This window comes from Anser cygnoides, chromosome 9 (assembly GCF_040182565.1).
Source record: "Anser cygnoides isolate HZ-2024a breed goose chromosome 9, Taihu_goose_T2T_genome, whole genome shotgun sequence".
NCBI lineage: Eukaryota > Metazoa > Chordata > Aves > Anseriformes > Anatidae > Anser > Anser cygnoides.
In genome coordinates this window covers 26840340-27091195 of record NC_089881.1, presented here as the reverse complement: position 1 = coordinate 27091195, position 250856 = coordinate 26840340, and the positions used below count along the sequence as shown (strand labels likewise).

General features: G+C 39.9%; 6 protein-coding genes and 1 long non-coding RNA gene across 16 annotated transcripts; 3 read left to right on the top strand and 4 right to left on the bottom strand.

The window, feature by feature from the left end:
* Positions 1 to 1301: 1301 nt before the first annotated feature.
* Positions 1302 to 7818, bottom strand: TM4SF1 (transmembrane 4 L six family member 1). Of its 3 annotated transcripts, none has more exons than XM_048059321.2 (5): positions 7398 to 7818; positions 5473 to 5562; positions 5235 to 5383; positions 3889 to 4069; positions 1302 to 2572 (listed from the first exon to the last, which is right to left on the bottom strand). In XM_048059321.2, the coding sequence occupies exons 1-5, from the start codon at positions 7572 to 7574 to the stop codon at positions 2525 to 2527; spliced, it is 645 nt and encodes a 214-aa protein (XP_047915278.1). In that variant the 5' UTR covers positions 7575 to 7818; the 3' UTR covers positions 1302 to 2524. The 3 variants fall into 3 exon arrangements, with proteins under 3 accessions (XP_047915278.1, XP_013054715.1, XP_066858541.1); XM_013199261.3 differs by having other exon boundaries at positions 1302 to 2894; positions 7398 to 7805; XM_067002440.1 differs by lacking the exon at positions 1302 to 2572 and adding an exon at positions 2906 to 3089 and having other exon boundaries at positions 7398 to 7815.
* Positions 7819 to 39086: 31268 nt separating this feature from the next.
* On the top strand, positions 39087 to 44312 carry TM4SF4 (transmembrane 4 L six family member 4). The gene is made up of 5 exons (XM_013199262.3): positions 39087 to 39460; positions 39718 to 39807; positions 42146 to 42279; positions 43292 to 43481; positions 43773 to 44312. The coding sequence occupies exons 1-5, from the start codon at positions 39287 to 39289 to the stop codon at positions 43788 to 43790; spliced, it is 606 nt and encodes a 201-aa protein (XP_013054716.1). The 5' UTR covers positions 39087 to 39286; the 3' UTR covers positions 43791 to 44312.
* Positions 44313 to 50173: 5861 nt separating this feature from the next.
* WWTR1 (WW domain containing transcription regulator 1) lies at positions 50174 to 120464 on the bottom strand. The gene is made up of 6 exons (XM_048059429.2): positions 119935 to 120464; positions 81161 to 81297; positions 62493 to 62692; positions 54313 to 54446; positions 54121 to 54233; positions 50174 to 53896 (listed from the first exon to the last, which is right to left on the bottom strand). Exons 1-6 carry the CDS (start codon positions 120324 to 120326, stop codon positions 53712 to 53714), a joined length of 1161 nt encoding a protein of 386 aa, XP_047915386.1. The 5' UTR covers positions 120327 to 120464; the 3' UTR covers positions 50174 to 53711.
* A 9776-nt stretch (positions 120465 to 130240) lies between these two features.
* On the bottom strand, positions 130241 to 134537 carry COMMD2 (COMM domain containing 2). Its single transcript, XM_048059360.2, has 5 exons — positions 134405 to 134537; positions 134190 to 134267; positions 133745 to 133827; positions 132378 to 132551; positions 130241 to 131993 (listed from the first exon to the last, which is right to left on the bottom strand). The coding sequence occupies exons 1-5, from the start codon at positions 134469 to 134471 to the stop codon at positions 131796 to 131798; spliced, it is 600 nt and encodes a 199-aa protein (XP_047915317.1). The 5' UTR covers positions 134472 to 134537; the 3' UTR covers positions 130241 to 131795.
* A 167-nt stretch (positions 134538 to 134704) lies between these two features.
* RNF13 (ring finger protein 13) lies at positions 134705 to 174036 on the top strand. 5 transcript variants are annotated; one of them, XR_010833544.1, is made up of 11 exons: positions 135271 to 135407; positions 140197 to 140320; positions 141845 to 141925; positions 147041 to 147166; positions 152172 to 152259; positions 154219 to 154309; positions 158774 to 158879; positions 162439 to 162532; positions 166339 to 166419; positions 167185 to 169052; positions 169414 to 174036. XR_010833544.1 is itself a non-coding variant. In XM_048059358.2 (10 exons), exons 2-10 carry the CDS (start codon positions 140207 to 140209, stop codon positions 167547 to 167549), a joined length of 1146 nt encoding a protein of 381 aa, XP_047915315.1. In that variant the 5' UTR covers positions 134705 to 134842; positions 140197 to 140206; the 3' UTR covers positions 167550 to 174036. The 5 variants fall into 5 exon arrangements, 4 of the variants coding, with proteins under 4 accessions (XP_047915315.1, XP_047915314.1, XP_047915313.1 ...); XM_048059358.2 differs by lacking the exon at positions 135271 to 135407 and adding an exon at positions 134705 to 134842 and having other exon boundaries at positions 167185 to 174036; XM_048059357.2 differs by lacking the exon at positions 135271 to 135407 and adding an exon at positions 134882 to 135017 and having other exon boundaries at positions 167185 to 174036.
* PFN2 (profilin 2) lies at positions 172818 to 178486 on the bottom strand. Of its 3 annotated transcripts, none has more exons than XM_067002442.1 (3): positions 178159 to 178486; positions 176554 to 176746; positions 172818 to 174563 (listed from the first exon to the last, which is right to left on the bottom strand). In XM_067002442.1, exons 1-3 carry the CDS (start codon positions 178288 to 178290, stop codon positions 174466 to 174468), a joined length of 423 nt encoding a protein of 140 aa, XP_066858543.1. In that variant the 5' UTR covers positions 178291 to 178486; the 3' UTR covers positions 172818 to 174465. The 3 variants fall into 3 exon arrangements, with proteins under 3 accessions (XP_066858543.1, XP_066858542.1, XP_013054732.1); XM_067002441.1 differs by having other exon boundaries at positions 172818 to 174874; positions 178159 to 178484; XM_013199278.3 differs by lacking the exon at positions 178159 to 178486 and adding an exon at positions 176905 to 177160 and having other exon boundaries at positions 172818 to 174874.
* A 156-nt stretch (positions 178487 to 178642) lies between these two features.
* LOC106047696 (uncharacterized) lies at positions 178643 to 250584 on the top strand. Of its 2 annotated transcripts, XR_001213902.3 has the most exons (6): positions 178643 to 179133; positions 179830 to 180659; positions 230505 to 230715; positions 241340 to 241504; positions 241777 to 248337; positions 248912 to 250584. It is a non-coding gene; the product is annotated as an uncharacterized lncRNA (long non-coding RNA). The 2 variants fall into 2 exon arrangements; XR_001213901.3 differs by lacking the exon at positions 230505 to 230715 and having other exon boundaries at positions 248912 to 250583.
* The last annotated feature ends 272 nt before the right edge of the window (positions 250585 to 250856 follow it).

Here is a 250856-nt window from a genome sequence, read left to right as displayed (position 1 = left end):
ACTCCTTGATCACTGTGGGCATATTTTCAGGTCTCCCTATATCTGAAACCAGTGATAAACCTCACCTGGCAGACGCACATGCATGGCATCAACACTTCTCCTTACAGATCAGAGAAAATGGTTGAATTAACAGCAGGCACATCACATCCCAGGATTGATTTATATTACAAATCTCATAGATCATTGAATAGGCCAAAATCTTTTTTTCTAAGAGCAAAGGCCAAAATTACTACTGAGCAGGTTAGTTTATAAATAAATTTGCTACTGCTTCCTACAGAAATATGTTCTAATGAGAAGAAACATATAAAATGATACCTGAGACAGTATTCATTTTGTGGTATACCAACAAATGGCATGACTTACCCTGTATTTAAACTGAGCTGTGCAAATAATAAAAACGACAAGCCGTGGTATATTTTGTTGCTGGCAAACTATACCACTAGAACAGGACACCACAATTTTATACCAAGTATTAAGCAAGCCTGGTAATTAGTTTCTCAAATATCTTACTAAGTGTTGCAAGAACTGGATTCCTCTTGCTGTCAATATCCATGAGTTGATGCTGAGCCCATTACCGAAAACCCTTGTTTACTTTGGACGAATGACTTCTCTGCTAACTGAAATGAACCTAACGTAAAACAACTGCTTCTCCCCAGTGTAACTGATAAAACTCCCCAGACTCTGTCTTATCCATTAGGTCTTGAAGGAATCCAACTGGCTTTTTTTTTTTTTAAAAAAAAAAGTAACAGCATAAAGGGTGAGTAGTAACGCTGTGCTTTCATGTTACATGGATCTGAGCTATAGTTTTAATTCTAAACTCTAGCCTAATAATTCTGCCCATTGGAATTCCTAACCTTGTTTCAGCTCTCTAATTAGTTACACAAATCAGAAAGACAAATAACAATTGTGAAAGTGTAAAGGCAAACATCTTTGAAATTTTGTGGGAATTATACCTTGTTCCATCAAGACCTTTTTTTCCTCTTCTTTCTCCCCCTCACTCCACACCCCATGCAGATCCTCTTTCACAGTGCTTTTTCACATACAAAGACATCATAGCTCACAGCAACAAGGAATTGTTTGTGTGTGCATGAGTGCATGTGTTCTCCTCATTCCCATAGTAGGGCAAGACAGGGATAAGTACAACAAGCAGAAGCTGTACTAAAGAGTGCCCTCAACTAATTCTATGTACTTTATGTATGAAAAAAGGTACCGCAAGAAGTACTTATCCTGAGTTTCTAAATACAAATTCTGACCATCTGGGAGTTCTTTTGCTGCTGTGGAACCATGTATGCAACTTCAGATTTTCACAGCTGATTTCTTTTTTTTTTTCAGACATATTTGTACAGGGCAGACTTGGATGGGAGGACTTCATTCTAGCCTGAGAAACTCCTCGAGTTTGGGGTTGCTTTAAATGCTGCCCTCTTAGTTAAAAGTATTACTGAGTATGCACTGACACCTGTGGGAAATTCTTTTTCCTGCAAACAGAAATTAACTCAAATGTTTTCAAAGAAGACATTAACTGCTAGATTCCAAATTTGAGCACTAATGATAACTAGCCTCATTTTGTTGAGACAAATGGCATGTTGCATTTTTTCCTTTGAAAAATGCCATTGCCAGAAGCACAATGACCCTGCCAGCAATGCTGTTGGCAGCATATCATTCAGGTTTACTTTGCCTTATGGTAAAACATTCACTGCAGTATGCTGCAAGCTAAACTTCAGAAGGTCTTCCACAGAATCTTTGAAAATACTGCCTCCAGGCTGCTTACGGGTGGTCTGTTATTTCAGATTAATCTGTCACTGCTGCCCTGAATTTGCACTACACTATCGGAATGCTGCCTTGCCTGGGGCCTGCTGACCAAGGCTGAGAAACAGGAATTCAGACCCACATTTTCTTCTGTCTCAAGACTCCAAGGAGGTGAGCACTCCTTGGGAGAAAAAAGCATGAGGGCCAGAGAGCAGTGGTCCAACTGTGCAGGAACTTCCCTCCAGTGCTTCGAATGGCCATCAGGAAAGTGCTGCTAGCCCAGACCTAGGACTACTTCTCCACATAAGGTGAAGAGTTTCAATTGTTACAGGCATCTCACTAAATTTCCACACCCTTGTTGATGCACAATTGCCTGGCTCAGCTAAATAATCTAAAACAGAGTGAAGCAGTTCTCACTCTGACAGGGTCTGATGAATGGAAGAAGTACGTTATAACCTGGCAGTTTTATATCTATATTCTTATGCCACCACTGTCTTTTCCTTTAAGACCAGGAAAGCAGTTTCATCATGGGCAGGGAAAGAAGCATTGACACCTCCTGGGTATTTTTAATACAAATCTTTATTTGTGAAATACAGGAGAAGCTTGGAAAAACCTCCATTTTATTATATCTCAATTCTTTGACAGTTCTTGCTTTAAAAAAATAAGAAGTACATGTTCCGGTCCTTGGTCACTCACATTTACTGTTGCTTTATTTTTGTTCCAGCTGAGTATTCATTCATTTCCAGGCCAGACTAGATTCAGTTTGTTTTTTCCAACATCAGAATAACAGTGCAACTTTATTGGGAAAGTAGCATGAAGTACAGAGCTGTTGTGTCAGAAAAAAAAAAAAGGAAAAAAAAAAAGCATATTTATTGACCCAAGGTCAGGCAGTTGCCTGTACTACTATGAAATGAACCAAAGCTGTTCAGGATATATTTTGTATTTAGATGCAGGTAGGTCAGTGGAAAAACTGCATATGACTCCGACAACAAAGGCTGACCCCAAGTCACTTAAATTGATGGTGACAGCATAGTTTGAAAACAAGCAATGTGCATTTTAATATGCAAATGATATAAAAAACAGAACAGAATACATGATGCATATGCACTGACATCAACCCATTTTCAGGTTTTCTAGCAAGCAAACGTCTGTGGGGAAACAAAAAGAAAGAAACACATATTAAGGGGAAGAATGTTAATGCTAATATTACATCTAAGTGTAGAAGGAAAAATTAACCTGACCACATTTAGACAGCCATAGCACAACTCTTCTGTACGTCAGTTACAGCATAGAAGACAGGAGGTAGGAGACAGCAACAGCTTTCAAAGTTCCACAGTATTCAACTATATCAATTCAAAATGCGAAACATTCTTAGCCATAATGTGTGTGAAATAAATCATACCAATTTCATACTTTAAGGCATTGCAATTCCAACAATAACTCTGTGGTAGTAATTTTAAAAACTGGCTCAAAGAGTATAACAAGACTAAAGAAATTTGCAGGAAATTCCCCTTCCTCACTCATAAAAAGCAAAACAAAAACAAACCCTCAAAAATTCCTTCAGATCTCTCTGCCAGTTTTGTTACCTATGTGCAATTTAATTCTTTCTCTTATCCTGCTTTTACTAAGCAAGGTTTTTGCTGCAGATTTTTTTTTTTTTTACACATATGGCACCCATATATTTAGTAGTCCACCAGCTACTGTAAGCAAAATATGAGGCTAAAATTATGCATTTTGACCAAGCAGCCTACCACAATACCGCACCACAACATGCAACAATACTTTATGCTATGGCAAAGACTACCACCAGCAGGAGATACGTATTTCGATTGTAACACCTACATTGTGCTGATGACTGCATGTGCCACAGTGGGAGAAAAGGCCTCCCAGTTCATGTGCGGGCTAAATTCACTGCAGACAGCTGAGCAAACAGCTAAAAGCATGTGATCAAATACTATATGAAAAAGCAGAATGCAATAGGGCCATATAAATAATAATTTTTTTAAAAAGTTTTATACTTAGCTGTTACTTAAGAATGTCTGAAAAATAGCTGCTAAGCTTCTACGGTAGCATCAGTAACAATAGTGTTTCATATAAGCTTTCCGGGAAGCATGGTAATAACTAGCTGAAAAAATGGCTTACCTCCTCATGACTGCAGCACAGCCTACATACTCCTCCAAGAATGCCATTGATTATCTGTATGAAGCACAGGATGAACTCTATTCCTCCCACGACAAGAAGAATGGAAAAGAGAGTGACATTCCACTGAACGATGTTTTGAGGTTCTTGACATTTAGACCACTTGTTATACTCAAACAGGTACCTGTACACATCAAATGCAGGTATAATAAAATTGTGTCAGAGTGGGATACTTACCACACACTAGAACCAAATTATATCTGGCTTGTAATTGCATCAAGGATTATCACTCTAAGTAGGAATAGAAAATGTAGTGGTTTACTCCACTCAAATCCTGCTCTGTTTGAGAACATCTTCAGCTATAAGACTTCACAAAATTTGTGTGGTTCAATTTCTTCAAAAAAATCTAAGTTAGAAAGGCAGAACCTTCTATTATTGATCAAAGCAAGAGACAAGCTCAAGACAGTTGAAAGAGCAAAATTATTTCTCAAAACAAACACAGAACTTTCCAGGATTTGGCCTTTACTCTGATGACAGCAGTTACCGATTTGAAGCAAATAGGCCACTTCCTTTCTTGTGCTGCTGTCTGCGGGCCCTCACATGCCCACTCTGGACAAGTCACACACAGAATAAATTCAGAGGGGTACTGCAGTAGATTCCAGCAGCTACTCCTCTTCCGTGTCATCAGAACATAAGCACTGATAAGCCTTCAGCAAAAGTTAACTCAGTTCTTCTACATTAAGTCATAGCTGGTGGTTGGGCAGGGGAGGAAGAATGTCCCTTCCTGGGAGAGAAGCAACTGAAATGTAAAATTCAAAATCTCTGCTGCAAAGGATCTTGATGTGGTTCAAAGTACCCTCAAGTCCTAAAACTGTATACTTTATGTTTGAGATGTTCAGGGACATGAACAGTATGTGATATATAGAATATTTACCTATATGTATTTAGAGAGAGAGACAGAACAGATAACTATCTCCTCCATAGGTTACTACAGATAATATAGTAATTTATTAGCAGCATTACTGAACTACTTCCAAGCATCCTTACCAGCATGTATCAAGAACACACTTTTTGTAATTGTTTCAGAATCTGATATTTCATGTTGCAACTGATTAGCATATTCAGATCACTTTTTGTAGAGCTGGGGATTTAAATTCCTTTGGTTTTAAACTGCAGAAGTGGGGGTAATTCTGATACCATCTGTTTAATTCTTAGTGAGTGAGGAGCATAAACTTATGAATGGATCTGAGTATGTGGCTACTGAATATTGCTGGAAGGTTATGGAATAAAGCCCATTGTACAGGCAGAAAGAAGTAACGTACTCATGAACACACATGAAGGCAACTTACCCTCCAGAAGATTCAGTAAAAGGATAGATCCAGTTTCTTTCTACATGAGTATAACAATATGGTCCATGAGACAAGCCCAGTGCTGAAATGATTATACAGTATCCAGAACCAAGGATCCCAACAAAGGCTGCCAGAACTGAGGAGAGCATCTGCACAGCAAACACAGATACGAGTTTTCAGCACAGCCATGAAATTCTCCTGAGGACTATCAGGGACTGGGACATGAAGTATCACTTACCGCACAGCTTTTCCCACAGTTCTCATGGCCAAAGCACCCACAGCAGTCATCATTGTGAAGCCCAATGAATACTGCAGCTGGAATGAGTACCTGGGTATGGGGAAAACAAACCACACCGTTCTTTGTTCTGTTTTGTTATGCAGACAAGGCAGATAAAACACACTCCTCACATTGCATTCATTTACAAAACTTACCGGTGTTGGGGGCGCCTGTATAGATTATTCAGTTTTACTTCCCACACAGTAGGCTTTTCACTACTGATAGCAGTACCAGCAGCAACAGCATAAGTATATTTCTATTTCTACGTTGTGTATACAGAGCACCAAAGTGCCTAAAAAGCCTATTGATAAAGGCCATGCTGTGGTATTACTGCAATTTGAGATGCTTCAACTTTAAAAGTTTTTTTTTTTTTTTTTTGTTCCTACCCCTCCCCGCCTCCCCCCAAAGGCTGTATCCTGCAAATAAAATGCTTTGGGAAAACAAAACAAAACACACACACACAAAACAACAAAAAACAAAAGGCACCACCACCAAAAAAAAAATGCATTCACTTTCTGTCAAAGGAGGACTGCAAGGCAAGTCTCTGAAAATTGTTTTCTTATTTTAAAAAAAAACACCACCATATTCATTACTGAAGAGTAGCTATCACTGTCTGTGTGACAAACCAAGTCTGACTCTAGTAGAAAGTCTGTGAATATTCTACCCAATTCATGCAAACATCTCATTACAGACGTCTAGCTTCTTCTAGGTTTTCACATCCACAGAGTTTCCAGTGACAGAAATGCAAAGCAATGGAGGGGACACTATCTGTAAGAAAATTGTCCATACTCCAGAGCTTTTGGCATAAAATCAAGAAGGAGGAACAAACAGAGAGCTGATTAAATAGAGTATACTCCCCACCAGCACTAATAGGACTTAATACTAGTTTGCACTTATACAAAGACGCCACACCCAGGATTAGCTTGGAAAAAAACATAAATGAGCAAAGTGTTACCACTGAACAGCACAGATTTACTATACAGTTGAGCAGAGTCACATACTAGTCAGCCCTTACTCAAACCTTTTTTGAGCCCCAGTGCTACAGGTCCAGAAGAGGTTGTACAAGAATGTGTTTCAGGAGCAGTTCCATTTGTTTCATTTGGATTAGCCTGCCTGTAAAGCTGGCTTTGCAAATCTCAGTCTAGGTTATAATGGGGCTGTAACACTGCTGTAAGAACCTCTCACAAGACAGAGGGCCTTATGCAATGCTTTTCACCCTGTAATTTGCTGACAGCTTGAGATTTGCAGTTCTAAGAGGAAGGCTAAAAGTGAATGAAAAAGGAAGCCTAGAGTCAGGGAACATAAATATGCTAAACTGTGGTCCACAAAATTGAAAATTTAAAAAATAATTGCTTCAGATTAACAATCTTTTATAGTGAATACACTCAATTCTTCATCTTTGGCTATTACTCTAATTCAAAACTTTGGTAACTGTTATTTGATTCCTCTGAAAAAAGAGCTAAACAGATCTATAACAGCTACCTTTCCACATCTCAGATAGCATACATTAAGGAATTTCAAATAAATACTAGTTATCTACAGACATTAAAAAGGAGAATAATTCACTAATAGAATAAAAATGTAAGATTTAGCCTTTTACATAAATCATGTCCTGCTGAAAGGCCTGGTTCCATTTTTGCATTTGGGTTCTGCAACCTATGCCCTAATTCTCAGCTCTGAAGTGACATAACGTTGCAGATATGATAACCAAAGTAACTAATAATACCCATGGTGCAAAATATATATATATATATATATTTTGATACAATTCCAGAGACTCCTGCTGACAAGATATTCAATGAATAAGTTAACGTAACTGGTAAAGAAACAGTAACACCAAGTAGCTTTAAAATAAACTTCAAAGAAAGCAGTAGCTTATTACTTACCAAAAGGCCTCCACCTAGAATGCCATGAAGGCACTCTACATATTTGCTGAGATGATGCTCTGAAGCAAATCTTGTTTCACCATTGGGAAAATAAAGTAAAATATTGGCCACAATGCTGAGCAAGGCAAGGATGAGCAACTTAAAACCAATACACCTAGTACACCTTCCAAAACACATGTCCTCAGCTTTTCAAGTCCTTCTTTCTTTAGTCCAGCCTATCTCATATTTGTCCACACCTAAAAGAAGATCAGTCTTTAGTCTCACCTACTTAAATACTCAGGGTTTTCTAGCTACCTGGATGACGTTTACAATGTCTTCATACCTATCATTCCCAATTGCCAAGTGAGGAAACAAGGATGGTAGAATGTCACCACCCATTTTAAATGAAATAATTGTTGACAAACCAAATGCAATCAAGGAAATACTGTATGCTAGGTAACTTCACTTTAATATATGATGCATGGAATGATCACCATTGAACATGATTAGACACGAACAACAGGCTCCACCACAACATAAGTTCTTTTAGAAATTGAAAGAAAAATGTTTTGTTTTCTTTGTGAGAAGCAGCTTTGGCTTTTAGGTTTATAGACTATTTCAGAACAACCTGAAGCCATGGAAAGATTTGGCTGACTTCAACAATACTGAGTCAGAGTCTTGGGTACAAATAGAATAAAGTCTACATCAATGACAAGTATGTAAAGCAGCCTCTTTCCTTGATATTCTGTTAATGGAATAAGAGTGGACCTCATCAGTTCTGCTTGCCTGTTGAAAAACAAACAAAATGGGCAGGCAGGTGTGTACCTGTTCTTGCCATTATAAGACAAGCTGAATTTAGATTAACAATGATTTCCTAAAGCCAAATCAAGGAACATTGCTGAAAAAAAATGCATCAAAAAGCAGATCATAAAATGCAGTTCTTGCAATGAAAATTCAAGTACAGAAACACACACACACAAAAAGAAAAGCCCCTAACAGAGGGCAATATATTACATCAAGTGTTCCAAACTGTGGTACGTGTACTGGTAACATTAATTTGCATAGTAAATCAAGATACAAAGTGATCTGGAAAAAATAAGATATATCTAACTCTCTTTGCCCTCTTGCAAATGTTGCCAAAATAGCCAAAAGTTTCCTTGTTCACATATATACAGCTCAACACAGAGGTGTGTGTTGCCAGGCCTTGTACTATCACATGATAGAAGATATTTCAGCAAGAACCTCAGCAAGTCTACTGATAACATCAAGCTGTGTGGTACTGTTGACACGCTGGACGGAAGGGATGCCGACCAGAGGGACCTGGACAGGCTTGAGAGATATGCCCCTGCAAATCTCATGAAGCTCAACAAAGCCAAGCACAAGGTCCTGCACCTGAGTTGGGACCATCCCAAACGTGAATACAGGCTGGGAAATGAGTGGATTGAGAGCAGCAACTCTGAGGAGAAGCACTTGGGAAAGTTAGTGGACAAAAAAAATGAACATGAGCCAGCAATGTGTGCTTGCAACCCAGAAAGCCAACTGTATGTTTGGCTGCATCAGAAGTGCAGCCAGCAGGTTGCAGAAGTGCAGCCAGAGGGCTGGAGCACCTCTCCTATGAAGGTAGACTGAGAGAGCTGTTGTTTAAGGAAAGGTTGGATAGTGGTAGGGGGATAGTTGGGCCAGATGATCTTGGAGGTCTTTTCCAACCTTAATGATTCTATGATTCTATGATATCTAAGAGGTCCAGACTAGATTCAGGAGACGTCGCTGCTGAGATCACCATAATACAATATAAATCACATTTCAAAAAACAGTCTAGACAAACTGAATTTGGGAATGTACAGGATATTAAAAGGCTTTCAGCTACTCAGGGAGGAGAATACTCATTTGTGTTATCTTTCTTTTATTTTTTGATACATATATATATATATTTAATACCTAAATCACACTGTAAATAAAGTCCAATTTAAATCCATACTATTCTGGCAAGTATTGTGATCAAAACTGAAGCTTAAAGAGAAAGAAAGGAAGGGAAAAAAAAAAAGGAGAGAGAAGTCTTGCACAGATGTGGTTCCGTGATGTAACCTCTCCGGGTATTGTAGCTGTTGACCTTGGAGACTTCCTTCATTATGAGAAATATCCTCTTATTGTAGAAACATAGGCTTACCATTATTGTGCACTTCAGCTTTGATGACTAAAATGAGCACAAACATCATCCTGCATGTTTCCTCTGCAGAAGGAGATGATTTCTCAACTGAAAACTCCCTTCATTGTGTTATGCTAAAAAAAACCCACACACCCCCAAATAAAACACGACAACCTTCCCTACCCAGCACACTTGATTTGACATAAAATTTCACATAATTGAGAATTCGTATATTTAAAATTGATTTTATCGATTGATTTTTTTTTCCAGACAATGTAAATAAGATTAATTTTATTTAATCCCCCTGAAAAGCCCCAATGAAATGAAGAGTTCTGGAGTTTAAATACTATTCTGTAAAACCATTTAAAGGCTAGTCAAAAACAAAGAACCCTACTCTTTCTTTGCAGGAACAATCAAGTCAAGTATTTGATTAGATGGACAGCTAAGTGTTCCCTGTGTTAATTTTGTTAGTGGATGTGGCACACAGAAATATTCCCTTATTCTATATACTATCAAGCATGTGAGTCATTGCAGTTACTAAAAAATAATTATTAAAAAAATAGTAGTAGTTCAAGTATCTGTCCTGTGTAATTGTATAGGTTATAAAATCTTGAGGTTGTTCACTTCTCATGCCTGTTTGCTCCATAAATCCTATTGCTACTGCTTGCAAAGTGAGCAACAGTGGATTTTTAGCATTTATCATGGGCGTGTCCAGATAAAACTGACTTGTGCATGAGCAGGAGCCAAACACAAGCTTCTCATCAACCTGAGGAACAGCAGGGCCTTATCTGCAGCTCATGACTTGCTCCAGCACCATGAGCAGAGTTTACACTAGTTTAAACAAACTCAGAATTGGATTTTGAGTCTTTTGTTCAAGAACCATCGTGTTTGCACTTACAGAGGTAAGATAGTTGCTCACACACTCACAGATGCTTCCCAACAGTCCATGGGAAGCTCCACTATTTCTCTCTCACAAGAATATTTCTGTAGCTCGAATGTCCGCCCTGGACGAAGAACACATATGAAAAGGAAATTGATCCCCCAATATTATTAAAGACAATAAAAGTTTAGTTCTAGGCTAAAACTTAGCTTTAGACTATAGGTCTCATCCTCAGCTATGTCTGAGAAGAACCAGGACAGTCAAAGAGGGCAGTAAAGCACCCTCTGGCTTCCAAATCCTGGTCTGTTTGACAGCAATGCAATCCTGATAGCACATCCTAAGGTCCAGTAGGTAGGACTATTGTGAAAGATGTCCATAACCTCTCCTGGGAGAATGGGACTGGTTTGTAAAAAGTTACAGCACTTAGATTGTATCCCTGAATCATCACTTCTGCAGGATAAAGCCTGTCAGCAAACCAGTGTTACACAGGGCAGGATACAGAGAAGTAGCTAAAAGTAGCATCACAGGTGCCTTGTCCAGTTTCTGTGATATCTAAAAAGAAGCCTAATCCCACCTGGGATCAAAGGATCCAGCAGCTGCTATATAAAACCAAAACAAAAAAAATTAACCTCAATAGCTTTTCTATTGCAAGAAGAGGACAGAAGCATGCATCTTTCACAAAATAAAGATGTTAGAAAGCGACTAGTTTTCTTAATGCCAAAAAGTGGGATATCTCATAACTATTAGAATAGTTCTTTTTACATTCCAGCTTTGAAAACCTGACCATTCTCCATCTTTCTGTAGCTGTTCCTCAACCAGGATGACAGGAGTAAAAGAAATTACTTTCTCCAGCTCCGTTATGTATTGGAAATCCTTGCTATATATTCAGACAAGTCCTAAGTTTAGCTAATGCAAAGAGAAGCAGTGTATTGATGATTGTCAAAGCTACCACAACAAAAAATACTTGCAGAGAAAGTTAAAAAACATTTAAAAAAATGCCACAGAATTAGAATTTCAAGAAAAAGAAAAAGAAAACCATGAAGTACCACATTTGTCCTACGAAAGAAAATTACGTCAACTGCAATTACATCTCACACCTTTGCCTTAAACCAGATTCCCAGGGTGATCCATCATAACCAACAGAAGAAACAGAGTTGTGACAGTAAAGAAAAGTACTTCACAAAAAAGATCTCTGGACTTCACTAATATATATTTATACCCACCGTAATACTGGAAACACTCATATACCCTACTAGAAGGGAAATCAAGTATGTGTGTATGTGTGTGTGGATTGGGAAGAGGAAATCTAACAGATAAATAAACATCATGTCAGAGCGAGTATGCCATCAAGAACAGGGCACACAGTCTGGGCTCAGTTTCCCTGACTGGACACGAGGTGTGCTACCACATGCTACCATGTTGGAACTTGTTGCATGTGTATGCTGTAAGGCTTCTGTGCTCTCAGGATGTCTCATAAACTTCTTTCCCTAGCTCTCTGGCATGTGGTCAGGATACAGTCTGGCTGCTATTCCCTTCATGGAACGGAGATTTTTATGGCCCAGTTACTCAGTGTTAATTCTGCTAATCTTCCCTAAACTGAATGTTGCTCTTTTATTTATTTATTTATTTATCTATTTATTTATTTATTTAAATAATGTTAGCACCATCCCTCCCAAAGAGGTTCTTGTTCCTTATAACTAGACAAAGGTTAAAAAACAGGTAATAGTTGCTTCTGCCATCCGTGTTTTCTGAGCCAATATAAGCAATCTCCTAGATTAAATTAAAGATTCCAGTACAATGGGAAAAGAAGATTACACTCTTTACGGAAAAATATGATTTGCTTCTTCACAACAGTTTCTTCAGACACTGCAAATTGTCTGTCTTACATACCTTACATACCTACATAGCCATCTAGCCACCCCTACACTGGATTTTCTAAACGACACAATAGAGGTCAAGAGACACATCTGAAACAGACATATGACAAATCACTTCCAATTACCTTGAAAACCGTTCAAATTAAAACAAAATAAAATAAAATAAAATAAAATAAAATAAAATAAATAATAATAAAAAATTTTTAAAAAAATCTTGAAGCAAATAAAAATCTCTTACATTTAAAAATCACTCAGATGTGAATCAACTGGCTTTGCAAATATCATTGCCATTTGGACACCCTATTCTACAACTTCTACCAGAGAGCTTCTCATTATAATTTTTCTTGCTCAACTTCTGGTCCCACCCACCATCAGGGAGTGCAGTACCTCTTGTGTAGGTATGGGCAGGGTGCAGAAATTGTATGACACCAGTGGATGAGACATGGCCTGGGATACAATAACATGGACTGCACAGATGCATTTGGAAAGACTGGGCAACACAACGCATGTGTACCAATGCAGGTTAAGAATTCGCGCTTGTATTTCCTTGGAAGCTATTCTATTCATTCCTCCCTTACTGTTTTGTAGCTTATTGCTCACAGGGACAAATACTAGCTCAGACAACTGCTAGGAATGTATAATGAATATGCAGTCACCTGTTAGCTAAGCTCCAAGTGAAGCCTCTTGGCCAGCTGTTCAGACAGAGCTCACAGTGACCCTAGGAACACCCACAGCTTCCCTTTAATTAAATGGAGAAACACCCATCTACACTACCATCTATTTCTCAATGTCCAAATGATTCATTGCTCATGCTTTCCAGCCATTATCTGCAAAAGCACTATTCTGTAGCTGCAATTGTCCCCAGGCATGCCACCTCAGAGGTGCATGTCAATCAGCACACTCCACCTAGAGAGTCACAATAGGAAACTGCTCCCCTTAAGTCCTTTGTGCCTGTGGTCTCCTGGCCACAGCCTGAAGAAAGTTGCCAGATTACCTTTATTAATTACACAACATCAACTTGGATGAACTAATGAGCTACTTCTGAGAAGGATGCAACCACCTGCTGCCATGAAACAAGTCACTGAACATAAAAGCAATCCTCACACAGCTGTAATATATGCACATTCTTGCTTGCTGTCTCTGCCATCAGTTTGAGACAGAAAGCTGCTCTGAACTGTAGAAGTCAGCTTGAAACAAATGCTTACATTTAATGCAACAACACCTAGAACTACCACATTGACACAGAGATTTGTTAGTAATAATGCTGACCTAAGAAACAGTCAGCAGTGATGCAACAGAAGTAGCTTTGACACTTAATGAACAAGCTCAGAGAATTGAAACTTCACAGAGTGCAGCTACCACTAAATGAGTCTATAGAAGTTCCTCTGTCTAGAGAAGAGCTCACAATCCTTACTTAACAATAACTATTATTAACCCAAGACTTGTGATGTTATTGCAACCTCACTTTGCAATCAAATAAACCACTTCAAAAAAATGTTTTCTGTTGGCGTATAAAAACCATAATGTATCCATCATTCATTACTACTTGCAACCATGTTATTATGATAAAATTAGGATATAAGACAAACAAGTTATATTCCTATTTCTGTCACAGCCTGGGGGTGAAACCTTGGCTATGCAACATGACCAACAGAAGTTTGTTTCCCTTGCACTGTGGTATTTATACAGGCTTGCTGTCTTTCTTCCTATTCTATCCCTAAATTTGTTCTGTTTTTCAAAAGGTACACAACCATGAAGCATTATCATCACTGTATTGTAATTATACACTGTTCCGTACTGCGTGTATATAATAGCTGTACAGATTAGAATCATAGAATGGCCTGGGTTGAAAAGGACCTTAAGGATCATCTAGTTTCAACCCCCCTGCTCTGGGCAGGGTTGCCAACCACTAGAGCAGGCTGCCCAGAGCCGCATCCAGCCTGGCCTTGAATGCCTCCAGGGATAGGGCATCCACAACCTCTCTGGGCAACCTGTTCCAGTGCCTCACCACCCTCTGAGTGAAAAACTTCCTCCTAATATCTAACCTAAATCTCCCCTGCCTTAGTTTAAAACCATTCCACCTTGTCCTATCACTATCAACACATGTAAACAGGTGTTCCCCCTCCTGTTTATATGCTCCCTTCAAGTAGTGGAAGGCTGCAATGAGGTCTCCCTGGAGCCTTCTATTCTCCAAGAAAAACTGGGTTCAGATTAGTATACATATCTCTGCATAGCACAACACGAAGAACAGACTATTTTCAGGCTTGAAGTATGCCGATTTTGTGATGCCATCCCCAACCATGTTTAACAATGCACATAAAACAGACATCCAACGAAGGACATCCATAAAAAGACTTTCCACTAACTCCCAAGGTTTTAATCAATTACACTCCACCCAGGTGAAGTCATAGGGCTTACTACTGTCCTAACTGAGAGCTACTCAGTGTCATACAAAAGGCTGAAGGAAAATTAAAATATGTCTTTAGAACCATTACAATTATAAAGTCATCACGCAGTTTTTCACATACAGACTTTGGAAGTGGGTTGCTGATTAATCCAGCATATATTTAATGGACAATGAATATAAGAAGGCAACAGGAATGAGATTCTATGCCAAAATTTCAGATTATTATTTCAGATTATGGTCTAAGGAAGCAAAATACACCTTTACCTGTTCTTTGAAGGCCTGTTGGTAAGTACTACAGTACAACACCCCTAGCTCCCTACTACCTACACTTACACTGAGGACTTCTGGTTGTACAGTGGTCACAGTCACTTTTGCTATTGTACCTGTGCTATGATAGGAAACTCTTGGCCTAACCACTTACTTTTCAAGCATTATTTTAAGAACAGACATCTCTTCAACAAGTTCAAGCAAAGCCCAAATACATCTAAGGCTTGCTGAAGATTCATCACAAACTCCAGCATATTTAATAGTATTATAAAAAAAAAAAAGAAAAAAAAAGAAAAAGAAAAAAAAAGCAAAGATGTACAATGAGACAGAATGTATATAATGCAGCAAATCTAATGAAAAATATTCTCACACTTCATGGGAAGACCCCTGATTTGCATGTAAGCTGTTTTTGTGAAAATTATTTTAAATTCATCATTAGAGGCCTGGCTATTTTTCCTTGTGGAAGTTTAATGCAGAAACCTGGATGTTAGCAAGGTCAAGGACTTATCAACATCTAGAAACGGAGGCTGAAGCAACAGAATTTTGCTTGCATGTCCTACATTATACATACATTATCCTATCCTTGAGTTGCTATGCTCTAATGAAACACATCTCTAGAGTCTATAGGCAAGGCATGTGCTCATTCATGTATAACAGGAGATGTAGGAGAAAAAGGGTTTTCCTGCAGCCCCTCAGAGCATTGCAAAGGTAAGGAAACAGGAACAGGATAACTGTTGTTGAATAAAACAGATGTATAAAAAGCAGACTAAGCTTAATCCAACTCTTCACCATATCTGCTTTGGCTACGTATTTTTAAAAACTATTCGCAGGCCTGTGTTACCTCCCATCTTTCATCAACCAAAAATTATCAGTAGGCATACTAAACTAAAAATAAAGATGTTCTACATCTGAGAAGAGCACAAAAACAGTGACAAAAGTGGTTACAGACTCCATCCAACAATCTAACTGATGAAGGAATACACTTCTGACAGCTCCAGCTCATCATCCTCGCATTTACACTTTCTGTGCATCACTAGCAGATTACACAGCAGTAACTAAACAGAATAAAAATACCTACAGATCACTAGAAATTACTTTCCTCCTCAAGTTTCCCTTTGGAAAAGCATAAATCTTAAAGCTATGAATGTAAAATTTATTTTCACAAGTAGTCTGCACCCTCTATGTAGTGTTTGACAATTAGGAGATTTGGAGGCTCATTTTTAACTCCAGAAAATAAGTAAATACACCAGAAAACAGAGGTCAGTTGGCTAAGTGAAAATACACAAGGATCAAAGTAGGAGGACTCAGTGTGACTGCAGGTTTCTACTGGCTGCCTGGAAAGGCAAACAACTCTCTGTAGCTAAAGAAGTAAAACTATCCATCTATCAGATTACCGAAAACACAAGTGTTACCTTGGGGCTGCCTGAATCCTCCCACCATGTTAAAGGAGCACAGAGGTTTCTCACTGTCTGCAGCAGTCACTAGGGCAGGAAGGATAGTGTGGTATGGATGTTTCCTTGGTGCAAGGTATTCTTAGTGACTACTAGAGAGGGAGAATTTAATTCTTCATCTCTGAAAAAAACATAATATACCATATATAATTAAAGTGGTGAGATGGTTAGATACAATCCATCTGGTTGAAAGAACAAGTAGTTTACGGTAATTGTGCATGACAGCCACCAAAACTGATCTGATCAGCTAATTGGTGATAATAACAACTGAGATGGTTCATCCCTGACTGTGCTGAGAACTGGGCAGGATTGAAGGAAGCCTGTGAAATGTTCACAGGAGGATGCAAAGCTCAGCATACACACAGGTAGATACCAACGGTTATAAGGGAGCTATGAATACAGACAGGCCCATGACTAATTGTGGCCACTTGTGCCCCTTAAAGAGTACATTTTTAGCTGTGTGCCTCGTTTAAAAGCAGGAGGGGAAAAAATCCCAGTAAATAAAATCGCACTTGCAATATTTTTGGAATTAGATGCTTTCTGCAAAGCTACACAGGGAGCACACACCAATGTAAAATACAGATATAGCAAACACACAAAGTAACTGATGTTAAAGCATCTAAACTTCATTTAATATGTTGTCATTTTTGTCCTTATAACAGTAACATGCATGTGCAACTGAAAATGGAAGAGGAAAAAAAGAAAAGCACGTGGTAGCCCCACCAAGGGATTTCTGTGAGATATATATTGCATTTTAACACCTACAGGATGTTCGGCCATCCTATCTGCTCAGCACAGCGCATATCCAAGAAAGCACCATCCCATCAGTGTATCTGCATGCTGCTCTTCAAAGTCTGCTGCTTGCAGCTAAACCTGCCATTACTGAAATGTGTATTCACGAGTTTATTTCTCCCAGTTGCCACCAGAGCTCAGACATACAGACAGAAAAATAACTTACCAGCAAGTATGGTCGCTGCATGCACATAACCAGATCTATGCCAAACAACACTGTGCACACTAGTGTCTATGTTGCTCAGCTTTACTGCAGTAGTCAGGGCATTTCTTAAATATTTATTTTGGTCTGATGAGGAAGCTATAACTCTAGCAATCCAATAAGCACAGAGGAATTCTTTCCAGCTGTTACTTTTAGTCTTCCTATCTTTTTTTTTTTTTTGGCCTGCCATAGGCTATCAGCATAAACACCTTCGTAGAAACTGGCTTTCAAACTGCCAAATGAAATTTGAACTGCATCAGTTTTTCTTCATCATTCAATATATTATAACGTTCAAGTATGTAGCACCTCTGATCTCTTTGGCTAAAACAAGATAAATTTTTTACAGAGACTTAAATGCTGACACTTTTTAGTCCTTCTCAAAGTTACACAACATGAATGTTACACTCAACATGACACTATAATGAAATATAATGCAACTGGATAGTAGGTTTTCATACAAACATTCTTGTGGATTGCTCTCCTTTATGCTCTCTCTTACATAATGATGTCAGTTGTATTATCAACTGATTTATTGAGTGGTGAAAGAGATTTTTTTAAATTGAAAATTATTTAGTATTATTTATACCGTTTAACTCTACAAATAGTTTTAAAAAGTTGTTGACCTGCTTAAAACAGTATTGTCTCCCAAATACGGATGACTGTGAAGTTTGTATATTACTTATGCATTTTCATTAAAACTGTACAGAAATTCTTTGTGAAATAAGTATAACTGTATTGTCCACAAGCCACGATGGCTTTTACAAGTAGCAGCAGAAATTAACTAGCTAATAGACAAATATAGAGAAATGCAGATAGTCATTTTCCTCTTGACACAAAGTCATTTTCTCTACAAAAAAGGCCGAATTCCTTCACAGATTGACCGATCAATTCAGTTATAAAAATTACATTGATGCAAACAAAAGCATCTGGATAGTACACTGCTAAATAACATAGACAATAAAATGCTATGAAATGTTATCATTAGTAACTCAGTCTTGATATTTCAGGATCGTGAGTGAATGAATGAATGTTGCCAAGGCAATCTGATAATTTAGATTATTTTTTCCTCTCAAGTACAAAGTTTGAGAACTTGCTGTCTATGCCAAACCTATATTGCTATTGATCTTGGACAATGAGTGGTTGGATGCAATTTCTTCTGCATTTCAGATTTAAAATTAAATCTCACATTTAATTATAATTGATGAAAAAAGAACCATACAACCTACTATGCCTAAAGTTTTCAGACCACCCTTTTAGCTGTGCAGAAGGGTAGAAAACAAGGAAAGAAAAGGAGGGAAAATATATATAAATATCAACATAATGCCCACTCTGAACAACAAGCAACAGAGCAAATTCTATTCCCATATGGGTGGTTAACGGGTGCAAAGACTATAAAAAGTAATCCAGGAAAAATAAGATATTTCCATTTTTCTCCCTCAAAATAAAATGAAGAACTAGAATTTGCAAACACATCTTGCAAAGAATTTAGAAAGAACCCCTTTAACATTTTAAATTATGTTTATGAAGAGCAAAGAGTTATCACCACTGGTTACGTATAAGAAAGTTCTACATATAAGGGTTACTAGGTGCACAGTGCTCATGGTTATATAATCTTGCATTGCTGAAGAAATCATTTTTAGATATCTTCAAAGCTGTGGGAAACATTTCTATCTTTACTTGCCTCAAAGTAAAAAGACTCAACTTTGGACATTGCACCTCAAACATAATTTCACCAGCACTTCATTTGCATAGTTCTGCACCTGCATAGACACCAGGCTGACCTCCTGAGGCTAATGAAGGGGTATGACAAGCTTGCTTACTGGACTCAGCCAACACATGATGTCAGTTAGTCCTCTCTCCCAGAACCTCACATCTGCTATGAAGAGTGAGAAAACAGGCAGAAGGGGCTGCAACACCACCCCTATTCTCTTGTTGCACAACGAAGGCTTTGTGTGAAACAAAAATGAGATCACTTAGTCAGATAGAACTTAAAATGAACAGTAAAAAAGAGAAGAGAAGCGAAGAGAAGCGAAGCAAAGAAAAGCAAAGAAAAGCAAAGCAAAGAAAAGCAAAGAAAAGCAAAGCAAAGCTAAGCAAAGCTAAGCAAAGAAAAGCAAAGAAAAGCAAAGAAAAGCAAAGCAAAGAAAAAACTCGCTATCCTATCCTGAAATAATAGTACAGTTTGATCATCATACTGATCATCTTGCCAAATATTCTTCATACATATCAGAACTTGTTATACTGGGAAATATCTTCTCACTCATAGAGTAAATCCATAGCCATCTGTAAAAACTCCTGTGACAAATTCCGTGTAGTTACTATGCATGAAAGAGCAGGCATTGTCTTGAGGATCCACCACAGTGAAGTATGCTGTGTTACTTCAAAGGCAAGACATTTTCAGAACTAGATTTTTTTACTCCTCTGAAAAGCAAAAAATAATCAAGATTAGCAAACATCAAAATTCTGGTTCAGTTAAAAATAAACCATTGTACACCTGCAAGACATAACTCACGCCCTCTTGTGAACCATCCTACTGAAACCAGAGGAGATATTCATACAGGAAAATGACAAAAATATCATCCTAATCCTAATCCATATTTGTTTTTATGAAATCTAGGGGCCGAATTAGCCAAGACTCCTTACACTAGCACAAAACTAGAGAAAATTTAAGAAGAGTAACTAACTCCAAAGTGGTAATATAAAGCATAACCTGAAATAAACATGATGCAACAAGCTTCAGATAGATACTTTGAAATGACAGATGTTATCATATGAAAGATAAAATAATAGATGGATCCAAAGTCCACTTATAGCCACGTAATGCCTATATCAATAAGGCATTTCAACTTTATAACTAATATTTGGTTAAGTTCAAGCACAATCCTGCCAATAAATTAAAGTAAACACACCTATCTAGAGTACATAAAACCAGACTAACACAGGCTGGTACTTACACACATGGGAATTCCTGCATGTGTATGAGTAATCACTGTGCTCGGAGGACTTTCTTAATTTTCCTTCAGTAAAACCAGCATTGCACAACACATTAAAATGACTTTTAACTACAAAATCTTGCTAAGTTTGGACCTAACTGTGTTTAATGAGACTGCAAACCCCATCAGCCTACAATAATTCATTTTTGCCCTTCAAACACACTAATGAAGCAGAATCATTAAATATAAGGAATAGTGTTGGAGGCTGACTGGAAGGGAGGCAGATCCACACAGAGCATCTCAGGAGGGCTTTACTGCAGTGTTCATCTGTTCCCAGATTCACCCTTCACATGTAAACAGATGAGTATTATTTCCTGCCACACTGAACTCTCGGTTGGAGGCAGAAATTCAAGGCCTTAAAGTTTGTTGTGGAGAGCTATAGAGCTCTTAAGAGTGCTGTAGTCTCTGACAGAAGGTATATCCCCTCCTCTCCCCTTTGTCTAGGGGAAGATACTTCTAATATAGCATTTATCTGCCTCTGTGTGATATAAACCAGTACTCTAAAAAATCTACTGTTGAAAGCAGCACAAACACCTACAGGTATACAAAGATTTAATAATTTTGGGGTTGTGCTGTAGCCTCCATAGAGTTTTTTGGTCACACTGATTGAGATATGAAGTTGGAGGCATTTTTCTCTATCTCTTTTTTTTTTTTTTTCTTTTTCATGATTGTCCAAGCAAAATTTTTAGTTTTATTCTTAGGCAAGAAGGAAATATGATGTAGTTCATTATTTTTGAAATTGAATATATTAAAGCATTTCATTTAAAGCTAGATTAAAACATAAGTGCACCTCTTCCATTTCTACATTTCTGAGCTTAAACAATTATAATTATTTATAACAAAACTTTACCACAGTTTATCAATTGCTATTTGCTCTTTTTCTACTGCTTTTCATCTTTTATATAATACAATGATATATATGGACTAATGATATAACGACAAATAATATTTTTTGAGCCAAGTTATTTAACAGACAGATACTTCAAACTAAATAATTCTGAAAGAAGTCACATGATCATCAGATGTAAAGAGACAGTTGAAGATTTCTAGTAACAGAGTTCTTCCTTGTGCTACAGAGTGTACTTCCATGCAAGCAAAGGAAGAGAAAATATCTTTGTAGTTTAATTACTTGAGAACTTACTCCTTAGCTTAGGTTTTGGACAGACTATTTTTCTGGTAGGTACAAGAACTTGGTCAGGGTCAGCAAAGATTGAGAATGCATCACTGAAGCTGATTTTCATGGTTCCAGTCTGCATGTGTAGTAGTAGTCAGTTGTATTATTATAACTCAGTTGTATTATTATAACCCATGCCTGACAACAACAACAAACATACAGTTGCATTAGATTTACCACACATTTTAAAACCTCCAGTGTTACTGCATTATAAAGCACTGTGTACCCAGGCATTATTCACATGACTTATTTAAGTTAAGGTATTAATTTAATCATATTGTTCATAGCATTGCACTGTAGTTAGCAACTAGGAATTTTGAAATGGTATAAATCTCTTGACAAAAATCAGTTAAATCATACTGGAGATTTTCTTTGAAGTACACTGTAACTTGCAAAACAATATTTTCAACATAAAATTGAGAAGTATTTCATACTAAAAAACTCTCTGCAATAAAATTCCATTTTACTCTGTATTATATTTACTAGTAGAAAACTATTCGCTGTGCAGTTAAAGTCATGACTTCTGACAGGGCATCAGTAAAGATTTTCTTTGAACTGCAAAGAGCTGAAAACTTTTTCAGATTAATTTCTCTGTTCCTGAATTGTACTTTTAAAGTTGGCCAGATTTGAAAAACCAAACACATGCCTATCAGAATTCTTACTAGATATAAAATCCATATCTTTAACATTACAATTCTCCATAATGTTTAGGGTCATCGAAGCTGTAATTCCTTCTCTATCTGGAGGTGTTTCCCAAACATTCACACACTTCATGAAGAAAAAACTCTTTTCTCCTCTGACCTAAGCATCAGGAAAAAGTTCATTATTATAAGTCTATATTAAAAACAACAGAGAAGCAAGGTATTTCTTCATCATACACAACAACCCCTCCAAACCCCTCCAAACAATAAGGTAACACCTTCCCCCACTTCTCCAACTCCATCTTCCAGAAGATAAAACCATTATAAATTAAGACACTATTCTGCAACAGTAACCCAAATGCACAGTCATCAGGCCAATGTAGAAAACTGCCAATACTATTATTATCACTACATGAAGTGACATTTTCAGCTTTCACACAAACTAGATTTCAACTGCAGATTAATTAGATACAAATTTTACATCATGCACTTGAAGGGTACTTAATTCTTTGCACATTTATGACCACATTGTGGCCTTTGTTTTTCCCTAGTATTTCCAAGGGCCAAGTAAGCTCAGAACCTGCCCGCAGCAGAAATGTGCCTGTCAAAAAGGTTTCTGAGAAGCATATAAAAACTTTAAAAGCACTCCTTTGTCTTCAGTGGGATCTGTAGCTGTCTAAGAATAAAAGCCTAAGCCACAAGACTACTTGCCCGTAAGGGGACATCAGAAGAAGAAAGATGCCCTGTAAATCCTGTCAAATATGTATGCTTCCAAACTTCTGCTTTGTTGGACAACCATTAGCAGAGTCCCGAACACCAGGATACAGCTGCCTGGAGCAACTGCTCCTCCTCTGCAGTCTACCATGTCTTGAATCCTTTTGCTCCTTGAGGCTGCATGCAAGACAACAGGAAGGCTCTCTCAGAAAGATCGTTCCACTACCTACTGATAAGGATCTTCACATGGAGTAAGAGATGTGGTTTAAAATGTCCTCAGGCTGAGGAATGCCTGTAACTTTTGTCATGCTGGGGAGGCATTCTAGTAATCTACTTTTCAAAAGTAAATTAGTATTGAACATCCCACATTCTTTTGCAGCTGGGCTCCAAAAGGAGTGATCTTTGCTCCTTTTTTAAAATGAAGCTCTGAACACTGCTTTGCTACAACCTCCTAAATTCTCTTTCTTCTCTTTGATGGTATCAGTGCATGATTCACTCCTCATCCTGGCCAACAGCATACTCCCTGTGGAAAGCACTCCTTCTCCCCCAACCTCTATCACCCACTCCTTCTCCCCCAACCTCTATCACCCAACCAGTGTCCAAAGCAGGTGTTGCAAAACCTATCAGTAAGATAGTGTTAGTTTTGAAGCCCCTTTGCAGTAAACCATGTCAAGACAGATCAAGCACTTTCCATGGCTCTTCCAGCACCCGTCATCTGGCTCAGCAGAACATGCGTACAAATATATCTAGTGTATCAGATGCCACACACATACCTGACGAGCATTAAAGCAAACACCTCCTTCGAACATTGAACTGACCCAAATTACCTTGCTAAACCTACAAAAAATCTTGTAAAGTTTTAATGTCTGCTTCCAAAGCTGCTACGCATCTGGATGTTTTGGTTTCAATATTACTCTGTACACAGATTTTCCCACTTTCAAAACAGGAAATTCACTAGTCCAACAGGTAGCTGATTAGTCTGAGGAGTCTATCCTAAGTTCCTTTGTGTTGGATGCAACTCCCATTGATGTCATTAAAAAGTTTTCTTGAGTAAAGGCTACAGGAATGGGTGTGCACTTAGCCACGTATTTCAAATTAGTCTCTGTTAGTCTCTGTGAGCCATGCTGTAGACATCTGCTCCTTTCTAAAAACATTTCTCAATAGGCAATGGGCGTGATACTGAATGACTAATAAGTTTTTGCTGCAAGCCCTGGATTAAAAGGAATGCTTACTCTTGGCAGGGAGAAGCATTATGAAACTACAGTATACCATGTCTAATAAGTGGGTGTGCAGATTATGCTGACCTATCTGTTGAGATAATGCAAGTGGTAACTTCTTCTATGGTAAGAATAAAAACCTCCTTCTCTCTTCCCCCCCAGTTTTACAACCCAACTACCATTTTATTAGATAGCCCCAGTATAAAATGGAACTACACAAGTTTTAGGAAGTGTGAACTATATTAGAAAGTATAACTCGAAAAACCTTAACCATCTGACCAGCAAGAAATTAAAACTGTAACTGTAACTTTTTTTCTATGCATACTACTTATAAGGTACATCTATACACATTTTCTTATCTATACTTTTTGAGTAAAAGCACTCCAACTGAGAAATACTTTAGAAGCGACCCTTTTGTCTAATAAATTCTAGAACATTATGCAGAACTAAACAAACAACTTTTTTTCCCCCAGTTAGCGTTACTATATTGTAACAATTGCTGTACATGTGACAGAGGCATGCTGTCAGGGATAATTAATGGGACAATCAAGAAAATAGAGATCACAAAAAAAGGCCTTGTCTTAAATTTTCCATGTTTTTTTTTTACTTTTTAATGATTAACAACAGTTCTGAAAACATCTGCCTGCACGTCATTACAGATACCACCAAAATGTAACGCCACCAAAGAAGAATCATTTCCAGGGTCTATCAGCAGCATTAAAAAGATCCGTTGTTTCCAAGCTGAACAGGGGTGACAACCACTGAGTACAGACCATCAAGGCCTCCATCAGAGGAGGGCCACGAAGATGATGAAGGGGCTGGAGCACCCCTCCTATGAAGAAAGGCTGAGAGAGCTGGGGCTGTTCATCCTAAAAATAAGACTCTGGGGTGACCTTATGGCAACTTTTAGAATTAAATGACCTTTAAAGTCCCTTCCAACCCAAACCAGTGTATGGTTCTATGATTTTAAAGGAACTGAGTTCCACCAAAGTCAGCAACATCCTCCTGACTATGCTTCTTGTTAACTAGACCAGGTTCACACCTTTTGTGCAGAACAAGCTGCGGCCAATATTGTCTTGTTTTATCTTAAACTCAGAGACTGTAGTCACACAAAGTAAATACAATCAAAAAAGCCTTTGTATATTGTATTAATGAATGCATCCATCTATAAAATTTTAATATTACTGATTACTGACAAATTACTGATTACTGACTAATGTTATGTCATGGAGAGGCCCAATAATACAACAGCTAGCTTCACAGTGTCAAGGTGTAATCTAACAGTTGACTTAAGTGATCAAAGAATCACAGAACAGCTTGGGTTGGAATGGACTTTAAAGATCATCTAGTTCTAACCCGCCTGCCATAGACAGGGATGCCACCCACTAGATCAGGTTGCCCAGGGCCTCATCTAACCTGGTCTTGGACACCTCCAGGGATAGGGCATCCACAACCTCTCTGGGCAACCTGTTCCAGTGCCTCGCCACCCTCTGAGTGAAGAATTTCCTCCTAACCTCTAATCTAAATCTCCTCTCTTTTAGTTTAAAAACATTTCCCCTTGTCCTGTCACTACCTGATTGAGCAAAGAGTTGCTCTCCATCTTTTTTATAAGCCCCCTTTAAGTACTGAAAAGTTGCCATAAGGTCACCCCAGAGTCTTATTTTTAGGATGAACAGCCCCAGCTCTCTCAGCCTTTCTTCATAGGAGGGGTGCTCCAGCCCCTTGATCATCTTCGTGGCCCTCCTCTGATGGAGGCCTTGATGGTCTGTACTCAGTGGTTGTCACCCCTGTTCAGCTTGGAAACAACGGATCTTTTTAATGCTGCTGATAGACTCTGGAAATGATTCGTCTTTGGTGGTGTTACATTTTGGTGGTATCTGTAATGACGTGCAGGCAGATATTTTCAGAACTGTTGTTAGTCACTAAAAAGTAAAGACTCCATTGCTCTCCCCTTTACAGTGAATATGTTTTCATGCTTAAAGTATTAAAAACATAGCAAAGGCAGAAAGGGAAATAAAGTTTAATTAACTGGAAGGAGAATAATTGTCTACAAGTCACTGTGAGTTTTTTGTTTGTTTGTTTTGTTTTTGTTCTTGTTTTTTCCTGTTTCCACAATGCAAAGTTGCCTTCAGAAACATTTCTCTCATCAAGTTCTTTTGCTCACACAAAGATTATGGAGGATTGCCCTCCCTTACCTTGTACAGAATCTAGGTCCTTCTACATCGAGACACCAAGGGCAGGGACTACACAGAAGCAAGCTGTTTCTTTAATTGCAAAAACAGATGAGTGAGCAGATCAGTTCATCAGGAATCAAATCCTAGTAGGTTTACATCAAGACCATCATCCCACAGCTTTGTCCCTGTTCAGAAAAGTGCAGAAAAGGGGGTGAGCAGCTCTACAAACTTTGTTCCTCCCAACTGTTTGGACTTGCCTGTTCTGGAGCCATTTTAGCAGATTAAAAGTGGCAAGACCTGCTGCAGCCTCTGTCTGACAGGCTAAGTGGTCAGGTCCGCAGCAAACCAGTATGAGCAGGAACTCCAAGCCCACTGTTCCCAATTCTCCTTCTTTAACCAAAGAGCAGCCAGCAGAGGATTTGAGGAGGAAGCCAGTGACAGGTGAAGTCCAACCTGGACAGGTCTGCATCACCACCAGTGGAGACAGGACAAGCATGGGCAATGGTGACAGCCAGGGGAACAGCTTGTGGAACAAACCAATGCCTGGGGATGGGAAAGCAGCAGCAAAGGGAGTGCAGGATGCAGCAGATCTCAGGCACTGGTGATAGAAGGAAATGCAGGCAAAAGATGGTGTGAGAGACAGGAAAAAAGCAAAGTATGAGATCTAAGGACTGCTACAGTCTCTTCACCTCTGTCTGGCTTCAAAAGGGTCAGGATATTTTTCACAATGAGATACAGATAATTAACTAGAATTATTTCTAATTTATTTCTTTTATTTTTTTTCCTGATCTATCACTTTTTTTTTTTTTTTTTCCCTAATCATTACCAGCAAGACCAGAATTGGGCTCTCTGAATCTTAATGTTTTCAACATTAGGATTCATCACAGACTTTACACAAAGGTGAATGCAACAGAAGCACCATGCCTTTAAGGACCACACAGCACAGTCTATCCTAGATACCTGGTATTGCAGCAGGAGGTGCATCATCTCTCAGAACAATGTGGGAGTATTCCGAAGGTAACCGGGCACAGCCTGGTACCATATCGTTAAATATTAACACAAGCGATAACTGATTTACTTAAAGTGAGTCAACTCTTTCCTGAAATAATTTTAACCATTTGGGGAAGAAAAAAAAAAAAAAAAGGAGAGAAAAGAAAGGCATATGTGAAAAAAATCAGAATTTATATTTTATGGTTTGAAACAAAATGTTTTGTATCCAAATCTAAGCTTTCAATTCTTCCAGTTATTTGAAGCAATCAAGTCATTTGCATTCAAACTGGGTTACTTCCATGCCTTTGGAAAACAAAACAAAACAACGCAAGAAAAACCTTCAGCCCACACATGATATACCTCTGAAATAAACAGTGTCTCTCTGGGCCTTCTAATTACATAGTAGCTAACATCAAATTTGAAGCAGAAACAGGAGCAAGAATTTATTTATAGAATAGATTAACGGTTACCTAGCTTTAGTCACACTGGTAAACACAATAAAATTTCAGAGCACATTTCTAAGAAAGAAAACAATAAAGCAATGCATTATGTTTCCTACAGCTGAGATCCTGTATGTGCTTTTAGTATGGATGAACTGGCACAATCAATAGGCTCTCACTCTCAATTACCTATTTATTTTTGCTGGCATTTGGTTTTCAGCAACCAGTAACATTACATTCCCTACACAATGAGGTTAAGTGCCTATATTTATCTGCTCATAATATGGAACTTTATTGTAGTTCTCTGCTTATTACTACGCAGAAAGGCCTATCTTCCACCCACTTCAGAGTTACATTTACTGAAACAAAGTTATCCAGGAAGCAGAAAGAGTTGCCACGGATATAAAACCAATTTAACAGAGGCTGTTGCAAAACCTCTACTACTTCATTTATTTATGGAAAAATAAAAAAAAATTATGTATATATATATCTCCTCTCATTAAATGCAATCTGTATAATTCCTATTATGCAATAAAAATTCATCGAATCTTCACTTCTTGTATAAACCTTACTTCAGCAAGAAATTCATCAGCACGCAGTCTTGTACCTTTTTTATGCCTTGTAATAGAATTTAAAATTAGAGCGGTGAAAAGGAATTCACGATTTGTGCCAACTTTGAGCACACCAGTGTTACAGTCCATCTATAAAACTGAGTATAACCTTTTCTTGAAAAGGAAATCAAGATTTTCATTTCAGAAATCCAGATTTTGAAATTCTTTCAGAAAAATGTATCTTAAATATTTTCAATAACTATGTTCATAAAATGAAATGGCTCATGTCAAATCTCAAAAATATAGGAAACAAAGTATAGAATATAATAGGAGACAAGCCTGTGAAATAGTGAACACATTCTAACTCTGCTCGTTACAGGATACTTGAATGTTATACTTGAAAACTATGTGCTTTCAGTGAGGAAATAGCTAACCCTTTTTCAAGCTGGGACAAACTTTGCATTTAAAAAAAGAGTTTCGGGGGACGAGTCATAACTAAAAAAAGGAGCAGCTTGAATATCCTTTTGCTTTGTTTCAGCAACAGAGCCCTTGCAAACAGATTCTGCATAATGACAACAACTAGAACTATGTTAGAAGGACAGATGGAGCATACAGAGAGGCAAGAATTTCAGTGCCAAGGATCATTTGAAATTAATGTGGATGCTGTTACCAACAGTATAATTCTACTCTTAGCCTCATGAATTTGTTAACAAATCAATAATTACCAGTCAAACCGCATGTAGTACAAAACAGTTTACATACCTTATACCATCTGGATGTCTATCTACAGAGCAACCAACTTGTTGCTGTACCTAATGCTAAATTCACTACTGCAAGGTGGTTTGGCAGAGATAGAGGAATATGAAGAAAGCGCCCCTCACATGAATGCTCTGAAAGCAGGAATAGAGTGCAAAATCATTTAAGCTTGCAAAAGCTGCAACAGCAAAGGAAGAACTTGAGAGGCAAGGAGGTTGGGAGAAGCTGTAGGGGACATTCTGTCCTCCCTCCACACTCTAGCCAAGACATGTGACCTAAAAAATGTGTTCGTAGTCTGATAGCAGCAGTAGCATGTAATGTCCTTGCCTCCATGGGATTTTCTTTGGATAGCATGGGGCTATCTGCAATGAGCATACAACTACCCTAATGCCCATGATTTTATACTACCTTTTTCAACTGGTTCATAAAAAGAACAGTTCAACTTTCAAAGAACTGGTGAGAAATTATACTTAGTGTTGCATGATTTATCTCATTTCTTATTTTACTTAGTTGTTAATTAAGAGATCAATAAACAGAGATGATTATGCTCATGTTTTGCTCTCCACTACAGAAGCGACCAAGAAATAAATTCACTGCAGGTAAGGATGCAAACATGTAGTCACAGATCGTCCATAATGATGAGCACTACAGGAACCTGTGAAGCCTAATGTTGACATCGATAAGCACAGGGACTACAAGGTCAAGCTGCTAGCAATTTGAGATATGGTGGGCAATATCATGCGCTGTGTTAATCACATGAAGAAAGATTTCAGTAAGACAGTTCAATTCTGTCTTTCTTCTCCAACAAGTCTTCCCACAGAAGTCAGTGGGAACTGACATACATGCAGGGTATGTAATTAGATCTTCAATGCATAACTAAAAATTAAATGTACTTATCTGAAAAATAAGGAAAAAATCTCACAAATGCTTCCTTTAGCATTTCTTGATTCTAGCCATCAAAGGAGCTCGGCATGGAAGAAAATACTCTTCAGTCATGCAAATCTCCCTTTTGAACAGAATTCAAATAGAGGGAAGTTAAACAAATTGACGAGGAAATGAAATGTAAATATGGACTCTGACCCCTTTCTTAACAAACATGTCTCCAGTGAAATCAGCACAGGAGATGGATTAGCCAGCTGGAAACATGGCTGTAGTTAAGTGTATGATAAATACAGAGTATTAAATGTCCCAGTCTCACAGCAAATGAATTAAATTTTATGTGCTATATAATAACATTCTTATCATCAACCAAAAGCTGTACAGAATTGCCTTGAAGTACACAAAACATATAGCTTGGAAGATATGATCTCTTAACCAACTCTTAAATTTTGATAAATTCAAAATCACAGCAGTCTTCTAAATTGGATCCAAAATGGAAATGGGAATGGTGTTTATCCACTTCCACGGAGGAAAAGACAGTGTTCCCCTCTTTTTCCACTCTGTCTCCCTACACAGTCATCAGTTTATGATCAGTAAAAAGTGCCCTCATTTCAGACAGGTGATCTAGAAGTAAAACTGAACCTATCCATGTCATCCAGGTATCAATAGCATTACATAAGATAAACATATTTTTCACTGTATGAACTCTTTCTGGGGTTCATTATTTCGCTCTGTGACATATGAACCATTTCCTCTTAAGGGATTTTTGAGCAAGGATGTCCTTAAGGAAGATGCATCCTTACAGAATAATGGGTGGGAGAAGCAAGAGACAAGGGGCCACAAGTGTATAATTTTAGTGGAACATGTGAACAATCGAGCTGGACAATGCAAATGGAGGATACAAAGCCAAGAAGCTGAAACATAACTGGAGAGAGGCACTTGGTTCAAATACTGTGCAGTTCACATCTTACTGCCACAGTAGCCCAAATGGTGTTTGAAGAGCCAGCATTCAGGAAATGCCATTTATCAGCAACACAGACAATCAGTAGAAATTGAGCTAGTTCTCCTTTGCTCTCTTCTCCTCCACTAAGTCCAGAAATAAAGATGAGAAAGAGAGATGGGTATTCTATGACAGGCTAAAAGCAATGCCACTCCATATAAATTTGCAGTATTACTCTTGCTTTATATCTGGGACCAATTAGGCCACACATTGTTCTGAGGTAGAGTTAATGAATTCACTGGAGGATTTTCCTCACAATTGCTTTGGTATCTAGCATGGGATAGGAACGCCCAGACTTTTTCTTTGACATTTATCTTCTGATAAGACCATGCTTGCATTATAATAAAGACAGTAGAAATCTCTAACTTATGAGCACTGTCAGGGTCAGCGATATTTAAAGAACGGTGGCATTGCCACCATTCTTTAAAGTAGCTGCATGAGAGAGACCTATCAAAATCCAAGCACTTTGAAAGTGCCCTTGAAAGGAGAGTAGAAGAAACAAAAAAAAAATGAATAAACAAGCAAAATAGTTCAGCCACTGCATGACCAGATAATAAAGATTTGAGTGTTTCCAGACACAAAGGAACAAATTCCACATTCAGAAACAGAAGCTGTGAAAACTAAAGATGTTTGTTACTGTAGAAGATACAAATATATGAGAATTTAGGTACATAGGGAGAAAGCAAGACAGACATAAAAAAAAAAAATGGTTGGAAAAAAACAATACAAGGGTTAAAAACCACTCTTTGATGAACTTCGTTGGAACTACTGAACTATTTGAAGGTGTAGCCAAGATTTTACTCAATCAACAGTATTTTCAACTTCTCATGTTTTCAAGGCTTTACAGAACTTGTACAAATGTTGCTTATAACTGAAATTTTCTTGTGAAACAACAGATTCAATGACTGCTAGAAAAAGAAACTAAAGCAGACCAAAGCATATAGGACACTGCTTTTAAGGGGGGTTAATACATATGGAGGCACGGTGTATATTGCTTCATTCTTCAGAAACATACAGTGTCACAGTGAACACTACAAGGCTCTGAAGACATGTAATAAGTGAGTGACAAATTATCACTCTGAGAAAGAAGCTACACAAAATCAAGAGGAGTGATAGCACCCAAAGAAGCTTCTCATGCAAGACAGGAAAAACATTCACTAGAAGACCAAATTACTTGGAAAAAGAGATTAATACATTTTGCAAAATTAAATGAACTGGACCATTTTTTCCCAGGCTTTTCTTGCCTGCTTACCTAATTATGTAATGTCAGGAGGAAGAAGAAAACCTAAATTATACTCAGCAAGAGAATGAAAGTGCCGGACAGGAATTTGTAATTGTAGACAGTCACAAAACTGTAAATGGTTCTGAATTTCACACTCTCTCTCACACACACACACACACACACACACACACACACACACACACACACACACACACACACACACCAATCAACCAACAAAAAACTATAAGGTTCATGCCCCCCCCCGAAATAATTAACTTATATAACCCTAAATGAAATGGATCCTTTTCTTATTTTGGTAAACACCCCTGGTGTTTACTACTATCACTACTAATTATTAAATGTATTTCAGTGGTGTTTGGACAGCTTATGGCAGGATTAAAGTTCCTTTATTTTTTTGCTTCAGGCATTGTGGTTTACAACAAACAAACAAACAAATAATCAAAAACAAAAACAAACAAACAATACCCACCCCCACTCCCCAATTTTGATTAATTAATCATAAAACACCAAAACACCTGTTCTGCAAAGGAACAAAAACATATACCACAAAACTCAACAAGTATAACAGTAGTAAAAAGAAGTTTTACATAAACATAGTTACATAATTTTTACCTACTTAAAAGTAACATCATAAGTCAGAGAAACATCAAAGATTGTTTAGTGGCCACATGCCTACTTGCTACTGGTTGACAGTTACTTTTGGTCTCATGGTTAGATTATGTCTTTAGGAGAATGAACGTACGAGTTTATTAAAACCTTAACAGAAGAAGTTACATGTAGAGGAGAAACCTTGAAGACATTTGTGGGAAAGGTGGTGAAGGGGCAGTGGAAGCAACATGATCTTCGGTAAAATGGAAAGCAACATAACATGACTGAAAAGAACAGCAAAACAGCAAAGAAGTATAAAGCTGAGTTACAGAAAAGCTGTAAAAATCCAACTAGTTTCTGTAAAATTTCACTTCTAATGTGAATGTCAGTAACATAAATAGTTCTGACATTGATGGAAATCAAAACTTCTTTTCTAATATCTTTATTTAATGGGAAAGGACTAGGCTAACAGATATCAGAATGATAGCAGGGAATAAAAACTTTACATAGAATAGGACATTAAAATTCAATTTTCTTCACCTGACTTATCTCCATTCTCAAGCAGAGGAATCTCTTACCCTAAGCTGGCAATTATCTACTTATAGTTTATACTCAGTCTAGGTCCTTATCATCAAGCTGAAATCATAACTAAATTCAGAATACTGGTGGCAGAACTGCCCACACAGTACATGAATCGAGGCTTATGCCCTCCAGCCCACTCCTCTTGTTTCTCATTAGCATACTTTGCTTTTCACAATATTCACAATGATATAAATTTGCAACTTAAAATACCACCTGTGCCAAGCTACATCTGTCACAAGTTCTTATCTGAACAGAAACGTCAGGAAGAGAACAAAGGTCAAACAAGATACTAGGGAAACTGTATGTTATCAGCCTGTCCTGATAGGAGAGCTGAGGTGGAAGTTCAGCAGCTGGGCTGGGACAGGAAAACACTGTGAAAGGGAAGCCCACAGTACCTAGTTCCCTTTTGTCTACTTTCACATCCCTCACCACACAGCTAGATGCCAGGACTGACAGAAATCTGTGAATAAAAAAGTGAATGTATTTCTCCTCTGTCAAAGCTGTGTACAGAGTTGTGATGATGGTTTTTACTTTGTGCAAACATGGCCATGGTAATGAAGCTCTGCACTTGTAGCATCTCCCCAGTGTGTGTTCCACATCCACACATTTCATATAGAAGGGGTGGCTGCTTTGTATCACCAGCAAAGAGGAATGGAGTCTGTCCTCTCTGCATGTCTACGCTGACATCAGAGCTGAGAGGCTTCCCTGTGTTCTCTGAAGGAGATTGCGCTAGTGCGATCAATCCCTCACTGCAATGAAGATAGAGGTAATGTGAAGGGAGACATTTCTCAGCTCATTTTCCTTTGTTTTCTTTCCAAAGAAAAGGGACTTGGTCCACAGTCAACCAGTCCTCAATGGAATTGCAAAACACAAAAGAAAACAGAACATCATGTAAAGTGTTTCTGTCAAATGATTGTTTAGAATGATTTCATGCAGGAACTTCCTTCAAGATTTCTTGCTTGTGATCAGTGTTTTACCGTATAGCTATATAAATACACACACACACAAATTTACATGCAGCAGCAGAGGCTTGAACAATCTTGTTTTCAGTTATGTTACTGCAAATCTAATCCTATTTGTAAATTCATGGCTTAACTGAAAGCAGAATCAGAACTTCTAGTAGAAGTTTATGAGGTTCCATGTAGTTCCATGTAGCCAAAACTACATTTAAGGTATGGAAGCAGTAACACAGATCACAAGAGCAAGAACTCATTACCACGGGTCATAACCTTCTAATGAGATTAGTCACTGATGCAAGAACTGATCAAGACACACCTATCTACAATTAGTAGATTAGTAAGATTAGTAAGAAATGCATGGTAACAACAGCACCAAAAAATAAAAAAAAAAAAAAAAAAAGGAACTTCTTGTGATGATTGTACTGGTGATATCCCAGGTGGCTAGCCTAGGTACCAAGACAAAGATGTTTAACTAGTGTATGCTGCATACAGGATAATTTACACTACTGTTCAGGTTACCATCTAAGCTACATTTGTTCCTTTTTCAGGATCACTGATTCAAATTCTTGAGATTTCTCATTTATATCTACCACGTACTGTGCATTTTTATACATAGACAGTAGGCATGTAGCTGTATTTATATTTATCCTTCACATTTATCAAATTCTCTGTTCTAGTCATTTCTCAGTCTCCACGTACTTTGCAGATCATTGTCTGTCTGACAAATTTTAAGAAGCCAGGCAAAGAATAGATAAGCTATCAGCACTGCTTACATCTTCCTGAAATAACCAAAACTTTATGAGTAACTTTTCATTCTTATTATTTTTCCATAGGAAAATATGTAATTTCATTTTTCTCTGCATGGCATGGACTGTGTATGACTTGGAAGATAAGGAAAGGAGGAAACACCCTCTCACAGGATGTCAGAAAGGAGTGCCTTCCATCGTGACTCCACAATTGTTAGGAAAATGTTGCATGACACAAAATTCAGAGACTGGCTCCACCCCAGTTGCCAGGCCTCAGAATCTCCACAATGGAGTACTGAAGGACAAAGAGCTGTGGCTAAAGCTTGACAATGGGTTCACTGGTCCTAATCCCAGGTAGACGGACAGAGTTAAAAAGAACATGGGCTACAATGGAAGGGAAGGACCTCCTCGAGGAACTGAGTGTGCAAGTCACTCCATTTTTCAATGGAAAAAGAATTGTGCCAATGTGAGTGTTTTCCAGCTCTGGCTGAATGCCATTTCCCCTTGAGTCATCCCTGCTGACATAGAAATATAGCTTAAGCCCTCACACAAATTTTGGCAGTGCTTTAAAAAGGCCTGGCCTGAACAGTTGAACAGAGGAATCTGCCTAGCCTTCTATGGTATTGACCATGTTGGTGAGTAGAGTAAAAGGGAAAGAGTAGGACTGTTGCCCAGGTCAGTAGCCTCAGCTTGGAAGCCTGGTAAGGACTTGGTAGAAGACACCTGAGGTGTGTTAGGGTGACAGGGTGCTGGATGCAATACAGTTTAAAACTTCTCCCCTTACTACAAGCCAGAATTCACAACTGGAAAAAAAAGCCACATTCTAGTCTGACAGGAAAAAAAACATAGTAAGATTTATGTTCCAGCTACAGCAAATATTTTCCTTATGTCTGCTACTGACTACATTGTACTATACCGTAATTGGGAGCCAAACTACAGATACTCTCTACTCACTGGGAACATCATGAAAGACTGTTTAACACAGTGCATGAAATGTGGAGAGTTTTCAAGTTCCAAATATCTTTGCCACAGAGACAATGGCAGGCCATAAAAAACAGTAAGCCATAAAAACTGCCTACATTGGCCTAATTCTGGCATCTGACTGACCAGCACATGTAGACTGCTGTCTGTCATTCAGGACTTCATTTGTTCCTCTCTCTGCTTTTCAGTTGCGTAAGAGTTGTCTTTCTTGGAATGAAATGTTCAATTAACAAGCATGAGCTTTTCAGAATGGACTCTTGGAAAATTTCTTGAATAATAAAATATAAAATGGACTCTGTGATAACTTTGCTATTAGTTGTTTGCATATAAGTTTGTATGTAAGTCATATTGCCATATCTACTATACAGGATACAGTTCCCTGTATACTGCAGTATAAAGATCCAAGCTGGTGATAACCAGGCTAGTTTGTCATTTTTTTAAAAATTATTTTTCAGCGCTAACATCAATAGTGTGTGGTGTGTCTCTTTCTCATTCTACTGCAATTCAAGGACGTTTCTGGATTTATGGATGAGTGTCTTTACCAGCCTATAATGTCTCATCTTTGTGTCAGCTGGTTTATCCACTATTTCAGATACAAAACCATTTAATACTGTGTAAGAAAACTTTGGACTGTTAATACCTAATTGTAACAGAAATAACTCATCAGCTAGAAGGAAAGGGAAAGGAAAGGAAAGGAAAGGAAAGGAAAGGAAAGGAAAGGAAAGGAAAGGAAAGGAAAGGAAAGGAAAGGAAAGGAAAGGAAAGGAAAGGAAAGGAAAGGAAAGGAAAGGAAAGGAAAGGAAAGGAAAGGAAAGGAAAGGAAAGGAAAGGAAAGGAAAAAAGGAAAGGAAAGGAAAGGAAAGGAAAGGAAAGGAAAGGAAAGGAAAGGAAAGGAAAGGAAAGGAAAGGAAAGGAAAGGAAAGGAAAGGAAAGGAAAGGAAAGGAAAGGAAAGGAAAGGAAAGGAAAGGAAAGGAAAGGAAAGGAAAGGAAAGGAAAGGAAAGGAAAGGAAAGGAAAGGAAAGGAAAGGAAAGGAAAGGAAAGGAAAGGAAAGGACAAAAAAACCCACCACTAGATTTTATTCTAATACGTATGTACTTAACTTAAATTTGACTCCTCTAAGACCTTTGATTCAGGTTTGTGCTAAAGGCAGAATATCAGTTGAGAAGTACCATTGAACTGAGAGCAACACCTAATTTTATACACCCGCTAGCAACACTGTTACGCAAAAATTTTCACAGAACCTCAGGTGCTGTAGTTGAATGTACGTAGCTAAATGATAAAATCTCCACCTCGCCTTCCCTTACGTGATTCATAAAAGGCCTTGTACAGTCTTTATCTGTCTTAGAACATATGACTACCACAGCTGCCTTTCAATAGCACCCAGGATAATCTCCATATTTTTTTTTTCTTTTCAGGATTGAGGTTACTTTAGTTAAAGCAATAATAGAAATATAAGGAATTATTGATTAACCATTCAAAGCCTTTGATATTTGTGTGGTTGATTCTCTGTATCTAGAGGAGAACATTTTGGAAAAAGTAAGTTTTCACTGTAGAAACTGCTCTGCTCAAGGTGAATAACAAATGTGTTTTATATCGTATTTATATCAAATCATAGTGTGATATTTTTCTTAGTCTAAGATCAGGCTCCCTGAAGTAAACATAAGCATCAAAAGTTTAATATTGTCTGACATGAAAATGGGTTTCATATTTTCATCTTTTTATCAAAAAAAACAAGACCTTGATCCTTTCTGCCTGAAGTTATACAGCATTAAGCTGTTGAGAACAATAGAAATATACCAGGTACCCATCTCGATTAGTAATAACTGATTTTCCTTAATTTTGGTGCTTATTTTGCAGCAGAACCCCAAACTTGCTATCTGTCAGGGGCAGTACCTGTCTGTATTCAGTCATACTGGCACCTGTAAGAAAAATGTCAGTTAGCTCTCTCAGAAGTTAACCACCCTTCTAATTGCACTTTGCAACTCCTAGAATTATGTACAGAGATAAATATTTCCAGTATCACTACTGTCACTTGAAAAGACATTTCCCTAAGAACAACAGATCTGACCCTCCACTCCGATAAAACTGCTTTGTATCTTTCTGTTTCAGTAGAAAGGTAAAGTTAACTGGCCCAGGTTCTGGTTCCAAATACATTTCTTTGGCATCAGTAAAGGCTCAAGATGTCCTTGTCCCTGGTTTTTTTTTTTCTTTTTTTTTTTTTTTCCTCCAGCTGCACCATTTCTGTAAAAACTGTGGGCTGCTTAAACCAGCTTATTCAGCATTGCCACTTAACCTGAAGCTTCAGCTTTGCATATCTCCAGACAGTTTTGGACAGTTCAAAATGATGTACTTCATCATAGTATAAGTTCTGCAAAACAATATACCAAGTCTAAGTATCCAGTGTCCATTAGAGAGCTGCAGACCTCGCTTTAACAGTGGTACTTGAGTAAAATGCTGCATGCCAAGTCAGTAGAGGCTCAGCTTGAACTCAGAAGTTTGTCTGCCGCACACAGTACAACTTTAAATGTAAATTTTGTCTGAGCACAGATGAAATGTTAGACTTTGATAGTACAAAAAATGACAAAACATAAGAAGCAGGTCCACTGAAACTTTTTCTGACCTTTCTTTTTTTATTAAGAGATAACAGCTGCAAAGCACTGCTTTCATATTAATTCATTATATATTGAAAATACGCAAGCAGTCTGTTTCAAAACATTAAATGACTAGCTCAAACTTCCCAAAGAAAAGAAAAGTCACTAGAACTTTTCTATTGTACACAGCTGTTACTAACATAAGCTGATTCACTATGTGTTTCCATGTCAGTCTCCACGAAGTAGTTCATAGAATGAAGGACACTGTATTGTAAAAATGATGATCCTGAACTAAAAATAATTTCTACCCACAACCTGAGCCCAGATAACCAAGTGTCTCATTCACATTAGTAAAATATTAACAAAGGTCATCGGTTGTCATAGTAAAATGAGCAGTTGCACTGAACGTAATTTCATTTATGGAGGTTCAGAAAATTGACATAATGGCTGAGAGAACATATAAATAACCAGAATACAGCATTTCAGATCAAAGGCAGCAACGTCTCTGAAGGGAGCATTCTATAGGTTAAGTTCATCTAGAGGCACAGCAGAAACTGGATTTTGCAAAATAAACTGAGAAACTTCTTTTTAGAAAACATTTCTGAGAACGTCTGAGAGATTTTTTTTCTCTGCCTTTAGCTGTGTTTGCAATTTCTTTAAAAAAAACATGTGCACTGGAGGCTGTGCTAAGTGCCTAGGAATCACTCTTATCCCTTTGGCTGTGCTATGTACACTTGCTAACATTTTGCTGTTTTTCCCTGGAGGAAAAGTGGTCGAAAACAATCAAAATATTACAGATGAGGTTTGGTACTTCGGAGGGATCTTGGGATCTGGTGTATTGGTGAGTATATAAATTCAGATATTACAGTCTTTTTTGTACCACCTAAACCATGACTTTGCATTGTTGAATTTTCTCAAATGCAGGCTCCAACACTGCAAATTCTTCTTTGATAAGCAAATAAGTTAAAAGTCACCCAACAGTTTAGCAATAAGTTACTTAGTTTAGTGTTAAGTGAATAAAGACATAGAACTATTGTATTTAAAAGCAATTGCAATTAGAATTCATCCCAACTCAAACTGTATTTCTGCCTTTGGTAGATGATCTTTCCTGCTTTGGTGTTTTTGGGCCTTAAGAATAATGATTGCTGTGGATGCTGTGGTAATGAGAGCTGTGGAAAGAGGTTTGCGGTAAGTGAGAAGAAATGTGGCAAAAAAGTAAAAGATGTATTGTTATCAATAAGAATATATATATCTTCTGCTCACAATCATTGAGAGACTAGATAGATGTTCTCCAAACTGTAAGATGCAAAGCCTTGTCATTTGGCTGAGTGCTTAAAGGTATAAATAGCAGGTTGTCAAAATTGTGTTGTACCGTTAATGTTGTGTCATAGGTACCAAATCTGTACTGCCTTGATATATTTAGCAATTACAACATACTAACAGTTGTGATTGCAATTAAAATGAATTTCTGAAAGATCTGCACTTGGTTTTGCACAGCATAACAGTTCTCTCTTTAGCCATTTTTTTGCTGGCAGTTTTAAAAATTACTTTGACAGTTGTGCATTATATTCCCAGCTGAGTGTAGGGCCATGCAGGAGGCTGTGAATATCTTAGGTTCATAGGAAGTTTCAGGTTGGAACAAGCCTTGGGAATTCACCTAACTCAACATCCTGCTTAAAGCAGTCAGCCCTAAACCAGGCTCCACTTTGAACTTACAGCTTCCTTTCACACCGCAAGTGAAAAGTTTCAAATGCCTTTAGCCACTAGTAAACAACTCAAGCATGTTATTTAAAACATGAGATTAGATATAAAATAGGCATATTTCTCCTAGAAAGTCTGTCCTTCTGAGATAAATTGTTTGGCACAAGTAGATCATTACATTCTTTTATAAAGGAACAGATTTTCACTTAAAAAAAAAAAAAAATGGAACAAGAGTCATGGCTGTGAGATTAACAAAGAGCCTTCCCTAAATTCCCTATGGTGCTGTCTTCCTGCAATCCCAAGAGCAGGTGAAACTTTTTAGGAAAAAAAATGGAGGCACATATTTATCACACTGCATTACCAACTTTCTGTCAGCAGTGAACAAAGCTTAGCTTTCAAGACCACATATAACTCAGCATCTACCACACCACTAATGTTTTGCTGCCAGACTTCCACTCACCACCCTGCAATTCAGAAATTCAGATGAACTTGGAGAACATCTATAGAGACAGAGGTGACCCCCCTGAGCTGTGTGTGCTCTCCGCCTGTGGTCATGCTGGCACATGTAAGATAAAGCATATGTAAGGATATTGCTGTCCATACAGCAACCTCCATTCTGCAGTGCTGTACCTTGCTGATGGATCCTACTAGTGCTGTAGCTGACTGAGAGACTGGGAATATTAGTACAGTCACAACACTGTATTAAGAGTCCTGGTGGCCTTACCACAGCATGACTGAGAACTGAACTTGCTCTTGTATTTTAGCAGAAGTATCATTACTATGATGTCTACTACATTAATATAATTTTTGTTAGCCTCATCAGATATGCCAGCATAAAAATGCATGCCTGTCCATGTTCATGAACCGTTTGGACAACTCCCTCATTAATATCCTTTAACTGCCAGTTAGCCCTAAAGTGGTCAGGCAGTTGGACTTGATGATCTTTGAAGGTCCTTTTCAGCTGAACGGTTCTGTTCTGTTCTATCTCAACACTCACAAAAGATCCTTGTGATGACATCTGTATAAGCACTCAGAGACTGGAAAGTGCGTTTCTTTTTTTTTCCCCCACCTATATCACTTTGATCCAATAAAAGATATCCCATGTAACTACAAACTTATGGCTACCTCTATCTACAAACAATTAAGGTTTGAATTTTAAGTGCTTAAAATTCAAGTAGGGCATTTTGGATATATTTGGACAATTTGCTTACTTATTAGTGTATGTGAGAATGTAGTAATGGAAAGCCAGAAAAATAAGGAGAGCCTTCTATTAATTCCAATTGCAGTACTAGAGCTAATGGCGATAAGTACCTGTGAGAAGATAAATACACTAATATGAAACCTGAAGGGAAGACTCAAGAAGGAAAAATACAATTACTTGGTCCAAATATGACCAAGATACCAAAGTTAACTTGTAAAGGGTACCGTAGATTTTTTTTTTAATGTTTTAAGTGGTCCAATACTTCAGTCTTGCTTATAATCTTCTGTGAAAGACGGCTACTTCAGTGAAACACTGTACCTTGAACAAAGAAAAATCTTCGATACATACTGTATAAACGGGAAGAGTGCCATCTACTGTGTAGATACCAACTCCATGATTCTTCAGGCAAATAGTGCCCTCACCTAACTCTTTCAAAACTTCTAAATACCAGTGCCAGTATACATTATATATTTATCATGCAATTGCAAACTAAAACATTTCAGCTGTTCTGCAGCTGACTGTTTTGACCATTAAGAGCTGAGCTTAGAGAATGTACCTTTACATTAATAGGACACATTTAATTGTTTGAATGAGAATAAAAATAACACCGTTTTTCTCTGTCAGATGTTTTCCTCTATAATATTTGCTGCAGTTGGAGTTCTGGGAGCTGGATACTGCTTTGTTGTGTCAGCAGTAGCCCTAAACAGAGGCCCTAAATGTAATGATGGAAACCAGTGGCTCTATCCCTTCCAGGACGGGTAAGACAAGAAAACAGGGAATAAATAAATAAATACATAAATAAATAAATAAGATTTAACTTTGCGATATTTTGTGATATTGTTAGACTTCCAAATCTATTGTATAACATTAGGAATTTTACTATTAATTTAAAACAGATGCTCTTTGAAGACCCAGCAATGTACAGCAATACTAATTAAGGGACAAGAACAGATGTGTAAAGAATAATAAGACCAATCAAAACTACTGAGCTTCAAAGGAGCCAGTAAAGAGTACAGCCCTCTAGTTTGTTCTTCTAACATTATTAGAGGATAAATTCAGTCCACTTGATTAACAGTGACATCTTTTATTGTAATACAATGTTTTTCAAGTAATTAATGTTTATGCCATTTTTTTATCTTGGTTATGGAATTTCAAAGTTGTCTCTTCCTCCCACTACAAGTAAAACATGTTTGCTATCATTTATCACTTCCACAGATATGGCATGAATGACAAAATATAATGCTGTAACCAAATAAAAGCCCAGGGTTTCTGCTAAAGGGGGAATTACAGAAGATGCCATATTCCTAGGGAAACCCTACGATTCTTCCATGTTTTGTAGGTCCATTTAATGTACCACTAGATGTCAGCACTGCTTCGTGCAATAGCAGAACTAAACCGACAGTAGGAAAGCCACTTGACCTCAGACAAGATATTAGTAGGGATGAACATCATTTTGGCAAATACTTGGCTATGGTTTGGTAATGTCTTCCTCCCAAAATACCAGGAACGATTAGATTGTATCTAACATATTATTATCTTTGATTGTACCTTCTCTTTTCAAATCAATTACTTCAAAGGATCTAGAAATTACAACAAAATAATGTTCTAAACAAAATGTACTTGTGCTGTAATGTGAATACTTTTTTACAATACTGAAGGTAACAGAACTTCAGTCACATATTACAAGAGTCACAGCTTGTCAGCCATAACAGGTCACCTCTTTGGGAGCTAACATCATCTCCATAACTGTCTTGTTTCCCTTCTGAACAGGAATTATCTAGGTAACCACACAATATGGGCTACGTGTAAGTCACCTGAAACTATAGTTCCTTGGCACCTGACCCTCTTCGCCTTGCTGCTAGTGATGAGTGGGATCCAAGCAGTGCTCTGCGGCATTCAGGTTGTGAACGGACTCTTTGGAACAATCTGTGGGGACTGCAAATGTTGCGGATGTTGTGGGGTGAGAAACTGATATTTTTCTTTCATTATCTTGTGTCCTGATAACAGCTATATATGCACTTGACTGGCTGACAGTTTGAAAAACTAAACGAGCCTTCATTCAGCACCATGATCATGTTGTCCAAAGTACAGTTAAAACCTTACAGTGCTGTCAGGTGGCGAAAATATGATCTCAGTCCTTATTTGTGGGGTTTATCTGGCAGCTTCCTGTAGCCACTGGAAAATAATAAAATCCTTTGGAAGTCACAAGAACATTACCCACTAAATAACCTCCATATTTTTGATCTTCCAGGGAGATGGAACTGTCTAAATAACATGAATAGTGCAGAGAACCTTCTCCTCTTGGGACGCTCCCATCTGACACTGCTCTGGAGAGCAGCCCTCAAGATGTGTTGCCTCTGGCTAAGAAGATTAGAATGAAGGCCACTTCGCTCCACTGAAGTTACGAAGCCCTGACTTCCCTTCTAGCTAGCCTCCCTGAAACCCCTCTTCATGGAATAAAATAAGTGAAATTCAACTCTCACAATCATATTTATTTTTGTTAAACAGCTTCCAGTTAATATTTTGCCTGAAAATACTCTCTTTTTATTTTTCTCTCCTGAATCAGATTTCTAACTTTGGATCACAAAACAGTGCTGGTACAAGTTCAGTTGTTACACAATTTCATCTAATTTCTTTTGAGATTTATCAAATGGCAATGTCACAAACAACTGTAACTTCTCATGATTATATGTTTATGTACATGGAAAAGCAAGGACTTCTCTCTTCCAGACTGCTATAATTAAAACGCTTTGTATAAAGAGACTGTTACAAAAAAGATTCATTACTCTCACGGTGAGGTCCCTTTTCTTGACTGTGTCTCACTGATGGGTGTATTTAGCAGCACAACTGTGCCTGTAAGCATATGGTCAAAGCAATAGGCTGAAGAATAGACCGCTGTGGATCTCTAGTTGGCAGCATTATGAACCAGCTTGGACACCACTGTACCCAGCTTCAGGAATTCATTGAGAAAGGCCAACGCACAGCCATTTCTTAGCATGACAGGGTTCTGACTTTCCAGCATTTTATTTCTCTGATCCATGATCAATTTTCCTGCTGTCACCCTTGAAGGAGGAAATATAACAACGCAGCATGACTGTAGAAGATGAAACTGAGAACTGAGAGTATAAGGAAATTTAGTAGAGAGACTTTCCCAGAGTACTTCCACAGACTGGAATTCTTTGTATTCCAGGGACATCCTGAGAAAAAGGTTCCATCTCTGTATTTAACTCTTCTTGACAAATTTCTTCTCCACAAAGCTGTCCAGTTGTTTCTTGAATCACAATATCCCTTCCATAGCTGAACTTCATGTTGTGGGAAGAACCTCCTTTGTTCTGACTCTGCTGTCCACTTATTTCATTTACTGCCTCCTAGTTCTTGTCTGCAAGAAAGAGTATACATCTTCCCCAAGACACCTAATTTCACAGGTTCTCTCATATCTCCTCTTAGTTTACCCTGAGCAAAGTTGGTTTATTTATCCAATTATACAGAAGTTGTTTCACTTTTTTTATTTTTATTTTTTAATATATTTTTTTTAATCTTTCCCCATTATACTCTGAGATAGAAGGGACAGAGCAGCAGCATTTCTGGTAGTCATAATGCCCTAGCAAATTTATTCCATTCTTTTTAGAAAGAACTATTCTTTTAAAACTTAGAAGAGAAAAACATTTCCCTGAGAAATCAAGAAGAAAATATGGGGACTGAAGAAGACATATTTTTTCCCTAAAATTTCCTCCTGCAATAATAATTCTGTGCCCTGTGCTCAGGGAAAAAAAAAAAAAAAAGTTTTTCATGCATTCTGTATCTATGCTAGAGCTGTACAAAGAACTTCAAGGATTTAAAAGCAGTAAAAGGTGGTGAACATTATGCACAAATGTTAAATAGCTAGATATATACAAAGAGTTACATTAATAAAGGCAAGGGGGCCTTAATGATACGTTGTGCAGGATGATAAAAAAAAACAACACAAACTCTTTAGAAACAGCTGTCTCTCCCACCTGTTCTACTGCATTGCTAGGGAATTTGAGAGTACACTTTATATCACCACCCACTGATGCAACCATCTTACATTTACTCTTTCATCTGTGGTTAGCAGCTGTTCTGTACCTCATCTTGCATTTGTCTTGTTTTATTTATATGAAGCCTTTGGGAATATGGAATGTTTTAGCATGTGCAAAGGTCAACTGTTATACTGAGTAGAAATCCTGGTTGCTTAAAGGAAAAACACTATTGTTTGTGAAATCTCAGTGATGCATCTGTTATTTGAAACTTTATTATTCACTCAAGAACCTGGCTGCTCAGTGACTTGAGTGTTGATAACTCTGATTACAACATCTTGAGCATGTGCATGTGATTTTAAGCCCGAACATTTCAGCTTTCACCTGATGATACTGCTGCCCCTGCAGGGCTAAATTGTGTACGATTGGAGCTCTCTTTATTTATTGTCTGCAACAAATGGCTTGTAACAAGATGATCATTAACCACAGGACAGTGTTGCCTGTCAGGGAATGATGCTCTAGCTGGCAACTCTTTGCAAAAGATTTGTTTCTAAAACTGGGAAATAGCATACACAAAGTTTGTGCTTCCTTTAAAATGTTCACATCAGCTGGGTGCAAAGGATGGTTTCCAGCATCATTCTATCCTTGAACATTCATCACCTGCCCTTAGTTCATCTTTAGCTTCCCCTTAGTGGCTTCTATGTTACTCACCGTAACTATCAACAAGGCAAACTGTTGGTGCAGCCTGTGCTTCCCAAGAGTGGGGAACACTGATTTGTTCATGTCATAGATACAGGTGGGTTCTTTACTCCAGAGACATCACAGTGATGGACATGAGTGAACCCCCCCCCCCCCCCCCCCCCCCCATTTGTGCTGCCTCCCTCATGCTGTGGTTCTATCTTTCTCCCTTCTCCATGGGCAGTTATGAGGCTTGGCAATGCAAGTTCCAAAGCTGAAGCTGAAATGAAGCAGCCACTGGGGATGGGAGTGTTGGTTCAAGCCTGCAGCTGACACCATCCCTACAGGACCCTGTGTGTCGCAGCCTGCTGGATAGAGCCACGCACCAACAACTTTGGGCAAGGGAAAGGGTGGCATTTACCAGTACTTGAAGAAGTGCACAGGTGCACAAGAGGGTTTTACACGGGCTCATGGCACCTCTCAAAGAACTGAAAGGAGTGCTGTTAGTTTGCTCCAGAAGTCTTGCACTTTTGCAAAAATTGAGAAGATAATATAGAAACTCTACAAGACACAGTTTACAATAATGTTAGTTTTTAGAAGGAAACAAAACAAACACCCTAACCACAAGGTCTTGATTTTTCTGGACTACTGCATTTGAAAATAATAATCACATAAAGAGTTAAAAGACAGCTGGGGGAAGGGGCACACATTACTGATGACAGAGGATATTGTGAGCTTTGAGGACAAGGCAGAAAAAAAGCCTAGGAAAGATTTTAACTTAAGCACTGCACTGAAAATAACATTGTCAGAATGCCCTCCTGACAAAACTCTATGGAGACCAGTGTTAGAAGTAAAGCTCCAAGAAGCCACATGCACACTATTTATTCACCCAGTAGAAAACTGGCAGCGAAGTCTTCTGTAGATGTGCAGCTGTTGGTGTAGCCTGAACAGGCTTTCTGAACTCAGGCAGGAAAAAAAGAGAACAGAGGGCCCACCAGTGGCACTGCTGCATTAAATTGTTGTCTGGGAAGGTCAGACTATTGACACTCTTCCTGCAAAATGGCTGGGTTTTTGAATTTATCACAATCACAGGAAGTTCCTCCCTAACGAACAGTTTTATTATAGCTCTTATATGACAAGACCCACGGAGCGGCAATCTGCACAGAACACTGCTGACCAAACCGGAAGGAAGGCAGAGATAACCTACCAGCTGTGAGTCAGCATCATTATGAAAAAACTGAATGACCTTTATAAAAAAAACACACACTCAGCAATTCTGCCAAAGAAACCTGATTAATATGCCCAAGTAAATACCCTGTGAATTAAGAAATGTTTCTCAAAACAGGTTCACAATCTAATGCAGTATTATTGCCTAGGGACATGGTATATATCCACACTTATGTTCTATAAAATTACATACACAGAAGACTCTGGTTCTGTAGTTGATCACCTAAAACATCTCTTTAAGTCTTCTTGAGCTGCATCAGGAAACCGGAAGATACATATAAATCCTCTGTAAATTAACATAAACTTCTTAGTCTTTCAGTGTTAAGAAAAGGGGCCCTGCTTTGCTGCAACTGATAGGGAAAAAATGCAGAAAGAGAGCAAATAGTATAATTTTGGATAAACACTCATTTTCAGTTTGGAGACTAGATTCATATAATATCATGTACATGAAGGCCAGGCAGCCCAAAGTAAGCTGATAAAAAATTACATTTATATTTATGCCTACTAGATGTAGGAGATCCTCAGAAGTCTAAGTGTGATGCATTCTCCATAAAATGGGTGATTTCAGTCACTATTTCTGAGAGCTTTGGTGCCCGTACATAGCATACCAGTTGGCATGGTCCTGCCTTGGGAGAGTGCTTTCTCTCCACCGACCAGTTCATTTGCAAATGCACAACAGTGAAGTAAGCATATAAACAAAGTATTCCCATTTTATATGTGGAAAGACTCAGAGGAATGACACGAACTGCTGAAGGATAAAAACACTAAGCAACAGACCTGCTTTCAAGAGTGTATTAGATTACTACCTGTATGTGGACATAAATCACAGCATGTGTTTGAGCACAGTAATTTATAAAATATACAGTGGCACACAGCTGATGCCTTGGGAACCCCAAAATGGCCATACTGGGTCAGCCATCTATGATTTCAAAGACTTTAAACCCAGAGGCTGCATGTAGAATTGACAGGCTTAATAGCCATAGGAGGGTGGCCTAGAATTGGGCTCTGTGGGAACCCCTTTATGTGTGCGTACATTGGCACATGATGTAGAGTGGATCTATAGAAAAAAATCAGTACCTGAGGCTCATTGTCCATGCTACACACATTTTGGTGGCTTTGTTTCAGATTAACTCCAGCTTGGGCTGTTGGCCTGATTTAGTTGTAAGGGCACAGTCGATGCACTCCTGAATTAAATATTCTAGATAAGTTAAATTTGAAGTGAATCCCATTAATGCTTTTCAAGACAGCACATGATGCAAACAAAGTAGATAGTTGAGAGATTCACTTCAAAAAGCACTCTCCTGATCCAGAGAAGGTATTTGCATTCTACAATTTAATTACATGCTATGGGACAAAATCCCCCTTTTTTGTTGTCTAAAATCTACTACCAAACAATCAAATTAGGTGACTTGCGTTCTTCATTGTCACCTTCCCACAGCACTCATGTTAAGGACCTTCATAGCCTTGTCTAATATTGAAACTGTGTCATTATCTCTGATCAGATTGATGGCATTTTTTATAGATTTATAGAGGAACATAATTGTATTTCCTTTTCCTTCACATAATAAAGTATACAGCTCTATTATTTGCAGTTTTTAATTCTTCTGATAACAAAACTACTCTCTTGCAGAACTAGACACAGTCACTTCCAAATTTCTTTACTAATCCATAATGGATACTTCAAAGCACAGCATTATTTATGCCTTGTTAGGCCTAATTTTTCCCTTAGACATTACTGCAAATTTATTAATACATTTCAAATGAAATAGAATGAGATACAATGTCATGTCATTCTCTATGATGGAATACTTCCAAATTTCTTTGTGATAAGATTTAGCCCTCAATATACTGCATAATTTTATATCATCTGTAAACTTTTCACCTCACTCTTCACCTGTTTTTCAGATCGCTGCAAGTATGTTCCATAGCATAAATCCCTGTACAAACTGTGGAAGAGACTGATACTACCACTTTTTGAGACAATATATCTTTTATTGTTGTTATTTACAGTGTTTCAAATCAGTCATCAATTCATAGGTGAATATTTCTATTTATGGTGTCAGAGTTCTGTTTATGCAGCAGCCTTTTAAATTTTTATTGAAAATTTGAGTACACTTGATTGATTGGATCTCGTTTTCCGCATTTCAACTCTCATTAAAAACATTAGGCATCAACAGACTCAAGTTTAGGACATCTTCAGAATTATTCTTAATGTAGAATGACAGTAAAGAAAAGATATTCAAATACAAGCCCATGATATTTAGGTTTCATGGCTTGTTCCTAGGAAAGAAGACTGTAATTTTCTTTATGTAGAATTTGAGAAACTTCTTGTTCCTCGTCAGACTGAGACCAATGCACTATTTAAGTCCTCCAACAGAAATTAATGGCAATGGACTCTGTGCTAACTCTTCTGCTTAGCGAAAATTTTATTAAACAGATTGTAACCAAACCTTTGTGTTAGTGAATTACAAGGGACCACAAAAAGAAACAAGTAGTGGTGGCACTGGGGCATGTTGGAAGTATTACAAGTAAAACTGTAATTGTAACCGACGTCCAAAACAACTACTGTTAAACTGAAACTGAAACTGTAAAATAACATTTCTTTTGCTAAGCGCCAATCATTTAATTTAATGTATGTCTTTTCCACAGAACAGATGCCTTTACCTTTATTAAAAGCACATACAGTTCTCCAGGAAGCATACAGTAAAATCCTCCAAGGAAAAAAAAAAATAATTTAATAAACAAATATGTATCCAGAATTTTAAAATTCATTTTATTTTTCAGGTACAACATCAAAGAAATAAAATAATAATAATAAAAAACAGATTCAAACCCTCATTACAACAGTTTGATCTGATTGCTTTTGATACATACAATCGGTTGCGAGGTACTGTAAATTAATAACAAATATAACACGTCATATAACAAAATGGAAAAAGTAAATAAAAAGTTAAAGTATTAGCATGTACATGGATGCACTATATTAGGAAAGAAGTTTATTTGAACGTTCATGTTTTTCTGTATTCAAAACAGACATTTTAACCCTCTCCTTCCCCCATATAGCATTTGTCTTCAAAAAGCCAAACCCGTTCCCTCCTCAAATTACGTTCTCATGGTATTAATAAAAAACAAACTGTAATTAACGACACTCCATTACTCTGTATCATCAACACTTCTGTATGCCCCCCTCAGTGATGGTCAACAGTGCAGCTACACAGCTGGCACATCTACTGCATTTATTCTACATGTAGATGGCATACATTTAGTGAAGTAACTGTTCAAAACTTGAAATAGTACAGTAAAATATAGTCAACAAAAACTTAAGTTTCAGAAGAATTAAATGTGCTTTGAATAAAAGTTCTACCATAAGCCTGTTTAATGCCAGAAACTGTTTTTAAAAAAGAACTTAAAATAGATTTTGCTGTTGCTGTGCTTCATCTTATACATCTTCTCCATTACAAGAAAGAAAAGCTTACAGTATAAATTATCACTTTTAATTTACCATGATTTGGCTCATGACTGAGTAAAGATCCGACCTAAGATTCTGGTAGTTGCTTTACACTGACAATAATGTTTCACATAGTAGCACCTTCTTGTTGTTTTATTACAGAATATGGAAAACATGGTTTCAGATTTTTTACTTCTTTAACTTTTTGAACCTAGACACCTAACCACTTGAAACACTAATGAAAGAGGAATGGAATTTCCAGCTTTGTAACTCTGATAAACGTATGTGACTTTAACAGAAAACTGTATCAGTTTTCATTGTAAGAGCTGTCACCTCCATTTGATGAGAATCAGTGTAGCCAAACAGAAGCCAGTACAGGCTAGCTAATTCACACCAGATGAAATCTTGACCTGCTTGGAATATGATGTATTATGACAAAACTTAAATTTACAGTAGTACTGACTTACTAGCAAATTAACAAACTGCATTTTCTAAATGTAATCTAATGATGTGCCCTACCAACTGAATCATACTGGAGCACTGATCTGCAGCTATTGTAAATTGTTCTAACACTGATGTCTTTCAGTCTGTTAGGCCAATAATGCAGTGCTGAAGAGCTGGCCTTACAAGTTGGCACCACAATCAGATGCCAAAACATCTCCAATTCTTTCACCACAATCTTTCAGACAGTGAGTTATGCCAAAGAACAAAGCAATTTTTCACTGCGGCTGACAACCTGAAGAAATCCTTAAAAGAGAATAATCATAACTACAGCAACATTGGTCAGCCCTGCCCGGTCCCTTGTTTGTGGAAAAGAAATTTCTGTTACCTCAACAGCACTAGCAGAAGTTAAAAAAGAAACAAAACCAACCAACAAACAAATGAACAAACAAAGAAGACCCACTGAAAGAATGAAAGAAACACAGTGACCATTCAGAAATTAAATTCTGTGCACACACATCTCTGCTATCACGTTGCATTTTATATTTAAAAATATATATATATACAAAAAGAGCTACTTTTCATTATGTAATATAACTCCATGACTGTAGGATGTTGCGTTCCCTCTCCTTTTTCTAAATTTTGGTGTGAGCATTTTAGGTTTCAACTTTCGGTATAATGTACACCCATCAGTTGGTCATTTGCAAGGTAGTTTACTGTACCGAGTTCTACCATGTCTTCTACTGAATGCTGGTGACTTGTTTTCTGTGTATCCCATTTTGCAGTGACCCTTCCCAATATGGATCAAATTTTGTTACATAATCATTCTACTTCCAAGCCTTCTCATGCTCCCATAACTTCATCTCTGACCTTTTCACCTACATTCATCCCACCAGATGGAAAAAAGTCTTTAGCGATCAATACACTAGCTCATTGGTAATATCTTACAAAGTGTTGTTAGATCTGAAAAACACACATTTACACTGAGTGCTACATCTCTTCCTCTCTCTACACAGCCTAGATTAAGCTCAGAGAAAAGTTTTCACGCCTTTCATAAAAAGACATTTTTCAATATAAAAAGCTTAAATTCATAGATTATAAATAGTATATCCTCAAAATATTTAAGAATTTTAGGACTTCATTTGCATTTCAGGGGAACTGGATGCTTAATGTCCTTGATGCCTTCTCAGTCCCAAACCTCTGAGAAAGAAGTATTTGTAGGATATACAATAGGTAGAAGTGCAAAGAGAACATTATGCCTTGTGTCCTGTACACCAATTACAGTAACTGAAAGACTTAAGAACTATGCAACTTTACAAGACAAGTAACAATACTGCTTAGCTTTGCCCTAATAAAGTTACCATCTTTCTTCATGTATACAACTACATGTACAGTTCGACATTGTCAGTTAAACACATTACTGAAAACAGTATGAGCAAACACTTTTTCCCACTACATATGATATTACCAAGTTGTGCCACATTTTTCTGTCTTGATTTCAACAGCAGGTTTTTGCATTATTTGCCAGATTTTTATACATAAAAATTGTTTGTTCATGTGTTAAATTACAAAATTGTAGTGTTTAATATAATCAACATCAAAATCTAAGATCCATTAAAATTGCTTGTTTGTAACACATTATTTTAAAAAGTCTGCAGTTAGTACCAGTCTGGTTTATTTTACAACACTATAGCAGTGTGAAACTGTTGCTGAACAATCCTGGTACTTTAAAAATGTAAGCATATTTACTATCTGAAAACTATACAGTAATATACTGAAAAAAAAATAAACTGCAATAGTACTGTTTGTGCCTTTACAAATATATAATGAGAATTGCTATGGCTGATACGGATCAGATTTAATCTATAGTCCACACAGCACAGTTTTGCTAATAATAAAAAAATATTTTTAAAGCTTAGGGAAGTTGATAAAAAAGCCTCTGATAGTATTGTCATAAATATAGTAATAAAACTGCTTACATGGTCTGTTGCTGTGCTGGTTTTCTGAACCAAGTGACCTAGTAGTTAGCTTTTGTGATTCATTAAGGGCTTGTGATGTTAATCAATACCTAGAAGATCAGTCACAGACATGCACAAATGACACCAAATTTCTGTCCTTAAAGTGAAACATTTCTGCCTGATCTGAAAAGTAAAAGAATTATACAAATGTGTAAACTTGTGTGTGCTCTTCTGAAGAGGAAGAAATATATATTTATATATGTGTATCTATATATGTATTTTACATTTAAGTTAGTGTCAATCAAATCCAGGCAGAGATTAAACTAACAAAAGTCATTAAGGCAGTAATCTCTGAGGATTTTGAGATATTCTACCTCTATCTAAAGAGGAAAAAGAAACTCTGAATTACATTATAGGCTGAATCAGCATTGAATAATGGATGACTACAGCCATGTAAGGAAGGGCTCATTTTTGTTGAGTACTGACTCCACATCGTTCAGAATAGGGATCAAGTCTTCTGACTCTAATGTCCCAAGATCAACATTTGTTCCTGGAAGACAGTCGAGGAAATCAGGGAAACGTGTTTGTTGTGTATTTATGTTCATCGTTGTCTGTGCTATAGTTTCTCCTGGGAAAAGTAAAGAAGAATTTTTATACCAAACTCTTCTTAGAAGTAATTTAAAACAACACACTTGATACAAAAATTAGCGTCCCTGTTTCCCATAAGCATTTAAAATAATGTCTATCCTCTACAAACGTTACCTTAAAAAATTATACAATTATAAAACATTACTAGCTATAACAAGACATTATTAATATCATTATACTTCAAGGTAAATCAGGTTATTCTACCTGTATCCATCTCATCTACGTTGCTGAGGAAATCTTCAGGTGTTGTTGGTATACTGTAGCACCCTAATCCCAAACCACTGTCTGTACTCTGTTCCCTGGAATGGTATGGCCCACTATAAATAGAAACAGAAATTGCTTTAGAGAGACAACTTTAAAAGTGTAGATTGTGTAATAAAGAGGACGTGAACTTGCCTGTTCAAGAAGGGATCAGATCCATTATTTGTAATAGGTCTCATGTCTTGTGTCATGGCTGCTGTGCTCACAGCTGTCTGAACTGGGGTCATGTTTTCTGAGTCCATGGGAAGTTGCCTGCACAGTGCAGCTTCCTGAAAAGGCAAATAAATAAAAGAGAAGGCTTATTCCAACAGCTCAGAATCACTGCAGTCTCACAAAAGAGAACATGCAATATATATACATCTTTTTATTCAGGGAAGTAATTCTAAACAATATAACTGATGACACCTGGCCACAGAGATAATAGCTACAAAGTCAAATTACCCATGTTGTAATTTAGGACAACTTGTATGTTGCCCCAGCATAAACACTGATAGGTATGCACATTACCACCGATTATTAATTGCCTGTCCACACTTCAAGGGCCAGCTAAATCCAATTGAGGGTTTTCACGTGTCTACTAGAGCTGTGCAACATTCAAATGACAATTTCAGTTTGCTTTTCAGTGAGGTTAACTACTCTAGGAGCTGGAGTAGGAATAATAAAACAATTTAAAACATCAAATTTAATCTCTCATGTGTCTCTTCTAACATCTTACCTTAAGTGAAACTGCTCTCAGTATAAACTGCTGGGCAAGAGTTAGAATTATGAAATCACAGAATATCCCAAGTTGGAAGGGACCTACAAGGGTAGCTGAGTCCAATTCTTGGCTCCACACAGGACTAAGTAAAAATTAAACCCCATTTCTGAGGGCGTTGTCAAATGCTTCCTGAACTCCAGCAGGCTCCGTGCTGTGACCTGGTCCCTGGGGAACCTGTTCTCGTGCCCAACTACCCTCTCAGTGAAGAACCTTTTCCTGATATCCAGCCTGACCCTCCCCTGTCCCAGCTCCGTGCCATTCCCTCGGGCCCTGTCAGTGTCCCCAGAGAGCAGAGCTCAGCGCCTGCCCCTCTGCTCCCCTTGTGAGGGAGCTGCAGGCCGCCACAAGGCCTGCTCCCCTCAGTCTCCTCTTCTCTGGACTGAACAAATCAAGGGACCTCAGCCACTCCTCATACATCTTGCCCTCCAGACCCTTCGCTATCTTTGTTGCCCTTCTGATGACAAACTAGATGACATAATTTGCTAGATACCAAAGCAGAATAATCCAAGTTGCAACCATAAAGTACTTATCAGATTAGAAGAAAACCACTGCAACCAAGAGTTTAATCCAATAATGAACCCTCTGCCTAATAATATCTGCCTAATGATCTGTCTCTTGTATACTGTCTTAAAGATGACAAATGAGCAATTAGAGCCAAAGGAAACTTTTTTCAACACTTCCTGAAAGATAAATCCTCCTTGTTGTATCTCCATGAAACAACCATGACATCTAGTGGTACAGAGTTCTAATACAAATGTTGTTTGGCTCCACAGAGATGTTCCGAACATCCCAAGACCTTAAAAATACTGAAGCTGTATCAGTAAACCTATTTCACTCAACCTAATTATTATTACATATTTTTATGAAATAAGGAAAATAAATATTTTATTTAAAGTGTAGTAGAAAACCTTTCTATGCTGAATCAGTCACTCAATCATTCTCCCAAATACAGAAAAATAAACAATTTTTTGAGGCTAGAATGTGAAGTTTTACTATGTTTGCAATTATTTGTTCACTAAGGAGGACCAGTCTGGTCTCTGCATGAATAATGCAACCATTATTCATTGGGAACTAAAATCTATTGGTGCCCATTATCATAATGCTTCATTTATTATCAAACTGCCAGTAACTCACTGATAAATAGTAATCTCCATTAGATTATGTAATTATTTAATAAATGCTAAGAATACACAGACTGAATAGTTTTAATAGTTTACGCATGATAGCTTATGTATGTCAGTTTCCCAAATGACAATTCTACATTGTCAATTAATAGTGATGTTTCTACTTGTAATTAAACCAGCTGGAGTCTGTGAAAATATACAAATCTCAGAAAGTGGGCAGACCTGCTTTTTTAACTGTCTACATGAAGATGGTGAAAATACTTTTTTAAATATAAAAAGTAAATAGCAACTGCAACAACACAAGCAAAACTAACAATTAGCAAGACAGAGAGAAAGAAATAGAGAAAGACAGAAAGAAAGAAATACAGAAAGATACAGGAAGAAAGATGAAAGGAAGACAGTGAAAATGATGCAGGACATACTTTGCTAAGATTTTTTTTTTGTTAAAAGTCCAATCTAGAGATGAAGTTAATGTCTTTAATACTTAGGCATTGCATTTTCAAATCTTACTGGACAGAGTTCCACACTAATAAAGGTAAGAACGGAACAAAAAGAAGAAATAAAAGCCTTTCCCCAGTTTTGACAATATGTAAAATACGTGTTTGTTACCACTTGGCTGTCATTTCTAAAAATCAAATGCTATTACTAAAAATAAAGTAATAGAGAACATCTTGGTCAAGATCCAAGTATTTGTCTCTTTCAGAATATATTGACTAAGTCCTTATTTGATGGAAATGATTATTCTTTTCTACCCAGCATGTTAGTGCACTGAAAAAACTGCTCTAATACCACCTTTTTTTACTGTAAGGGTTATCAAACATTAGAATGGGTTGCCTAGAGAAGTTGTAGAGTCTCTATCCTTAGAGATATTCAGATCCTGACTGGACACAGCCCAGAGCAACCTGCAGTAGTTGATGTTACTTTGAGCAGGGGAATTGCACTAGATGATCTCCAGAGATCCCTTCAAACCTCAACGATCCTCTGATTCTATAAAAGAAAGAGTGACCATGTGCATACATATATTTATCTCTTTAAGATTTTGCTCTTCCGCTTTGGACACTCTTAGTATTTTCTTGCCAGCTATCATGGCATTTATTCAGTTATCAGGTTGAAATTCAATTGTAGTCCTCAATACAATTGCACAGAATCGAACATAAGCCCAAAAACCTCTTGCCTGTAGGAGGTTGTTGAAAATCTTTTCTGTAGCCAGCAACTTCTCAATGGATCATACAGTACAAATCAGTGTCTCAACCCGGTGGGAACTGTGTGTGTGTTGGGGTTGGGCTGGGGAGGGGGGGGGGAGCTTGTTAAGGTCCCTGCTCACAAAAAAACAAAAAACTGAACCAACAATATACTGATCAGCAAAATATTAAAGCTGCAACAACCCAACAAACAAACAAGAACCTCTCTCCCAGTATTCTGACCTCATAAAGGCATGTCAAAATGCTTTGACAGTGGTTATTCGCAAAATCTTTAAAAACTTCAAAGCACTGCAGTGTATTGAATTATTTACTGCCTCCAAACACAGTTCTGATGTAAACCCCTTCTAGGCTGTGTGCCAGATGAGTCTAGAAATTCATTGTGACGTTTCCTGGAACCCTCCTCGGCAGAATTGAACTGAGCTCTACACTCACGGCACGGTGTCTGAAGTGAGTTTACGTTGCCAATCACTGTAATTCCTTTTCTGCCAGCCCTCACACTTATGGCAGAAAGTAAAATACCCAGGTATCACCTGTGCCATCAATGATTCAGACTATGGGCCAACCAGTGAGGTGGAAAGAGTGCAGCAGGGAAATTTTCTGTCCAGGCTGTAGCATCCAAGTGACCTTCTACTCTTCAGCCACAAAACAGTGATCAATTTTCATCTGTGTCCCCACACACCAATCCTTCTACAGCTGCTTTTGAGCCCCTGTACCTTTCCAAACACGCATTTATGGAATAGGACCAGGGGATTAGAAAGCAACCTATGAGAAGCGTTGCCTTTTTGTGACTATCCTTGCCCTTCCAGACAAGCTGAAAGATGGCATTTGTACACGCAGAGAAGAGCGCTTGGATATCTTTCCTGTATGACACTTTCAGAGATTTTTTACTGAAATCAACTCTAGTTACTTCCACTTCCAAGAAGGCTCTTGGGCAGCAAGCAGACTTCTTCCATTTCTTTTGGAAAGCTGAGAAAAACAAATCAGTAAGAAAGAAAACTCTTTCCGGAATGACAAAACTGAGCAAAGAAACTTTTAAATGGAAGTTGAGTCATACTGGCTTTCTGAAACACGACGCCCTTCCTGCATGCACTGAGTTTGCTGTTCTAGTGACATTACCAACTAATGCAGAGAAGGACAAAGCGGTAAACAAATCCCCTAAGCAGAGTGCCTCCAGAACCACATGCTCCTTCAGGCTGGGTGTGCTGCTCCACCCGAGCAGCTGCAGCCAGGAGTGGCTACAGGGAGCCAGCAGCTGCTGCCAGGCTGAAATCGGATTTGTTAAAGGCCGGAAAAATTCCTCCCCTCTTGCTCAAGCTCTCTGCACCTCCTTGGAGTCGCCCAGCAGCAGTGTGCACTTATAGTCAGCATTCTTCCCTTAGATAGGTCACACTAAAAAAGCAAAAACAGTAGCGAAGGGTCCAGCTCCAGAGTGATTTGCTACATTCTTCTCAGATGCCAGGGTTCACTGCTATTCAGGCTAATGGCAGGAAGTGTACAAAGTTCTGTTGCAAAGGATAGATTTTACATCTTACCTTCCTTGAGCAGCAAATATGTTGCCTCCAAGAATCTAAACCAGTTCTGAAAATTTTAGTAATGCAAAGTGATACTGTCCTGCTTTATATAATGTGTATCTTAAACAAAGAGCATCGGTGCAGGGTGCTACACCGCATAATAAGTTGAAGACTTCATTAAGCACAGCACAGCTGCATAATGTTGTGCATGTATTAGTTTCAAAGTAAAACAGTCAGCAGGGCAGGGAAACCAGCCCTTGTGTTAATGGTTCAACAGTTCTGAAGCTTAATTTGCTCTTGCCCTGGAGCAAAAACAGGGCCAAAGAAAGTAGAAATAGCTGGCTGCATTATTAGCATGATGACAATATGACTAAACTCAGAGCAGATTAGGCCCACTCTCTTCCCACGGCCAGTACTATTATGTTCTGAGCTCTTGATAGTAAAGAATGTATGCGCAAGACTTGGGATTACTGATCAGGTCAGAGAACACCACCTTGAATGTAGTTACTCTGCACACACAGGTGATATAATATAATGCAGTTCCAAGAAATTAAGGTAAATGGAAATTGAACATGGGCACAAGACATTGGTGTCGGCACAGTTTTTAGACTCAGGTCTGAACCATAAAAGTCAAATTCAGCCCTGAGACAAGTAGATAAAAAATTTCAGAGCCATTAATGGACTTGTATCTGCCTTTCACATGCCTCTTCAGCAAGAGCACTGAGCACACGCTTAACTTTGAGCACGTACAAATATTCACCAAAGATGCTGGGAATAATCACATGCAAAAATAGGTGTTTCCTCAGGATTTATAAAAGGAACATAATTTTATTTATTTTCTTTTTTTTCTTATTTTCAAATGCAGTTAGATAGTGCTGTATGGATTCAAAAGCTATAAATGAATTTTTGTTAATTTTGTTAAAGAGAATTTCTTTAAGTTCTTATACATACATTTAGAGGAAGAAGGTAAAAGTAAAAATATAAATGTTGCAAATATATTTTTGTAAACTGTTTTTACAAATATTCTCACTAAAATTTTTGCAATTCTGACTTTTTTTTTCTTTCCCTTTTTTTTTTTTTCAGAGAGGAAACCAAAACACTGGTCACTAATTCAAGGTTTTCATGACTGCTGCTTCTAAAATAAAACAAATTATTTGTGAGTATATTTCCCTTTTGATAAATCTGCTCTGATCATCCAGATCTCTATTTCACACCCACAAAGTGGGTATGTCCCCCTTTCTTTGCTACCCTACAGTGCCTTCTAGAGGTCATTTAGATGTTCCAGTTTGTTTTCAACACTGATATATTTTTTCTCACTCATTCTCCTCCAACTTGTCAGAAAAAGAGTGAGCATCACTCTTCACTTACTTGTGGCTACCCATCCTTTACACAGACTCTGCTACTCTCCCTTAAAGGTCATCTAAGTGTGAGGATTTTTCTTACGTTTCTTTTTGCATTTTACAGAAGTCACTAGCATTTCCAAAAATTACAGCAACTTAAGGTACTCTAACACATCAGAAAAGTTCAACCTATTGGCATCTTTAACCTGGTCACAAACATGCTTTTACCTGCTGCCAAGACCGGTCACACTGTATTTGTAAATACAGTATAAACAACTGTTACCCTGAAATGACCCAAAGGCAAAAGAGCTGCAGACATGAAATAGTAATTCCACAGAATTATTAATTTCATAGACGCTGTCACTAAGGACGGGTGACCAGGAAGGAATACAGAGACTTTGTCCAAGCATGTAAATAGGACATCAGGAAAGCTAAAACCCAGTTAGAATTGAATCTGTCCAGGGATGTAAAAGACAACAAAGAAGGGCTTTACATATGTGACAAAAGGAAGACCAAAGGAAATACGGGCCCACTGCTGAATTAAACTGGCCACCCAGTTACAGAGGACCTGAGTAAAGTGAGCTACTGAACGCCTTCTTCGGCTCAGTCATTACCAGAATGACTGGCCTTCAGGAATCCCAGGTCCCGGAGACCAGGCGAAAAGACTGAAGCAAGGCAGATGTACCCTTGGTGGAAGAGGACCAGGTCAGGGAATATTTATGCACGCTGGACATACTAAGTCCATGGGCCCTGAGAGGATGTAGCCATGAGTGTTGAGGGAGCTGGCAGATGTCATTGTGAGGCCACTCTTGATAAGCTTTGATCAAACATGGTGACTGGGAGAAGTGGCTAAAGACTGGAGGAAAGCAAATGTCTCTCCTAACATCAACAAGAGCAAGAAGGACCCAGGAAACTACAGACTGGTCAGCCTTGCCTTGATCGTTGAGAAGATGACGGAGCAGCTAATCCTGGATAACATTTCCAGGCACAAGAAAATCATCAGGAGTTGTCAGCATGGATTCCCCAAGAGGGTTATGCTTGACCAACTTGATAAACAACTATGATTATGTGACTGGCATGGGAGAGAAGGCGAGAACAGTGAATATTGTATACCTAGGCTTCAGGAAGGCTTTTGACACTGTCCCCTATATTTTCCTCACAGAGAGGCTGTTAATGTGTGGGCTGGATGAGGTCAGGTTTGAAAACTACCTGAATGGCTGAGCCCAGAGAGTGGTGACCAGTGGCATGATGTCTAGTCAGAGGCCAATTTGTGATTCTGTAATTTTGTGAAAGTCACCATTTTCAAAGCTACTTGGACCTGTAATTGTAGCATTTACAAGGTCACTGGCCATAATGGTGATATCCTTGATAAAATTTACTTAGTTCACATTGTTCCTAATGGAAACAGGTTATTTATTTTCTCTAAGGAAGCTGATTAATATACTGTGCAAAGCACAATATCATCAGTAGTGTGCTCCCTAGCAGAAAAAAAAAACACACTGTTTATTTCCTTAAGGCAGTGTGAAGGAAACTACCTATCTATTTTATACAATATGAGTCATTATACAGAGCTAAAACTTATGAAATAGAAAAATAAACAAAACATCTACTGAAACACATCTCTGAAAAGTCTGCAAAATTGAGGTACTCATGTAATATATGAATGTGCTTTTATTTCAATTAAAGGTAATGGTTGCAAATTATAAAACTGGGATCAGATTCAAGAACAATCCCCTATGTTCTGCCTTATCTTCAATGAAGCATGAACATGGTATTTTACGGAAATCAAAGCAGACTGAGAAATAATCAGTGATAGTTGCTCTAGATTTATAAACAGCCGTTAAACAGAATTTGGTCTTTACATTGCTATCACAGTGAGTAAGAAACAGTTCAGGTCTGTGACTTGAGTCTCTTTCCTTATACTTCATTTTCCGAGAACTGCTATATGACTATATTCTTCACAGAGAGGGTGGTTGCACACTGGAACAGGCTCCCCAGGGAAGTGGTCACTGCACCGAGCCTGTCTGAATTTAAGAAGAGATTGGACTGTGCACTTAGTCACATGGTCTGAACTTTTGGGTAGACCTGTGCGGTATCAAGAGTTGGACTTGATGATCCTTAAGGGTCCCTTCCAACTCAGGATATTCTATGATTCTATGATTCTATGACATTTTGTGCTCTGCTCAATGCTCGTTGAGAGAAAAAATGAAATGTTCTCTGTTCATAAAGACTCTATTTATATTAGTTTTCTGGTTATCCTTACCTAAAGCAACGTTTAACCTCGACATAAATTAACAATGCTACTAATTGTACCCAGTAAAAATTTGGATGCATCGAACCAAAAGCTCTTGAACAGAATAGAAGTGTATCCTTGGTGTTACCTGTCGCAGTAACTCCTCCTGACGCATTCTAATTCGCTCCCTCTCCATTTGGATTCTCTGGAGCCTCAACTTCTGCTGCTGCTGCTGCTGTGTGGTCAGTGCATTGGGCATGTTCAACAGCCCTGGCTGTGGGGTCTGGGGAGGACGACTTTGCTGTGAGATGGCTGTGCTGGGTGTTATTTGGTGCTGGTGATTCATAACTGTAGAAAAGAAAAGAAATCAGGTCTGATTAAGAACGATTATACTTTAAGGTAACAGAATGCCTAGGACACATGTTGCTCATCTACAGTGAGTATAGCATTATTAGAATTATTTATTTCTAATGACTGAGAGAACTACTCTACCTGGCAAGATCTGATACTAGTAATTGCTTAATAAATAATCTGAAATATTTTATATGTGTATAGAACATAAATACTTATGATACAACAAGTATTTAAAGTCATCTTTTGAGTAATCTGATCCAGTGGAAGTTGTCCCTGCTCATGGAAGGGAGGTTAGAACTGGGCAATCGTTAAGGTCCCTTTTAACTCAAACTATTCTATGATTCTATGATCCTGGTATGTTCAAATATTTACCTAATGATAGGTAGTAAATGATATGCAAACTTTTTAATTGAAAACTTCTCTATAAATGTGTGCCTATAACATGCAGTGAGCTAGCTACATGTTTTTGGTAATCATGCCACAAAGCCAAAATAATCAACTGGCACTTTCAACAGGAGTTATCACTTGTCCATGGAAACAGAAACACCCCATCTCTCTAGAGATGTTTCCCTATTTGTGGTGGAAAAAAACAGGAGGAAAATGAGACAAAGCAGGGTAGCTGCACAGCCTCTTTTGTATCTCCATTTTATTGATAGTACGTGACAATGGATAGTATTGGTAGAAAGAAAAGCAAGTTACTCTAAGAGTTACGTTTGATTGCACCTCCATTTTATTTTTGAGTAAAATACATCAGTTCTCAGCAATGCAATACCTTCTGTGAACCATAGAATGAACAGTTCTTCTTTTCCTCCTCCACATTTCCAGTAAAAAATACATACAGTGCCCAAAGCCAGTCTGGATAACAAGTGGTAGCCACATACTGCATTAAAATTGACATTTTTGCAAGGATTCTTTCACTAGTGAGGCAATAGTATAATTAACAAAGCTCTTCTCTTTTAACAAGAACATCCCAGATACTAAAATACTTCCTAAAAAAGGTACAATGTCTTTCCTTCCAAAGGACTATGATTTGTATCTTCCTTTTTGTCTTTCACTCATTGCTCTTACCATATGAAAACAGAAATCTCAACTCAGTTCTCTGCTTCTCAGACCTGGATATTTATGTTGTGCACATCACTGACCTTGAAGGATACGGTACAGCAAGCCCTCTTGAAAGTGTGCATTGAAAGAAACGGGTTGATGATTTTAAAGCCTGGATCAAATATATGATACCCATACAATGCAAAATGTTGATCCTAAGTCACCCTGCTAGTCCCAAGTTAAAAATTAAAAAAAAAAAAAAGAAACAAAAAAAAAGAGAGAAGTTGACTTCTTGCTAATCAGCTTTTTGCCAAATCGGGTGTTGTTTGTTTTTCTGCAATTGGAATAAAGCAGGTACACAGGCACTGGGCCAGCATAAACTTTGCCTTGCTTCATTTGACAAATTTATTGACGTGCTCACATAGATCTGAACTGAGTTTTAACTTCTGGGTGATCCAGCATCACATAGGTCCAGCACTATGGAACCACTTGGGAGTGCAGCTGCATGATATTTTAGCTTCAGAAGCAAATTCAGCTCAAGAAATAATCCAAGCTAAAAGCAGCTCTGCCGCAATATAACCTTCTTACTGATTCAATGTATGTGTGGCCCACAAACAGCTGCATCCACACAAATGACATCACGCTTCCACATGAAACCTGCTATCTGCTATCTGCAACTGCTATCACCTCTTGCACATTCAGCTGCTTCCTCCTCCCCTTGTTATCCTTTTTCTGGGCTGGCAAAAGCATTTTTGTGGCCACACAGCAAAATAGAATTTGCTTGGAGACAAAAAGAATGTATTTTCTGGCTAAATCAGTTCCTAGCAAAAGTCACTGGGTAGTCACGAAAATGCTTATGCTCAACCAACGTAAGAGTGCAGGTGGCAAAAATAAGATGGTCACAGGGAAGAGGGACAACTGACAGAGCCAGCACTGATTAGTAACTTTTCTGTGGCAAAACCCCCCAAAGGCTAGCACACTGCAGCACTGAGAGGAAAAGGTAGGAATGAAAGCTGGATGCAGGAATCAAACCACTTTTGTAATGGGAAAACAATACATGGAAGCACACTTTGAGACATAATGGGTTTAGTCTTATTCTCATTAAAATAAATAAGAAATATTGTGAGTAGAATTATATAAATTATGTCAGTGTAAATCTGGTGTTAAATTTCCAGTACCATAAGCACTTAGGGATTTAACTCTTCTTGCATGCATAAGCATGTGTTTAAATTTTTGGCATGTCAATGGTTGAGTGACAGGACAACCATGCTCAGAATCCAGGCTGGCTGATGGAGAATCACAATGTAGTAAGTTCTCCATAAGAAAACTGTTTCCATCTAAGTAGTACATACAAATGATAGAATCATGCAAAATTAAGTAAAGATTAATAGCCTGTATGGTGTGTCAGAGCTAGAGCCTGAGTTGTCATGGCTACTTGTCTTGGCTATCTGATGTCTTTGCTGCAACCCTAACTCTTAGAGTAACTTATTTTTCTTTCAACCAATACTATCCATTGTCATATACTATCAAGGAATTACAGGAAGTTTAGTACAATGAATAAAGCATTCCCACACTTGACATTAGGAGTGTAGAAATTAAATTACACTGAATTGTCTACAAGTTAAGTATGCCATTAAGTGTGTGATCATATTTCTAAGAAACAACAAAAATCCATTCTACTTCCAAGAAAAGGGACTTACATCATCTGTGTTTGATAAAGCTACAGCTATGGGAGTTTTTTAGAAGTTTCAGTACAGGAGATATATAGAAGGCAAAGGACTAGGTAGGAGCGATCCTCAGCCAACTCCACCACCTGCATTATTTGGCAATGCTCCTGTTTCTGTCAGTGCCTTTCTTCTCAAAGGTTTGTAGGTCTAAGAACTCTGGACATAGGTCCAGAGAGAAACAGCTCTGTTCAAAACTGCCACTAATTGGAATGACTTCTAAAAAGCCATTGAGTTGAGTAATAGGGACAAATTCACCAGATGTCATTTGAACCTGCTGACACTGCATTTTTCTGCAGCATATGCTGCTTCAAGAAAAAAGGGGATTCAGGTAACTCTTCGTTCACTTTCAATACCAGACACCTACCTTAGCAGCAGACGAAACCTTATGAATAGACTCAGAAACAGCAAGTATAGAGAAGTCATGTGTCTGTGCTTTCAAATGAGTACAGATAGTTTTGTCGAGGTATCTCCTAAACTACATGTATGACAAAGTCTATCTTAAAATGTAGCATTAAATTGATACAGTGATAAAATCACTTTTCTTTTTGTTTTTTCAAAACCAGTTAATAAATGCACGGATGTTAAGGCCCAGGTTTTGATCTTATTAGCCACATAACAGCACTGTGCCACTTGAATTATTCTTGAGTGCATCACGATCATGTTCCATAGGCAAATTTAGGACCCAGGTGGTCTACTTTTGCAAAGACAGATCTAGTTTGTGTGTGTGTGCATGGACACATAATGCAAATTAATCTAACCTAGTTCAAAACAAATATTAACTGGAAATAAAAATAGTGTAAAACTGAAACTGTTATGCAACTCATTATAGAAAAAAAAATGGAACTAAAATCTGGGACATTCCGCAACACTCTCCACAGCAACTGCTTCATTCAGCTGTTCTAAAAATATATCTGAAGGGTCAAAATGTTACTTGTACAGTAATAAAACAGCTGAGTCTGGGAATGAACTGATGTGTAATTAAATAACAGCAGGTTTGCAAGTGTTCTGCTTCAGTTCAACTGAAAGGCAATATACATTGTTATGAACAAGCCTTTAATGTGTTAGGTTTTAGAGCTTTTCTATACCAGCAGTTCAAATGCTATGGCATGTGGAATGTGTCTTCTGTAAAACAGCCTGTACAAATGGTCTTCCACACTTCTGGAAAGCACTGCTCATTACCTTCTTGGGGGCTACTGAAGCCTGGGTTATCTGAGATGCAACATACCATCTTCAAGTTGAAGCAATTCCACAGGATAAACCATGAGGGCAAAGCCATGCTGTGCATGGAAGTTGAAGAGCTTGCTCCCATCCTTCTCTGTCAACAGCCTTTGGTCATAAACTCCATATAGTTTGTGGACTGGCAAATGCCCAGCAGGCAGCAGAAAATCCTTTATATGTGTCATGTGTCCCAACTCACTCAGTTCCTTGCCATACTCCTCACGGTGCAGGAAACCAGTTGATTCACTGTCCTCACACTGGTAGAAATTCTCGAGCTTGAGTTTGTGTGTGAATATGCACACAGGCTTACTTGCATGTGACTGAGGTGTGTGTGACACTAACCAATGATCTCTCCAGAATGTTTGTTCTCCAGAAAGAATGTTTTGCAGAATGTAGTCTTAAGGGTACAGGGTACAAGAAAAAAGTTCAAAAAGCTGTTTCCTGCAGAACAGTCTTGTTGCTGCAATTGTGCTAGACAATACTCTGCAAACATAGATTTTATATATATACATTGATAAAGACTTCACTTTGTACACAGAGCTGAACACAAAAGACAACAATGAGTAAACAGAGAAAAGATGTTATGTTGCTGGGAAAACTGTACAAAAATGACTGGGACAGTATTACTGGGTATAATCTCCAGAAGTAATACAAATGTACTAAATATACTACAGAGATGATAACTTACGGGTAATCTTACATACTGGAAGAGTCCCTGATTCAAGACAGGCAACATTCATTGAAAGCAGGACTGTGGCTCTCACAAAAGACTGCTGACAGAAAACAGCAAAACGTCTTCAAGCACACAGAAAAATTTAACTGAACCATCCAGGAAACTGAACAGAACAGTAGCAGGCAGTAGTGCAGAACAAGTATATTGGCTCCAGCTAAAGGAACTGTGAATTAAGAAAGAGGAAGGCAGTCTGACAACATTGTCCTGTAGGCACTGTGTTAAAAATTCCTATATTGTACACAGCAATCAAAAGACTGAGAAACAGAAACACTTTAAATTTTTTGGTGCCAGAAATACCCTGGGGCATCTCGTTGCGCAAATATAGTGGTTGTTGGAATCAGTCATTTTCAATGGTTTGCTATTGCACAAGCAAGTACAGTACCTCTGATATTAAGCAACCCAAAGACACTCTATGGGCCCCCAATTTACCCAAGACAAAAGTTCTTTTGTTCACAGTGTTAAGAATTACATGCAGCACTGATAACATCCAGATAGGTCAGGAGTGAAATACAGTGAATTTTCAAAGTGCCAACTGTAAGGTTTATTCATGGTGCAGATTTATTTTATTACTTCTGCAGATCTGTACTAGCCATATCTAACAGGCATGGATTACTCCTGTGCTATACCTAGTTTGGGTCTAGAAAGAGCTTTATTACCTGTAGGTGGTGCAAAGCCCACACTAGTAAATCCTTCCAGGGAAAGCATGGAAAGCATGCAGACATATCTAAACTATCTTTGCAATGTGCTTCCAGAATCAGAAGTTCTGGAGAGTATAGCACAGAGATGCCAGTGTGTCCTTCAATGTGATTTCTCCAGAGGCACATAGATGTCATCTGATCCCCAAGTAAAGCCTCCTGGAACCCACAGACTGCAGCGCAGAGCCACCCACTTCATTCTGTGGAAGTGGATTAGCACCAGCTTTGAGAGGACCATAAGAAACCCAGGCTAGATCTTCATACAATTTCAGATTTGTGGTTCTCTACATGATGCTCCTAAGTTAAAGATAGCTATACTACATGAATGCAGACAGGCTTGTGCTGAAAACTGCAGCTTCCTACATCAGCAGCCATTATCTGTAAGAAATTCTGACGTGAGAAAATCAGAAGACCTAAAGAAACATCCAGGTCAAAGAACATAAATGAAGTTTACCAGTAAGTGATCTTTCCAGGTTCCCTGCAAACTCAGTGGTAGCTGGAATACTCAAGATAAATGATGCACAGAAAGGAAATGCCATCATGTTACAGACAAATCCAGAGGCAACAGAGAGAGGCACTGGCAGTACTAATGCAAGACTTCCAGCTCTCTTAGTCTTCCTAAATGAACTAACAGCCCAGAAATCCTGCAGTTTGGCAGAGCAGTTAAAGCTACTGAATGATCCATCAGAAAACCTAATGCAGTAGTGCTGTTCAAGCTGCAAACAATACCATTTGCCACTGGAGTTTTCACAGATGAAGAAAGGGTAAAAGGACTTCTTGGTGGACTGAACAATTCCATTACACAAATAGTTGGATACAAAACTTTGAGATGGTTGGCAGAAATGTGCATATGCTGCACATTGCATCTGAGTACATGGGACAAATCCAACCATTTGGAGTTTACTGGGCAGGGGTTGTTCAATGTGTTCTGAATGTGCACTAAAGCCATCAACGGCTTTGAAAATCACAGTCACCCTCCTATGGTGGGTTGGCCACCCCCAGACAGCAACTAAACACCCACCCTGTCACACACTCAATCCCCAGCGCCACACAGCAGGGTGGGGGAGAGGATTGGAAGAATGAAAGCATGAAAAAATTGTGCATTGAGATAAAGACAGTTTAGTAAGTGAAGCAAAGCTGTGCACGCAAGCAAAGCATAATAAAGAATTTATTCAGTATTTCTCATTGGCAGGCAGTTTAGCCACTTTCTAAAAAGGAGGGCCTCAGCGCTTGCACAGGTTACTTGGGAAGACAAATGCCACAACCATTAATGTCCCCCCCTTCCTCCTCCTTTCCTTAGCATTTTATTGCTGAGCACAAGGCCACAGAGTATGGAATGTCCCTTTGATCAGTTCAGGCCAGCAGAGTCCCCTCCCAGCTTCTGGTGCATCCCAGCCTGCTGGTGGTGGGGCAGCTGTGTGTGGTGGTGGGAAATAGAGTGGGGGTAAGAAGAAAGCCTCCATCCACACTGTGCAAGCTCTGCTCGGCAACAGCCAAAACACTGCTCTGTTATCAGCACTCACTGTTCTGGTCAGGAATCCAAAACACAGCACCATACCTGCTGCTATGAAATTAATTCCGTCCCAGCCAAACACAGTACAAAAGTACAGCAAATGCACAGCACTTGCATAAGACACTAAATGTTTCTGTCAAGTGCTGGACTTTCAGTTCAGGTGCGGTATAGCTGGCCTGGTGTAGTCTGCAGTACCTTCCAGTCAGGATGCTGGAACTCATAATTCAAAACAAAAATAAAAAATCTTTAAGCTCTACCCAAACCATGTCTGGATAAAAAAGGAAGCCACATCTAGAGACAACTGGACATACTGCAGCTCCACTGAGCTAGCTTCTTCACCGGAGATGAGGTTGCAGATATTGTCTAATACCTCAAACTTTCTGACTGCACACAGTGACCATGGCAAGACAAATCTGGGCATAAACCAAAATAAACTAGCAAGTGATTTGCGTTTTGCTACATATGAAAAATTACCACCCCAAACTAATCTTCTTCGTTACAGAAAACATCTTTATACATTGTAAAGCTAAACAATCTGATTGTACTAGTCCTGTGCATGCTTCTCAACATTTTATGACAAAAAATATGACTGCCTCCTTTCACTGTGGAAAAAAAAAACTATGGAAGCTCTGAAATGATACATTTAATATGGTTGAACCTTCTGCAGAATAAATTAAAACCAAGATTCAGTTTTGCTGGAAACCCTTTCTGTGACCTGTTTTGTGTTGAGCACCATCACGTATTTTTACCTGATCTATGCTTGCAAAAAATGACACTGAGGTTTACAAATCCATGCAAATTAAAACACTGCCCTAGACAGGGCAATTCCAAAAGTCTCAACAGACTATTTGATTCTTGCTATTATTACCCCATAGTTTGTACAGTAATTGATAATTAAGCATGCTTTCATATGTAATTACTTACATCCTTCTAGACATTTTCTTTACAGAATCAATACCAATAAAATCTGTGGTCACATTTATCTACCATACAATTGTGGCAACGCTTATGATCACTTACAAATACTTCCCTCTCTTTTTCCTCTACAGCTTCCCTTCCCTCCCCTCTTCCCTGCCTCATATTTCCTGTTCATAACACTATTATGTAACACCAGGTAGATCTTATCCCGCAAAGCTATCTACTTGGGCAAAAACCACCATCTAGACAGAACTCCAGTCTCTTCAAAAGATGTGTGGAAAAGTATGATCACATATTACAAGACCAAGAGTTCCCACTGCTTTCAAATTCTTACTGTATGAGTTATTCAAACAACAAGAAAGAAAAATATTTTTGGAGAAGACAATAAGTTGCTTTTCTGAAAGGTAAGCGACAATGATACCCATAGGCATAACAAAAAATTATAGTACCTGAAAATATCTCCAGGCACGTTTGGTATGTCTTATATTGGCTAGATTTAAAATTAATAGTGAATCTGTAAATATAGGAGTTGGAATAAAAAGAATCTCAACAATGGAAAAACCACCCCTGGGTGGTATATATGCAAGCTTATTTTGAGAAAAGTCTTTTACTTCACTGCTTTTCCTGGAACTAGCCCAAACTGTTACTGATTCTCTTTTACCATTCTCAACTGAATTCCTGTACTGAAAAGTCCAGTAACACTTTTTTGTACGAAGCTGATAACTCTTTGTCAATGAAGGTTTGAATGAGCCCAGCCGAGTCAAAGGAAGGTCCTGTGCCAACTGCTGTGAGCAATGTAACAGTACAACAACATTCTACAAATCTCTGTTCCATATGATATAATCATATGCCACATTTTTGTGCTACTTACTTGGCTTTATTACTGACTGCTATGTCATATTTGAATTCTGAATTTATATTAGAACGTTATGAGGAACATAACACAGTTTGAGTTAAAAAAGAAAAACTTGCAGTTTAAGCTCGAACTAGGTTGCCCAATATGAATACCAATTTCAGTTCAATGACACATCTAATAAATAAGCAATGCCTTAACAGCTCTTTTCAGCCTGTGTTTTGGGGAGCCTTAGAACTTCTGGACTGATTCTGAGAGGTCCAAGGATAACTAACGTCTTCTGAAAGCTTAAATTCCCTAGGCAGGGTTTGCTATTCCCACTGGAAGATTTCTAAGGTTCTGCAAACAAACAAAAAATTTAAGAAGATCAATTCTACCACCATATGGCAAAGGAGATTGGATATAATATAGCAGATGAAAAGTAGTCACCCTTCTAGCAGACTGATTTAAGGTGCCTTTGAATTCAGTTCTCTTGGGAGAAACAAATTTGTTTTGTAATATGAAATAAGTCTCTTCATTAAACAGCTGTTACACAACTTTCTAGCTCAAATGAAAGTGAATAAAAATGTAGCGCTAAGTTCCAAACCTGGAGTATTTGGCCACAGTCTCACTGCAGTCCATGGATTTATGAAGACTTATTTCACATCTCAATTAGTCCTATGCAATTTTCTTTTTCCAGTTAGATGGAAAATGAAAAAATTCTTTTATTGGTTTTATTTGTTTTTAAATTAATAATGATACTCTAGCGAATCAGGTTTTCTGACATTGTGTGAGACCTTTCTGTTATATACTAAGTTCTGGGTACATACTAGGCAAGGATTATTTTGTGGGCAAGACAATTTGCAAGTCACAGAAGCCAAAACATGCAAGCATAAATTGTTTCTGACACATGCGTTGAACTGATTGTAACAACTTTTATTATTTTAGTGTCAAAAGTGTCTCGATGCAATTCTGGATCTTTTTCTCTACTCTGTTTATGGGCAGTCCAGAGACTAATTCATATGAGCTGGCCAGTGCCAGGTGTCATTCACACAACACAGTTTGATTAAAACCACATGTCTATAGAAGTGAAAAAAATAAAAGAAAAAAGAAAGAACCCAGCCATATTACAATTTTGACTTAGTCACGATATTGTGAGGAAAAAAAGACTAGGCTCCCCTCCTCTTCTCTCTCTCTTTCTGCCAACAAAGAACTGCTTGTTTCACTTATTTCCCAGAAACAGCATTAGCCTTCCAACAAGGTCAGCAAAAAATGCTGCTTTTCAGTTCTAGTGCATTTTGTTCCAAAAATCTGTAAAGTATTAAACCAAAAAGTTGTACTAAGTAGTTGTACTTTCTCTATGGACCCAGTACATAAAGAGTCTTTTATTCAGATTTCTGGGCAGAAAATAGCTATGCAGAAATTTCTCACAGTTTGAACCATTATGTTCATTTCTATGATATGTACATGTAACTATTTTTTCCTGTCTTCAGTGCATCAAGATTTAAAAAATAAAAAAAATGCAGGTGCAGCATCAAAGCTATGATTTAGCAGGAAATTATTTCGAAGTTTACAGATTTACTCTGTAGGAACTTAGGTACTTCCTTTTAAATAACCTAAGAAATAACAACAAATAACAGTGGGGAATGCTTGACTGGGGAAGACAGCATTAATGTTAATGACCAATTACTGATAACCTTTATTATTTAAAATACGTATTAAATTATTTTTTTTGCTTGCAATTGTTTCATGAAATCTTTAGCTTTTACATTCCATCTAGTTTTCAACTGTGAAGATGACACTCCAGTCTCGCACTAGCACATGTTTAGATTATTATTAACCCTGAAGGGAAATGCTTACAACAACAGGAACTTCTTGATGTTGAAATTAAAAATTGCTAGATTTTGAAAAAAATACCAACATCTCTTAAACACATCAACTTTTAACATTTCAGATTTACTAGACAGTTGGCTGCTGGTGTAAAGGTCTGTATTTGTGTAATATGCAGGAAAGGTTTATCTCACAGGGGCAAATGGGTTCTGGGACAGGAATTAGCAGGGCTCATTTGGAGAGCTTTAAACCAGATTCGAATACGGACAGGGTTGTAGCTGGGCCTGCACCAGTGGGGCAGTGCTGTAGCACTGAGGAAGACCGTGAGGTCTTAGAGACCATGACGTCTTATGACCATGAGGTCCCTAGGGTGAAATCATCGTGCTCAGCTCACTCCCTGAAGTGTCTGTACACCAATGCACGCAGTATTGGGAATAGGCAGGAGAAGTTAGAAATCCGTGTTCGGTCAGGAGATCGTGATCTGGTGGCAATTACAAAGGTGACAATTACATGGTGGGACAGCTCACATCACTGGAATGTTGTCATAGATGGGTATGTCCTGCTCAGGAAAGACAGGCCAGCAAGGTGAGGTGGTGGAGTTGCTCTTTATGTGAGTGAGTACTTGTATTGAGTACTGTCCAGGGCCAGAGGAGGAGTGAGTTGAGAGTCTGTGGGTGAGAATTAAGGGACAGGCTGGCATGGGTGATACTGTTACGGGTGTCTATTACAGGCCACCAGATCAGGATGAGGAAGTTGACGAGGCCTTCTACGGGCAGCTGATAGCAGCCTCAAGATTACAGATCCTGGTTATCCTTGGGGATTTCAACTACGCTGACATTTGCTGGAAGGCCTACTCAGCCATCCATCCACAGTCCAGGAGGTTCCTCCAGTGCATTGAGGATAAATTCCTGATGCAAATGGTGGATGTGCCAATTAGGAGAGGAGCACTGCTGGATCTTGTCCTCACTAACAAGGAGGGTCTAGCTGAAGCGGTGAAGGCTGAGGGCAGCCTTGGCTGCAGTGACCATGAGACAGTGGAGTTTGGGATCTCATGTGGTAGGAACAGAATACCAACCAGAATCACAACCCTGGAATTCAGTAGGGTGAACTTTGGCCTTTTCAAGCAATTGCTAGGGGAAATCTCATGGGACAAGGTACTCAATGTATTCATCAACAACTAGATGAGGGAATAGAGTGCACTGTCAGCAAGTTTGCTGATGATACTAAACTGGGAGGAGTGGCTGACACGCCAGAAGGCTGTGCTGCCATCCAGTAAGACCTAGACATGCTGGAGAGTTGGGCGGGGAAAAACTGAATGAAATATAACAAGGGCAAGTGTAGAGTCCTGCACCTGGGCAAGAACAACTCCAGGCACCAGTGTAAGTTGGGGACTGGCCTGTTGGAGAGCTGCATAGGGGAAAGGGACTTGGGGGTCCTGGTGGACAGCTGCATGACCATGAGGCAGCACGGTGCCCTTGTTGCCAAGAAGGCCAATGGCATCCTGGGGTGTATCAGATGGGCTGTGGTTAGTAGGTTGAGAGAGGTTCTCCTCCCCTTCTACTCTGCCCTGGCAAGACCACATCTGGAATATTGCGTCCAGTTCTCGGCCCCTCAGTTCAAGAAGGACAGGGAACTGCCTGAGAGAGTCCAGCACAGAGCCACAAGGATGATTAAGGGAGTGGAGCATCTCGCTTATGAGGAAAGGCTGAAGGAGCTGGGTCTCTAGCTTGGAGGAGACTGAGGGGTGGCCTTATTAATGTTTATTAATATGTAAAGGTGAGTGTCATGACGGAGCCAGGCTCTTCTTGGTAACATCTAATGATAGGACAAGAGGCAGTGGGTGCAAGCTGGGACATAGGAGGTTCCACTTAAATATGAGAAGAAACTTTTTCACGGTGAGGATGACAAAACACTGGAACAGACTGCCCAGGGGGGTTGTGGAGTCTCCTTCTCTGGAGACATTCAAAACCCACCTGGACACGTTCCTGTGTGACCTGATCATTGGTGTTCCTGCTCCAGCAGGGGTATTGGACTGGGCGATCTTTCAAGGTCCCTTCCAATCCCTAACATTCTGTGATTCTGTGTCATACACACATCTGGATTGAATTTACCTGATACTGAAATTAATTTCTGTTAATCTCTATAGCTGCTAGCCTCTGTCTTTAAAACACATGCAAATTCTTAATTTGAAATCAATAAATTGTTGGTTTTAATTATAAATAACAACAAAGAAAATTCTTTCCCAGAGCTGCGTTGTAAAACTGACATTCCCACAGAATGTACTAGTCCCCTACAACAATTCCAGCTCTCCTGTAAGAATTATTTTATTAACCAGAAGCAGGTGCCAAAATTATTCACATTGACCATAACTGGGTTGTGTCAGCTTCTTTCAGGATGTCCAGTAATTAAAAATGACCTGAAACAGGAAGCCTTTCCACCATGTAGGTGGTGTGTGGGTATGGGCTACAGAGGGGGAAAATGTGTTCCTGTCAATGTTACACATTTGTAGCCACATTTCCAGCCGATGCAAACCACGTCTTGCAAAATCTAGACCATTTAATGTATGATAGTTGTCACTAAAATACATACTGTTTTTAAACACCTTAGGGGTTTCCTATCTCCAGATCACTTTGACACAGTAACCAAAACTGTATTTTATCACCTTCAAACAATAGTAGCTACACCTCTTTTATCCTGGCAGGATATGGAAACCTTGCTTCATGTGTTTATTGCTCTTAAACAGGTATACTGCATTGTTTTATTGGTTGGATTTCCTGGCTGACTGAAAAAAAAAAAGAAAGCAGACGCAAAGTGCCATAGAACCTGTTTGTCCAGACCCAGTTAAATTACCTAGAGCAATACAGCTGAAAGCTAAACTTTTTAGATTTGTGGATGAATTTCTAGAACAGAAACAGTTGTCCGTGTGTAAGAGGTTCTCCACATTAAACTCTACTGTGTAATACATAATGGCTTTCACATTACAGAACCAATGTATTTAATAGTTAAAAGTATCCTGTTCATATCACTTGGATCATACCTACTGGTGGATTTTGATCACAGAATCACAGAATGGCTGAGGCTGAAAGGGACTTCTGGAGGTCACCTGGTCCAACCCCCCTGCTCAAGCAGGTACACCTAGAGCAGGTTGCCCAGGACCATGTAGAGTTGATTGACAGAGTAAGCTTCTAAGGTAAGAAGCTTTCCCTTCTTCAGTAGGAAAAAAAAATCAAACAATTCTCCATATGGAGTTTAACACAGTAAGTTAGTATGGTTCATCTCTTAGAATCAATGCATACATTGACCATAAACAGATTAACATTGGGCTTTCCATTGTCTTATGCCTGAAAAGCCTGACCTATTAAATGGAGATAATATTACCAGCTTCTACCACAGATGTGCCATGATGTTTTATTTTTCTTACTCTGTATTTACACATTATATAATCAGGTGAAAGTGCAGGTATCAAGAGCAGACAAAAGTATATATAGTAACCTTCTCCCTCTGCCAGAAATCACTGTCTATTATTATGTACATATTACACATTCTAAAACTCTACCATCTAATGTTGATTAGTCAGCACTCATTTTATTTATGGTGCCAGGCTCCCATCTAATGAAAGCATAAGAACTGCACCAGGAACCTCATATCTGTCACAAAGGTTTTCAAGACCTGACTGCATAAAGTCTTGAGGAGCTTGGTATGACCTCAAAGCTGACTGCTTTGAGCACAAGGTTCAGTTACAGACCTCTCAAGGCCCCTTCCCACCTGAATTATTCTGTGATGGCTAAGGTTTTTAAGTAACAAGGTTTTTAAAGTAACTCACACCTATAAATTCAAGCCAGTTGATACAGAAAACATTACAGAAAACTATTTTTTTGTTGTTGTTTTGTTTGTTTGTTTTCAGAATAACTTGCAAACTGTAAAATTTAAAAGTATTTAAATGAAGACCAGGCTGTTCTCACCAACCAGGCAAAACTACAATGACAAAAGAAATCCCTTTAAAACAGTCTGAAGGCATCAGGTTTAAAATAAAAATGTTTCTGAGTGTTGCGTAATGTAGAATAGAGAAAAACTACAAAACAATCAGAATTTAACTAAAAATAATTGCAAAAGACAAACTTTTATAAGGATCTATTTTTTTCCCTTAAATTTTGCTACACAAAAAAAAACCAACTGTCATCTCTTTTCAGTGACTTTCCAGTGACTGCCATTAAGGCAGACTAGCTTCCTTAGCTCAGACTTAGGCATTTACAGAGAACAGTTTAGTCACTTAAGTGAGGCAGTAGTTTGATCATTAAACTGAGTGCACTACAGCTGCTCTCTGCCTCCTTTCATTTACAGGAAGCCCATGGAGCTTAGTCTCCTAATTCAGGGATCTACATCTGGTGCCAAAAACGAGGGTGCACAAATACTCCTCCTTCCACACAGGGTCTCATTCTACAACACTAATGGAGTTGACTGGTAGTAGGTACGTAATATTTTATCAATCAGTTGAAAAAGGCCATGTTTCAGACTGGGCAGACAACAGATTAATGTGCAGATTCAGAACCAAAGTAAATGGTATTTGTGAAGCACTCATGAAGAAATGAAAAATGCAGTGCTTCTGGTTGTCTTTCGTCAGAAGCTGATCATTTTCCATCTGGCATTCCAACAACAAAATAGTTAAAAGACTGCTGTTAATTTTGCCCTTTCCTTAGAAAAACAACAAAGGTAAAATATTTAAAAAGGTTAGACCGAACAAATCTGAGTATTTACTAACCTGCAACAACATGCTTTCAGAATCTGAGATAAATTTCCCTTTCCATTCAAGAAACTTCACTGAACTTTGTGGTCTTTTGTAAGCAAACACAGAAACCCACCTACCATGTATTATTAGTTTTATGTTAATTTAACGCGATGCATCAAAGAAAGAAATGCCTTCAGATGCCTTTGTTATACAACATTTAAAAAGCAATGCTTTAAATGTTGGTGAGAAAACAAACACTGCTAATGTTATAAGAAAGCCAGTATGTGTAGCTCAAAACAGAAAACATAAATCTGCAGTAAGAAGGTAGAAAAGTACAGCAGATTTTTTAAGGTATGTCTACCAATTTCAGTGAATTTTCACTACAGGTTTCTCTCTGTCTCAAGCATAACCATACTATGATGTGGTATCACTTAGTCACACTGTGCTTTTGTCAGAATGTTTATAAGTGCCTTTGTACACTTCCCAGCAAATATTGCTGAAAGGAGTTTATAAACCAAAGCAACAAGCTGTACAGAACACAAAATATTTTCCATCTCTTTATAAGAAGCATAGCAAGGAAAACACGTGTTAGTAATTGGAAGTGCAGACCATTATGCAGACCTGGAATACTTAGATCCTTTTCTTGTAGGTGGCACATCTTCAAAAGAAAACTTTTTAAATTCCTACAGTACCAAAAAATGTGAAGGCAAAAGACAGATGCATAGACTGCAATTACTAAAAAGTTACAAATTATGTCCAGAAGAGTTTAACTTGTTATCCAGTTTCCATTTTTCCTCTGATGTCTGTAGGATGTTGGCACAAACACTTCTGGCTAGAGGTCTCACCACCAGACCAAAGAATTGCTGCTCAGTTCAGAGTCTGAGCAGACCCAAGAAAACAATTTTAGAAGTTATACTTTTGTATCACAGAAGAGTAGAAAGGTATCCCCGTTCCTTTTGGCCAGGATAATTTCAAAACAGAGATGTTCTACTTTAACACCAGAAACTGCACTCATATGCATTTTAAACGGTCACACGAATAATTGAGAAGCTACTGCATCCTGTACAGATATGTAAGTACTTATAAGTACATACAGAAATTACAAGATTGTGATGATGTATATATGTGTTTATATATATATCCACAATTTCTAAATAAAATCTTTTGCTGTTCTATTTTTTTAAAAAATAGCGTTATACTTGGTGTGTTCAAGCAGGTGGTGGACTGGAAAATCATGCACGGTGATGCTGAATTTAATAACAGGGTGCAGAAAGTGTTACTCTACTGTGTAACCAGTTTTTTGCTTCCAAAGAAGTGCCACAGCATGCCTTTAGAAAGCCATCTGAACACGGTAAAGCTCACCAAAACATGTTGATAAAATATTTTCTTGACTAAATAAATATGGACATTATGGAAATTTCTATATATTTGTAGTGGGAAAATGTTTAATAAATGCGGTTGCAGACCAGAACCACTATGCTAAGCACTGTATGAACACCTAACAACAACAGTACCTTGTCTATAATGTGAAGGATACTGAATAAAATATTGTCTGTAGTTGATGTGACAGATTTTCAAGTCTGTGGAATTGACCCTGTTGGGCATCTGAAGTCCCTTCAAGAACAGACTCTTTATTAGGTATTGGCTTTTATTTCTAACCATTTGTATCCTGAGAAATACCCTCCTCTAAGCTTCAATATGCAAGTATTTCAGTACACAATTTGTCTTTGATTAACCTCACTTCACTTCCATTGATGCATTGGGGGAAAAAGCTTGTTGAACACCGTGCTGATTTATGGGACTTCCTCTATTTCTTCATTATAGTGAACAGATGTCAATGTAAGCTGAGGAGATGGTATGAACAAACAAAAAAACCCCTGTCTTACTCTTACCTCTTGGCCATTTCAAAATCAGGATGGCCAGATCAACATAAAGCAGTTGTGGTTTGAAATAACGTGCAGACCAACTGTTAGTTTTGCCATGTAGTATGACAGCCTACAGTACACCCTAGCCTTTCATTCTTTACTTAGGTTTCTTATGAGGTCCACTCAGTATATTATCTGCTACTATGTACTGACTCACATAGCATAACCAGCAATGCCTTTGTACTGAATATAGACAATCAGGACAGTTGTTGAGAGAAAGTATGAACTAAAATGATCTACTTCAGGGGACAACCTAGATATTTAGTATAAATTCAAGACATAAATAAAATGCATTTTGTATTACTGCTATTGGTGACTATCATCAGCCAAATGTTTTCTCAAGTTTTCTTGGTATACGTGAAGAGACAACCCCAATGAACTGCAAATGAGTAATCATGAAATCATGAGATCCACTTACCAAAATTAACTTGAACAAGAATCAGGTTTGTGTTTTTATGACTGCCTATTTGACCCAGTTTTGTGATCTTGAGCCTGTAAGCTGACCTATCTGTTCCTCATTTTCTTGAGAGCTAGAGAAGTTAAAACTACTGGGCTTTGAACTGCAGAAGCAAAAAATTACAGAAAAAATGTCATTCTTAATTATACATGAAAAAGATTTTCTTCCATTTACATTTTTTCTTTAATATTTTCAGAATTTTCATGGTTTTACTTTCACTAAGGTTTATAACAGGCAACTTCAGATGAACATAAGTTGATGCTTAAAGTTAATCTTGAAGTGCTAAACAGGAACACCAACAAAACCACACAACTTACAAAAGGTTTTCAGTTAATTCTTACTGCAAAATAAACTTCTAGTATTCTGCAAGTAGATTCCATTACAGAACCTAACTACGCAAAACAAACAAACAACAAAAACAGCTAAAACCTCTAACCTGAAAAAACACAGGAAAGACTACAGACAGATTACTTAATGCAGAACTTCATGCAGTAAGCTTTGAAAATGATATAGTGGGCTTATAGAGGCTTTATACCACCTCTGAATGAAAAAGCATCGGAAGAGTTTATTTTACTATGTTCTATACTACATCAAAAATTTGTCACAGAAGCTCTAAAATAAAATGCATGAAATGTCAGAACTTCAAACACTTCAAGCAGTGCAAATTCACTTGCTGCCAACTCTGCAGAAGGAAAAAATAAGAAAGTGGAGAACATACTGTTTGGCTTGATAGCAGAATCAGAGCTACCCATTTTGGACCAAAAATTAATTTGGCAAACAAATTAGTAAAAGGTGGCCCTCCTTTCTTGTTTGAATTTCCACCACAGAAACGACATCCAGTACTCACCGAGATTTGGCTGAGACATTGCCATAGACCTTTGCGGTATTGGTGTGGAAGTAGCTGCGGGATGGTGGCTCATGTGATTCAGTGGTTGGTTCATTGTTTTTCGAGGATCTTGCCAAGTCGTAATTTTTTCTATGTGACTGAGAAAGTAAAGATAAAGCATAAGCTTAACAGTAAATGCCCAAGTATATTGTATACATGGTAACGCATAATGCCATGAAAGTCCTATTTGTGTTTCTTATCCCATATCTTTCTACCCTTATCTCACCCCAACCCATTTGAAATTATCTATCATCTTGTCATTTCTTTAGCCCTTGAACATTTTTTTCTTTTGACCTTCTACCCCCTGCCATTCTAATACTTCATGTGCTACTCCTGAATCAGTTACTTTTACTTGTACAAATGGTGATATCCATTGTGATTTTGAAAATCTGTAATAGACATTTATCTTCCAGACTATTTAATTATTAAAAAATTTTATTCCTGATCTAGCCATTTTTTCTATATACTCATATACATGGCCATTATTCATGAACCAATAGATGGTCATTTTGCTGAGTTTTGAAAACGTGTTTTGCTAGATCCTATTGCTTTATTCCTTACCAACCCATAAAAACTAGCCTGTCTATATGTCTCCAAGAATATCAGAATATATTCTCATTGCCAAAAGGGGCAGATTATGTCCTGTTGACTAATGTGTAACTGCTAATTTCTCTGTAAAGGCACTAACAATTTTTATTGAAAGATAGTTAATGTGGGTCAACAATGCACCCACCACTCTAGTTACATAAAGCCTCATATACCCATATTACACTGAAAAATACAGTGAGATAACTAAAACCTATCATTTCTATAAAATATTTTTGCTACAGAATAAAGTATTGTGAAGGGACTGTGTTTTCATTGAAATGTATCAGTTCAGACAGTAACTTAACAGGACAAGGATTTTAAGTATCAGCATGTATTCGATTTGAAACAAGAGAAAGACAAATAAGAAAAAAAAAAAAGGAATCACCTTAAAGCAATCACCAGTCTGGTATATACCTAGTGATGCTCTGTTTGCATGTGGTTCCATCTTGGCACATCCAGCTTTTGCCCAACTGACTAACCAGGCAACAGATCACAAATTACTGGCTGTACTCAAATAGGTTTTCCTCTTTTTTTTTCTTTTTTTTTTTTTCTAGAAAAGTTTAAAAGAGGAAAGTCTTTAAGTAGAACATGTAAAGAAGGATAAAACTTTTAAATGTTCTGTGTATGGAAAACCATTCCAATCCACCTTTCATAAAAGCAATGTCTAACTTAATCTTTACTGAACTCTAACTCAACACTTCTCATTGCTATTTTCACCTATGGTAGCACTGCCATTAACACTGTGACCAGCTCACAGCTTCAGACTCAGCTGGCCACCAGTATTTCACAAGCAAGTTTCCATCTACTGCCATGTTAACATATCCAAACTCTTTACAGTCAATCTGTGGTATTACCAAAATAATGTGAATTACAAGCAGGAAAAACAAAAAAATACAACCTCCCCCCAACCCAAGACATTTTTTAAAGAACAGAAGAAAGAACCACTGTTTTTATTTAGTCTGCAGCCATTTCTTTTTCTTAATATTTTACATTTAATGTACAGTTACAAAACCGCAACCAAAGATCACACTTTCACTTCTATGCTTGTCTAAATCCCAGCCCCTAAGCAGTTGAGTCTCTTCTTTTCTTCATAGTTTCTGGAATATTTACTACTTGTTATCATTGTTATTATCATTGAAACCACTTCTTTCTAGTCATACATTATTTTTCATGTACAAGAATTCTTGTATCCAGCTCAATTAAATGATCTTTCATCCAAAATTAAGCAATGTCATTCTGAATTAAAGATGCTGGTATAGCAATAGACTGGGCAATGTTTTCTGTAGTACTAATTGTGTATAAATGAGATGAGAGTAATTTTTTTTTTAATTCCATTGTTTTGTTTCTCTGGCATTTTAATTCAAAAAAGAAGCTACACTTAATCAAAGCTATGAATTTTGGAATACCAAAACAAATACCATAAACAAATATAATAGAAAAGATTATTCCCCAAATAGTGAAACATTTCTTTTAAGCATGAGCTTTAGTGATTAAATAAATACTTCCTTTACATAGTTTGTATCAAAACAGATCTCTCATTCTCAAACATTTTTTACATGTAAACCCTATTTAAATTAATGAAAAATGTTCAAATTAAATCAGACAATCAGACTTTTTTTTTTTTTTGTGTTCCTGTAAGGTTCGTCTGTAGAAACTGAAAGTATAAATTCCTGTTAGGAAAATCTGAAGCACAAGTTAAAGTATTTATGAAGTTAGTCATATTAAGCAATTGGTAACTTGTTTGAACATATTACTCACTCTAACTACAAATCTGAAACCTTTAACTACAACTGCCAATCATGTACAATGAGCAGTAACTGAAGTGCTCTTAAAAACGCAATAGAATACCAAAATGGTCAGCTTTGAAATTCTCTTTTATCACCAAAGTTCCTTTCAGCTTTAACATCCTCCTATTTCATGGACATTAAAAGACAATAAAATATGATCACTCATTTTCTGATTCAGGGGGGAGAGCTATGAACGCATGCAGAGTCATGCATGTGAATTTGTACTTACAATTTGAGGATCCTTTCATTTTAAGCATTTAGGAAAAGAGAACAAGACTACCCAGTAGCCCAAATATGACCCATGCTGACTTCAAAACATCCTTATCATGTTCCTGGACTACCTCCTGCTGAATAAATGGACAGTCACTTGCTCAGTGAAGAACTGCACGCTGGAAGTTACACTTGTCTAGCCTTGAAGAGGCTCCAAGAGGCACCATATTCAGGGATGCATCCAAGAGAAAGGGCCTTTATCTCCTGGGCAGAATGCGACTGAGAAACCTGTTCAATGAACTCAGATGACCACAAAATTCATGCAACTGGAGTTTATGAACCAATAGAACATACACTGGTTGTTCCAATGTTTCTTTCTTGTTACCTTCTTTTTTGCACTTTATATTTAGTTACATGCAAGAATTGAAAGATGTTACTTATAACACAAAATACTTTATATATAAACAACTCAATGCTGCTATTACTGTATAGAAAATGCAGCACAGAGAAAAGCAAAAAGTAATCTGCTGTTCTTTGTAAAATAGGTCAGCAAGTAGCAAAATCAGACATTGATCAAGAGATGGAAATCTTCACTTAGGCCTTGATCTTGAAAAACTGAAGTCACCAGAAATTTTGCCACAGATGATGATGGAAGGTGGGTAATAATCTTAATTTTGCACAGCCTCACAGCACAGCAGATATTTAGGAAAGAACATGATATCAGGAGTGCTTGGTTGCAGTTGGTAGTCAGTTATCGTAACTACAATTGTTTTTGTCTTGCATTTTTAATACAGGCTTGCTGGGTTCACTTTATTGAAATAATTAAGAAAATGTATTTATTGAGTATCTTTAGAAAGTAAAAACAAGAAGATACAGAGTTTTGTTGACAGAAGTCATTACAAATATTCTTCAGCAATACAGTTTATACAGTGCTTACAGTAAATATTATCATAAGCTCAGCAAAACATTGTCCATGTAATGACTTGAAAAAAAATAAATTATGAACAGTACTATGCTAATATTATCCTCAGTATACTCGAAATGCCACACAATCAGGCTATAGTAGAAACACTTTGTTTCTGATCACCAAATTAGGATAAAATGAGCTGTAGTTCTGTAAAGGAATTTTTTTCTAGGTTCTACCATGAGCCAATTCTCCATCCTTTCCTTGTTTTTTTTTTTTTTTTTTTTTTAATATTCCCACTAAAAATGTCCAGCCTATAAAGGTTTATAAGCTCTGCTATTTGCTTTCTCTTAAGTGTGTGTCTTTTCTTAGTTATAGGTATAGTAAGGCAGACAGACAGAATTAAGCCAACACAAAAACCTGAAGAAACACACCATTTAGCACCTATAAACAAGAAAGTATTTTCTAATCTACTATTTTCCTAGATTGTATATTTTCACTTTAAACAGAAGTTATCATAACATGCAGATTTTATTTTTCATTTGAAGTAAAAGATATAAATTCAAAAAGGTCTTAACAAATTCACACAGCCTGTTCTCACACGGAAGTACTTAGAAGAAAAGAGAAAAATGTGCAAATCACCATGCAAAGCAACTCGTCATGAAACTGTAGTTCAAAACTAATACTGCTTTTGTTCAACACCTCTTTTCTCCTTTTTATAAAGAAAATGATCTGTACAGTAATCACACATACAAGAAGCAGGGCAGCAACAGCCATTTGGCAATACTTCTTAACATAAAAAAGAAGTTAAAAAATGGTCAAAAACATAAGGATCATAGATCTATCTGCACAGATTTAACTGCATTAAAAACTAACAACATCACAGGAATTTTTCTGTGTAAACACAATAAGCTCTCAACAGCCATAGCTGGGATCCCCAAGTGGCTAACAACTTAAGAAAACAGAACCAGGAAACCAACAATGCCCTAACATAAGCACTGAGACTCTAAACTAAAAGGCTTGCTTACGGGCCAGAGAAGCCTTCTGCCCTGCCACAATTCCCATTGTTTATGTAAATATTCTCCCTTTATTTCTACACAGGTATTGGAAAAGGTTACATTAAACCTTTGCAGAAACGGGTGCTGGCTCACTCCACTTGAAATTATTGGATTTATACTGTGAGAACAGAATTTGGCCTAGTATGTTTTCATTTATACAGGAGAATAAAAATTTTTTTTTTAACATTCTTACAGCCTCCTGGGTATCAGAACTGATAAAATTCAATTCAGAACCATCTATTTTTCCTTAAAGGCCAGCAGGTAAAACACTGAACATCACAGACAGATTTCAAACACCAGCATGCAGAATGTTGCCCTAAAATTCAGGACCTTCACTGTTGAAATCCATCAACAGGCAGCCACCAGCCTAAGACCAGCAGATGACCCATGGCTCCCGCTCACAAGCTTGCTATAAACATTCGGTAACTTTGCTATATGGAGCAGCCAGGCCGGATTCAGTCACACTGAGCAGCTGTAAACATAGCATCTAGCTCTGTACTGTCCACAGGACTGGTTTGCTTTTTTAAAACTATGACACTTTTTTGGCTAATCGTTTCTTCTTTTCTGTTTTGCCAATTCTATTTTTGGTGGAACCTCATCCAAACAGCTGTTAGGGCTGCACAAAGAAGGGAGAGGGAATGCAGATCCTTAGTGGCAGAAGAGCAGGATTTCTGACTGTGAAACCACACCCTTTTACCTCTCTTTAGTTCAGTCCTGCCTGGAAAAATAATTTCACACATACAAGTGCAAGGTGCTGCAGCTGGGCTAGGGTAATCCCAAACATCAGTAGAGAGTGGGGGATGAATGGACTGAGAACAGCCCCTGTGGAGAAGGACTTCTGGATACTGGTGGATGAACAATTGGAAATGAGCTGGCAGTGTGTGCTTGCAGCCCAGAAAACGAACTGTATCCTGTGCAGCATCAAAAATGTGCAGCCAGCAGGTCGAGGGAGGTGATTCTGCCCCTTGCTGGAGCAGGTCCAGAAGAAGCCACAAGGATGATTAGAGGGCCGGAGCACCTCTCCTGTGGAGACAAGCTGAGGGAACTGGGGTTGTTCAGCCTGGAGAAGAGAAGGATCTGGGGAGACCTGATAGCAGCCTTCCAGTATTTAGAGGGGACTTACAAGAAAGATGAAAAGAGACTTGTTACAAGGGCATGTAATGATAGGACAAGGTGTAATTTACCTGAGAGTGGGTAGATTTAGATGAGATATAAGGAAGAAATTCTTCACTGTGAGGGTGGTGAGACCCTGGCACAGGTTGCCCTGAGAAGCTGGGGCTGCCCCCTCCCTGACAGTGCCCAAGGCCAGGCTGGATGGGATTTGCGTAGCCTGCCCTGGTGGGAGGTGTCCCTGCCCGCGGCAGGGGCTGGGACTTGGTGGGCTGTAAGGTCACCTCCATCCCAAACCAGTCGAAGGTTCTATGATTCATTCTATGATTCTATGTGAGATTTCATTCTAATGAAAACCATTTAAGCGATTCTATACACAACAAACAAACAAACAAACAAACAACACTACGGAGACAACAACTAAACGTCCTTATCTGGGATTGTATCAATCCATCTGTTTCTTATTTTATTATTTCTAGAAATACTAATCCCAGAAGTATTTTCTTCTTGGCATACATCACATAGCCTATAACAATGAGACAGAAAACAAAGCTTCAGACAAAGGTAAATAATATATGCCAGAAATCTTGCCTTCATTGCTAAACTACACTACATGGATGACAAGCTTGGAAGACAATAAAATTTTTGCTTCTTCCAAAATCTGATCTTTACACTGGTACTGATGAAAGATTAAGCATTTAACCTCCAGCATCACTGAGAATTAGGCACCAGTGAATTAAAACTCTGACCTAAGTGTCCCCTAAGGCTTGACTGTATGATAGCTTTACCAGTTTTAACAATGGAATTATATTGTTATAAATCACTTTAAGCATTTAATTCTGGTGCAACAGCACCTATACTGAAAGATACTCTATTAAATCTGTCTAAATTAATAAATACTATGAAAACATCTTTCTGTCATTCAGTCCTAACAGATATATTCTGTTGAAGAATCTGCCTTCACTTCCTTAAAACAACAATTACAGAAAAAATACTTCTTCCTTATACTTTTAATTTTTGCACATTTTTCTGTGGATTATAATAAATTTTTCATTGATTAATGGTTTTCATAAAATAGCTCCGAAGTTATGTAAATGATATTTTTCAATTTCTCTTGTAATTTTTATGAAAATACAAGATGGAACAATAACACATTTTTTGTTTTAAAATGTATATGAATAAAAAATGCTGATTGCATTTACATACATTTTTTGTAAAAGGTATTCTGTATCAAGTGCTCAGCTAAAGATGAACCTGAAACTCAAGGTTGGAACAATTTTGAAAAAGACCAATTTTATGAGTGCCGCAATCTAATGCAATCTTTTATTGCATGCCATTTTCTGTTCATCATCAATACATACTATCCAAACAGTCTAGGAATTTGAAAAAGAACTGGTGAAACGGTTTCTTGTTATAAATTGTGGAGATATATGTCTCCATTATCTGTGTATGAATCTAAAGAGGAAGAGCCCCAAACTCTAAGGGTATCTTGGCTAACCGATAAAATTGAAGCTTTAGCATGAGATACAGAGAACTGCTAAGCAGAAATGTAATGAACTTTAAACGCTTGTTTTTATCAGATTTTGATTTGAGGAGCATTCAAGTACATGACAAGGCAGCCCCAAAACACATACTGAAATTCTCACTTTCTATTTTTTTTTCAGAAGCAATCTTTGCTTTTCCTATCCTTATAAATCCTAGCATCAGAGCAGACCATTTCTCAATAGGGTCTTTACTCATAATTAAGCAGAGTGGGAAAGAAGAGACATTCATTTTAACTTCTTTCTGAATCACATGCAAGACTGATGGGGGTCTTTATTAGCAAAGTTTTGAAAATATAATTTTCAAGAATGCTTATCTGAGGGCTAACACTTCCTACTGAAATCAGAGAAAGTTAAGTATTTACAACTTGAAAGAGATACACCAACTATCTGTCAAGTACGACAGAGACATGCTATCACAAACACTGTCCCAAGTTGCCAAAACCATTTGCAACCACAAAGTCCTATGATGCACAAGCTCAGCAAGCTGTAAATTGCATCCTAATGGTGTCCCTCACTAGAAAAAAAAACAAACCACAAAGCAATACTTCAGATTTAAGTAAATCCATATTTTACTAGGATTTTTTGATTCTGTTCCTCCTGTTGTACCTAAAGCTTTTTTGGTAAATGCTTCCTGTTTGGGTGTCTGCTTCCCACTCTGAAATGTCAATGTTCTTTGGAACTTGAGCTACTGCTGTGTATTGCATTTTTTAACTACTAGGCTCTAATACCATATCTAGTATCTAATTCTACTAGGTATTATTATGATCATTATTCTACTAGATATTATCATTATTAACTGCTAGGTTCTAATACTGTATCTAATATCTAGTTCTACTACATGACCGTATATTTTTCTAGTATCAGCAAATTCAGACCTAATCATCTAAAAAGGAGAATTGAAGAGAAAGAACTGATTTGAAACGTATTATTCCATAAGCGTGCTCTCACCTGAAATAACACAAACTTAGAGTTTGGCTAACACTATAGTCCTTGTATAGGGTGCTTTATCAGGGCTTTGTCAACGGGACTATGAGAGGGGATTTTGTGACTGAGTTACATCAAAGTAAAGCTGCTTCAGGGCAAGTGGGAAGTTGATTACTCATCAACATGAACAAGCCATATGTTCTGACTCATTAACTGCTCCAAGCAGGATGATAGCTCGTACTGTGTTGGGGAACATCCAGACATACACTTCCGGCTACACCATCGTTATTGAGCATTGGGAAATCTGGTTACCTCACTGTATGCAGAGCCAAATCATTGCCCAACTTCTTCGCTCTGTTGTTGTCCTTTGTAAGCAAAAATGAGGCAAAAAGGAAGTTTGCTCTCAAATAAGATTCCATCGGAAACGCTTTGTCACTGCATGATGTAGCAGACATGGTTGAACAGTTTTTGAATGGACAAACGGACAGTTCTTGAAATTTTGAAGGAATGACCTCGGGGCCACAACATCCCAGTCTGTTCTGTGTTTGCTCACTGTACTGAAATGCAATTTCTGGCTATAAAACTACAGCCAGACCCAACCCACACAATATTTCAGCAACAAGTAGGATGACAGATCTAGCAGCAAAAGTGAAACTGTTTATCAGCTTTTGGTGCCTTAGAAGCTTGCTTTAAAGCATGCCTACAGAGAAAAAAAACCTATTCACACAAACCAGACGTGTTCCTGGTAACTACAGGAAAAGCTTCCCATTTCTGCCCCACAACTGACCTCAGCCAGGCTCCAAAATTGAGTGACTTCTCTCACTGGGCAGTTGCTACTGTCTCTGGCCCCCTTTATGTGATCCTGGTGGATGCAACGACCAGTGCCAGGAGGCAACTGGTCCAGAACCCTGACAGACCAAGACCCACAACGGCAGCCCACATTCACTGTGATCACAGGTTCAGCATGACCCCAGTGCAGCAGGAATACAACTAACAAAGAAAAAATGATGTTCATTTTTGTTAATGCCTTAATCTGGTGTAGGAGCTTAACCCACAAGGGTGCCAAGCATTCAACCCTTCATATGACATGAGAGATCGAGCAGCATTTCAGGTTATCGTCTGTCTGCAGTATGCTTGGCGAGGCCAAACATAACATCACAAACAGTTCTGCACCTTGCTCGTTCCCATCCTCTGCTATCTCCTCAGCTCAGCTAGTACAATAGGTTTAGGTCATGTTGTTTAAAAATAAATACAAAGGAGGTAAATGTAGGCTCAAGCAGTTGGATTTCCTTGCCTTTGAACATGCAAAATCCTCTCACCTATTTTTCAGCAACCATCTTTTATAATCTATTATCATGTGGTGAGGCAGAGATGAAATGAACCCGTATTATTACCATCACTCTCGTTTCCTCTACAACAGCAGCTGAGGTACGTTAAAATTACTTCCCATAACTTTAGTACTGTCAAGGTACTTGACCCAGCTACCGTCACAGCAATTTCTCATTTTATTCCCCTTCCCATGTCCTTTGCTCATCTAACTTGTGCTTGAACTCTCTCTCTTCAAACAACTTGTGCCAAAAAGATAAGGCACTAGCTTTCTTCTCTCCAACTCTGTCCATTAAGAGAAACATCCTATATGGTTTTGCCTTGTGAGCTCCCTCAAAACTCTTAAGCCACAATTTCAATTAGATTTTCTCCTTTGCTTTAGTTTTAAACTTATTTCACACACTAGTCCCTTTCACTATGGTTTTGACTTTATGACTGAAAAAAAATCAGCTCTAGATGGCATTTAGTACAGTTTATTTTAGAGATCCTATGCAAATTCCACTCATTATGCTAAAAGGGAAGCAGCCAAACAGACTGGGGAATTTGGTCAGCTGTCTTGCAGATTGTGAGATGGGAAAAATCCTTACTAAGAAAAATAAATAAATAAATAAATAAACATTTCAGTTTCTTGATAAATTACTTCAGAAAGATTTAAAAAAAGTATACATTTTGTATTCTCAATGTTCATAGGAAGATCCTTCTTCTTGGACTATAAACTCTGGTTAGCTTTTCACAAACAGTTATATTTGAGAGAGTTGGAGAACAGCTGATTCAGGTTGTCCACAGACAACGAATTCTGAAGAGTGTGGGCTGGATTTCACTCCGTGCCAAACAGACACTAGACTCACTGTGTTAAAAGATACCACCATAAACATTAATATGTTTCTATATCCAAAAGTTTTGACATAAAAGCTTTTCAGAATAAATCTGCTTTATACTCCCTGAACTATACTAAATGTAAAATATTTTAAAAAAATGCTTCGTCCAGGCTTCTTCTTTCTCTCAAACATACACACCCTTTCATGCAGGTTGATGGAGATTAAAAATCCTTTTTTTGTACAGTGGGAACTAAAATTGATGAACAGAGGATGAAAGAGTAGAGCCTTTATTTAGGCTATCTTGTGAATACACACGGGGCTTTGAGCAACCAGGTCTAGTGGAAGGTTGGATCTAGATGATTTTTAAGGTCCCTTCTAACCTGAGCCATTTTATGATTCCATGAAGCATGATTTAATGATTCAATTTTTAGCAAACAATGGGTAAAAGTTGTGATTCCCACAAACAATATTTAGCATATCCTTATCTTTTATCACCTGTAACAACCATGTCAAAAATGAATATTCTCTGCAGAATAAGTATTTCTCCACTAGTCTGACATTTTTTCAATATCATATAAAAATGTTGATAGAACTTGCTCTGTTCCAGGTACTTGGAGAAGAATACTATTTCCTTTTTCATTCATACTTACAAGTGGAATAAGTGGAATATACATTTATTTTTAGATTGGCTCCATCCCCTGTAGGAAGATATGTGAAAAATAATGAGTTATTGTAAAAACACAATGTTGGCTAATAGCACACAAGAACCTAGACAGGATGAGTCAGACTCTGTTGGCAACAGAGTATGTATGTACAACGTATGTATGTACAACAGGCTCAGTACAGGCACAGAGAATTTGTCTGACATAGACACTGGCCTACCTCAAGTGCCGCATTGCAGGCATGCGGCACAGTGCTGGCTAGCAACAAATGTGTAAGATTCTCCTTTCATGCGACAATACTTTGAAGTAGGAAGTTAAGACAGTCACAGTGTGTTTGCTTCTTAACACAAGTGATTTGACTAACGCTGATGTTTCTTGATGTTCCAAGCCTTTGGGTCAGACCATAGGACACGTGGACTACTGCAAATAAGATAAAAAAACAGACTTAAGGTCTGTTCTCATTTTCTGTGGTTCTAGATCACAAAAAATACATGAGGCATCTTAAGGTCACAATTCAACCCTAGCAGATCGGATTAAAAAAAAAGCCCAAGCACGTAGCCTCTGTTTGTCTAACAGAATAACAGTGGCTTCAAGGCCACCATAATATGGAAGGGGACAGCCCACCAGGTACTCAGCTCCAGGAACCCTCTCACCATTTCTTTGTGTCAGGCCTAATGACCATGCTGGGGCAAGGTGAAGTGACCAAACCCTTCTGCCAACTTGTTGAACCTCTAGAAACAAACCCTACAAATTATTTCTCAGCTGGATGAACAAATTGATCTGGTGGACCCTGCAACCCCAAGAATGTTAGTCAAAACAAAATGCAGAAAAAAGTTTGGAAATATGCAGCAGGGAATGTAAGGTCAGGGCTGGACTATTCCTTTCAGCAGCACCCTGCAGTCAGAATAGATTGAACTGTGAAATAGCTGGGTTACTTTCAGTCTATTTCATACTCAGCTCTGGTCTAGCAATTTCTGATAGAGGGCAGAATGGGAAAGATGAATGAAAGTCAACAGTGACATTTTCATTTTATACCGAAAACAGATATCAAAAACCACATGCTATACTAGGTTTTTACTACAAAAATCTTTTACAACTCCTCTCCCTCAAATATAGGAGACCCTGCTTATGCCTATGGCACTCAGAGTGCTCACTGGCACTTCAGAGTAAACTCATTTTGTTAGCCCATGCTTATAGCCACTGCAAAGCATTCAGGGTGGCCCTTCTTGATATCCTCAACATACCAGAAAGGCTGTTAAATATTGTTTTCTAAATTCAGCATTTTAATTATTGGCTGGCAGTATTCACTGTTAATCAGGAAAGCAAAAATAAAGTTTGTCTTATTCAAAACCAAAATGTTACTAATATTTTACAAAAGACCATACACACAGTATATACATATGAGGACAGAATACCTATTAGGCTGAAGAGCTTAAAGCTGCATATTAGTGATTCTGGTTATACTGCTCATTTCAACAGTTGGAAAGAAAAAGATTTTATCTTTCGTAACACTAGAAGCACACAAACACACATAACAACCTCATAGCTCAACCTGCAGATTTAGCTAATAACATTCATGGCACTTGCTTTTTCAGACACTGATAATGTTTCATGAAAATTTTGTGAAGATTTAACAAGGAGACACAATGTAATTATTAAACTGACTGAACCATAGACTTTGTTTCCCTATTGCATGTTCATCGTAATTTCTAATCTTGAAGCCGGAACATTACATAAGTATTTGAATATTTATTATCCTATGTTAAGTACTAATTAAAATAACTTTTTAATGACATGAGTTGCTCTTTTACTGAATTAGTTTCAACATTATTTGCTACCGTGAAGAGAACTTTAAGAATGCCCTGCTAAGCTTCCCTGTAACTGACTGATCCTATTGTGAGTATATGCTGGGGACTTAGAAGACTTTAAACTAGTTATACAAATGGAAACAAAACCCCTTTGAGTTCTGTTGACAACTTAACCTTTAGAATTTGGATGAAATCCCAGTTCTTGAGAGAAAGAAAAAAGAGTACTAAATGAAACTATTATAGAGAACATTGTTATGGGATTTTTTAACGTATACAATATATAATGGTGCTAATGCATTTTCTAGCTTGACAAATGTCTGTATCATTCATATTAAAAGATACATATTAACGATTCTATTAAAAAACATTTATTTTATTTTGGGAAATATGTATTAATCTGAAAACAAATGCTCCTGTGAAAGGGACACATGACATTTTCAGATTCATGAAGTTACAGAGATTTTTAAATAGGTTGCAGAATGAGAAATAATTAACTGTCTTCCACTTGAGCTAGAGGTCTGTAACCATCTTTTGTTGTGACTGCAACTCTTTATTTACCAATAGAAAAACCCTGTCAAAAGTTAACGTATTTATGAGCAATCAGGGTGTATCTAAACAAAATACAAAATGGTGCTACCTTGTAACAAGAAAAGGAGAAGCAGCCCAATCTAATAAATGTTCTTTTACCATCAAGGTGGCATTTCTAGGCAAACCTTTAATATTTTAACATATTCTGCACTCTAGTAAGAACAACCAAACCAAAACGAACCACTAACAACAAAAAGAATGCCCCCTTTATCTATGCAGAATCCTCTTACAGGAAAATAATCAAAATCTCCCTCATGCAAGAGCAGATTGTTAGGACAGACAAACATCCTAAAACAAAACCGGATGTAAGAATAATTCTCCTATATGGTTGTATCGCACTGCATCAGCCAGAGGCAGAGAAATGCATGACATTGCAGAATTCAGCCCAAGAGCTCCCTGCAGTCTAAACTTTTATTTCACATTGTGCTTTCTGAGTCTGTCAGAAAATTCACCATTAACAATTCCAGAGCATTGTACATTTTGTGTGTATATTAAAATTTGGATTTTTTTCCTAGTACCAGTGTATATTTGATTAAAAAAATTATGGGGTTGAACTCATTATCTTATCTATAATCCCAATAAAACTCTGATATTTGTGCTATTTAACTAACCATCATGGACTGCCTTCTCTTTGTAATTTTAAGAATAACTGCAAAGCACTTCAAGATCAATACAACTGATCTGCAAATCAGTTGCACAAATGCAACACATTCAAGCACACTTTTAAAGAAGACTTTTAGCTAGAGAAACAAAGTAATTTCTACTCCAAACTTCACAGCAGGCACATCCGTGGTCTAGTCTTTGTTTTTGATACTGTACCATTGGGATCAGCGTTTCATAAAAGGACAACAAATTGAGGTTACCACAGCCTGTAGAATTTCTTTTCACAAATGCTGAGCGGTTGTTCTAACTTTTTCCTATGACAAGCTTTCCGAGTTCTGCTTGGTCAGAGTTTCCAAATGATAACAAAAATTGGCTTGAGGGATACATTTCCCAAACAGATGATTTGCCTTCACTGGAAAAAAAAACTCTGTCTCAAAATACACACATTTGTGCAAAGCAGTTCCTGGTACTGCAGCTCTCACTCAGACATCATTCTCACAAACTCAGCTTTCAGGTCAGTACATTTATTAACCTCCAGAAAAAGTCACAATAGCTTCTGCTCTTTGAACTTTATATGCAGCAGTCTTTATATGTTAACACAGACGCCAATGGTTACAGCACAACAGATGCAGAGCCAAGCTAGGACCTAAAATATATTTTCTCTGCTATCATGGCAGCAGTTTTTTTTCCCTTAAAGCCCCAAATCCCTAATTCTTCAGACCAAGATACACACCTTGTCAATAAGACTCTAACTAGTTTGCCAAAATTATTTTGGAAAGGGCATTTTCTCCTAAGACTTAGTTAGAAGAAGTGAAGAATGAAGAATGTTTCTCAACAAGCTTCATTTGTATATGTTCTTTCTAATCACAGATATCAATATTCAGTAGAAGAAAATTACTTTGCATTTATATTTAGCTACCACAATAGTGGTAAAGAGGAAGCTAGAATTATATTAAATTTCAAACCTCCCTCAATCTCTCAGTATTTCAGAAGTTTTTTGTTTTTTTTTTAAATGAAAACTTAAGTGCTAAGGATAACTTCAATAGTAAGCACTGAAGTTTATCAACTTACCACTGATGAGATGCATCACACTTTTGCAGATTTATTTAATGAAAGAAGCAGACATGGATAAAAAGGACAGCTCACAGTTGCATTACAAGATCACCAGCTGTTTTTGGAAGCAAATCTTTTGATTTCAGTGGGAGTGACGCTTTGGTGGAGTATGGAATTGCTTAGAGGGATAAGAAAGAAAGTGTGCTGTATGCTGTGAATCTAAACATCAAACTCTTTTTTGGCTCCTGCTCTCCTTTCAGTGTGGTACGGTGTAGAATAAGAAGCATATTTTCAAGCCTACATGTCAGAAGTTGAAGTAGCACTTCTAAAATTCTTTTATAATGTGTAAAATGTACATACGAATGCAGACATTGAGTTACGTGAAAGACTTGTACTGCCCAAGCATCTTTGCAAGGTTTGAGAATCCTGGCCTCCCACACCAGCATCTGTACTCAGACCAGCCTGCTAGTCACTAGCTAACTACATGCAGATGACAGTCTTGCTGAAAATCACAGCCGGAGGGGTGGAGGATGCGTACATATTTAAAACAAACACACACACACACGCTACCTCCACCCCCCAAAAATAACCATACAACCCCCAAACTTTTAGATCGCATTCATATTGTTAAAAAAAAAAAAAAGACTCTGGACAACATGGGCAGAGAAAGAGGATATGAGGATATCAGGACGTCTTTGACATTTCCTCCTCAAGTGGTGAAGAAAGGGAAGGCCATCAATCAAAATCAACTTTTGTGTGATAAGGAAAATGGAGCATAACTCTTTTCTCTTCCCTCTAAGATTAAAAAAAACCCAAAACATTAGGACTCCTGATATTCAAGAAACACACCCATTTTCAGAATGTGAAGAAATTTTCCATTAAAATAATGACTCAAGTCTGGCTCTCATCAATATCTTCTCTACTATTCCATACTTACCCATTTAGAAGGTGCCCTCGGAACACCAGTGAACTTCAAAGGGTTCATCTCTTACCTGAAATGAAAAATCCCACTGCTTCTTCCAGTGAATTGATTCACAAGAAACAAATTAAAATTGGTCAAGTTTCTTGTAGCATCTTTGGATTCACATCTTTTTATTACCTCCTTGCTTTTAATTTTGAAGGATGGCTTGGAATACAAAAAAAAAATTAATAAAGAAATACTTCTTTTCACATTCAGTTCTGATTATCCATTGTGTTCTGCTCACACAACTTCTAACTCATGGGTTGTGTGCTGTAAGGTACCTCATTCTGCTACACAAAAATGGATCAGGTTCTAAATAGCTTTTTCAGGAATTTTTTACAAAACTTTGATTCCCAAAATTTCAGTTTCTGCTCTTCAGAACATGTAGTACAAAAAGGTGAGGAGCTGTCCTATTTCAATTACTTTTTTATTTTTCTTTGTGATTCATGGTGGAGGAGGTCATTAGCTAGCAGATGAATTTTTCTTGGACCCTATTTCTACCTTCCATATGATGAGCTGATGAGTTCCCATGGAAGAAAAGGCCGTACAAATAATGATACTAATCGCTGGAATTCAGAAAGTTGTCCTTTTATAATCCAAAACTACTGTGTATCCAGGAAATCCTGGCAGACAGTCACTGTTTGCAAATGGTTGGGAAATATGACTGTTTGCCATCAAAAACAGATGAAAAGCAGGATCTGGTTAAAAGACCAAATCTCTGCCCAAGCAAAACCTTTCCAAAATAAAGATACAATGTCTGCTAGCTGATAGTTGACCTCAGCTGAAGAAGGGTGACGGTTCTGCACTGGTGCTCACTGGTATATAAGTTGAGCATTTTAAAGTGACACCAGGGTCTGAAATAATATTTAGTTGGAAAGGAATTGTCAATTCTGACACTGTAGTAATATTCCCATCAAATAGATTCTACTTGAAAGTAAAGCTATCTTTTAAAATTTTAAGTACACATGTGGACAAGCAAGATTTCCCTTAAGCTGAGAATAATGTACAAAAATATCACTTAACAGCATAGGTGCATCCCACTTATTTATAGCGGAGTGCACTGTTCAGTCAAGAATTACAAACCTACACTTTTTTTGAGGATTACTGGTACAACTCTGAGAAGCTGCATATATTTTCAAGGATTATACTGTGTTGTATGTAAAAAGAATAATGTTGTGATACTGAAGCAGCGTATAGTTACTAAATTCTTACCAGTTTAGACTCGGGTCCTAAGCCTCTTTATTTAGTAATTCAAGAGAGAGTGACTGATCAGGTTATGTTTAACTTACATATTAAACCTGGCTAACAAATGTAATTTCTGGGGAAAACAAATGAGAAAAAAGTTTCCTATACTCAGGAAAAATGTGACTATCTTTTGAACATTGGAAGGCCGTACTGCAGCTACAAGAAGTGCTGACAGTAATTAAAAAATAAAATAAAAAATAAGAAGTGTTATAGAATTCTGTAAATTTCCTAAAGCTACAAAACAAACGAACAAAAAAAAATCTGGTCTCTCAAATATGATTTTTAAAATATAGTAGGAATGAAGTATTTTGGATTAACTTCTTACCTGGAAAACAGTCTCCCTGCATTTCAATTGGACTTCTTATTAAATAAAGGTGCAATTATGTCACACTACAAAAATTTTTGATAGACTGTATTTTAATTTAATTCAAAGTCTTAAAATCCTCCATGGTCTTTAAAAAAAGACAAAGAATTTGTAATATCCGAATTAATAAAATATTAGACGAACTCTTGACCAAAATTAAACTCTGAAGAGGCAAAAGAAACTTTGTGAGAATGCAAGTAAAGATATGCCCTGCAAGGAGCTCTGTCATCTTAGTAAAGGTTTGTGATGTTTTATTTGCATACGGAATTCAGAGGTGAGGAATAAAGCAGTATGTATAATTATTTTAAAAAAATAAACTATTTTAAAACTATTTAAAACTATTTTAAAATTTATCTGGTAAAATCTAATGATTTGTTGGTACTTTCATAATTTACAATAACAAAAGTGTTCAGAATGTTACCTGTCTGAGAGGTAAGAACAATCATTCTGCATTGAATGATGACGCCGATCACACAGAACTGGAGGGGCAACATGCAGACACTGCCAACCAGACCACAAAACAGAGGGAAAAAGGCCAGCTTACCTTGTGCACCTCACTTAAAATCTGCTCCAGTCTCACCCATCTACTGGGCTCAAGTGACTATATATAATTTTTTACTTTGCAATATCACAGTTATCTTCCACTACAAAGGAAAATATTGTGCTATTACTGTCATCAAAGTTGGTGGCAGTACTTATACTAACTCCTGTTAGATAGACTGCATCATATAATACAACATTATGTACTAAGTTGTTGATATAAGGCATATAAATAAAAATGAATAGGTACAGGAAAGAAACCAGAATCACAGGTTTTTTTGTCATGGCAGCTGATTATTTTGTGTTGCCACAAACTCCTTATCCTGAGCAAAAGGGAAGCTGTGGATCCTCTCCTGGTCTTCCATACTCTAAAGTCATAAAGGTCATTAAATAACATGAGACAAGTAATAACTTAGTATTTCCATATGATTATTGTTTCCCCCAAGCTTTTCTGTATGCTCTCGGGAAACAGTGCAACAATACTCTCAAGAATAAACAAGTAGACAAACAGACAAAACCCCACAATATCACACACCAAACTTTTTCCTACAGAAATCTTAAAAAATGGAAAACTGCATATTATTCTACCAAAAACGAACATATGGTGGGAAAAAACAGAACAGTCTTTTGTCCATGTTCAACGTGAAATGAACATTGCATGTGACAACTTCTGCTGAGATCCCCTAGACTTAATGAACAATCTACATGCCACCCAATTACTTGACTTCGAACGTCTCTGCTAAAAAAAAGGACTATTTCGTGCCTGTAATTTGCAACACTGTTTAATCACCCACAAAAAAAATATTATTTTAAATTAGAAGATTTTTAAGCTTATAGTTGTCTGACTGTGCCCTCAGATCAGAAAGCCAGATGATGAATTCCTTTCTTATTTTACTTGAGACACTTGGAACCTCAAAGCTGAAGGAAAACTACAGATTCAATCATTGTTTCACAGGCAATCTCTCATAAAAAGAACTGCAAAAATTGAGAAAGTTTACAAGGCTATCCTTAGGACTGGCACAACTCATGAAAGGGCACCACAGAAACCAAATTGTAGTTTGCAGTCAGTAAGGTATGAAAACACACAAAGAGAAATGAAATTAAGTACCTTGCTATACGTTACCTGTGAACTCTTCATCTTGTGCAGTGAATGAGTCAACAAGCCAGGGAAACAATATGCAAGAGCTTAACTAAAGACAGCTTTAGCTATGGAGCTAAAGGATTTTACAGGGGGTCAAAATAAATGTTGCATAGGGAAATAAGAACTGGACCTAATGAAGCATCAGGAAGTTTCATGGAAAAAAAATGCGATTAATGGGTCTGGTTACTATAAACATGAATGACTGAGGTTCTTCTTGCTAGTGTTCAAGAAGCATTTGGACAATGCTCTCAAACATATGGTTTAGTTTTTAGGTAGTCCTGTGTGGAGACAGGAGTTGGACTCGACAATCACCATGGGTCCCTTCCAACTCAGGGTATTCTATGATTCTATAAGAAAAAGGAGGGGAAAAGAGATGGGTTGAGATGTCATAACTGTTCAGGCACTAAAATTGCTTGCAAGCTAAACACACATTTCAAGTCCCCCTGTTCTTTTTTCATGTAGAATGTATGTCTGGCTTCTATTTCTAAAGAAACAAGTTGCTAGACATCTAGTTTGTAAAAAACGCTTAAAATGCCAGCAAGACTCTTCACAGTGTAGTCAGCTGAAGACCAGTAAGTCATTCAGTGCACCTTGCAGCAAAGAAAATTAAACTTTGATGAGTTCAGTATGGCCATGACTGTACAAGTTAACTCATTTACTGGTGTATTTCATAGCAGACAGTTAGCTTGCTAAATCTACAGAGCATGAAGCACTGCCTACAAGGATGACAACTACTCTATGGTTCACTGAGATACATCTGCCTCAAGAACTAATTCTGTAGGGGGCATCCAACAACAAAACCCCAGCAAGAAAATGGCATCTTTGGCAAAAACGAACAGTTCTGAGTTCAGTCCAACCATTCAGTTGCAACTCTGTGCTCAGAGAACTAGTGATAGTTATTCCTAGAACAAGTGATTTTTGCAGATGTTCCTACAGTACATAGTTGTCTTAACAAAATGGTATTATTCAACATCAAAAAGAACCTGGACTCCACGTGCATAGGCAGGTTAGAAGGCATGTCATTTATCAACTATGGATTTAAATTTGTAGTAATTTTTATGGCCTAATTGGACCTGGTTGGCGAGGTTTGACCACTGTCCTGGTTCCAGTTAGGACAGAGTTAATTTTCCCTCATAGTAGCTGGTAGGGTGCTATGTTTTGGATTAGGATGAGAAGAGTGCTGATAACATGCTGATGTTTTAATTGTTGCAGAGCAGTGTTTACACCAGGCCAAGGACTTTTCGGCTTCTCGCTCTGTCCTGCCAGCGAGCAGGCTGGGGGTGCAGCAGGAGCTGGGAGGGGACAGACCCAGGACAGCTGACCCAAACTGGCCAAAGGGGTATTCCATACCATCTGACGTCATGCTAAACAATATATAGGGGTGGCTGGCCGGGGTGGGGGGGCCGGCTGCTCGGGGATAGGCTGGGCATCGGTCAGCGGGTGGTGAGCAATTGCATTGTGCATCACTTGTTTCTTACACATTATTATTATTAATACTATTATCATTATCTCTATTATTATTATTGTTATTATTATATTCCTGTCTTAATAAACTGTCTTTATCTCAACTCACCGGCTTCACTTTCCCGTTTCTCTCCCCCATCCCAGAGAGGGAGGGGGGAGGGTGAGTGAACGGCTGTGTGGTGTTTAGCTGCCAGCCGGGTTAAACCACAACAACCACACAGAAAAGAAAGGCCAGTCCAAATTGTGTGAACTGAAGAACAAGGATGTATACCTAGCTCATGTTTAATGTGATTGCCATCTTGCTTTACATTAAGATTATTTAAACAGATGAGCATTACGCAAAAGTAAAAGAAAGTAAAAGTGGGATACTAGGATGCTTAATAATGCTAACAGATTAAGTACTAAGACGCAGTCTAGTCATTACACCAAATAAATGTGTCATTTCAACAAAAAAAATGCTATTTCAATCTCACAGAGGTGTGAACCCCCCAAAACGCATCTGTTAAAGGTGACTCAAAATTAGTAAGAAAATGGATCATATCCATCGATTTCAGTGGCAGTTTGATAAAAATCCTGCAACCCAGTTACAACAATAAATAATCTTCCATTCACTTTCCAGTTGAAATAATCTTTCACTCACTTTCCAGTTAAATACCTCTGGGACTCAGCCAAATTCAGCTAGCTCCAGATCCCAATTAGTATGAAAATTTCCCAGTTTACCAACAAAAAGACTATGGAAACAGAGTGTTACATTCAATCATCATGCAATGATGGACTGGAATGGAACACTGATCAGCTCTCAGTCCTGTTTTAACCACTGGAAACCAATATGCTAAAATATATTAGAGAATTTTTCACATTGGACTAACAATACGTTACAAAATATATTAAAAGATGGTTTTGTCATCAACTTCTTATGCTTATTAAAAATGTTAACTATAAATGTGAGTTGACAATGAGGATTTATGTGTGCTTTGTTTTTAATCCCAAACACATAATTAAAGACAAAAATATCTTTATATTGGATAACTGGAACAGTATTTCTATCGCCATCTTTGTGAAGATTCTTCTGGAATTACAGTGTCAAAGGAATATTAGGATAGAATAAGTCATTTGTAAACTGCTTATCTCTCAGCAGTGAACAACGACTTAAAAAGCTGTAATTTATGTAAAACTTCACTTATTGATTAAAATTTTAATGACTGTCATAGCTTTGTCTCAAAGAAAATATTTCCTTTCTGACAGTATCTGAAACACTATCTACAAAAGCAAGCTGCAACACTGACATGCATAACATGCAAACAAGAAATCAGGTCAAATGCCATTTCTGTATCAGACAGAACTTTTGCAGCGATATGCTCTTTCCCTGTGACCCTAAGAACAATTTCAGTTAAGACATTTTTTCCTGCTGTTCCTATTACAGTCACTAAAAGAAAACAAACAAACAAAAAACTAGCCAAATGTATTTATTAGGAGAAAATTTGTGTTCTGCAGTCAAAAGCTTAAAAGCAATTTAGGAGCTTGGGATTAAGATGCTTGAGGCAGTTGAGCTGGCACTGGTCATGCAGGTTGTCGGCAGTTACAAACTACCAAATGTATTTGAATTATTTTGTGCAATGAATCTGCAAAGACTGTAATCCAAGTGGTATCACTCTTTATTTGGACACAAATCTAAAGTTTCTTGAAGCATTACCACAAAGGTAGGTTTCAGAGACTTCAGCTCACTGGATCAGATTAATTTCTGATGGTTTTGCACTTTGCAAGCACTCTTTAATTACAGTCAAGATGATCTTCCCACTGAGTATTTATCTGCAGAAGTAAAGACTGAATTTCATGCTTTCAATATATCAATTTCACTATAGTTTTTAGGGAGTTCACCTCATATCTGTCAGAAGGTAAAACTGTGAGATTAACAGAAGTCTTTTAACTTGACTTTTCTTAGGACGTATTCCTGTTACATTTCTAAGCTTCCATTCTCTGTCACGGGTATTAAACTAGAAGGCCTGATCGTTAAATTTCATCAACACGTTTTAAGGGGAGAACTTCCACCAACACACACTGCAGCAGGGAAGACTACTGACCCCAGGATAAAGAACAATAACGGAGCTACTAGAGTGGAGGACCTGGCTATGCACGGCAAGGTGAGTACAAGACAGGTACCGGTGATACCCAAAAGTATCAATACCTCATCACTTACTAATCGTATACACTTATCATCATCCTACTGCAGTGGCTACTGTAGAACGTGATTTTTTATATTCCACTTTCCTTTCAGCATGCGGTCATTCTGCTTTTTACAGGTGCAAAATGTCAGTGGGTATTTCCACCAGGCAGGAAACCAGGATAGCAGATTGGCAGGCTTCTTTAATGCAAATCTGAGAAGAATCTGCCTTTAGGACTGACCTTTTCTACAGCAAAAAGAGCTATGCAGTATGTCATTAGTAACATGATTATTAATATGCAGGCTTTTTTCAGTCTACTGAAATTAGTTGGAACATCTTACTCATTAATCATGTAATTCCATTTCAAAAAAATCTCAAACTCATACATGGCCAGAAAGATTCTTCAACGCAAATTTCTACATTTGGTGTTTTCTCTTGCTTTGAAAAATACTTAGTTATAGCCAGAATCTGTACCTGTCATGGTGCAGCTGTAGTACTGAACATCATTGATAGGTACCATAGCTCACAAAGAAGCTAAGACCGGATGTTTTCAAACCACATCCTGCTGTATTGAAGCTGCTTTAATTTGAGGTTTTCATATGTGCAGACCTTCTTTGTTTGTTTTAAACAAGCTCATCTTAAATTGTTTTTCACGTGAGGTTCAGACAGCAGGAGGAAAACAGTAAAACTGTAATATCCCATCAGTACCTGACAAATAGCATTCAGTTCTTTTTTTCTTTTTGCTTTACAAACTACATTGTGAGTAATAGCATGCATTTCTTTTTCAGTCTGTGTTCTTTACAGCTTCCTGTTTTTTCTAGGAAAATGAATCAGACATTTGTTTCTTCAAGATAAAAAAGACGACTGGAAATACAGTTCTTAATAGAGGCCATTCTGACAGAAAAAGGAAATGTTCATGAGACAATATCCTCAGCAAAAGACATCTGTTTAGAAAAGCATACCAGACAGTATCCCATAACTACTATGATAAATGCAAACATATGTCTATACCTACAGGAAAAGTAGCACAGAATGGTAACTGGCAGTGCTCCCGTGTCTTAATTACATCTTCTTTGTTTTATATGCAAGGTTATGCTTCTTTCTCCAATAATTTTTTTCTCTGTTACAAGAAAGATCTGTGATAACTGCTAAAAAATAGCATATCAAAACCTCAAAATTTAATGGATGTTTTGGGAAGTTTTTGATTCTAAATATATGGCACCAAACACCATAAGCAATTACAGTGCCCAAGTTTTGGCAGTTGTTTGACAAGAAAATCAACACAGTTGGCTCCATATGATAATATAGTGTGTCTCTTAAATACAAGGTTCTTTCTTTTGTTTGTTTGTTTTTTAAAAAAGCAGACAATCAGACGTGAATAGGATTACTGCTTTTACCTTAGCGCTGCCCAGATCACACAAGAGCTGCTTTCTGGATGTGTATAGCTCATGAAACCACTTCTGGTGCCATAAGCTGTTCATACATTTTCATGCTGCAACACTAAATAGTGACTTGTCACAGCATTAAACTGCATCCAAATGGTTGCCAGTGGGAATGCCATAACAAGTCTGTTTCTATGAAATAATTCACATGAAACGGTAAATCTAGCTGTTGATATATGTAAACAGTATTTAAGGAACCAAAGTAGATTTTCCCTCTGTCTTCAGAGAGTGTTCTACCACAGAAAGAAAATATACCTAATAATACGAATCATCAAGTCACTGCAGATGACTGGTTAAAAAAACATTCCTCTAGTTCCTCTATAGATTTGGGTGACTATTAGCATGTACTAAGAGTTAGCCTCTTCTTTACAATTTATGAACTTGAAAAGAACTGTGAAGTTATTTGAGAAGCTGTTGTACACTGAATTATGGTATACAAGTAGAACATAAATTTGTAGTCTTCTATATCATAATGTAATATTCTCATTATGTACAAAAGGAAGGAGACTGTAAAAAGTCAGGATATTATCTTCCTATCTGAAGTTTCTGCAATTGTTTTAACAGGAAGAGCAGGCTTAAAAAATTAAGCAGTTTTTACGAAATATAAGATTATATGTGTTATACGAAGGAGTTATCTCTAATAAAAGGGGACTGGACTAGATTCCAACTACATCCTATGTTTCTACAAAATGACCACAGTAAATAAGAATTTACATTAAATAGTTCCATAACATTTTATTTTTTTTGCAAAATTTTGTCAATGAATGAGATTTCCCATTCCCTAGAACACAAGGTGGCTTTTTTGTCGTTATTTTTGTTTGTTTGTTTGTTTGTTTTGGTTTTCTTGTTTGGTTGGTTTTTATATATTGTCATAAGCAAACAAGGTTGACAAAACACTCCTGTAATTTGTTTATATGAAAAAAGAAGTTTTCAAACTTCTGGTCTACACTTAATTTTTTGGGAAGCTATAAAGGCCCCAACTGCTTATTTGAAATTGGATGACACTTTCCATCTCATTACAGTCAAGTCAGTTTTAATCTCTTTTTGTCTTAGCACTGCCTTCAGTGTCTAATGCATGCAGAAGAAAACAAGGAGAATGTGCGGCTGTACGTCATAATGCCTGGTGATACTGTGCTGATTTTAAAGATGGAAAATTTACATACCTTTTTCATTTTCATTATTTCTGCTTTAAAAGCAGTTGTCTTTCCAGTCGGAGAAATCTCAGTGAAGAAGCCCTTACAGTTCGGTAATTTTACCACACTTAAAAATTTGAATGGGAAGGACGTGTATATGCTCACAGTTTGGATGATTAATCTTGGGGCAAGCAATTTGAGTTACTCAGACTAACTAGCTACTGAAGTATTCTGCTTTTCATTAGCTTTCATTAAGGTAATACAGCAACCTATGATGAGAATTTAACGTTTTCTTCACCCAAAAGCAGTGTGATGGTTGGCCCCATAACCTGCAGGTGCACCTCCGAGGTGAACCATGCTCCAAGCCAGTGGCCAGCCTTAAACCCCTCTACACACCTGTATCACTGGCTCGAGATTCTGCTAACAGGGGTCCAGACTTTATTTATGTACTTCTCAGCGCTATAATGGTATTTGCTCTTGAACCTAGAGAGTAAAACATCTACACATATTTTTATTATTTTTCATTCCATTTTTATTCTTTCTTTACTCTGTCCTATGCTCTTAAGAAGTCCAATATAATCGTATCTGTTTAAAAGAAAAATCTGTAGAATTAATTAGAATAAGTATTTCAATAGTGTACCTCTCAGTAGACTATTTACTTAATTATTAAATTCAGAAAAATTACCAAGCATTTTTGAAGTCCTTTTCAATGGTCTAACACAACTACATTAATTAATTATAACTAGTTCCACGAAATCAGGTGCTCTGCCTATCCTAAAAGAGCAATGCTGTTCTCACGAAGTGCAATACTCCAAAGAAGAAAATATACATTTGTTCTGTGCATACTTGCTATGTATATGTGTTCCACCTCTGAAAGAAATCCACTGAAAATATGACGAATATAACCCACAAAATTTTGAGGTGAGAACTACTACAGCATCCTAAGAATTGATTTTTTTCTCACAATAAAATCGAACCTAGGGAGGAAATATCCTACATTGTAATCATTGTTAAACAGAAGTTATCTAACAGCATGATACAGGTGGGTGAGACAAGTGGAGGTGAACAAAAAATTCCATTGGTGAACAAAAACAGATTATTCATAATGACAACAGAGTTATTTAAATTAACTTTGAAAGTCAAGCACATCTGGTTAAAGTCCTAGCCAAGACGTCTCCATGCTGGGCTGGCTACTAAACACATCAGTACAAAGATCCTCTTACTTTACCTGCTTGTAGGAAAAAATAATCATTATTCTGGGTCCGTAAAATGGAAATTCCAAAAATAAATTCACGAAAATAAACCTCTGCTCTGTCTCATATTAGCAAGTGTTAAGCACTTACAATATGAACTATCACCTACAGAAGTCGTGGAGAATTTAACACCTCAGACCATGAACTACCCTCCACAACTATGAAAACTGTCTAGTGATTAGAGAAGCCTTATTTGGATTAGATGAGGAATATTGGCAATATCAGATAATAAACTGAAATAAAAGCTTGAACCAATATGTGGAATATTAAAAATAGGATAAAAAATGCTTTGTTGATCCTTTACAGCTAGTGGAGAAATACATTTTCACACGGTCTCTAAAATCATCACGTCATTTACACACAGACTCCAAAGGCAAAGCGAAGCATAAAGCGCACTGTGAGCGCATCTCCCACACTAGAGCACATTGGCATTCTGTTAGGGAACTGACAGGCTGGAATACAAATTCTCAAAGGGCATTCCTGACTTCCACGTCACACTCTCTGCTTGTGGAGGGGGAATCAAAGTCCAGTCACGGTCACTGGCAACCAGCTAGGAAGCCAGCTGCTCGGAGCGCAGAAGGGAATGCTGAGAGCTGGAGCCCACAGGGGTCACTCCACTAGTGCTCTCCATACACAATTCTGATTTGTGTGCTTTGAGCTACGGTCATCTAGTCCTTCTTGAGTAAGGATACAAGAGAAGAATAAGTCCATCAATTCAAAATGTAATGTTATGGGACTGTTTTCTCCTTGGGAAGAGTTGAGGGGGACCTCTTTCTGTTAGAAGGCATATTCTCACTGACTCATGCTCCAAGCACAAACAGCAGCACACCGGCAGGGTCCTGACACACTGCACCGCCACCTGCAGCGTGACGCACTCCCTGTCCTGCGGTCCCTGCACAAGAGACGCAGGGCTGTGCTGGGCAGCGCGGTGGGGGCTGCTGTGAGCCCCAGCCACGGCCCTGCAGGGCAGCCTGTCCCTGCACATTGCACTCTTAGCTCCATCCCACCTGGGCCACCAAGCACGTTTTGCATCATTCACTTCGTGCCTTTGTAAAGCAGCGGGGTCTGGGTCCTCTCCTTCTGGACTCAATCTTGACAATGCATCGTTAAATTCCTACCCACAAGAGTAATCCAAGCCTCAATTACAGATCTGTAGGATCAAAATTCTCATTTCCAAGAATGGAAACCATTACAACAATCACTCAGACAATTTCATTTCACAGAGCATCTTTTGCAAAACGAGATGGTTTTGTACCAGTAAGTTACCTAATTTGATATTTTGCAACACTTTTTTTTTTTTTAGATTGCAGGCATGATTAAAGACACTTAAAATATCTATCAGAACAGCTAAGCTCCTGCCTTTTCATTGCATCAACTTGTTTTTCTTCCACTGACTTATAAAATAAAGTCATAAAACAAGTCCAACAGCACTTTTCATACAAGAAAGCCTGCTGAAATTGTCTTTAAAAAAAAAAAAAAAATCAAACCCAAAACCCTAAGCCCTGAAGTGAACTATTTGAACTATTAATTCTAAACTAAAACATTTGTCCAGTTATGTGTGGCTGAGTGTAACACTTAACAAATGATCTGTTGCTTGATGTCTCAGACTTCTCAGAGAACTTTATTTTCCCGTCCAGATGTAAATTAAAAGCAAGGGGAAAGGAACAATAACAAGCATTCCCAAGGCTGGAAAAAAGTACAGAATTTTGGCTGGGTGACCTTCAGCTGAGGCTCCACTGCAGCTGATCACATCCACAATCCTTGTACCAACGACTGTCTACAGAGGCCTTTGCAAGGCTGTCATAACAACTTTGAAACAGACCTCTTAAAGTTCTTAATCTGTTTGGGGGCAGGAGGGAACCTAGAGCAAATCATAAATGAAAAAAATGTAACCAGAACATAATCAAAGCAAAAGTAAAATCAGTACCTCCAGAAATTTTCATAAACAGATTTATTTATTTTTAATTGGAAATGTGCATGTTTTTTCCCCCTCTCTTTTAATGTGCTGACTGATTGAAGATTTTTCTGTTTTCATATTTCATACAAGACCTTCAAAAAGGTCTTTTTTTTTTTTTTTTAACCCTGGGAAACTCAGAGATCTCAGAAAATGATCTTTCCTAGATTTCAGAAGATACTTTTGCAACATACAGACCTTCACTGACTACCCTCAGTGCTGAATCTTCAACAAAACCTTAATTTCTCCTAAACATAATTTTTTTAATGTTCCACTTCCAGCGAGTTGTAAATAATCTCACTAGAAATCTCTTTTATTCAGCTTTACATTGTCCACTCTTTTGCAGTGGCATAATGTTATTGATTCTCCACCACTATGAAGTCTTTCAGTGGCAGGTTAAATCTAAATGCCTATTATGAAACATGAATGAAGAAGCAGAACCCTTGGTCATCCCCCCCCCCCCCCCCCCAAAAAAAGGTGTTTTGTCTAAAATTACAATCTAACACTTGGGTGACATCAGGGCTGAGATACAGTGATGGCAGCATCTGTGAAAAATCATCCCATAACTGGGGAAATCTTCACTAAGAACTAGCTGTCAGAAATGCCAGCTGTACCTGATGCAATATGAAGGGATGTAAAAGTCTTCGGCATCCTGATACCACTCCTGGCTGCATGGCTGCCTGCTCACCCGCAGGAGCTGCAGGTCGCACCTACACGCATTTATTCAACGCATGAAAATCTGGTCCATGGTTTTCACAGTAACTTCACATCACACCAAATCCTCATTTTTGATGTATGCCTGTGCAATTGTCACATATATTTGAAAAAAAAAAAACCACCTCACCTCTCAAGACAAAAACCATTACATTCCTGTTTGAATACATACAGTAGAATGAGTAAAATGTCAAAAGTGATTATGAAAATGTAGTGCCAAAAACAAACACGAAATAAAAAAAAAAACCTTTGCGAAAAACTCCCACGCTAAATCCTGCTCTTGTAAGCTCAGAAATGTTGACCTTTTACTACATTCCCCACAAAGCTGTACAGTGATGACCACACAGTGCAGGCTGCAGTCATTTACTGATGCAAAGTCTGCTTTTGTGTGAGTCCCCAAATATCCAACCTAGGTGAACCACGGCTCTGGCCAGAGGCTGAAGAGAAATGCATCCACACAATGTACCTACTGGAGTGGCTGTAAAATCACACAGAACAAATGCTGACATTAGAGAGGCTACTTTTGTCCAAACTGTCCAACTAAGAAGACAATCCAAAGCCTTTCTAAGTGGTAATTACGTTTACTCCTGAAACCCTTGAAAATACCGTATTTTGAGAAAATTCTGAAAACATTCACATTTGCACCTTGACATGTGCAAAAGTCTGCTTAGGCAAAACAGTTACACAAATTGGATTTTCTTTCTTTGCTTCCTTCTTTTTTTCCTTTTCTCTTTCTTTCTCTCTTTTCAGAAAAGGAGGGTCCAAAACCACCAAACCAAAACCAAATTGTTTTTCAGGCAAAGCGACCTTTGAAAATACGGTCTGTAGATCTAACACACCGTAGTCAGTGAAGCTGCCTTCTTCTTAGGTCTGTAAATTCCGTTCTATGGAAGCTCTGGGGTGTAGACTGTAGTTTGCACAAACTATTCATTTGACAGAAGACTGTTGCTTCATTCTGTGACACACCATTGCTCACCAACCAATTGCTGAAAAGTAGGAATGTAGAACATTTAATAAAAACGCCAGCAATTGAGAGACCAGGAAAGTTGAACACAGATGGGGAAAAAAAGGATTACTTGTGGTGTAGGGCAAAAACTCAGACATCCTTCTACGCATAAACCTGAAGGGCAGACAGCATATTGAGCCCAAAAAGGACTAGGGACAGATTGGTACCTGATGAAAAGAAAGGCGCATTCTGGCCAAGAAAGCAGTGAGGTGCCCGCAAACAGAACATTGGGGCTGGGCAGACAAAGAACTCACCACCGCAGGCATGCTACACCCGGGCTGCAGCCCTGCTCCTCCTACACGAGGCAGCAGCTGCCGAAGCACAAGCCATTGGCCGCCAGAAAGCACAGGACAGCCAGCTCCGTCCTCTTCACCTCCCCTTTCCATCGCAGTGCTCTGTGGCAGCACTATAGGCATTACTTCAGTTTTAATGTGGCACGTTCTGCTCAGCTCTCTAAGCAGGCATTGCTCTGTCCCCTCCCTGCAGCTTCAGTCACACCCACCTTGGAAATGGCCAAAGGTAGGGAAGAGGGGACACTGGTGCCGTGCAGCACCCTTGAGTCCCATGTAACCTGAGTTCACACAGCAGTCACAGGCATTAACTCTGGGTCTGGGCTTTGACTTAACCAAATGCAACAAAATCCCCCCAGAACAAACGAAAACCTGACCCCCTATCACTCCCCCTCTCTCTGAAACGAGGAGGGAAATGCCACAAGACTGTATGCTGAAATTCAGCCTACATGACGTTTCCTTTGGATCTAATTGCTTCCACACAATTTGCATCTGCTAGTCACGCTAGGTCCCAGAGCACAAAATATTCTCTGTTACAAAGGAGCTCTTGTCCTCCTCCCACCTCCATAATCAAAGCGAAGGACATGTGGCTAAAACCAAGCAGAGCAAGTGAAATAAACAGGTTTCTACCTTCGTCCAGAGCACCCAAGCAGGAGACAAGCCCAGGCCATACTGCCGACTCCACCAGGATGTGAGGGAGCGAGCAGTGTGGGCTGGCAGGGACGGGCTGCATACAGCAGGCAGGCCGAGAAGCAGCTGGCTCTGCATGCTGACCTCTATTTGCAGACTGTGGAGTGGAGACGGTTAGGGCAGGGCAGGTTGTCTTCTAGATGCCGCCTACAGCAGCTCACAAACGTCATGAAAACAAAACAACTGGCTGTTCCTACATGGAGCAGTCCAAACCATTCATAAAGCCAATTCCCCTGTAGATGTTTCCAGAAAACATCTACAGGGGAAAAATGTTCTCATGATGGCATTAACACCTGATTCTACACCAAGATTCATTCCAGACACCACAATTCTACCACATATTTCTAAAGTGCACTAATTGACATTCTTTTCTGATGATTTATGCATAAAGCAATTGTATTTTAATCTTGTATTATTAAATGGATGTGTGATTGTTAGCATCTGTTAATGAACAAATGATGCTGGGCTTTGGGTTTAAAACTAAGACTAACGGATGGATTTAAGATAAATTTCACTAAACCATTGCACTTCTCTGCATGCACAATAATTGTTCACTGATTAGCTTAAAAGTGTACATCAGTCCAATACAATCAATTTTACATTAACACAACAGTGTTTATAGAAGGGTTTTCATAGATTTCCTGAATTACTTAGGAGTATGTATACTTGAATTTAATACAACTTTTGTGTCTGGACAACCTTTCACAACAAGTTTCTTATATATTTCTTCAAAGGAACCCTTCTTGGCAACACTTCTAAAGTCAACACAGTCTTGCATTAAGCTTTCTTTGCTGACACTTCACAGCTGACTAAGTGAAAATGTAGATCATATCCTAATGCAGAAAACCCAGGAACCCTGCAAAAGGAACACATCCTCAAATCAATTTTATTCTAGATCCGCCTCCACCCTCAGACTTTATTAAGCACAACATTTTAAGCACTGCAATTTTTATTAAGCAGGGCAGCTGATGTGATTTTAGATTTTGAGAAAACAGCCTATTGATCACAAAAAGACACTATCTGGGATTAGAAAATGAATAATTATCAACTGTCATTGAAAACTGAACTGCAGCCATTCCTACTATTTGGATGGTATTCCTACCATCCCCAAATTCAGAGGGAAAAGGTGACTTATAGATCCTTAGTGGTTTTTTTTAAGTTTATTTATTTTTTTAAGAGGGGCTATAATGTCAACAGAGAAATTAGGTCATTTTTTTCATTTCAGCAGTATTTTATACATTTATATCAAAAGAAGTTATTTATTTACCCACATCAAAATTTCTTCCAGTGATTCAGTTTGATTTTAAACAATCTATTCCAACCTTTTATAACTATCAACGGAGAGAGACACTTTAATTTCCACAAAGTTAAGTCAACATACGAATAACTTTTTTTTAACCTCACTGTAAATTGAAAGCATAAGCCTGGCAGATTTTCCTGTTAGTATTCAAAACAGACACTTTCAAACAGACCATTACAATGAGTGTCAGTAAACATGATCCATTGCTTCAGCTGAAGCAGATCTGCAAGAATCAATCTGCAATGCGATAACTTATAACTGCTCTTTTGACTATCTTCAGTCAAGATCTAAAATAGACACCTATCAGTCAGCAGGATGTGACCCAGCTCTGAGAAGGACCATCCAAAGATCCTAGAAATAATTTTTCACATTTCACTGGGTTTCTGCTACAAGGCCATTGTTGTTAATAACTAAAGCTGCATGCTTGACACATTCATGTACCTTTGCATATAATGACTACAAATGCAGTCACAGCCAAAAAAGTGTTTGATCCAAAATGAAAAATTTGAATTCATAAGCCAAAATGTGGTCCATTATTATGTTTTGTTTTGTTTTTTAGTATGCACATTAAATTGCAAAACTCTTAATCTACTAAGCCACTGGTGTTTCCCCACTTAGTTTGAACGCATGAAGTTTTAAAAGTAATCCGAAAATACTATTTGTTGCCTCCTGCCAGCAAATGAATGCTTAAACTTGTTCTTGACTTCTGAATTTAAAAATACCATTTGGCTAAATAATGATCATAGTCCAATAATCATTAAAATGTTAGCTAAAGGAAAATACAAAGATCAGATATTCTAACATGCATGGCTCAGATATGATGTCCTGCAACCAGCTTTTCAATTAAAAGTTTCACCACAGGATCACACCTAGTATGACAGATAAGAGCCTGAAACTTGCTGTTAAATGGCAGGACCTCCAGTTCACCGCATTCAGTAGAAGGTCAGTGAAAATAGGAAGCACTCATCACTTCATAAGCGCCGTTGTGCTGAGAATGATGGTACAGTCTGAATTTTGAGTTGCATCAATTTTACAACAGACATGATTTTATTTCCTTCCTAAGGCAGAGATATGCAACTCCGAATATAGTCAAAACTTTTTCATACACCAAATGTGACTTTTGGCTTGATCACCAGAAAAAAAGTGAATGGCTATGCCCCACTTCCAAAAAATAGGCTAGCAAGTGTACTCACTTAAGGGAAACTGGACTTTAAAGATTATGCAAAATGCAAATTTTAACTAATGAACCAGTTCAGCCATTTTACTTTAAGAGAAGCATCTAAGAAGAAAAAACTACACCTGTCTCACTTCCAACAGCTTGCACTTTACCTTACCTTTACCTTTGCACTTAACCAAGCTTGCACTTTGTGCATAAAGTAACAAAACCAAGTTGATTTAATTTATTGTCCATGCATTTCTTACACCATTTTGATTGACCTTTATTTCCCAGTATTTTTGCTTCCATATACTCCTTTGATAAAAACACAAATATATTAAATTATTACAAACTTTTTTTATGTGGAATCTATTGCAGGTCTAATATAGCACCAAATATGGAAATGAATCGATTAAAACTTCCAAGTCAAAAAAAGAAACTAAAGAAAAAAAAAAGAAAAAGGAAGAAAAAATGTCATGTCAGTAATGTTCCATGATGTACTTAGGAGCTAGTTATACAGAACTTTTCTTAGAAAGTGTATATACTCTGTTTAAATACATTTATATGTATATATTCATATACACGCCAAATACAGTAATTAAATCTTATATAAAAAGTCAAGATGTACATGAAATATGATTGCACTCCGTACAAACATATTAAATTGAGAAACTTAAAGCTGTGATGCTGAAATGCAAGTTCTGACTGGAATCATAGGTATGCAATTCTAATGAAGCAGAACAGCCTGAAAAGTAACAGCTTGGATATGGTCTGGTGTCTGTGGCTTTTACTAGTCTGTCCCAGTAACGACGTTCAGTATCAGCAGTCCTTTAATAAAACTTACTGAATATTCTTATGATTACCGATTCTGCTTTTCTACTGCGTCTTTTAAAAATTAGATGCCCAATTTTTGGAGCATATTCAAATTTAGTTATATGCCTACCTTATAAGAAATTTAGACCATATTTAGCAGTGAAATAAGACAGTTATTTCTTAACAATGTATAAGGTGAATTTCTGAAATCCTTCTGTCTTCCGTCGGGCACAAATCCTATGAAGGATGATGAACTAACTAGCAAATTTCTGTTTTGAAAGACAGCTTTCAAATTCTATTGGTTTTCTTGCTTGCATATAGTACCAGAGATTATTAAATCAAATATGCTAATTAAATTTTAATTCTGAAAATATTTTTAATATTTTTGTATTTCATGTATTTCAAATGTTCATTTGCAGGAATTAAATGACCTAATTGCATATGTTTGAAGAGTTCTGGTGTTCATCCTCCCTCCTACCTGACAGCACTAGAACTCCTCTAGACAAAGCCTCAAGCTTTGCCAAGGGCGAGGTCTGGCCCAATCTCAGAACTGAGAGGCCGAAATTGCTCCATATATCATGCTGGCCCTGTTTAAGCAGGGAGCCAATTCTCAGCTTCACAAAAGTTAAGGAAGTTCTCTGGATTTATAACAACATTATTAAAACAGCATTTGAACCACGGACTCCAGTCAAAGGAGCAATCAGATAGCACTTTAATGCTGTCAATCACAGCTTGTAAATTTGGTTTTGATGTGTACATCCCAAAACTTAGTACTCCCTAAGAATCTTTAAAACGAGGCAGAAAGGTGAGCTATAGTTGAATTTCCATTAAAAAAATTCGTATTTTATCACAGCTTTCCTGTCTGTCAAGAACTTTTAAAAGTAAGTAAATATATGCATCAATACCATACAGACGTCACTAGTAGCAATGCATCTCAAAACTGTCTTGTGCAGTTAACTTATTTTTAACAAAGGAATACTGGCGAGGAGAGCAGTTTGGGCAGTAAGTGTAAGGAGACCACCAAGACCCCACCTGAGCAACCACTAGATACAGGGGAAAAACACTGCCCAAAGCATGCATGAAACGCTCTGAAAGCTCTGTTCTTTTGCAAACACCTCTCTCCAACACACACCAAGAACAGCAAGGATGCGTGGCTTCTTGGTTGGCACTGTTTTTCCACCAGGACCAGAGGAAGCTATACTGATGTGAGCCCCACCTTCCAGGGTCTGCCTCATGCCCATTAGTGGTTGGTCATAAATGTGGACCAATACTGTGTCATATGAATAGATTAAGGTGTCAAATTTTTCATTACTTTCCAACTCAGCAGGGTAACGGTCTCGTGCACTGATCTTCCCATCTCCCGCCTGTACTGTATGACCAGGCTCCCATGGTGAAGTCCCTCTGCTGCGCAGCACCGAGCGCAAATCAATGTGAAAACGATCGCGACCCTGCAGAACTAACACGAACTGCTCTCATGGAAGGGTTGCATTTGGAAACCAGCTGGGCACTTCAACTGTTTTATTTGTTTTGACATTTTCAGGGAAAAAAAAAAAAGTATTTCCATAGCATTTATATTATTTTTTGTCTGAATGTTCTGCTGAACCTGTTCAGTAATATAAAACTGACCATGCATCAAATCAAGCTTTTCCACCAACAGAAACCAGCAGGAAAAACTTTGAACACGTCAAGCAAATCAAACACTGAAAGTGATTAGCCTTCTTCCCCCTTGAACAGGATTTTATTGGCAAATATGTCCTGGTATGGCAAATGTTCACTGTAACATTTGAAAAAAAACAACACTGTATTAAAGATAACAGCCGCAACAAGTTTCACAAATCTGTTCAGTGCAAACACCATACTCTCTATATTCTGTTTACCTTCTGGAATGAAATCACACCCTGATCAAGAAGCACTGTACACACACTGAGAAAATATTAAAACTTAAGTCTTCGCATTTGAAATATGAGGTTGCAGCACCTAAAAACAAATTGGTAGAAAGTAATACTTGAAAAATTCTTTTCACTGAATATGTGTACACAGCTCAGCATGTGGATCGATATGCAACTGATATTCCCACTTACCAACCTAAGAGCTACACAAGGCAGTTTGCCTGTCTTTCCAGAAATCCTTTTTATCAGAAATAAATCATACTTAAATTTTTTTTCCATGCATGCACACGGAGAAGAATGCTTTAGATAACATTGCTGTAAGCGAGTGTGTGTTTATTAGTCTGTTTTCCATCCCCCCACTTCTGTGGCTTGGTATTTAATTACAGGGTGGAGTGGTCCCCAGGCTACTTATGTTTCTTCCAGCCACGGCCAGAAAACTTCTGCAGGAACGGACATGCATGAGTGTGATCACGACAAGTCCCAGCTGGTTCCCGGTCAACAGCGCTAACCAAGGCTCACTGCTGACTGAGAGGACTGCTGCTGCCTTCTTCTAGTAGCTCTTGGAAACATGTTACACGTTCAAATAAGAGAAACTGCTTGCTAAACTTCAGCAGACCTTACAGGCTTTAACAGGACCTAGTCTGGCTATATGCTCTTCATTTCCTTCTCAATTTTCTTTTGCTAATGACTATTGAACAAATCTTTATCAGTATGCTGGAAATAAATAGCTTTTTTTTTTTTTTCAACAGACACCACCTCAATATAGGTATGCTTGGTCTGACCAGATAGGACTTTCAAACTCATTGTCTGATGTGAACCATACATAATATTGCACAGTTTTAAATGATGCTTTCCACTAACAATCTTAAATTTCTACAGAAAATGCTATTTTCAGCTGAAAAACATTACATAGCTTGCAAAACACTGCAACTGAAACATGACCATTTCATAGCTAAGCATTACCACAAAATGCACCGAGTTCTAAAGAAATACATTATTCCAATTAATTTTTAAAGAAATGAGAAAAGTTCTGTTGGATCAATAAAACTGGGGAAACTATATAGACTAACTTAGATAACAAATGACACACACAATTAAACATTATTTTATATTAAAAAGGATATTGTTAATCAGAGTATTACTGTTGACAGGATTTGGGAAAAATAGGAAAGATGCTTTGAGTTTTTATCCATATCTATTTTAACACGGGACTTGCATTTTTTGGCCTAAGCAACAAGAATTCAGCAGTTTGGAAAACGCCATCTCTGTGCCAGAAATGTGTAGCGGGTGAAGGTGAAACCACGTGAGCGCATTTTGATATTAGGCAAAGGCTGAACGGCAGATGAAGATTATGTTATCTGATCTTCAGTCAGAGTTTGAAAGCACTTGCTGGTCGAGCCCCAGCGAGAATTTATGTAACATATTAGTTTGCGAGCAATCTGTCGCGGTGCTCCTATCAGCAAGCCTCCTCTTCTCTGTCGTGCTCTATTGGGAAAAGCGCGCCCAAAGTACGGAGCAGCAACGTCTCATTTACACGATACACCAGATTAACGAAAGACTCATAAACCCGGACCCTGGGGAGCGTCCTCCCGGTACCACAAACCACACACACCAGCGTACAGAACGGCAGAACGAGAAGGGACGCGCGTTCGCGCTCTGCTGTAACTCGGGGTGCGAGAGGCGAAGACCGAGCCCCCGCACGCAGCGACCCGAGGGCTGCGCTCTTCGCGGCTTCCGCAGCCGCCGGGCACAGAGGCGGCCCGCGGCCCCGCCGGCTGCGGACTCTCCCGTTTCTGTGAAAAACGAGCGCCCTGCCCTCGCGGGGCCGCCACGCGCTGCCCACGTGCCGGCTGTCGCGCCCGGCCCGAGGGAGCTCCGCGGCCCCGGCCCCGGCCGCTCGGCTGCCGCCGGGTCAGCGCAGCGCCTCCTCGTCCGCACCGGCGCCGGGGCAGGGCGACAGGCCCGCCCGCACCGCCGCCTTGCCCCCGTCGCGGCCGCAAACTGTCTTCGGGCCTACGGAGCTGCTTCCCACCGAGCTCCCGATGTCGCCAGCGGGACCCTCCGGCCGGGGCCGGCCGGCCGCCGTGCCCCGCAGCGCGGGGCCCTCCCGCGCCCCCGCCCGCCGCGCCCCGCCCGCCCGGAGCCCCCCGCACCGGGACCCGGCCCGGCCTCGGCGCCCCCCGCCCGCCCGCTCTGCCCCGGGGCGGCGGCGGCGGCTCGGCCGCGGGCACTCACTTGAGAAAGTACCGCTGTCCCGTGTGCGTGAGAGCCATCTCCCAGCCGGGCGGCAGCGGCAGCTCGTCCGTCACGTCGTAGGAGCGCTGGCGGAGGTGCCCGTGCTGCGGCGCGGCGGCCGAGCCCACGAGAGAGGCGGGCGAGGAGTGGGAGCGGACGTGCTGCGCGGCGGCGGGCCTTGGCGGCGGGCCGCCCGAGTCCGTGCTCGACTGCCGCGAGTGCGAGCCCGAGTCGGGCTCCTTGAAGAAGGACTCGGGCAGGATCTTCTTCCTCCAGGAGCTGGGCTTGGGGTTCATGACCGCGTTGAAAAGCGCCTCGAGCTCCGTGTCCAGGTCCTGCGTGACGTGGATCACCTGCTGCCCCGGCGGCGGGGCCGCGGGAGCGGGGTTCATTTTCCGCCCGTCCGCCCCGACGGCGAGCGCGGACGCCTCGGCGCACAGGCGGTCGCCGGGGCCGGCCCCGCCGCAGGCCGCCGCCGAGGACGTGCCCTTCGGAGCCGGCCGAGCTGCTCCCCAGCAGCTGCGCCGCTCTGCCGGCGCGGGCGGGCTGCGAGGCGGGCGGCGCGGACAATGCCGCTGCGTCCCGGACGGCAGCGACGGCGGAGTCCCCGGCGGCCGACGGAGGGGCGGGCGGGTCAGCCCCCGGGCGGCGCACCGCCCTCCCCCGCGCCGGGCCGGGCCGGGCCACGCCGGGCTGCGGCGGGGCGAGGGCCGCGCCGGCCCCCTCCGCCCGCCCCCCGGCGGCCCGGCCCTCGCCCTGCCCCGCCCCGCCTGCGGTTATGCAACGGCCTCGGAAACTTCGGGTCCGCGGAGTGGCCGCGGGCGGCTTCCCGGCGTGGCGGAGCAGGCCCGAGGGGCGTTCCACACAGCCGCGCGGCCCGGGCTCTGTCAGCGCCGCCGCCGCCTCTCCCGTCCCGCGCGAAGTTCGCGGAGGCCCTCAGGAAGGCGGCGCCAGGCGGGGCCGCGGCTGGGCCGCAACCCCGGTGCCCGCGGCTCCGGTGCCCGCCGGCCTGGCCCCGACCCACGGCCGCCGCGGAGGGCCCGCGGGAGCGGCTGCTCCAGGCCCCGGCCCAGGCCCGCTGCACCCTCCTGTCGTGCCGCAGGGCGAAAAGCGTCGCCTTCGTGCTCAGGGATCCGTCGGGCATGTTGTCTCCTCACGCCACCGAGAGAACTTTCTGTCAACCTCGTTAGCTTTGTTTTTAACGCATCGTTCAGGAAACTCACGGGTAGTACTATGTGAGCAAAACGATGCTTAACTAAGCTTGCTCATAATAGCAAGCATAATAAGCAAATCGTAGCACAATTTAGTGATGATCTGCCAATGGGGGCACGTAATGGGAGGGGAAAAAGGGAGCAAACGTTCATGGTGACATGTACTACAACTACTTTGTAAATAAGAAAAGGTTTAACCCTTTGCTGACAGACATGAATCTAGCAGAGTTGTCTCATGAATCTTTCCAATTCTCTATCCGTTGGTGATATTGCAAACGCAGATGTGATTCTATTTGGATTTATTCTGACTACCTTCTCATTGTCCAGTAAGTCTAATCTAGAAGCCAAAGCTGCGATCAGTAATTCAGTAGCTGCATCTGTAAGGAATAATGTCACAAACTTTCCAACTTCAGTGCTGATTTTTACAATAGGAAGCATACAGTGTCTTTATGACTGCACATACAGAGATACCGCACATTGGCTGTACTTACACAGAACTTTTTTCAGTAATGCATTTCTTTATTCGTTTTGTTTCAGTAGTTTGGACAGAGACCAGGCTATGCTGGTTGATAAGAACTAAGAACACATCCTCCTCAGTAATCAGAATCTATATTAGAAAAGTTTCAGGTAGGGCCTTTTCTCTTTTTTCCTTCCCTTTCCCTTTCCCTTTCCCTTTCCCTTTCCCTTTCCCTTTCCCTTTCCCTTTCCCTTTCCCTTTCCCTTTCCCTTTCCCTTTCCCTTTCCCTTTCCCTTTCCCTTTCCCTTTCCCTTTCCCTTTCCCTTTCCCTTTCCCTTTCCCTTTCCCTTTCCCTTTCCCTTTCCCTTTCCCTTTCCCTTTCCCTTTCCCTTTCCCTTTCCCTTCCCTTCCCTTCCCTTCCCTTTCCTTTCCTTTCCTTTCCTTTCTTTTTTCTTTTTTTTCTTTTTTCTTTTCTTTCTCTCTCTCTTTCTTTCTCTCTCTCTCTTTCTCTCTTTTATTTTTTTTCCTGAACTGATCTTGTACTTGTTTCTTTACTTAAGAAGAAGTATCAACTGTTCTGAAATTCATTTGGCTTCTCCAGCTTAGAACCTGTACCCAGCTCTTGAATGTTCTTTGTCCTTTGATCAGTGTTACATTGAATATTGGAAATGCAGATTTTGAGATTCAGAGTGTAAGCCTGTCCATAAACTCTGGATTAGGATCAGCTCTAAGGAACATATCTTGCTTGTGTGTTTCATCATTTCCTTGCTTCAACAAATATTCTGTCATTTATTTTTTCTTACACTTCCTGTTCGTGTTTCCATTGACTGGGCAGATCTCCTCCTTGTATTTTGTGCCACATCTGCTATATTTCTGGTCAGGAAATCCAGTACTCCTGAGACTTGTTTATGCTTCCCTTCCCTGAGAATTTTCCATGCTATCTTTTGTACCATTCTTCTAGTGTTTCCTTACTGGGCCACTTGCTAGCATTTTACTTGCTCGGACAGCTGTGCTAATTACAACACCTGCTCCAGGGTTATGCAGATATTCCATATGATATTTTTTTCTGCAATTTCCTTGTTTAAAACCCTTGGATATTAGATGATTGTTTATGTGCATATGCGGTCTATTGTACAGATAATGATCTGAACATGAGTGCTTTTTCATACAGCCTTTACAAGGGCTTTTATGCTTCCTCCAGGCCTCTGTATCCTTGAGTAAAGACACACCCATCTGCCTATTACATTCCTTTCCAAATGACATGTCTGTTCAAGGCAAGGCTCTGACAATCTCGTTCATGGTGAGATCTCATCTGCATTAACTAGACCACTTCCATGAGACAGGATTGCATCTCAACAGTAAATACATACCCATCTGTTTTAAATGTAAGAGGTATTTATTACAGCTAGAAAATTCTTCTTCAGACAGATACTAGTATTTCAGTTGCACTTTTTACTGAACAGTATGATTAGCTGCTATTGTACCACTTGGTATAGGCTAAAGCATCTTCATTCACTAGTCTGAAAGTGATTAAAATTATAAGAACAAATTCTCATGGTGTTGTTTTTATTACTTTTTAAAAGAATAACTTCCTTCTTTTGGCACAAAGATAGGATATGACCACCAGCACTTAAAGGAAATGATTCAATATGCTCAGGTCCATGGAAGACAATGGCACTTCAGTGGGTATGGAATTAAGTGATAAAGGAACCAAACCAAAAATACGATGTAGAAAGCCCCCTTGTCATTACTTCTTTCTTCTAACTACAGAATCATACATCATAAATACATAAGAGCATACCATTATTTTATCTCAATTTCATGTGCTATCCAAATGTTTTTGAATTGTACAGTCATTTTCTTGTTTAACTGAAGGATTTATAAACGAACAGTACTGCAAAAGTACCCTATTTGTAGCATATCTTCTAGCAGCAAATTCAATCTATACTTCAGTGGAAAGCCAAGCAAACAGATCAGAAGAAATAAGTACACTTTCAAATGTACCCTTAGATAATGAGCATCTAATGACTTAAAGAAAATGACCGTGTTGACATTTTTAATCTGAATCCATCGCTGCTTTGTACCAAAGCCCAACATACATTAATTTTATTTTTTCTGAGAAAGACAGCATAAGTGAAGATCCATGTATGATGTCTATTAGAAAACTTTCTGGATTTTCTTGAAAAATATCATGGTTCCTGGGTAACTAAGTAACAATTGCACACTGCAGACCAGGAAAAGTGTGTACACTTCCTGCCTTCTGTTTGGGTATGTGCTGTACAAAGAGACTTCAAGTGGTGATTAACTAAATCTACTTGCTTTCATATACTTTATCAAAGAACAGCCATACATAAAAAAGAAAACTTATATTAATCCAAAGTAAATAATGGAGAACAAAAAATAAAGTGAAACTAAATAAGTTACACAAAGTTTCACTATACAAAGGTATACATGCGCTTAATAGGCATATATTTAAACTTTTAAAACATCATGTAGTTTGTCATGCAAATCAGTATTTTTTATTTGCATTCATGGCAATTGTTTATGGTTTATTAGACATTTTTGTATATTATGCTATTGCTGTTCTGCACGATGCTACTGTAGTTCTACATTAATCTAATTTTCAAGGGACTTCTTGCTGCAAAGGTATACTTAAGTAAATGCATTGTGTTCTTTAACAAAGGCATCGGTGCTTAAGATTCTATTTTTATCTGAGCGTTCAAAACTATTTGTTTCTCAGCTAGCTAACAGCTCTTAGACTTTGGTTAGTACCTCTGTAGTATGCGATGCATAGCCTAACTCTGATGTAGTTTATTTAATACACAAACCTGGTATATATTACCAAGTTTCACCAGAACAGCTATGTCAGCGTATTTCCCCAGCCAACAAGCCAACATCACCAAGCCAGCAAAACCTATAGCATAGACAGTCTGCTAGGAAAAAAAAAAAAAAAAAAAAAAAAAGAGCTGTCAGCTCAGTTCATGTTGTTTTGTAAGTTGTTAATGTAATTTTACTGGCAAGAACGCTATGTGAATATCTACAGTAGATGACTGCTCAGATATTCATTTCAGAAACAGCTATGCTAACCAAAAATTACACCAATATTTGTGTCTCAGAGGTTATTCTCCTTACAGCAAAGCTGGTGGAACGAGACATACAAACACTGCTCATCTACATCAGTGTGAGTCAGTCAGTCAAACACTTGAACAGTTTGGAACAGTGATCTGGAAAAACCTGTAGTGTCTAGTTTGCAAACAGCTGAAGCCATGTCAGATGTCACCACACTAGAGCTGCTTGTTTCAACTTCCATACTGAGGTTATCATGCCTCCTCCCAAGAAGATAATGGAAGAAAATACACAGGCATACCACAATTGGTTTGTTTCAGGTAGCTTAAACTATTGATGAAAAGAGCTTTGCTAATACAGCTGACTTCGTACTTAAATGAATTAGGAGACAAATTCACATTTGTGTAAATGGTGGTAATTTTTTAAGGATAGTAAAACAGCTAGCTTTTAGAAATTTAAGTTATTCAAGACAGATAGGGAAGATGGTTTTTGTCCGAGTTCTATGGGATAAATAAATCCTAAAATATTCATGTAAAATAAACTGACACCTGATCTGCTCTAGGTGTTTCAGAGTAAATGTCCAGAATTGCAAAAAGAAAGAAATTGTTTAACACAGTATGATCTTATTGGTCAGCATTCTGGAACTGTTATGCCAGTCTGACTCCCTATGTGAACATTGATGACGATACCAGAGTAATCAGCTAGCTAATGAGACTAAAATGCACAGGAGTAGTTATAGAGGAAGAAATACTTCAGCCTGCAAACTTTCACAAGAGAGTAGCATAGAGCAGTGTTGAGAATCAAAACAGCAGGAAAAGTATTATTTCCTAGCATAACTAATTTAACTTGCAGAAAGATTCAGGTGTTTTTTTTTTTGTAATAAAAACTGCATGTACATGGAGAGGGTTGTCTGATGTAGATTTTGTCAGGAAACAAAGCTAATTGTTTAATCACAATCAGATTTGATATTTTAGGAGAGTCTTCCAGTTTGACTTTCCTGTGTCCAGTAAAGAATGCATGTGATTTGCTCTAGCTCTCCTGGGCAATTTGAAACAGCCTAAATATTCTGACACCCTACTACTGCTGTTATTGTAAAATAAATCAGTTGTCACCTAGTAAGTACATATATACCTAATAAGCACGTGTATATACATATATATGTAAAAAGGAGCATCATGTACTTTTTAATGCATCTTGAACACGTTATTGGTTGTACATGTTGCTCAGCACTGTATATTTTACCTTTCCTTTGCTAAAGGTAAGGCCTACATAACTGATTGCCTCCCCTGTCCCACATATTTTCACATCGCAGGATCCTCTGTTTTCCCTAGCAAGTGAAGGCAATGTTCATGATCACTATTCCCAGTTTTCATCATCTGTTTTCTTTTTGCCTGGGAAGTCATCCTTGATACTAACTTGTAAACTTCAGAGGGAGAGAGAACAGGGATGAGAGGCAAATTGTTGTTCTTGAAGTATTAACAGTGACCTGTAGAAAAGCAATCATTTATAATGTGTTCCTGCTACTGAGCACACAGGTGACAGCAAAAACAGCAAGCAAAATACTTCTATTCCCTGTCCCTTTTTATTTAGCTGCACTGGGAAAAGCCCTGGAGTGGGTGCTCACAGGCAGACCAGTAAGAGTCTCTATTCTTTAAGTTGACAGAAAGACACATCTCCATCTATTAGCTGAGACGCCATGAAGCAAAGATGTAGTCTGACAGATAAAATCCCCAGCAAAAACTGAGAAATGCTTAGCAAACTTATGAATTCTTAGTTCCAGAAATTAGATACAGATTTAGATATAGGTAAGTATAAACAATGGTGACTTTAAAGGCTACCCATCTCAAATTATTAACCAGTTACAGACATTCAGAACAAAAATGTTTACAACAGGTTTTGTGTAAGCAGCAGCTGAGGGCTTTCTCTAAAATTTCCTTGAAACCCATAGCCATGGCTTCTGCTACAACCAGACCTAATGGTACAGAAGTTTTTTCTGTTATCTTATGGTAGACCTATGAACACAGGATGGTTGAAAGGTCAAGTAGAGCAGTTCCTCAACTTCTGCAGTTCTGGTATTTTAAGTATATTAGCAATACGAGGAATACTACTTTGTGTGTTCACACACAAACAAACACACTTTGGAGTAAGATACAGATTCCATGAAGTGAAATTCTGTTTTATCCTGTTTACTTAAGTTTTCCTTTTGCCAAAAACCAAACAAAAAACAAAACTAAAATAAATACAAACAAAACAAAGGAAAATTTTTGACAGAGCAATCAATAGGCAAAGAGTAAGATCAGTGGAAGGTTCTTACATATTTAATGATAAAAAAAGGTATTTACTGTGTTTTGTAGCATATTTGGTCACTACAGTTAATATCTTAGCTTGAATATTATTATTTACATATTGGGAGAACCAGGATGCAAACATTTAAAATGGTGGTCCTCCTACAAACTTCCATTAATTTGATAAATAGTTTGGAGGATTGCCTGTCCTTATGTATCTAGCATAAGTTGTGCAGGTCATAGCACTGATGATCTGGGTAATTCCTAAAATGCATTCTAAAATTCTATTAACAAACACAGTAAAAACTGAACTTTTATGTATGTAAAAGCAGTCTGCTCATTACTCAAGCTTCAGTACCACTACTGGTAATGTTTAAAAACTACCATATTACAAATAAATCAAACCACAGAACCCTACACCAAAAATACTGTCTTCTGTTGATACAATCTGACAGGTGAAATTTCAGATTTCAAGACACAAGTGCAGTCCTCAAATTGACACAATTTACATTTATCTTGAAAACAGAACAAGCAACAGTATTAACAAAAATTGTGCTGTAATATGCCAGACCCTTACCACAAAACCAAACACAGAGTGACAGGAGACTTCCTTCCCTTTATTTAGATAAGTAAAAAACAACACAGTTTTAGTCATGGAGTTTTGCCAGGTCATTCCTAATCTTGGACTTCCTTTCCTACACACTATCCATTGTTATTATTACAAAGTCACAGTATAGGAAATGGGCATTCTTATACAAACTGGAACAAAATCACCATTCATACCTTTTAGTCTGTACATGGACACATTTCATCAACAGTAATATACTTGAAACAGGTCTAGGACATTTCAATATTAAATTCAAAAGATCATTTTAAGACAAAATCTTAAGAGTTCAAAGGGTTTTCTGTTAAATGAGAATCCTAGGCCTGATCCAAAAATCAGGTACTGATTCACGTGTGTTAATGTAAACCAACTCCATACCTGTTTAAACAAAAACAGTTTCCCTCATACAACTCAAGATACAACTACTGAATTGGAAAGACAGAGGAAAGGTGGAGTATTCAGTCTAGTACTTTAAAAGCTTGCACGGTGTGACAGAGACAATAAGTACAAGAAAATAAAACTTGTAGGAGAGTCTAAATGTGCTTCAGAGATTGGGGAATTGATTAAAACTTGGATCAGAAACTCAGTATATTTTATAAAATGGACAGTGATCATACACAGTTCATTCAAAAGGATTAAAAAAAAGAGGAAGAAAAGCATTGCTGCTTGAGTTTAATCAATGCTTAAAAGAATATAAATATTTTACAATGCCATGAACAATGTCATCCTGAGTTTTAAGAATTGGGTTATATTATGTTCTTGGCTAAATGTTTTAGCAAATTCTTTATTAGCAGGTTCAAGAAAAAAGAACAACAAACAAACATACAAACATTAAAACAAACAAACAAAAAAACAACTAACCAGTATGTTTTACAGGCATTTTAAATACTGAAAGTTTTATTGTTTTCAGTTTAAAATTGATCATGAATTTGGAAAACACAAGGTGAAGTACACTCCAAGCTGAGTCTTGAGACTATGAACAAATCTTAATGGGAAACAGGCCTTGAAAACAATTTTGTAGTGAAACTTCTCCTTAGTTGATTAAACAAGCAAACAAACAACTTTCTGCCCTCTGCTGTTTAGACCAGTAAAAAAATAAACTGAGGTACGTATGAGAAGCATATAGCAAAGGGCTGAGCCTAACTCTGCTTTTCAGAAAGTTACTTATCTTACTCTTAAAATACTTGGACTTCTAGTTGTTCATGCATGTGGAAGTCAGCACCAGCATGCAGTTTATCTGAATTTAATGGCTATCAGAAGAGTGCCAGGACACATTCACAAGTTGCTTACTACATAAAACCAAAAGTTACTTGATGTACACAATTCTTTGAGACAAAGTTATTTTTTTAATTAAAAAATGAAACAAACAAAAAACATTAAAAAGTTCTCTAATAAGGATAACAGGTAACATCTTACAAACTTAATAGGTTTCTGAAGATGAAATAGTAATACATTCAACTTCCTCACAGAATATTCAGAATTTAACTACTGCTTGTAAATTGTTTCAAGGTTAAAATGCAACATCTACAAAACAAATCTGATTAGTCACTTTGAAAAAAAGGAAATTCTCAAAGAGGTAAACTGCAAGTTGTTGATTTTACAGCAGAAAAAAAAAAGTTTTCAGATTTGCAAAAAAAGTAATAAACAAATGCCTTCACATTTAACTTTGCTTTTATATACCAGATAACTTTAAAAAAAAAAAAAGCCTCTAAAATGTGTTAAAAGTAACACCATTACATCATTTTTTTAATAGCTTGTGAATAATGCTTTGTACTCTCCAAATTTTGCTCGGAGATTTCTATAAAGCAATTGCAAATTCATGAGGGGAAACAAGTATATAAAATGGAGTTTTACATGTACGTCACCTTTAATTTTGGATAGAGCTTAGATTAAAACTGAAAATTTCAGACCCACAACTGAATCGTCTTACCACTATCTTTGAGACATGGAAGTAGATGTATTTTCATTCTTCAGCTTTATCTGCTCTACAAGACAACAGCTATACAAATACTGCAATTCCAGTGTTGGTAATTCAAATCACTATCATTACATCAACAGCAGCAAGTGTCATTTGCTGTGCATTTGCACTAATCATCACGTCTTACATACAATTGTGCTGCGTTTGCACGTCAGTACTTCTACCATTGGAGTTTCAAGGCCCTTTGTAGCTGCTATGTGCGCCAACACAGGCAAAGGGAGAACTTGCAGGGCTGTGGAAAGACCACTTCCAACGTCACATGAAGACAAGTCTACCTTTCTAATAATTAAGCTAAAATGAGTAGCTGTTGAGAAGCTGTTTTCCGAGCCTCAGTACTCCTCCCCAGAACAAACTGAAAGGTACAATTCAAAAGCAACATGCTTTGCATAAGGGATCTTTCTTCACAGTTCTTGAATCCATTTGTGGATCACTGCCAGAGTGTGAGTTTCTCCAGTGTTCACCTTGCTCTGAAGCTTTATCTTGACCATCCTCAGGTTCATAGGACAATAGTGAGATAAGACCTAAAAAGCTTCTAAGACTTGTATCCAAAACTTTTATCTTTGTTGCCATGAGTTCCAGACTATGGCTATAGTGAGAAGAGATGGGTAAAGGGAAAACACTAGCCTACATATAGTCCATTCTTGTATTCCACCTGAAAATATAGGCCAATTACATCAAAACAAACAAAATATAATGATTCGGAAATCTCAAGGAAGGAACTTATTTATTTACCACATACTCTATGTGAAGAAAAAAATCAACATATACAGATAGCACATGAAACACATTGCTGATTGATGTATCGGAAAGGAGATTGTTCATGCTGTAGACATGCTATGTAAAGCCACTAAGAATAAGCAATGTTGCATTCTAGAAAACTGACTTTGTTAAGTGGTAGTAACTGTTATTGATTAAAGCACTTTTGCCATGCAGGTTTCATCTGAAGCAGTGTTTCTCAAAGACACAGTATTTCTAAATAAAGAGAAAATAATGCATTTGGAAATGCATTATGAATGTGGGAACCCAATTATCACAGAAATTTACGGTGTTGCTATGGAAGCCAATAAATACATAGTTACTGCCAGATCTGTATGTTAAGGTTCTCTTGTCTATTTATGCTCTCAAATATAACTTAAGGGATTTCTGATATTTAGTGACAGTAAAACATTACTTAGTAATACTATTTAACCTTAGTCACAAAAGCTACAAAATACTGCATTTGAATACAAATGAAAAGTAGTTTTTAACATAACCTTTGACATCTTTCTAAGAAATAGAAAAGCTTCATTTACTACCTAGTCTTCCTTTATAAGCACACTATCCAAGTAGAGGAAAAAACTGTTGTATCACAACAGGAAGATGTGATTTAACAGAAGTTAAACCTCTTCTTAATTGGCTTACTAGCCAACAATTTTACTTTTGCAACTTTTCAGATCACCTTTACGTATAGAAACAATCAGTATGCTAACTTATGCTTGGGCCATTGGGTTTTCTACAGTAACTGCTACCTGTAGAAAGCATAAGCTTGCCTAGTAGAGCTTATACCTAGCTTTGTTCAAATGGAAGTATTAGCTTGATTATACTTTTTTTTTTTATATAAGGTTGCCTACCTAACCTTACATGAGTTTTCCTGAAGTGCAGGTCTCACCAAAAAGCCAGGAACTAAGTTTTCATGACATACACCACTGCTTCATGAAGATGTTTCCAAGACAATTAATAGGTGTTGGGCAGAAGAGAATGGTAGAAGTGGTTTAACAGCCAGCCTCTGAGTTGATTGAACCCTTTGGAGGACAAGGGCAGCAGTCCCACAGATTTGTTCTACACATACATGGGTCTAGATGGAAGAAGCATTCCTATAAAGTGTCAATCCCACCAGTATAGGTATTTTTATTTCAAAGCAGTAGCAAAAAACAAGAAAAAACATGCTTACTAAATGTAAAAATAAATGCCCAGTCCCATGTGATATTGAGACAGCTCTACTTAATATATAAAAGCTTTTAAAGTAGAGCTATACTAATTTAGAGATAAAGAAATTATTTGTATAACATGCTGAATTTCTACATATGTAAGTAAAGCAAAAGCAATTACCTATCTTATATCAGGCAGGTGCGTAAACTTAGCACCAGAGGACGTTCAGCCTATAATTACTGGCTCAAGATCCTGGCCCAGGAAAGCATTTCATCTGATCCAGATGTTTATTTTTCTTGAAATGTTTTTGTGAACACTGACTGCCTAGTAAGACTACAGTCATGAATTAATACTATTTCATGTTTCGTGCTATTCTCCTACAATGGTTTGTCTTCATTTCCCCCAAAGCTTGTTCCAATTGCTGAATTAGGTGGACAAGGGTAGAAGGGTCAGTTTGTAACACTTGTGCAGTTTGATCTTCATTCTGATTAAGATGTAGCTTCATAGTCACAGCAGGCTTAATTTGTTGTCTCAAACTTCTGCTTGCAAGCTGCATATAGCATAGATGAAATGGGAGTAGGGATACAAATAACAACGAAAAAGAAGACAGTTATCAACTTTTGTATCAACAATTCACAGCAGGTTTACAGGACCTGCTTGCAGGCCTGTGTAAAAATCTTATATTTTCATCCACATTAAAGATATACACTTATTTAATTATTCCGTTTTATCTTTAAGCAATACCGATCCACTTTAAGACCAAATATATTTAGTATATGCTAACGTTCTTAAAGCACCTGTTTTAAATATATGAAAATACTGCTGCCTCTACTACTTTGAAACGATATAAATTCATATCTTCATAGTTGCTTGTGTTGTTAAAAAAAAATACAAAGTAAAATATACTGATTACCAATAAAATAATAAAAGTTACCTGCACATCTAGTCTCCATTCAAGACTACGATAACTGGGAAGCTTTGGTGCCAGCTCACTAAGAATGCTTCTGATCTCTTTTCTATTATCAAGGTAAAGCTGGAGCAATAATTTGTTCAATTCTTCTGAGAATCCCAGAACACGAATGGAATCTTGGAAATCTATCTCAGAAATCTGGAAATTAACAATTCAGGCCTTACTACAGAACTATGTAATAATCGTTATTTCTTTTTCAATAAATAAAACTGTAAGTAAACGCTATAAACATGGTAGAGTGCAGTTACTTTCCTGCAGGAGTGTGTGAGGCCAAGTCTTTAGCTAGGAAAATACGAATTATCCATGTAATTCACACGTTGATAAATTTGAAAACAGAATGCAATAGAAGGGTCTGAACTTTGTCATAATGAAGTACACTTCTACATAATCAAATTATCAACAGTATGTTAATGTAATGTTGATACTCAAGTTATAAATACTCTGAAATGATTTGCATATCTATACGTGTAAAAAAGCACCAGGCACGACTTCAAGGCTTTGCATTGTATTAATTCAGGATATCCCTCAGAAACTGATTCCCTGTGGTCAATGTCTGTGCTGAACTGGAGGAGCTCAGTTCATCACTGTGGAAGCAGCTATTTATTCAATAGAGAAAGTCATATGTTACAATGCATTCATCCAGTAAAAGTATTCTGTGATCAACTATATTCTACCATAATACCACTGCAATTTATCTGTCAGTCAAGTCACCTTAGGCAAAATTCTGCAGTATTTCATTCTCCTCCATACCTACTCTTCAGAGCAATGTCTGCTTGAGTTTAATTTGGAATTGTCTCTGCATCCCTGTTCCATGTTCAAATAGTGTACTGTATCAATAATAAGAAGGCTTTCCAATGGAGTTTTTACCCAGCTGTAATTCTTTTAATATCTGCTTACATCCACCTGAACTCCTGATGCCAGGAGCTCTCAAGCCTAATTTATCAGACAATAAAAGGAATACTTACTAGGGGGTTAGCATAGCACACAGAAAAAACATCTCCACTAAAGTTGTGTTATTTAGACAAACCTTAATTGTGAAGTGTAAACTTCTCTAATACAGATTAAATTACTGAATGTTCTTGCTATAAACAATCAAAATGCTGAGTTCTAGTGTCAAAGACACTGAATGCAAATCTCAAAGTCATCCATGAAGATGCAGCGTTTTAGTAAGAGAACAGCAAGAAACACCACTTCCATTAAAAAAATAAATAAAAATCTGTATCAGAATTTTGTACTGGGTTTTCCCCGTTCATCGGTATTTTGAAACAAGAATTGTTTAGTAGACACCATGTGAGTGTATTCCTGAATCTACCACACAAAGGTATCCTTACCATAAGCTTAGAGCTTTCAGTAAGAAGATACATTAGTCCTTCTACTCCGTGCTGTATGGTGTCAACACCAGTGTTAAGTTTTCCTGTAAAGAAAGCATAAATACCTTTTAATTCCTTACTGAGCCACCACAGTGACAACACACAAAACTGCAAATTTATCAGATAGCAGCAGCTTGCAGATTTCACCTCAGGAAAGAAGGGTGCTGCAGTGGCCCATGGTAAGGGCACCAGGCATTCGCTCCCGGCGCTTCAGTGCCCGAGCACAAATGCCGCCCACGTTTCGTCAGTTCTTTACTCTCCTGACAGCGCCAGGCCCGCCTAAGCCCGCGCACTCGCGACCTTTACACCCGGGGCCGGAGGAGCTCCGGCAGAGCCCCCCCGAGCCCCGCCGCAGCCCCCGGCTCCCCAGACCAGGGCCCGGCCCCCGCCGCCCCCCGGCTCTTACTGGCGGCCGTCTCGCAGGCCCTGGGCGCCGCGCCCCGCCGCAGCAGCTCCACTGCCAGGCGCCCCAGCTCGCCGACGGCTGAAACGAAAGAACACGGCTGCGATGCGGGCCCGAGGCAACCGGGCCCGGCCCGACCCCCGACCCCCAACCTCCGCCCCCGGGCCGGCGCCCCCCTGGTCGCGGCGCCGTGCGGAGAGACGGGGGCGCCGCCGGACCTGCGCCGCCCACCCGGGGCAGGCAGCCCAGGTGCCCTTTCTGCTCCTCCGACAGCACCAGCAACATCGCCGCGCTCGGCCGCCCAGGAAGGGGAGGGACCGCCCGGGGCCGGGGCCGGAAGGAGCCGCGCCCGCAGCCGCCGGGGAGGCCGTCGCGGGCCCCGGGGAGGCGTGGGGCTGGCGGGACGCGCTCCTCCGGTCCGAGACCGCGACCTGGGGACCAGCGGCCGGGGAGCTGCCGGAGGACGTCGCGGGCCGGGCGCTGCAGAGCCTCCCGCGGCAGCGGCCCGCGCCCCCGGGGGGTTGCTGCGGCACCGGGGCGGTTTTTGGTTCGCGAAAGCCTGCGACGAGCCGCGCTGTTACGCGCCCACGGCTCCCGTCCGGCGCCGTGCTGCCCGGTACCGGCGCGGAGCGCCCAGGCCTCCCTCCCTGCCCCAGGTGCCAACCACGGCGGGCGGAGAGCGCTGGCGGGCGGGGGCGGGCGGGCCGTCGGAGGGGGTCCCCGAGCCGCCGCCTAACTGCGAAGGAGCGGGGCGGAACCACGCGGAAAAGCGCAGGAACCGATCGCTCCCCGCTACCCTGCCAGCCGCACGGACGCGGTTCCACCGCTTTGGTACGTCAGGAAGCAACGTCAGGCCGAACAGGGCGCGTGCAGCTGTCAGACGCCTCCAGCAGCTGGAGCGGGAAACGGCCTGCCGCGCCGCAGCGACCCGCCTGCTGGCGCGGGGCTTCCTCTGCGAAACGGCCGCTCTGCAGCGCCGCGCCCCCCGCCCTCAGCGCACAGCCGGGCCCGGCCCTCGCGCCGCGCCGCAGGAAGCCCGCCCCGAGGCGTCCCGCGGCGGTGTCTGAGTGACGGCCCGGGCGGCCAATGGGCTGCCGCGAGCCGACGCCCCTCGCTGCGCGGCGGGGAGGCGGGGCTTCCGCCGCGGCTGCTGGGCGGAGGTGAGCGCGCCATGGAGGCGGCCTAGGCGCGGCCGTGGGCTCTGCGCACCTGGGCCCGCAGGTGAGGGGGGCGGGGGGCGGCCGCCGGGCCCATCTCGGGCCCCTCCCGGCGCCCCGGCCGCCCGGCCGCTTGCGGAGCCGTCGGTCGGTTGCGCAGCGCTTATTGCCTCCGCCCCGGCTGCCCGCCGCGCCTCCTCGCTGCGGTTTCGAGCGGCGAGGCGGGGCCGCGCGCTCCGGCGGCGTCACGGCGGCACCGCCGCCCGCCCCGGCGCCTCTCCCTCCCGCGGGCACCCGCGGCGGGAGGCCGGGCGAGCGGGGGGAGGCCGCTGCGGCCCCGCGCGCTCGGGGCCCGGCTGCCGCCGAGGTGACGGTCGCGCTCGGAGGGCCGCGGGGGCGGCGCGGGGCGCGGCTGGCCGGGAGCCCGGCGGGTAGCGGGAGGGCGAAAGCGACCGGAGGGGAGCGGGAACGGTCTGCGCCTCGCCGGCCCTGCCCGGCGGAGTTCCGTTCTGCGCGGCGGCTCGGTTCTGTGGGCGGGTCTCAGAAACGCAGTGGGTGGAGGTCAGCGGCGATGGCACCGGAATACAAAAAGTTGAAGGCATCGAGGTGTTCGCGGTGCCCGCGAAAGCTGTTGTTAGTACTTGGGTAACTTTGTGCTGTGCTCCTGGAACTCTGGGGGGTGAACTTCATGGGCTGTGTTTTGGCATGGCAGCCCAGTCTGCCCAAGCGCTGAGTTTGTTGTGGGACGGAGTTCTTATCGTGTTCGTTTGATGCTTGTAATAGCTTTAGGCTTCCTAGTCCCGTTTGATACTGAAATATAACTTCAGTCTGTTAAATACAGATGTGAAAAATAAAATTTTTTCGTGAAAGAGGAGCAGCTGTTTTCTTGAGAGCTGAAGCATGAGCATAAGCACGTGGACAAAGAATTTCCTTTTGTTGTATTTTGCTGTGAAGTAAATTTTGAGTTGACTGAAAAATACACTTTGGAATAGTTGATGTTTATATGCATTTGATGAAGCTTGGTTTGAGGATAGTTGCTAAAAGCTCTGAGTATTCCTGTCTGCTCTGTGTCCCAAAACAAGCAATTTCTTGATGTTTTCTGTCATATGTTTACTACCAAGGCTTGTTTATGTTGGTGGATATGAAACCAGTATTTTGACAGGATGCAGGGACTGTATCTAGAAGAACCTTTTTCCCTCGGGTTATAAATTCTGATATGGGAAGGGGTGTACTGGTGTTTAAAAACTGGTGTTCTTAACGCAGTGAGATCTTGAGATGAGAAGCAATGTTATGCTCTCTACTTGGGTAAAAAGCTTAATCAGAAATTTGTTTTGTATTGTACAGACAACGGTAGTGCTGCTGCCTTATCTTCACGGGAAATGCCTTGTCTGAGGTATTCTAGGTTCATGTAGTTATTTAAGGTTGTCTTGCTGCCCTCAACACATTCCCCTCTTCAGTTCTGACCTGATGATCCTGTTCTGTCCCGTGACGGCGGTGTACAAGTGCTCTGCCGTAGTTTTGTGAGTTCTGGGATGCAACGTGGGAGAGAAAAAAAAAATCAGTCTCAGACACCAAGAGTAGCCCAGAGAACCCTGTCAATAGTCTGGAAAAACGGATGTGAAGTGCTCAGGATTAATGCAGAAGTTTAACTGCATTTGTTTTGTTTACAACATAGCCTTTAATTATATACACCTGTATTTCTATGTGCTATAAGCTGCCTCGTTCAATTAAGAGTCTAGTCTATAAATGAACCATGGAATTTCAGGAATTGTAAGGCTTTATTGATTGCATTTGAGGTAACAGTTCTTGGATACGTTTGTGTGTAACTGGTGGAGGAGGTTGCATGCGCATGTTTTTTTGCATGAACAACGTTGGTATTTTCTAACAGCACTTAATATTATTTTAATGCTTTTTGTACATTTTAAGGTATGTACTGAATATACTCTATTGATTATAATACTGTAATAGTTTGAAGTGTTAATTCTGTCATATTAAAAAAAATTGCATTTTTTGGATGGGTGCCCTTCAGTTTCAGTGACATTCTGGTTGTTAGGGATAACACGTAAGAGAAACTGGTAAATCTTAATTTAGAAATAAAATTTCACGAATTTTGTAACTTATGACAACTTCCTGTGACTGTAACTTCTGTTCTTCTAACTGGTTGAAAGTTTCCCAAACTATCACATGTTTAAATGACCAAGTGAGAATCACAAGAGTTGTTTTCAGAAATCCCCACTCCTTCCCTTCCAATAGTAATAATGAATTTTAATTCATTATTAAATCAAATTTATTATTGAAGTCAACAAAGCCATGATTTTCAGAATGAACTATCTTCAGTATGATGAAATTCACTTGAAACCGTTTATATAAAAAGCCTCACTTGGGAGGTTTTCAGCAATCACGTAAACAATTTGGGCAACCCAGTTTAATTATTTGTGAAATACTTTGAATTCTGCTAATAAAACTAGTTAGAGGAGATCCAGATATTCTGATAGTGCCAATATTAGGCACGTGCAATTTACTTTTATAACTTGTCTCTGAATTTCTGTTGTAACTGGTATAGCTGTATTGTATCCAGCGTACTTGCTGTCATTTTGTGTAAGGTTTTTACCACTCCGTTCGTGTTGTCATTCCAAGTAATTTCTTACTGTGATGCTAGAAGAAGTGCTAGAGAGACTTAGACGTCAGCGGACCAATGTAGCACTCAATTGTTGTTTGTTTTGCAATCTGAAGGAGGTCTGCTGGATCACATGGCTTTTGTTCTGTCTGTTGGAATCTTGAATGTTTATTTTATTTTTTTTTTTTTACTTCATTACGTTTAAGTGTGAGCCTTTGCAAGGGGAATAATGTGTTCCGTACTTCTGTGTTCTAAACAGAAGAATCTCTTTTGGAGATTGCCTGCATGTGATCATGTTATAGTTAATTCTAAGAGGAATTGAAAATTCCTTGGTAGACAGCTGATCAGGGTCTGTTGTAAGACTGGTTGATCACTGAAGCAACACTACATAAAGAAATTGTCGGGTGTAACTTGCCAGTGGAGACCGTGGGTCCCAATCTTTGGTGTCAAGTTGTGAGTTTGCAGGGAAGGGCATTTAGAAGTGTGAGCTCAGGGCAAGTTCCTCCCTGCTACTTCTGATTATCAGTGACTACCGCGTTCTCATGGGGCTATTTCTGATGTCAGATTTTTGGGGAATTAATGATGATCAGGCCGTACACACCTGTCTTTCTGTATCCCAGGTTAATGAGTGGAAGTCTGTTGTGGGAAGGTAATTCCCCATTATTTGTCCCTATGCTGAAGAGGTTTTTTGTTGTTGTAAAGACCATCCTCTTCAAAGACTGAAAAAGTATTTAAGTGCTAAAATGTTGCTTCCATCTGTTAGTAGCTTTGTTTGGAATAGATTTTCAGTGTGAGAGAGTTCTGTCATTCTTTTTGAAGATCCTATCCAGCAGACGATGTGTCAGTTGTTCAGTTGGATCATAATGCGGAATCCCATTGAGATATTACTCTAAGTTTGTGTGCTTGTAGTTGTCCGTCTGAAGAAGTCGGACTCGTGCAGTTAGATTGTAAGAGGATGAGACACAGAAATGAACAGTAGCTGTCTCTTAAGTTCTGTAGCTGGAAGTGTTGCTGCTACATGGTCTAGGTTATAGCATAGTTAAAATATGTTCTTTTATAATCCAAATTTAGCAAACATCTCTCAAGTCAGTTGCTCATAAAGCTTTAAAAATGCTTATGCAGGTGAGGTTTTATTTTTGCGAGTCATTGATGCAGAACATGTTATGCTGGCACTTTGGTGAAATTGTGCATCGATGATGAGTTCAGTTCTAACAAAATAAAGTTGATACTTGCAAATGTTGCAGATTTGTTCCATGTTACTCACGTTTCTGTTTTTGAGAGGTTAATGGGATAATTTCAGTTACTTCAGTAAGGGTGCATGTTTTATTGCTCATACAAGGAAGGCTTTCAGGCCCTTAACTTGTATTTTTAATATTTTTTTGGAAAAAATCTATTTGTATGGAAAAAGAAAAATATCAAAATGTTGCTTTGCTTCTTATTGCTTTTCCTTGCTTTTTTCTTTTGATTAACGATAAATCAGATGTTTTAAAGAAAGGTTTCTGTTAGCAAACACACCCCTCAGTTTCCAAAGAGGCAAGTTGTTGCTTTTTGCTTCTGTTTTTTTTTTTTTATCAACAAAGCAGAAATAACTTTCTTATAATGTCACTAGCTTGTGAAAAGCATGCAAGAATGCTTTAGATAATGTTTGTCTTCCTTTTTTTAAAATGTTTCAAAAACACACACTTTACAGGAGGCTGAATCAAACTGAACTCTGCTGCTGTCCAGATCATAAATCACATTTAAGCTTTCATGCATTTTGCTGAAGTTAATAGAATTAGTTGCTGTTTGTTACCTGATGGTATTACACTGGTTTTGCAAGTGTTTATTTAGAATAAATGTTTTTAGTAGAATCACTTCAGGCACATGAGAAACTTTGCTGACTTGGGTTTATGTTAGAAGAAGTAAAGATTAAAATGAAGAATGTCTAAGGATGATTAACAACTTGTGAATGTTCATTCCTGTATACTGCTTCCATTGCCATAAGCTGCCTAACGCTTTTTGAAGTGTTACTATAACTTTTGTGTTCTATTCATGTATACCCATAGAGGTTACGTGCTCTTAGCAAAAGGGATTTCTCTCTCTAAAACAATCATCTAAATTAAAGCTTGTCTCTCAAAAGTAAACGTAGAATAACTTTTTGCATAGTTTAGAAGAGGTTGAAGTTGTAGTCGAAACCAGTAAAATGACAGAGGAAAATATTTTCTATATGTCTTAACTCTTTTTGTTGTTGTTGCAGGTATTAAAATATGCTGTTGTCAATAGGAATGCTGATGTTGTCTGCCACTCAGATATACACTATTTTGACTGTTCAGTTATTTGCTTTCCTGAATCTTTTACCAGTGGAGGCAGATATTTTAGCAGTAAGTATAAGAAAGTTTTTCTACACAGATGAAATCTCTATAGAACTGGATCTTCTTTTAAACTATTCTATTAAGGAATTAGTACCGTAAAATTGATAGCAGATTGTTTAGAATAGAGTTGCTGTAATGCTTTAGTTTAATACAAAAATAGACTACATTTTCAAATGATTTAACAGATGTTGTGTGCTCTGATAACATGAGAGTGAAAGCACTTAAATGACTTTAAGGGAATTCCACTCTGAACAGGTATTCTCTGGCATGTTATAAATCTCTTAAATGAATTCCATGCATATTTGATTTAGATGGCATCCACACCAAAACTTAAATTGCTGTTATGTAGGGTAACCATATACAAATAAAGTAAAAAAAAAAAATATTCTTCCCATGGTTAGTATTATTTATGGCTGTGCTGGAGGTGTTGACAGTAAAGTTTTTGTGTATGCAGCACCTAGAGACATGTATTTTAAAGTAACTGTTAATTTCTGTGACAATTAAGAATAATATTTTTCACGTTAGTAGAGTTTTAAACAATCTTTGTGATGTAAGGCTGATAACGTAAGGCAGTATAGTGACCATGGTGGTAAAAGTGGTAAAAAATCGGTAATGTTCATTGCCAATGTAAAATATCTTGTATAACTTCCTCCAAAAAAGTACATGTATTTGTAGGATTGTGCTCAAGCCACTGAAGTAATTATATAATGAACAGGTAAATATTGCTGAGTCAATAAAGAATTAATAAAACTTAACAACTGATATACATTCAACTCATTATATAATTAACTTCTGCAGGAAATTAACTTTTTTTAAAACTTCTAATGAATGCATATTTTAGCATACATACAGTTTCAAATTTTTATTGTATGGATTCTCCATTGAGTAGCCAACTCATGTTGCTACAAAAGGTGTCACGAGGAAGCGGGAGAAAGCTTCCCCAGATTTAAGGTCTTTACAGCATTCCTCTATTTGGAAATGAAAGCACACTGTTAGTATAAAACAAAACTGTAGATCTAGTTTTCTGTTACTAACCTAAATAGATAGCAGGGAATTGAGAGGGGATAACAACATATGGAGTCTATTATTTGCCTACAATAAGCTACTTGATAAAAGCTGTTTGTCCTTCTCTGTACACAGATGTCAGTTCAAAGTGAAAAAAAAAACACAAAAAAACAAACAACAAAAAAAAACAAGAAACCAGACATTCAGTTTTTTACTTTAAGTTATTTTATTCTGTTCTGCAAATACGGTGTTATTTCTACTGTAGACAGTAGAAAGAGATTTATCATACAGGGTTTTTATTTACTAAATAACTTCTTGTTTTGACAACTACGTAAGAATGGTGTTGTCATGTGAGTGGAAGACCAGTGGAAGAAGTAATTCTGTGACTTCATTGACATGGTTTCACAAGGTCCTATGTCTGATAAATGTTTTCAATTAAAAAAAAATGATACTGTTTATTTGTATTTATACTTGTATATTTCCCTCTTGTTGCAAACCTGAATTTTCTTCAAAATTTATTTCTCTTAGTATAACTTTGAAAATGGAACCCAGACCTTTGATGATCTACCTGCCAGGTTTGGCTACAGACTACCAACAGAAGGCCTGAAGGTATTTTATAAAACTAAAACACACAATCCCACAGGCTGTTCTTTGTGCCTACTGTACTTAATAGGTTTCAAATGTAGTAAGATGTGTTGATGAATGAAGTTCGAAGAAGGGAAATCAAGGTGAAATGGGAAAGGACTATTTATGAATAATATTGAACAAATGTAGCATTATAGACAACAATGAAAAAGCATGTTCTACTTTTTCTGGATGGCTAAGGTAGTAGCCATTCATATCTTCTGGTGGCAGTAGTAAATGACTGGTGTAAAGACAAATTCACTTTTATCTGAGTTATATAAAACAGAGGAGATAGCAAATAATTTATTTAAAAAAAAGTGTATGGTGATGCTGTAAGCTGGTGTCATAGTTCAGCTGGTAAAAAGCTGGTTCAGCTAGAAAAGTGTTTACTAGCTAGATGAATATCAGTTCAGTTACAGTCTGCACGTCTTCTGAGGTAAGTTTGTTGCTGAGATTTTATAGCTCAAGTATTTTGTCAAATACTGGTGTACTATGTTGAATTCAAGAAAAAAAACATACACTGCATTTTTCTCCATGCCTTATGTAAATGAAAATGATGTGGTTGTGCAAGGGTGGATCACTTTTTAACTTGGTGGCGTTCTTCTAGTACCAAAGAGGAATAAACTGGTGTAAGAATTCCTCAGCAAACGAAACTTCAAAAAGACTTCGCTTTCATGCCCAGTGGGTTTTATTCTGGGGGGAAGTGAAGGTAGCACTAGTATAGTTCTTAACTGGCTAAATTGAGAAACAGAGGGTGATGAAGTGATTTGCCCAAGAAGTGAGCTAATTTAATACATCAAAAATAGATAAAAAGTAGCTTTTTATCTATTAGGTAGGTGCAGTCACTTGTGTAGAAATAAAAATGCGTTCAAGTGCTAAATAAATACAGAAACTTTTGTCTGCATCAAGATTTTAATTATTTTTAAAAGTGTCATGATAATGATTGAAATAGGATGAAAATTTTATACTTGTTCAGCGCTTATGATTAGGATTTATTTGTTAATGTACAACCTGTAAAACACAGGATGTCAGATTCTGTAATTACTGATGCTAAAGCTTAAAAGTAGGTGCTTTCTTTGGGTTCTGTTCTTAAAGTAGTCAGTCACTTACGCCTGTGTTCCACTGGTATGTGAGGAATTCAGGTAGCTGTTGCTTGACATTAGTAGCTTATTTCCCTTTCACTGTGTCCTTAGAAGAACATCTCCCTATTTAAAGATGTTTGAGAATATATGCTATATTTTATCTTCTAGATTAAGAAAAGTCTAGTCATGTCTAGCCTTTGGCTTCTATGTATGTGTTTACTTAACTGCAATGTGATGTTTTGTGATTTGTATGTAACTTCTCTGTAGAATACAGTTGGTTCCAGACATACCTGACACTCGTGTTAAAATTGTGTAAATGCTTTGCATGAAACTATATAGAATCACAGAATCGTCTAGGTTGGAAGAGACCTCCAAGATCACCTAGTCCAACCTCTGACCTAACACTAACAAGTCCTTCACTAAACCATATCACTAAGCTCAACATCTAAATGTCTTTTAAAGACCTCCAGGGATGGTGACTCAACCACTTCCCTTGGGCAGCCCATTCCAATGCCTAACAACCCGTTCAGTAAAGAAGTTTTTCCTAATATCCAACCTAAACCTCAGTAGTGTTTGTTACATGATTTAGGAGTAGCTTGGGAACCTAATTTTAGCTATCAGCAAAACAGTGCAGAAATTTCAATGGATATTGCTTTTAATTGTTACAGACTGGTGACAGGAACAACATCACATAAAACTGGCAAAGAACGGATTGCTGGTGCAGCTTCTCTGTCAAAAGGGATATATTAGTGTTATAAAAATCTATTCCTCAAAAGAAAAGTACTCTTCTCTTTTTTGGGTAAACTTTATGAATAATGTATATCTATGTGCAAAATAAAAGTTGTGGGTATATATATAAAATCTATCCTGGAAAACTGAGAGTTTAAAGCTCTCAAGGATATATCTAACCTTAGATGAGGGTAATATTGTGGAAGAGTTTGATGAATTAGGTTTCTAACAGTAATTTCTCGAGTCCATAGTAGTGCAGTGTCTCATGATTTTTATTTGCATAAAACAAATTACGTGCTTTTATTGTTATTTTCTGGCATTTCACTTCTGTTTATCTGAAGGTTATTTGTTCTAGTTTTAAAACATTTAAATATGAATCTATTAGGAATATGAACTGCAAAGGTTTCACATGGGTGATGCGTTTAGGCGTTTTGTGGAAAGGTCTCTTAGTGCTAGCCTTAGGCTTTTCAACAAACAGCAGAAGAAGAGACTTGAAACTCAAGGGTTACCATGCAGAGTAACCATTTCTGTAAACCTTGCAGGCACATGAGTAAGCAAAGTTCTTTAAAGTCTTAATATCTTACTTCATAAAGCATCAAAATTGAGTTTTACAATAGCATTGTGAGTTTAATCCTGATCGTCAATGAAATTCCATCCACTGATGCATTAATTGCTGCCTTTGAGCTGTAAGCCGGTAATGCTCCAGAAGGTATTTGTCTTGTGAATACAGTCTGAGTTCTGTAGAGGTGTTAATGTCAGAGCTTTTAAATCACTCAGATTTTTCAGACTCAGCTATTTAACCTCTGCTAGTCATAAGATCTAATACAGATCTTTGCCATTAGAATAGCATATTTTAAGAGCTGTAGTACACTCCAGAATACTTTGTCTATAGATCTTACTGTAGGTCTTAATTTTTTCAGTGAAAATATTACATCAACTAGGACAGTAATACAAGACAGTAACACAAGTGCTTTAGCTCTGGCTCATGCGTTACCTTTTCTAGATTCCACGGGGGGGGGGGGGGGGGGGGGGGGGATGAAAACCTTTTCTGGTGAAATGAATTAATTGTAAGTTTTTGTTGCTTTATTTTTTTTAAGTAAGGTATTACGGAATGAGAGCATAAAAAACAACAGTAGATCATGTGGATTATGTATTTGTTCTTTCAATCTTACTGTGTCCAGGTTAAAAAATAGTGTGTAGCACTTGTTGGTTTCAACTCTAGTATTCTATGGAAGGACAAGTTAACAAATAAAAATCTGGAAGGATTTTTGTTACTTCTGTAATTTTGCCATTTGTTTTGAGGTAAGAGTAACAGAATGTGCTTTCTTTGGTACATTAAGGTTGTACCTGTTGGATTTGAATGTCTTGTACGAGTACTGAAAGATTAAGGATTCTCATCAACTTCTGTTTTGCAATTTCTCTTAATTAACACCAAGGTCACCACCACTTTTCCTTAATGTGGCTGATGGTCGTGGCTCCTTTCTAACTGATCCAGGTGACACTGAATGGGATAAGATAAAGAACATCTTAAACTGACCTAATGATGTAATGTTTGTGTTGTGTGATGATGTATTATTAATAAAAATAAATAAAGTTGTCAAACCATTTTACCTGGTATGCGTTAGTCTTGACGGTGTGTGGCTTTCTGAAAGAAAAACCTTTTAATACTTAAGAATGTTGATGTTTTAAATAATTCCAAGCAGACAGACAGACTTTGGACTTCAAATGTTCTCCCCCCTACCTTTTAATAAAAAGTTCAACCTTATATATCTATATAAACAAAGCAACAAAAGAGAATTTTAAAGTTCAGAGTCTGAGTCTGACAAATAAAAGCTAATAATTCAAATAAACTTTTGCAAGACTTTCTAAACTGAGTATAATTTTGAAACTGCGTGACTGAGATAAAGTGCAAAATCAGTGCAACACTTACTAAATCTATAGTAAAGAAAAACTTACTGATTCTTCTGAGTGATAGGTATTTGTATTCTCTATGAACTTAGAGCAGCCATTTTTAAAACTAATAGCTTAAGCAACTTAATAGTAGCTAGCAAAACTGGTGAACAGAACAACTTGAACAGGTAACTGATTGTTCTGTTGCCTGTTGCCGGTAACCTGCCAAGTTATTTTTCAAGGAAATATAGTCTGTTTAGACAAGTGGTTACATTAGTGCTCTTGCCTAATTCTGTTCCTAACGCTAAAATATTGGACTTCGGGTCTTACCAGTCATTTATAAGTTTGTCTTTGCTGCATCAACTGAATGCATAAAATTGGAAAATGATGCACACATGAGCAGAGCAGCTACTGTGTTAGGCTCCTATTTTTGGAAGGCTCTTCTTCTGATGATTTAGAGATTTGACCAAAAAAGTAAGAGTATTCTAGAAAAAGAAGCAGCAAAGTTCTGGTCTCTCTAGAGCTAAAATAAATAGTGTTGTTTGGCATGCATTTTTTTTGTCATTTATCTTGCATAAATTTTTATGTCAGCAGTGTTTTGAGTGTTTACAGTTGTAGGGTAGAAAGTTCTAATGAGTAGTTAATGTTGAAATCACATCATGGAGAGTGACTAGTATCAGTACTTCCAGTGTTTAGATGAGTACGTTTATTCTGAGAGAAGCTGTAGAATTTTTGTTAGCAAATATTAAAGCAGTAGGTTAGGAGACATTTTGCTCCAAATGTTTTCAGTATTGAAATGTTAACTATCACTTACAACAATCCAAACATTGCTTTTATATTGGTATTTGCAGAATTTCCTACTTCTGTGAATCTTTCAACTGTAGCAAATTTCATGATCTGTAGGCCTTGCATACCATAGTAAACCAGCTATTTTGTTTACTAATTCAGTGTTAATGGTTGATTTCACACATGAAATTTTCTTGTTTTGCCTTTTAATTGACAGCTGTTGAGTTTATGTTGGTGCTTCTCAGGCTGTTATATTTCAGTTTGCTTGATTGCTTTGGGTGTGTCTTATGACAGCAGTTCCACAGAAGTAATATAAGAGTAGTTCCTTTTTATACTGGATTGTAGTGCATAGTCTGAGTTAACAACTTCAGATGATATAACTGGGAAAAAATATATTTTCTTCTTAGCTTTCTAATTCTTTGCAGATACAAAAATTCTCATAAAAATAAGTAGGGATGTTGCAGAAATTTTGTTATGATAGGACTGATTTGATAGTAAGAATTTATTTAGCTGTTGTATGAAAGTGTATGTTTTTCTTTCCTTATGCTTGTCCGTCAGCTGTTTTGTTAAGCTAAAGAAATGAAGCTGACGATATCCTCTTACTGTTTTTCAGGGATTCCTAATAAATTCAAAACCAGAGAATGCTTGTGAGCCTATAGCCCCCCCTCCGCTGAAAGACAACTCAACCAGTGTTTTTATTGTGTTAATTCGAAGGCTTGAGTGCAACTTTGATACCAAGGTAAGGTGTTTTTTTTCTCTTGTTCCTTGTTTCAAGGTCTTTAAGAGTTTACTTTTGCTTAGAAATCCCTCTCTCACAGCAGGGTAGATACTGATGTGAAGGGAGGGGAGAATTTTATAGTGTCACAGTTGGTTGATGGGGAGAGGAGACAGTGCGCCGCCTGGCAGAAACAGGCAGACATAAACAAGTGGCAGGATGAGAATGATATTATTCAGTACAACACCTAGATGTTATATTGTAAAGTATTGTATAAACTTTGATCTGTAGCTGAAGTGGAGTGTTTGCTGTTATTTTAAAAATACAAAATTAGAATAATTTGCATTTGGCTATAATACATGGTTTTCTTATAAATGAACCTGATGTATGGGGCGACAAAGTATGCCGTAAGAAAAATGGAGCTTTTCAATTTGTTGTTGACTTTCATGAAATAAAAGGAGATTCAACAATACTTCCTGTTATGTAATATGTTTAATTATGTAGTATTATGCTTAATATGTAAGTTCTACCCAGATGGTGGGTTCCAGCCGTAGAGGTTGCCTCGTTGTTCATGTAATCTAGCTTTACATCAAGCTCTGGGAGGTCACGTATTCTGTACTGTGAATCTTGTCACCACCTGTGTATATGGTTTAGCGGGAAAAGGGATGGCAAATGCCTGCTTGCCTTCTGCACATCTTCTTTGCCTGTCTAATAGATGCCTCTAAATCTATGGGACAATGTTAATTCTGAAGGTGTTGTTAATGTAACAGGTCAGGAATTTTGTAGTGGAGTATGTAATTGCTTGTTCATTAAAAACAACTTGATGTCTTGAAGTCAGCATTTTGACTGAGCCTTCAGCTTTTTCACCCTGTTGTTGCTAAACACACATCTTTATTGCTGGTCACGGTATTTTGAGAGATTCTGAGTAGCTTTGGAAAGCCTCTCGACTAGAGGCAAGCGTCAAGCAGGAGGGAAGACGTGAGGAATTATTTTTCCATATAGCTAATTACATGCTAAATTTGAACTCTGCTTTTTTTAATTTACGCATCTTGATTTCAGAGAATCATAGAACAACCCAGTTTGGAAGGGATCTTGAAAGATCCTCTGGTACGACTCTTTAATGGAAAAGAGGGTCTAGATGAGATCATTTAGCACCTTGTCCTTAAAAACTACAAATACAAGTGCATAGCTGTTTCTTGATTTTATTGTGTATGATGCATCTTTACTAGTCCAGAAACAATCTTTTTTTACTTCAGTTTCTTTCTTCACATCTATTTCTTACAGGAAAAATTGTGTAGCAATAGGAAGAGTATAGGCTGTGGAAGTAAGTTGAAGCAGTTTTATAGCCATTTGGAATGTGTCTTCTCGCTTGTTATAACTGACCTAGCTCCTGTTTATGTTGGTGACCTGTGTGCGAAGGGACTTGTCAATAGGGGGTGGTGCTTTGCTTTGAACTGCATAATTACAAAACTGCTTTCTCAAGCCTGCATTTAGGGTCTGGTCATCAGTGACTGAGAAACACATTGTTGACCTCTTGTAGGGATCTTAGCATATTTTCTATCTAAATATAAAACATGCAGCAAAATAAGTATCATGTAAAATTATGCTACATGTTTTATTAGAATGGTCTGGGGTTATATGTAATTTAAGTAAACAGTACCTCAATATATTAAAAACTCAGCCTCTTTAGGCATAAAGGCCAGTAAATACATTATTAAACATTACATCATAATGTTGGTCAGACTCCCAGGCATGCATTTATGTTTACATCTAAAACTGTGGGGGTTTTTTAAATATTTAGATTCCTCAAGATGCTTGCATTTTCCGGTAACGTTATTTTGCTGTTTGGAATTTAATTGTTAGGCGCGTTTTGGGAGAGAATCTGAACTGATGGCACTCTGAAGTATATAATTATTGAATAGATTTGATTTCCATTTTCTTGCAGTGGAATGTTACTATGCAGTAAGAGATCATTTCCAGAAGCTATACCATCCTGTTTAGACGTATCTTAAAAATGAGTTAATGCTTCAGTTTTACTACACAATGTTTTTTAGTTTGGGGCCCAGGGTGGCTAGAATACAGTTGCAACTCGTCAATATAATTGCACAGGCAATAGTTCCTTTTTCTTCAAAGCAGGCTGGTGTCTTTAAGTCCATGCTCCACGGTAGCTCATGCAGAAGGTGCCCGGCTGTGGTTGTGGTTTCCAAGCAATGTGCCTTGGACAGTAAGCCTGTTACATGATTGTAATTTGAACTCAGTTTTGAGTGCTGTATATAAGAAATCTTTAACTGTTAAAGAAAAAACAAACGGTTTGAAAACACTGAAGTGTAGTGTACTTGTTTCTTATGGTAGTGCATAGATAGATTGCCTAGGGTGCCTAGATAATAACAAGAATAAAGGAGAAATAAAATATTTGTTTCTGTTTAAAATGAGGACAAAATAAGCACGATTATGAAACATTGAAACAATTTTAATGAACTAAAAGTACAAAATGTAAGACTTAACCAATTTGGACAATGCAAATTAAGTTCATTTTATAGTCACGTGGAAATATTTACAATCACTCTCTGCTTGTTAGTGACAGTTTAAGACCAGAGGCAGACTTTTAATTTCATGCCTTTTGTACTTTATGAAGAACTACACTAGTGGTTTGTGCATTATTATATCTAACTGAAGCTATATGACTTCATTAAAGAAGTACATTTTAAAAAACGTCTTGCTTGTTTGTTCTTGGCAGTTTCTGAAATTTGTTAACTTGAAATGGGTCTTTTAAGTTATTAAGATAATTCAAGTACTAACATTAAAAAGCACTTTTGGTTCTTATGATCTAATTATCTGGTATTTTGGAACTGTGGAATAGAATTTGTGTGAGTTGGTAATCCAGTCAGTAGTTTATAAGTGTATGTAAAGTAATCATCAAAATATACATTCAAAATGTATTAGATAAACAGTAATCTGATAATGTTATTTTCAAGTCTTAACTGATAGGATTGTATCAAAAATTACATTAAAAATAAGTATTAACAGTGAAAGAAACAATTGTCTGTTTATTTTAACTTGTATTTCACAATAACTTGAGAGACAGAAGACTTAATGTTATGATACCCTTTTACTTTGTTTTCACACATTCAACTTAATAGTTCTGGACCTCTCCTACCACTACCTTCCAAACTTTTATCTTAATTGAGAAATGATTATAGATATGTTTCTGTGAAATACAAGAATGACAGAGGTTTCTTACCGCAATTCCTTATTTAGAGCAATCTTCTGAATCAATGAAATCTTGATTGTTTCTCTTTTCTGTTCTGATTTTTTCCCCCTCTTATGTTTTTCAGTCTTGTGCTTGGTCTTGTAATTAATACTGTCATCAGGCCAAAAATGATAGAATAAGGTCCCATCCTTTAGTAGTGGCTATTCCAAATAATGTAAGGATCGCTGTATGAATAGGTATAAAAAGAAATAGGTTTTCACATAAGTAAGAAAACAGTTAATCTTACACCCCTTCCTGTTTACATCTTAATTACTGTTACAAGGTTTGATAGTTTTGTGCATACTGTTACTTGTTAATCTTCTTTCCCCTGTTGGAGTTGTTATTGGCTGTTTGTTTTTCATACTACAGATGGAAGTTGTAATAACACAGTTCTGTAGATATGAAGATTGAGGTAGCCAAGGATAAGCTGTAATAACCAAGAAGTTTTAAAGTTCAGATTACTTAATGAATTTCTGTATTCCTTTCTTCAGTTTCAGTATTTTGTGAGTTGTGATGTATGTTATCAGTGATGATTCTACTGACGATTCTGTCACAGTCTTGGACATATAGATATTCAGTGTCTGTTTTAATGCTTTCCATCTCTTCAAATTCTTACTCCTTTTTTTTTTCTCCTGTTTTTGCTGTTGTGCGGCATACATCAAGGCTTCATACTTCAAGCTTGACTTAGAGAAGATCTTTTTTTCTCTTTAGAATAGTCAGTGGATGTTTTCTACGTCTACAATCTTGTGTTCCTCACTATGATTTGTGCCTTGAGAAGGGAAATTCAGTATATACATTTTTTCTACCTTAGGGGATAAAGGTCTTGAAAAAGAGCACCAGAATTTTCCCTGGGGTTTTTTAGATCTGATAACAATTGTCTGATCTTTTTTTCAGTTGTACTTAATAATTGTCCGTTTGCCCATTACATAAATATGTATTTGAATTTGTTTCCTTAAATAATTATCTGCAACTAATAAATAAAGTACTTACAAATAATAGTTATAACTGTCCAATGCTATCTCAGTTCAGAGCAAGTTTTTTCCAGCTATAACCAAGCTTATGCAGTTTTAAACAGGAGTTGAATATGGGATGAAAGCCCATCAAGGTTCTTTAGTACTTTATGCATTTTGTTTTGAGCTTTTATACTGTCATGTATTCATTAGAAACCGTGTCTAAATGAGTAATTCAGCTGTAACTTAGTTATGTTTACATTAGTGGTAATCACTGCAGTGAATACCATTTACATGGACCCTTGGCTTTGCTTGTATTGCCAAAAAGCTGGTATGTTTCAGAAATGTAGTTGGTCAACAGTATATTTAGGATTTTATACCTATCCTTATTTTGTACTTTTCCATGAGAAACCTTACTTGACAGCCCGTGTATTAGAAGCTATTTCTTTAATGGCACAGAAAAGATGTGATTTCATGAAGAGTAAAATGATCATTTCTAGTTTACCAAAGTAATTTATAGTACTTATTTTTTAATATGATTTAATATATTTTTTAAACTACGCATGGAAGTGTTTTATCCTTATTTAAATGTAAAATCTGTCTTCAGACTCTTAATGACTTTTTCTGGAAGAACAGCATATAATTATATGAGTGTAATAATTATCTGATTTTGTTTTGAAATGTGGTTGTTGTTTTCTAAGTGAAAATGTAACTGTGCTAATGTTCATAACGTCCTGAAAGTCTACTTGTCTTACAAAGGACAGAGCAGTTACTGAAGCAGCATTTTGAAGCAGTATTCTTTCTAATAAATACTCTGTATGGCTTATAGGTTTTAAATGCACAGAGAGCTGGATACAAGGCAGCTATAGTTCACAATGTTGATTCTGATGACCTCATAAGCATGGGATCCAACGACAGTAAGTACAGGTATCACTTCTTCTCTCCTGTTTGAAAATCATTTCTCCCACTAGAGCAAACAATATTAAAATCTGTATAAAGTATTATGGTGGACTATGACTAAAACAACAACAGTAACGACAACAAAAGCCAACAAAAAACACTTAACCTAAAGAAAACAAACAAGCAAACAAACAGCAAACAAAAAAAAAAACGCTCCAAACCCCAAATCCTCCTGCATTTAATGCTTTAAAATGGGAGTTGTTAGTATAAGAACATATACGTATACTTGTGTATTATACGTAGTGTTGAGTTTGTATGTTCTCTGATTGTGTCTTTGGTTTACCTTTAATTTGAATTTATGAGATAGATTTGTATGATTGATGTGGAAGATAGCAAATGTACTGTTAATTGTCTTAACTATTAATTAGAAATACAGGGGAAAAATACTCTTTTGGAAGTAAATGAAACTTTAAAATATGACTACTTAATGGTTCGTGGTTCCGTTTTGCTATTGAACTGCAGTGTGCATTTTTCTGTTCCTTTGAACAAATGGATTCTTTTATTTCTTATGAATACTCCTTTGGAAATGAAATCTGCTTCTGTGGAGATACTCAAAACTTGCCTGGATGCCATACTATGCAATGTGCTCTAGTTAATCCTGCTTGGCAGAAGGGTTGGACTAGGTGATCTTCCAAGGTCTCTTCTAACCTTGGCCATTCTGTAATGCATATCGCATGTATGTATTTTTTCAGTTTTTCATTTGTAGAAAGAATTTAGAGATCAATGTGCCATTTTCTGATTTATTCTGATGCTAGCCGTTCTGACTTTATCCTTTCTTCGAGCGGTTATATTCAAAGCATCTTGCAATCTAGTCAAAATATCGATTTTGCTTTATGGTATTTGTTTTTTGTCTATAATGCTCTTATGACTTTCTCTGTGGAGTTTCTTTATTATGTCTAGTGTCTTGAGGTTTCTGAATATGGAGCAAGAACATGAATGAGAACAAAAAAAAATCAAAGTAGAAACACCATAGAGTGAACCAGAACATTAACTTTCATCAAACTAAGTGGAAGATGAGTAGCCCAGTAAGCTATGTGGAAGTGGTTTTAATGAGTTCTCAACCCACATAAAACTTATTTTCAGGGTTCACTATGAAATCAAATGTAGAACAAGTTCACAATAAATACAAATTTGGGTAGTGTGAAGTGAAGTTTTGCGTTGGGGAACCAGAATACTGCGATACAAACTTAGGATGCTTTTGACCCTGAAATGTGAAGCGTAAGTGAGAGGTGCAAAGTAAACACAAATTGAAGCTAAGGAAAAAAATTCTAGAACGTGGGATTTATCTTTCAATAATTTTTAATTTCAGTTGCATCTTTTGAGTTTATTTTTGCCCTCATTAGTAACTGGGAAGGGGAGAGAAGATAGTTCCCTACAGTTTCTTGAGACTGAAGTAAAGATAGGGGATTTGTTCGTTCTCTGCTTTCTGATTTTTGACCTTTCCAGGGAGTTCATTCATTTTTAGGGTGAAAAGAAGGGAAGAAAGACTCGTTAAAATTTACTGTACCAGATCATAAAATATAAGTTCACAGAAATTCTGGAAATCAGTGAAGCTATGTGACTTTATCAAGTCTCTAAGTAGGAATTGATGTCCTGGTTAAACTTACTCTAATGATACCTCTTTTTGTCAGAGTATGTATTTTATGCTCCCTTTGTAATAATGTGCTCCCTTAGTAAGGTAATATTCTGTTACGAATTCTGATTTCTATACCTGCAATAAAACCCGTAGATAATCGGTAGGAAAAATAGTACCACTTTACTATATGACATAAAGTAGTAGCATGCATGTGCATCAGTCTGTAACTAAATTAAAATATATCTTTATGTTGTGATAGTGTCATGTTGTGCAAGTCTTACATTTTGAGTGCCCATACAGTGCCTGTGTAATACTGTTTCTCATCCTTTTTTTAATACAGTTGAAATTTTAAAGAAGATTGACATTCCTTCTGTCTTCATTGGAGAGGCATCAGCTAATTCTCTTAAGGAAGAATTTACTTATGAAAAGGGGTAAGTTACCTCACATGCAGTCATGTTATTCTTTGGATTAATAGCTTATTTTAAATAAATATCAAAAGGAGGCAATGAGTTGTGATAACAGAGGCTGTGGGTATTCCAGGTGAAACCTTGCGCCTGTAGAAGCAAATGCCTTGATTTGCTGCTGATTTCACTGAATCTGTAATTTCACCGTCTGTTCTGTTAATGCGTACCTTAAGCACCCACTTGTTTATAAACACTTTAGTAGAGAGGTTAAACTGTGACTGTGAAATAAAAGTAGTTCTTGGAACTGTCTACTGAAAAGTCGTGTGTGACTGCAGTGGTACTTGATTTCATACCCCAAAGATGAAATCAGTCCAATTTTTGTTTTTAATTTTTTTTGAAGAGTACGTACTGAGTGCTGCTTATTGACCCCTTTCATCCTGAGTGTTACTTTGATGAGCTTTTTGATATATTTGACCCTATTATTGCATTATCAAAGAATACTATGTTTTGGATATTTTCTTTGAAGAAATGCCATGTAAAGCTAAATACCACGTTTCAAGTTCTCTCACAGTCCTACATTCCCAGTTTGCTGCTTGCTGCATTTGAGCCTTGTAAACTAGTAGAAAATTTCAATTTTAACCAACTCAGGATGCACAAGTACATTAGAAGCTACTTGGATTTGAGTGGGTCTGGGAAAAATGGAGAATCACAGTGAAATTGCTCAGCCAGTCTGTACTGTTCAGGGATTGAAGGAAATGAACAGCCAAGTTAGATGAACCTTGCAGAGACCCCAGCCTCTTTTGAGGGAACCCTGAATCCTGTTAAAAAGTAACATGAACAGAACTTTTGTTTGTGGATTACATGGACTAAAGAAACCTTCAGGTTTCATCTAGCTGCACTGAAAAAGCTACAGGCCCGCCACAGGGTTGCTGAACAGTACATGGTATCCAATTTCCTTTTTACATTAGAACTAAGTATAGCTAGAGATTTTGTATTGGAGGTTGTTTTATCCCTTGGTTTTATCTGAAGGCATTGTTCATGAGAGAAACAGCATTGGTATTTATTTAGTATTGTGGGAGAACAAGGGATGATTAAAGGAAATACTATTTGTTTTTGTTATTTATATAATTTTGCAATTGTAATAAATTTATGCTGTTATGCATTTTTTTGTGGCTGCCTACGTTGTAAGAAAGATGTATTGACGTTGTTTACCGGTCACTAGTATTTCACAAATGTTAGAAGAATGTTTAAAAGATCAGATTTAATTAAGTTTTAGCTTCTAGAGTATCAGCTACTAGCCCTTCAGGATCAATTTGTGAATATGCTCATGTTGAAGTATGAGAAATGCCAATTTAATATTAAAAACAGTAGTTTTACCATGAGGGTGTTTGAGTGCAGGAACAGGTTGCCAAAGAGAAGTGGTAGAGTCTCCATCCTTGGAGATGCTCAAAACCCAACTGGACACAGTCCTAGGCAACCCGCTATACCTGACCCTGCTTTAACAGTGGGCTGGACCAGATGATCTCTGGAGGTCCCTTAAAATCTCAACTATTTTTGATTCTGTGAAATTTCTTTAGGTCTTAAAAAGGTAGTTTTTCTAAGGTGAAATAAATATCCTGTAATTTCCAGACTAGTACCACAGTTTTACTCCCTGTTCCTTCTTCATTCTCTCTTTGCTGCTTACAGAATCACAGTCTCGTTGAGGTTGGGGGGGACCTTTGGAGGTCATCTAGTCCAACCCCCTTGCTCGGGCAGGGCCACTTAGAGCAGGCTGTCCAGGGCCATGTCCAGGATGGCTTGTGGATATCTCCAAGTAGAGAGGTCCTCATGAGGCTACATAGAGATGGTCCCTATCCAGCCTCTGCAGGTCTCTCTGGATGGCAGCACAACCGTCTATCTGGCAAATCTGTCAATACTTCCAGTTTCTGCAAACTTGCTGAGAGTATGCTTTGCCCTGTCATTCAGATGATAAATGAAGATGTTATGCTCAACTGGAGCATGCAGCTAGTTAGTGGCCTCCAACTAGACTTCATGCAGTGTCATAAGAATGACTTGAACAAATCTTGGTGTTAATTTGTTGCTAGAGTATGCTCATAGTCCTTCAGAGGTTAACGGTGGTAATTCTACAGCAGCTCTGTGAACCTGAACAGATGGTGACATTTAAAAATGTTGTAATATCTGATAAGAGAACCATACATTATAAAGGTTATCATTGATGATTATGAGCCATATAATTTTCATGTTCTGTTTCTGTTTTGTTTCTCTTTTTATGTTGTAACAGAATCTGTTTATCTCTGAGTAATGCAGTCTGGTGAAGGAGTACACAGTTGCTTTTCTATCTTGTATGAAGTGAAACAGTTATTTTGTATTGTGTAGCCATTGAAAATGCATGAAAGCAAACTTTAATACAAAATTTTGATCTTTGAATAGGTGAAATTGTAGATAGATGTATGTGAATCAAGCCACAGTTTGAACTATTTCTGCATACACAATTTTCTGAGTGAAGTGCAGAAGCCTTCAGCATCTACCTATATTTGAAGAGTAACTCAGGATTTTGCAGCTGGGGCAAAATATGTTAAAACCTTGAATTATGAAGTTATCTGTCAAATCTGAAAGATTCAACACCTTTTCATCTAGGCACTGTACCATGTTCATTTTTTGCATTCTTAGAAGAAAATTATCTGAGAGCAATGGGCAGAAAACTTTCTTTACATGAATGAAATTGTTTTCCTGCAAGAGGGTTACCATATATTTATCAAATGTTTCTCCTTTTATTTTCATGTAACATTAAATATATTAGTTTAGCCAACGCTCTAAAAATTACAGAAGTTTTTGTGAGTATACATATTTCAGACCTAAGGGCTCAATCAATTGTAAGAATACAATACGTTAGTTTCCTAAGCAAGTTAGTTTGAGCAAGTTAAATGCTGATCTTTGAATTAAATAAATATCTTGAAGGCATGTTGGAGACAATGCAGTCCTGAAACTATTGATAAGTCAAGACAGAATTGTATGTCTTAATCTATTCTTTCTGTAGCATTCTAATGTATCCATATAAGCACTGAAATAGAGAATTTCATTGGTGGATAGCTTGAATTTGAATGGCTGTCAGTTCAAACATTTTCAGTGTTTAACTTTTCTCTGACTTAAAGTGCAGTTCTGCTCTGGAAGAGACACAAAAAAAGGGATTGTCGATTTCCCTGGTGCTCTCCACTGCATTCCTTGCTCAGAAATGTAGAAAGCGAATAGAAGTTGGTCATCTTTCTGCGTACATAGGTATTCATAGTGTAAGGTTACTGAAGCTTTTTTTCATCATCCTTAATTAGTAGTTTTCTATGCTAGGTGAATTTGCAGGTTGCATTTGAGACTAGTCCATAGGGCCGCATGACTGTTTGCGCTGCTCTTTCCTGCTTTTGGGTTTAAAACTTTAACATCTTGTTCTCACAATGTTTTTCTTAAAAATAATATACCTTGAATAGAATGGAAAAGGTATATTTTATATTAGTCTAATGATCTTGCTTTTTCAGGTCTCTGATGTCCTTCCAGTAAATTAATCATAACAACTAGGCTGTGTTATAAGTAGATACCTTGCTGGTGAAACTGCTTTGATAAGAAACTATTTTGACTCCATATGAGTAGTAGTAATAGAATTGCTAACATTTGTATCCATTGTACATTCTCAGGTGTTTCTGACTGCTTGTGCCAACAGAATAGTAATGGGAGTTTACTTCCTTATGTATCAATAAATACTAGTATTCAGATATCTGGTTGCCAGCATCCACATCGAATTCTCTGAGAAGACTTTTGGTTGCTGTACTGCTGTACTGTAATTTATTGACTCTCCAGAGGAAAAGGGGTTGTACTTTACAATGTCTCATGAGTTGAGACTGAACCTGCAGTGTAATCCAAAATGTAAAGAATTTCTTTTGAACATTTACTATTGCTATGAGGGTGGTGAGGCAACTGGAACAGGTTGCCCAGAGAAGTTGTGGGTGCTGCATCCCTGGCAGTCTTTAAGGCCAGGTTGGATAGGGCTTGGGCAACCTGGTCTAGTGGAAGATGTCCCTGCCTGTGGCAGGGGGGTTGGAATTAGATGATCTTTAAGGTCCCTTCCAACCCAAACCATTCTGTCATTCAATGATGATTCTATGAAATAAGAACGATCACAGTATCTGTCGATAATTGGGTTATATTTTCTTATTGTGCTGTCCACACAACTATAAGGTTATTTTGCTGGTTGCTTTAGTTTTATCTATGATTGAAGTCAGTAAGTAGTTTTAACTCAAAAAATGTTCTAAGAAAAATTATTTTATCATTTTGGGTTTATAGTATGTAAATATCAGCTGAATTCTTTGTTGTACGCAGGTGGACATTCCTTTAGTGTGTTTTGTGATAAACTTTTATTTTTGCCTTTCATTGCATTTATTCTTTAATTCACTGTTCATTAAATTCTAACCTGTTTTAGAAACTGTTCCCTCTTTCTTTCTACAGTGGCCATGTTGTGTTGATCCCAGAGTTCAGTCTTCCTTTGGAATACTACTTAATCCCTTTTCTAATAATAGTAGGGATCTGCCTTATTCTCATTGTCATATTTATGGTAAGTTCCTTCTTTTAATAACATCTTTTCTCACAAACAAATCATCACAGAATGGTCACCTACTGAAGTTTAAAGGGTTACAATAAAGGAACAACAAAAGCTTTGTGTACTGTATATACCAATACTACGCTTACCTGTAATCCTTTATTTTTCTCAGTACAATAAATAGAGATGCAGACTTGTGGCAAAGGGATGTCAGGAGCCTTTAGGATGTTCTACCCAGCATAGAACTACTTCCAGAGAACTGTCCTTCCTGGTACTCTACCACTGCACGAGTTCTTCCCTTTTCACTCTATAAAGAACAACCTGTGATCTTTGTACACTGAGAATGTGTCCCTCTCCACCAACCTTGCATTTCTTAATGTTGATCCCACTGTTCTACAATGCAAGTCTCACACTGTTTTTTACCACAGGTATAGTAGTCAGACAGCAAGCTCACAACCTATTACAGTACACTGCACATATCTTACAGCATATACATTACATATAGAGTTGGGGACGTCTCCTATAAAAGGTAAAAGAACACAGCTGTGTATTATTTCAGAATATTTTGCACCCCACTTTTTGGAATTTCTGCTGATCTCTGACTTAATTATGAATTTACCTTTTGATAAAAATGAAGTAATGTGTCAACTGCTGCATAAAACTTCTTGAAATGTTTCTTTCTGTGCTAGTGTTGTTTCTGCTGTCAGTTATGTATTTAATTAAAAATTCTGGGCCCATTAGGCACAATCAGAATTACAGCAGCTTTGTGGAACCAGCATAGAGAAGTGATCTACTAGAGAAAATGTAAAATCTACCAATACTTTGTCTGACCTTCTGGTGATAACCTTGATCATTCCTCATTGTCCCAGTTAGTTAGGAGAAAGTATAGCCCTATCTTTGTATTCTGAAGGTCAACAGATTGATGGTTGGAGAGATGGTAGTTACAAAGGAAGGGCAGTCACTAGGGATAATGTTCTGTGAACATCTGTTGTTTTGATACCATTAGAATTCTGACTTTAGCTGCGATAGCTGTCTGCTTACAGTGCACCTGAGTTATAAATTCAAACAAGATATTGGTTATCAAAGGAATGGAATGAAGAAGAGTATCAAAGTCACCGTATTGCATCCTATCAAACTACTTTGAAGCACTGATCCATCATTTTCCAAAATAATACTAATTACAAAATGAAGAGAGTCAGTAAGAATACTTATGGGGCTTCTTGTTTCAAGAGAGATTTAGATTACATTTAAAGAAAAAAGTGAAGGAGGGGCGACATGATAACTGTAGTCATGAGGAGTGGCGGCTTGACTTTTATCATGTGCACCATTGTGGAAATTCAGGAATAAGAGATGTGTTTTACTCTCAAGGTATTTCTTCATATTTTATTTCAGTTGTTGTTTTTTTTTTAACTGGTTCAGCTGCTTTTGTTTTTAGGTGATGATAAATCAGTTGCAAAAAATTACCTCATGCACTTCAGAGCTGTCATCTTCAAGTCAGGAAACGGACTATATTTTATACTGCTTTGCACCAATCACATTACCAAGGAACAAAAGCTATGTAACAAACACAAGGCTGATCCATCTGAAAGGTCACCTCTCTAGAATTGCAAATGTTTTTCCCTTACTGTGAAAACAGCAGTTGTCTACATCAGAAATGGCAGTAAAAGTGTTACAGGAGTGAGATAAACAAATTTCTAAAGTGTTTGTCTTTAGGGCAGATAAGGAGTAAGTGAGGCATAAATACAGATTATTTTAAATTTGCCTTTTAAGAGCTTTTTTTCATCTGCATGCTACTACTCTGAATTAAAACAATTTTTCATTTAATGTGATTTTGAAAGTTGTACTTTACTGATAGTTCTCCTCTGTATATGTATTTAGAATTTCTGTATGTGCAATCTAAAAGAAAGAAACCAGTGCTAGGTAGGATTGGCTATGAGAGAAGGAAATAAACATTTGGTGAGGAAAGTCAGAGGCTCTTAAACCTGTTTCTAATTTTCTCGCTTGTCCACTGTGAGGAAATTTAGAAAAAAAAAGGGGGGGGGGGGAGGGAGGGAAATGTCTGTAAAGTATGATTAAAAATCTATTTTTCTAAATACAAAATTTGTGAAATATTTTCCAGTTAAAAGCGAAGACTCTAAGAGACCTGAATTTATCCTCTGCTAGTATCAATAGGTAGTCAGTGCTGAAAATGAACGGTCCTTTCCATGTCTTAGAATCATATTGTAAAGGAAAAACAGACAGGAAGGAGGAGAATATTATCCTGTATGTCTGCAAGTCAGGGCTGCCTGTACTTTGTATTTGGGACAGATATTTGGAAGTTTTTGAAAACAGATTATATAAGTTTGAAATACCAAAATCCATCTACACAGCTTATAATAAACTGTGAGAAAAAAGGGGAAGAGGTATTTGAATGCATTTTCCAGAGTGTAGTATATTATTTACAAATGTGTACTGACCCTACATGCAATGTGAAATAATATCCTGTATGCTGAAAGGTCGAACACTATGCAAGTATATTGAAATGTTGAAATACTTTTCAAAGTAGACTTAATAAATGAAAGCACCCATTAGGTGTTCCCATGTGAAAAACGCTGTGGTTGAAACCTGTTATGGAATCTCAAAAATAATCTTACTCAATTCATTTACTTAATGCAGACAGTGAACTTGATCTCAGGGAGATTTCAGATAGGATCTTGTCCGTGTTCATTTGTGGTTTCTGCCCCGTTTCTTTTCAGGAAGTTTTGTTTTTAACTAAGAAATCAATGCAGGACTATCTGGTTGTTAGTAAGTGAATTATACCAGAAAGACTGCAGTCCATATGTGTAATTCATCATTTAGCTGAGCTAAAAAGAACCTGAGTGAACAGATTAGTTCCAAATACGCTTAAAAATGAAGGACAGGTATGATGCAGAAGGATAAATAAGTTATTTGTTCTCCCCCTCTCCCTCCCAAGAATACATTTATACTTAACTGTCTTTTAATCTTTTGTGAAAGTGCAGGGATTCCTAAAGTGAGAGAGATTAATGCTGTTTATAATGTTAATACTCACTTAGTGTTTACCTAATCCACAGTGTAGCCAAGTGTGTAGTACCTCTCTAATTTTCAGAAGACTTATCAGCGTGTATGCATAGGTTAAGGCCACTTTTTTGCTGTATTTGAAAAAAAAAAAAAATCATATTGTGTTAGGACTAGAAACCAAATGGAAATAGACTTAAGGACTGTAAAGAAAACGGAAAACAGAATCTTTAGTATGGTTGAAGACAGCAAGTGACATAGCTTGAAGTAAACCCCTTCCCTGCTTCCCAGACTACTTGCAATACTATGAAAACAGTTCCTGTAATAATTCTTTTGGAAGAAAAATTATTTTCTATAATTATTCTTTTCGAATAATCTTCAAAAAGAGCTGTAATAATATAAAACTGACGTAAGTAAAACCTGGAAAATGAAAGAGGTAGTTCAGCTTGAGCCACAGTTCCCTTTTAACTAACTTACAATGAAGGCTCATAAACCAAAACTTTTATAGTTCTTTTATTGTTTTAAGTTACTGTTCATATTGTTTAATGTCTGTTTCCAGATCACAAAATTTGTGCAAGACAGACACAGAGCAAGAAGGAATCGGCTTAGGAAGGATCAGCTTAAGAAACTTCCTGTACATAAATTTAAGAAAGGCAAGTGTATTGTTCTTTGTCTAATTAGAACCCACTGTTATAATACCAAATATCTCTAAATGGAGGGGTTTTGGAAATAATTTTGAGTGTGCTTGAAATAATAGTAGAGTTTGAAGTGAAAGTATACACAAAAAAGTGTTTTGACCCTGCTCTCACTGAAACAAAGCAGAGTTCTAACATTTTGTCACTGAAGCAGAGTGGACATCATATGCATAGTGTGGGTAAAAAACGAAAACGTTGCTTAAAATGTCAAAAAATCATTACAGAAATTCCCCAAAACTTCTTTGCTGCTCTGTCATTAGCAGTGATGACAACAGTCAGTCACTGTAGTGCATCATACCTATAATTTGTCTGGTATTGGATAAATACTAATGGCATGTATGTTGCCTGATGTGGTAGAGACTATAAAAGCAAAGATATCTTGTGGGTATAATTTACCTGCTTTTCTAGAGGAGTGTTCCCGTCATTGAATCACAATGCTTCTATGAGGGCAAGAGTGATTGAAATCGAATGACAAAATATTTGTTGCTGTGATTCTTTTTAATAATTCATTGTATGCAATATCTAATGACGAGATAAGAAATAAAGCTGTAGCAAGTTAATTTATTGACTGAAATTAAAAAAACTGCACTGAGACCTTCTCTATTGCAGTCTGCTTCTTAAAAGTCGAAACAATCTGTCTTCTCCATTTTGATTTTTAAATGTTACCATCGTATCATCCAATTGTTCATTCATAAAAACCGTTACAGGAACTAATGCTGGAAAGACTGTTTAATTGAAATGATTGATTAGTACATGACAAGTCCTCAGGGATTTGCTGAGGTATGAATGCTGTGTTAGGGGATATGCTTGGATTCAAGGATAGAACCACTTACCAGTCTTTGCCCTTGATAAAGCCAACCTACATTATTAATAATATTGCTCTCTGTGCAAAACAGATGTTCAGTTTGAGTGGATACAGTTTTTGTGCAATGTTAGTCAACCTTACTTCAAGGAAACAAACAAAACACTAATTGACACATTGCCCTTTGCAGGGTTGACCAAATTGCTATGGATACAAAATTAACTTGAAAAAAATAATTATCTTGAGCCAATAAAGTTAATATTACTTTTGCTTTTTTTTAGTGATTCCACATGAAATCTAATTGAAATAAAAATACAAAGTGGGAGAATGCGGGGGGGACAACCAATGCATGGCTTTGAGAAAGCCAGTTAATCCATTTTTCAGTTAATCATATGCATGCGTGCATCTGTAATTACTATCTCGAGATTACATGACTAAGTGAGTGCACGAAGACACCTTATTTGTTGTTTTCCATATTCTTCTACCTCTTTCCCCTTGATGAATCTTACACAAAATGAATTGTTTGGAGCTCAGTCAGTCATCCTAAAGCAAACCTGTCTTTGAATATCCAGCTATTCATTGCATTTAGTGGCTTATGCAAAGCAGAACAAAAAGTATGTTTTATTTCAGAGCTTCTGCACTAGGCCTATGACAATACTAGCAATACTTTTTTTTTTTTCTTAACTAATTTCAGTAGGCTTTAGATACGGCACTTTACATTTCTATATTGTGTAGAGAGTCCAGTAACAAAAGTGGCATTGACTCATTGACTGTCTTTGCACAGTAGTAGCTTTTTTTCCTTTTTTAACCTGGTAAGTATGTGTCATTTGTGAAATAGCTTTTGTGCAGTTCTAATCAACAAAGCTCTCACCTTTGTGTAATCCCACAGAATGCAATGCATGCTGTGTCCAAAATCTGTTGTTTACACTGAAGGTGTTTTGCGGCAATTGTTGTGGTTCTTCCTGACCAAAAGGACTACGTTTTGGCCATATAAAAGTTAATGGGAGTTGATACCCTTTGTGAGGTTTTTATAATAAAAACGAACCTAGCAAAAAAAAGAAATCCATGTAATATTCCTATAATTTCATCATTAAGAAACCTGAATACTCTGAAGAATAATAGTTTAGAAATAATATCGGTTAGAAATGTTGTGAGTTGGTATGTATTGTAGAATACAACTTATTTTCAGAAATATATTATTTCCAAACTACTTTAACTTTATACTAAAACGAAATTTAGGCCAAGAATGAAAAGATTTTAGATCTTACCAGCAATGAAATGGCAGTGTAACCATTCACACCTGCAGAATAGAAGGTATTGTAAGTTTGGTATTGTAAGAAGATAGACTGCTGGAAAAGAAAGAGATATGTAATCACATTATTAAGAAATTAAAAACTCATGAAGTTAGTTTTCCTACATTCAGTGTCAAAGGTTAGGATCCTAAATGTGTGATAAAGTATCCAGAATTTTGGAGTTGCTATGTCTATGAGACTTAGTGGAGCTGTTTGGTTAAGCGCTTAAATATGAAATGAACTTAATTACAGGCAGTCAGCTGCCCAAAGTCGTATACATGTATATGTATATGGGGGGTGGGGGAAGCCCCATGTGTGACAAATAACAGGCTGTAGGAGTACATATAATTTTAAGCAAAGACATTTTTAAGTATGATGGATATTGAATTTTTATGTATATACATTTATATGGAGGTTGATGCATACGATTGAGAAATAATGGATAGTAGTTGTATTTAAAAATATTTAAATCTTTTAAAAATCTGCTCCAGAGTATGCATGGTTCTGCAGTTTACTAGTTATTCCTAAGCTGATTTTTTTTTCTCCTGGAAATGGGATTATAACTGATCTAATTACTGTTCATTACTGACCCATCTGCCTAACTGCATAGTACAGTGTAGGTTTAATAGACAAAACAAGTCCTAAGGTCTGCTAGAGTCTTGGCAGTTTTTTCTGGTGTTTTTTCTCTTTCATTTTAAATTGTTCGTAAGTGTACAACTATATGGAATGTATCTGGATGGATAATTCTGTTTCTGAAAATACTGTAGTTTTGTCAAGTAAAAGAGAATTTTGCTTACTGAAGACGTTCCACTTGCAGAGTTTATTTAAGCAAGATATTTTATCTTATGTTGTACTTTACATCTTATTATGTAAAATCTTATGTTCTTTGAGAGGCAAGTAGTCATGGAGGTGAAAATAACTTGGAAACTAATTAACTAATTTGGAAAGTAGTAGAGGCTCCAAGATGCACAGAGAAACCATATGAGTCTCAGAGCACTGGGGAGGGCTGGCAGTTCTGGTCTTTGCTACTGTGTGGGCTTGTCTTCCTGCGCCAAGCCAGGATGAGAGCAAGAATCAGCGTGTTAGTTAATTTCTCTAGTAACTTGTTGGGGAAATGTAGCAGCTGGACTGCACCTGATGGAATCCGGTGGATGCAGATGAAGCAGTTGCGCAGAGGACCTGTTCAGATCTACTGTGCAATTGAAAGATGGGACCCAGATGTTGGGATGGGGTAGGCCTTGAGTACAAGTCCATGGCAAGAACTAGGAAAATGTTGCAGTTAGCCAAGACGGTGTCAGATAGTTTCACGGCCTCTGTATTTGAGAAGTTCAGCATAGTCCTTACTGAGAAAACTTTTTTTTTTTTAACTGGTCTAAAAGTGGATGCTTTACAACTGTGTCTTTTTTAATAAGAATGAGAGAATATTACAAAAATAGCACTTCGCACAGTTGAATATTTTTTTTATTAACCTGAGTGGAAAGTGAATATAGTCTGTATAAGGAAAGAAATACAGTAAAGTCAACAATATAGCTTCAAAGAACCTGCCCATTGCAAGGTCAGGAAAGACCAGTAGTTTCTTCAGCCCATGAAACTAACAGAGAACCTATATGCATATGTTTGTCTGTTGCAAATCTTTTAAAGTTAAACATATTCTCAATTATGTGCTGTAGGAGATGAATATGATGTATGTGCCATTTGTCTGGACGAATATGAGGATGGAGACAAGCTCAGAATCCTTCCATGTTCTCATGGTAAGCAGCTGTATTTTAATATGGTATTTGCATTAAAATAGCTATCTAAAACACCACGCCTAGAAATCGCAGTTGAATGTTTATTGACAAATCTATAAAATTTTTCATTTGCTAATATCCCTGAGCACATACACAAATTAGGAAAAGAGCAAACTTTTTTTTCTTTTTAAAAGGAAAAAAGGCTAGCATTACCACTCTGCATTTTTCTTTGGATATGCATGTGGAAAAAAAAAATCTGGGCTTGACACTGTCCCCTAAATGTCTGTTTTTAATAGGGAAGTACATTTCAGAGTTCCCTTTTACATAAAACTAAGCTTTTACTTTCTCCAAGACAATTAAACCATAAAACTTAATTTAGTTGATTACTAGTGACATAGACAATGTGGATGAATGGTTATAGTCTGTCCTGTAGCCTGAAGCTATACAAATCATTGCCTTGACTGCACTTGGAAGCCAATGTTGATGATTTTATCAAATGTGGCCCATTGCAGGGCTGCTCTCAGATTGATTCAATAGAGGAAATGGGTATTTACTGCATTATTTGTCATAATGTTAATGGTCCATAATTAGGTCCTAGATCCTAATCTATTAGGTGTTTTGTACATAAGGATATACAGTCTACATGCCAACAAACTTTTAAGTAAAATTCTCAGTATGAGTTAAATTCTAAAATGTTTCTGTTTTACTCAATATAAATACAATTTAGCAGGTTTAATTGTCCTTTTTCCTTAGATAATAATGTACTTGTATTTTGTTTTCTAACAGCATATCACTGCAAGTGTGTGGACCCATGGCTGACAAAAACAAAAAAAACATGTCCTGTTTGTAAGCAGAAAGTGGTCCCTTCTCAGGGAGACTCTGACTCTGAAACAGACAGTAGTCAAGAAGAAAATGAAGTATCTGAAAATACCCCCTTGCTTAGACCATTAGCCTCAGTTAGTACTCAGTCCTTTGGGGCTTTGTCAGAATCTCACTCCCATCAGAACATGACAGAGTCCTCAGAATATGAGGAAGATGACAATGACAATATTGATAGCAGTGATGCAGAAAATGGAATAAATGAAGAAAGTATAGTAGTTCAACTACAGCCCAATGATGAAAGGGATTATAGAGTGACAAATATCGTTTGAGACTACTATTAATTAATAGTGTATGAACAAAAGAGTTCTTAAGGTCATACTTTACAAACATTTATGTAGGTAATATATTTTAATTTGTAATCCATCTGGTTTCTTCAATAGCGGTTCATATTGTAGTACTATTGTTTAATCATTACAAATAGATTTATTTTTGATTCAGGTATTCAGTCACGTGTTCTTAAAACAAACAGTTTAACTGGACTTGACAATACTAATGAATAATGTTAATAGTTTATATAACTAGAAATATTACACAGAGTACTTTAAATGTCAGTGTCTGTTGAAATGGGATTTAGCTGGAAATAATTTTCATCCTTTTTGTAGCTGCAGCTGGGTCATACCGATAGCAATATTTATTATGTGTATGGTATGTGTTAACCCTGAAGCCCAACAAAAAATGTATTTGCATGTTTGTATAGAGTTTGCCTAAAAGCTGTCACCGCTACTGAAAAAAAAAAAAAGGTAGAACAGATCAATATTCTATATGTTGATGTATCAAAACGAAGCAGAAGAAATTCCACTTTTATCTCAAAGCACTGATTCCAAATAATCCTTTGGAGTTTGCCACTCTAGTTGAGTTTAAGCAGTCCTCTTGAGCAGTTCCTAGGATAAGGAAACTTAGAATATATATATGTTTAGTTTTAAGTGGTTCACAAGGTAAGATTCATCCGTAATATGTTAATTTAGCTTTGTTTGCTATGATATAGTCTGGTTTTCAGTGATGATGTGGGAGTTGGGGAGAGGGTGACTAAAACAGGGAAGGTTTTGTTCCACATAGAATTTTAGGTATGTATTCTATTGATCCTCAACTCATATACCTCTTACTAAAGAGCATTTTATGCTACATTAATCTGCTAAACTATGTATATAGAAAAATTGTTCCTTTCAAATACCTGATTTGAAAACAAGTGCTTATAACTATTAAACAGAACTCAGTACTTACCAGTGTATCATGAAAAAAGTAAATTATATATAATACCTCTGTAACTATGTAGAAAGTAACAGCACATGTATAATCAAAATGCAGAGACTTTTTTTATATGGCCTTGAATAAGGAAAGCTTGAAAGAATGTTAATAAATGTTTTCCACTTTACGTATCAAAAGGATTTTATTTAACTTACACCTTACATTCATTGTGTACTTATACATGTATTACCATGTAAGGTTAAAGTATTTTTAAAGATCCAGAACATGGAATTGTGAACATCCCTTAGTATCATATACCTATATCGTACTATGTATCGCAGTACAAATTTTATACTGATCAACACTATGCAGTGGGACTAAGCTACACCGAAAACAATTTTTGTTCATTTAGTTTGATGAGAAGCTTGAAACAGTCCAGGTCTGTACATGTAAAATGTGTGGGGGAAATAAGACCAGAGTACTATTAATTTTTCCTGCCTGCTGTGCCAACACCTTTACAGCTGAAGACTAAGTGTTTGTGTTCTGAAAGTCAGAAAGTGCCAAATCCTGGGCTGAGGAGATTACAGGTGAGGTGTTTCCATTTGTTATTTCTGACCTAACGTGCAGTGCAGCTACATACCCTCCTTCCTTACACCTGCTAGTGGAAATCAATTCTCTTGGACTGGTGAACAGCAAAGGGGGTTTCATTTTCAGAATGCGGCACGGTAAAAGGATATTGAAGAATAATGATTAATATACAAACCACTGCCAACAGCAATCCATGGGGTAAACACAATGTATGAGATTTTGCTGTGTAAAATTCCACCTCAAATAGCTATGTCTAGTTAAGACCAAATATGAAAACCTAAGCTGTAAGATTTTTCTTAAAATAGGTTCCTGCTGTTAATATGTAATGAGTGCATGTGTTTATTCATAATTGCATTTTAGGTGACCCAGAACCATGAACAGAAGTCAACTTTTTAACATATGCTACATCTAACACGGAGTGTAGTATTTGCTGCAATGACAAAAAGTGAAAGGAGACTTCAGTTTCTCACGTGCCACGCGCCATCCTATACAGAGAAAACGCAGGCAAAAAGTGATAATCTGTTTCCATCCCAAACCTACTGTATGTTTCAAAAAATTGTCCAATTTCCTAATGCTATTAATGTAAATTTCATTTCAGCAGGCCTTGGTAGTAAACACTGAGATGGCATTTCTCCCCCACGCCCCTCCCCCTGCCTTGCACCACAGGTAGTTTACTCATCTGTTGCCATTGCCAGTGAGGATGTGAATGAAAAGAACAGCACTTCATTAAAGGAATCTCTGCATTTCTGAGTATAACTTGTATATTTCATTAACACTTGCTGGATAAATCTTCTGTCCCAAAAGGCAATGTCTTCACAAACCTACAGGAAAAGATAAATATGGATTTTTCTTTGGACTATGACCTTCTAGTTTATCATGTGAAGGCGCATTGTTTCCTCACCTTGCCACAAGCAGCTGACTACCAGTTGCTTTTTAAATTTTTTTTCCCCCTCTATTATAAGCCCATCAATCCAACTTCAGTCTCTAGCTATGTTCCAAATAGCACACTGGTACTTGAAAGAGGTTCATGCTTGGTTACCTAGCTGAAAAGTTTCTAGTAAATAGCTATAACTAGTGTCTGAATTTAAAGTATTCCATGAGTCCTTTGAGGTGTATGTCTACATAAAATAGCATAGCATCATTGACTGTTATCACAAAATGTAATTATTTGTATGACCAGTATAAATAGCTTCTTATAAGTTTGAACCAAACCTTTCACTACATAAGGAGAATAAACTACTCTGAAAAGACGCCAAAAGACAGGAATTAAAACTTACCCTTGAAAGGAAAGATAAGTGCTCATTTGCTGAGAGGTGGGAAGAGTACAGGAAAAAGTGACAAGTCTGACAAGCATTTTTCTTAACAGGTCACCAAGGAATGGAGAAAAGATTTAATGAGCAAAACAAACCAGTACATAATACTGTAAGAACTCCAGGGCAATGTTTGAATGAACAGTAATAATGGGACAGCTACGTGTAAAATAATAGAACAGAGTATTAAAACAAAATGCAATTCATTCTGTAAACAGTTAAATTCAGTAGAGGCAAGAAACATCTAACAGAATTCTAAGTAGCATTCATTATAAAAATGAATTTAGTGAGAAATCAATATAATGACCATCTAAAAGGCTAAGTCCTAGTGGCTGGTATAATTGAAACCTGTCTGTGAATGATTAGGATGGAGAAAGTGAACACACTGGCATTTAACTTCAGAAGTGTGATTTCAGAGAAAGTAAGGGACTAATTAGAATGGCCTGGAAGTCAGCATTACAATCTTGTAAAGTCCTGGTAGTCTGCACATAAATTCAGCTCTCCCTCATCTGCCAGCGTGTGCCATACAGGGGCATACGAAACTGGGGATAGAGCAGGGAGAAGTGAACCTTAAAATAGCGAAGCAATTCAGTCAGTAGTGAATTATCTTCCTTCCTGAGTTTGGGAAGAGAGAGAACAACTTTAGAACTACCCTTAAAAACACCCACCCACCCCAACTTTAAAGCAATTCTGCCTCTTCTCTGCATTAATTTTCCCGAGTGAATTGTTAGTAGTGGTACGACCTAATAAACTGTTACCTCAGAACTGGCTGGAGCAGTAGTACTATATTACAGAACATTAACTGGCAGGTTAGACCCTGAACAGTGTAACGCTGCTAATCACCAAGAGAAGGGCAATAAGTACATTGCTGTGCATGTGACTTTGCTGTGTCAATAGAATTAAACTGATAAAGTATTTTATTGTATCTCTGTTAGTACCTTTCTGCAAGGAGGAAAAAAAAAAACCACAACCTTGAATGCGGAATGATCCTATGTCAGAAATTAAGCTCTTAGCACTGGGGAATTTAAGTGGTTTTTAAGTTGTATATAATCTGGAAATTAGTAGAGGGATTAAATGTAATAGAGTCAAATTCAATGAGCATTCAGGCTACTCAAGAAATATACTTTAGGTAGATCCTGTTAAATAATATGTGCAGACACCATTTTGCTGTGGAAATTGAACAGCATTTGGGAAGGTAGTTTGAGCAACACTTATTTCTCACAAGAAGTAGTAGCTATAGCTAGGGGACAATGTAGATGCCTCCTCTGGACACGTGCTCAGAAGGGGGATTGATCATAAAGAAACCATGTTAGGTTGAATAAGGAATGGGAGGCGAAGTACTCAGTATGTGCTGCTAATGTTATTCCTTCCTCTGAGGTGCCATTACAGTGAATTCCTGACATGATAGCCTCATTATTGAAAAACTTCAAACAACCAAAAATAAAAATCCTGCAATCAGCATGTAAGTGCAATGTTAAGTTTGGTTTAGGCAAAATTTAGATACAGAGCAAAACACACATTCTGATATAACAATTTTACTGGAAAAGTGAGAGGTTTGCATCCTCTGTATTAGAAACTACCAAAAGTAAACTTGTTCTGGGCTGTGGGCTTGTTCTAGTCTGTTTCAATTATAGCACTATAATAGAAGTTAAAGGTGGAAGGTACAGCTCAGACCCTAAGCCGCTCAAGCAGCCAGAGGCGATATATATTGCATATGTGAAGGCTTCAGTTAGAGGGGGAGCTAGGAGCAAGAGTGGGTGCAACAGTTACACTGAAGATTAAGATGAAGGGGAAGATAGGGGAGAACAATGGCATTTTGGTGGTAACATCCAAGCAGCAAGCAACTGGCAGTCAGGACTGAGAAGAAAAACATCACCTTAGCTGAAGATTAACCTCTAAGGTCTGGGCTTTTCTTTCTCCCCCCCCCCCCCCCTTCAAACACCCATTGTTTACCGTCAGATCTTAAAAGGCACACTGCTTTCATGTGACTCAAGGTTTCAGAGTGCTTTGGTAGCAGACACACCGGAAGCCTCAGAGATGCTGTTTAGCTGGCAGACCTTAAACCTCTTCCCTACCAGAGGGGAGCAAGCTCTTATCCTACTGAATAGATTGTGTGGCAGAGGTCTCCTCTTGCTTCTGTTTTCCATTTTTTAGTGTTTTCTACATTTTCATAGTATGGGAAATGCTGTAAAGCAGGTGGGAATGCACTCCGCCTTTACGCTGGTAAACGCAGAGGTAGCCAAAAGAAATCATCTCTTAATTTAGGTATATCTACCTCAAAGGCCTTTTATAAAGGCTTAGAATTTTGTCCTTTAACTAGAGTGGTATTACCATACTATTACTATTTCACAAAACTTACAACTGCACTTAGGTCAACTATTAGAGTAGTCAGCCATGCAACAAGGAAGGGCTTCAGAGGAGAGCTGTGGGGGAAAAAAGAAATTACAAACAGTCTTATTTTGTTTGGTTGGAATAAATTTATTTCATCTGTCTGTAAACAAGGTGTTTTTAATAGTTATGGCATTTTTTGAAATGCATATTAAATCAGATGAGTTAGACTGTATCCCAGATGTAACAAAGTGCAGGGAAAGAAATGGACAAATCAGCAACAAGAATTTGTTTAAATCTGTACATTATCCACAAGGCCCAACAATAGAAGCAAATACTAGAATGTCCCTAAAGTAGTGCCATTCAAAAGAAACCCTTGTAGTCAGTTAAAATCCATCTCACAATAGCAACAGTTCATTTTTTTTAAACAATAGTATGGCACAGAATACATATTAAAAAATTCATCACAAGACAGCCAAGTCAGTTATTCCAACCAATACCATCTCCCATTTATTCTTTTGTATACAGAGTTCTGCAGTTCTCTTTAAATGGACATACAAGTTAGTACCGTGCCTGAACTGAGAGTTTGGTTACAGACATTTCAAATGACTGGTGCACAAGGCAGTTCACTCCATGATTTCTGCAGCAAGGGTGTGACAGGCCAAATGAAGATTTTAAATTTGAAATGGCATCATTTTGACAGGTTAGCTTTCAAACTACCAACCTTCATCTGAATAATGGCTTCAGAGCAGCGGAACTCTTTAACCAGTAAGTAATCTGGCAGAAAGACTGGAGTCAGTCAGCGCTCCCAGAATAGCTGAAGGTGGCAGTTTTCCACAATGACATTGCAGTTTAATTTAAAAAAAAAAAAAAAAAAAAACCCAAGCTGCAAATTAAAATTGGTCCTATGAAAAACTGAAACCAGACACACTCCAGATGGTTATGTTGGGATATCTAATGTCCATAATGGCAGCCTTTTACAATTCAACTACAGAACAGGAGCTGGCAAAAAAAAAAAAAAGTGCCTGAGCTATTGCAAAGATGGAATGTCCCTGGGGATTCATTCGGGATGGTGGTTGTAAGGTCATGGGAGGAAGTGCATCTGTACCCTTTGATAGTTTTGCCATTGCACTTATTAAGCAGTACAAGCTTCAGACATCATGAAGAAAAAGTGGGAGACTTAAACCTACAGTGAAGTGCAACAACAAAACTGATTTAACATTAATAGCTTTTGAGTGGCAAATTGGTTAAACAAACCAGGCACTATAAAAATAGGTGTAAGCAAACGTATGTGGATTAAAAAAACAAACAAAAACACAAGAGGGGAGAGGGACAGAAATAAAGATATGCATGCACTTTTTCCTCCCAACCATGCTCTATGAAAGGAAGACTAGTGAGCTGTGTAATTGCTCAAAGTGCTGAAGAGGCATCGATCAAATTAGATTGTACAATCGGCACCTTGTTTAGTATTTAAGTTGTTTTAGTTGTCAATACACACTAATTGCTAAGACAAAGCAAAGCCTACACTTGGCATATTCCCCTCCCAATAGTTTTTCAAGGTATCATGCATATCATCTTTGTGGTGCAGTAATGGTGCCAGATATGGGACTTGGTTACACACAGTGGTTAACATACAAATGAACAAAGGGTAACTGGAATTATGACATTAGAAAATGGGTAAATAAAAAACACAAACTACCATCTACAGTCTGGTAGCACTGAACACAACTGGGTGGTGATGAAGACAGTTGCTAGCTGGATGGGGAGAGGCTGCTTAGACGTCAGACCTCCTCAGGTATAAAGCCAGTTCATATGCTTTCTTGTTGAGTGTCCCTCCATGGACACCTTCCTTTCCCATGACTATAACCAATGCTGGAGTACACAAGGAAACAAAACAGAAATGAACAGAATTAAAGAAAAAAAAATAACACCTTTCCCCACCAACAAAGGGATACAAAGGAGACACAGGTTCATACCCCATCACCCTGCATTGCTAATAAAGTTTCCAGAATGTAAGGTTTAAAGCTCACCGCCAGGAAAGTTTAATAGCAATCTTCCCCTAGTACTTAACAGTCTGCCTAGCAACTAGAACCCAGAGTCTCTCAAGTATTTTGCCATTGAGTATGCCTTCTTATTCAATCCGCCTCCATGGACCCCTTCTTTGCCCATTACAAAGACCAAGACTGAAAGAGAAAAGAAAAAAGTTTTAAAAAGAGTGTGTTAGACAAGGAAATAATGCAAGTTTTAGGCAGTGCAATAAACACACTCAAATTCAAGATTTAGTACTTTGGTATTAAGCTAGTTTTACAGGAATCTTGTAAAAAATACAGATGTAGACAGGGCTGGGAGAAGGCATGGGTTACCCTTCAGGTAAGTCATGAGTTCATCGCTTAATAAAAAAAAAAGCCACCAACTACCTCAAAAAAGCACCATAGTGCCTATCCACCATCTGCCATCACCCAGCCAGGAAACCCTGGCTACATGTTAAAAAACAAGGGGGAGAAAAAGTGGTGTCAGGGACAAAAGTAGTTGTACACATAGAAGAACTGTGATGCTGAAGAGCACAAGAGGTAATAAATAGTCATGTCTGCAGCGGACACTGCCAGTCTAAGAACCAGAATAACTGTCGTATTGCTAGCAAAAAATCCATAGGGTCAGACCTGAACTTAGACTTGTCATGCAATAATACCACTATAAAGCATGCTTCACATTTTGCAAAAGACAGAGATTTCAATGCTGACTCCAATTAATCTCAGAACTCTGGTGATGAAGTGTCCCAGCTGTCTTGCAAACAAGAACATGGTAAGGCTCTTCAGCAGTACACACCATCTGCAAGTTGCCAGCAGATGTCACTAGCAGGTACACAGACACACTAAGCACTATACTCTCACAAGCACAATTGTTTCCCAAGTTAGGTACAGTGTAATTGGAAATACTGCAGTCAGCCTACCTACAGGTGATTGTACATCTCCATAGCAATTTGCTCAGAAAAGGCTTAAGACAGACCATTCTCATTAGCATTCCATAATTTGTGGCAAGGAGTCAGAACTCTGCTTGTTTTTTTTAAGTGCTGCAAACACTCGTCACCTGGCTTTAGCTTACAGACAAATTTTGCTTTTTAAAAAAAAATTTATATGCAGAAGTCCAGTGATCACCAATTTATTCTACAGCAAGATAAAAAACGCTAAGCTAGGTATTCTGAACACAATGCATACTGCTTGTAGCCAGTATTTTGAGGCACTTTTTTTTTTTTTTAAACATTTGAGCATAATGCCTTCTCAGTAGCATATTTTGCTGGAATTTAAGTGAGGAGCACAAGGAGTAGACAAACTAGCATAAAGCAAGTTTCTCCCTGATACCAAATTGGACAGGCATTTTTTCCCCAAAGACAGACTTCAGAGAGCTCAATAGTAAGTGCAAGAGGAGTTAGTGTAGAACTTGTTAAAAGGCAAGTGGAAGTAGCTCATACAAGAAATTCACTTCTGTGCAGAATAAACTTTCGGTTGAGACATTTTCAACGTAAAAGCTTATTTCACTATAAATCGTTAATGTATCCCTATGGTATTCTACTGTAAACTTTAGTTGCAATATAGTTGGCCAATTTACTCCAGCAATAACCAGGTCCTTTTTGCCTGAGGTCTCATCAACCATTTCACAGCCTAGCGCCCAACTGTGATCACACATGGGGGAACCAGGACAAGTGTTTAATCTTAGGCAAAAATCTAGTTAATCAGCCTGACCACCGCCACCCACCCCGATTAGTTAACCATTAAATACAATATTTTGGACTTAGTAACCGGAGCCTATGCCCAGGTTCATACTGTTAACTGAATGATCTATGAGTGAATAAAATCCTGCTTACCTCGGCCAGCTCTGCCTACAGCAACGTTGTATGTTGGCTCACCACCTTGACTCTTTGTCCTGATGTCCATTGTGCAGTCACCATCAACATACAGGCTATCTCTGATCACAGAGCACTTCTTTGCACCAAGGGTCAGACCGTTGGTGAAGAAACCCTCTCGGTCTTTTCCTACAATCATATCTATTTCTACTGGCTGTCAAAGAAAAAAGTCCAGAGTTAGCACTACTTTATCTTACTGCCCAATCTCTATTTCAAAAGCGTCCTGTCTCTGGTTGAGAGGATTAGATAGAAAGCTTCCCCTTGTTCCCACCAGGAAGTACTCCAGAACAGACTTTGTTATTAGGTGCATACATTGTGCTGATTTGCTGCCACTGGAAGCGGTGGAACTGCTGTCCCGAAACACTTCATAACCCAAGTATTGCTGGGTACCAAGGTGTCGTTAACGGAAGCACTGGACGACTGAACTTATTAAGTACCAAACGCGTTTCGGTGCCCTCAGGAGTCGGGTTCGACACCGAGCACAGCGCAGGAGAGCCTGCCGGCCATCCGCCCCTCGCGGCCGGGTCGGGTGCCGGCCTCTGGCGCCTGCCCTCGCCGAGCGGCTGCCGCGGCCTCCGCCAGGCCGGGCACGGCCCCGCGCCGCCGGCGCCGCAGCGGAGAAAGGCGGGCGGCCGGCGGGGGCAGCCGCGAGGGGGGCACGGAACGGCCCGGCAGGGGGGCGCCGCGGGGGCCGGGCCCTGGCCGCGACACGAGGCGGCGGCCGCCGCAAAGTGCAGAGTCACGGCAGGCCCGGCACCGCCGCCCCGCGCCGCGCTCGGCCCCAGCCGCGGCCCCGCTCGGCACCGGCCCCACCGCGCCGGGCCCGGCCCCAGCCCCGACACCGCCGCGCCAGGCCCGGCCCCAGCCCCAGCCCCCGGCCCGGCCCCAGCCCCGGCACGCCGCGCCGGGCCCGGCGCGGGGCGGGGCGCGGCGCGGGCCGGCGGCTCGGCTCGGGGCGGCCCGGGGCGGCCGGGCCAGGGCAGCGCGGAGCGGGAGGGGAGGGGGCCGCGGTGCCGCAGGGCCCGCCCCGCGCGGCGCCTCTGCACGGGCAGCGGGAGCCGGGCCCGGGCCCGGGCCGCAGCGGGGGGAGGACGGGCAGGGCTGGGGGAGGGGAGGGAGGGAGGAATCAATGGCAGTGCGCCATCTTGGCGATGGAAAACATGGAGCCAGCGGCGAGGTGGGCATTCACGAACGCCGCCTACGCCGCGCACGTAAGCCTCGCCGCAGCGCCAGGCCCAGGCGCAGGCAGCCCTACGCAAGCCGCGCCGCGCGCGGCCTCTCCCGCCGCGCCGCCGCCTCCCGCGGCCCCCGCGCGCTGGCACCGGCCCCCGCCCCCGCGCGGAGGCCCGGCCTTTCCCCCCGCGGCCGCGGGCGGCCGGAGACAAAAAGGCGGCGCAGCGCCGCGGCCCGCCCGGCCCGCCTCAGCGGCTCTGCGGCGCGGGCCTGCCGCCCCCCTCCCCCCCCCGCCCGGGGCAGCCGCCGATCCCCCCCGTCCCCCCGCAAGGTGCCCCCGTCCCCGGCACCGCCCGCGGGCGCCCCATCGCCCGGCGCCGCTGCGGCCCTCACCGTGATGCTCTGGAAGATGCCGCCGGCCGTGGCTGCCCAGACGTACTTGGCGTCGCAGTACCCCACAATGGCGGCCTCCTGGCAGCAGCCATCGCACATCAGGTTGTCCACGTAGCTCTGCCAGCCGGCCATCTTCGGCGCCGGGCGGAGGCGGGAGCGAGCGGGGCGGCGGCAGGCAGCGAGCGGCGCGGCGCGGGCCGGGCGGCTGAGGCGAGGCGAGGCGCGGCGCTCCCTCTCCTCTCCCTCCTCCTCGGCGAGCGGAGCCGAGCGCTGCAGCGAGCGGCGCGGCCCAGCCCAGCCCAGCCCAGCCCAGCCTCCCTCCTCCTCCCCTCCCCTCCCCTCCGCGCTGCCGGCGCCGGGGGGCGGGGGCAGGAGGGGCCCGGCCCGGCACCGCCCCCTCCCCCGGCGGGGCTGCGGCGGGGCTGCGGGGGGCGGCGGGGCCCGGCACCCCGGGGGCGGCCGAGCGCGGTGCCCCCGGCCCGGCCCGGCCCGGCCCGGCCTTGCGAGCGGTGCGGCCCCGGCTCCGGCGCCGCCGCCCGCAGCCCGCCGCCTCTTGCCAGGCGCTCTGAGCTGGAGAGCCGCGAACGCCTCGCTCTCGCCCTGGGAGCAGCGCTGTTCCCCGCCTCTGGAAGCGTGGTCGCTGCCCGGGCAAATGCCCGGCGTGTCCCCAGGGCTCCGCGCTGAGCAGCGCGCGGTGCTCGCTCGGAGCCTGCCCGGGGAGCGCGCGGGGGGGGCTCCGCGGGCTGTGCCCTGCCGGGCGGCGCTGCCGGCGGGTCGGTGCGCGGTGCTCCCGGGCGCGTCCCGTCTCCTTCAGCAGCTGGCGGTGTCCTCCGGGAGAGCGCTGCTGGTCACAGCGCCGGTAGCGGGCCGCAGTCCCCTGCCCCGTGCCTCCGCTAACTGTGTGTCCCGCCCGGGTGGCGAGGGGGTTTCTGTATCGAAGCGTTTGTGCTGTGTGAAGGTGGTGGGCTCCCCATCGTAAGTACTAGCATGGCGTGTTTTATTGCTGCATGATTTTGTAAGTGGCTGTTTGGAGTTTTGTTCCTCCCTCCAGGTTCCACCAAGTTCCTGTAGAAATAATTTATTTTCCACCTTTGTTTGTAAGAGGCCCAGATTTATTACCAGCGTTCTGCTGCATTGGTGTTTGGCTCTGGCAGGACCGCTGCTCAGGAGGCTGCCCTGCTGAAAGCTGCAGGAACGTCCACCGAACGGGTGTGCTAGGGCGACAGCTTGGTCCTGCTTGAAATTGAAATCGGAAGGGTGGGGTGTCACCTCCCTTCTGAGCAGGGCAGCTTTGCCTTCCTTGGGCTCCATTATGATTCCTGGGAGACTGTTGAAATATGAAGTGGCTTTCCATGCTATTTGCTTTGAAGCTTTAATTCAGTTACAGCTCATACCTGAATTTCCCAAGGCATAGAATAAAGCAATTGAATCTGTCTTTTCCTGTGGCTATGTCTCCCAGTAAGAATATTCACCAGCTTTTTACAGTCAGTATACCTACAACATACTGGAGGGTGTTCTTAGTCCTTTTAAAACCTAATTCAGTTGTCATGGGATTGACTGTTGTTTAGATGCTAATAGAGTTTGCTTAGATTACTAGATACTTTTAAAAAGAGCTTATTTTGCATCTTTTAGCTTAATTCCATAAATGTTTCCTCTGTTTTACTTTCACAGTGCCTTTGCCCCTCTGAGTTTGGACCACACCAGAACTTTGCTTTATCCTTTTCCTGCCATCCATGGGTACCAAAAATGTTTTCATGGCCTTACATGTGCTAACAATTTATAGACTGTAAATTTGCTTTTGGCTTTTTAAATAGCTAAAACTTTCTGTGACGTTTGGATGGATCTCATCATCCTCCCTCCCCAGATTCTTTTCATGGGAGGGAGAGAAAAAGAGAAAGTTTTCTTCTGTTGCTGTTGAGGGCCACTTCTCATTTTTCATGCGCCCTTCTAGGAGGTTAGGAGGTCCCAGTTCAACTTTGTTACTTGCATAGATGAAACGCATCATTCTTAAACGAGCAAGAGGCTGATGGTTTTTTTTGTTTTTTTTTTGGAGTTGGACCAAAATGTGTTTGGTTTTGTGTATGTGTTTTGGAATATGTTTTGGATTTTTTGTTGCTTTTTGCAAGCTCCAGTAAGAATTCCAGACTGTTTCACTTTAACAAGTGGATTTTATAAACACAGAGCCAGACATCATATCATCCCAAACCCAGAGACAGGCCTTGGGAATTCCTGGGCTGCCTGTTTGCTAGTGTCATTATCCTTTGATTAATGAGAGGTGGGTTTTGCATGGATGGCAGGCTGGTTGGTACAAGCTTGGAGGTAGTTTTCAGATACGCCTGTGAGTTTCCAGGGCTTTAGTCAAAGGCTATACTGGCCTCTGGCCTGGAGTTGAACCACCTTCTCGCATGTACTCTCCAACATACTTGGTCATCCCTTCTGCCTGAGGACCAAGAACTCCAGCTTCAGAGCCCTCACAGCCCAGTGTCCAGTCCTGTTTCATGGTAAGTAGAGATGAAATGGCCAATGCCAGCTAGGAGCTGGACTTACTCTGTAGGGAAATGCAGCTGCTTCAGTGCCCATCTTTTGTGTCTCTAGCTGATGGGTGGGAATTTTGACACTGGCTTTTGACAGCAAAAGCCAGTGTTTTTATCTGAGGGCAGTATGGTTGAGGAGGAAGAAAGTTTCTTTAACAACCTCATCAAAGCCCTTGTTCCCCGCAGCATGGTGTGTTGCGCCCTCCACAGTGAGTTGCAGAGGGAGGTCTTGTCACGTTTTATTAATATGTGCATAAGATAGGTGATCAGCAGTATGACTGCTACTTTGAACAGATGTTAGCAATACAGAAAATTACTGTAAAAAGTTGTCTGCCTTTAATGATGTACATTGGAAATAATGGCACTGCAGTCTGGGATCACCTGAATATAAATGAATGGATGAGATTTGCCAGATATGTGGTGGCTCAGCTTTTACTCATCTTATTTGTGAAGTAACTCTAGCAGCAATAGATTTAGAAAGTGAAGATTAAATCAGGTTACCATTATTTAATATTATGAAACTACAAGGTAGTTTGTAAAATTTAGTTTCAACAGTCACCAGAACTTTTGCTAAAAATCATAATTCTATAATTCCAATTTTGCTAAGAGTTGCCTCAGTTGGTTGTGTTGTATGTTAGCTTATGTAGTCATTGTAGTGCTGTTTTTATTGAAACTACTGCAAGAGCACATTTGAGTCTGTTGGGTTTAAGAAAATGAGGATGTGCTCTGTGTGGTAAAGACTAAGAGAGAGGATTTCCAGTTCTATTCTTTGTTACAAGCATAATTTGAATCTTTGACATTGTTCATTGTTAAATGAAGAGTATAGATATATTAAAAATATCATTAAAATTGGTAGATGTGAATTGTTTTAACATCAGTATCTGTCTGTATAAAGTGGTGCCATCTGACCGTAAGCTATATAGTTAGGATGAATAGTAGCTAAATTGTGATTTGCTGTGTACTAGCCTCTTTTTGCATTCAGCGTGGTAGTTCTACTTTCTGGAAGGTATTTGCACACTGCTGCCACATTTTTTTAATGTAGCTTGTAACAGTTATTAGTCTTCAGGGCAACCAGGCGATCAGGCCCAGTCAGCATGGGTTTGTGAAAGGTAGGTCCTGCTTGATGAACCTGATCTCCTTCTATGACCAACTGACGTGCTTGGTGGATGAGGGGAAGGCTGTGGATGCGATCTACCTTGACTTCAGTAAGGCTTTTGACACCGTTTCACACAACATTCTCCTCAAGAAACTGGCTGCTCGTGGCTTGGACTGGCGTACGCTTTGTTGGGTTAAAAACTGGCTGGATGGCCGGGCCCAAAGAGTTGTGGTGAATGGAGCCAAATCCAGTTGGAGGCCGGTCACTAGTGGAGTCCCCCAGGGCTCAGTGCTGGGGCCGGTCCTCTTTAATATCTTTATCGATGACCTGGATGAGGGGATCGAGTGCACCCTCAGTAAGTTTGCAGATGACACCAAGTTAGGTGCGTGTGTCGATCTGCTCGAGGGCAGGAAGGCTCTGCAGGAGGATCTGGATAGGCTGGAGCGATGGGCTGAGGCCAACTGTATGACGTTCAACAAGGCCAAGTGCCGGGTCCTGCACCTGGGGCACAACAACCCCAAGCAGAGCTACAGGCTGGGAGATGAGTGGCTGGAAAGCTGCCTGGCCGAGAAGGACCTGGGAGTACTGGTTGATAGTCGGCTGAATATGAGCCAGCAGTGTGCCCAGGTGGCCAAGAAGGCCAACAGCATCCTGGCCTGTATAAGAAGCAGTGTGGCCAGCAGGTCTAGGGAAGTGATTGTGCCCCTGTACTCGGCTCTGGTGAGGCCGCACCTTGAGTACTGTGTTCAGTTTTGGGCCCCTTGCTACAGGAAGGACATGGAGGTGCTCAAGAGAGTCCAGAGAAGGGCAACGAAGCTGGTGAGGGGTCTGGAGAACAAGTCTTATGAGGAGCGGCTGAGGGAGCTGGGGTTGTTTAGCCTGGAGAAGAGGAGGCTTAGGGGAGACCTCATCGCTCTCTATAGGTACCTTAAAGGAGGCTGTAGAGAGGTGGGGGTTGGCCTCTTCTCCCACGTGCCTGGTGACAGGACGAGGGGGAATGGGCTAAAGTTGCGCCAGGGGAGGTTTAGGTTGGATGTTAGGAAGAACTTCTTTACTGAAAGGGTTGTTAGGCATTGGAATGGGCTGCCCAGGGAGGTGGTTGAGTCGCCATCCCTGGAGGTCTTTAAAAGACGTTTAGATGTAGCCCTTAGTGATATGGTTTAGTGTAGGACTTGTTAGTGTTAGGGCTGAGGTTGGACTAGATGATCTTGGAGGTCTCTTCCAACCTAGACGATTCTGTGATTCTGTGATTCAATTCAGAACTTCATCTAAAATTTATATTGGACCACATCAGAGAAAAATAATCATTTGAAATAATTTGAAAATATAGACTGTATTTGACTAGAGCATATGATTTATGACTTTGTGAGAAACTTTACTGTTTTTATATCAGTAATGTAAAAGTTGAAAGTGACCAAAAACTTGAAGCAATGTGTATATTGTATGAGTAAAATAACGTGCAGTGTTCTATCATGCTTTGTAACTACCAGAATTGCTGCTGTGCTCGAAACGGTTGGAGAGCCAAAGGTAAGATTTCTTGTGATAGCCCTCGTTCTTCCTATTTTTCACCAAATCGACCCACCTGGAGAAAACATTAAACATCACTTACGTATAGACAGGAAGAATAAGTGGCCATCAGTAGAAAGCAAGATTGTCTTTTATGTGAAAATTAAACCTTACAGAGCTAACAGAAAAATATCCAAAAGATAATTTTGCTTGGTTTTTGTTGTTTTTATTTTCATTTTCAATACAGCATCTACTGAGATACAGAATTTTCAAATGAAAAGTTATTTTCAAAGTGATTGTCTTACTGCTGTTAATTGAAAGCTTAGCATTCTGGGGGAAAAGAATCACGGCTACAATCAGTCTACCTGAAATCATGGGAAGAAGATTCCATGCCATGAATTTCCAGTGGCTTGACAGTGGCATTTCATGTAGGACCTGTGAGCTAGAGTTCATTCAGTGTTAACGGTTATAAGATTAGCTTGTGGTACTGCTCGTTACTTCCTCTCTAGACCATATTGTGTTTCCTGTGGCAATCTTTGTCGTGACCACAAGTGCTTTCGGAAGTACAGAGGGTAAAACTGATTTAGAAGTGTTATGAGTTAGCAGATTCAGTTCTGTTGATTAAAAGCCAGGCAGCAAGAAGTATTCTGCCTTGTGACCTTGTGGTGATAACTAGAGAGCAGTGTTTGCAGAGTGCTTCCCCAGCTAATTAAGTAACTTGGCTGAAAAACAAGGAAGCCGCCAAAGGCTGGGATGAGCATTAACTGAAATAAATGGTAGAAATTTAATATTAATGAGCTGAAAACTTGAAGCTAACTCTAAGAAAATAGGGTGTTACAAAATGCAACAAAGATTAGATTAAGAGTACAATGCAAAGTTTTATTGCATAGCTATACCTGCGCTTAAAGTCATATCAAGTGCTAGCATAGTTCTACTTGCACTAAAACGAGCCCTGTATAACAGCACTTGAAACCATCCAGAAAGATCTGCAAAAAGAAAAAAAATAAATTCTGGTATCTCCTGCACCATTTGGGAAAGACGGTTTAACTCCCTGTGCAGATGTTGGTTTCTTCTTTGTATAGCAGGCTTGCTTTATACAGCTTTACCATGTAGATATCTCAGCAAAACCTCTGTCTTGCCAAGGATTAATTCATTAGGTATGAAGTTGAGAAGAATTTCTCTCCTTTGTCGTTTACTCAGCCATCAAATTAAAAAATAACAAAGCTAAAGTGTAACTTCTAAATCAAATGCAGGCTTAGGGGTGCTTGCTATGTCAGATGATAGGGGTATGAGATTGCTTCTATTTAAGTTGCTTCCAGAAACAGCGGCTTTAAATCTGAGAACAATTCTTTGTGGGCCAGATTTATATGCTGTCTAGTCAGGGAACTGAAAAAATATGTCCAGAATCATGAAGCTTTGCTCAGCTTTTGGATTTTTAAGATAAGTTTGTGATCTTGTCAGCAGCCAACAAACAAAAATCCTTAATACTATAATGTCTTTTGTATGCAAATTCTTACTTGGGTGTGTGAAATTTTGAAATTTAGTCAGTTTATAGGTAGCTTGACACAGGTGAGGGAGGGTGGAAGCATGTTCCGTTGAAGCTCTTTATTTTATTTTATTTTATTTTATTTTATTTTATTTTATTTTATTTTATTTTATTTTATTTTATTTTATTTTATTTTATTTTATTTTATCCAAGTTCGTTGGTGACTCATTTCATGCCTTTGTTAACTGATCTTTTTGGTGGGTGAAAGGTTGTGTAGAAGTGATCTGAAGAACGCAAACTAAAACTAAGAAATGCAGTAGGGAGCTGGAGAAGTACCAAGTAAGAGAGAAAATAGAAAAATAGAAAATGGAACATAGTAAGCATGGGTTCTAAAGACAGTTGTTTTTTCATTGACTGGGGTTCAACAAGAGTAGCTAACTTATTACTGCATGAAGTCCATACCTCCACTCTTTGTGCAGAGCACTGATTGCGCTGAGAAATGATGTTAGATGAAAAAGAACAGCATTTAAGTCTTCCCAGGCTTCATCTCTTTGTTTCTCTCTCAAAGTTAAATGGAAGGTAATTTTACCTTCTGCATTTCTACAGGTCTTTAAAAGACGTTTAGATGTAGAGCTTAGCGATATGGTTTAGTGGAGTACTTAGTGTTAGGTCGGAGGTTGGACTCGATGATCTTGAGGTCTCTTCCAACCTAGAAATCTGTGATACTGTGATTTTTGCACTGTGTTAGCAGGCATTAAGGAAAAAAACAAACAAGAACACACTTTTCCTAATGCAGCATTAGTGCACACTGAGGGTGCACTGCAGTAGTGCCAGGACTCTTTCATGCTTAAAATGATCCAAACGTCAGCAGCAGCATCCTGGCAAACCATGTATTTGTCACAGTCTGGCTCCAGTTTTTGGCTGCCTGTGCAAGGTCATGTTCCAGTTACTGAACTGACAAAACTTTGTTTTTCTAGCTCACAATTTCTTTATGTGATTGGTTTTGCACTGCTTTCTGCTGCTTTTTCAGTCTACCACATGGCAAACCAGGAAATTTGAAGTTTTTTTCAGTACATTATTTCGTTCATTGAGCTTTCTTTCAGTAAAAGTATCTGTAAATATGTCTATCTGGGTGATACTTCCTTTTATGATCACAAATAATTTTGCTGTTGATGCTTGTTATTTGTTAAAAGTGCAAAGGATTTCTGGATCACAGATGCATAAGTTTGTTTATCATATGTAATGTCTACCCAAAACATTCACTGTCTGCAAAAGCACTTACTAATAATTCTGTAGTACAGAAAGCAATATCTTCCTGGATAAATTATATAGTTACAACCTTACACTGCTCTGTAAAATTACAAATATATATTATTTTTGGAATAAACCAGAAACTACTAAATGCTTTTTTCCTGGAATTCTTTTTTTAACTTAGTACCACAATTCTCTCTAGCCAGGAAGTACTTCATTTTAGCTATGAATAGCAGTCAAACTGTCTGCTGTCTGTTCACCAAAGAAGAGCCAGTCTATGTATATTTAGTATTTAGACTATTTCTGTGTTAATTTATCATATGAAGTAATATTTCGTTTCAGCACCCAGAGAATTGTTTCTGCCATAGATGTTGTGGTTTTTTCTCAATTACATCAATGCAAATAAACACTGCACTTTTGAGAAACAAAGTATATGAACATTATTCTGTTCAAATTTGTCTACCTAGTCACCAAAGAAGATCTAGGAAAAGTTTTAAAATACATGAATTACGTGCTCAGAAAAGGTGTACTTATTATGAAAGTCTAATACTGCTGAACTGTAGAGCATCAAATCTGGTGTGGATGAAAGAAAACATTAAAAACATAAAAAGGGGAGGAACAGGGAAAAGTATAATTGAGTAAAGGGGAAAGTAACCTAAGAATTCTCAAATTTTTCTATTTTCGTTTATAAGGTTTTCCCTTTTTTGTTTTTATACCTCACTGAAGCTAAGGAATCAGTACTACATCTCAATCAAACAGCTGTTGAGATAGGTAAACATGTTGAAAATGCTAAGTTGAAGAAATTGTACAAAGGGTAATGAAAAGTTAGAGTGGGAGTGTGAAGCAGGCCCATTTCAATATCGCAGTTAACTGACGTCTGTTTAGACCTGGTTAATGACTTCAGAAAGTCAGGCTTACATTTGTGTGGCATTTTTGTGTATGGATTTTGCTTTCTACCCGCTCCCCTCCAACTCCCCAAGTATTACTGGTTTTAAACCAGTATACATTTTCCACATGGTAAGTGTAAATTGAGTCTGAATCTTGGATTATGTGCTGTTTTGAAGTGGGCGCTGGTATTTTTATTATCAATGTTTACAGCAGCTGGGAGCGGATCTTTTTAATAGTGTTACGGGTGGTAGGAAGAATCCAGTCATCTGCTATGTGACTCTTGTTGCACTCTTGTCCATGTTCCTGGAGTCCTCATACAGAAATTCAGCTTGCGCAAAGTCATTGGATCACATTTAGATAGGAGCAATTGTGGAACACTCTGCTCTTGGTCATGCACGTTTCGAACAGTATGTGCTTCCCAGTGCCTGCTGAGGTTATGTGGAGATGTACATGGGAAAGATGCATCTAACACAACTTGTCTGTACTCACAGTTAAGGTAAACACAAAATGGCAAAGGGTAGTTTTTAAAGATTTGTAACTCAGGTGTGTTATATTTATCTAGCAGAATGAAAAGATTCCTCCTCTTTCGGTTTTCTTTGAAACTCAAACGTAAAATGCAGAGTGAGGACCACTTTCCTTAAACAAAAATACATGACTTTGGTATACCCAAAATACATATATATATAATAATCAACAATCCAGCATATTATTGCTTTGGTTGTTAACAATCTGAGTTACCATCCTGTTACCATGTCCTGCTGGACAAACCCTTGTTTTAACTATTAGTTTAGAATAGTGTGCATAACGCAGCTGTAACACACAACACATTTTTGGTTGCAGAGTTAGTAACAGGTACAGTTTTAGCACTTTGCATTGCAAAAAAATGTGGAAAAACATTGGAAGAGAACATTAGCACCAGCTAGATTTTTTTTTCATTTTGTTTTAATAGAGACGCTTTCTTACGGCGTCATCAGAGGATGTCTTTTGAGAAAATAATGGTAAATGCTGGCTAGTAGTCAAGCCATGTATAAAACCATAAGGGCCTAAGTCTTTCAGAACCATTAATAACCGATTTGTAGATATGGCTTAGTTGGATGAATTGGAATATGTGCTCTTTGGAAGCAAATGGAACTGCTTTACTAAAATAGGACAGCTTGGAGGCAGCATGTAGACAAATGTATTTTTGTTTCTCAAAATCTACTGTTGGTGTGGAAGTTGGGACAATCATCAGTCAAATGATGTCTGCAGCAGCGGAAATGGCAGTTCCTCAAATGCCAGCTGATATACTTTTCCATCTTATCCTTTTATAACGTATTTCTACTGGGCACAGTTTTTTTCACGTTCTTGTTCACATATTTGTCTCTAGTTCCATTTTTTTTTTTAAGAGAAGTAGTTAGTGGTGAAAAATTACATTTCACTCTCCATGCTTAAAGCATTGTAACTGCTTGGTAGTAGCTTCTGGTATTTACTAGTTTGAGAGAACAATAATTTTTATCAAATATCATTAAAGACTAAGCAGAAAATGTGTGGCTTCGTAGAAAAAAATGTTTTTAATTTAAATGACTAAATATTTTTGTATATATTTTTGCTATTTTACAAACTATATCCTGTAACAGGAAATAGAAACGCCACAAAAGGATTTGCAATTTTAACCACAGTATAAACATGATCACCTTACAGCATGCAGAATGGTAAGTTGAGTTTAGCAAAGATTAAACGAACCATTCTGCTATCTTTGCTGAAGTTCCTTTGTTTCTTTCTTTCTCCTCCCCTTCTGTCAATTCCCCTACTCCCTTTCCCTGTGCTTTATCTTTCTTTTAGCTGTGGACTGTTGTGTTTTGTTGGGTTTTTTTTAGCATTAATTGGGAATTCTTTTTTTTTTTTTTTTTTGTCATTTTATACCTACTGTTAAATACCACTACAGTAAATTCCAGAATTAACACAGAGATTTTATTTATGAACTGCTTTGCTGAAACAAAAGAGTAAGTAACCAGGGGATAGATCCAAAAAACAGAATGTAGTCACTTGGCTCCAAAGTTTCTGTCCTGACGCCGGCTTTGTTTCTGGCCTGCCTTTGGGTGGCGAAGCCTGCGAGGGCACACGGTGCAGGTGGGCAGGTGTGCAGGTGTCAGGCCCCGTGGGATGAAGTGGCCTCTGCAGCTGGGCTGAGCCTTTGCGGTGTAGCACTTTGGAAGCACTTGGCAAGGAATGGGAAGGCCGGGAGTGGGATCCGTTTTTCTGAGGAGTTTCAACCGTGGATTTTCCACTTCTCTTGAGAGCACCCTAGCTCCAGGCAGTGGGCTTCAGGGAGGAGTGCTCCGCGTTCCCTCCCTGCCTGCACCCGCTGTGTTCATTGGATCAGGAGAAGATCAGTAGTGCAGAATATTACCATAATAATCGTATATTGCTGCCACAGAGAGAACTGCCTGAGTGGAAGCTTGGTTCCACAGACTGGGATGTGCGCATTTGGAGAATGTTGTCTGTATCCAGCTAGTATCTTCTTTTCTGTTTGGTACAAGACACAGCAGCTTTAAAATTAGGCCCTTATACAATGTAAGAGTAATTCCAACTGACTTCCCTTTGTGTGTTACAGCTTTGAGCCGTTAGACCTGCTGCTTCTTGATAGTTTGGCAAGCGTGTTTGCTATTTGACTGCAAGTCTTTCAGTAACTTCCAGGACCCTGGCACTAGATGGAGCTTTAATCTACTTGCACTTCCAAGTCTTAAGTTTCCTTGCAAGTTAAAAATATGGAAGAATAAATGAAGATATGTATGCCTGCTGTTAAATTTACAGTGCCCTTTTTTCCATTTGTTAGCAGAGTGGTGTAAATGATAAATTAAAATATCGCAGCAGAACTTCCTCTATCCAGTAGGTGGTTTATAATCACACTTACTAGCACACTTTAATGTACTCTCAAGCTCATGGGAGAAGCTGCTATAAAATAGATGTACTGAAAATATGCTGTATATTTAAGCTAATAATTAGGCTGTGCTGAGTAAAGGTAATGCCATTTTCTGAACGAAATCTCTGTTTATATATCAGGATGGGGTGGGGGTGACCAAGCCGTCTGTTTGCTGTGCTCATTCAATAATGCATTTGCATTTTTACTTCATGCTACTAAAGCCAACAATTTAGAATCATCTGTTATCAGTCACTTCATTTTTTTCTCCATGTGTTACCCTTGAAAATATTGAACAAATAAAAACAAATAAAAAACAGCTTTGAAACTGTAGTGTTTTAATACTTTTTATTTAGCAAGCATCATGTCTCACAGGCTGCACAGTCCATACCAGAGATTTAACACCATGTCTGCCTTCTGCAGAAATAAAGGGAAGTAGATGTAGATTTTTTGTTGGGTTCCAATGTTCTTGTCGCCAAAAGACTAGTTCAGTCTAAACCATTTTCCAGACAGCGAAGTATCAAATGTGTAATCAGTTCCCATTCAGTGCCCCTCTGCTCTTTTTTTAAATGATTTAGTAAAGTAAACCAGGAGATAAATACTTGAAAAAAATCCCAAAGCATACTTGGAACACTGGATATGATAAACAAGGTTGCATGTTGCAGCATCTCACTGCCATCTCCTCCTCAAGGTCTAATCTCTCAGTATCCTTCACCTTTTATCAGCAGGGCTGAGGGACTCCATGCATACCACAGGATGAAAAATCTTTGTGGAAAACTACATAAATGCAGTATTGTCAGAGAGGTGCTTTTGCTCATACTGGAAGATTTCTACTGCACTACAAAACTGCTAAGGATCTGTATTATATAAGGAAGAGGGCATGCTGTATTGTAGACAAGTGTTTGCATATGGCAATCTGTTCACAGTATTGGCTGTTCTGGGTAGGGAAGTATCTCAAGCAGTGTTCAGAAAATGCCTGTTTAAGAAAGTAATTTTAAAGGGGTGTTTAGTAGCTGACCTGGGAAAATTTTGATATTTACTTGTGACCAGATGTTTATGTGTATTCAAAGTCATAATTTCCAAGGGAATCAATGGAAGTTTGATGCTTGAGTATCTTTTAAAATTGTTTTTGTGAGGTTGTCACCAGTTGTGTTTCAACTGTAAAATGTCATTAGTACTGGTTTCAAGGGAAGAAGTTTGCCACTCTTTGAAGACAGAAGCAAGGGTACTAGGGATATACTGGTGTATCTGATTCCTCAACTGCATTTGGAGAGCAGTGAGAAGTTATAATCCTTGGTGGCATTACTGATACAGGGCATAAAAAAGTTAAATGTCATTATTTTTTTACATTTTCTCTTCATTTTACAAATTGTTAGGAAGATTACTAAGGATAAGAACATGCAGGAACAATCTCTGTTACACATTTAGCAGCTCCTCTGCTGTATGTGGACACCATTACATTGATTGAGTAGATGCAGCTGGCAAGCAGTCTGTTGGCTCCACTGGGATAATATAAAAAGCCTATCTATAGAAGTAAGCATCATAAAATCTGCACAATGCGTGAACTGACTTTTTTGTTTCTTTTTAAGATGTTCTTTATCTCATTGTCCCATATAGCAATTAATGTGGATGGACACCTCATCCTCTTCCCTTGCAAGTGGAAAAGAAGATGCATACTCTACATTTTTAAAGAGGGATATAGGATTTACCCACAAAGCTTCCTCTGACCTAAAGATTGGGTAAAATTTCCCATTTGTAAATGGGGATGTTAGATTTTTAGATCAATGTAAATGTTTACTTAAATAACTGCAAGCCCTGATGTTTGGATAACATCTTGACAAGTAAAGTAAATAGGTTCTGGCAATGCAGAATAAAAGAACATCTGGAAACTAAGGGCTGATTAGTTCATATAGAATGTATACGTATATGTATATACAGACACAGGAGGACTATATGTAGGTCTATGTTGTCCAGTGCTTTGTTGTTCTACATTTAATTGCTGCCCCAGGTATGGTTTATGCCATTGCTTTAAGAAATCCTTTACAGTTTTAGTAGAACTTAGTTAAGAAAATTTACTTCATATTCGTTCTTTTCCTTCCTTAGATGAGTTTCATTGGACCATCCTCATCAAGGTGATTTGTTGGGGGGATGAATATTCGCATGGAGGAGGATTTATATCTGCATTTAGGGTAGTAGAACGGGTGTTAAAGTAAGGTCATAACATTGAATAGAAGGGTACAGAGTAGTAATTTTAAGTGAGAGGCTAAGAGCTTGCAGAAGGGAAGGGCTGACTGAAATGTCCCAGGTACTGATTCACTGTTCCCGAGAGTGTCTGACCATTACAAAGTCCTTTAGCATCATTCCAGCATTTTCATTAGCACTTCATTGCTTTCACTGGCAGAACGACCAAGGCTTTAAAACTTTCTCTGCTTCCTGAAGATTTGTTTCAAGATCCGTTGTTTCCTCAGAACTTTTACAGAGAGGAGGATATCCTGTTCCTTGATCCTTCTGTCCTGGTCTGGAGCCATTCTGTGGTGTCAGAGTACATCAGAAACCTGCAGGAGGAAGAAAAAGGGTTGTGTTGTGTTTACTCTTCTGCAGCTGCACTGTTGTTTTGCTGTGACACTGCACAGTTACAAGTCCGCTTTCCCGGTTCTTACTATTATCATTTCTGTCATTTCAGAAGGCCCTCATTTTTTGTTTCATCCTGCTTTTAGCAGTTCAAATAAATTTTTATTTGAAAATATATTTGTATGAACACCGGTGTATCCAAATACATGAGGTTGAGTTTAACATAAAAATGGTCTGAGAGCTGCTCCAGCTAATTTAATGTGGTATTTCATAAAGTAAGATTTTTAGATGCTTTTTTTTCTTGTATATTATTCAACATCATGGAGATAAAAGTTCCCTTAAACTGAAAAGAATCTCATAACATGATGTTTTTACTTGATTTGATTTATTGGCAGATAAAAAATAGCTATTATTTCAAGTCCTGATTGACATACCCTAATATATTGCTACTAACATTTTGCTCCTTATTTCTTGTTTGATTCCTTTCCTGTAGATTAAAGAGCTTTTTAATCTCCAGTGTTTTCCTCCATTGAAGCTATATACACATAATAACCAAGTTGTTACTTAATCTTCATCTTAGTAAGTTATAGACAGAACTGCTTGTGCCTATCACTGTTAGTCTTTTTTCCCTTAATGGGACTGCTGTTGCAGCTCGTTTGTGTGTCTGACTTTTTTAGTGTCCACTTTAAATGTAGACACACAAAGCTGTAGACACAGTTCCAGCATTCTTTGTGCTAATGCCATAAGCAAGACTAAAAGCACCGCCTTGTTCCTTCTTAATAATTTGCACTTGCTGAAGCACAACCAGTTACTGGAGAGTCATAGGTCCACCTGAGACAGCACAGGCAGGTCCATTATGCTTGGAAGAACTAGGCTATGCTATTTCTTTATCTCATGCAGGAGACTAAATCTACAGTTATGGATATGTGAAATGTAAAAGCTGATTGTAAAAGCATATTTTTCTGTAGCATGCTGGGGAATATATTCCTGTGTAATTAATGAGGTTCTCTTTAGGATGGTACACTTTAAAGACTACTATATGAACAAAATGCATTTGAATGTGCAATATTATAAATTCATACTGGCCCCAGAGAGAAATTAATGTAAATCACTTAACTGTTCAGAATGATCCTCCCAACTTGCAGTGGTCAGGCTAATGAAATCAAGCAAGGAAGCAGCAAACCTGCTCTTACCTCTGTTGATGTAAACCCAAAGTAATACTACAGCCATGAATGGAATGAGTTTGGAGCAGTATGTATTAGCATACTCTGCGAGGGAAGCATTGCTTTCCTAGTTAATTATTAGAATAATTAGAATAATTAGAACTAAGATAGCATTAGTTAATTATTATTAGAAAAAATAGAACTAATTAATTATTAGAATTTGATTCTTGTAATATTTTATTTACCTTCTGTAGCAGATGCTTTTTGAGTTGGGTGCATCAGACTCTTTCAGGACAAGGCACTCTACAAATACCATTTCAAAAAAATTTTACTGAATTCTTTCCATTTTTTGTGTCATCAGCATGGCAGGATGACAGCACTGAAAATGACGAGTAGAAAAGGCAAACAGATATGTTCTTTAGCCACTTGCAGCCTGAATCTGATCATGTCCTGTGCCTTGTTATGATACATCTCATGATCTCTGAATGATCCCCGATTCAACAGGACTAGGTCCACCGTAACTGTGGCAACCCAAACCATAGAAAGTTAAGCATAAGCTTATGACCGAAAGCTTAGGTCCCTTCTCTTTGAGTATTAATCTTTTAATTTTTTTTTCCCCTAGATAAGCTACGTTAATTGGCTGATGAAAAAGGGCTAAGCAACTATTCATTGATTATGACAATGATTTAATGTTTGTATTTTACTCAGATTTAATCTCAGTAACAGAAAAAAAACAGAAGTTGGTAACTGAAATGATGACACCAATAACAAACACTGTCATTAAAGCATTGAATATTTTTTGTTGCTTCACTACAAAATCTGTCCTTGAATTTTGATTTTCTTATAGGCCTATCTTTTCAGAGATTGCTTTGACAGTAGGAATGGATGAGTAGGGTGCAACTGGGAGTCCTCAGCAAGCTATGCAGTTGTTCGCACATCAAGGAACAGAGAGATTGTGTTTAAAGGAGATAAAGCAAGAACATTAAAGGGATAAATATAGAAAAAATACTTTTTATAATAGGTGAAAAAGACAGATCTAAAATTGTTGGCTATCCAATAATTTTCAAATGTGAAATAACCCCATCACCTTAAAATGAAATAACTGAGCTCCGTACATGATACAACATAATAATGTCAGTTTACCCATGATCTCAGCTAGAGTATGAAGTTAGATGTGACTTGCAAATAACATACAATAAATAGTCCTTCTGTTCTTTTCTCACCTTCTTTTTGGTATGTAAAGAAGGCTTAAAACTTGTTTGTTTCTTTAAATAATTGAATAATTTATCTCAGGAACGCCAGCAATGCTGAGTCTATGACATTTGAGAAAAAGCTTTTTGAAACGTCACACACAAACTTTACAGGTTTATTCCATCATTTATCATTGCACCAGCTCTTAGTCACGTTCAAGTGAAGCAGGACTACGGTTTCTAAGGTAAAACAACAACAACCACCACCTTTTAAAATTAAAAAAGAAACATATTTGACCATTTTGTTTCATCTTTATTTCTCTTCAATGAGCAAATGAGGGCATGAGCTGAAATCTTTTGTCTCTATCACAGCTGAATATGAATAGGTAAACAGGAAATATTTTTGTCATGTTGCTTCTCCCTGGAAGAAACAGAAACACTTCTGGAATACGAGAGGCTTAGTTATGAAATAGACACTATGTTGCATTAGAACTCTTGCATCCCAGTATGTTCAGATCTTTTTTTAGGTGTCCTGAGACTTTAACTTAGAGATGCAGCCTTGTCTGAGTTAGGCAGCTGGTAAGCAGGAATGCTGGAGCTTAAGTCCCTGAGGTGGCTGGGCCCTTTTGGAAAGCTGCTGTGAGAAGGAGAGCACTTTCCAGAGCAGGAATTGAATGTAAAAGCAATCCTAGTCCTCTAGCCTCTGAGTGTTCTGTAGCAGCTGATTTATCTCTGTGTCTTTGCAAGTTGCATACCATTTGTGCTCAAGTTAGTTTCCAGAATAGCTGGCATGAACCAGTCTGCCAGAAATATGGAAAGCCCTGTCTTGTGTATAACTCCCAATCTGACCTTTTATACCAAGCCAGTTATGAAGAGCTGGAAAAAGTCACATCATCAAAGCTTTCTCAGATTAGTAGAAGAGTGCAGCTGCTTTTAATGGTTTCCTGGCCAAAGTAGGTGTGTTCGGCCAGCATACAGCATAGTGAGACTGTAGTAGGCATCTCAGCAGGCCTCATACTGTTTTTTTTGTTGTTGTTATTTTATTTTGTTTTTATTTTTTTCCCTTTGAGATTTCTTGAGTTGGCTCCTCAAGGCTTTTCTGGTGCCACTTGCTGTTACATGACATGACTGCGTTTGCCTTCTGTATGAACATAGTACCAGTTTTGGAGCAAAGACACAGGAGGGTAACAGCCCTTTTATCCTTTAAGGACACTTTGTAAAGACAAATAGCTAGAGACTGATTTACTCTTGCTTCTTTTTTTTTTTTTTGTGGTATCAAGATAAACCCATTTAATTATAACATTTTCTCCATATTTCTGTTAGATATCTTTTTTTTTTCCACAGACCACAAGGCAAATTTATCTCCCTGCTATTGCAATTTATTCCAAACACATCTGAGCATCTGAGCCTTGTGTAGTAATACTGATGCTGCACAGTTGTGTTTCCATCTAGAACAACTGCATGTTGCTATGATTACCTTATCTTGACTGTAGAACATTGGTTTTGTTTCTTGTTGAAAGTAAAAAATAGGGATTCAAGGAGGACAATTATACAGCTTTATACTAAAGTGGCTTCTTCTAAAGGAACAGAAGGTTGTGTTGGGCAAGCGTAATTCAGGAGGCTGACATAATTCAGTACCGGCACCTAGCACTACGCAGGCCCTTGTTACACAGAAGATCCTTTGTCCTTCCATGTGTGAATGAGGTATTCCTTTCCACTTTCAGCTCTGATAATGGCAAATGTAACGCTTGCTATAGAAGCTGACCTAGCTGAGGAAGCAGTTCTTTTATTTGCTTCTTGAAGGCTAATGTGGTGCTACTGCTAAATCTTTACAGCTCTGTCATGGTAATGCCAAAAAAAAAACAGTATTTGATTTCCTTAAAAAAAAAAAACAATGAACAAACCAACCATAAAACTTGCTTTTTCTGGTCAGCCCCTGACAAATATGCTGGACTCTGTTCAGTTCTTTCTATTGAATAATTTCAGTGTGAGGTCCTTGTGTAAAAAGGATTCAGTCCAAACCTGTTGCCTGTTAGTAAAGAACCAGTTCTAGGCTTTAGATCTTTCTTTCTTATTTAATACATATAAGGTCCTTTTGCAAGCTCTGTCTAAAGAACATTCAGTTAATTACTCAAGGCATCTTGTTACTTGGAGCCACTGCTTGTAAGGGAAGTGAAACTGCTGCTTTTGAGAAAGAGCAGGCAGTTCCTTGTGATGTTTTTTGTTTCCCCTTTTAAGGCCCAGCTGAGCACTGCTTGTTCCTTTCTCATTGTGGGGAAACCCTCACTGTGTCTGATTCTCTCAGGGCTCTGGTGTGAGGAGCAATAACTGAAGTCAGGTGAGCCTGGCAGCAGAGCAGTATTAGAGAAGTGCCTCAGGTGCTGCCCATCTGCATCCTTGCTGAGGGGAGCTGGGCTGAGTTCCTGGCATTCATGTGTGGCCAGGCCTTTCCACGCAGGATCAGAGCTGGACATGGCTGAGGAGGGGGCGCCTGCTCCCATGGGATGCTGCCCACTTGTCTCTTGCAAAGTGGGTCACTGATGTTTTCAGGTAAGTACTGCAAGCCGGTGTTAGTTCAGATCTGCTTTTCAGCATAGCTGCAAGCTGATAATGGGCAGCCTTCTGCTTTTGGCAGAGCATGGCTGCTACCGAAAGGGTTGGCGTGGATCTTCCTTGTATCCCCTTCGTTCCAGCCTGCGCAAACAGCAGCTGAAATAATGGCTTTGCCAAAGGGTCCTCGTTGAGGGGACTCCTATGCCCTCTCCTTGGAAGTGCTCAGAAGGGGTATGCTGGGGGAAAACACAGGTACAAAGGACTGAATGCAGAGATGTTGTGGGCAGGCTACAGGGCTTCTGCCCGTCTCTTAGCCCTGTTGCTGCTCTCCAGCTACACACCAGGAACTTCTGTGCCACAAAGTGCTGTAACATTTCTGCAGCCTCCATCACCCCCTGGCAGTGGATGTGGAGAGCTTGCCTACAGCCTAAGGGTGCTAGTCTCCCCATTGCTGTCCAGCCTCCTTCTGCCCCATGCTGGACGCAGCAAGGTGCTCACATCCCAGCACTGCCATGGCCCACAGACATATGCACATGAGCAGCCGACCTGCCATGTTCGTAGCCCTGAGCTGGAGAGGCAGGAGCTGGAGAGGCAGGAGCTGCATTTCCTCATGTGCTGCTTGAGTGTTGACGGCAGAGGCTTGCTGTTGATGCCCAGGAGTGCCTCAGGGCTGCAGCACTATAGTTGGCCCCAAGCAACCTGGCAGAGCTGAGGCAGTTTGGTGAAGGGAGTGGAGCTGGGCTTGGGCTGAGCCCAGGTTTTAGGAGGAGGTGTGAATCAGAGGCTGGCACAGAGGACTGGCTGTCTGGACTGCTGTTTTTTATTCCCAGCCTGGGGAAGAGTGGGGGTGGTAACTGGAGGAATTTCAGAGCCTGTCCTTTGCATAGGTGCTGCACAGAGCTGTAGGAGTGGAATGGGGTCCTATGTGTTGCAGTGCCCTCGTGCCGGCAGCTGCAATCCTCTTGCTTCTCTCAGAGAGGCTCGTTTGAATGGCCTCTTGGCCGTGTGTGTCCAGCTCTGCGTGTGTCTGGCCCTCTGCTTGTTGCAAATGTGCAGGCAGAGCCACAGCATGTGTGGCCACAGTCTGATATTGTCAGAGGTTGTGCCCTCAGAATACAGCAGCTCTCTTTAAGATAAGAAACAGAGAAACATACAATCACAGAAATGGTTGGTTCTCTGTAAATAGCAAGTCGAGTGACCTAGTTCAGCTGCAGCAACAGCTCCTTGGAGGCTTCCCACAGTGGGCACCACGGCGAGCTGTGCTGAAGCTGATTCATCACATCCAGTGTGGCAGAGATTGCAGGCCCTAAGGATTTAATTGTTTCTTTATTAATTTTAAGTTGATTAAAATGAATTTTTAAAATACCAGGAGAGACTTGCCTAAGAAATGGTTATAGGAGGAAAAAAAAAAAAGGAAATTAAGTCAGTCTGTGGGAGTTAACTGTGTGCTTAACAATCTCTGGCTCACACAGCTGCAAGCAGCTGTTGTGACTTGGAGGAATCAGGTGTCAGCTACTCTGTCCTGGCAGATTAGCAAAAATTAGATTAATCCATTGGTATTAGAAAGAAGTGAGAATTATAAACTTGCTTTAATCATACCCAGGGAAAACCTACTGGTGTCTTCAACCATGACAGGATAGTATTACAGGCTTCTGCTTTCTGCTGCAAGGTTTTATCCAAAGGTCAAGATCTCCTAGGGAAGTGCAACCCTGCTGGAGCTAAACATGCATCCTGTTTTCTCCCAGTGTCACCCAGTGCCTGAAGAATGCCATGTGGTCCAAAGGCCCCCTGGGTCCTCTGTGGGATTTCTGTGTAGCAGAGCAGGCTGCTAGGTCCTTTGCTCAACCTCCAACTAAGGCTGCAACAATGAGTGTAGGCAGTAACAGATGAGTAGGGAATCCCTTTTCCTGCTGCCAGAGGGCAGTTACAAATGATCTTTTCTCCTGGGCCATTTTCATTTGCCGTTCATGCCCCCACTCCACTGGGGGAAGCTGCCTAACACTGCAAAGCAAGAGGGTTCCTGTCCGTTATAGTTTCCATCTGATCCAGTGCAACTGCAGAAGTCAAGGTTATGTGCATATCTGTTTGTTTGTTTGTTTTCCCTTTCATCTCTCCTCATTCACTCGCAGCAGTAAGGAGCATGGGGAAGTGGGTGTGCTGTACCATCCAGCTGGCAGCCCAGGGATGCCTATGGTCCCACACGAGCCAGCACCAAGTAGTCTTCCATGCCATGGAGGACTCCAGAGGTGAATGATGCAGAAACTGGGTCAGAATCCTCTCCACATGGGGAACTGTACCTAAAGGGTGACCTTGAGAACTCCATCCCTTCTTATCCCACCTGCCGCTTTGGAACAGGGAGGTGGGCAATGACACACCTCTATGGCGTACTGCAAGGAGGCAGTGCAGGATCTGGCCCTAACTTGCCAGCAGGGATTGTTCTCTGTTCAGATGAAGGCCAAGGCTAGCTCAGACAGCATAAACAGTAGATTAGCAGATAAAGTTTTTTGTCCTGTAGGTAAATAACAAAAAAAAAAAAAAAAAAAGTAGGTGGAAAGCTCTGTGGTACTTCAGAGAAGACCAGAGAGCTGAGATAAGTGAAGGAGCAGAATGTGGAATCCACCTATAGATAACAAAGCAGCAGGTTTTGTCAGGCCATTTTATGTCTGTCTAAGCAAAAAACCTGCTATTCCAGTGAAAATAAATAAGAATACAGAAAATGTCTCAAAAACAATTTGCCACTTGTTATTGATTGATGTAATGGAGCAAGCAGAGTTCTAAGAAGTTGCATAAAAGCATCTTCGGTCTACTTTAAAAATCCCTTCAAAAGATACAGTGATATTACTCATATCCTGTTCACCTATCTGTCCCTTCTTATCTCTAGGTCTCAAAAGCTGACTTGTTCTAAAATCACTTGCCAAAGTGCAGTCTATTTTTCCCGACTCTGTGCCCTGCACTCAGATATCGGTTTTGCCCGCAATGTCATAAGGCAGATATTACTGTGAAAAAGCTTGGCTGATGAGACGCACATAGTTTCTATTCACCTCCTTGAGTATCAGCTGGGATGACTTGAGAAGCGCACCTTTTGCTTGTCCTCTGTTATTAGATAGGATGGGTTCTTTCTCAGGCATTAATGTCCCACAGTCAGCAACAGGGCTTCCTGCTGGTTGGGTCAGCACCTCTGCAAGACACTGTTTAGCTTCACCTCTGAGACCTGTGAAAGGTGGCTAAGGACCAGTTTATTTTGCATGGCAAACAAATTGATGTTTTATCCAAGATCAGCTTATGCATAGGTTTTAATATGTTTTAATATTTTTTTGTGTGTGACTGAGGTGCTTTCCAAATTAATAAATGATATTTATGAATCCTTCCTCTGTTTAAGCAGACTCAGATTTAGTATTTTACTCAGATTACCAAGTATGGTAAGACTTGTTTGTTCTTCATATAGTAAAAAATAGAGTCCTATAAGGATTGATTCTAAAGAAGTTCATGAACTCAGTGTGACTTACATGGATGGAAGGTTCTGGCAACACAAAATTATTTCTGTTTCTGTAGGCTCAGGACATAACCAGTAGACATTAAAGACCCCATTTCAATGTTTTAAAGCTAATATTCTTGTGCAAGGTTATCTTAAAGACACTTAACCCTTCTCTGTCTCATGTGAGTTGCTGTGAACTGTTTTAAGTTCTGCTGCTGTTAATGATCAGCACAGGTTTAAAGGCCTAAGAAATGTTGGCCCTGTGGACCTGAAATATGACTCTGACCAAACAAAATGCTGTCAGTTTTTCAAGGCAAACAGAGGTGGAAATAGAGAAAATATTTTTTCCCATTTTTTTTTAAGTTTTATCACTTAGCTGTGCTATTTGTAGCAGTAGTAGACATAACATTTGTAGAAAGAAATGTGACAGATCTATTCAGCTGGCAATACTGTGTTTCTCTTTACTGATACCACATCTTGCCAACAACTCTCATCCTGCGGTGAAAGTTGTATCTCATTACCTAACAAGAAAACTGTCTGTCTTCATTATGCATTTCCACTTTTTCATGAGCTGGAGATAAGACATGCCCAGCTATGCCAGGAATTAAAATAACCCCCCTATGTCCATTCTTGTTTGGTGAAAATGCTGCCCCCTATTCTGAGAACAAAACTTTATATTCTTTGTATAGTCACAGATTCTGCTACTTACTGGTAGTAGCTGTTAATCATAACAAAAAAAGAAACACAAGGACATTGTTCCTATCAAATGCCTTACCTTACTCCCTATTTTGCTTCTTTTAGCTCCAGGCTAATGATACTGCTTCTGAAACAAGAATGATTCACCCCCTTCCAGCTGTACCAGCAGTCTGCTTCCTAGGGGTGGTTTTTTCAGGAGCCTGTTCACCGTCTCTCTTACAATGGCTTGCTCTGAAAAATGTATAATCAATGCTTTCTTGCAATCCTTGCAAGGTCTCGTGAAAGCAAGGCCTGTATGGAAGGATAGAACCCAAGGGGCTTTGCCCCTCAAAACTGAGCATATTTGAATAGTTCAGATCGAGTAATGGAGCTGATGCTCATTCACCCAGAGAGTTTTCTGCAGGAAGTGAAGTTGCCCTGCTGGGAGACTGATGCTGTGTGGTGTGTGCCAGTGGGTGACATGCTGGCTGAGCGCTCCTGTGCACTGTGGTGCAGGTGGGTGGCGAGGCCATCAGCTGTGGGGCTGGGAAGCACTTCATGCTGCTCATGGTCAGCCTTTAATCAGTTTGTGCAGCACCAGCCAGACTCCTTCTGACCACAGGGAAGGTAACAGCCGCAGAGCGGTAAATAAGGGGAGCAAGTTGCTGAGAATATACTCTACTTTTGAGAGGCCAAGGTGTAAAGCTGTGCCATGAAACCACACCTGACCTTTACAGAAGTGTTCCTTTAGAAGGGCTGTGCAATACATACTTGCAGGTCGTTACCAACTTGCAGCTTCCCTATTCAATGGGTTGATACCACAGACCAGTTTTCTAGAAAGCATGACTCTTGAAAAGCACATTCTTATGCTTTTAGAAACAAAAAATATTCACAAGTTATTGTCACAAAACACTGTGGGCCAAATTTTACCCGGGGCAGTAATTCCATGAGGACTCAAGTATTGATTCTTTGTGAAGTTTGCATGGGGAAGGGCCATTCCCCACACCAGGCAGCTCAGCTACAAAGAGGAACAGGGATGTAGTGCAGGAAGCCCCAGGCACAAGTGCAGGGATGTTGTCACTTTCAGAAATGAGGAAATTCCCTGTTACTTGCCCAAATATTACGTTCCCATTTTTCTTTTGAGCTGCTCTGCAGGGCGTGGGGGAGAGGAGGGGGAGATGGAAGGAGCAGCAGGATCTGCATTCTCTGCTTCTCTCCTCTAAGGGCAGAGCATCTGAGCCAAGGTGGCCACAGCACCAAGGAGCATGTAGCACCAAGCTGTGGCCTCCTCTTGGGCTGCTCTGTGGGGTGGTGGCGGTCTCAGCCTGTGCCCACCTTGTCTGTGCCAGTTGGCCTGAACCCCATGCCTCTGCACCCCTTAATGGCAGTGCTCAACCATCATGGCTGTGAAATGGTTTCAGACAGGGACCAGGGAATGGTTGGGGAGTGGTGACCATGGCTGGCACCGTGCGTCTGCTCACAGGCCATCAGCCGCGCCAGGACCACACCATGGCGAGGTTGAGCCTCAGCAGGCACGTTTGCCATCTCTGAGGCACTTGCTTCCCTGTTGTTGCAGGCACTCCTGCTCCGGAAAATAAGGCTCTCAGAAGAACTATCTGTTTTCTTTCAATGACATTTTATCACATCCTGACGTTTTTAATTGCATGTTTTTGCAGACTTCACCAAGCTGCATAAGGCAATATGGTTAATGAGAGGGGGGAGAAAAAAGTGTGTGTTGTCTGTTGCCTGCGGAGGCGTTTCCCTGTGGGGAGCAAGCAGAGAGCTGGGAGCGGAGTCCTGCTGGGAGGCCTGGGTCTGTGGCCCACCTCACCAGCTGAGGCTCCACAGCACTGCTTGCTCCAGGGCTCCCACGGCAGCACAATCAAATGGAGCGCGTGTGCCAAGTCCCCAGCAGCTTCAGCTGGACAGTATCCCCACTTGACTGACAGGGAAACTGAGATAGAAAATCAAAGTTCATCACTAATTACACATTGGAACACTTTGAACACATCCAGTGCCACACTAATTTTGAGAATTCTTCATTGTTAACGAAATGTAATATAATTCATGCACACAGTGATGCATAAGAAAGATTAGGACAATGTGAGATGGGCCAGGGGACCTAATACATTTTCATCAGCTCTGCAGTCTGCATGATCCTGGTCTCATGGAAGTTCTGCTCTGGTGTGGCTGCACTAACTTGTGACGGTTATACCTAATTCACAGCCATGTTGGTGAGACCTGTGTTGCTAAGCCAGGCCACTCATTCCCTTTCTAGAAGTGTGACTGTATTTGCTCCTTCACAGCTGGGGACTGGAAAACTCTTTAGGCAAAATCAGCTTTCTGTGCTCTAACTGCACTCAAGTGGGAGCATTTCTGGTAGCTGGTGCCGGAAAAGCAAGGTTTGGTGAAATCAAAAATGCAGCTGCTTCAAACAGTGCAAAGCTGGAACCTCCACTTGTCATAATGTGCTATGCAGTAAGATGTGACAAGTGATGAACTGTTGCTGAAGTGGTGCATATTCAGACTGGTTCACAAGCAGTTGGTGCAAATTGTTTTCTTATTAATAACTTTATTTTACAGCCATCCGTCCAGGTAAATGAGACTCTGAATTGTCCAATCTGTTTCTTCATTATTTAATGTTTTAATTCTTTTAAAATTGCTAGCATCAAAATGCTGGTGGTCTGTAGTTGCTCATCCTTGGTTGTATATCACAGCCATTCAATATTGCATCAGTAAAAATGACCCATGCCTGAAAAGCTGGTCACCAAGGCTCTGCCTGTAGTCCTCACTCCACAGTACAGTTACAGTGCTACTAATAGCAGCTCAGGGACTCTGGGCTTGTGCAAGAGACCTAGGGAGACAGCCAGCACTAACTGTGTGAATGGAATAGTAATTTATCACAGTATTGTCCTCTGTGCCCTCCTATTAGGGGAAAAAGCGTAATATTTATGCAAACCATTCAACACAAACTTAGGCAGGACTTTGTTAATCTGTGCTGGGAGATGCAGAATCCTTTGGTGGCAGTTGGTTTCCCACATTTCTTTAAAGAGTATATATGTGTGTGTGTGTACATATCCATATATAAATACAGCAGAAAGACAGAAAATAATTGAAAGAATAACTCAGGAGGCAATGCTCTTCGTTTTTTTGTTTTGTTTTGTTTTTACTTCTAATTTGCTAGCTAGGGATTTGTTAAGAAAGAAACCTAGGCAATGAGGAAAGTAAGGAAATCCCATCAGGAACAACACCCACCTACTGGCAGATACCAAATGCCTGCATGCACCTGAATTCAACTGATGGAAAAAAAAAAAATTAAAATGCACTATAGAATGAAACAAGGCCAGCTGGAGGATTTCTTTTAAGAGAAAGGAAAAGCCTGGGGAGAAATATTGAGCTGTGAAGTACTTTGCCTGTCTCTAAGTAGTGGTTTTGGAAGGAGGGGAAGGGTAATCTCTCATTTTGGTTATTTGGCCTAGTGTACTCTTCCCATTTACATTTTCTTCATCTTGCATCCAAAGTGTTGGAGGTTTTTATATACATTTATTTTATTTTTTAGTAACTATTCACTATTAAAGTCTCCAGAAACACTGTGCTTCTGTCTCTGAGCACACAGAAGCAATAGAAGACACAGGAAAACTTATCAGGGTTATTCTGAGCTAAATGACTTACAGCTCTGTCAGTATTTGATTTGATAAAAGCTTTTGTTGTGAGCAATTGTGCCATATGCTTTGGGTTGCTGCCAGAGTGCTACAGAGAGTGGGGAGGTGAGCACTTGACTCCCTGAAGCATCTCCCTCTGGCTCTTGGTGGGCTGAGAGCTGTTCTCCCCCTGGTGTGTGGGAAAGGCGTGGACTTGGAGAAACTGGCTGCAGAGATTCCAATGAACAGGGAGTGCTGAAAGAGCTAAAGGTGGCTGTGGAGGCTTTCAGAGCAAGTTGTTGCTGCCAACGGGCACGCAGGGGCACGAGGCAGCATGTTGTGTGACGCAGTTGTTCGCTTGTCTCATCCCTTCCTCACATCATCTTCCTGTGTCTGTGGCTTGCACCTGTGTATGCATGGTGCTGGGGCTGTTTGACCCCCCTGAAATGCAGCGATTGAGGCCCACAGCGTTGTCCCTGCCCCATACAGATGATTTGCTCGGTCAAGTCTTGCTTTCCTCCAGTAGTTGTGGTGGGAAATGAATGCTTGTATAGCTTTATGAAATAATCAAACCTACAAGGTGTTATACAAACTCTTAAAGTTTCTAGATCTCTTGTATTTCCCTTACCAGGCATTAACAACAAAGTTTCTTTAAGTTGAGTTAAAATACATTCAGTACTTACTTTACAGTCTTAATCTTGTCATACCTCTAATTTTAACACAGGCTGAGTCATTTTCATCCTACTGCTTTAAAAATCAGGCTTTTCGGGCTATGGAGCATGGTCTTGTTCTTGCATGCTTGGGAAGCTGAACAATTTATTTCTCTCTTAGTCAGATCTGTCCTGCCAAACTGCTATCGCTTAGTGCTCTTAGATATAAAAATAACATATAGACAGGATGGTTTGCAGAGTTAGCTTTATTATGGGAAGCAAGAAATGAAAAATAAAGGATGCTAGGTTACATTTTGCAGATAGTTTATTTTTTATAAATCAAAGTGGAAGTATTAGTCCCAATGAGATATTTAACCTTGTTTTGACACAATTGCTTGGGGAGGAATTTGCATCATGTATGCAGTACAGTAGTTATGCAATATTTGCTTTCTCTGTTTTGTTTATCAGTAACCTACTGGTTCATTTCCTGCCCACTTATTGAAGCCTACTCTGTTACAGTTGTTAAAGTACTATATTGTTATCCATTTCTGTTCTTCAAAATAGTTGATATATTTTTGCAGAAACTCCTCAAAGACTTCAGTTTGAAACAGACTCTTGGCATGGAAAATATAGGTGGAGCAGTTGTTGTCTGACAGTGTGATAAACTGCTGGAAACAATCATGATGTAAAACCTCGACAGTAGGTAGTGTTGTTCTAAATGCTGTATCAGTAAGTACATATCTGTGCACATAGAAAAGGAGATAAGAGAAAATACAAGGGGAATGCCACAGTATATGTGTGACTGTAACACAGAACATTGCACTTTTAGTTCCTCAGTTTAGGAACATAGCAAATTTAGAAAAATACTGAAAATGGGACAAATCCATGATCACATGGTTGAACAAGCTTGATCCGTTGGTATACAAAATCTGTTTGTGAATCTGTGCTGATGTTACTTTGCATTCACAGGTTGGTTTCTTAATATAAGTTTGAAATGTAAAGCAGTGATTGTTATTTATTTATTTTTGCTTTGAATTCACTTGAACCTACACCTTAGCAACAACATGGGTTGTAGCATGCATGTATTCCCTTCAGTTACACCAGCCTATGTAGGGTTGTTTCACCACTCTGTAGATTTGAAGACACAAGTGCTACTACTCCAGCTAAAGTGGGTGCTGCTCTGCATCACCACTGGTATTTTTTTGGCAGGGGAATTAGGTGGGAAACAGTGAAATGTGGCCTGGGGTGCAGCTGTGAGATTGCACTGATCCTCTGAGGCAGGCACAAGTTTCACCTGTAAATGGTAAGCATATGTTCTGGCCTATAACATGAAATGAAACCTGATGAGGATTTCCTTTATTTCTACTATCAAACAGGCATTACTGCTCTCTGACTTTCAAGCATGCATTGGTTTGCAAGACCACACAGCTTCTAGTTCACTAAGCTGGTCTTGGTAGGACTATGGGATAGTCCTTGTGTATGAAGACAGGCTACTAATAATTAGTCACATTAGTGGAAACAACATATCTTCTTTTAAATGGAAGAAGATTTTAGTTAGCTTTATCTGCTTATTTTCTACCTCTGAATAGTTTCAAATCTAATTTACTAGTCTGCTAGATGAAGGTAATGTATCTCACAGGGGCAGAGAAATCCAATATATTCCTCAATATTTTTTTTTCCTGTTTTGTACATCTGACACTATTCATTATCTGCTAACAAGCTGGTTTGGCTGAAAAAAATGCTAATATGTATAATTCTGTCTTCCACATATATGATGGCATGTAAGCAACAACAAGGATGGTGATAGACATTTTGTTGTTTCATATAGGAAGCTATACCAGGGTTAAAGTTTGTAGTGTACAGGGAAATTTTATTATGTCTCTCTGGGTCTCCTTATGTAGTCTCTGTTGGCTGGGACCTTAGTAGAAACGGAAAGCAGGCTTCAGATGTTCACAATAGAAAGTATGGTATCTTGCACTTATTACAGATAAGATCAAATTCCTCCTTGCTTCTAGGTGGAATAGGCTTTACTGCACTGCATTTTTGCCACAAAGTTTTTTCAAAAGCCCATCACTGCTGAAATGCTCCCATTGTGCTGCGCTGACCCAGTCAGAGTCTTTGCTCCCACTAGGACTTGTGAGCACTTTGTATGCCTGTGTGGATACTCTTTGGCCACCTCAAGCCCAGTCCATGCTGTAAGGAAGTAATTCCTCTGACTTTCCATGAACTTTTAGTCAGCTGTTTGTCCTGATGTTCAACCTGCAATTAAGATTGACAGTGATGATCTTTGGTGGTTATTCGTATTACCGTAGACTGCAGGATCTTTAGTGAAAGACCAGAGCTGTAGTACCAGACACTGGGCAAATGAAAAGCAGGAGGCAGGAGACAAATGCAAGCAGGTGTGGGAGAGGATGTTTGCGTACCATCTGTTTGCTTGCTGACTGAGAACTAGGCTGGTATAATCTGCCTCCTGGTGCAATAGCCATCATCTGGCCTTTCAGTCATTTCTAAGCACATGTCAACCACTGAAACAGGCTGTCTCATTGCCAGCCCCCTAAACACTGCCACCTACAAAAGCTAGTTCTCTATTTGTAGCCACAGGTTCATTTGGTGCTTTTTAAAAACCTTGCACAAATGAATCTCTAACCAACTAGGCAGAGACAAGATTGCATGCTAACTTTATTTCTTTCCCTAGTGAACACTGCCCTATAGTATTCCATGTTGAGCATGGAGTATTCCAGTGTTCTTAGCAGAATAAGAGGTAGCAGACAATATAGCTATGTTGACTAATGTCACTTGTCAGATGTCTCCTAAAGGACAAGGTGAGTCTAAGTGTTTGTAATACGCTGGAGAGGAAACACTAGTCCGAATTTCTCAGTGGTTTCACTACAACAATAAAAATGTTGTTTTCAGAAACACCACTTCAAATATTAAAGGTCTACTTGTTAAGATGAATAGAGACTAAAACAAAGGAATACTTTAGAAACAAAACTAAGTAAATGGTGTGTCCTGTGAATGGTGTGTCAGAGCTGGGTTTCAGGTATGTGGTTCCTCTGCAGAATTGACTTGTAGATAACTGATTATTTATTTTGCTAGTGTATTTTAGTTCCAAATAGTTCATTGTTTGCAATATAACTGATTAAAATGCAAGGATTAGCTGGAGTGAAGCTACTATTTGGCTAGACAATGATTTTCTATTCTCAGGCTGCATTTGGGATATCTTTAGGATATTTGATTTTTGCTTAAACGTGCAGTATGCATATCTATACTGACAAGTTAAATTCATCAGTCTTGATCCGATTTCTCACCTGTCTCTTCCATTGACCTTTTAAGATTGCAAAACCTGTCTATAGGAAAAAAAATCTTTCTCAAGGGGTGGCAGGAAAAAAAATTGTGACATTTTCTGCTGTCTAGGATCAGTGTGCTTTGTGTGCTGCAAGACTCAAAGCAGCTAGTTTGCTGACAGAAATGAGGTCACAGAGGCTTTCCCTTCCCCAGTTACCCAGTTTAATGGAGATTTTTCTTTTCTGTCATTCTAAGGAGCACTGTCGTCTTGGCTTGTGGTCTGCTGATAGAATGGTTATGCCCTCTGGTTCCTGCAGCTCTCCATCTGTCTCTGTGCACCTTCTTTCCTTCAGAACCTCTGTCTGAAGATCCTTCTTCCTTCCTGCTGCATTCTCCCTGCTGTGGTGGTGGCTCCTGTGGGAGCTCCACTTGAGCAAGGACATGCTGAAGGCATACGTGTTGAAGCCACCTATTATCTGCTTGGAAAGTGCTGGTCCAAGCAGTAGAATCCTCACACTCTCTGAAGCAAAATTAATAATCCTGAGGCCATTCTCGATAGCTGTTCACCTGTTTTCCTCTTTAAATCTGCTGCTGATAGGATTTCATGGCCTATTCCAGCACTTAAATCTGTAGAAAATCAAGCTACGTCATCCTTTCCAAAAAGCTAGCATGTTACTACTTCATCTGTCCTGGTAAAAAGAAAAGGATTGCAGTCTTCAAAAGGATCCATTATGTCCACCTTTGGCTTTCTCTTTCTGTTTTTCAAATCACATTCTTCCCATTTCTCACAGAATTAAACAATAGCTGAAGTTGGAAGGGACCTCCTGAGATCATCTTGTCCAACTCTTCTCTTTAAAGCAGGGGCAATGAGAACAGGCTGTGCATCTCTCAAACATGGGGACTACACAACCTCCCTGGGTAACCTGTCCTGGTATTTGACCTACTTCAGAGTAAAAAAGGTTTTCTCTTATGCTTGAGCATACTTACTTGTATTTCAGTATGCGCCCATTGCTTGTTCTCCTGTCACTAAGAAGAGCCTGTCTCTGTTGTCTTCACTCCTCCCATCAGTATTTATGCATTGATAAAATGCCCCATGAGTCCTCTCTTCCCAGGACTAAACACTCTCAGCCTCTCACTAAATACATTAAAACAACAAAAAAACAACCTCACTAAATCTTTCTGCCTTTTGACTGCCATGACTGTATTAACACAAGGATAAGGCAGGAAACTGAAGGGCACCTATAGACATGCTAGGATGTGCAGAGACTGTTGCATTATGAAGTACTGTTTTGGAGGTGCAGGAGAAAGATTTAGTGGGGTTGTTTTTTGTTGTTTTAATCTATTTCTGCAAGCACAGCCAGGATCCTGAGTGTCTTCACATGGAGAACTTTGTGTGCAAGGTAACAGAATATGAACATGTATCTCATGGTCTACAATACCGTACCTTATATCTTCATGTGAACAGTATCTGACAGTGAGGTTAACTGCCTTGTATCGGGTGCATGCTGAGGATGTCTGTGTGGTGGGAGAGGTGAGAATAGCTGTGGCTATAAGGGAGCAGAGAGCAGGAAAGAGTTGATTGCTTGTGTTTCTGTAGGTTTATGAGATTAACGTGGTAAATACAGAGCAAACCCAAGTGATTCTTGTCTTTCAAAAAAAGCTGATCTGTTGACTGGAGAGTGCTATTTTACATCGTCAGCATCAGGAGGGGCTTATTGTTCTGTCTGTAAAATGGTAATGACACACCCTATACCGAAGTCTCACTACAGAGAGTAATTACTTAACATGAAGTCTGAAAATGGGAAGGAACTGCATGGTAGCAGTCACAGAAGCTGCTGTCACTGTCTGAAGTGATTGGTCACAATTCCTTTCTTAGGAATCACAGTGTTTCTGTTCAGCAAAGATATAGCCAACCTAGAAGTAAAGGAGTGAGGACAGTAGGAGTGTGAGATTGTGTGGTGTGTAGAAAGAGATGGCTTGTCCCAGTACACCATGAGGTGGCATGTTGAGGTGGAGCTGTGAGTCAGGTCTGCAGGATGCAATCTAGGATTTGTCTGAGCTTTAAAAAGTATATGTGGTAATCAGGAAATTGTCATGTTTTCTGCTGCCATCGCTGCCAGTATTTTGGAAAAGGGCTTTGGCACAGACAGATGTATCTGATGACAACGGATTCATGAATGTTCTACTTCCTCCACAAACTACCCAGTAGTCCTTCAACAGTTCCATACAAGACATAGTTTTACAGAGTCTTACACTTCTGTGCCCTTCCTCTTTCCACATTCTTTCATGCTCTAGTTCTGCCAGTTTTTCCTCTCATCATCTCTTCGCTTGCCTTTTCCACCTTTCTGGCCGAGTCCTGGGCCCTGCTGTGTGGCTGGAGAGCAGTCTGCAGTGCACACCCCAGGTTTTGCAGAGAATAGTGAACAATTCTCACCTGAGCTTACGGCAAATAAAGGTTTTCCAGATCTGGTGTCTTGTGTTCTAATATTAGAATGTGGGTGTTTTGGTGTAAGCTGTGACAGAGGAATGAAATGCACAGAGGGCTACAAAGATGGTGAAGGGCCTAGAGGGGAAGACGTACGAGGAGCGGCTGAGGTCACTTGGCCTGTTCAGCCTGGAAAAGAGGAGGCTGAGGGGAGACCTCATCGTGGTCTACAGCTTCCTCACTAAGGGAAGCGGAGGGGCAGGCACCGATCTATTCTCTCTGGTGACCAGAACCCGATAGATAGAACCCGAGGGAATGGTGTCAAGCTGTGACAGGGGAGGTTCAGGCTGGACATCAGGACGAGGTTCTTCACCAAGAGGGTGGTTGCACACTGGAACAGGCTCCCCAGGGAAGGAGTCACAGCACCAAGCCTGTCAGAGTTTATGAAGCGTTTGGACTGTGCACTTAGTCACGTGGTCTAAACTTCTGGGCAGACCTGTGTGGTGCTAGGAGTTGGACTCAATGATCCTTGTGGGTCCCTTCTGACTCAGGATATTTTATGATTCTGCCATGATGCAGAAGCAGAGTTAATGCTTCTCTGAGGTCATACAGAGCTGTGTTCTTGTTTTGTGTAGCCCAAGATGTCTCTGTTATCCTGTGCCACTGGGCAGAAAGTGGGAGTGAGGGGGATTGTAGGTGCCTGTTGACGGTGTTTGGTTCCAATGGAACAGACTTGGCCATTTTAAATCCCCTCTGCTTCTGCAGCTGTGCTAATGAAACTTCTGCTGTAGTTTCCTGCTAAAGACTTGCATGAACTAAGGACCTTCTGTGTTTCAAAATACACCTGATGCTATGTTCTGGAGGCTGCTGCATGTGTATAGCACAGTTACAGGCTGCTGCAGGGTGTGCCGGATTGAATGACTTGCAGTCTGGCATGGCCAGAGACAGTTTCAGTGAAACTCTTCTTCATGAGACATCTTGGCTGACATCACACCGCACCAGGGCTGGCTGGTGCGCCTGTTGGAACGGCGCTGTCAGCAGAAATGTGCTGTCTGAGCTGCTGCCTGGGGACTTGGTGAACATCAGCTGTGAGTGGGAATTTCTCTGTGCTGCCAGTAGGTTGCATCCTGTGCTGTTACCAGGCGGAGCTTCTTTAAAAATCACTGGCATGCATCACCAGATCCAGTGACATGGGCTATCTTTAACTATAGGAATATTCTTCTACAACTGTCTCTGCACCAAATCACACTTATCCTACTTCCCTCGTGCAGGGATGCTGTGAGGATGACTCTGGTCAGGTATATCAGAAGCATTGGTTTTCTCAGTATGCAGATACCTCACGAGTTTTAGAATACACTAATGTTTGCCTCATCAAACATCCAGGGAATGAAATAATTGTAAAGAGGTGTTGCTTTCTTAACACTTCCTTTCTCTTCTATTATTTGGATTAAAGCCTGTGTTCCAAATAAAGTCCAAACTGCTTTTGAAATCAGAAATGTAAGTGCACCATGATGCACTGGATTACTTCCTTTCTTTTCCAGACAGTCTAATTCTTTTCCTTCCCTTTCCTGACTCCTTGAGGTGATCAGCCTCTGGGGTGTTTTGCAGTACTGCTGATGTTTAACACACAGAAGCTGAGAAATGGATGTATGTAATGATCAAGTCAGTCTCACGAGGTCATGTGGCGAATCATTGGCAATGCCAGGAAACATCACCCCAAGCCTCCTGGCTCTCTAACCCACCCTAAGAACTACAGCCTGCCTTTTCCTGGTGAGCATGATGTGATTCATAATGCAGCAGTTCTGCTGTAAGGCTGGATACCTCTCTGAGCTGCCTCTGCTGCGGCAGAGGAAAGCAGACAAGCTCAGGCAGCAATAGATAGCACATGTCTGTAGCAAAAAGTCTAAACCCTAGAAACAGTATTTAGGAGCTTATCTCCAGATAAGCTCATAAAATGTACTGACTGGTTAAAAGTAGGTTTTAAAGTTTGTAGCAAACATCTCAAACCTTATATTCTTTGTGGTTCTTCTTGTTGCGCTGTCTGTACAAAAATACCACTTCAATTATTCTGATTCATGTTGTGTTTTCTGGCCTTTATGGAAAAATACCAAATTATTGATGGGTGTCTGCTTTTAGTTGTGCTGTTCAGTGCTAAGCCTATTCCTGCTTTTTGCAGTATGTTTAGCCTATGTTTAGGCAAATGCAAATGTAAGTGGTTATTCAGTGCCTTTGGCACTCTGAACAGAACGTACTGAACTCCTGGGGCTTGTTACAAAGCCTCAGCCTCCAGCACCAGCAAAGCCTGTGCAGTCAATAGCTAAAGTATGAGAACTACATGGACTCAACAGGGGGAGTTCAGAGAATCTGGAAAGATCATAGATCGTGAACTTGTACACAGTTTTTGTCCTGTGGAGTAGGGAAATGAAGTAAGGGAACTGCTGCTTGTGTACTCACAGTTAAGGGCTCTCTGTGCATGCATGCACTTGCCTGCAACAATGGAGGTGGGTTGATATAACATTGCATATGATCTATGGATTCTTTTGCAGAGTGTAGTTTACTGATGACGTTCTTCTCTGGCTGTATCGTTGCTCAGTTCAACGTTATCCTGAATCATAATGGAGACTCCTTCGTTCTACAAACAATGCAGTCACTGGAAGTGAAGTGAAACTGTGATGCTGCTGCCTCCTGCGTGTCTGTTGGCAGTAGCTTAGGATTTTTACAGTTGTTTGTCTTGTTACTCGACCTATTTTAAGCTCTGGTAGGGTAATGATAGCATTTGATCACAGTACTGGGCACAACTGTGTGGCTTTTAAAACAGAGACTTTTTTCTGTATATTCCCATGTCTTCAAATAACTTCAGACTTGTGCATTTAGGCTTGCACACTCTTTGGCCTCTGCTGTTGCTTGTAAGGAGGGAGCCCCTGACTCTCACTCAGACTGCTGTTTACCCCCAGAGGGAGGAATGTGGTGGTGACTGGGGAGCATGCATGCTGAACAGACCATGTACAGGCCTCAACCCTTGGTCTAGCTCCCATGATGGGAGTTAAAAATGTCTTCGTATCTCCAAGTCTTTTTATCGAATTTTCTTTATCATTTGTAAATTTGTGACAGAGTTGTCTAATCTCTTGGGTTTACTGAGCAGGTAGCACACTATGTAAAGTCTTTAATAGTGAGCACTGCAGGACAAATCTCTTGCATCCTGGAAATGGTGAGTTCTGTGTTCATCTGCCTCTAGTATACTGATTAAGTGGTCTCCCTCTACCACATAATATATTGTAAAACCGGTGCTTTGAATTTTCCCCACAGGCCTGAGACTTTGGAGAGGGGCTTGTCCTGCAGGCTCTGTTCCTTCAGCTTTTTAGTAGATTAAATGCATTTATGGTTAGTGGTGAAGTTTAGTCTCATGTCATTTCTTTTAACATTGTGCAGAGCAAGGCAGAAGGCTTGTTTCTTCTTGCAAGTGAATGTAGGCAAGAGATGAATGTTTGCCATCTGTGAGGAAAACCAGAACTGGCAGTAAAGTGAATTAAAGGCTGCAGAAGAGAAAAAGGAAGCACTCAGTCGAGGGAGGGCCAGGACCAAGGTACAGAGAAGAGAGGTCAGTAATGTGTGATGGCTGTCTCTCATCTATTTGGGTAATAACCTAAAAAACTCAGGAAAGTAACTGCCAAAAGTTCACAGCTAGTTTTTGGATGGTAAGGAAAACCACAGGGCATCTTAGCTGCTTTATTCCATACAAGTGGTTTTTTTCAAGGCCCAAGAAGATAACTAATATCCATAATACTAATACATGTTTTACTCTGATCTGAAATCAGTTTTCTATCCATATATATTCCTAATTCTGGGTTTTGATGGCCAAGTTTTTATCAGCAGTCAGCCCTTTGTTTTTGTTTCCAACCTGCATGCACACATACCTGCTTTGGGGCAGCTGTGCACCGTGTTCAAATATGCAAATATCTGATACTTCCCACCTCTGCAGGTGGGAGCCCAGGTATGGGACTGTCAGATCAGTGTACAAGCCAGCACTTGTGACTTCATATGTGTGGAAGAAAATTGCATTCTGCATGGAGTAAAATTGTGTCTGCTGAAACCTCCATGTTGTGTGTAATGTAGTTTAGAAAGACATCTGGAACAGTTGTTATATCACGGTAAACTACAGTTTGTGCTGTTAGGGCCCGAGAGACAGCTTGTTACTGCAAGTGCTATTTCCCCCTGGAAAACACTCATTTGCAGTAAACAGGCAAACTATTGCAATTCAACCAAATACACATACGTAACACGCCCAAAAGCTGTATATTCAGTCACTAAGACAATACAGTTTGAGGCAATTTTTAATGAGAAATGATTTTTTTTCACTTAAGTCTAGTTAATTGTGTCCAAAGAATGCAGGCAAATGAACCAAAAGCTAATGCAAAAAAAAGAAAAAGGTTATTGTTCTTTGCAGTGCTCTTCATGGAGAGAGGGGAAACAGCAATGTTTGCCACCTCTGTGCTACCCAGTGTAACACCCAGGACTGGGTACACATCATACGCTCAACAGAAAACTGGACATTTCAGTCCTTAACGCAGCCTTTCTAAACCAACTCCTTTTTGCCCTGAAAAACTAGGAAATGCCAAAGAAACCCCCCTGTTCTGTTGCCTCAGTCTCTTTTAGAGGACCTGGAAGGTGGGAAGCTGATGCTGGAGCCTGTGAGGTTGCCGCAGAGCTCCCTGAAGCTGGGTGCAGGCATCGAATGCTTATCTTGCTGTGTGGCAGAGGATCCCTCACTGCTTCATGGTCCTCGGCACCTGCATGGGCTACAGGAAGCTGTACCCCTGCCTCTGGCGTGGGTCTGTCAGCATGCCTTCCTCTGGGGATGCGGGGGCCACGTGCCCTCCCTGATGACAGGGTGCCTGTGTGGACTGACCGCAGTGTGTCCCCAAGGTGCCTGGCCTGGGGCTCATTGGCATGTACGTCTGACACTTCTCCCTCCCTGCTGCTCGGTGGGCATGCAGGTGCTTCCAGTTGGAGCAAGCCAGCGATGAGCTAAGGGGCTGTCTTGCCTCTGTGCCACAGTGGGATCTGCTGCTGAGCTGTGGTGTGTTATGGGCTGTGTGTGGGGTGGCCAGAGCACACTGGTCCCGTGTCACTGACAGCCTTCCCTGGCAGCGGTCTGCACATATGGCTGGGCACGTCTTGGGGATGAGCACCACAGCAATGGGGGGGCCTGCCCTGCCCGCTCGTGATGCACTGGTGCAGGTCTGCCCTGGGCCAGGACGCTGGCCTCCACAGGGAGCCAGGGCTGGTGCAAGCGCTCGTTCCCCATGGCGCAGCCCCTGCTCCTTGTGCTTTGTAATGTCTACGGGGGCGACGCTGGAGTGCGCGCTGCAGGCAGCCCTGTCCTGCCACGGCAGGAGCAGGCAGGGGTCTCGGTGCATCCGTGGCCTGCATGTCTGCTTCTGCATGAAGAGCTTCTGGAGCTGGCACAGTGGAATTCCTCAGTCTGTTGCAGCTGCAGGTCAAGAAGATTTAATTTATTTTTCCCAGGATAATTTAAAAGGGAAGTGGGGGAGAGTGGTGCTGCTTTTGTGTGTGCCCTACCACTTGCTGTTTGTGGGGGGGATCTCAGGCAGCATGGGGAAGCCAACCTCACTTTCCTCTGGGGTTGTGGCTCTCTGCTGGGCCATGCTGAGGACAGGGTGCAGTGAAATGCAAACAGTCTGCCTCGCAGTGAAACTGAGAGTCGCTTTGCAGCTTGGAACCCTCTAAGACAAAGCCAATGATGTATCCCATGCTGTTTTTTCTAAATCAGACTTTTTTTTCCCCAGTGGATCTTATTCTTGTGCATAATTTATTGCTACATTCTTTTTGTTGTTTTCAGGTTTATGAAGTTTTCTGCAGCAAGAATTGAAACTGACAGATTCCAAATTAGATCAAAACTTCTGGGATTCATTTGTGATTTCCAGTATGTCGTCTTCAAGTTACTCCTGATTAACACTGTGAAATCACAATTTTTTATTTTGTGTCTAAAACACAGTAGGAATATTATTTGAGGGTACTTTCTGAAAAAAGTTACAGTTAGTGTCCTTCGTTTGTTGTTACAGGACACAGGTCATTTGGGGAAAGAAAGGAAAAAATATTTTTGTCAAAGCTTTGAAAAATGCGTGCTTTTTTCAGTGCTTCCTGGGGTTTCTCTGATCCAAGTACTAGTTAGGTATGAATGTGTGATTCTGGAAGAGAAACTGATTGCTCTCTGCATCTCAGCTCCATTTTTCCTATTGTGCTAAGGCCCATAAAGCAGAAAAGTAGTTGAAAATGGTAGCTTAAGACAGTTCTGCGTGTGTACTTGAGCACTGGTTACCCTTCCTCCTCCATGCCTCTTTACTCTGCTGTTAATGGATTGGGTGGAAAGCGGAAGGCTTTGTTTCACGGATGCAGACTGGCTGAAAGCTCCTCTTGGCGCTGTTGCTGGCTCAGGATGCAGCCTCTGCTGGCCTGTGAGCTGCTGAGGTCACCACAGCAGCTGACTGCTGGGTGACCAGCTTACTTTACTTAGATTGGTGCATCCATAGGCTGTAACATGATATATTGTGAGCAGCTGAACGCTTTGGAGCATATGAAGAACAATACAGAGAGGTTGGATTTTATTGCATTTTGAGCTCTTTCTTTAGAAAGCAAAAGGAATACTGAGGTCTTCTTTTATTTGTGTGATCCTGAGGCAGAGTATCACGAGGTACAAAGAATGATTGAAGCAGACAATGTTTGTGCTGTTAACAGTGTTTGAAATATTTCCTGTCATGGGAAAGATGAACAAGTCAAATCGGCATCACCTTTCTTTTCTGAGACCTGTGAGTACTGTCAGCATTGCTGCTATTTTAATTTAATCTGCTGCCCTGTGTGGTATCAATGCTGTTGCTATGCATGGACAAGTGTCACTTTCCCAGGAGTGCCATGTAGGGAGTAAGAGGGTACGAGCCCCCCTCAAATTCCGCTGCCTGTACCGTGCTCTTTGCTTTTTGCCTGTATCATATGTTGCTGAAGCCAAAGTGTGGGCAGAAGAGCACAGAGAGACCAAAGAAGTCAGCAGAAGAGGAGAACATATAGGAACCAAAGAAAGAAGAAATGCCAGTCTATTCCTCATGCTGCTGCTCAGACAGGGAAGGCCAGGGCACCATCCTCGGTGCCAAAACCTTTCTGTGGCTGTGGTCAACAACCAGTGCTGAGGAAAGAGCAGGCCTCTAGAAGTATTCCTTTCACCTTCTAGCTGGTGACAAGCCTAGCTGCAGCAGCCTGTCCATCATGCAAGGGCTGAGCCATCATTTCCTCCTCAGGCATGGAAGAGCCCGGCCGGCACAGAAGAAATTCATCCCAGGTGTGTCTCCTGTATCCAGCACTGCTGGAGTCAAACTTTCTGCTCTGGCAAGCTTTCAGGCACATTAGTGAAAGGCCAGTTATAAACTCATTTGATGCAGCTCTAAGCTCTCTGAAGCTCATGTACCCAACCAGATGTGATTATTCTACTCATGGATGATGCATTACCAATAGGTGGAGTCTCTGTAAGGATAAAATTGCCAGCTAAAGTCTGCCTGTGGAGAGCTTGTGTGTGTGGAAGATAGAAACTTGCTGGAAGCAGCTAGACGATGCAGAACTGTCGGATAGTCTTTTTGGCTTCTGATCTGGAAGCACCAAAATGTTAAACAGAAGAACTTGCAGCTTCTTTTCTATTTACTTTATTCTTGCTACAACCTGAGGCAAAGAGGTGCAGATTTTTCACGTGTGTGTGTATATATATATATATATATATACCTACAGTAAAAGCTCTAGGTGCATTGTCCATCATTATGGGCATTGGACTTGACTGAAAAGCAACTTGTGTGTGTGCACCAAAGTGTTTTGTGCACAAACTCGGAGAACGAGATGCTGATAGCTCTTAGGGTGGTTATTTTCACAGTATTCTGAAAGGGGCAGTTGGACAGAAATCCCCATTGTTGAATCTAAGACGTTTGGGGCAGAAAAAAATAATCTGATGAAGAAGGAAATGGATTGGCCTTTCTGTAGTCATCATCTAAACTGATGGTGCATCATCCTGAGCCAGCAAATACCCCTTGCAGTGCATATCGGTGGATACAGAGCCAGCCAAGAAACTTCTCAAAATTTCCTTTCCTTTTGCTTCCTTGCCACCCGTACAACCAGCAGGAGCTTCTCTTGCCTGGACTGATGGTTTCTTAACATCAGCAGAATTGCTCTTTCACCGCTCAGCCCCGTTTTATTCAGCTTGCTTGGTACTGATGAAACCAAAAGCTTTCTATGGCTTGGTACCTCTGAAAGTCTCCTAAAGTACATGTGCCAGATACTGTAGGAAGCGAAGCACTGATTCAGTGCTGAAGCTGGCAGAGGCTGCTTGTACTTTCTAATAGATCTTGTTCCTCTGTGTGCGCACTCGTGTATCTCCTCCAGCACTTTATCTCCCTCTTCTCTTTAGAGCTTTATCTCACTTCTGCTCTTTAGTGCCCATTATCTCTTGTCAGCTATCTGCATTACAGAGTGTAGGACACTATTTAGGAGAAGTGCTGTGAATCAACCTTGTCTGTCATCTCCAAGAGAACTACACGTGTGGGGGTGATGCATGTTTCACATGAGTGTGCTTCTCCTCCTATGGCAGGAGCATAATATATACATGATATTACTGCTGGGTACTGTAGCACATCATATACTTCGGTCTTCCCTTCTCTGCTTGGATGGTTTCTTGTAGGCAACTGAAGCCAAGTTACCTGGCTGCTGTCTGTCTGTAGTTCCACCATCCTGATTTGTTTTCCCCTCTTATTTGTTAAAGGGGGAATACCTTATGCAAGCACTACTGATGAGCTTCATAACCACCTGCCTAAATCACTTTCCTTCTCTCATTTGTAATTTTTCTATGCTTTTTTGTCTTCCACATAATGACCGTGGTTCTCCTCCCACCTTTCAGCAGTGTGACTTCACTGTACCCAAACAAATTATGCAGGGGTCAGAGTGAAGTAAGAAAGGAAGACCCAGTCCACAGGTAGCTTCACACAGCTACTTGAATTTGTCTGAGCAATAAGTGGCTGGTGTACAGAACAGGGAAATGCAAATGTGTGACATGAAATGCAAATGAAGCAGTAGTCTGGATTTGGGTCTGGATTTTGGGAGAGCAGTTGCACTCAGCCAGGCAGTGTGCTGGTGAAAGACCCTCCCATGCTCCTGTGGCTTCAGGAGACTCATCTGCTAAAATGGCAACCTGGTGGGCAGAGACAAATCTGGTGTCAAAAGTGCGGCACTATTGCCTGTGGGCTGCTGTCCTCAGCCAGTGGTTGCAAAGACGAATAGCTGACAGGAAGGTAACAAATATGTGCTAGTTAAACATACGTTGCCTAATGGCTGTATTCCCAGTGCCCAGATGCATGGCTTGCTCTAGGATGCTGGGACCTCCCTCTCTGCTGCGGTAGACACTTCTATTATTAGCTCAGTGGCAGCTTTCCATATGCCAACACTCGTGACTGCAGGACTGTTTAATTTTCACTTCTGTGAAGTATTTAATTTGTCAGCTGTTGGCTTCAGTTTATTAAAGACCAAACTTCAACTTCCTTACCTAGATTTTTTTCTCTGTTAGGGTTGAATCACAGATCCTGTTTGAACAGACCATTATACATATGTAGAATTAAATGCAGGATGATGTCTTAAATCTAGAAACTCTAGCAGTCACTAGCAGGCTGAAAAGTAGAAAAAACACACGTCTTTAAAGATGAATGTCTTGTCTTCATTCTTCTGTTAACTTTTATTTAGAGAAACGAAAAATTGGTTCTGCGAGAAGTTCTCCCTGCTTGTATTCCAGTGCCTGACTGTGAAGATGTGGCACACAGTTGCCAGTGCCTGTCTGCAGGTGCTGGCACTTCTCTGGTGGTGGCTGAGGATAGCTGCTGCTGTGAGTTAATCACCCAGCAATTCACTGCTGGGGGCCTCTCTTTAATTATTGAATGCCAGAATAGAGGTATATTGAATTACCTTGCTGGCAAATATCATCCAGCCGGCAAATATATCCAGCATCTCATGTAACTCTACAATATTCTTGGTTTTCCTACTTGCATAACATTATATTTTCTCTAAAGAATCTTAAAAAAAAAAAAAAATAGTCAAAATATCTTTTTATATACTGCTTATATAGCAGTACATGTTTCCAGAGAATTATACGCTTACTTTGAAGATAGCCTTCCCTGGCAGTCAACAGTGTGTGATTACTCTTTTTTTTTTTTTTTTAAGTCAAGCCTGCATTTGGATTTAGCAGAACGAACCAGTATGTGTGTAGTGCTTTATCAAGCAAACAACAACAAAAATATGAGCAGCTTAATTTTTCTCTTACTTATACCAGCTTTACTCCTGTGATAGTACATCAGCCCAGTTTTGGCTGGGATAATGAGAGTGGAGTTCCTGGTACCTTACGGATAAGCCTAAGAGAAGGCCATAAAGACAAGCTGTTTTTGCAGCAGTTAGGGAGCACGAAATCCTTATGTGAGCTGCATATCCACCTTGCCTTTTTCTGCTCTTGCGTAATTTTAAGCAGCACGCGTTCTCAGAATGATTGTAGGGTGGATGAATAATATTATGACTGTCAAAGTGTATATAAAATTGAGCTGGTATGTAAAGTGGCTTTCGGCTTTTAACCAGTCTCAAATGACAAGCATTCATACATATATGTAAAGCATATATATATATATATATATATGAGGATAAACATCTTTGACTTCTTTCTGTTTTGAAAAACCACCATGTGCTGCTGCTGCAAGCTCAACCATGGAACACTTTCTCCGAAAACCTGAGCCAGCAGCAGGGTTGTCCCAAGAAGGGGACCATAAGCAGTAACAGGTATGTCCTGTTCTCCTTTATCAAGGAGACTTGAAAGGCTTTATGAAAGCTCCTCTGAATGCTCATGAGTTCTTATCATGCTGCTGATACCATAGCATCCTTCAGCTGAAAGCGACGGGCAATCCTAGGCTCAGCCCTTAGGCCAGGCCCTTCCCTGCTGCTTTTTCCAAGTGCTCTCCTGACAGCTGGAGGTGAAAAGAGCTCCTCTAGCTGCTTGCATTTCAGGTTGGGATGTTGTTATCCATGTTCCCATTTCCCAGTTACTGGGAACAAATGCTAGCAATTCATTCATCAGAGTCAGGAAAATTGCTCTGGGGGAAGGAATCTTCTAGGTTGTTGGAGATCTCCTTGTGAGAAATGTACTTCCTTTGTCATTTCTCTTTGCCCTGATGTACCTGCAGGAGGGGTCTGAGTTTCCAAGGTCTTGATATTAAGGTCAGCAAAACCTGGTAAATCAGCTGTTTTTGCAGAAGCTCTGGCTGATATCCTGAGGCAACTGCAGCCTGTAGTTCTGGTCCCATAGTGTACAACATAAGGAAAGCCTTCCGTGTCCAGGTGGAGCCTTGTTAGAGTCACTTGCAGTAGCATGTGAAGACTGGGGTCAAGAGAAAAATTCAACATATACACTTGTAATTTTTCCCAGCTTGCAAAGATGCAAGTAAGTGCCAGTGTTCCTCCTCATTCCACTTCCTCTATCCTGTTTTTACATGCAGATTTTAGGCATTAGATCTGCAAACGGGTTGAGAAATTTGCCCCAGATCCCTTGACATTAGTTCCTGTAAAACCATCTGTATAATGTAGTCTCCAGTTTTGATGTAATTTTTGTATATGCTCTAAATACGGCACGAGAATTTCTCATTCCTTATTTTGCAAGAGAAATAAAACGTGCTTTCATCTCGTTTGCCAAGCTGTAGTGAATTCTGTGTAAGCCTGGTAACAACATACAAAAGAAAGGAAGATTTTTAGACAATGCCTAACTGAAACGAAAGGCAATACTGTGGTTGATCAAACATTTTTGTCATCTAGAAATTTCAGGGAATCTTGTGCTGCTGAATGATGTCATGCGGGCAGCCATAGAGCCAGAGATCCCTCCTTTGTAACCATCACAGATATGTCACATGCAGGTGCTGACAGAATAATTACAGTGCTAGAATTTGCAATACTGCAGGCATTAAGGGACTCCTGAAGCTGGTGAAAGGAGAGCTCCATCTACTGTTGTACAAAGAGAAGGCAAAAATAACTAGAATGGCACTTTTTTTTTTTGGCCTATTGGACAGCTACTGAATAACATGTGCTTTTTCTTTTTTTTTTCTTTTTTCCTTTCTTCCTTCTTACTATGGTTTTTAGAACCTTCCACTTCAAATACAGTCCCCTACCATATAGAACCAGGAGCAGAAACAGAAACTGACCCTGATTCAGAAACTGACCCTGATTTATTGCCCCTGTCCCTGTCAGAAGTCCGTAGTCGAAAGCCTTTTGACTCTGGAAATTTTTAGGAGGGCTGCAGGCAACATTTGCTCTAGAGCTGCAGAAGCAGGGAAAAAATCTAGATAGTGCACAGTTCTGTGGCTCTTTGCTTCATTTGCTATGGTGCTATTTCTGAGCTTACTGGATTTTAGATAGCAGAGAGGTACTTCATGTGTAAATATACACAGGCATTTAAATAAAAATTTAGCCCTACGCAGAACGGGATCCCTCTTTACCAAGCCTGGAGATGCAACGAGGTATGTGAATGTTTGGGTGTGAATTCTGCAAGGAAATTCTTTTCAATACTTTGAACTAACATTCCGCTCTCTGTCCTTTGGATTATGCTTTTAATAGTGGTAAAGCATATCTAAAACTTAGTATTTTCCACTGACCTTTATCTTTGCAATAGGCTGAACCAAGACCCCCCTGTTCAAGTGCCAGTTGTGCTGGCCTGAGATACGTGTTATATATAGACAGTATTGGCCAGTCTGGATAGTTCCTGAAGGGCATTATATAATTCAGTTCTAGAAAAAAATAAAAACAGGCTTCATAACACTGTGACCATATATTTTACAAATAGAAAGTGTTAGTTTTTGCCTGCAAGTGATTATCAGGTGGTAAAAACATTGTTATTCTGTGCTTGCAGGGAACAGCAGAAGTGTCTAGATTCTTAGAATTCCACAAAAGCTTAACTGATAATTGTTCTGCACTGATATCAGGAAGAGCTTGTGCTTATGTTACTTAACTTAGAGAGCTCATCTCATGTATTGTGAACAGATGTTTCAGATTTGAGTTCAGCCTGGCAGAAGAGAGAACAGTTTACTCCCCAGCATTTTCCATCTTTCATAGTATTACAACCACACACCTCCTAGATATGTTCTGACACCACATCTTCTGCACCACTCCTTTCTGCCTTTAAAAAAAAAAAAAAAAGTATTCAGTAGTGATTATTTTTTTTTGACTTGGTGCTTCTTTACCATGAAACTGAAATGCAGACTCCAAAGGAGAGAGTCACTTTATTTTTATATATTTAAACTATATATACTAAGAAAAATGTTTGGGTATAGGGTGTCAAGTGTACCAAGACTAACAAAGGCACTTGACCTTTTATTAATGCTGGCATTTACTATACATATGGAGTTTTTTGCTGCATCCACGTCTGACCGCTTTGGAGCAAGACTTTTGAGAGACACAGGATGCATCAGGGACAGCACAGGTCTCTGTGTGGTGGGGCTTTAGCTCAGAGTCATGTGGACTGCCTGTGCCAAGCTCATCTGTTTCTGAGCTGTATCAATGGCTGTTGACCCTTTCCTCTCTGTGCGTTGCAGGTAGGTGCAAGCAGAGGTCCTGCCTCCCTGCTTGGTGTACCCGTAACAACAAGCTGGCCTGCTGGGTGCTGCAGCAGGTGCCTGCCTGTGTCAAGGATGGACCCTGCTGGTCCTCAGAGTCTGACAAGGAACATGCAACTTTGCAAATTTTCCTGACTGAAGAATGACTTACTAGCATTGGGTTTTCCTTTGTATAAGGACACAGCTGCCTGAGCACATTATGTACACTTGTTACACTAATTAGCCCTGTACTTCTCTGTCAATATTTATTTGGTAGTTTCAGAGCTTCACACCCATTTACTTAAATGTCTTTTACTTGTCATTGTTTGAACATACATAGCTGCAAATATCTCTAAAACCATAAGAAACAATTAAAACCTGCAGTAATACCCTCTCTGAAGTCATCGTGTGCTTTCCACATCCTGGTGCATGTTACACAGCCAAACGGTCCTTAATGTTGCAACCCATGTGCATGCAACAACAGGAACAACAGAAGAAATGCAAAATACTTCTCAACACAGCTGTCAACAATTAAACTGTGTGAGGTTTTGCTGGTGGAGGTTATGAAGAAGCCCGTGGAAATATGAAAGAGCTTTTGAAAGCAAGCACTGAAAATAGGCACCAGAAACCAAGGAATAGATTGCAGATGGCAAATATATGTATCCGCAGACTGTCAAACAATTTGGTTTGACAAATGGCTGTGATATACCTTGAATCTGTGCAGAGGATGAACTGTCAGGTTGCAGAGCTGTAGTGTACAAAAATGATTAAGCAAGCCTGATACTGTTATTATGGGAGACTCTATACCGATGGCCAGATCCCACAGATAGCTAGGAGTTGGAGGACCTTTCACTCCTGTTAACAATACAGTTCAATTTTTGTGCCATGTTTGCCATCTGCAAACCCTCAGGATCTGCTGTAAGAAAAAAGAAAGTGCAGCAGCATTCACCGTGAGCTGGGCCATGGCAGTGAAACGATCTGCTGGAGACTGGAGAGCAGATGAGTGGTGGTACTGGAAGGACACATCAAGGCCTGCCAGCCCTCGGCTTGGTCCCATCAGGGCCAGAGGAGATAATGTCTGTTGTAAGGAGAGAATGAAGAGAGAGAATTCTAGGAGTGTGTGCTCACAGCAGCCGTGGCGCCCTTGCTTGGTGCTGTCAGGCCATGCTGGGTGGCAGCGCCTGGCTCCCCGGGGTCGCAGTCAGACCAGCTAGCCAATTAGCTTAGATAGAAATAAACTCCCCTTGTTTCTGGTTTTGCCAGTGACCCCTACAGCTGAGCTGCTGGCTAAACCTGGCCATGAGCAACCTCTCAGAAGCTGTGAGAACTTTGGAACTGGAGGAAATGGTGCTGTGAGGCTGCAGCAGTGTGGTAGAGCTGCTGCTGTACTGTACAAGGAGCCTTGGCTTGGATGGGAGCTGTTGGCAGTGAAGAAGCACGGAGGCTGCTAGCTGGCTGTGGGCCTCTGTTCACACTGCAGCAGGGTTGGCCGCTGGGCAGTATGCAGCCTCCAGGAGTTTGCTGCTGCTGCTGCAGTGCTGGCAGCTTGGTGCTTGTGCTTTCCTGGGGTTTAGGCACTGTGCAGTCTGCAGAGGAGCTTGCCCTTTCCTCAGTCACCATTTCTCTCACAAACTGTCTGCTGGATTCTCCTGAATGAATAATTTATTCAACTCTAAACTGTAAACTGTAGACTAAGTTTTGCCCAGGATAATGCGGCCTGTTAGTGACAGGGGTTTTGAAGAAGGCTGGAAGCTTTCCAGGTCTCAAGACAAGGCTCTGGATTTGGCCATGCTGTTTTGGTTTTGGAGACCATGAGGGTGGCTGGAGGTGGGATCTGCAGGGCTTTTAGTATGTTTAAAGTTACCTCTAAGACTGCGGAGCTGAAATGTTTCTGTTGACGATCAGAAGTGGTAAGAGGGGCCACAGACACTTCCTGTCTGTGATGCAGAAACTTGCAAATCTTCCTTGATTCACACCTTATAAGTAAAATTAGCCTGTGCCTAGCTGTTGCCAAACCTTTTCAAGGCTAAGATATTTGTACAAAGGAATTCAGTAACAGAAATGGAATTTGCTCATGGATCAGATTACTGTTATTTCTGGCTGGAAGCAGCACCAGAAATACTTGCAGGGATTTCCACTTTGCCTTTGGAAAGATGTTGTGTATATTGTTGATACAAAAGGAGCTATGTGGGAGGATAATTCATATACATGAAGAGACAGGAAGGGAGATGAGACCAGTGAGGCTGTCACAGCCTTGAATACAACTGTTGAGTTTTGCATTATAACACTCAGTCTCAGTTCATTTTTGAAACATAGATCTTCAGTTGTCGAGAATATTGTGATGTGAGCTGCAATTGCTGCTATTTGGGAAACGGCATTTCCAGCTGCAAGTCTAAGCTTTTGTACAAGACACAGTTCTTTACACTAGTTATGCCTCAGTTTCCTGGAGAGATATGCCAGATAACTTCATCTATATGATCATGCAGATGACACTTAATGAAGTGTCATTTTGATGACGTTTCAAGCAGTGTCATTTGTGACACTGACCAAAGTGCTGTTACCTTAAAACAGGAACTCACCCACCAATTGGGAGCTCTAGTCAAAAAACGTTTGGCATTTAAAATAAATCCTGATCAGAGTGGTCTGTATTTTGCAACCAGCTTTAAGTATAGCCTTGGTTCACTTGAAAATGCTCTCCTCACTGACAGAATGAGTTGAAGAGGACTCAGAGGATTGATATTCCTGCACAGCCTGTAAAGGGGCTGCTGAGCACTAGGAATTACAGCCAGTCACCCGTTTCTCTCACATCGTTGGGTTGCCTTGTCAGCAGCAATGACAAAAGGTTGTGTTCCCCCCAGGATGCTGGGACAGAGTAGACATCTCTAACAGAATTAGGAATGTGAGGGAAGCCAAGAACAGCCATAAACTGTAAGCTTTTAATAAACAGATACCTGATTTCTCTTAATACACACAGGCCATTTTCAGAATACATTGAGTCCTCTGATAATAACCCTAAATGCTGAAAAAAATGGTGGAATGAACTGATGTCTATAGTATAATACAAATAGACATTTCTATTCCCGGCAAACTAAGAAATTTAAAGCAAAAAAGTATTTGAAAAGTTTTTACTTAAGAAAGGTTAGGTATGCTACTTTGGTAGGGTTGGATCTATTGCTTCACCCCCCAAAAATGTACTTGGTATCTCTGAATATCAAGTCACCTTAAGCAATGACATATTTTTCTGGTCATCTTGACTAAGTTTATTCATTCTGCTGGATGGACTGGGCACAAAGAAGTGTATCTCCAAGGAGTGAATTTCTTGGCTCTTTTTAAATTCATGTGAAAGGGACCAGCAACATATGGACTTAGCGTACCCCAGGGTGCAACTGCAGGAGCCTGGGAACATCTCATGCCTGCACCAAGTGTAGGAAGATGGGGGAGAAGAGAGAACTGGCTATCTGCTATGAACTGTGTGGTGATCGTACAAATTATGCAGATGCTTGTAGTATCAGGAGCAGGACTGGCATTTGGGGGGCCCAGCCTGACTGCCCTGGCTGTGCAGGCTGTTCCGCATCGCAGCCACAGTGAAGTGCTCCTTCCTTCCATGGGGTTCCCAGCAGAACTGGGAAATTCTTGTGAAGACACAAGGGCAATATCTGGACCAGGAGATGCAAATAAAATTGCTGGCTAGACCAAGAGCAACTCAGATACGGAGGAAAGACCAGAGGAGGCATTGGTTTGGAAGCACAACACCATCAGTGATCAGAGGATTCAGGTGTGAGCTGAGGCAGAGCACCCTGCAGCTTTTCCAAGGAGACGTATTTATGGATCAGAAACTCCTGGTGTTATGCAGAGCAGTGAACTAAAAATAGAACTGTAACATTTTCCCACAAATTACAGACGAACACACCACAGACAGAAGAGCATACACCCAGTACTTGCATTAAAAGCCTGCAAGAGTCTGCATGCTGCCATAGACTTCACAGCAGGTCTTTAACGCATTTTTTCTATGATAGAAGCAGAGCGATTGCATACTTCTTCATTGTTATGACTTTGCAGCTGTAATGGCAATATGTTAGGAATTACAGGTTTCATTATGGATCTCAAAGAACAACCCTCACAATATATACAATTAAATAGGGAGTATTTTTCTCTGCCTAAAATGTGACATCGCTAGAAAGGTCAATTGAAAGGCTTCCATTCCTTTTGGTAGATTTAGGTACATGTCTTAAAAGATTTTCTGATTTATTTACAAGACATATGCTCATCCAGGCTGGGTTTATTTTGCACTATGATATCCTGATGTGGTGGTTAGCAGGAGATGTTTTCTCTTCCTTGGTTGTTAATATTAGCATCCCCCTATTTTGCTAGGAGCAGCAGCAGCAAAAACTTATCATCACTTCCAAACTTACCTGCATATATGATCAAATGACAGCACATAGTTACATCTCAAGGTCAAGTCCCTGCTGCTTTCTTACCTGTAGCTGGGGGTCCCGTATGAGAAGTTGGTGGCAACAAAACAGGAAACTTGCCTAGACCTAGGCAGAACCAACTTCTCGGGAAGGAAGTAGTCTTGACAATAGTACTAATGGACATCTACGTTTAGCTGAATTGCTTGGTTTTGCAGTCAGTGGAGCAAGGGACAGCTTGGTAGTTCATGCACAACAACTGTCCTGAGCAAAAGCAGATGAAGTAATTTACAGGTGGGTGCTGCTGCCCAGTCCTTTGAGCACTTCAAGAGCAACATGAGTGCCATTCAGCCTCCTTGGGCATGTTGCTGCTGCAGGCTTGGGTTCCTCATCAGGTGTTTCTGTAGGCTTTCGCTGGTGCTGAGCAATTTCTCTTACTAGTTCTGCTGAATTTTACAGAGGAAATGGAAGTCAGAGTGCTCAAAGTCCATCTCTTTTCATGCTTGTTCCTGTAGAAAGCTGTGATTTCTGCTATGACATCCAAAGTCATGGCCAGTTAAGTCACAGTTGAATTGTAGTGGTCTGATATATGCATCAACCACCCTCAAGCTGGTGATCTTGCTACTCCTCGTGCGTGACCTGTCACAGTGATGTTCAAAGGACACCTGTGCTATTTATAATAAATATTACCAAACTGAATTCCACAAACAAATGCCTTTGCCTTTTGCAGAATCCTTTCCCTCACCTGTGAAAAAGAGTAATGCAGCTAGAGAAGTGGCTTTAATCTTGACCTGAACAGGATGTGGCTGTTGCCAGCAGGAGGGCTCTGCAGATTACTGGCAGCTTGTCTCTCAGATGCTGGCAGACAAGTACTCAGTCTAGTACCAACATGCTAGGCGGATTGTCTAGCTCCTATAGCCTGACACCCAACAGACGTATCAAGATGGAATCTGGAATTGCTTTAAAGCCCTGGCTTTTTCCTTTATTTTTACAGTGCTGTCTGACTGCAGCCCTCATTGCCCTGCAGTTGCCCCGATGTGACCTATGCAGCACACTGGTGCCCTTTTGTGCATAACTTCTTTGTGCCATGCAGCACCATCGTGGCCACACCAGCAGACCAGACCATCTGGCAAAGAGGCCTCTGTCATTGCTGAGAAGGGGAACATCAACCAGAACTGTGCTTTGCAGGACACACCTGCCTGCAGGTACTTCTGCGTGTCTCTTTATTGTCATCCGCGTTATCCCTCATGGATATCAGCTAGCTTACAAGCAGTGCCGGGTGGGGCAGAAGACACCTGGAGATGGCTTGTTTTCAGAGCACAGTTGGGAGTGTTTTTTTCTGGAAGACAATGAACATGCAGATGGGAGCGCATGGGAGATGCGTGCATAGCATCGCTGCCAGGCACCCCCATCCATTGGAAAAACTTCCACAGAATTAAAGGTTTATATAAACATAATATTAAATGTTAATGAGCTGGGCCCAGAGTATAGGTTTTCTAACTTTCAAAGATTGATTGCACTGAGGTTCTGCTGACATAGAGCACCTGAGCTTTATTTTCTCTGGTGAATTTGCAGGTAGGAAGGAATACAACATCACGGTAACTGTTAGCAGCAGTTTCAGCTTCCCGTTACACACTCAGCCCTCTTTGAGGATACTCACACAGGCCAAAAGATGACAGGAACACCATAAAAGGTTTTCCCCAAAGAAAACTTTTTGAAGCTAGCTTTTGCTGTTTCTGAGATACATCCAAGATAGTGTTCACACATGAGTCCTTACAGCTCCTTTTGAAGGTCAGAAAGCTTTGTTTTCTTGGAGAAAAGACCATCAGCATTATTTGTGCTGGTCTGAACTTCAAACAAAATTGCTGCTAGAACTGACAGCAGACTATGGTATGCAGCACAGCCCTGTCATGGAATGGATAATCCCCCATCCTTAAATATACTTTTTATTTATGTTGGCAGTGTATATACTGCTAGGGATTTTAGCAGTTATCCCAGACATAACACTTCAAAAGCGCCACTGAGGAAACATCTATACAAATCTCTTTCTATTTCAAAACCTTAACTAAATAAATAATGTGAGCAGGCAAATATATTGCAGCTTGTTGAAACTTAATGTAGAAAAATGTTCAAAAGTAAAAGGAAAATATTCAGAGAGTATTTTTTCTATCACACAGACCTGAAAATTGTATCAGCTGGTGGCAGGAAGTGAGATGAAACCCCTATAATCCCATGGGAAACTGTAAGAAACTTCTTACATCTTTTGAATATTCATAAGTCTATGGGGCCAGGCAGGATCCAATCCACCCAAGGGTACTGAAAGAGCTGGTGGAAGTGCTCGCCAAGCCACCTTCAGTAGTTTTTTAGCAGTCCTGGCTAAATGGGGAGGTTAACTAGGAATGTGACACCCATCTACAAGAAGGGCAGGAAGGAAGGAATCCAGGGAACTACAGGCCTATCAGTCTGACCACAGTGCTGGGAAAGGTGATGGATCACCCTGAACTGGTCAGATCATCCTGAGTGCCATCATGAGGCACTGGCAGCCTCTGGTTTGCAGAGTGCACTACAGATGGGGAATGACAGCACTGCACTAATTTCTTTACTTTGGTGTAGATAGGTCTATTGTAACAGAAGGCCTTGTATAGCACATGGCATCTTCCACTCAAATGGTTGCAGTCAATAATGTCCCACCAGTTGAGCCATCTCACCATACGAATAGCCTTAAGTGCTTCATTAGAGGGCTTGCAAAGGTCTGCACCAATGTCTCTTTATTTGCACATTCCTCAGACTTGGCCTCAAGCTCTTCCAGTTCTCCTACTACTAACCAAACACACTAAAGAGCTGCATCTGTACAAACACCAGCAGTGCAGTGTCAGATTTCTTTCTCTTCTTCACAGTTGTTTGAAAAAAGCAGTTAATGGTATTAGTGGCGTCAGATGTTTAGTGAGGCTTGGGAAGGAGAGACTTGACATTATACCCCCTCTCTTCTGTAACCATATAACAGACATTGTTTAAATTTTCTAGTAGTTGTGCTCTAAAGAAATTACCTTGAAATGAAATCAGAGCTGAATGAAACTGAGTATGTCTGATGAGAAATTTATATAGTTTTTGTTTTTATCTCAAAAGCAATGAAAACCTTTAATTTTATTTATTTATTTATTTATTTATTTATTGGGGGTGTGTGGGGGTGTGTGTGTGTAAAAATCCAAACAGGGCTCAGGAATGCCTTTTTATTTAATTGAAACATTTCAGCATTCCCAGAATCAATAGTGGTCAGTTTGTTTCTTGACCTGTCTTCAAAGTCAATTTCCATTTGAAGTGTTTTCCCTGTTAAACTGCATGTTTTGGCCAGCATTTCAGGAACCTGAATCTCTGCAAGTGTCAGGGTCCCCAGGGAGAGGGCAGCACCTTCCAGGGCACATGGAGCAGCTTGGCGATCAAGACATCTGCATTGCATTAGAGGAAACATAATCTTCCTGGAAGCTCTGCAGCTCTAACACAATGTGCTAGTAAGGAGATGCAGCGTGTCATTTGCTCAAACTGACACATAACAGTATTTCAGAATAAATAAAAACATTATGAAATAAGTTGCTTTCATTTTCTCAGCAAAAAGATGAGCATTTTCAGAAAAACTGTTGGTTTTTTTTTTCCACACCATTTTGTATTAGATGATTTTTCATCACAAAATCTTCCCAACAGAAAATTTATACCCAGCCCATGGTGAGACAAATGGAGAAGTGTGTGTGTGCGCGTGTGTATTCCTTGTGTAGCACCTCGTGCAGGAAGGTTTGTTTGGTGCTGGCCTCATGCACTGAAGTATCAGAATCTGCTTAAACCTATGCCAATTTTCATCTTGCACTTGCTGGGGGCAAATTGCCCCAAATACTAGTTTCTGAGCAGAAGCCTGTTGAGGATCCTGGGCAGTTCAGGAGCAACAGGGTAGACTGCTGGCAACTGTGCCAGAGCGTATCACTCAAATCCTCCTTGTTCGTTAATGTCACAAGCCAGGGTTTTGGCTTCTGGCTCGTTCTTATGCTGACCGGTTCAATCAGCACAGGCCTGCTTAGAGTTAATTGAATTAAATGGGAAGTTTGCCAGGGATGCCAGTTATCTTGGTTTCTTGGTTTAGTCATTAGCACAAAGACCATGTAAGGATTAGCTGTTGTTTGCTGTCTCAGGTGTCAGTGGTGACAGCAGCTAACAGGTTATGGTCTTTTCAGAAACAGTCTGTTCTGGAGGATATGGCAGCCTTCCTGGCGGATGATATATGTACTGATTTTTTAAAATGCAAGTATTCATTATTGGTATTACTTTATTTTATTCTTCACTTTGAATAACTTAAAGTATTTCATATCATGGGTCTTTTTAGCTGGTAACCTGCACTTGCATTTCCAGGGGCTTTGCAAATCTATGAGACAGACTTACTTGTCTTTCTGAGTGACAGCCTTCAGACAGACTTGCTTTCTGACTCTTCCTGGTCAGCTTCACTGGGTCCCTTGGGGTGCAGTGTTGCAGCTGCTGGTAGCACCGCTGCCGGGCTGAGCCGCTGCTCCTGGGCATCCGCTGGCCTCACTCGAGGCTTGTGAGGAGGGAGGAAGGAGATGGGCTTTGTGATTCTGAGGACTATTGCAGTGATAAATGAATGAGACCAGACTTAACTATTGCAGGAAAGAATGGGGTTTTGCTGTTTTGTATTCTAGATGAGAAATTCTGGTCCTGAAAGTCTGTACAACTACTGAGGAAGCAGTGGGAAAAGTAACATCTGTGAGGGCCCCAGGAGACCCTATAGCAAATCGAGACAGGCTTAGCATTCCTTAAATACTTCTAAGACAAGGGAAGAAACCCAAACTTCTTCCTTCCCCTGCTCCCCAGTGCTTCAGACTTTTGTTCTATTTAATAAACAAGCTAAACAAGGACAATTTCTGAAAGGCCCTGGGTCCATCCTGGTGGGCTGCATGGAGCAGGGAGTGGTGCCCACATAGTAATGAGATGCAACAGTGTTCCGGGGGGATGGCAGCGCTGACCAGTGAGCAGAACCACCGTTGGCAGTCAGCATGACGTGCTGACCTCAGACACTGCCCCTCTCCAGGGCTGGTGGAGGGTGAGGGTCCCCAGACTGCGGCCGTGCCTGTGCTGAGCCCCCCAGCAGAGCAGCTCCTGCCAGCCAGCAGCCTCCAGCCGGGCTGGGCTGCACGGTACCAGGTGCCACGGGGCCACGAGGCCTGGCCAGGAGAGGCCGGAGCCGTGGCTCCTGCTCTCTGTGCTGGGCTTAGCCCCAGCTGGGTGAGAACAGCCCGGGGTGGCTGCACGCCAGCCACTCCATCTAGGCCTCCTAACAGACGCCCGCTTTCACAAACCTCTCCTGCACAATGGGCTTCACAGTTGCGTTCTGAGTCCACGAGTTTGCAGCAATAATCCCAGTGTGTTCTGAGTGTTGTGAAAGGCGCTGTGTGTTAGGGAGTCATTTTAAACTGTTTTTGAGACTCTTAAAAATTTCTGAACTTTCAAACTGAATTCTGGTGATTAAATATTATTGTTGAACTCAGCATGAAATATAGAACAAAGCCTAAATCTGGTGGTGCTCTTGACTTCAGCAGTAAACTCTGACAGCATTTTTAATATATAATGTATTTTAGTAGTGAATGCTTAAAATTCTTCCTGTGCTTTGTGTCAGCTATTTCTCTCTCTTCTGTGGTTAGCCTGAGATCCTGCATTGGAATGAGCAACATGGAGATCTAAGACATGATAAGCTTATCCTAGACTGGTCTAATACAAGTTTTGTAGGACAGTATAGATACTTACTGGCAATGCTATTGAGTTTTTTTCTTTTTTGCCCATTATGTGCAGTTCCTCCTGCATATTAATGAATAGGGCAAAGACCACAATAGCCAGTGAACTAAGTCTAGCAAATGCGGTAGATGCAGACTGCTGCTGGTCCTGCTTGCGCTGCACCACTCCGTCAAGGTGCACCACGAGCATGGTAAGCTGGCTTCTGCCAGCAGGCAGCGTGCAAGGTGCCCAACTGCAGGCACTGATAGTGATGCTCTGACATGCCAGGATCAGACATACAAGCCTGCGTGCCCCGAGGCAAAGCTGCCCTGAGGCATGAGTCTATACAGACCACATGTTCTGGTCCTTCCAGCTTGGAGGTGGCTCCAGCTCCTTCTGCATAAGGATACACGCACTGGATCGATGTGCCAGGTTGACTCTGCGAAATAGTGTGCATAAGGCTGAAGATGTGTCCTGACAAGCCCCACAAGAAGGTTCGTGGCACAGCAGGGCTGTGCTCCTGCGGGAACCTCTTTGTTGCTTACTGCAGACGCTGTAGCCCTAGCCAGCCTGCTTGGTCAGAGCCTTTGGATGCTGACTTTTCATAGATAGATCCTCTTTCATTCATGCTTGAAAGATTTCAACAGGACTCATCTCTCACCTTGTTAGACCCTGCCTGTCTAAGATCACTAAGTCTGCCCTATCACTGGAAAATTGCTCACTGTCATGGATAAGTCAGAATTAATGTTCTGTGGCACTGGGAGTATGGTTCAGTATAGGGTCAGTGTGGTGCTGTGTGATAGCATGTGGCTACATGCCATGACCTACCGTCCAGCCTATGAGAGTTACAGTTCCTAAGGCACAGTTGTTAATTTCCCATCTACTTTGGAGTATTGTCAGGAAATAAAATACACAGGACTTAGACAAATCCTGAATCCATGAAATGCCTTTTGCACTGCATGAAAACAACACACAAATATTTCTTTCATGTAAAATATACCTGATGTTTCATTGATTTCAAAGAGAAATGCATGTGAAACTGTAACTGCAGTAAAAAGTAAATAAAATTCTAACTGCTTACTGAAATCAAAAACCCACAGTAATTATATAAGGGTAGAGCTGGTACAAAAAGTAGTCTTCGTTAGAGACAAAATGAGACAGAGGTGAAACATTATGCTAGTATTTCATCAAGGGTAGCACTTAAGTAGTTCTTTACAGAAAGGAATTGCAAAAGGTTTGTATCAAAGTAACTTTAGCCTAAGTTATTTGTAAAAGAGGAGATAAACATCTCTTTTTGGTATTTCACAGATAAGCTTATCAGATATGATAAATATGGCAGAGAAGTAATGAGAGCCTTCAAAAGATATTCTTTGTTCCTGGGCCCTTTTCTGGAGAACTTAATGTCCTGAGGGGACACTGAAACAACAGTTGCCTGTATTAAGTGAAAAAGCAGATATGTTCAAATTACTGTATTAAATAAGGTACACAGATCACTGTAATGTACTTTGTGACCTGCGTGTTTCAATGAGTACTGAAAATCTTCAGACTGACTTCCAAAGGCTGGCGGGTTTCATGCTGCAGGAGGACAACCTTAAGGCACTTTCCATTAAACCCTCTACCACTGCACTGCTTTCCTGAGCAGGGATGCTCCTCAGCGGCATCCCGGTGGTGGACCTGCTGGTCTTGCTGGCATGACTGTATACGTGGGCTTCCTTTATACTCAAGCTATGGTGGGAGCGGGAGGATGACTGCATACCCTCCTGGAGCAGCAGCCAAGTGTGGCTGGTGTCTCAGCCCTCTGCAGGAGAGCTGCAGGCATCAGTGCCCTTGCTCAGCGCCTGGTCCTTAGCACAAAGTGAAAGGATGCAAGTGGCCCATGAGTGCAGCCAGTGATGGAGCTTCTGCCCAGGGAGTTGGGGTGAGCTGCCATCAGCCCCTCGGGCTTTGGGGAGCTCAGGATGGCCCCACTGCATGGGAGGAGGGTGCACAGGGCTAGCATCAAGCAGCACGGCCACCTGGGGCTGCAGGGTGCCCAAAGCTCTGTGCTCTCCCGATCTGGGTGCATGATGAAGTCTGCTGGTCCCTGGGCCAGCCAAGCAGCACTGAGTGCTTGGCTCTGCATCCCTCTGCTCCTCAGGCAACAAACTGAAGTTGTGCTGCGGTGGGGTGGTTCAGGGTCCAGCTTTCCATGAGTGAAACAAAGTGAAGTAAAATGTCTCTGTTGCTCCCAGCTGATGCTTTGAGCAAGGGTTGTGAACAAGAAAAGCATGCTGCAGTGGCTGTGGTGGGCTGTGCAACCTCATCCAGGTCCAGCTGCTGCAAGTTGCCCAGGCACAAGAGGAGTCCTGTGCCAGAGCTGAAAGTGGGTCGAGAGCCAAGCACCGCTGCCTCTAGACCTCGCAGTGTCCTGGCCATAGGCAGACAAGCTGCTGAGCCTGTGCGATGCCTGGCTGCTGCAGAGCTTTTGGCTCAACCAGAGGCTTGAATCCCTGCCTCGTGTTTCCAGGTCAGATCAGAAAATTGGCCTCCTCCAGTCCTCAGATCGATCAATCATTTTGCCCTGCCCAAAGAGAGGAGACAACGTGGAGGGTGAAACAAATGAGCTCAGGACTTGCTAAATCACAAAATGCTAAGAAAACGGTGAGCTTTCTGTATTGGTTTTGACTTACTCTCATTAAGAAAAAAGTCTTGATAGTGGCAACCTTTAACCTTAGCAGGATAAAGTATCAGCTAAAAATATTCTAGGAAAAAGAAGGGGAAAACATCTAAATACTAAGACACTCCAGCACTTTTAGTTTACCATTTCTCACTGTGAATGTGCTTGGCTCTCCCTGCCTGCCAAGCCACAGTGTTCCGAGTGCAGCCCCAGCACTGACCAGAGGCAGAACTGGTCGCAGGCGCTTGCTGTTGCGCGGCGGCTGGGGCCCGGTCCCGGCATCCCCTCCCTATCAACTTGGCAACCGGGGCGTGTTCCTCGGCATTCTGTAGGAAGGCAGGATTTATGTGCGCTTTGCAGTTATCTAGAAAAACACAACCCGCAGTGAGGCTCTAAACTGGCTGAGAGCCAATGGTCAGAAAGTGAAGATGAGCACATTGAATGAGAGAAACGACCTATATAGATGGGGATTTTACAGGCTACAAATGCTGCCAGGAATGTATGGAAATTCGCAATAACTAAAATTATACTTTTTATGTTTTTTGGAACCCAGTTAGAATTTCACAAACATGGTTCCTGCATATCTTCCACTTTTCTGATGTACACTAGCCATAAAAATGGCTGTTATTTAAAGAACTGTACAAAGTTGAACTGATTCATCTGAAGATGCATTTTGTAAGTTGATTTCAAAGCTGTTTCAAAATCCTGATTGAATTTTGCCCTGAGTTAATATGGAACTGTCTCAGGAATATTAAATTATGCTCACTGAGAGTAACTTCAAATTAAAATCACGACCTGATCTACCTCTGTCTGTGTTAGACTTTATGCCAGTCGAACAGTTATAGTCTAAGAACCAGTGATCGGTATAACCTGTGGCAAAAGGCTGTGATCTGTCTGGCTGCGGGCAGAGAGACATTTCAGTTTGATCTAATGAAGTCTGACAATTTCTGCTGATGAAACTGGAATACCAAAGAAAAGCTGCTAAGAGCTCCATAGCAGCAGCCTCTCACACAGGTGGTATCCCAACATATTTTTGTCCCAAATAATTCCAGCTCTTCCCAGCTGTGTTCTGTTGGTTTGTTTTTGATACTGTCCTGTGACATCTGAGTGTTTTAACACACATCTGAGACAATGTACCTTACTTCAGAGTCTGATTTCACGTTGCCCTGAAAAGCATTCTCAGAAGTAAAAAGCCTTGTGCTCCAAAAGCACCTATCTATATGCAATAATCAAATTATTTCTTTTTAATTTTTAATGCAAAAAAAAATCATTTTATACGTTTAATGCAAATGTGTAAAAACTGCTAGAATATACATTCCAATACATGATTTTGTTTTTAAGCACAGAATCCTATTAGGCTTAAAAATAGAAATTCTCTGAATATTCTTTTACATTCTTCTCTGAGCACAGTGAAGGGGATGGTTAGGTACACCGTCACACTGTGTTGGTCATGTTTCTCAAATTCTTTTCTAAAAAGAGGTGTCACTGTTTGGCCAGCTGAGGTAATCCGATTGGCAGGAGGGAAACTTAGTTCAACAGGCAGAATTTTAAAAACAGTGTGGTTCTTTGTTTAACAGCCAGATTCTACACAAATCAGCTCCAGCTCTGAAATAATTTTTCTCCCCACCCTCATGCATCACCCTGTCCTGGCTGGTGTTGCTGCCCCTCACTGCACCCTCACTGCACCCCAGATCTGACGGTCTGAGATGGGTGAGAACATGGGCTAGCTGGCCAGCACGGTGGCTCCACTGCTGCACAGGGATGCTGCTTAACCTTTCTCTAATTTTTCCAGAGTGCTCTTTGCTTATGCACTCCTCAGGTTCCAGGCTGTGCATTTTGTATCATCAACAGCCTTGGAGCTTTTTTCCAGAGACATTTCTTTTCTCCTTGCCTATGCTCCTCCTTATACCTCTTCTGCTTTGAGAAAAGTATCACTATTGGTTACCAGCTCCCTCTTTAGTTGGGAATGTCACTTAAATCTGTATTATTTGAAACCATGCAAAGTTTGCTCCAAAGCATGCCCTGCAGGGGCAGGTCTGAGACTACTGACTGCAGCTGGCAAGGCAGGCATCTCTGGGGCATGCCCATCAGGTACTGGCATGGGCTGCCCAGGGAAGTGGCAGAGTCCCCACCCCTGAAGGTATTTAAGAGACGTGTGGACATGGCAGTAAGGGACATGGCTTAGTGATGGGACTCGTAGGTCAGGTTGATGGTGGTGGTCGGACTTGGTGACCTTGAAGATCTTTTCCAACCTAGATGATTCTGTGATTGTATTCTGTGATTCTATGATTTTCCCTCCCCAGTGCCCTGCAGCTTTCCTCTCCTGCAGCGTGTCCCCAACAGCAATATCTGGGAAGACAAAAGGTGGTGAGGGAAGACAATGTGCACAACACCATTCCATGCAGATCCCTGCGCTGGCTGTGAGGGGAGACAGCTCAAGACTGTTCTCACAACTGTTCTTCCTCTGAATTCACCTCTATTTCTTACTCTCCCAACCCCAGTGGAAAGCAGATAGAAATCAGGACAAACAGAAGGAAATCTGGGCAGGAACTCCCGGAACTCCAAGGTGCTCTCAAGGATGTCAGGGGAGAACGACATGTGCTGTGCCACCATGTTCAAGTTCCCAAACGAGGGAAGCTTGGAGGAAATGAAAAATGTGCCTCTCAGATCAGGTTCCTTCTGAGGAAATTTGGAGGAAGCAGGGGAATGGTCAGGACAGAGCCAAGGCAGAGGTGGTCCAGCAGCAATGTGCAGAGCCAGAGTGAAGCTGCCCTTGTCCTGCTGCAGCCTCCAGTCCTTCCCCAGGTGTGCCTGGGCCCTGTTGTCATTTCAGAGCGGGGGCAGCAAGTTAGGCTCAGTCCCACCAGAAAGAATGCACCTTGAGGAGCTGTGCAATGCACTGGAAGATCGGTCCCAGGTTTTTTTGTTCAGATTGAATGAATAACGCAAACCAAAACTCCTGAAGGTTACAGTAATGGAAAATAACAATTAATATTGTTGTTCAGCCAATGTTTTACATCACGTAGAGATCAGATGTTTAGCAATAACACTGATTTACAATGACAAATATATGACTGTCCTAATTACCTAGTACCAGGTTTTACCACCCTTTTTACTCAGCGAGTGGTTTTCCTGGCTGGATGTGGTCCTACTGACTGTGATCAAGGCAGGGACCTGGCTGATGGAAAATGAAGGTGTGCAGCAAGTATTTCTCTTGTCTCAGTCTGGCAACAGTGCTTTTAGGATTTGCGTCTGTCATCCACTAATCTTCTGCTTGCTTTTTCAAATGTACCTTCATAATCTTAAATACGTGCAGCTGCCACTGAAACTCTAGGCAAAACTGCATTACAAATGTTACCTTCTTTTCTGCTGCCATTTGATTTATCATTGGCTTTCCATTTCAGATCTGCTGTTTTCTGTTTGGAGCCTTTATTGTAGGAAAACCTGCACATGAAGAAAGGAAAAAAGAAGTAAATGGAAAACAAACCAGAGGCATGTCCATTAAATTCTTCTGCGGAAATGCTGGCCTGCCTTCTTCAAGTATTTGGACCTGCTGCAGAATATGCAAGGTAAAAATAGCAAGCAGAGTACTAAAACAAAGAGGGAATAAAGATTAACACAGAGGATCTGGTGGCCTAAATATAGACAATTCTGCCCTTCTCCAGTGACTTACGGTAACAGAGGAATTATACAGCCAGCATGATTTGGCCAATACCCAAAGTATAACACAGAGATCTGACAGCAGCTAGAAAGTGTGGCATTCTATTTGGCACAGCTGTCATGTTGTACTAAGGCCATTACTTCCCTTTAATCCTAATTAATGCTCTCTCTTTCCACTCAGGCAGGTTCTCTGGTCAGCAGTAATTCTGGGGTCTGGTTCTGCTCTCCCTCAAGAGCTGTCAGTCTTCAGGCAGCTTGTTGCTTTGTGCTCCTTCCACACAGGAGCAGACGAACTCATGAATGAAACATTACTGATACTGAAGAGAACTCCTGGCATCCACCTCAGCAGAAGAAACTGACTTATCATTCATTGAAGACATCCGTACTTATACAGGGAATGCATGCTCACATGGCGGTGCCAAGCCAGGGCTGCCACTGGAGGAGAGGGACAGAAACGGGAGAGGAAAAGGGGGTGGAGGAGAGGAGAAGGATGAGAAGGAAAAGAGGAAGAGGTGAGGGAGATGTTCCCCTGCTACATACAGATGCTGCACTGCCTGCCAAAACAGCCCAGCCTGTGGGTTGCCCTGAGGGTGCCTGCTTAGCCACCCTTGGAGGAACTGCCACCTGACCTCCTCCAGTTGGGCTCTGTTTTGACCCTAAACCTAAAAAACTTTTGCAGTCTGAAAATACTGAAACGGTTTGTTCTTTTTTTTGGTTGTTGTTCTTTTTTTTTTTTAATTATTATTATTATAGATATGATATTACTAAAAATAGACCTGCATGTGCAAGTTTGAAATGTTTCATTTCAAACACAAGTACAACATAAATGCAGTTGGAGTGGAACTTGTCTTGCATCAAGAAATCAAAGCAGGCATGAAGGAAGAGAGCATGTTGTGCTGAACAGTGTATGACTGTTCCATGGGGCAAGATGGATTGACCATATGTTGGTATCCATGACTTTATGCAAATTCTGTGTCTGTGAAAGTTACCTAATTAAGTCAAGTTCCTGAAACATCTCAAATGGGGATTTGCACAACTTGTCTTTGAACTGATGCTCACTGCTGCTACCGGCACGTGTCCAGGAGCCGCTTGGCTGCGCGTGTGTCTGAGCCACCCAAGGCAGCTGCGGTGCAGCAGGAGCTGGAGGGGGCACAGCACCAACATGCCACCAGTTCCTGGTGTCTGTGTTTGCTGCGGAGACACCTGAGGAAGGTCTTTTCTCAGAAGAACCGTGCCTTACAGGGTGTGCAGGAGGGTCTGTCTCCACGTCAGCTGTCAGCCAAACAGATGAGTAACAAACCTCCAAAATCAGAGTTTTTCAGCTCAAGAGTAGTAGAAGAAGGTGAAACTGGCACTGCTCAGCTAAGTGTGGATATCTCTGTGTAAATCAACCCTGATGGCTGAGAAATTGAAGTTGGTAGATGTAGCTAAGACTTTTAAAAGGCGTCAGAGGTAATCCATTGATCTATTTACTAAGATATTGCCAAGTTGTTTTTTTTTTTTTAACCAGACAACCTCTTGAGAGCTGCGTATGTGTAATTATTGATTCTGTTCTTTTATGGTCTGCAAAATGTTGGGAATAGTGAATACTGTCCAGAAGATTGGAAACATTTTTGAGGTCCGGCGCCTCTACTGGAAATCTTTGAAATAGTTTGCAAGAATATGGTTAAAGCAATACAGTCAGCCTTGAGTAATTTAGTTGTCTCCCCCTGAGGAACCGATAATGACAACTATTGGAGACACTGCTGGGTTGCACAGACCTCTGACAAATTTTATGTCCTTATGTTTTCAAAAGTATCTAGTACTGGAGGCAGTCTGTGTTCTCCAGAAAACCTTGATGCTGAGAAGCCACTTTCATTATCTTGATTTGTGCAACATTACCCCAGTTGTCCCAGCAGAGGTGCAGATCCTTATGCAATAATGACAATTTGCAAAAGTTACTTTCTGTGGAAACTCTAGAAATAATCAGCAGATCTTAGTAACCCCAGGCCACAGGCAGGAGGAGGAAGGAACAACACACTGCTGTAGAATTACAGAATGCTTTGGGTTGGAAGGGACTTAAAAAAACCTATACTTTGTCTTGATTTGTTCTCATTTAGTGCATGTCCCAGAAGGATATCCTTGAGCTTTTTCCAGTCATCTTGCCTCTGACAGCTACTCCAAAAGCAACAAATGTCTAGCAAGCATCCAAGTGCCCTGCAAACCAATGAACCTTATCTTCAACTTGAATCTGGAGCAACTGTAGTGAATAAATCAGTTTTTCTGCATTTGATCTGGTATGTGGTAGGTGACTGCTTTGTCCAATACTTCTAGTATGATGCCTTAAAGACTTGAAACCTGGGAAGAGCTGCAGTATCTTGTCAAAAATTCAGATGACCATGAGGAGCCTTTGTTCAGCACTAAGCCACTTACATACATAGACAGCATTAATCATCTGGTGTACACAGAAAACCATGTGAAGCTTCAGAGGAGAGCTGTAGATGTTCCTTGTTCTTCAGGGGTCACTTGGTAACAGTGCATGGAAGTTGGGATTATGTGACCATCCCAAGGCTTCGACACGTTTCAGTTCATTTAAATCCATGTTTTAATTTCCTATTTATTATCACATAGCTTATTGCTTTGTTAGAGACACACATTTGTAATGCCTGGAAGGAAAAGCTGCAGTGTCAACTCACCTTTAACTTTAGACTTTGGAGAGATCTCACAGAAAGCAATCACAGATCTCCAGGTTTAGAAGCCCTGCTGTTTGTTTGTCCACTTGGTGTGCATGTGTGTCTGTGTTTAGAGACGTGTTTTTGTTTGTTTGATTGTTTGTTTTTCCAAAAGCTTGGAAGTGGCTGAGAATTATAAGAATCTACTGAAATGTGTATTTGAAAATCTCATCCATTCTCAGGGCAACAGTAAACTATACCAATTTTGTAAAAACAGACAAATTTTGAAGGTATGAGCCTTTGATGCTCAGCCCCAAAGCACTGCCATGTGGCCAGGCATTCTCATCCACAGGCTGGGATTTCTCAAGAGGTGCCAGCCCAGCTGTTTGTACAATTACAGACTTCTACAAAGCTACCTCATTTTTTCCCCAATTTCAGTGTGTTTTCATTTAACAAAGAAAGTAGCTGGAAAATTACCCAGAAATATCTGACCTTTGGAAAGACCTCTAAGGCACAGTACAATTACCTGATGTTCACTGAACTGGTTCACGTGGTTCCCACTCTGAGTGATTTTCTAGGTTTACCCAAGTGTGAAGAGGGGTCTGGTTATATGGAGGAGGGCAAAGGAGAGAATAAACTTCGTGAAGGTGCAAGAAATCCACCAGGGAATTTTACAACTTATGTTTGCTTCAAGGGAAAGAAAGGGCAAATAAAGGTACCCAAGTCAAAGTAGCTTTTTGGATTTGAACTTCAAAAGAAAGTAACAGAGGAAAGATCTGAGGTATCGGTAGCTTTTAGTATAAACTGTTTCATTGCATTAGGTAGGCATTGCAGACTACGTCAAACTTAGCTTTCTTAGCCACATGATAAATTCTTTTTTTTGTCTTTTTTTTTTCTTTTTTTTTTCCCAAGTATGATAAAAATGTAACAAAAATGACATTTTTCCCTTTCAGCTTTTCTTTCCTTCTGCCTTTGCTTTCACTGCACACGGGAGATAACTTGGCTAGCCCATCACCTGTGTTCACTCCAGGGGCTTGTCGTGGTGTTTCTGCAGCCCTTTCTATTGCATGTTCCTTGACACTGGAACAAAGTATGTGAGTTATCTGGGGCTGCAATCTCTATTAGGCTTTAGGGAAAATACCTTTCTAAGGAAATAAATTCCATGGTTGGCACAAATGTGCCTCTACTATGCATTCTTTTTTTTTTTTCTTCAGTGGAAGGTATAAGCAGGTGTACATAAAAGTATGACTTTGATAGCTTTGTATTGACAGAGACACAAAGTGGTGTTTTTGCCTGCTGCCCCCTCTGCTCTGAACTGCCAGCAGCACTAGAGGGGAATGCAGGGAGACGGACCTTCGTACTTTGTGAGAGCAGTAATATCTGAAAACTTGAAGACTGCTTAAGACTAGAGAGATGGATTTCTGTCTTTGATCAGAGAGAGCACAGTATGCAAAAGGAAGTACATTTGCACAAAAGAAAATTATTTTGAATACTTTTGGAATAGAAGGACTTCCACAAATAAAAGCAAGTAGTCAGTGCCCCTTCTGCCTGTGTTATTGAGCAAAAGGAGCAAATTCTCCGAGACTGGCTAGAAAGAGAAGAACATCATCATGGAACTGTAGCAATGAAGCAGTTTCTAAATATGTGGTGTAATATCTTTCCAATAAAAGAAATTTCAGAATTTACATTTGAGATAGTAGCTTCTGAGTGGAAACTCTAAATCTACACAGAGACAAATCAAAAATTTTGATTACTCCAGTCTTTTAATCTTATTGTATAAAATAGCAGTAACCTCCTGAGTCCATGGAGAATCATAGTCTGTTCTGCCTGAGAAGTCCTTTGATGACAGAAAGCTTCACGGGGTACAAGGTTTGATTGTGCCCACTGTGGTCTACAGCATGCATCTGGTTTATGACTGAAGTCCTCTTCTCTAGGGACTTTAACCACGATGTCCTAATGGTGAGTGCTCCCATACTCCAAGGCATGGAATCAACACCCGGAATTGCAGACAGGTGCCTAAACCTGAAATCAAACACTAAGGTGCCCGTGAGCCTTGTAGCTGCCAGCACAGCTGTGGGGTGCATACCACGGAGCCCAGCCTCATCCCCACTGGGACCTACGACCTTGGCCTCCTGAGGAAGCTGTCCTGGTCCTTGCAGGTGCGGGATGTGCTTTCAGCTGCCATCCCAGCAGTCACGGCACTTGTCTGTGGCACAGGAAACCCCAGGACCACATTTCTGCTCTGGCTGGGGGTGCGAGGGCTTCAGGCAGGGCTGGCCTGCCGGTCCCTCAGCAGGAGGGTAGTGCTGCGCCTGCTGGCTCCACTTCGCACGGGATACCGAGCCTTGCATGGGGCCAGATGCTAGAACCCAGCTCTGCAGTGGGGCTGTTGGTGGATTTGGTTGTGAAGCCAGTACTGGTGTTGCTCCAAGCACGGCTGTGGCACCCAGCATGAGGTGGAGCAACTTCCACCACAGGCTGCATGCTTCACCTCAGGATCCAGGCACTACCCAAATGAGCAGGATGGGGCTGAGGCCTTATCTAACCTCAGTTAGATCCCTGCTCCTGGTGGGAGCTCTGCCCAAGCAGTGGGTTACTCAGCGACAGAGCCTCTGTGCAGGCTGGGGCACCCACCTGCAGGAGGCAGCTTGTGACTATGAATGGCGCCTCCACAGGAAGAGGGACAGTGGTGGTGGGCAGGCAGTGACCTGGCTCACCATGGAGCAGTGTGTCCCAAAGCATGGACTGATTGCACCTTTCTTGTTGATATGTTATGGGACTGTTCCCCTTACTGATATGTGGGGTCAACATGCAGAGTTTAAATTTGGGTCCTAAGTGTTAGTGTCAAGTTTCCACAGAATTTTGTGTCTTTGGATCTGCTGTTTTTCCACACAAGCTCGTGGAGTGGGAATAAAACTGTCCTTTGGGACAAAAGCAGAACATCTTAAAAATAGGTGCTCACATAAACTCTGAAGGCTGAGGTGCTCTAAAAGCAGTAGTCTTTCATCAGTGTTTGTTTTCAAGCTCAGGAACAACTCTGAGTGAGACTCACTTCAGTTCAGGGATACAGAAAGGAAAATCGTATGTTAGAAGTAAAAGAAGAACCCTGAATAAGAAGATTTTTCAGAAAGCCATTTCTTACCCTAGGTAAGATTTTCAGATCAAAGTGAATGGTTATTCAGGAAGACACTGAAGCACGTGGTTAGAATACTAGCTCCTAGACTTTCTCTGGCAGCAGCCATGCTGGAAGACCAGTTTAGTCTAAGCTCACAGCAGCATAAATAGGGAAGAGGTGGAATTCATCAGGCCAGTGCCTCCTCTTTTTGGAGGCTGAGCAATGCGCACAGGTCCATGCTCCTGAATTCATGCCCGTTCTGGCATTTTGTCTGCCTGATACTTAAGCCTGTGCACTTATCTTGGTCTATGCAAAGTTCACCAAGGTCTGCCAAGCCTACAACAGTTACTTATGGGCCACAGATGGATGCCTCATCTTACTGGAGAGATTTGTGGAAGTTTTCTGTCTTCCTGTAATGCATACTGCTTGTTAACAGCTGATCCTGAAAAGGCGCTGACATAAGGGCATCAAGGAGTATGGTTTTACAGACATGCACTCCCTGCATTTCTGACTAAAAGAGTATGTGCTGAGTAGTTAAACTATGACAGAAAGACTGAAATATTTGAGAGGTTTATACCGGATCCTGCTTTTAACTATCTGTAGCCCTGTTTGGAGAAGGGTTGTAGTTAGTACATGCTTTTAGCTTGAATTTGCACTTCTTCAGTCTGGAAAGAAGAATGGAAGAAACGTTCTGGGCACAAATTCCATGTACATCTCACACCATCTGCTAATATCATGTGTGAGCCACTCTGCTGCCAGAAACTGAGGAACAAAGACAACATCATTATGGAGAAAATTGCACTGCTCCAAAAATGAGACTCGTGCTACAGATAACTTGATAGCTCCGTGCCTGTTGGGGCCAAGGTTGGGGCCAAGTCCTGTTCGCCTGACGCTTGCATAAAGCCAGGATAATGTCACTGAAACCAGTGAGGGACCTTACAGAGGCAAAGCTGTTCCTGCTGAGCCTAATCAGCAAGTAAGTTTTATAATCAATTTAGTATGATGGCCTTGTTGGAATCCCAGAAATGAAATTTGTGTGTGTGTGTGTGTGTGTGTGTGTGTGTCGAGGTGTGTGTGTGTTGGGGGGTAAGCCTTAATTGTGTGATACACATCAGGCTTTACCACTGCAACAAGCGTGATGGGACCGAGACACCCTGTTCTCAAAGTGCAAGACCCTGGTGTGTGGCAGTGTGTGGCTGGCTCCCTCCTGCTGCTCAGGAGCAGGGAGACAGGCGAAATCCCCAGGGGGTAAACATGAAAACCAAGACTTACAAATGTGGCTTTTGAGCTGTAACCCAATCTCTCTCCTTACCATGTGGCTGGCGTGGTAAACTCAAAAAAAAACACAAAGAGAAATTTTGCTCAGAACAGCACTTCAAGGCCCTCTGTTGTGTGCTGGTTTACAATGGCTGGGTAACAAATGGGACTGTTTATGACGAAGAAAATAATGAAACATAAATTTGTAAGTCAGGCTAAACATGTAAGTAACATGGAAAAAAATATGTACAAATGACTGCAGATTTTTTTGTTTCTTCCTTTCTTTACTACAGGCTATTAGAAAAGACGCTGGTCCACAATCATCTCTCTGTGAGTAGCACTCTCTATATCTGCCTGCAGTCAGCTGAGCTCCATCCTCCTCCAGGATCCAGACTGTGACATTTCAGAAAAATGTTATTAGTAGATCTCAGAGGTGTTTAAGTTTCAATGTGGAGCTGGTACAAGCACTACCTGATTGCTCTGACAGTCCTTTCAAAGGCAGAACAAAGAGGGAAATTTATGCCTTAACAGACTGGAGTGTGTATTTTCACCATTACTGATGGAGCAGGAGGAGGCATGAAACCCTCTGAGAGGGTTTCTGCATGGCCCACACTATTTTGAGGTCCCCCTTTCTGCTTGGAAAGCTTCCTTTCTTTCTCAGTGGTATGTGTAATGCTGGAAACTGGCACCAGGTTTCCTGCTTGATGTTACATTATGAAGTAGTTGATAACATTTTTAGGAAGGGAGGGGGAGCTGTTTATAAATAGCCTTTGCTTATTTCAGGTTTCTTATTTCCCTGTTCGTAAATTAGAGCAATTGTATTTGTGACAGTACCGGATGAATGCAAGCACAAAGCTAGCTGGAACAATGCAGTTACTGCAGGCATCCACTGCGATCTGACACGCTGGCACCAAATTCTGGGCGGGCCGGGCAGATTACATACGTGCAGAGAATGCAATGTTTCTACCAAAGATGTGCAATCTGCTGGTTCTTGCATCACTCTGAAACCTGCCACATTTCCACAGATCTCACAGGCACCTGGGAAAAGGTTTTTATTTCCTTATTCACAGGTAATAACTCAGCTTCACTGTCACTGTAGCTTTCATGGCTACAGTTTTGTGAAGTAAATGTAAGGATCTGGCTCGTAGATAAATCCATGACCAACTCTTATGCAGCAATGCAGACATCAGCATGTGTGTTGAGATGCAATAAAAAATCATGCAACCTTCTCACCAAGTGCCAACCTGGTTCTCTGAAGGAAACCCATGTGGGAGCAGAGCTGTGACTGCAGCACTCCTTGGGTGTCCTCTTTCCCCCACATGCTGCAGCAGATGGCTCGGATTCACGGGCTCCTTCCCATTGCCCTGGCCAAACACGACGTCCTGTGCTTGCAGGCACCACCAGAAGGCTGTGTCTGCGCGGCCCAGATGGACTGAATTACATGGATGTGTAATCTTCCCAATGGGAACGATGGTGCAGCATCCTTACAAGTTTGATAGTCAGAATGTAAGACCCTGGAGCTGGAGTTACTCTTCTGTTTCTTGCTTCTTCCCAGCACAATGCTCACGTGTTTGCTGATGCACAGAGGCACTGACTTCCTCTCAGTTGCTCACTGAGCAGTGTGGCTGCAGTTTGGCAGTCATGTTCACTGTCCTTCATGTTAAACTGCCTGGACAGTACAAATTGCTTCAGCTGGTGGCTGAGCTTACAAGGCCGTTCTGTGGTCTGGGCTGAATATTGCTGCTGAGGCTGTGTACATTACTTCCAGGAACCAAAAATGCTGTCATTTCATCAATTTTCTCCTGAAATTATTTTTTAATATGTAAACTAATTTTCCTGGAGTTAGTTTCAGGGCTCTCCTCCTTGTAAAATCCACCTGTCATGATTTTAAATAATTCTTCCCCCTCTGAGGTATAATCACCTTGGATCACATCTTTCTCCTCTTTGCTTCAAATGAAATAAATTCACCTCTTCTTTTTTTTTTTTTTTTTTAATTATGTGTCAGTGCTTTATCACTTTAATCACCCAATGACTTGTTTAGTTTTAAATCTCCAGAAAGGTAATATCCTACAATAGTATTACAGAGTTTCATGGGAAAGTTCTTACATGTGTTGTTATGTGTGTTGATGAATCACACATTCCCTCTGTACCAACACAAACTTTTCTGACTGAAATTTTCTCTGTGAAAGATACAAAGTCAGCATTCCCAAATAGTGGCATGTTCTTGTCATCAAAACA

Bases quoted from the DNA above. Each gene is read 5' to 3' on its own strand.
- RNF13 (XM_048059358.2), top strand. From the start codon at position 140,207: ATGCTGTTGTCAATAGGAATGCTGATGTTGTCTGCCACTCAGATATAC. The intron at 147,167-152,171 runs GTAAGGTGTTTT...TATGGCTTATAG, and splicing joins AGTGCAACTTTGATACCAAG to GTTTTAAATGCACAGAGAGC. The intron at 152,260-154,218 runs GTAAGTACAGGT...TTTTTAATACAG, and splicing joins AAGCATGGGATCCAACGACA to TTGAAATTTTAAAGAAGATT.
- PFN2 (XM_067002442.1), bottom strand. From the start codon at position 178,290: ATGGCCGGCTGGCAGAGCTACGTGGACAACCTGATGTGCGATGGCTGC. The intron at 176,747-178,158 runs GTGAGGGCCGCA...TTTCTTTGACAG, and splicing joins GCATCTTCCAGAGCATCACG to CCAGTAGAAATAGATATGAT. The intron at 174,564-176,553 runs GTAAGCAGGATT...TGTGTACTCCAG, and splicing joins TGTAGGCAGAGCTGGCCGAG to CATTGGTTATAGTCATGGGA.
- COMMD2 (XM_048059360.2), bottom strand. From the start codon at position 134,471: ATGTTGCTGGTGCTGTCGGAGGAGCAGAAAGGGCACCTGGGCTGCCTG. The intron at 134,268-134,404 runs GTCCGGCGGCGC...CTTTCGTTTCAG, and splicing joins GCCCCGGGTGGGCGGCGCAG to CCGTCGGCGAGCTGGGGCGC. The intron at 131,994-132,377 runs GTAACTTTTATT...TGCTATATGCAG, and splicing joins AATGGAGACTAGATGTGCAG to CTTGCAAGCAGAAGTTTGAG.
- TM4SF1 (XM_048059321.2), bottom strand. From the start codon at position 7,574: ATGTGTTTTGGAAGGTGTACTAGGTGTATTGGTTTTAAGTTGCTCATC. The intron at 5,563-7,397 runs GTAAGTAATAAG...CCCCATACCCAG, and splicing joins TTCTAGGTGGAGGCCTTTTG to GTACTCATTCCAGCTGCAGT. The intron at 4,070-5,234 runs GTAAGTTGCCTT...TGATGTGTACAG, and splicing joins TTTACTGAATCTTCTGGAGG to GTACCTGTTTGAGTATAACA.
- WWTR1 (XM_048059429.2), bottom strand. From the start codon at position 120,326: ATGAACCCCGCTCCCGCGGCCCCGCCGCCGGGGCAGCAGGTGATCCAC. The intron at 62,693-81,160 runs GTGAGTACTGGA...TCTTTTCTACAG, and splicing joins AATGTCTCAGCCAAATCTCG to TTATGAATCACCAGCACCAA. The intron at 53,897-54,120 runs GTAGAATAACCT...TACTTTTCCCAG, and splicing joins CGTAGATGAGATGGATACAG to GAGAAACTATAGCACAGACA.
- TM4SF4 (XM_013199262.3), top strand. From the start codon at position 39,287: ATGTGCACTGGAGGCTGTGCTAAGTGCCTAGGAATCACTCTTATCCCT. The intron at 39,808-42,145 runs GTAAGTGAGAAG...TTTCTCTGTCAG, and splicing joins GCTGTGGAAAGAGGTTTGCG to ATGTTTTCCTCTATAATATT. The intron at 42,280-43,291 runs GTAAGACAAGAA...CCTTCTGAACAG, and splicing joins CTCTATCCCTTCCAGGACGG to GAATTATCTAGGTAACCACA.